At 36.2% G+C, this 227500-nt stretch overlaps 2 protein-coding genes and 1 long non-coding RNA gene across 17 annotated transcripts in view; 1 reads left to right on the plus strand and 2 right to left on the minus strand.

The window, feature by feature from the left end:
* The window catches only part of LOC106879818 (uncharacterized), a 163783-nt gene extending 139689 nt beyond the window's left edge, over positions 1-24094 (minus strand). Inside the window, exon 1 of the mRNA XM_089362444.1 lies at positions 23454-24094. Within this exon, the coding sequence (XP_089218570.1) occupies positions 23454-23751 (298 nt within the window). The 5' untranslated portion in view covers positions 23752-24094. The remainder of the gene's footprint in view (positions 1-23453) is intronic.
* Positions 24095-40642: 16548 nt separating this feature from the next.
* LOC106878020 (coiled-coil domain-containing protein 186) lies at positions 40643-214277 on the plus strand. Of its 15 annotated transcripts, none has more exons than XM_089362448.1 (21): positions 40643-40753; positions 134368-135999; positions 151509-151632; positions 154199-154327; positions 156612-156824; positions 157753-157872; positions 158598-158702; positions 160388-160486; positions 162008-162094; positions 173181-173323; positions 176316-176496; positions 181124-181198; positions 183614-183698; positions 185817-185896; positions 187246-187416; positions 188179-188336; positions 189641-189710; positions 198284-198313; positions 210115-210156; positions 210773-210922; positions 212573-213861. In XM_089362448.1, the coding sequence occupies exons 2-21, from the start codon at positions 134378-134380 to the stop codon at positions 212654-212656; spliced, it is 3768 nt and encodes a 1255-aa protein (XP_089218574.1). In that variant the 5' UTR covers positions 40643-40753; positions 134368-134377; the 3' UTR covers positions 212657-213861. The 15 variants fall into 15 exon arrangements, with proteins under 15 accessions (XP_089218574.1, XP_089218571.1, XP_089218576.1 ...); XM_089362445.1 differs by lacking the exon at positions 40643-40753 and adding an exon at positions 67462-67481; XM_089362460.1 differs by lacking the exon at positions 40643-40753 and adding an exon at positions 82634-82768.
* On the minus strand, positions 83036-85920 carry LOC128249368 (uncharacterized). The gene is made up of 2 exons (XR_008265471.2): positions 85787-85920; positions 83036-84173 (listed from the first exon to the last, which is right to left on the minus strand). It is a non-coding gene; the product is annotated as an uncharacterized LOC128249368 (long non-coding RNA).
* Positions 214278-227500: the final 13223 nt, after the last annotated feature.

Genomic DNA, 227500 nt, shown 5'->3' on the forward strand with positions numbered 1-227500 from the left:
AGAACTTTATCTTAATTTTTGAAAAATAAAAGAAATATAAAAAAAAACTGCACTATTTATGGGATGATCCAATATATATATATACGTATATACATACATGTTTATATACATACGTGCATACAAACATATATATATATATATATATATACATGCATATATACATACATGCATACATATATATATATGTGTAAGAACGACCGTGCGAACCAAAAAGGAGAAATGGTGACGAATGGAAAAACAGGCTCCTTTATTAAACGCGTCACACGGTCGAACACAAAAAATATCAAATGATATATATATGTTATACTTCGATAACATAGAGAATTCGTAAATGCCAGTAAGGAAGACGATAGGAACACAACCGTATGAGATGAATAACAGTATGATTTATTGTAGCATTAAAATGTATGTCTGTGTGTGTGAATGCGACATAATAAAACACATTAAAGACAGGCCGTCATGTAAACAAAATAGTGTGTGTAAGTAATACATGTATGTGGGTACGAGAGATACACAGTATTGAATAGAGTTAGTAACACGTATAAGGATTTAAGATACCAGTTCTTATAGTACACAGTGGTAAGTGTCTGTATATAAGAAGTTAAGGCAAGTGGGGCAGAGCGATCACTAGTTGTGATGTTGTGGCTTCTATGCCAAGCCGGGTTCTTGAATACAGATGTCCTTCGCAGGCTGATTTCTTGGCTGTTATTTCGTGGTGAAGTGAATCACACAAACAGGATCGAAGAGAGAAGTGCCGCGGTTAGCTGTTGATAGCTGGTGTACGTAGAAGTCATGTTGACGCTGGCGGGGATGCTGGTAGTCGTAGTTGTAGTGTCGTGTTGCTGCTGGCGACGTCGGGGCAGATGCTTGTAGTTCGTAGTTGTACGATGGTGTTGATGTCGTCGCTGGAAACTGGCTGGCTGTATTACGCGTGTGTGGTCAACGCCAGATCTCAAAGGAGATCTGAGGCGCGACGATTTGGCGGGTATAATTTAGGCTATTTATAGCTGAGGGTAGGCTCCAGAGGAGCATTAAAAAAACACTATCACGTGACCTTATTAGAGGCTGTGATTGGTCAGTTTGCGTCCTGGCGGGAATGGAGGTAATTTACCCGCGCACAGAATAGTCAGTCATGTGATGGATACAGCAGCTGCTCTCTACTACGCCCGCACTTGATTATATTTATAACAGTGGGGAAGATGGTTTGTTTGTATATAATGGCGATAGAAGTGTTCACTACATATGTATACATATATATATGCATATATATATATATATATATATATATATATATATATATATATATATATACATACATGCATACATATATATATATATATATACATACATATATATGTATACATACATATATATGTATATATACATATATATACATACATGCATACATATATATATGTATACATACATATATATACATACATGCATACATATATATATGTATACATACATATTAATATACATATAAGTATAATGTATCTATATTTATATACATAAATGCATAATATATATATATTTATAAACATATATGCATAATATATATATTTATATACATATATGCATAATATATATATATATAGATATTTATATACATATATATTTACATACATACATACATACATACATACATATAGGCACAAGAGTGACTGTGTGGTAAGTAGCTTGCTTGCCAACCACATAGTCCGGGTTCAGTCCCACTGCGTGGCACCTTGGACAAGTGTCTTCTACTATAGCCTGGAGCCGACGAAAGCCATGAGTAGGTTTGGTAGACGGAAACTGAAAGAAGCCCGTCGTATGTATATATATATATATATGCATGTATACATATATGTATGTATATATATATAATAATATAAATTATATATATATATATATATATATATATATATATATATATATATATATACATATATATATATGCATATATACATAAGTATATGTACATATTTACATCTATACGTATATATATATATATATATATATATATATATATATATATATATATGCATATGTGGGCACAGGACGTCACGAAACGTGTACAACAAAAAATATGAAGTACGAGTACGTGGAATATGAACTATTTTTTCGAACAACGAAAGACAAAAATGGAAAACAAGACAAATAATACAAAGAACGACGCTTCATCAGTTGTTAGCTGTTTTTCTACTCTCGTATTTCGAGCATTTAACAGCAATATACGCTTTCGATAAAACAATTGCTCCCGCAAAGCACCTATATATACAGGTAGATGTCGGTATGCACATACTTGTAAGTATATATGCATATACTCATTTATTATTTGTTTTATATATATATATATATATATATATATATATATATATATATATATATATATATGCAAAAAGGAGTTTTAACATAAACTCTGTTGCACGTGTCTTTCATTTGTTACTTAGTTATGTTTCCATTGTGAGGTAACACTCCATCAAAAAGTACTGCCAAGCTCCACAAGGCCAGCAATTTTAGGGCGAGGGAGTAAGTCGATTACATGAACCCCCTGTGATCAACTGGTACTTAGTGAAAGGATGAAAGGCAAAATCGACCTCGGTGGAATTTGAACTCTGAAACGTGAAGACGGATGAAATGCCGCTAAGCATTTCGCCCGGCGTGCCAGCTCGCCGCTTTATCTGCGGCATAATATTCATGACAGTATAACCAAGTCCTGACTATCTTTGCTACCGCAATAAAAAAAAAAAAGGAGCAGCATCAATGCAATGAGGATCAAACACGGTTACATCCTAAAATTTTCGACAAGGAGGCTGAGAAATGTCAACGTTAAGAGCATAGGGTACACTAAAGGGCAGGTGGATTTGAAGAAAAGCGTCGTATTGCCGAGCACTATTGCAAGTACGACTTAGCAACCTAACTTCATAGTATGGTCTAATTTGACGAAAAGCGTTCTTTAAAAAAACGTACACCACACGCGTGGCTGTGTGGTAGAAGTTTATTTGCTCATGACCTAGGACTTTGCTAATGACGACGACAATAACGAATTCAAAGGCTACGACAGAAAACTCCTACGTAACATAGGGCAGATACTCTAAATAACATTAAGTGTCAGTCATTCTACTAAATCAGCAATCCTCTTCCTTTCACGTGACAAAAATGAAAGCATAACAAACGTAAATGTATCAAAAAAAAGGAAGAGAAAGAGACACAGACAGACAGATAGGAGAGCAGAGAGAGAGAGAGAGAGAGAGAGAGAGAGAGAGAGAGAGAGAGAGAGACAGCCAGAGACAGTAAGAGATGCATGATTTCACAATCTATTATTGTCTAGAAAATAAAACTAATTTACATTGTACATGATACGCCTAATTGACTTTGTACTACTTTCATACAGGCACACACACACACACACACACACACACACATACTCACACACACACGCACGCACGCACGCACGCACACACACACGCACACATACACGTGCAGACTACCATGGTTGTGGTGGTGCGATAAAAAAAAAAAAAAGCGTCAACCAAATTTAAAATTTCATGTAGTCACGACGTGTCACGAAGTACATCCTAAAACTTTTGGTTCCGCAACGTCAACAGAAAAAAATTCCACTGAATTAATGAGATGATCGTCTGTACATTCCATTTCAAAGTATTTCAAATTGAGTTAGGTGGAAATTTAGTGAATTAGAGTATTTTAATTTCAAATTGATCAACATTTGAAAATGTTTTCCAGCATAGCCTTGGCTGTTCTGTGAAGGCTATATTACAAAATTAACAATCTAAAAAAAAAAAGGAAGAAAGTCGAAAACAAAAACATTGAATTACTGAGTAATTAGAAGTTAGAAAAGTTTTTCCAAAATTTGGCCAAGTTTTAAGAAGAAATTTTGTGGTAATTTATGTTGCCAGTAAACATCAACATGCCAAACAACCATGCACGCCCTCTTAAACAGAACACGTGCAAACGACACCAATGAATCATCTGCTCAAAACGTATTCGTATTTGATTAATAAGTGTAGCAGACTCGTACGATATTGTAGGCCCCATTAGCACGCCGGGCGAACTGCTAAGCGGTATCTCATCTCTGTGAAGTTAATACGTGGTGATTTTTTAAAATAGTTTTTGTGCTGCTTTGCAGCGGTTTGGGTGTTTACGTGTGTGATTTGTTTGAGCTTTCTCTTCTCGTGAGAGAAGAGACAGCTGGTTGAAGAATGTCTGAAGACAGTTATAGTTACTCTAGACAGGTCATCGTCCAAGGAGAAGTTGCTAGAGGCAGTTAAGACAATGGACCAGAAACTGATAAAAGGGAAGTGGGATTTTGCTGATGTAGCAAGATGCAAGGAAACAGAAGTGGATATCAGGGAATTCGGAAGATACAAAGAAGAAATGAACCGAGATGGGTTCGAAGTGAGGCTGTCGCCTTCGTAAGAGGTTAAAACGGAATAAGGGAAAAGTCGATAATCTATTGAACCTTTTCGATAAATAAAGGAAGAATAGACGTCGTCACGACAGAACAAATAGAAAAGGCGTTAAAGCAGATTTGGGAAGACATAATATACCTGACTAGAGGTTGGAACATTTGGAACAGTAGAATTGAGGTTTTGTAATGCAGCAGTAGCAAGGAAACATGTAGCGTCGACAATTCGGAGCGAAGAAGTGGTGCTGTTGCCCACGTATAGAGGCATGAGAGCAACAAGGGTCACGGTTGAAGGAATCCCACCGGAGGTTGATGTGACCTGGGTGGCAGATGCGGTCCTCTTTGGTAATGAGGACAACATAGTGGTGCTCCAAGCCAAGAAAAAAGAGTGCGTCAACTGGAGAGGTCAATCACTGGAGAAGTCAATCACTGGAGATGATAGTCCAAGGTTCAAAAGAAACGATGGAAAAGATTACGGAAACAATAATTATGGAAGAAACAATTATGACTGTCAGGGCGAAAGGAAGAGTTCCACGCTGCTTTAAGTGTGGCCTGAAGGGACACATAAGAGCAGAATTTTCATCAAAGCCAAGAAAAAAGCGACCAGAAAATACGGAAGAGAAGATAGAAGAGAGCCGCAGAAAGAAAGTAACCGAAAAAGAAAAGGTAGTAGCGGAAATAGGAAAAAATAAATGGAAAAATGTGACAGGAAAAAAACAGAAAAAAGCAAGTGAGCTAAACTGTAAACCACATTCCACACCCATCCCACCCGCACCCTCTCAGACCCACCAACTCCCTGCAGACACTAAGCCTATCCATTCCTATCAGGCACAAAAACAAGAGGCAAACGTATACAAAGAAACCCAAAACCCCTCCCCCAAGTCAAAAAATAGAAAGAAAAAGTGTAGGATTTATAGCGACGAACTGTTAAGGGATTCGGCGGAATGGGACATAAAATGTATTGGAACTGCGAGGTATGATAATGTGGGCGAACATCGCTTGTGTGTAATACCAGACAAGAGGCAGGAGGAAAAAATACAAGAGTATATGGTTGGATTTTATTTTTGGGAGGTGGACTGCAGCTGAAGCTCATTCCCAAGATTTACTACGTACGATAGGTGGTTGGAGGAAACAGGTATCGATGAGTTAGAAGGTTCAAGATTTAAAAAGTAGAAAATGAGGCCACTCGTAAGTGGGGCGAGTGGTTCCATTTCCATTTTATCATTTTCATGTCTTCATACGTTATAACATTCATTTTTATTTTTTATATATGTTTTATGTCCCACATGTTTTGTTTGTCACCTCAATGTTAGCCCGCATGGGTAATAAAAAAAAATCAGGTATTTCGTCTGTCTTTATGTTCTGAGTTCAAATTCCGCCGAGGTCGACTTTGCCTTTCATCCATTCGGGGTCAATAAATTAAGTACCAGTTGCGTACTGAGGATCGATCTAATCAACTGGTCCCTTCCCCAAAATTTCGGGCCTTGTGCCTAGAGTAGAAAAGGATATTGTAGACCCTTTTTTTTTTCACTTTTCTTCTTTTTTTTCTTTTCACCCGAGGGAATTTCACTGTGTGGTTTATAACTAACGTATGCTTTTACTGATGTGTTTATGGCCCCTGCAAGTGTGTAAAATTCCATTAACAAAAGTAGGGCAGACTACGGATACCGGCAACTAGGGTAGTCGCCTGAGGTGTTACGCATTTGAGGATGCCTTGGTATTTGGAGGGGGAGATGAAAATAATGAATACGACAAACGTTTTACTCTTTATATTTAATAAACAGAAATAAACGCTTCATTCCTAGATTTGCAGGTTTTACACCTTGTGAAATATTTTTGAAAGGTATATTTCTAAGGACACCGAAATTCGAGCGACAGCAACCCAAGGAATGGTGTGAACAAGAAGTGGAAAGAATGAAAAGATGTGGTGGCAGTTTCCCATGTGAGTGGTTTGGTCTCCCGGCGCTACTGCTATTTTTAACTTCAGGAGGACGCCTCCACCAACCGTTATTCGTTATTCGATGCTAAGAAATCGAAACCGTACGGTCAGGTGGTCTCGTGGTTGGAAGATAGTAGGGGTTCACTCCCTTGTTTGCAATATATATCGGGTACAGATTGCATCGTGGAGGTGCAATGGCCCAGTGGTTAGGGCAGCGGACTCGCGGTCGGAGGATCGTGGTTTCGATTCCCAGACCGGGCGTTGTGTGTGTTTATTGAGCGAAAACACCTAAAAGTTCCACGAGGCTTCCGACAGGGGTGGTGGCGAGCCCTGTTGTACTTTTTCGCCCCAACTTTCTCTCACTCTTTCTTCTTGTTTCTTGAGTAACGCTACGATGGACTGGCGTCCCGTCCAGCTAAGGGAACACACACGCCATAGAAACCGGTAAACCTGGTTAGGCTTTAAAAAAGGGCGCATATTGCATTGGATACAGTTTGCAACGTCAGTTCCTATGGAATAGCCATGTTTAAGTGGTAATAAACATTACTTATATGTATGTGTGTGTGTGTATATATATATATATATATATATATAACCAGTATACCAACATATACACACACAGACGTGTATCTATCTTATCTTTTACTGGTTTCAGCTTGAGAGCTGTAGTCATTGTGTGTGTGTGTGTGTGTGTGTGTGTGTGTGTGTGTGTGTGTGTGTGTGTGCGGGGGGTTTGGGGGGGGGGGGGTTGCAGTCAAATACTGAAACAAGTAAAAGAATATAAGTATACATGATATGTAACTGGCTCCAAAACGATGTACTGCCGTATGTTTAGAAATACTAAAGACTTTTTTAAAAATCCATATTTATGTTTAGGTGTCCTAAAACCGTTATTCGTAATATAATCACACACAAATATATTGACTAAAACGAGGTTAGTATTAGTTTTCCATATAATTTTTGAAAATTCATATTCAATTTATTTTTTCAATTTTTTTCCTATGTAAAATACGCCAGTGAATTTTTGACTTTCAATAGGAAGAGTGACAATTTCTTTTTTTTTCTTGATTACTAGTATGCTACGAAGTCAAAAAGATTTTCAAAAATATAAACCGTTAATAATTCTTACAAATTAATCTCATTTAAAAGAAACTTGCTTATTTATAGGGTTATATATATATATGTATATATGTCTCTCTCTCTCTCTATATATATATACTCAATCAATCCAAACATGGAACAAGCAAGTATATATATATATATATATATATATATATATATATATATATATGTATATATATATATATATATGTATATATATATATATATATATATATATATATATATATATATATATATATATATATATATGTATATATATATATATATATATATATATATATATATATATATATATATATACTAGCTGAGGTCCTGTAGAAGGCTCTTCATTGGGCCTTGAGCCCAACAATGATACTTCATGCATATTAGATTTTATTAAACTTGACCAATATTTTTCAAGCAATGAACAATTCTCATCAAAACAGTGATATAATTTGTCAAATTAGAACTTATTGCAAAGCTGCATGATAAACATTTTTTGGCTTCCCATTTGGGGGTCAGTTCAATTTTTTTTCTAACTAACCTCTTTCTTTCTCTCTTTCTGTTGATTGTTTTCAACCATCACCATTCCAATACCACCACCATCGCCACCACAACTGCCATACACACACCATTCAGACTTCTGACGCCGCCACCACCATCAATACCTCCCCCTCCACTACCAACACCACTGTCTTTCACATCGCTTACTATCACCGTCTTCCCCGACCGCCTCGGCAACCACTACTACCACCATCATCACCGTCGCCTCAGCCTCTAACACAACTACAGCTCATACTATTACTATCGCCTCATTACCATCACAACCGTCAATCTACTACCGCCCTCACCGTCTCTATGCCTACTATTACTCTCACCTCAACATGAGGAATAGTAGAAGTGTCATTGAATAGTGAGAGAGGGGGTCAAAGTCTGACACACTGACACACAGAAATTCATTTTGGCATTTATTATTATTATTATTATTATTATTGTGTGTGTGTGTATTAAGAATATCGGATGTTGTTATACATCGCTGGTATCGTTTAAGTTTTCGAATGATGCCAACCCCGCTGGCTTGGCGCGCAGGCCAATGTGTGCGCGCGTGTTTGAGAGAAACAGTGAAGCAGAGATGAACAGTCCATCATATCTTTATCATATATGTGAATATTTTTTATCTCGTACCGAAAAACCAGCACAATTATGTGATAATGCGTATCGTTTGCTGTTTAACGAACTGATAACATCTCAAGTAGTGAATGAAGTTTTATTTCTGGTTCGATAATGACCTTTTATTGGTGTATCTATTTTTAATTCCCCAAATACTTATCCCTTTATGTCAATTTATAAGCCTTTGAGTGTCACCTTTGATCCCTTTTATATACATACATATCTTTGAGATAGGTGATCGGTGAAATCAAGTAGCTTGTGTAATGAATTTTAACTTGTATATCTTATTTGCCATCATTTAGAATTACTATGTAAATATTCACCTTTCATCGTACTATCTATATAATGAAATAATTAAAATATTAGTCATTGACCTATATAAGCTTTTCCTCGCTGGAAATAATTTCTAAATTAGCCTTTTAATGTTCCCTACATTATATATGTTTGCATTAACTTAACGAGCGTTTTGCTATCTCCCTAACCTATCAACGCAGTTTCCCAGCGCTCAGTCTCTGCATTTTTTTTTACTGGTAGGTTCTCCGTCAGTTGCGACGATGATCACTCAATTGCTCAGTCAACTGAATTCTTCTACTCGTGAAATTAATGTGTAAACGGTTGAGTATTAACGTGGACATGTGTAATAAACGTGTAGTTTTGCAGACGATGTGACAAGGCCGCGTTTCAACTTCAGCTCCTCAATTGCTGATAGTGTTAGTTGTAGGAGCGATGTCGTAATATTCGAATGCACATTTAAAAAATCCGTCTCTCTCCTGGACTAACTAACCACAGCCCATCTCTTCTCGAAAAAGAGAAACGATAAGATTCGCTCTCGAAAACACGAACGGCAAAGTTGATCTATGAGATTTGAAATCAGAGAGCAGAAAGCCGGAACAAATACCACAAGGTATTTTATCCTACGCTCCATCGATTTGCACTTACTTACTTAAGGTCTACGATTTGAAGAATGTCAGACGAGATCACGAAAGCTATTTTCTGCACATACATATACATCATGCTTGCCTCTGCCGTCTTAACGCCGTGTTTCTACAGTAACAAGAATTAGATCTACGAGCACTCCGACATCCATATCAATTATGTATTATCTCATCTCTATAGGTTTTAAATTTACCTTGCTCTAGTTATTCCTGATACTTTTAACTGATTACTTTTTCTTTTTCACCCAACATGAAATCAGTCACTGACATAATACGTACATAGAAGCCATAGTTCCCTCTGTTACGTGCATGGGCTAGCCATTACAGTAGATGCTGTTTATAATAATCACAAATGATGCTTCTACAGTTTATCATCAAAATTAATGGGTCCCGACAACTCTTTATTTGCTTAATGTTATGGAGAAGATTTTGTCCCAAAAATATTACTATAAGCAGTTTCTGCTGGTTTAAATTATTTTTTTTTTTTATCTCCTGCACTCACGCTTATGAAATTAACATTGAAAGTTTAAGATGGCGATTTCGGTTAATCTCACTCCGTTTCAATGCAATCAACCATGCGCATTCTTTCACGCACATTGCTCATGTCTTCATTCATATGCTCTACCGTACCGTGTGTTCTGTATGGAGCGCATTAGTTAAGAAGGAAGGGCAGAGATTTGAATCATCCGAAATATTACACAGATAAAAACACAAATACTAATATATAACGAAAAGTCATTTTAATCAATCAGCGAAACTCCAGTTATCACAAATCATTCCTGCAACTTAAAAGAAATATTTTTTTTCCCGCATTTCTAAGCACTTAAAATATTAATCATTTGGTCGACATTTTTGTCAACAGACATGTTGACATACATTCACTCGCTATTCAGCATAAGCATTATTTAGCCATGAATGACATATTGTACTCAAATATGTCAACATTCGTCCGAGGTCGCTGAAAGAATACTCTCCAGAACACGGTGGAGCAGGAACGTTGTCGAAGAATAAGTGATATTGGTTAAAGACCGGCAGAGCGCCATGACGATCGTTATTGAAAATAATTTCAACACCAAACTGCATATGCCAGAGAACCTGATAGCTGCGTATAGTTCATAACAAACCGTGCAGATTGCCTTTTCTACTTGCATATCCATATCAGCGCCATAGCGTGACACAAGTCGATAGTGCTCATCTGAGTCAGCTGGCATACCAGGATTAAGAATAGTATGGTTGAGTATTGCAAATATGTTTTGGTCATTACTATTAAATCGTGATTCCATTTCCACTGAAATAAGAGGTAATATATTCGACGATAGTCTTTGGAAATTTGATACGGTGTCACATAGATTGATTGACTTGCAATCAATGCGATATGCATTTTTTTTTCAATCCATAGAACATTCACTTCCCTAAATGAGAATTGTGTCTTGGGTGATTTGTGTTTGTGTGCGCGCGCGTGTAGCTTCACGAACATTTTCAGCACATTTCCAAACACTTTCGTAGTTTTCATTTCTGTAGTGAATAAGAGTTTTCTTAGTTATTATAACTGTTTTTCTGGCTGTTATATCATCTACAATCTTTCCTAGGAGCTAATTGTTGCGGTTGCTTGTGTTGGACAGAATTATTTTCAGCAAACCAGTCCAGTTTGTAATTGAAAATCGCATATGGCCTTCCGTATAAAGTCTGCCATCCGTATATGTTTTGAAGTTTTTTTTTCATAAAGAATACTTTCTTTGGCAGAAGGTGTATAAAATTTGATTTAAGACTCCTCAGATTTCTCCTCCAATGGTGAATCTGAGATATATTCCCACTTGTTCAACTCTCCTGATGTCTGACGTTTCATCAGCAATAATGAAATAGCCTGAACGCTTTTTCACAACAACTTCAGCCATGGTGTTAAGAATTTCGTTTTGAGCAATGAGTAAAGTCAACAGCACGTGTATCTAAGCGATTTTATAGTTGTCCTCCTAGCCAACGAATATCCTTGGACCGAAGATGTAGAAATGATATCACAGTTAGTATTGGAAGTTTCGCACGTGTTACCGAGTTCTTCTGCTTAACCTTGTTGAACTATTTTGCTGTGTGGTAACAATAGACTGTTGATAACAACTTTCAAATACTATTTGTTGCTTCTATTCAGTATTTAGCTAACCTTACATCAATGTTTTGTGCTGTCCATTTCATCAAGTCCAACTAATGACAAACACAAGCACATTTCGCATGTTTTGGGAGCCAGTTTTTTTTTTTAGTTTTTAAAAAGAGTGTTACTATACATGAACATTTTACAAGATAACACGAAGCTTGGCATAGGTACGTCGAGGTATAAAATGTAAACCAATCACTCTCGATCTCTCTCAAATTATACTTCAAATCAAACTTCTTTGGCTTATGTCAAAATTGAATGATTTAGTCTAAGTTCAGTGACATTGGCTTGAGGAGTAGTAAATCTAACCACTAAGCCACGCACCAAAGAACTGAGCCAACAAAACTGCTTTGCGGAATCATAGATGTGACTGAGACTAAACTACAGAAACAATTTCCAATAGAAACACATTGCTTTTCTTTTCCAAACAGTTTCTGGGCCAGTGCATAGCGTGAGTTTTGGTTGCCCTGTACAATAACCAAATTGGTCGCTTCCTTCTTTAAATGTAACATACCTACAACTATAGCAAGCACACGTATATTAAGAGGCCGGCCTGTGCAGACCGCATACCTAACTGTTTTGAACTATACTAAAAGTTTACCTTCAATTCCCAACAATTTAACATTTTTTATAGCAATTTTGGTTGGTATATGCTGTCAAAAATTTTGGATATATCTAGGTAAATAACAAACATCGAAACCCTGATCAATAAAATAAGCGCATTCATTAAAGTGTTCTTAACCCTGACGGTAACGCCTATTTGCAGACGTTGTGAACTCCCTAAGGCGGCAGGTGTCAAGTAGAAGCGCTGAGAGTTTTGAAGGATTGGGATTTTACTTAGAAATAAAATATCTAAACTACGTACATTATTTTTATTTTAAATATATTTTCAAATAAAAAACATTTTTGTCGTTGTGTTATCAGTGAGCAGAAAGAAATATGGCTGATGATGCTTCAAGCCTCAATATAATTTCATTGCATAAATCTCCGCCTTGCTTTAACAATTTCGGTAACTTCCTATTTGACGTTCGTAAAATCGTAGGGAAACAAAAACTTTATTTCAATAAAACATTTCATAATAATGAGTGGTACACACTACAAACAACGAGTAAAAAGTGAGGGAAAATGTTAGACTTATTTTGAAAAGAGTTTCGCCCTGGGCACTTGAGAACTCTTCAACAATTCACGTGGGGCGCACCAAACTATACAAGTCGCTGAATCTGACAAAGATTGAGCGAGTGTCACAATTGTATGCCTTTCATAGATTATCTGCAAATTTGAAAGTATTTCGTTGTGATTCATAATAAAACGAGGAGCAACAGGGCGTCCACGAGACATGCTAATCAAGTTGAAATAAAATTGATACTAAAATTCCATTATACGAAGGGAACACAAGTCCATGCAAGTAATCTAAAAAGTGGCACATGCCTGATGGGATAGTACGAGGAAATCTGAATAATAAACCACGGCGCAAAATTAACTTCTGTTTGATTAAAATAACCTGTAGTGGAGTTGGGGTGGAGAGAAACAGCGAGAGGACGTTTACAAAACACTATTTGGTGAAAGGAAGCCTTGAGCTACAAAACCTGAAGAACCACTGATGTAGACCTTTTATTGATAAAGCTAAGCTGAAGTTTGGAAAGAACTTACTCGAGTACAATATTTCAACCCAATTTTCCCTTTTATAATAGATTCCATAACCTTAACACAAGAAACAGAATGGGAATTTTTAACATTTGATAAGTCACTTTCATGAATCGGAGTGATCGAAATCGCATTTTAATTATTTCAAAATTATTCGGTAAATTTTCAGATTAACACCCGCACGATTTTCACTAGGGTGTTAAGGTTAGGGTTAGGGTTTAGGGTTACGGTTAGGGATGAAATTCCCTAACCCTAACCCTAAAACCCTAACCCTAACACCCTATTGAAAATCGTGCGGGTGTTAATCTGAAAATTTACCAATTATTCTGACCACGACAGCTAATGTAATATTGGTTTCAAATTTTGGCACAAGGCCAGCAATTTTGGGGGAGGGATAAGTCGATTACATTGACCTCAGTACGTGACTGGTACTTATTTTATCGACCCCCTGAAAAGATGAAAGGCAAAGTCGACCTCGGTGGAATTTGAACTCAGAACGTATAGACAGACGAAATGCCTTGTTAAAGATTCTGCCAGCTCACTGCCTTAATAGAAATGTGATATTAACATTTTTTTAAATAACAGAACCTGAAGAATATCTTTGATTCTTGTTACAGCTAAAGATCGCAATTTTAGACTATGTTCGTATACAGAAAGAGGTAGTCAAAGTGGGCGATAATATCCTTTAGGGATATCTCCCCCCCCCCTCTCCAATGCTTTACTCCCCCTTTTTTCTTTCTTTTCCTTTCTTATCTCTCTTCTTTCTTGTTTCTTTGCATTCAAATCAATGGTTCCCAAAGTGTACAGTACTACTGCCTTGGGGGAGGTGAAAAGCTCCCGGGTGGAGAGTTGAAGAAAAGAGGGGTGATAATGGGAGGTCAAAAAAAAAGGGAGATGGATGTAAAAGAAACCAAAATGATGGGTTAATTAGGTTAAGATTTTTTTTTTTTGTGAGATGCAGTTGTTTTGAATTTGCTGCAGAAAGTGGACAATGATTGTGCAGGTGAGTGGGGTGGAGGCGTTAGGATTGTGGCCTGGGTGCCAAGAGGCCCGCAGTCTGGAATACTTTGGGAACCACTGATTTAAATCTAAAACTCTCTGTCTGTTCTGGAAAAACTCGCCACTTATGTGGGCGCTAGGCATAACAACTGAGAAAAACAAAAAGTGGGGTAAGAAGAACCACTGCTGTAGATTTGTAAATGTTTGATAGTTGTCATAGAGACTTTAGTCTCTCTATCACCTTTCAACAGCTTAGCAGCCGCTGATTAAGTTGTGCTTTGGTATTGGAAGGTTAAGGGTTTCCTTGATGCTTGCCAGAGAAGCAAGTAGCTATCACCATCGAAGGCATAGAGGTGAAGAGTGCTTCGTTGAGGAGCGAGGAGTTGTCACGTAGAAGGTCTGTTGCGCAACTGCCTAACAAAGTGAACCTCACTCTTTAAGTACCAGTTTTACTACGCATGCGCACTCGAGGGGCTTCCGGTGGTGAAGTCCCCTGCGCATGCGCAGAATAGTACTTCCTCAATGGCGGCTATAATTTCGCGCCACTACAGATTAATCGTATTGAAGAACGAACAACCGCTCATTGTAAACAGGAGCTGTAAGCAACACATTTACTGCAGAGGAGTTGTAATTGTTTATCATTAGTCGGAATCACAACTCAATTTAATGTTGTATATAATACTTTGTTTACCACATGAATGAGTTGACATATATTGTCTTCGTTCATACGCTCTATTTTTTTTATTTTCAATTTTCGACAAGCTAATTATACAAGCGGAATCCGTGAAAATTATTGAATGAAAGTCCTGTTACATTTTTGACATGATCACATTGAGGGTTATTATTTATTTATCTATGTATCTATCTATTTATTTATTTATTTATTTATCTATTTATTTATTTATTTATTCATTTATCTATCTCCAAGGTAATCTCTCGTAGCCCGAGAAAGACGGTTCTGCAATTTATAATTGTTTTTTGTTTTCGTTGAACAAGCTGCACAAATGATTTGTTTTATATCAATCAAATGTTTTTGTGCTGTACATTAGCTCACTCTCTCCATCAAATCAACGTTGTCTGAATAGGTGCAGGTATCGAAGTGGTGAGCTGAAGTGTTTTGCTCAAGAACACAGTGCACCACCCGGTCCAAGAATTGGAACCACCATCACACAATCATGAAGGCAATACCCTAATCACTCTAGGCCATGCATACTCACACCTATTTAATACTTACGGTAAAATAAGCATTAATTTTTACATTCTAATGTTACTGTTTTCTTTCTTGGCAGATTACACCAGTGATTTGGCAAACTGAGGCCCGCGGGACCTTCTGAATGGCACAGCTAATGAAAAATTACTTTGAATTTTTTTAAAAGTGCAACCCGATTCTCGAAAAAGATTGTCTATGTCGTCATTACACTGAAGTGGTTAAATTCGTATAGATTTTAAAAGCAAAATAAGTTTAAATTTAACACCAAATCAGACTCTACATACTACATAGATTCAAAAGGGACTCTTCTTCTACAATGAAAAAGGCAAGAAATATTCATTCTGTCAATGGGAACGAAGTTTTAACCCATAAAGCGCTGGGATTTGCACTTATGTAAGTGCATGGACTGCTGAGCACATTTTATGAAAATGAGACTACCATGCACACATAAAAAAAACAAAAATAGTTTTACATAATCTGAAAAGTCATTAGTTGAACTATTAGTCCTCTTGCATTCTGGGGGATATCGGAGTGTTTGAGTGACATTAGACCCCAACAAACGCCCATAAATTAAATGCATCTATCTGGGTCACGATCGTGGCCTGTCGACCTGTGCCTGACGGCCACAATCGTGGCCCGTCGTGCTTTATGTGTTAAATATCCGGACATACCTGATATTTAACATAGTCCTACATGCTCTTAACAGAAGATAAGATAGTCATGATGGAATACGATTGATCATTAGCATGGTCGGATTAAGGGGTCTTAGATCATAAAATGTAGTTAATCACATTATGGTTACCTTTATGGATTCATCTGCATATTTGAAGGATCAATGTGTAAAGATCAACTATTACAAGGAGAGGAAGAATCGAAATGAATACCAGAGTTCCATTATCTATTTTACCTAAAGCTAGATATTAACCTTGTTAGTCAACATGTTCGAGAAATTTTAAAATGTTAAGGCTGGAAGACGATGGTTCACACGCAGTAAATTATATCGCGAATTGGAATGGATGGACGTTTTCTCTCTATGAATCTTGATTTCGTTCTAAACCAGAGATGGGGAAACCCTTGCCCGCGGGCACAATTGCGCTTCCAGGTAAACTCGTATGTACAAAATATAGTAAATTTTACAATTATAAATTTATACAATATTCGTATGCCTTTTGCGACAATTGGTCGCGTTTCCATTAGGACTTAAAACGGTTAGACTCGAACACAAAATCGTCCGGCAATTGCCATTTGAATGGACACTATAAAACACATATTGCTAGGTTTGTACCACCCCCTTGAAACCCAACTACACTCTAGCTGAAAAATATAGAATATCGCATAAGTAATGTAAACGTCCTAAATTCAGTGGTGGCGTTAATGAAGATGCTACGCATTCATTTAATGTGTTAAACTTATCTTTATTAATGTACTAGCAGTATAACCCGACCTTGTCCGGATGTGACTTATTACGCCATCTACGATAAGTCTTGCTAGGTGAAAATCAACTAAAAAAGAAAGCCTTACAACGAAAAAAACCCTTATGATGTAAATATGCTCATAATTCAAAAGACGATGAAATTAATAGGGAAAGTCTGAAGGCTGTTTTGCGTAACATTATTAAGCGTACGTAAATTTCATCCGTCTAATTGGCTATAGAAATGCTTGTGTAAAACAACCTTTTGCGCTGCCCTGGTTATACATAGCAGGGTAATCCCTTTTCGTAGGAGCTAGGACGGCAATTTGTGATGAAGCAATTGCTGGCGATCTGTTGCTACACAGTTTTGCCAGAATTCTATCAGATTGGGCAGATGTTGATGCACCATTTCGCATTATGTAGATCTTGTGATCCTTCCGCGGACTTCTTTCTTTAGAAATTTTTGCTCGCCGCATTAAAACGCTTCTCCATCCCTGTTCTAAACCAATCCTAAAAGCCAAGTTGACAAATTCACTAATACGAAGAGGTATCAAAAAGTTCCAGGACTAGTTAAGTGTAATAAAATATAACTTATTTAAAGTTTTAACATCATCTCCTTCGAAATAGTCACTTGCGCAGTAATACACAGGTCCCAGCGTTCCTGCAACTTTTGGAATCCGGCCTGGAAGTTGTTTTCCATATGCGAGTAGAGGACCTTCTGCGATTCGCTCTTGATCTATACAACTGTGTTAAAACGGCGGCCTTTGAACTGCATTTTCATCTTGGGGAAAAGAGATCGAAGTCTGCAGGTGTTAAATCTGGCGAATAGGGCGGATGCGGAAGCGATACCATGTTGTTTTTGGCAAGAAACTCACGAGTGAGGAGAGCTCGGTGATCGAGTGCATTGACGTCGTGGAGAATTCAATTCTTCGCACTCCACAGGTCCGGTCACTTTCACCGAATGTCCTCTCTCAAACACTTGAAAACGTCGCAGAACTCTCGATTGACGGTCTGGCTCTGGAGGATGGTCTGGATCTCGATGCACAATACCGTGAATGTCAAAAAAATAAAAAATAAAAAACGATGATCATACTCTTGATTGAGCTGCGGCTTTTGAAGCGCCCGTGCCACTCAAAACATTGAGCATGCTTTGGCAAACTTACAGTGACGAGCCAATGTGTCATATGCAATGTCTCTGTAGCAGACTTCCCAAGTTTAACGCAAAATTTTACGTTGGCTCTTTGTTCCAACTTCCTGTCCATGACAAAATCGCAGACTACAGCATACATGTGATCACAAATATATCAATTTAACAACTTGCAAAGTAAACACAACGATGTCACCCAGTACACTGTCTCATGAAGGTCACTGCTAGCTCTCACTGCACGCACAACTGTGTGCTGCCATCTGTTGGCGCGCTACAGAACTAGTCTTGGAACTTTTTGGTACTACCTCGTATATAAGCACGATATTTTCTCGTATTACGCAGCCCTGATATATAAGTTAAATATTTCGTGATACACACAACTTTAATATAATGTAGACTAACACCTGTGTGGCTTGACATCGAAAATGTTACTATATTAAAGCAAACTTGTTATTTGTGCTTATGCGAATTGTTTAACAGCAGGAAGTTAAAGTAGAAATTGTACATAATACAGTGTTTATTGCTTGTTTTAAAAAATGCTCTATTCGATTCGTTCGACCGACCTTTATTAACGTCAAAAATACAAACTGAGCTTAATCTATAATCAAAGCGAAATTCTGTCTGTCCATCTGGGACCCCTGTATCTCAGCTCAGTCTACATTTGCTCTAGATAGACATATTATACTTATTTGGAATCAGGATGACTCTGGGTTTGAAAATTTGCCCTTCATTTAGTTATTGAACATTCAGTATTAGGATCTGATTTAAAAGCATTTGGGTTGCTATTTCTGGCAGGTAAAGCGACTGCGAGAGGTTTCAGAGCCATAGTATTACTGAGATAGGTGAACAAGAGTTACCTCGCTTAGCTTAAAGTTTTACTAAGGAATTTAGTTGTCCTTTTATCTTTTTCAGCTTGCGACCAAGCTGGGGCACCGCCTTGAAGAATTTTAATCGAACAAATCGACACCAGTTCTTTCTTTTTTATGCCTGGTACTTTTTTATTGGCCTCTTTTACCGAACCGCTAAGTTAGATGAACGTAAACACACCAACACCAGTTATTAAGCGGTGGTGGGGGACAAACACAGACACAAAGCCACAATACATATATATATATATATATATATATATATATATATATAGTTGGAATTTACAAAAAATAAACAAGACAAAAGACGAAGACGGGTGTGTAAACGACAAGCAGATGTATCAGTTTAACGCTCGGGAAGTAAGAAAGTCTTTTACGTTTCGAGCCTAAGCTCTTCAACAGAAAGGAACACAGAAATAAAAAGAGAGGAGTTAGATAAAGAGGGAAGGAAAGTTGAGCCCATGAGGTGCAAAGGAGCGAAGACAGAAGATTAATTTCTGTTCACGGCGAAGACGGGAGTCCGGATGGCCCCTGTACGAGAACAATCTGAATATAGGTGTTGTAAAGAATGACCGGTACAGCGGAAATGGCGCGAGACCGGGATGTCATTGTCGAGTCTGATGTCTCGGAGGTGTTCCGCGAACCGGTCAGCCAAGCGGCATCCCGTTTGACCGATTATATATATATATATATATATATATATATATATATATATATATATATCTTCTATAATTACTGAGTTTCTTTGGCTCCTCCTGCAATGCCTTCTCACAAACTGTCATTGAAGAAAGGAGTTCCAATCATACTTTTGAGAAATCCGGATCCCCAAAGATGTACAAGGGAACAAGACTGATTGTCAGGCAAATGCATCCACAGGTGGTTATGTTATTTTGTTGGGATTAATCCACCTTTAAAGTGAAAAAAACAAAACCGACGTATACGACAGGTGTGTAAAATATATTTGTGTACTTTTTCTGTTTATTCTTAATCTTCGTGTTTTTGCAAGATTGAAAAAAAAGTTTCGGAAAGCTAACATTTTAAAATTCTTCAGGAAGCGACACTGTGATAGTTTCTATATTTAACCGCGCGTGTATATTCCTATTTTTGCTCCTGTTTTCTTCTACTTCTCTACTAGAAACGTTTACTTTGGAATTTACTTCTATTGAGAAAAAAAATCGTGTGCATGTTATTTTTAACGAAAGTTTTCTTATGACGGCTTCTCTTCACTGTCTAGAAATCTACGGATGCACATACGCACATAATAGAGAAAAATGAAACAAATATGGACGACTTGCTCCGAAACACCACCGAGTGGGGAACGCTTCTCAAAAATAACCTGCAGTTGTTTCCTTCAAAATTCCTACATGCTCGAAATGTACATACATCAAGGTATATTTGTAGAAAATTTCACGAAAAAATATTAATTTTCCTGGAAGTTAAGAAGAATTTAAGTGGACTCTGTTGGAATTTCCGAAAATTGTCCCCCACCCCCATTTTCACCGGAAATTTTTGTATATTCGGATTCTACATAGTAAATACTATATGCATAGAAAATTTCATTAAAAAAAATATTCATTTTTCTGAAAGTTATGACCTCCCAAAGTCTGGGGGGTAAAACCCTGTAGTTATGCCAAAAAATATTCATTTTTCTGGGGATTATGAGGAAACGAAGTCGGGGGGAACACATGTACAGGACGATGTCGACTTTGCCTTTCATCCTTTCGGGGTCGATAAATTAAGTACCAGTCAAGCATTGGGGTCGATGTAATCAACTGATCCCCTCCTCCAAAATTCCAGGCTTTGTGCTTATAGTAGAAAGGATTATTATTATTATTATTATTATTATTATTATTATTTTACTTTCATTCTTTAGGGGTCGATAAAATAAGTACCAGTTGAACACTGGAGTCGATGTAATCGACTTATCCCCTCCCCCGAACTTGCTGACCTTGTGCCAAAATTTGAAACCATAATTATAATTATTGCAAAGGTGGCGAGCTAGCAGAACCGTTAGCATGCCGGACAAAATGCTTAGCGGTATCTTGTCCGTCTTTACGTTGTGAGTTCAAATTCTGCCGAGGTCGACTTTGCCTTTTAGCTTTTTGGGGTCAATAGAATAAGTACCATAATCTACTGTCCCCCGCCCCCACAATTTCATGCTTTGTGCCTGTAGTAGAAAGGATTATTGTTGTAAAAGCGGTGAGCTGGCAGAATCGTTAGCACGCCGAACAAAATGGTTAACGACATTTCGTACGACTCTTTACATTCTAAGTTCAAATACCGCCGAGTTCAACTTTGCCTTTAATCCTTTCGGAGTCGATAAAAAAATGTGCTAGCAAGTACTGGGGTCAATGTAATTGACTTCTCCTCTCCTCAGAATTGCTGGCCTTATGCCAAAATTAGAAAGAATTATAATTGTAATTTCTTTAATCTAAAATGTGTTGGGATTTGGAAGTATTCTGTGTGTTGGAATCAATCAGTCGTCCATAGGCATTCTTTCATAAAAGTTAGAAGTGTAATACAGCAGTAATAGAGCATGTGCAGAATCGCTTAATTAGAATTGATAAGAGTCGTGTTTCGTTATTGTCGATAGCTTACAAAAGACAGTTTTCTTGGATCGCAGAAACATTCAGAGAATCGGATCAACCGAAAACACCAGTCATTCATAAAAGTTGAAGGCTGTATAGTACAATAGTAATAAAACATTTAGCGAGAGGTTCCTGAAACATAGGAGGAGGGGGGCGTAACATATGCGGTAATCGTTGTACTAATGAGTGCGCTTCTACGCGATCGCTCGACATGATATGGGAATTTTATGTCTGGCACATCTGATTATAGATCTACTGCAGTGGATCTCAACCAGGGTTTATATGCTCCTTGGGGGCCCACGCAAGTAAAACAGTAATTTGAGGTTCGGCGGAAATAAAGAGTATGCACACCATCCGTTTTCGGTGTAACAAAGACCCTAACCCTAACTGCAACCCTAAATACCGGGTGCGCGTATTCCTTACTTTCGCCTGGGAGATCTACAGTATTATTAAGAGTCCATATGAAAATTTTGCTTTGAATGTTTTTATTGCAAGAAACAGCTAGGTTTCTTTCCCTAACGCTTAACATAGATTAACGTTTCTTGCTAACGTATGCAAGTGAACGTATAAAAAGCAAAATAGGAATTTTGAAAGCAGTGTCTATAAAACTAGTTTTTAAAACATCGAATGGGCTCCACCAGAATAAAATAGTAATCAAAGGCGGTCCATAAGTAAAAAAAAAAAATGGTTGAGAACCACTGATCTACTGTATCAGAGTTGACCTGGGGTTAAACACCAGCCATCGTAACATACATCATGCGAGACAGCCTCGACAAAAGTCGCTCGACCTGTTAATTTTATTCTAATCACCACCACTACCGTCTTAAAATAAAAATGAACACATTGAACAACAACAACAACAACAAAAAACAATATGGGGTGGTCATGGCCGGAAAGCATTTGCGCATTATTCTGCGCAGAGCTAGCCTGGGGCTGAACAACAGCCGCAAACACGTGAGTCAACGAGGGAGCTTCCATGTGATCACCCTATCTTCTAGAAATAACAGCAAAATCTCCTTTAAATCACACCTACTATCTTTAAAAAAAAGGAGTTATAGGAAAATGTGTTTTTCGATAAACTGTATCGGAAGGCAGAATAATTAGAATGGTTACGGCTGGACTGTCATTTGATCACAGGACTGCTTGATCAACGCTGACTTGGAGGCTAAACAACAAATCAAACAGCACATAAAAACAAAAGCATAACTACACTTGAGTGCCCCACCCTTTTGATTTGACTTTGTTTCCTCACAACTTTTTAAGGTATAATTTTAATGAAATTTTTCTGAGATACGAAGATATACATAACGATTGTCTTGGTGGGATTTTTTCGCTCATAATGAGTATTCAATAACTTGTACAACATAAAGAAAAAGGCTATCTTAAGATCGTCAAAAAGAAAATATAACGTTATCTACATAAAATTCATTATCAACATAAAATGAAAATGTACAATAAAACTTTCCCCAATTTATGTTTAGCTTACTACGCACGGTATACATCAAAAGTATTCAGTAAGAATAATTTCAACTTGAGAAATCTCTTTTCCATTTTTTTTTTTTTAATCATGTCTTCCAATTTCAAATGTTGATAATGAATAATATCAAATAGGTTAATGCTTTTAATGTTGAGCAACTATCATGCTCAAGCTGCTGAAAGGTTTTTAAAAATGTATGAATTAATGAATTGTTTGTTTTCTGTTTGAGTAAGAAAAAAATTTTTTAACATTTTAAAAATATTTCATGGAGATAATCATCATGTATACTCTTCGGAAATGTATCTCTGCACGATTATATATAAATATATATTTTTTATTAAGAAAGTCATAAAGAGACAAAGTCAGAAAGGGTGCAGCACCAACTAGAGTTATGCCAAAATAACAAACATACCTGGAATGTGTGAAACGGACTTGTGAGAAGCATTTTTCGTGACCAAATCCTTCGTTATTTTAGAATCGTTTTTTAAAATCCCTTTGGTTTGCAGCATAAATTCCTCTACAGGCACATCAGATGTCCCGGGGATCTCTGAGGAAAGATTAATGTATCCAGAAATTTGATAATCGACAAAATGTTTCTTCGGTGCTCTTTTCTTCGAGCCAGAGAGAAATCCGTTTACATCGATCGATGAAAACAACATAAAAAGAAGTAAACATTTTAGCGCAAAAAACAGAACAGTTCCACAAGACATGTTAAAAGTAAAACAAAACTATTTCGATGAGGATGGCATAAGAGTAATCCGTTTACAATCTCTCTTTGTCTTCCTATCTATTTTTGTTTCTTCCTTGGCAAATCCACATAATTAAACTTATGTTCAGTGAGCGTATACCCACCTAATGATTTCCATGAGGTGACTGTTGGTCTGACAGCCAGATAGAGAAAGAAATAAAGTGATTGGTGGACGGGAAGAGCAACAGGGAAAGAAAGAAGGCGAAAGAGAGAGGAGGGAGAGAGAAGTCAAGTAGCCTAACATGCCTGCTCTTGTGTCATGATCAGTCTGTGTTATACCTGTATGACTTGACTTGTGTGCATATGTTTATAGGCCTTTGCGTTTATATGGGGGTGTTTGTTTATTGTGTTAAAAAATTTTGTTGCAATGTATTGAGACTGCGATTTTAAAATATCTAAGTTTTTGCGTGTGTGTTATGGTTTCAGGTTTCATTGTCTCAGAAATTATATATTTAATTATTTCAATCATTGTGAGTGCGGATCTATGTATAAACAAGTAGTTTTCGGTGTTTTGTCTTGGTGACACCCTGGAGATTAAATACGAAAAATTACTGGTGAAATTCACTGAAAAGTTTAAAAACCGTCTTTGACATTAAAAACAGAAAATTTTTGCATATTATTTAATAATCGGCGGAGGTAAAGAATACGTACACCACCCGTTTTCGGCGTAATGAAAACTCTAACTCTAACCCTAACTCTAACCCTAATCCTAACCCTAACCCTAACCCCTAACCCTAACTCTAAACACCGAGTGTATGTATTCTTTACTTTCGCCTAATAATCAAACTTGCGGGAAATATAAGCTCATACTTTTTTTTCTCAGTTGAGACTCGTGTGCGATAAACAGACATTCAAATCTACAATGTATTTAATATCTCTTTCTCTCCCTCTTTTGTCAGTGCCTGTCTTAGTTGCCCTGGGCCTCGCGATATAGGAACCAATTCTAATTTGCGTATGCTGTGGCTTGTTGTCAACAAATAATATAGGGCCCATTGCATTTATTTGTCCGGGGGGCTCATGGGTCTAGCGACCCAATTCTAATCTGTGTATGCTGTGGCTTGCTATCATTAACTAAATAGTATTGGGTCCAATGCATTGATTTATCCGGGTGTAGGGAGATGCTTATAATGCTGCTAAGATGGCCCTGTATTTTATTTATTTTGGCATTTTGGCATTTAATGATGGTAGGAAGAACATAATATTCCACAAATATGTTGAAAATTGGATCAAAATAGACAAAGATTTTTCAGTGCTTTTTGATGAATATAAGAGATACCATCTCATATTTGATCTTTAGTCCTTGATAACTGGGTGTAGGAACCAATTCTTCTTCAGATAATTATTTTCTTCATCAGATAATTTCAAACTATCATCAGCCAGTGGCCAGATCAATTTCAGAAAAGTAGCGCAAAATTAGGGGATTGTGTTTAACCTAAAATGTAAATTACCAGTGTATCGGTTCTAACTTATTTAATTTAATAATTTAATACGATATTCGATATGGAGGTGGCAGAATTGTTAGCACGCCGAGCTAAATGCGTAGTGGCATTTCGTCTGACAATACTTTCTTTGTTCAAATTCCGCCGAGATTGGCTTTGCCTTTCATTTTAACTGGGTCGATAAAATAAGTACCAGGTGAAAACTGGGATCGATGTAATCAACTTGCCCGCCTTCTACAAACTTGCTGGTCTTGTGCCAAAATTTGAAATCAGTATGATATTTGATAGGAGGGCAGAGAGCTGGCAGAATCGTTAGCACGCCGGGTGAAATGCTTAAAGGCATTTCGTCCGTCTTTACGTTCTGAGGTCGACTTTACATTTTATCTTTTCGAGATCGATAAAACAAGTACCAGTTGAGAGTAAGGGTCAGTGTAATCGACTAACTCAATTTCCCAAACTTGCTGGTTTTGTACCCAAAGTTGAAACCAATATAATATTCGATAGAATTCTTACGTACAAAATAAAAACCTTAAAGCTACAAACTCAGACGATGCTACTATTTTGCACCAACGTGGGTAAGGTTCCGCCAGAAAACTACGAGAGCGAGCAAAGTTTATGTAAGAGATATCTTTTATCTTTTACTTGTTTCAGTCATTGGGACTACGGCCATGACGGACATCGCCTTGAGAGGTTCCTCCGAACAATCGAAGCTAGTACTCACTAGTTGTCAAGCAGTGATGGGGACAAACAGGAACACAGACACATACTCACACACTTACACACACACACACACACACACACACACACACACTCACACACATATACGCGTCTCTCTCTCCTTCTCCCTCTCTCTCCTTCTCTCTCTCTCTCTCTCTCTCTCTCTCTCTCTCTCTCTCTCTCTGTTTTCTTTCCTAGAAGAGCGTAGACTCGAAACGTCAGACACACATACACACACACACGCACGCACACGCGCACACACATACAACGGGCTTCTTTCAATTTCCATCTACCAAATCCACTCACAAGGCTTTGGTCAATCCGGATCTATAGTAGAAGACACTTGCCCAATGTGCTATGCTGTAGAACTGAGCTCGGAACTGTGTAGCTAGGACGCCTACATCAGATTTTATATCATAAACCAAATTCAAAGTCTTCTCAGTTAAATTGCAAAGTTACGACAATTAGACACGAATGAGACATCGTTGCAAAGTTAGAATAAGTAAAAAGAATGTGATATAATCGCGAATTTACTCTAATTTTGTAATTATTTTAAGAACGACACAAGAAAGATTGCAACCTCTATTGCAGTAACAGAACTTACACAGCATCAATTCTCCAGTTTCGGTATTTCGCGGCGAATCGATGGACGGCTTTTTAAGGTTTTTTTTTTTTAATTTTTTTTTTTTTAATATTTTCGGTCTATTCATGGCAATAGTACTTAAATTGTCCAATCTCTTAACTGCTATTTTTCGTGAACGAATTTCTTCTCGTCGGAGAACACCAGAGAATGTGTTTTTAGGTAGCTTTGCTTGGTTAGAAAGAACTTCGATCTGATATAATGACATGAACAACCCTTTCTTGATTACATCTGATAGTGGATTTCGCTACCTTAGGCTGCTTAGCAATGGCCCTTACCGACTTACTGAGGTATTCGTGGATGAACTCGGCCGTCCCGACATCACTGACTGCTGAGAATGTTTCTTCTTCTCAGTAATGGAAGACATAACCACTCCCAGAGGCCTCAAGTTCATTCATGCCTCTGAACTTGAGGGACCAGGTCATGGTCGGCGTCTAAAGCCACAATCACGGCGTACATTTTCACTTCATTTGACAGACTGGAGCCTGCCGTGTTGATGCTATCAATAAATGTGAAAAATCTGTAATACTTCGACCGTGCGAACCAAAGGCGATGGCGACGTAGACGGGAAAAGGCTCCTTTTTACCACGTCGCACGGTCGAACACAAAAATAAAGATATATATAATACAAGAAGGCTCCTCGTAAGAGAATACGAGCCATAGTGCCAGTAATAAGAACTTAGGACAATTCAACCGTTAGATATATATATAATGAGAATAAATTTATTAACATAGTGAAACTGTTTGTGTCTGTGTGTGCGTGCATGCGACATATAAAATTAACACAGTAGATAAATCAGGCCTTTTGATACAAGAGAAGGTATACAACAATGTGAAGTGACGGACAGTATTATAAGCAATAGTGTGTGTACAGTATGTGAGTGTACGAATGTGTGTTTGAGAGAAACACAGAAAGAGTGTCTGTAACATAGACTGTGAAAAATCTTAAAACACTGAGACAGAGAAATACCAGTTCGTATAAGAGTTACACAAGATTTAGAATGTTCATACGCAGGAAGTTGTGGCCAAGGAGCAGAGCTGTAGTATCACACTGTGTGTGTTGAGCGTCGAATGCTGGGACCTGTGTTACCTGGTATAGTATATTCTGGCTGGTTAGTTCTGACTGTTGTTCGTGAGTGGAAACAATCCACTCAACAGCGTCGATAAAACCTTGTTTGTTGGTATTGGTGTGTCCCTGGTGGTGGGGTTGCTGGCGCACGACATTGTGGTAGACAGTACATTGGTGGTGAAGACGTCGGCGCTGGAACTGGCTGTAGCTGGGTTCTGCATGTGTGTGGTCAACGACCAGACCTGTGAGAGATCTGAAATCGAAGACGATTGCCGTCGTTGGATCGGGCTTATTTATAGGCCAAAAAGGGCTCACCGGAAACCCAGTAAAACTCTATCTCACGTGACTTTATCCCAAAGCCACGATTGGATGTAATGCCCCCTTAGCAAGCAGAACATGGGGACAATTGCCGCGCAAAAATAAGAACCAATCAGGATGATGGACAGAAGGGTTCAAGGCAGCCGAAGACTAGATGTTAGCAGCTTCGTTATCATTTATGATTGAATGCCCGAGAGAGAAGTTTCACTACAAAGCTATGAGAAACTTAAAATTTGGAACATACCGTGTAACATTGCTTCAATCTGAAGTTTTACTTAGTAGCCTGCTAAAGTTGTATTCAGTAGCACTTGGCCCTCTCTTTCACTCTCTCATGTAAGGCACTTAAATACACAACCTTAGCGTAATCTCACAAATACACACACACTATCCACGAGCCGGTCTCAATTCTTTATCACAGCTGTTTCTCTATGGAGACTACCAATAACTTTAAAGATGGAATAACTGTGATATCCATGGCCAGCAATGCTCAAGCGAAACAAGTTCGTAAAAATAGGGACAACCTATTTGTTTTGACCGCTGTTTTATGCTTGACGTCAGAAGCTTGCTTCTTAACCACAATGATTCCGGGTTCAGTCCCACTGCGTGGAATTTTGGGCAAATATCTTCTCCTATAGCCTCGGGCCGACCAAAGACTTGTAGTGGATTTGGTAGATGGAAACTGAAAGAAGCCTGTCATGTATATATATATATATATATATATATATATATATATATATATATATATATATATAGTTTTAGGGAAAATAACCAATTTTCAAGAACTCATCGATGAAAATCCACTATCACATATAGAAAAATTAATAATTAAAAGCACAATAAATGAGTATAATATAAAGTAAAGTAAATATCATAAGATAAATATAATAAAAAGATTACACGTGTTTCATAACCAATTTTCAAATAGAAAAGAAATTTAAATCGATTAAAATCAATTGAAATTATCTAAAATAAGTTCTATTCAAAAATATAGCTACTCGTCAGATCGTAAGTAGAACAATAATTAGATATATATCTCAACCAACAATAAGTACCAAATGAATTAATATGATATACTTATTATATAAAGATAGAAAAATTATTTAAAAAATATCATAATATCAAAATAATAACCATTCAATAATCATCCCTTCATCCATAATAATAACATGTATATTATATACAAAAAACATCTTACCTAAATTATCATTGTTTTAAATTATCATTGTTTTAAATACAAGTTGAACGAAGTTTAAGTTTAAAATAATAATGAAGATAAAATTAGTACATATTTAACCGGTGTAATAGTTAAAGCTATACTATTTAAAGCTAAAGACGTTTATTTAATTATGATTAAAGATCAATTGAATAATAGAAAAATACAAGATTATTTATTTCTACAAACGTAATAATAAAAAATATGAATGAAAAAATTATGAATGGAAAAAATTATGAATGAAAAAATTAGGAAAGAAAAAATTATTAAGAATAAAAGGTTAAACTTTATATATATATACAAAGTTTTGATTTAAAAAAAGCTTTAACGATATTATAAACTATAAAGATTAATAATTAATCAAATAATATTAATCAAAAATAATCGAAAATATATCAACACTATTCCAATCGAAGTTCTAATATTATGTTGAAATGAAACTATAACTCCTAAATAATATAGTGTTAAATAAGTTATCTATTAAAATAATCTATAAAGAACCAAATGAATAGTATAAAAACAAGAATACATATTATTTTCAAATAGTAGAAAATCTTTAGCAAAGTGAAAACAGTACTTATCCAAATTTTTCCGTAATTCAAACTGAAAAACTAAGACGTTATCTAATAGCTATAGCGTTTTAAGCAAGAGTTCGCGCGAAAATACTACGTTAAAAAAGAACGTTAAAATAGAGAATAGAATACGAAAGCATGAATGAAATAATAATACTTAAATAAATGAATGAAAAATTTAAAATTTATATAACTAACAACATAAAAAGAACAAAAAACTATAGTTATCTTATAAAACATATTAATAAATATTAAATTCTAATATATAATAAATAAATAAAAATATTAATAGTCGTAAATTAAATAATATTATGAAATAAACTAAAATACTACTATTGATTTAGTCTTATCAAAATCGTCGTGTCATTGTAATATAAAACCTTAAACTTACTAAAAAAAATTAACCTACCAATAAAAACAAAATATAGCTACTAGAATAATTAAATAGATACCCCAACACACATCCTAATACATACATACATATATACATACATACATACACATATACATATATATATATATATACATATATATATATATATATATACATATATATATACATATACACATATACACATATACATACATACATATATACATACATACATACACACACATATACATACATACACACATATATATATACACTTACATGCATATACAAATATACATACAAATATACAAAATAATATACGTATATACACACAACATACACACATATATACACATAAACACTAATAAAAGCATATACATAAATAAAAACATACATACACATATATACATAAATACACACATATATATAAATACATATAACACATATAGACCAAAACATACATACTACCATAAATATATATATATACATAAATATATATCTACACATACACACATGTACCTACCAAAATATACATATAAAAACAAATACACTCATACACACATATAAAAATAAAGCATAATATATATAAATACACACTCATCCTCACATGCTCTCAAATATACATATTATATAGATACACATATACAGACATATATACATACACATAAAAATACACATATATATACAGAAAAAACATGCATATACATATACATATATACATATACATATATACATATATATACATATATATATACACACATACATAAATATATATATATATATACACCCATAAATATATACACCTACTAATTTATATAGACAAATTCCACACACTCACATATATACTTATACCCATATATATACATATATATACACATTTACATAATTACATACATAAATAGACATATACATATACACAAAAATACTCATAACTATATATATAAAAAATATACAAAATATACACACAAATAAAAATTCACTCAAATAAATAAATATATAAATAAGGAAAATTCTAAAACAAAACTACACTCACGCACTCACTCACACGCACAATATATATATAAATATACATCTATACTCACAAGTATATATCTTTATACATACATGTAAATACAAATATACACTCAATATACACAAACATATATTAAAAAAAAATTAAAAAAAAAAAAAAAGTAATCTTTTTATTATATTTATCTTATGATATTTACTTTACTTTATATTATACTCATTTATTGTGCTTTTAATTATTAATTTTTCTATATGTGATAGTGGATTTTCATCGATGAGTTCTTGAAAATTGGTTATTTTCCCTAAAACTATATATATTTTATATATACTTTATCTATAAGGCTCAATTTAATTTTTTATAAATTGATTTTAATTGAGTTTTTTACCTGTAATTTTGGATTTTGTCCCTAATAATATTATTATTATATATATATATATATATATATATATATATATATATATATATATATATATATACATATACATATACATATACATGTGAGTGTGTGTGTCTGTGTCTGTGTTGTCCCCCACCATCGCTTGACAACCGATGTTAGTGTGTTTACGTCACCGTATCTAGCGGTTCGGCAAAAGAGCTCCGATAGAATAAGTACTAGGTTTAGAAAAAATAAGTCCTGGGGTCGAGTTGTTCGACTAGAATCCTTTAAGGCGGTGCTCCAACATGGCCGCAGTCAAATGACTGTAACAAGTAAAAGAATAAAAGAATGATAGGCAAGGCTAAGACAATGTGCATTAATAGCAACTTTCAATCCTACGAGAGAGCGGAAAAGGGAGGGTCACTGAAATTCAAATGAAAAAAAAAAAAGCCATCGGAGGAGCGATGCATACCCTGCGCACAAGGATAAAATCAAATTAAATTTAATAAATATATTCCCAGACGAATTCATATTTCAATAGAACGACGTCAAGAATTATTTCCCCTGCTTATCGTGTATGTATATGTAACGAATAAAAAAAAAACATTTTGATTCACCCGTCTGCCAGTTTTGAAGATAGTCAAACCAGAATTTAATGAGTTTGAGCCATTCACCCAATGAGTATTTCTGCCAAATTTGGTGAAAATCCGTTCAGCTGTTTTCCAGTAATTTTGCAAACACACAGACAAACAGACCATAACAAACAGACCGATACCTTGTTTTCACTTACGCGCGCAGGATAAATATTACACGATTCAAAATGTTTCTGTGTATCATGGTATCAGTAACTAAAAAAGGAATAGCTCAAGAAATGCCTCAATCAGGTTTTTCGCATTAACTGCGGATGAAACAAAGAGCTTTTCAGAACTGAACAGTTCTTACTTATTCTGCGCTATCTATGAAACATTTATTGGATATCAAGCAGGTTTTGAACAAGACACTGAATAGCTTCTGCAGTGCATGTTGTCGGTATCGAACTCTAGTTGTGTTGATGTCTATGTCCTACACGATGTCATGATGGTGTTTCGGTCGTTATTAAAAAATATAGCTGATTTTCAAGTGAAGCTGCGTGCCATTGTCCCATGTGGAGTCTGTGTTCATTGACATATCGACTCAACCTGGTAGTAGATGACAGCGGAAAAAATATGTAGCAGTACTTAGCATTTGAAACCACGTCAACCCAGTAACAAATGATGGCCACAAAATATCAGGTGATCTTAGACTACATTTTAGCCAATCGCTGTCGTGGTGCGTTTGTGTGAGTGTCAAGAGTAATGGAAATAGATATTCCATACAGTTAGTTTCGCGCCAAGTTATGGTTATAATTTGACATGCGCGGAAGATACAAATTAGAGACAGAGGGAGAGAGGGAAGGAAGGAACGAACGAGAGCGAGCAGTTGCAGAGGGCAGTAGAGATAGTTTTCTTGGTAAACTGTCCGTAATGCTACTTTGGCCTCGTGTCAGAAGACCACCTCACCAAACATGAAGACTCACACTAAACATAGATTCTCACACAAGTTACTAGCATTCAACATAATATGAAACATAATAAGCAGCCTAAGCAATGTTAAATCTCTGAACGAGGTATTAACAGTAACTGCACGACAAGGTGAAGTATATTTGCCACTTAAATGTGGCTGACCCCTAAGGGTGGATGTTACTGTTGCTTTTAGCCCCAGGAGAACATCTCCTCCAGCTGGCTATTGACACACATCTGTGTCCTGTCTGTATTTGCAAAGGGAAGTCATCCTTCCCATCTTGATCTGCGATACGTACGGACTCGAGTTTCTGGGTATTTACCCGTCCTCAGCGTACGACAATCGCCGACCTTCGATGCGAAAGATTTCCCGATGCAAATACATATATCTTTTTCCAGTGAAATTATTCACTGATCTCGAAAAAGTGAAAACTTGCATTCCTACTAAGATGCTTTCTATGAACTGTTCAAACTGCTTCAAATTGCTCTAACACTTCCCAGAAGCAGTGAAACTTGTGAATTCAAATTTCTCAAGCTGCTGATGATCAAGAGTTCTCTGAGGAATTCAGTGGTAGACAACAGACTGGACAATTTAAGCACATTTGTTATGATAAAACAACTGAAGATCTGAATTTTCATGAATTTGTCCTTCGTTTCGTGACAAACTTCGTAACAGAAGAAATGCTATTGCGTAGGCTGTGTCACTGTAATAGTTGTTGCAATCTGCCATGTCTCATTCTTTTTATTTATTGTAACATTACTTTTAAACTGAGAGGCAACTTCGAATTTGATTTATTATTCTCTTACATGTTTCAGTCATTTGACTGCGGCCATACTGGAGCACCACCTTAATTATATTTATTAAAAAACAACTCATACTTTTACTTATATAATTTGCTCGCTAATTATGACTGAATTTGGTTTATTACATTTATGTGAAAACACGAGGCCTAGTGATTAAGATTTTGCACTCATGATCACAAGATCATGGTTTCTATTCTCAGTCCGGAGGTGCGTTGTGTTTTTGAGAAAAAAAACTTCATTTCACGTTGTTCCAGTTCACTCAGCAGTAAATGGGTAACCCTGCAGGGAGCTGGCGTCCCGTTCAGGAGGTATGTTGGCCTGTCCGCCTAGCCAGCAGGGGGCAGCATTCTAAAGCTTACAGCAATGCGAGAAAGCGCATTGTGACCAGCAGTGTGTAATAACATCGATATGGTGAGTATTACATAAATTTTGCTTGTCTTCATAGTTTTCTGGCTGAATCTTACTCAAGTTGGCAAGAAACAGTGGCGCCGCCACTGATCAAAGATGGAGTACTTTTGACTATAGGTTTGTTGAATCAAATCTGGTCTGGAGCTAGACACTAATAACAGCTAGCAATAGACCTGTAGCGAGGCTTCTGCTAAGTTTTCAACCATCACTCCGACTTTCGCAGTTCAGAACCTCGATCTACTGAATCATCATAGAAAGCAATGTGTCGCTATAAAATGGCATTGATGCCTATACGAATATAGCTCGACCAATCATTACTGGCTGATTTGTTATGGTTGATGCGGTAAACTTCAAAAGGAGTGTGCGAGTTTTCTCACCAATTAAATTGATCAATGTTTCCGGAAAATTTGGCTTACGGTTATAAAAAGTTAGCGACTTCAACTTCATATTAGATCTACTCATCATTCCATACTAAACTATGTTACTCTACTCAGTGAGTTGGTCTCTAACTCTTTCACTTTTTCTTACTCTACGTACTAGGATCGTATTCGACAAAAGCACCAACCTTGAACTGTAGTGTCGAATCATGCACATTGATTATCTGTAGTAGTTTTAACTCCTACTTGTGAACTACTTTCATAATATTGTCCAGCAAGTTGAATCCAAGAAAATTCCTAATTATTATGTTCGTTGTTTCATGAACACTGTTCTATTAAATTATTATGTACATTAGATTATATCTATACTTATTTATATGTGCATGCAATTGTAAACGATCTGGGTTAATAGAATAAATGACCATTCAAATAAATATTAATGTGGTCATCTTTGTCTTCACGCGAGGCTTACCAAATAATGTGAACTACCAACGAAGAATTTATGACTAAACACCACACTAGAGACTCATCTGAGCTAACAAAGAAACTTCTACGCTAGTGTTTCTCAAACGGATTCCTCGGAATCTTTGAGCTCCACGAGAGGTCATAATGGTTTTTGCAAGAAATAACGATAAACAGGCTAATTATATACAGCTGCATTTATGGATCATTTATAACTAGCTTAAAAGCCGCACTCCTATTAGAGAGAGAGCTAAATAGCATGACTGTAATACGTCTATGACCATATGCTCCGGTGGTGTTTGATCAGAGGTTAAGACGGATGAGAATTAATTCTGCAATGCAATCATTCTACTGTTCCAATTCCAACTGTTGGCCAATTTGTTCCAAAGTTCTTATCTCGAAGTAAAATTAACGAAGCGAATGTCATTTATCTTCCCCTTAATCTCTGACGTCATCTGACAAACGCCATCAAGATGGCGTCAATCAACCAAGCTTCACCTGCCAGAAATAGCAACCCAACTACTTTAAAATCAGATCCCAATGCCGGATGTTCAAGAACACTATGAAAGGCAGATTTCCAATCCCGGGACCATCCTGATTTTAACAAGGTGTAATATGTATATGTTAGAGCAAATGTAGGCTGAGACACAAGGGACCCAGACGGACAGACAGAATTTCACTTTTAGTATTATAGATTAAGGTGGTAAGCTGTCAGAATTATTGACAAGCTGAACAACATACTCAGCGCATGTCCGTCCTTACATTCTGGCGTCACATTCTTCAAGGTCGATTATACCTTTCATTCATACGGATTCGGTAAAATAAGTATCAATTGAACAATGCGGCTGAAGACATCGACTATAGCCCTTCCCTCCAAAATTTCAAGCTTTGTGCCTATAGTAGAAGGGGAAAAGATTTATATTTGTAATCTTATTTTATACACAGCATATTCTATACCTGGCATCTTTAGGTTGTAAGGAAGCTCAGCGGGAGGTAGGAAAAAGACCTAAAAAAAGAGAATTATAAGGGAATTTGGTCTAAACAAAGTTTTAATCAAAACGAAATTTCTGTATCCTCCTTTATGGTGTATGGTGGATTTAAACTGTTAACTTTTCGAAACAGTTTTATGATTTGTATAATCTCTTATGAGATTTAACTTATGAAAGAGAAAGAGAAACTACAATAAAGATATACAACTTTTTTATGTAAGGGTTCTCTGATAGAGGAAATGTTTTTCAAAGGTTCTGCAAGAGTAATACAAGGGTTGGGAAGCATTACTTTGCGCTGTCACTGTATCTGTTATTATACATACGTATTTTTTTTTCTAGAGCCCCAAGACTCATAAGGTCGTTTACTCTATTTTCACGGCATGTAAATGATCAACATCATAACAATCTCACTGAACGAGACGCCGATCTGCCGCAGGATTCAAAACCAGTAATTTTTTAAGATAGAGGGAAGTCGTTTACATCGATTACAATATTTGACTGGTAATTTATTTCTTAGCCATCGGAACGCAAAGCGCTCCTCACGACCGCAGGTCCGTGAGATGCTTGTGACTTGTAAACAGTTTTGAGTAGGAACCAGAAAGAAAAATATGAACACGCAATGCACATGTGCACACTGGATTCGTAAAACGCTCTTAACCACTACGCCATATGCATAGTGGTTAAGAGCGCGGGTTACTAACCCTAAGACATAATTCCTCATCTTTTAAATATAGAACTATATTAAATAAAATTATTAGAAACTTAAATTCTACATTATTGGGTTCACGGACAGTTTCTTGGCACCAATGCATTGCTAAAGACCATAAAAAAAGCAGTAGGAAAGGTGCACCATTGAGACATCACATAAGACATATGTTTAACAAGTTATATGATGGTCGGCATGCCATGTCTTACACTACTGTCATGCAGCTTGCTGCAATTTTCTTGTTTTTATATATTTTTATAAACATATATTAAAATAAATCGTTAATTTATTTTAACGATTTTGAAGGGATGAAACAAAGTTGGCCTCAGTGGATTTATTTCTAATAATGGTTTCTGCATGAAATTCGCATTTTAATAGACTATTCCATTGTGCCTGTCTTGTTCTTCCATATTAGCTTCTGGTTGGTCTTGATCCAGCAAGCAGATCCCTAGAATCAAAACAGTTTCAGTAATAACTTGACTGCTATCTCTAGCAGACCGAATGATCCCGTAGAGGATTCCTCGTTGGCTGAGATAAATCTCTCGCTAGCTGTTGCTGTTTCTTAGCTTCAATCGGCTCTAATCCAGTAAACCTGTGACCAAAGGCAACCTAACCATGACAATTCTGATTTTTCTTTCTTTTTATTAGTTTGTACAAGGTAAAAAGCAATGCTCATGACCCATTACAGTGTCTCCAAGACTGGTGTGAGTGGGGAAGAGGATATTTTCAAACTGGAATGCTTAAGAGAGTGAAACCGTTAAAGAAACCAAAGGTTGCCAAGTAATGGTGTTAAACCGAGAGAAGGATAAAATCTATCACCCAACTAGGCCAGAACGAGATTTGCACTCAGATTACCAAGAGCCGGAACAAGTACTACAAGACATCCAGTCCGACGTTCTTATAGATGTGCCAATCCAGCCACCGCCTTGTGTTGGCAAAATTGACCTCGGTGGGATTTGAACTCACTGCGTAGAGAGTTAGAACAAATACCACAAAACATTCTGTCTGAAGTTCTAACGACTCTGTCAATTTACATAGAATTAATCAGATGTTGAATTTCCAGTTTTGAAAAACTTCGATTTTGGAACCTATAATTTTATTCCTTTATTGCCAACAGGGGACTAAGTATAGAGGGGACAAACAAAGACAGACAAAGGGATTAAGTCGATTACATCGACCCTGCGTAACTGGTACTTATCTAATCGATCCCAAAAGGACGAGAGACAAAGTCGACCACGGCGGAATTTGAACTCAGAACGTAAAGACAGACGAAATACCGATTTCTTTATTACCCATAAAGGGCTATACAAAGAATTTTTAAGACATCACAAAACATAAAGACAGTACAAAACGCAACAAACATAAAATCGGGGTAATTAAATAAAATGATAATATGCAAGGATGAAAAAATGAGGTGCAATGTCCACTCGACCCCCGAAGTCGGGTGGTTACATTTATCCAGTTTTTCACTTTTACGTTCAACGTCATGTAAACATTTTAACGGTTCTGTAACTCAAAAAATTCAAACACTCATGTTACCTTTCTCCCATTAATCATTGTTACTTCCGTCCTTATCAACTGCAAATAATCAGTCCTAGAGGGTGGTGTCTCTACCAACCATACCCGTTTCGTTATTATATTTTTACCAAGTTCTTTATGTACTCCCAGTAGTTTTCCTCATGTATCAAAATGCATTTCTCAGCACATTTCTCTGGCATCTTCACTGTTATTGTTTCCTCCAACCTCTCGACTTTTCTCTCCATCTGCTCGCAATTCTCGTACTTTATCAAAAACCCCTTGTATTTGACATCTTTCTCCGTTCTCTCCTCATCTTCTTGTACATTATTAGTTTCTGGCTTTTCTATCTCTTTTTTGTTTTCTGTTGACCGTTCCTTTGACTTATTTTTCTTTCACTTTTTAGGGTTAGTAGCTCCATTTTCGTTCTCCTTTGTTTTCTCTATTTCACACTTCTGTCTCTCTTTCATTTCCTCAGTGTGGTCTACAATGTTTACCTCCTCTGCTTGTGCTTTCTCTTGCTGTGGCTGTGTGAACTCATATAGGGGGCATTTGGTCTTCATATGACCTCTTTCCCCGCATATGTAGCAATTTGGTTTCCTTCCCTCGACTACAGCATTTAACGTTCTCTCATCCTCCACTTCTATCTGGTAGGGAATTCTTTCTATGTCCTCGAATGTGGTAAAAAGCCACATTTCGAGTCCAAATCCCCACCATTTGCGCACTTTTGATTTCGCCACTGGTCCCAATTCCGGCTCCTCCTTGGTTGCAGCCAGCACTGTTGCAACCAACCACTCTGGTTTAATTTCTGATGTAACTCTGGGAATACGTATTTTCACACTTCTTCTTCCTCTATAACTTGGTAGTAATGCTATTTTTGTACTTCTTAAAATGTTGGTCGCATGCTTGGTTGCCTCTTCTATAGTGGCGAACCTCACCTCTACTGTACCGAACTTTCTTCCTTTGTTGGTGTACGTGGCTTCATTCACAATTTCACTCAGGCACTCCTCGATTTCCTCTTCCGTCACCATTTGAATTTTACAGGTTTTGACAGCTTGTGTACGATACACAACTGTCCTCAGAATTTTGTCTTCTTTAGTCTCTTTTGGGGAGTACAATTTGTATGAGTCTCCCTCTACTTCTATCAAATTCCTGCTTCTGCTCACCTCTTCCATATCCAACTTGATCAACTTGGTTTCCAGCGGCACTGGCTTCCTCGCCGCAGTGACCCTGGCGTAGCTCTCCATACTGGAGACACTATCACTTGCCATAGCTGGGAAAAAATGTAGCGGCTCGCGTGAAATGTAACCGTAATAATTCCACAAAAATCACAATTATTCACCGAGACAGTTTTCACAAAGTAACACAACAGTATTCACAATAATTCACAATAATTCACAGAGCCGTTATACCGCGAAGCATTTCGCCCGGCGTGCTAACGTTTCTTATTTCTTTATTGCCCACAAAGGGCTAAACATAGAAGGGACAAACAAGGATAGACAAAGGGATTAAGTCGATTACATCGACCCAGTGCGTAACTGGTATTTAATTTATCGACCCCGAAAGGATGAAATGCAAAGTCGACCTCGGCGGAATTTGAACTCAGAACGTAACGGCAGAGGAAATACCGCTAAGCATCTCGCCCGGCGTGCTAACGTTTCTGCCAGCTCACCGCCTTTGGGGGGGGGGGGGGCTACATTACAAAACACCTACCCCTTCTTCAGTCGACTGTGAAGTTAGAACGTAAAGAAATGTAACTAAACACTTTGACCTTCTTATTGCAAAAATCAAATATATCCACTCAAAATCTTATCTCTAACAGCGGAAAGCAGTTTTATATATTTTTCTATCCTTTGTTGGGGAATGTCTTGTTTGAAACTTTTTTTTTTTTTTTGTCATATATCAAGTTTACCGAGATAAAGTGATTTGCAGAAAATACCAATTCTTTTTTTTTTTTTTTTTTTATATATATATATATATTTAGCATCATTACTAGAATAACCACGAAATTCAATTTCGCAGATATAGGGTTAAAGCATGTTTCGATAATTCATTTTTCTATTTTGCATTCTTTCTTTTCAAAGAATGAATTCTCGTATCTATTGCAAAAGTAATAACAAAAGAATTGCAAAGTCTGAAAGTTTTCAGATTCATCATCCGCCCCCGTTTAGTCTTATCCACACAGCCTTAGAAAATTCTGAATTTTTGGTACAAAACCAGCAGTTTTGAAAGGAGTGGTAAGTCGATTGCATTGACCTCAGTGCCCAACTCAGAAAGGATGAAAGGCAACGTCTCGACCTTTGCAGAATTTGAATTGAGAACGTGAAGCCAAAAGAAACGCTATTATCTAACAATAGCGTTATGACATCAAAGCGTTCGTTTTTTTGCTTTCCGAACTTTGAGCTAATTTTAAAGGCACGCAAACTTTCGATACTCGCTGTAAGTTTTTTTTTCTAATTTTGTTTTCGCCATTTGCCTAAGTAAATCTAGATTTTAATACAGTTTTTAATTAAAAGCAAAAGTAGTAGAAAATATCTCCATGTGAAGTACTGTTTCGAATGTTGTACCTTCTCTGGTTCGGTCTGTGTCTTGTCTCCTATTATAATTCCATTCACATATAGGATGCTTTGTAGAATATAAATCAACTTCAGAATTTGACTAGTTTTGTTTTATTGACACTTGTAAAGTCGACCTCGATGAGATTTGAACACTTACATCATAAATAGGTAGTAACTTAATGCTGCACGTCATTTTGTCAGACGCTCTGATTATTATTGCAAACTTCCGTATGACATTTCCAAGTTCCAGTCTTGTTCACACGGAGTAAATAGGTACAACTAGGGTACTGGGATTGATTCAGTTGACTTTACACAATCTTTCCGGCTCATGAAAACGAAATAGGATATCTTATGGTTTAGAAAGACATCATTTATTGATTGGGGACACAGACGCATGTCTTCAGATTTCTAGAGACGACAGTCTTAACGTTTATTCATGGGCATTGTAAATCAAATGAAATGGCGGCGAAAGTAGAGAATACGTACATCCGGTGTTTATGGGTTAGAGTTTTTGTAACGTTGAAAACGGGTAGTGTACGTATTCTTTACCTCCACCGAAATGGCTTCGAGAATGAAGATCGCGCGCACGCTTGGTTGTCTGTTATGGTTGGTCAGAGAGTGACCATTCGTTTCTCACCTATAAAGCGTGTCAGACTGAAATGGCCTGGGACACACATACACACATTTTATTAATATTTAGCTGAAGCAACAGAGTAACTCAAGGACCGAGAGCTTCGTGCGTTGGCACTTATCAAGAGTTTAATAAGCGCCAACGCACTAAACTCTCGGCCTTTGTTGCTTCTGCTAAATATTCATAAAAAATATACACATACTCATATTTTGAGTTCTATTTTTCCTGTTTGCATCACCATACATATATATATATATATATATATATATATATATATATATATATATATATATAACGCTTCGTTATTTACCTCGATCGGGTGATCTACTGGCGCAAATCAGTCAACGTGTTGACTGAATTGTATACAAAACTATAGTTTTATTAAGTTCATTCAGAGTTGCATCTCCAAGCTACATCTCCTTTTGGCTGCTGCTTGTTTGTGATTTCTTGTTGCACTGTTTGTTGTATCTGTTGAAATTCGAACTGCTGTTAACCTGTAAACTGTCATTTTCGTCCTACGGGGCAAAAAATTGTGAAATAATTTAATATTGTTGGGAATAACTGCTATTGGGCTTTTTGTGATTTGAACTCTTACCTTTGTCGGGTAAAAAATATTTTTTATATTCCTTTTTAAGGAATTTATTTTTCTGAAAAGTTGCATTATGGAATTCAACGTAATGTCCAAGGAGGGTTTCCCAGAAATGGAAGGAGTAACAAACGGAGAAGTTGATAATGTAAAACAAGTGTTTGGGGAAAAACCCAGTTTTTCGGCAGCCGTATGCGGTAATATGGTAACGCTAGAGGTGACGATGGCTGAATTGTTTAAGTACAGATATCTCGTAAAAAAAGAATGGAACTGATACGAAATTACTTCCTCCCCAGGAAATTGTACAAAATGTAGCTGCGAGAACAGTGGTTTATAATATATGTACAACCTAAAAGAATTGTAACTTGTAAAAGTGAAATAATTGAAAGGTACCTGGCACCTATATGGAAGAAAATTGTGTACGTTAGACGTGGTAGAAGGAATGCCACAGTAGAAGCACAGTTTGCTAATGAGAACACGGCTAAGGAGTTATCAACAAGAACTTGAAAAAATGAGGAAATAATTCTATTACCAACGTATTTGGATAGAAGAAAGGCAAAAAAAAAAACGTAGAAGAAATACCAGCAGGATAAGACGTAATGTGGATAGCAGCAGCCATAACTTATGATGTGGAGGCATAAATGGCTATTTTACAAGTGAAAAAGAAAGAGGCTGAAAACTGCAAGGGGCAGACCCTCGAGGTTGTGGTTCAAGCCACCCCTGAAGTATTAGAAGGCCTGTCCGATAGGGTATTCATAGGGGAGGGGCTGAGTGTGAGAGTTGCAGTAGAGGGGCGTTTAAGTGCAGCGAAAAGGGCCACGTCCACTCTGAATGCAAGCCTAAAGACAAAAGAGTGAGGACTCTCCCCCAGGAAGAACCACTAGAGACAGGAGAAAGAGAAACAAGAACTAAAAGGACAAGAAGGGACACAAGGAAAGAACACAAGATACAACTCAAAACATAGAGGAAGAAATGGAATTTACAGTGGTTAAATCCGAAAAGAGGAAAAAAGCCCAAACCCCGGACTCCCCTCCCCGTACAAAGAAAACAAATAAGTCAATTACAGACACACACGGAAAAACTAACCTCACCATCCTGTTCGTAAAACCCATAATCCATTACAAAACTCCACCCCATGTCTTTCTTGGATTCCTTCTTTGACCGTTTCCATTTACTTTAAGCCATGGCACATCTTATTACAGTTTTCCTCTTCCATTTGCATCACATCTCCATACAAATACAGTCTTTGGTTCTCTTGCAGTATGTGACCTACATGCTATTGTGATCTACAGCAACTTAAATCTAGACTAGTTTGTGATCTATATTTGAAATTTTGTTATAAATTTGCAATCTTAAAAATGTGTGATCTTTTACTAAGTAAAAAAAACAGTTCCAAAATTTCACATAAAGTCAGTTTACAATTGATTTTCCTATTCAAATCATTGTAATGGAAAAACATTTCCATGGTGCACAGACCTAAATGTTTGGCATCCTTTCTTTGTTCAGTGAAAATCAGGATGGGCTTCACCTCTTATTTCTCTTCGTTTTTCTGCCATTTCTCCTCCACATTTGCTGCATGGATCAATGTCTCCATGTTCATAGCATCGTAGGAATTCTATTGCAGCTTCTTCATCTCGAATAACTTGTGTATAAAATTCTTTTGCTCTCATCATGACTTCTTTCAATGGGCTCAGGACTAAAAGTGTTTAAATCCTAAAAGTTTTTTTGGTTTATATACCAAACCAAATGGAAGTCAAATAAATAGATGAATTTTGAATGTAGATCAAAACATCAGTGTAGATTACAAGCTATACCATTTGAACTAATGTAGATCACAAGCTATACCAGAAATATGTATGTAGATCACATACTACGCCAGCACCCAGTCTTCTCTTTTGCACATTACTCCTAATTCTTCATATACTTATCCATAATGTGAAGGTTACACCAACAGCACTCTCAAACCACAACATTGTTGAACTATGTATGGTCCTGTGCAAACTGTTGGTGTCTACCCTATCAGGAGGACTCAAGCCTTATCCAACCTGAATTTCCATAAGGTGAAATGGGAATCGGTCCACAAAGTGATCCACAAAGGAAACTGGTCCAACATTCTGCGTATGCAAGACATTGATCTGAAACTCAGCCAGTTTATGCAAGCTATATGCACTAAATATGTCCCAGAAAGAAAGGCCAGCACACTGCACGTGTCCAAGGGGAGAAGGGAAGACAAGATTCCCAGGGACAGAAAAATCCTCATGGGACATCTCAAAGCAGCTGAATAGACAACTGACAGATAGAGAAATGTCTGTCTTAACACAGACGCTCCTAGAAATTGAAAGCAAGATCAAACTCTCTCATGAAAGGGAAAGAACAGAGAGAGAGAGAGAGAGAGAGAGAGAGAGAGAGAGAAAGAGGGGCTGTGGAAAGCATAAAAACAAATTCCAAAGCTTTCTCTAAATTCGCAAAGGAAACAGCTACAATACAATATAAAATAGGACCATCGTTCCAAGGAAATGACTCGCAGCAGACCCAGGAAGAATAAGTGAGATACTCAGTGACCAATTTAAAAGTGTCTTCCCTTCCCCCCTTGGACACATGCAGATAAAAAATCCAGCTGAATTCTTTGATATTGCAACTCTGAAAAAGGAGGTGCCAGCCATCGATTACATCAACATTGAGGGAACAGATGTAACAGCGGCCATAGATGAAATGAGCTCATGCTCCGCCACTGATCCTGATGGCTTCCCAGCTATTCTCCTAAAGTCATGTAAGCAGGCTTTATTGAAACCACTTCAGATACTTTTCCAAAGTTTCCTTGCAAGTGGTATACTTCCTAAAAACCTGAAAGAAGGTATTATATGCCCTATCCACAATGGTGGAAGCAGAGCAGATACCAAAAACTACAGGTCAATCTCTCTGACTTCGTACATCAGTAAAGTCATGGAGCGAATCATCAGAACGAAGTTGATAATGTTCCTAGAAGAAAATGACCTACTGAACAATACCCAGCATGGCTTCCGCCCAGGAAGAAGCTGCCTCACACAGCCCCTTCAGCACAAGGTTGAGACCTTGGCATTGCTGGTAAACTGGGAGAGTGGCTGCATGACTTCCTTAAAAACAGAAGTCAGGTAGTTGCAGCCAATGGCGCCCTTTCTGAGGAAACTGAAATCGTAAGTGGTGTCCCCCAGTGAACTGTTCTGAGGCCATTACTGTTCATAATAGCCCTCTTAGACATGCCCACAATCACTCAAACAGCCACTGTCACTAGCTATGCCAATGACACAAAATTACCACTGGCAGTAAAAAACCAAGAGGATGCTACAAGCTTACAGCGGGACCTGAACTCAGTGTACAAGTGGGCCGAAATAAATAACATGCAGTTTAATGCTGGAAAATTTCAAGTACTGCAATATAAACTCAGTATAAATGCAGTACAATGTACATTTACAGGACCCGAAGGCACTACAATCCCAGAGTCACAGGCAGTGAAAGACTTGGGGATCAGCATGTGCAATGACGCATTATTTCATATGCACATAAGCAAGATGGCAGCAAAGTGCAGACAACTGGCAGGATGGATACTGAGGTCCTTCAAGACAAGAGACCAAGAAATTATGTTGACCCTGTGGAGAACCTTTGTTCTCAGCCACCTGGACTACTGTTCCCAGTTATGGTCACCACATAGCACCAAACTAACAGCGGAGCTTGAAGCAGTCCAATGCCACTACTCAGGGGAGAAAAACTAGAAGTAGTTGATAGCTTCCGCTACCTAGGTGACCAAGTTTGGAGTGGGAGAGAGTGCGCTGAAAGGGTAGCTGCTAAAATAAGAATAGCTTGGGCAAAGTTTAGAGAGCTCTTACCTCTGCTGGTGACAAAGGGCCTCTCACACAGAGTAAAAGGCTGACTGTATGACGCATGTGTACGAACAGCCATGCTACATGGCAGTGAAACATGGGCCATGACTGCTGAAGACATGCGTAAGCTCGCAAGAAACGAAGCCAGTATGCTCCGATGGATGTGTAATGTCAGTGTGCATACTCGACAGAGTGTAAGTACCTTGAGAGAAAAGTTAGTCCTAAGAAGCATCAGTTGTGGTGTGCAAGAGAGACGATTGCGCTGGTATGGACATGTGGCAAGAATGGATGAGGATAGCTGTGTGAAAAAGTGCCACACCTTAGCAGTTGAGGGAACTTGTGGAAGAGGTAGACCCAGAAAGACCTGGGATGAGGTGGTGAAGCACGACCTCCGAACTTTAGGCCTCACTGAGGCAATGACTAGTGACCGGTACCTTAGGAAATATGCAGTACGTGAGAAGACACTGCAAGCCAAGTGAGACCATAATCTGTGGCCTCTGCCAGAAGTGTAGCCAGCTCACTTATTCGTATCTTTACTTCGTTAGACACTAAACTCTGCTTGCAAAGACCTGTTGGGGCAAGTGAAATTGAAATCGTAATTGAACCGTATTCGATGACTGGCACCTGTGCCAGTGGAGTACTAACAGCACTGTCTGAGTGTGTTCATTGCCAGAGCAGCTGTCTGACTTCCTTGCTAGGGGCTCGTAAATAGCACCATTCGAGCGTGATCATTACCAGCGTCGCCTTCTGGCACTTGTGCCTGTGGCACGTTAGAAAATCATTCGAGCAAGGTCATTGCCAGTGCCGCTGGACTGGCTCCCGTGCTGGTGGCATGTAAAAAACACCATTTTGAGCTTGGCCGTTGCCAGTACTCTGCGACTGGTCCTCGTGCCGGTGGCATGTAAAAACACCTACTACAGTCTCGGAGTGGTTGGCATTAGGAAGGGCATCCAGCTGTAGAAACTCTGCCAGATCAGATTGGAGCCTTGTGCAGCCTACTGGCTTGCCAGTCCTCAGTCAAATCATCCAACCCATGCTAGCATGGAAAGCAGACGTTAAACGACGACGATGATGATGACAACGATGATGATATATATATAATATTGATATACACACACACGTACACACATATATATACAACCAGTACCTTCATAAAACATTGTTGTTTATCTTTTGTTTCAGTCATTGGACTGAAACTTAAAGCAAATCATCCCCAGTACACACACACACACACATGCAACAGGCTTCTATACAGTTTTTATTTACCAAATTGACTCATGAGGAATTGGTCAGCTCAGGGCTAAAGTAGAAGTTACTTGAGCAAGAGAATAAGTACCAGGCTTTAAAAAAATTAGCACTGGGGTCAATTCATTTGACTAAAAGCCCTTCAAGGTGGTGCCCCAATATTGCTACAATCTAATGCATGAAACAAGGAGCGAAAGATGAAAATCATGTGATAGGTTGTGACCTTGCTTGCTCTCTTTGCTAATAACTTTCCATGTTTGAATTGGATTAAAAAATATTGTGTAAGTATTTTTGGGACACCTCCTGATTTTAGCACATCGAGTCATGACTTAGTTTGCTTAATATGTAGTGCCTGCCTTGCAAACAATATAGCACAACACATATGATGCACAATAATTACCCAATAAAATAAAATAACAAGACATACACTCTTAAGTAAATCAATATCCAATGCAATATAAAACCAACAACTCACACAATTCAGATTCTACACAATTGACAGCCAGTCATACAACGCAACCCACACAGCTCTACACAATACAATCACAGTCCAACACTAAAGCACATACCACTAGCAGTCATACAACAACACATAAAACACAAAGAACCATCGAACCTGACAAAATAACATATCTAGTTTTGCACATAGCCTGCACTAAAATAACACCAGGAACAATAAAATAAAGCTTAACAAATAGACAAAAACTAATGCAGCATAATAAACACAGTCCTACAGTCCTAACATTCCCCAAAAGGCAAATGCTGTGCACAACCCCTCAGATATATGGAGGTGCACCAAGTAGTGCAGTTAGAAAGTCTGATAAAACTGTTGGAACTAGATAACATAACAGATGAATATGGTGATGGTGGTAGTGATGATGGAGGGCATGTTGGTAGTGATGGTGGTGACAGTGGTGGTGGAAGTGGTTGTACTGTTGGAAACAGAAAACATTGATAATAGGTTATGATGATAAATGATGGTGGTAGTGGTGGTGGTGATAGTTGACTCTTGTACAATTCAAACTGAGAACAAATCTGAATATGTCTTGAAGTTTTATCCAATGCCATCTTTCTTCTATGGTGCCAGATGATATCTGTAAGGGATAAGGTTTATAGTTGGTTGGGCCATAATACCTATTCCATTACTTTCAGTTTTATTTGATCTCAGAAAATTATGAGACTTTGTTATACATTCAACATGCATTTCACCGAGGTTGCCACCATCCATTTTAATTACACCAACATTGTCAATGATGTTATTCAAGCCCTTAGGTTTATTCTGACCAAGGCAGACTTATAATCAAAGGCTTTCCAACCATGACCTTCTTGTCTATTCTTTGTCTTTTCATCATCAAAAGTCTGTTTTCTATGCTAGCATGGGTAAGACTGTTTGACTGGAGCTGATAATCTGGAGGGGTGGACTGGGCTCCAGTCTGTTTGGGCTTGGTTTCTATGGATGGATGCCTTTCCTAATGTCAACCACTCCACAGAGTGTACTGGATGCCTTTTATGTCTCACTGATACTGGCCACAACTATGATTTCGCTTAGCTTGACATGTCTTCTCAAGCACAGCAAATTGCCAAAGGTCTTGGTCACTTGTCATCACTTCCCTGTGACTCAACATCTGAAGATCAAACTTCACCACCTTCTCCCACGTCTTCCTGGGTCTACCTCTTCCACAGGTTCCCTCTATAGTTAGAAATTGGAACTTCTTTATGCAGCTGTCCTCATCCATATGCATCACATGAACATACCAGTTCAGTCTTCTCTCTTGCATATTACAGAGAAGACTGTGCTGGTATAATCATATGGCAAAAAGCTGTGATTTGAGAGATTTTGGCCTTTATTTCAAGCCGGTTGAACTCATTGGCTTTCTTGGTAAAGGAAGGGGGCAGTGGTGGCGGTGGTTGCAGTGGCACGACATGGTGAAAATAATGATGATGATGATGAATTTTTTAATAGGCATGAAGTTTCCTTTATATCCTTATAATAAACAAAGTTTGTTTACCACTGAAAACACTAAATAAAATTAATAATATTTCAGGTTTATCATCTCATTTAAATTGATTCGACCATTTCACAGATAACTGCGCACTTATTTTCCGAAAATGTAATTGGGGTGGCCAAGTTAGCGGTGTGTTTGCTCCTATTTCTAGCAATCCATGTACTATCTATTTCACTATAATGCTTTTTACAGAGCGAAAAATACTCCCCCTCCAACTTTCTTTTAGTTTATACATTACATTTATTCCTTTGAACTCACTGCTGGACCTCTGCTTTTTCTCTATATATATTTGTCCCTCTGTATGTCTCTATCTCTCTCGCTATCTCTTTGGTTGTATATGTGTGTGTGTGTGTGTGTGTGTGTGTGTGTGTGTGTGTGTGTGTCTCTCTCTCTCTCTCTCTCTCTCTCTCTCTCTGGTTGTATATATATATATCTCTCTCTCTCTCTGGTTATATATATATGTCTCTCTCTCTTTCTCTGGTTGTATATATGTCTCTCTCTCTCTCTCTCTCTCTCTCTCTCTCTCTCTCTCTCTGGTTGTATATATGTCTCTCTCTCTCTCACTACCACTACTTCTGTTTCTCTTAAGAGAAAATATACGTGAGACAGATAGAAAGGGGATTAGGGAGAAAAAACAAGTGAGACAGAGGGGGGAAGAGACAGAAAATATAGAATAGAGCACCGTACAAACTGGGCTGAAGTCTGGGAGGCCTGCTAGTACATATATATATATATATATATATTTGGAATTTACAAAAAAATAAAACAAAAGACGAAGACGGAAGTGTAAACAACAAACAGATGTATTAGTTTAATGCTCGGGAAGTGAGAAAGTCTTTTACATTTCGGTCCTACACTCTTCAACAGAAAGAAAGGAACACAGAAATAAGCAGAGGGAGAAAATAAATATATATAATATATATACACATCACTTCTTGAATTATCTGCATCGCTCTTGTATCAGAATGCATTGTGCTCATTGAAGTAGCTTTCAATGATGGTCTTTGAAAATGTCTTAAACTGTAATTGGACTTGTGTATCCTGCTTGGATGGTTGGTGAGTTTGAAGGCAGTGTATATATATGTTTATTGTGTTATTGTTTTATATTATTGGCTTTTCTTTTTAATATTTGAATTTATAGCATGTTGCATGCTTTATTGATGATTGTACCATTATATATGTCCTGGATGCAAGGCACTTTATTTCATATTACTCCCGTACATACAGCTTAAAATTATTATACACAATTGCTGGAGTTAACTTTACAATGGACTGGCATCCTATTCATAGCAGAGTCTTATTTCATTTGCTTTACACTTCAGAAAATGGGATAAGTTCTGGCCTAATGAGTCGGGTTAAGCACCTACATAAAAATGTTAAAATTTGTTTCAAGACAATGAATGACATCAGTGATTATGAAGCTTTTAGTTACATAAAAGTGATTTTTAGACCATTAATGCTGTATTGCAGGTTGGTTATAATTCTATGTTTATGTGTACATATTGATTATTTTTCTTGATATGCATTTTATGTGTCAAGTGGCTGTGTTTAGATTTGTTATCTAAATTCATAGAAGGTCTTCAGAGGTGGGAAGATTTTTGAGATGTGTGGTTTTCAGTAAGTGAGGTTTTGATGTTTGTGTTTTCAGCTTAGATATCTCAAAGTACATTTTGGTGCTGTTATCTTTCGAAATGTTATGTTTATTACTTTGACTACAATCTCAGCTTTCAAGATTTAACCATCCAGTGTGTTTGGTGTATTTATTTTCTTGATACAGGTCTCTGTGATAAATCTTTATTGTCCCACGACCTTCTAACTGTAACTGCTTCCTTTTTTTGCATATTATCCAGTGAATTATGTACTATATTCATCCATTCTTAAGATGTCAGAGTCAAATTTGAGAGAACACATAGAGGTTTTCTCGTAGGCTCAAGTTTTCCCCATATGCAATTTATTGTGTAGACAAGCAGTTTTTCCAGTCCAGAATAGAAGAACATGGAAACTGAATATAGTAAGATATATTGCTTAATATATATTTTATGTATACAACTGTGAACTTGCTTACAAAATATAGAATCATGTGCAGCCATTTTCAGAATGCGACTTCATTTCTGTTGGCTAATTCTCATTTCTGTTGGCTAATACGATTCTTTTTTCTCATACAAGTAATCAGTAAGTATGTAGCTCCTAATAGCAAAACCATAAGAATTTCAAATAATCTAGTGAGATGAAAAGCAAAGTCATAACTGTGTGTAAGATCTGTGAGTTTATCTACAATAGTTGCCATTGGTATTGCACATATACCATTTACAGTGTAAGTATAACCAATCGCTAGTGGGTAAGCTTCAATACCAACAACTTTTTTTGAAGACCAAGAGAAGTAATGTGGAGAACAAGTCACTAGACAATCCATTCAAGACTATCAGGAAAACTAACAGTGAACAAGTATTGTACAAAGCAGCAAAAATGAAGACCATTCCACTAGTACTACAAACAATGTAAAATATGAGAATGTAGTACATAATTCACTGATTAATATGCTAAAGGAGGAAGCGGTTACAGTTAGAAAGTCGTGGGACAGTAAAGATTTATCACAGAGACCTATATCAAGGAGATAAATATATCAAACACACTGGATGGTTAAATCTTGAAAGCTGGGGTTGTAGTCAAAGTAATAAACATAACATTTCGAAAGATAACAGCACCAAAATGTACTTAGAGATATCTAAGCTGGAAACACAAACATCAAAACCTCACTTAACAAAAACCACACATCTCAAAAATTCTTTTCTGCCTTATATATATATATATATATATATATATATATATATATATATATATATATATATATATATATTGAAAAAAAAAGTCGTCAGAATTTTGGAATAACTTCTTTCATTTATTTTATACATATATCAGCGCTTTCGTTCGTATTTCGAACTTGTCAAATATAAGTTATTCAAAAATTCTGACGACTTTTTTTTCAATATTTACTTCTGTACATCACACCTAACACACACACACACACACACACACACACACACACACACACACACATATATATGTATATGTAGTGAAACTACCTCCCGCCATTAGATACAAACTACTATCGCCATTACATACAATCTTCTCATTTAAATATAAATAAATGCGAGCGTAGTAGAGAACCCATTCCTTGTCATCACGTGACTGATCATTATTCGAATCGGCAACTTCTTCGAACCTTTCCCGCCAGAACGCAAACTGACCAATCGCAGCCCCTAATAAGGTCACGTGATTGGTCAGTTTGCGTTCTGGCGGGAACGGTTTGAAGAAGTTGCCGATTCGAATAATGATCAGTCACGTGATGACAAGGAATGGGTTCTCTACTACGCTCGCATTTATTTATATTTAAATGAGAAGATTGTATGTAATGGCGATAGTAGTTTGTATCTAATGGCGGGAGGTAGTTTCACTACATATATACATATATATAAGGCAGAAAAGAAACGTTGTGATTCTCTGACTTTCTCCTTAGTCTGTTAGCTGTTTGATCCTTTTGGTAAAGCAGTGTTGAAAGCTTCATCACCATCATCATTATTGGTATTAGCATCTTATTTTTCTTTCCCCTTTTTTTTAGTCTTAATTCTTCTCCTTGTCTTTCTTCTTCATTAGCTGTTATTTTCTGTTTTGTTTTCATTTTCTTTTGTTCTTCAGATTTCTTCTACTCTTCTTCATTTCTTCTTTTATCTGTTTTCTGTCTTTCTCTTCATCTCTTCTTCATCATTTATTCATTTTTTTTCAATTTCCTTCTTCCTTTTCCTATTCATATACACTATAAGCACCCACTACACTCTCAGAGTGGTTGGCATTAGGAAGGGTATCCAGCTGTAGAAACTCTGCCAGATCAGATTGGAGCCTGGTGCAGCCTTCTGGCTTGCCAGTCCTCAGTCAAATCGTCCAACCCATGCTAGCATGAAAAGTGGACGTTAAACGATGATGATGATGATGAATGTGAGGTTACCATAACAGTGGTTCTCAACTGGGGTCCATATAAGATTTTTTATTAAAATTTATGTGCAATAAATTGGTTATACTTCTACAATGCATAAAATATTTTTTAAAAGACAATTCCTAATAATATTTAAGGATAAAAACACAATAGGATTTTTTAAACACTGAGTGGCTATGAGGGTCCAGTGGAGTAAGATAAGAATCAAATGGGTCCATAGATAGAAAATGGTTGAGAACCACTGTTCTACAGCAAGACACCTGTGTTTGTCCACCTGTTACTTCAATCTCTTAGCAACTGACATAAAAACTACCTACCCCTCCCTAAAACTCCCCACCTTCTCAATCATGAGGGTTTTTCCCTTTTTCCTGTCTTTTTTCTTGCAACTTACTTGACAACCTCACTAGTTGTTGTTGTTGGCACTCCGTCGCTTATGGAACAGCCTGCTCGTGAAATTAACGTGCAAGTGGCTGAGCACTCCACAGACACGTGTACCCTTAACGTAGTTCTCGGGGATATTCAGCGTGACACAATGTGACAAGGCTGACCCTTTGAATTACAGGCACAACAGAAACAGGAAGTAAGAGTGAGAGAAAGCTGTGGTGAAAGAGTACAGCAGGGTTCGCCACCATCCCCTGCCGGAGCCTCGTGGAGCTTTAGGTGTTTTTTCGCTCAATAAACACTCACAATGCCCGGTCTGGGAATCGAAACCGCGATCCTATGACCGCGAGTCCGCTGCCCTAACCACTGGGCCATTGCGCCTCCACACCTCACTGGTACCAGTGGTACAAAAAGAAAAAGAACGTACCCACTACATACAGTAAGATGGGTAGTGTTAGGAAGGACATCCAACCATAGAAAATATGCTAAAGCTGACACAGGAGCTCAGCACAACCCCACAGCTTGCCAGATCTTGCCAGACCATTCAACCTGTGCCAGCAGGAAAAATGAATGCTAAAAGATGATGATGATGATGATGACTTTTTTTCTTCATTCTTTTTGCTTTTATCTCTTCTGTGTCTAAACCCATATTTTAACATTGGAAGATAAGTTGTATCTTATTTGCACAGTCCTCAATTTGTCTCTAATAGCTGACCCTGTTCAAACAAAACACCTTCTCTTGTTTCTCTCTGTTCAAACAAACTCTTCTCTCTATCTCTCTCTCTCTCTCTCTCTCTCTCTCCCCCCCCCCCCTCTCTCTCTCTCTGTTATCATTTAAACAAACCCAACAAGATCCAACATTACTTACTATTTGGTTGTGTCTTTATCATTTGTATCTTCTATCATTGCTAGTACTGCCTGCGACTCTCTCAACTCCCCTCTTTTATGTTAATAAATATTTTAATCAACATAATTAGTTATTCCCAAATTTACTTATCACCAAATATCCAACAAATTTGCCTTTCTTGCTTCTGTGAAACTTATTTTTTTCTGTTCTCAAACAAATTCCCATGAAGCTAGTGCATGTATCTAGTCTAGTCATTCTCAACCATTTTTCAGACCCCTTTGATTGCTATTTCATTCTGGTGGACCCCTATAGCTATTCAATGTTTAAAAACCAGTTTTATATACACTTCTTTCAAAATTCCTATTTTGTTTATCACATATTCACTTGCCTAGGCTAAACTAAGTTAAACATCAGAGAAAGAAACTTAGCTGTCTCTTGCAATACATACATCTAAAGCAAAGTTTTTTCATGGACCCATAAAATAAAACTGAGGACCCAATTTAGTATTTTGCTTGTATGGATCCCCAAAAATCTTATATAGACTACAAGGGGTCATATGGACCCTGGTTGAGAACCACTGATCTAGTCTTTGGTTTCCATAGCGACAGATACATGAGAAATAAATCTCCCTCTAGATAAAACAGGTTTGTTGTAAGTTACTTTCCCCACAGTAGAAAATGAGCTTGTTATTACATGGCAGTTAATCACTTGACAATACTCTATGGGGAGTTATATCAACTACGATACCTACATAGAGTGAGGTGGACTTGACTTTTTTAGAGTATAGCTGGCATTCTGTCAGTTACGATGACTAGGATTCCAGTTGATCTGATCAATGGAACAGACTGCTCACATACCAATTTCCTTATTTCCCATGGGGGGGCTAAACATAGAATGGTACAAAACAACTGATTGGGATCAGTAATGCGAATGGTTTACATAAAATATGACTTTAAAAATTATATAAAATATAAAAAATCGAATGATATTAACAGTACGTTAGACAACACAAATGAAGCGATGATCAGGCCATGCTCCGACCCCACAAGCCCCGATCTATCGCTGGCACCTTTTTTTTTTTTTTCCTTTTTTTTTCTGACTATTCACACGGTTCCTTGCACGCACAACACTGGTGCAACATGCTTCCATCTCTACCTTTAATGTAGTTCTCAGGAGGTTTTCAGTATAACACAGAATGCAACAAGGCTGGTCCTTTGAATTACAGGTACAATTCATTTTTGCCAACTGAGTGGACTGGAGCAATGTGAAATAAAGTGTCTTGCTCAAGGACACAACACACCACTGGGTATTGAACTCATGACCTTATGATCGTGAGCCAAATACCCAAACCACTAAACCACATGCCTTCACTTTGAGAATATAGCATCTTAGCCACACACATACCTCTACACATGAATAGTGAGTGCCATGCCAGGACTCAAACCCAGTTCCTTAATGAATAGGACATCTTTTACATTTTTATCTTTTACTTGTTTCAGTCATTGGACTGTGGCCATGCTGGTGTACTGCCTTGAAGAATTTTAGTCGAACAAATTGATCTCAGTACTTATTCTTGTAATTATTCTATTGGTCACTTTTGCCAAACCAGTAAGTTACAGGGACGTAAACAAGTCAACACCAGTTGTCAAGTAGTAAAAGAGACAAACACACACACACACACACACACACACACACACACACTTGCACTCACATCATATATCTGTCTGTCTATTTATCTGTTTGTCTATCTGTCTGTGTGTATATGTGTGTGTGTGTGTGTGTGTGTGTATGAATGTGTAGACATATATTTGTGTGTGTTTATAAATATATATATATATATACACACACGCACACACACTTACACATGCACACACACACACACACACACACACACACACACACACACAGCAGTTGCCTAGGCATACCAGCCTCCCCTCTCCCATGCTACCGATGTTATCCAAGGGAAAGACAAAGGCTGAGTGAACTGGAGCAACATGAAATAAAGTGTCTTGCTCAAAACCACAACACACAGCCTGGTCCAAGAATCAAACTCACTACCCCATGATTGTGAACCCAACACTCTAACCACTGAGCTATGCACCTTCACCTAGAGTGTCAGGCTCACAATCATGAGGTAATGAATTTGATACCTGGACCAGGCTGTGTTGTGCTCTTGAGCAAGACACTTTATTTCATGTTGCTCCAGTTCACTCAGCTGTTGAAATAAGTTGTGACATCACTGGTGCCAAGCTGTATCAGCCTCCGTATTTCCTTTGGTGACATGGAGAGGGGAGGCTGGTATGTATAGGAAACTGCTGGGCTTCCATAAAACAACCTTGTCTGGACTTGTGCCTTGGAGGGGAACTTTCTAGGTGCAATCCCATGGTCATCCATGGCTGAAGGAGGGGGGGGGTCTTTACCCATTTTATATATATGATTGGCTTACATGCAGTTTCCATCAACCAAATTCACTTGCAAGCCATTGATCAACCCAGAGCTTTAGTGAAATATATTTGCCCATGGCATCATGCAATGGGGCTGAAGCTGAAACCATAGTTAGAAAGTGAGCTTTTAAACCACACAGCCCTTGCTGTCTGAAAATAAATATTTACCACAGAATGCTATGATCTCTCATATAATTTCTTTAGAATATTTCTGATGTAGGGCAAGTCCATAAACTGAGAAGATGAGTGTGGTTGATTGAATAAACCCAGTACTTGATTGGTACTTTATTTTATTATCAACTTTAGTGGAATTTGAAGTCAGAAGTGTAATGGGCTTAACTAAATACGACGAGGCATTTCTGTTTAATGTTGTAATAATTTTATCAATTCATTGTCCTTCTATTAATTTCAATAATTCACTGTGAAGGCATGTGGCCTTGTGGTCAGAGTGTTGTACTTACAGTTGCCAGACCATGGGTTTGATTCCCAGACTGGAAAGCTTTTGTGCTGTGTGGGGACCAGCATGTCAAAGAATAGCCTCAACACTTCTTCTGTGTGTTGCAAAAGGTGACTAAAAGAAGTTAAGGTAGGGTTTGCACTCCAACCTCATAAAACCCCTACCAGCAATGGCTACCCAAACAGACCTGTGGGCTGGAAGTTTGTCACCTGAGTGGTGCAAAGGTGTTATTTGCCAGGAGTAGGGAGTCACCAATAAATGGTAGATGCAGTGATGCATGGTTATAGAGCATGCCCCCATACTACTGCTGCTGCTACTACTACTACTACTACTACTACTACTACTACTACTACTACTACTACTGTCCTTGATAAGATTTTAAATATTAACCTAAGAAGGCCAATATGACTTCTAAGGTCCATAGTTACACAAATTTAGCTGGTCGTTATACTCAATTATATCAACCCCAGTATTTCTGGTATTTTAACTTCAAATGGATTAAAGACTGATAGTACAGATGCAGGCACGGTTGTATCGTTAAGAAGTTTACTTCTCAACTACATGGTCTGGAGTTCAATTGTACTGCTTGTCACCTTGGGATAAAGCGTTTTCTTCTATAGACCTGATCCGAACAAAGCCTTGTGAGTGGATTTGGCAGATGGAAACTAAAAGAAGGCCATTGCCTATATAATTATAGTGGAAAAAGACTAGAGTAGAAACCAACCAGAGATTTCATTACTTCTGTGTGTTCAGGACAACAGATTTGTTTGAAGAAACTTTCCATGAAAGTGTGCCAGTACACACACACGCACGCACGCACGTACCCTTGTCTGTGTTTATGTTTAAGGTTTTAAAAAGTGGTATTGTCTATCTTTAAATCCTGTAACTTAGCAGTTTGATGAATAGATATGGGTAAAATAATTACTAGATTCAAAATAAGTACTGGACTTGATCTGATAGATTAAACCCTCAAAGGTAATGCTCCAGCATGGCCATAATCCATTGACTGAAATCAGTTAAAGAACAAAAGAATATAACAGCCAGGGTAGACCTCTTGACAATATGTGGACAGATGAAATTTTTACAGTGGAGATTTTGCAGAAGACTCTCAAGTGTTCAGTGTGATTTTAAGAAAGTGATAGACCCAAAATAGTTGAAAATCGTTTCTTCAATGATTGAAATCTGACTAGCTTTAACATTAACTCTATTTGATTTGCTCTAACTATATGACTAGCTCTAACATTAACTCCATCTGATTATCCCTAACTTTAACTCTACCTGACTAGCTCTAATATATTTATTTGTCTGTCTGTCAGTCACTCGTTCATTCATTTCAGGCAGCAGGTTGCCCAGACTAAAATCACTCTTTCCTTCCAAGTATTTTTGTCTTTCATGACATTTCTGAAGGCTTCTGTTTGTAACTTGGTATCATGAGAGAGTTGATTAATGTATGTCATTCTGGATCATTCAACATGAGAATTCTCATGGCTCCAATTCGCAGAATTCATTTTTGCTTTGATAGTAATGACCAGCATATCTTGTCCTTCACTTTTAAATGATTGATATGTTGGGGATATTTCCATAAAGCACTTCTTTCATTGGATATTGTTTCCATGATTTGTTGTGAACAGCAACTAACACATGTGCATAGGCCCCATCAAGCTTATTTTCTATCTTTTTTATCAGAGTCCATGCTGATGAGCCAAAGAGAAGAACTGGTTCTACTATGGTTTTGAAAAATTCCCTTTTTATCCAGTCAGGCAGTGTAGACTTCCAAATTTTCATTTGTTTCATATCTTCTATGCTTTTGCTGTGCAAATTGATATATCTTTTTTGGTGGATGAAATATCAATTCTGAGAAAAGTGACAGACTTGACTTTCTTCAGAGATGTACCACTCATTGAGTGGATCTGACCATTCTGGTTAAAGCATATGAATATTCAATCTTCCCAGCATTCACATAGATTGATCCTGAAAGCTGCCTCTTCTAGTGCATGCAACAGTTTTTCAGTATCTGTTACCTTGTCAGTAAATAGTGCAGGGTTGTTCGCATAGTTACCAACAGTGATCTTCCTGGCTGGCTACCTCCTGCTTCTAGCTTTTTGTAGAGAAAAGCCAATATTACAGGAGAGATAAATAGACGTATGCAAAACAAGAAAGGTGCTGGTCTGGAGGAGATCACCACTGAAGTTTGGAAGACAAGAAACTGTATTGATAATCTTCTGCAATTCTGCATTCATATGTACAACCAATGTGCAATCCAGGTCTGGACAGAAGGATGCATTGTCCTGTTATTGAAGTAAGGGGACCTATCACTGACTACCAGCTATAGTGTTATCACATTTACAGCTATTGCTGCTAATATCTACAATGTAATGTGTAATTGAATCCAACCTGAAATCAAGAAAGTTTTTCATTTGAACCAGAGCAGATTCAGAAAGAACAGATTGACTCTTGGGCAGATATTGATTGTAAGAAGAATCATCAAAGGAGTGAGGGTAAGGAACTTAGAGGCAGTTATGTGCTTTGTGGGCTTCTTGAAGGTCTTTGATTCAGTGCATCAAGAAAAGATGGCTGAAATAGTGAGGACCTATGGGATATGGCAAGAAACAATGGATGCAATCTTGATGTGTAAGAAAACAAAATCAGTGGTGCAATCCTGTAGTAGTGATAGAAACTCTTATGATATTTAAGTGGGAGTACTACAGGGCAATACACTTTTACACTTCTTGTTCATCTGTATCTGACTAGCAGTAACCTTAACTCTATCTCTTAACAGCAGCCTAACAGTGTGTGTTTTGGGGGAAAAGATTTTCATCAATGAGAGGAAAGGGAAAGAATTTTGAAACGTGATTTCTCTTTTTGACATTCGTATTTTATTTATTTTTATATTGCTGTCTATATTTTGACTAACTAATCCTATGTGTTTCATATGACACATAAACATGTTTTAAACTGTTAAAATATAACAGCCATTATGGTTCTTACCAGCAGCTGTAGATTCGACATTCATTTAACCCTACAATGTCAATGTTGATTCTGGTGTCCTCCATTTTAGGTGCTGCCACCAATTTTGAATTTAAAGAATTCAAGAAAAAGTTGTTGTTTTTTTTTCCAGTCATTTTATTAGATTTTGTTTGGGCTTTTAATTGCATAATTACGTTTGCTTTAAGGTTGTACTATATTGTCTTTGTGACTTCATCAGCTCACATTGAGTTTAGAGGCAAATAAGTGTAAGAATATTATATTATATTATATTATCGGTCTTTTTTGCTGAACCGCTAAGTTACGGGGACGTAAACACACCACCATCGGTTGTCAAGCGATGTTGGGGGGGACAAACACAGACACATAAACATATACACACACATACATATATATATATACATATATACGACAGGCTTCTTTCAGTTTCTGTCTACCAAATCCACTCACAAGGCTTTGGTCAGCCCGAGGCTATAGTTAAAGACACTTGCCCAAGGTGCCACGCAGTGGGAATGAACCCAGAACCATGTGGTTGGTAAGCAAGCTACTTACCACACAGCCACTCCTACGCCTATATGGTGGATACAGACTGACTCAAGAGCTGCGAAATTTTATTTGAGATGAGACTTTTAAAATGGAATAAGCTTAAAGCAATATTGGTTCATTCATTGTCATACAAAATGATAACTGCAGCAAAATTTGCCATTAAACCATTTGTCAATTTGTCGTCTTGTTAATCTGGTACTCCACCATCAAACCCTTTCGTTGTTTTCTTCATACTTGCTCTAATAATATGACTGAATAAGTTCAAGTCACAATTTGTATTTATAAATCTTCAGCCTAAGGCCAGTATTTTGCCTACCAAACCAATGTCACCTTTTTTACCATACTAAAAATCAATACATGTGGTTTACCCCTGCTGGTCAGCTATCATAAGTGAGACAATTCCTTTTTTATTTATTTATTTTTGGTGGGTTTTGTTTAAATCAAAGAGTAAAGGTGTACAAAATGTACATTTTAAATATTTCTTTTACTTACACAGTGGTGAGTTGTGAAGGCACATGGTTCAGTGGTTAGAATTTCAGGCTCACAATCATGTGCTCATGGATAGGTTGCACCAGTGGGTAAGTCACACCAGTGGATAGGTCACACCCTTAGTTTGAAATTGTCAAAGTAGGTATTTGCAGTTAACTCGCGGATAGGTTGCACTATAATCTGGGGAGTTACATGGCCCCTTTTTTAATGTAAATATAACTAATATTTGAATCGATGTTGTCAAAAAGACCAATATGCAAACTTCTGGTTTCCAGTTTCTAGTAAAAAGATGTCATAAAAATGTTTTCATAACAACTTGAAAATTGAAAAGCCCAGGTCTAGGGTACACTTGAGTCTAAGGTACACTCAAGTCCAGGGTATGCTCGAGCCCAGGGTACATTCAAGCCCAGGGTGTGCTCAAGCCCAGGTTACACACCTAGAGTACTGATACACTTCAATACCTGTGATGTCCAGTGGATAGATCGTGCTCCTGATTTTTATCGAAATTTTTGGCAAAAAAAATGTGACCTATCTGCGAGTAAATACAGCTTAAAAGCTGCTGGATTTCACAATTAATTTCGATTACTCCCAAAATTTATTTCCAAGTTATGAAAAATGTTATCGTACAGAAAAATCACGTAAAAAAATCGCAGAAAACAATCGTATGAACGAAAACCTGGGAATCCAAAATTTCAGAATTACAGGTCCGGATTTTGCGCAGAATGACTTTAATTTACTCATGGAGTCAGCATGATTCCAAAATGGTATGATATGTTGGATTACAGCCTCTAGGAGTAAAGTTGAAAAAGTGTGACACACTGACATTCACATTTATTATATTAGATGTTATCAGATACTGTAATACTGGTAATAATGCTGTAATTTCAAGGGATATTGTTGAAACTCTAACTATTCAATAGCAGAAGTGGTTGGGATAAATAGATCAAAAATTGATAAATTCTTTGCTGAAAACAAAGATTGTGATAAGTAGGTTCCATGCAATTAAAAATCAGTGCAGAAACTCAGTATAATGCAAATGCTAACTCATTACAAATTATATTTACTCAAGCATCAATTCTAGTGTTAGATAAAGACCCATATAGGCCCTCAGCACTTAAAAGATTTTGGTACCCCCCTTATAAATATGTAATTCAAAATATAAACAATAATAAACCATAAAATAAATTTTTACTTTTCAAAATGTAACACAACTAACAATAAGATGGAAAACAATGTTTATTACCCTGCGTGCATAAGCGAAAGCAGGGTATTGTAATCACTTGCCTTTGTCTGTTTGTCTGTGTGTTTGCAAAATTACTGGAATGGATTTTCACCAAACGTGGCAGAAATACTCATTGGATGAATGGCTCGAAATGATGAAATTCTGGCTGGATTATCTTCAAACATACATAAATACATAGATATACAACTGTGTGTGTGTGTGTGTGTGTGTGTGTGTGTGTGTGTGTGTGTGTGTGTGTGTGTGTGTACAGTAAAGGATTTGAGGGTTTCATTTATTTATGAGTTGGTTTCTTAATTTCACCGGAATATAAATATCTATAATGGTGATACTTAGAAATAAAAATCAATTCAATTCAATGAAAAAGCATGGGTAAGCAATGCATTGTAAGCCACAATATAATTTATGAAAAAATTTATCTGCATGCAGGGTATGCATCACCCCTCTGATCCCCCTTTGTTTTTGTTTTTGTATACTTCTACTTTATTTGTATTTGAAAAGTTTTCTCCTTTTTTTTCTATTTGCGAAGTCTTTGATCAGATCCTCACTATGACACCATGAACACTTTGAAGTCATTTTTCCAATCATTATATATTATTTTGAATATTATTTTAGCAAGTTTAAAGTGACTTCTTCTGTGTTCATCATCATCATCATCATCGTCGTTTAACGTCCGCTTTCCATGCTAGCATGGGTTGGACGATTTGACTGAGGACTGGTGAAACCAGATGGCTACACCAGGCTCCAATCTGATTTGGCAGAGTTTCTACAGCTGGATGCCCTTCCTAACGCCAACCACTCAGAGAGTGTAGTGGGTGCTTTTTACGTGCCACCGGCACGAAGGCCAGTCAGGCGGTACTGGCAACGGCCATGCTCAAAATGGTGTATTTTATGTGCCACCCGCACAAGAGCCAGTCCAGGGGCACTGGCAACGATCTCGCTCAAAAGTCCTTACACATGCCACGGGCACAAGTGCCAGAAAGGCGATGCTGGGCACAGGTGCCATCCCAATTTCGCTTTCACTTGCCCCAATAAGTCTTTGGAAGCTGAGTTTCGTGTCCAATGAGGGAGACGACGTTGGCATGGGTGCCAGACGTCAAATTTAACTCAATTTCGATTTCACTTGCCTCAACAGGTCTTCGCAAGTGGAGTTTAGTGTCCAATGAAGGAAGGAAGGTACGCATAAGTGGACTGGCTGAGGCCTTAGATTTAGGTCTCACTTGGCTTGCCGGGTCTTCTCACGCACAGCATATTTCCAATTGGCAGTGTTTCTACAGCTGGATGCCCTTCCTAACGCCGACCACTCAGAGAGTGTAGTGGGTGCTTTTACATGCCACCGGCCTGTGTTGTAAACCAATTACCATTTCTGTGGCGACCCCTTCCCTTGCCCAAAGCATGCACTTATTTTGATTAATGATTAATCCAGCATTGGTATTTGCTTCAATTCATCAGTTGTTGATGATAATTCAAATACTTATTATAGCTCATGAACCCATGAAAATAGAGAATACTGAAAATGATAATGATAATGAAGATGACAATGACAAGATTTTCTTTTGATCGCTCAAGTGATTATGAAGTTCTAGGAAATTATAGTTTTGTTAGTTGATCATTTGGAAATTCGAAGTGGTATGTTGTGGACAAGGTTATTCTCTTTCAGTTTCCATCTACCAAATCCATTCACAAGGCTTTGGTTGCTCAAAGTGCCATGCAGTGGGACTGAACCCAGAACCATGTGGTTGTGAAGGAAGCTTCTTACTCCACAGCCATGCCTGTGCCTATATCTGTATAAAATTTCATTAAATCATATGCATTGATAAAAAAGATTCAAGGAAACACGTGTAAATCTGTGAATGTGCTTTATTTTCCATATTTTATTTCAGACTAATAAGCTCCAGGATAATCCTCACCAGCTCTTTAAGCCATAATTTAGTGGTACTAAGCTTAAGATATTGCCACAAATTGCCAAAAGTCTAAAGCTTCCAGGAGCTTGGACACTGGATTCTCATTAGAGGTCCTACTCCTGGGCTAGTTCTGGGGCCCACTGCTTCTCTCAGTGGCCTTGGATATGATTTTTTTCTTCTGTACATAGACTGCATCATATCCTTTTACTCTTATAAGGTGTGGCCTCAGATAAGATTTTCCACTGTAGCTTGTATACTGCTTTTGACCAGCAGTAACTTGATAGTGTATTAGGACTCTTTTTTGATGGGTATCTAAATGAATAAAGATACAATGCAATCTATATGTGGGAAAAGCTGCACATATCCTCTTTGTAAAGTATGTCTTTTACATGAAAAAGAAACATCTGAAAATGTGACAGCTTGTCAGCATAAAATTTGTTAGATTTTGCTGAAATATAAACAGGAGTGTAGTATAACCGGCAATTGTAGTATGACTTCATAAGCCGTAGCACACCACTAATAAGTATACTAATGTATGATAATACTGTGTAACAAAATTAAAATTTTTTTTCTTCTTTGGTCAGTAAGTGTTATTTCCTATAGGTCTCCATATAACCCCTCATAACATTTTTTATATTTTGGAATTTTCAGAAATTTTTGTGAATTTGTGTTCTGCGTACGGGTGTTCATACAATTATGCAAAAAAAATTTTTGTGTGTATGTGTGATTCAAGGGCAATTTAGCTGTTACTTTTAGCACATCCCATGACCACCTGATACCGTTCTCTTTTCTTTGCCACTTTGACATGTATTGATGTGTTTCAATATTTTTTCCTAAACATATTTATAATGGAATGATGATACATCCAAAGGTGGTCCACTAATGGAATTTAAACAAAAAATTCAGACTATCTGCATTTTGAATATTGATTTTATAAAAAATTTCAGAAAAGAGAGAAAATGTTAGGATTTAAGGGACAGGGAGAGTTTTAAAAAAAGGAAAAAAAAAATTTCTTCTTTCATAATTGTATGAATTCCTGTGTATAGAACACCAATTCGCAAAAGTTTTTTTGAAAATTTAAAAAAGTAAAAAAGTTACAAGGGGTTAATCAGAGTTCTGCCAATTTATGGTCCAAACACCAGCTTAATAATGACAAACTTATTTTTCTAAATTTTTCAGAATTTTAAAATTAATTGAAATGAAGGAAGTATATTTTAACAGAAATATGGTATCAAAAAGGTTAAGTGAACTTATAAGTCTTAAAAAGAAATACCAGCTATTTTTATTTTGTAACTTGGAGCTTAAATAGAAAGTATGTTAGAATAATAACTACAACTGTATAATTGAAATAATACTAGTATATACATAGTAATATAAAATAATATTAGTATATACATAATACTAGTATATATATAGTAATATAAAATCAAATTATGCAAATGGTTTTTAATAAATTAACATAGAGTTGTTGATATTGCAGAATTTTTTTCCTTGAAAAGATCAAGAACAGAGCACAGCATGAAGATGTTGGCAAATTATATTAACCGAGGGATACGACATAAAATCAATTTATTAGCCCGGTTGGAATGCCAAGCCTGCAAGCTGACACAGATCAGGTGTCTTCTAAAAGAAATTGACCGCATTGGCTGTCAAGAAGCTCGAAAGAGGTTGAAATCTGAAAAGAGAGAGTTGTTGAGAAGAAAGATTTCGAAGGCCAAAAAAACAATTACATGTCTAAAAGAAGAGAAAAAATCATATATTCAAAATACTAAGCAACTTAGAAGACATAATCGAACAACAAGGGCAATGGTGTCTTATTTGTTAAAGAAAATGCGAGAGGTGTGCCGACAATCCAGTTATAAAATCAAAATATTAAACAAATATAGCTTGTAATGAGTTTGTGAAGTAAATGTGAAAATGAGAAAATGAATTTATTATCAAGAATTTCAAATCAAAACTTTCCATATATATTTGACTGATTTGTGTGCAAGTTTAAAATTATTGAAGATTTCAAAGCTTCATTTTCAAACAGTTTTGCTGTTGCAGTTATAGACAACAAAATCAAAGAAGTCCTTGCATAACAACATATCAACTGTTTTCTGTATCTTATACATCCATTGGAATAAAGTGAAGCACTTAGAATACACAAAATCATTTTAAGAAAATAAATTAATCATTTTCCTCTCAGAGAAAAATACTCAACGTTGTGATGTAACGAGTTCCATTTGTCAAATGCATTCAATTAAAATATCAAGAAATTTAGAACTTCATGAATGAATTAATGTTGAAATAATTTTTTCTGTTTGTAATTACTAAAATAACCTGCTTAAAAAATTACTTATCTCACTTATTGTCTTTGTTATTATTATTTTTTTTTTTTAAAGGATACATACAATATTAAAATATACACTCAGTGTGTGTGTGTGTGTATGTCTGTTGTGAGAATGAGTAAGAACTGAAGCTGATCAAGTTTTTTTCTTGTTAATTTATTGCAATATTTTGTATTCAGCATGTACATGCATGCATACATGTGTGCACACACACACACACACACACACATTCATTTTCTTCTCTGCAACATTTATATACTTATAGAAAGCAGTTGAATTATTTATCAAAATTAGATGAAAATCTATTCTTTTAAGGAATACTGAAAAAGAATGAGAATCTTGAACTTCAAACCTTTCTTTACCCTGCTTTAACATGTCACAGTACTAAATTTATTACTAACCTTGGTCAGCTCTCATTCCACTAAAGCTGATAAAATAATAAAAAAATAAATAGCTGTAATACAGTAAGAGGAGGGACTAAAAGATAATTTATAATTCTTAATCTTTGCTCTGAGAAGCTAACAAAAGGGAAACACATTCCACTTTTAACTACCCCCCACTTCACTTTTGTCATTAATACCAGGTTGGGGAGACATGAATATAACATTTTTCTCTACCCTTAGGTGTTTTGTTACTAGTCAGAAGAAACCAATATGTTATCAAGTCTGAGGTAAGCACTGCACAGCTAATCACCCAGAGAGCCAAGTTAGTAAATCAATCAATTCTTATTTAACTTCATTTACAGTACAAAATTATTGAGAAAGTCCATAAACATCAAACAACTTTATTTCATTTTCAGTGAAGGTTGTGTGCCTATGTAACATAAGATATTATTGAGAGCTTATATTGTCTGAGTGGGTAAATGAGATGAATTAGTTGTAAATGTATCTACTGAGGTCAGTAACCAGTCACACATAGACAGTCTTTCTTGCCTTCAATTAAACAGAACAAAGAAAACTCTATGCATTGTTTAACCTGCTTGGAATAAGAGCCGAATCTCCCTCAAATTCCATCCTTCTGTCTTAAAATAGGGATACATCAGATCACTATGCCTGAAGAAAAGAAAGAATGCATGGAGACGACAGGAACACCTTTTATTATTGGTCCTCTCAGTCGGGTCTAACATGGGTCTAAATAATGACTGACTTTATCATTCGTAGAAATTATGGATCTGGAATTTAATAAAACATCATGTCTTTTAGACTGAAGTATTTATCAATTTTCTAGGTTTTGGCTATGGTACAGAGATAACATCACTCAATATAAGTTAGCTAACAGGTGCAACAATAAATTAAGCCATGTAGCTATCCATCATCATCATTTAACCCTTTGGCATTTAAACCGGCCATATCTGGCCAAAATATTCAATTGGTTTTAACTAACCAAATACAGTCTCTTACGCTTACCTTACAATGTCATACTAAAAGTAAACAATTGCATCATCGAAATTTCAAAGCTACAAGATAATGCATGATTAATTCAAAACAATGTGAATAAATAAGCATTATATCTGACAGAGTAATCTGAATGCTAAAGGGTTAATGTCTGTATTCCATGCTGGCAAGGATTGGACAATTTGACAGGATTCAATGGGTGCTGGAGCACATCATTCTCCAGTATCTGCTTTGGCATGATTTCTATGGTTGGAGGTCCTTTGTAATAGCAATCACTTTACTGCATGTACCAGGTGCTTTTTTTTTTTTTTTTGTGCCATTGGCACGAGTGATGTTTCCATGTAGCTTGCAAGACTACAAAACCCAGGGGTAGCAGGAGCTTTATGTGAGGAGATGAGAGGGTTAAAGAAGGGAAAGGGGGGCGGGTGAGCAGATTCCTGTAGAGGAGCTGCATGGTTGATCGCCTTTAGGAGAGAGAGTGAGAATGGTCTGGAGGAGCTGCAAGTCACAGGTGATTCCTCAAGGTACATGGTGAGTAGAAGTGCAATGAGATGGGGAAACTAGGAATGTAGTGGGGGGTTGCAAAAGTGTATGGTGGTGCAAGAGATGGGAGTATGGGAGGTAGGCAACAACTTCAAAAATCGGGTAGGAGTGAAGGGTGGATGTAGAGAGTGATGAATGGCTATACTGAATAATAATTTTAAGCTTATTTAATACTCTAAAATCATTTATTTCTGTTAATAAGTCACAAGGCCAATTTAAATGAGGAACAAGGGCACCTTAACAAAATGAAAAATGTGGAAAGAAATAGTTAATATCTTGGGCATGAAAGGGTTTCAATTGGTATGTGTTTGAGATATAATGAAGTGAATTTCAATGGTTGTGGATTGCACTTACTTGATTGTATCGTCTGTTAAAGGAAAAATATTTGTTTTCATAGCAGTCATATGATTAACTAGCTCAACTTTTGTATATTGCTATAACATAGTTTATTAATGTCAGTAGAAGGAAAATTGAAGTAAACTTCATTACAACTTTAAAAAGTGAAGTGGGAGGACCCTGAAAATCTGAAATTTTACTATTTCTGCTGGTTTGGCTTTTAAATTTTAAAAAATGTATTATTTTCAGCCACATATTAGCATGTTTGAAAATTCAGTTAAAGACTTAATAATCTTAACGCTTCATATGTTGTTGTTGTTGTTGTTGTTGGCACTCCGTCGCTTACGACGTCAAGGGTTCCAGTTGATCCGATCAACGGAACAGCCTGCTCGTGAAATTAACGTGCAAGTGGCTGAGCACTCCACAGACATGTGTACCCTTAACGTAGTTCTCAGGGATATTCTGCGTGACACAGTGTGACAAGGCTGACCCTTTGAATTACAGGCACAACAGAAACAGGAAGTAAGAGTGAGAGAAAGTTGTGGTGAAAGAGTACAGCAGGGTTTGCCACCATCCCCTGCCGGAGCCTCGTGGAGCTTTAGGTGTTTTCGCTCAATAAACACTCACAACACCTGGTCTGGGAATCAAAACCGCAATCCTATGACCGCGAGTCCGCTGCCCTAACCACTGGGCCATTGCGCCTTCACTAATGCTTCATATGAGCAATTTCAAATATGACTAAATATAAATATACGTTTTTTTTTTTTTTGCATATTAATTTAGAACATAATAATAACTGGTCCATCACATAATTACATCTTCCAGAGGCTTTCCTTTTTAACTCTACTTAGCATTTGGTGCTTAATGATCCTAATTAGTTAAATGCTATCAAATTAAGCTATTTGGCTACATATTTCACTTCTGTGCCAACAGTTGGTTGAGCTATTAAGCTATCAGTGGGATATTTTACCAGATATTCTTGTGTATTTGATATGATGTAATGGATGAGGTATACTTGAGTTTATCCCAGTTTTTGCAGCATGAAACCTTTGAAAGGCATCTTTAACATTCAGTAGAAACCTCCAGTCTTTTGTAGTTTCACAAATGAAATAACTTCACATAAAAAGCACCCAGTACACTCTGTGGAGTGGTCAATGCTAGGAAGAGCATCCAACCATAGAAATCATACCAGAACAGATAATGGAGGCTGGTGTGGTCTCTGGCCTTACGAGCTCCAGTCAAACCATCCAACCTATGCCAGCATGGAAAATAGATGTTAAATGATGATGATGATGATAAGCACAGTATACTTACAAGGCATTTGTCAGTTATGCTCTGCCATATTGTATTATATTACACTATATCATTATATCATATTATTTATATTATATACATTATTATATACACTGCCATAAATAATAAATATAGAAGATTATTATTAGTTAAATTTTTGTATACCAACTAATCTAAATAGATAAAAGAGTTGTTGAATTGAAGATGTAATTGATTATATATTTTTTTGTTTAAGTTACACGTAGGAGAAGGCTTAGATACTTAATTATACACATCTATATACACACAAATATTATTATTGTATGTTGTGATGACAAGGGACTATCTTAGACATCAAAGGGTTTCAATTGGTATGCGTTTGAGATGTAATGAAGTGAATTTCGATGGTTGTGGGTTGCACTTATTTGATTGTATTATTCGTTAAAGTGTTTTTGTTGTTTTTTTAATTGTAATTGATGTAAGATTGAATAGTCAACACTCACGTTCATAACACAGACATTTGAATTAATTTTTACAATCTAGCTGTCCTTTTACACAGAATTTCATCTTTCTGAAACCAAGGACCCTGAAGTGACTTATATATAATGGAACTGTGATTATGTATATCAGAAAAAATATACATAAGTTGAAACAATTTGTTGGCATTTTATGGTTTTTATAATTATTTATATAATATCATATTATGTTATATATTATATTCATAGTATTTAATGTAATATTCATCATCATCATCATCGTTTAACGTCCGCTTTCCATGCTAGCATGGGTTGGACGATTTGACTGAGGACTGGTGAAACCGGATGGCAACACCAGGCTCCAGTCTGATTTGGCAGAGTTTCTACAGCTGGATGCCCTTCCTAACGCCAACCACTCAGAGAGTGTAGTGGGTGCTTTTACGTGTCACCCGCACGAAAACGGCCACGCTCGAAATGGTGTCTTTTATGTGCCACCCGCACAAGCCAGTCCAGGGGCACTGGCAACGATCTCGCTCGAAAATCCTACAGGAGCCAGTCAGGCGGTACTGGCAACGGCCACGCTCAAAATGGTGCATCTCATGTGCCACCCGCACAAGAACCAGTCCAGGGGCACTGGCAACGATCTTACTTGGCTTGCCGGGTCTTCTCACGCACAGCCCATGTAATATATAAATTATTGGATTGTCAATAGAATATCTCTATTTAATTTATCTTTATTATATCATATTATATCATATGAGACACTTAGTAACAGAGTGTTGCAAGCGCCATCCTGGCCATTTTTGAGGTTAGTATATCATTTTCTTTGTCTCAATGGCTAGAATCCAAAAAAGTCGGGAGGAAGAACTGGTGAGGCTTGTGATAAGGTTGAAAATCCATCTGAAAAATATTGTACCTCGATGCTATTGAAACACGATGCTCACTCACCCAAACTCAGACCTGAGAGTTGAGTAACACACTATTGTAAGCACACACACTCAATCAATAACTTTGGTCTAGTCCCTGTATTGTTTTGTGAGGTGTTATGGCTCCTTTTCTAATATTCTTCATTACCATTGAAACGATAATGGGCTATTTTCTTAATATTTTGTCATACTTACCTCTTAAAGATACTTACCTTGGTATATTAGAACACAAAGAATACCTTTGTGGAGTCTCTATGTTTTTTCTAGGTATTATGTCTAAAATATGCACTGTGATACACCATTTCGTTGTCCCAGTATATTCTACAAAATGAGAAAGATGCAGTCATTGGTTCATCTTTCAGATGCATACATACATAAATAATTTTACATAGGTAAAATGATTAGAGGAGGTCCTCACGGTCATTTTAAGACCAAAACCAGCTTCCTAACTTCATTCTTTGCCAAGATATCACATTCTGAAAGTTGTGAAACTTTGACTGTCTTTTTCTCAGTTTTTAAGTTGTGGTGCTTACAACGGTCTGTTACTAAATACCTCGTATATTATATTTATATCATATCATCTGTTGTTGGAGTTAATTCCAAGTCAGACCTGACCAAGCAGATATATAATAAAAGACATTCCAGCAGCAGCAGCTATCTTGCATGATTTTTTAACTAAATTATCCAATGTGTCCTTTCTTTTATAAAGTTGTAAGGTGTGGAAGACATGTGGGAGATTTAGCCAAAGAACTTATTCAGTGGTTGATGGTCACAAGTTAATTGTTTTCATGATATTAGATTCAGAAGAGCACTGACCATAACTGGGATGGAAAGTACTCTGGTATAAGAGATAAGAGAGAGAGATGACTGAGACTTGGCATTAAATATGAATTGTAAAAAAGTAAACATTACTGTAAAGCAGGGAGAGTAGAAGCTTCTTTGAAGTACCCTGATTTTGTTCTCTTCTGAGAGGCTATGTATTTAGACCTACATATATGTATATATCTATGTGTTGGTGTTTCTTTGTGTTTGTCTCCCAGTGCTGCTTGACAACTGATGTTGGTGTGTTTATGTCTCTGTGACTTAACAGTTCAGCAAAACAGACTGATAGAATAAGTACCAGGCTTAAAAAAAAATAAGTCCTGGAGTTGATTTGTTCAATTAACACCATTTAAGGTGGTGCCCCAGCATGGCTGCAGTCAAATGACTGAAACAAGTAAAAGATAAGGCATGTCTGCTAAATAGTAGATTGAGAATTTAAATGCTTCAAGGGACATTATTTTGTTTTTAGGATTCTAAGCTTTTAGCACTTAAACTGGCCATATCCAGCTTAAGTATTCTACCTGTTTTTTTACCTTGGAACTAGCTAGATCCAACCTTTCACATCTACCCTATAACGCAGGGTAAATTCAAAACAATGTAAATACATAGGTGGTACATTTGATGGAGTTATTCTGAATGCTGAAGAGTTAAAAAAAAATGATGATGGCTCTTTGTTTTTGAGATGTCTGTGTAGCTGAGTGCTTAAGGCAGCATGGCTCAGTGGTTAGAGCATCAGTAGTGAATCTGATTTACAGACCAAGCTGTGTTGTGTTCTTGAGTAAGACACTTTATTGCTGCAGTTCACTCAGCTGTAGAAATGAATTGCAATGTCACTAGTGTCAAGCTGTACTGGCTTTTGCCTTTCCCTTGGATAACACTGATGGCATGGAGAGGGGAGGCTGGTATGCATGGGCAACTGATGGTTTCCATAAACAACCTTGCCCGGATTTTGCCTCAGAGGGTAACTTTCTAGGTGCAATCCCATGGTCATTCATGATTGAAAAGGGTTTTGTGTGGTCCTACATTGAACCCCACTGCATAGCATTGTGGGCAAGTGTCTTTTGCCATATGATTGGGTCAACCCAAGCCTGTGACTGAGATTAAGTCAATGGAAACTGTGTCAGAGGGAATGTTTTTCAAGTCAAAGGTTTAAACTTGTCACACAGTTGTCATGCTGCTGCATGACAACTGTCTGAGAATTATGTTAAGGGTACAAATGTCCTTGAAAAACTCATCTCCTTACAGTATGATTTAATAAGTAGACAAGGCTAGGATTTACTTATGAGCTAATGAACAGACAGTTTAAATGAGTGTTTCTCAACCATTTTTTGCCTGGGGACCTCTTTGATTCCTATTTCACTCTGCTGGATCCTTATACCCATTCAATGTCTAAAAAAATCCCATTATATTTTTTATAATTAAATATTATTAGGAATTGTATTAAAAGAATTGTGAAAATATTTTGTGGATTGTAGAAGTTTAACCAATTTATTGCACATAAATTTTAACACCAAAATTTCATATGGACCTCCAAGTGTCATATGGATCCCCAAAAGCTCATATGGACTCCTAAGGGCCATATGGACCCTGGTTGAGAAACACTGATTTAGATTACTAAACAACTGGAATTCTCTTTGTTAAAATTCATGGAGGATCATTCCAATATGGCAAATAGAGAAATTGTCCAATGTTACAAAGTACTGAAGAAATGCATAGGCACAGGTGTAGCTTGTGGCTTCCCAACTATGTGGTCTTGGGTTCAGTCCTATTACATGGCACTTTTGGCAAGAATCTTCTTTCATGGCCTTGGGCCATCCAAAGTCTTGTGAATAGATTTGGTAGATGGAGGTGAAAGATGCTGGTTGTGTATATATGTGCATATGTATGTGTGTACGTGTGTGTATATATCAATATTATATATATATATATATATATATATATATATATATATATATATATATATATATATATATATATATATATATATATATATATATATATATATATATATATATATATGTATTAGATAAAACTTACTTGGAAAAGGATGCATGGCGTTCGAGCATCATCATCATCATCGTTTAACGTCCGCTTTCCATGCTAGCATGGGTTGAACGATTTGATTGAGGACTGGTGGACCAGGTGGCTACACCAGGCTCCAATCTGATTTGGCAGAGTTTCTACAGCTGGATGCCCTTCCTAACGCCAACCACTTGAGAGTGTAGTGGGTGCTTTTACGTGCCACCGGCACAAAGGCCAGTCAGGCGGTACTGGCAACGGCCATGCTCGAAATGGTGTATTCTACGTGCCACCTGCACACGAGCCGGCCCAGCAGCACTGGCAACAATCTCGCTCGAATGTCTTTTCACGTGCCAATGGCACAAGTGCCAGGAAGGCGACGTTGGTAACGATCACGCTCAAATGGTGTTATTTACGTGCCACTGTTATTTACGTGCTCTGGCAACGATCACGTTTAGAGACGGTGCTCTTAGTGCTCCTCTGGTACAGGTGTCATCACGATTTTGCTTTCGCTTGCCCCAACAGGTCTTCACTAGCCGAGTTTAGTGTTCAATGAAAGAGACTTTGGCATGGGTGCCAGTCTACAAACTTAGTTTGATTTCGATTTCACTTGCCTCAACAGGTCTTCGGAAGCGGAGTTTAGTGTCCAATGAAGGAATGTTACGCATAAGTGGGCTGGCTACATCCCTGGCAGAGGCCTTGGATTTTGGTCTCACTTGGATTGCCGGGTCTTCTCATGCACAGCATATTTCCAAAGGTCTCGGTCACAAGTCATTGCTTTGGTGAGGCCTAATGTTCGGAGGTCGTGCTTCTCCACCTCATCCCAGGTCTTCCTGGGCCTGCCTCTTCCACGGGCTCCCTCAACCACTAGGGTGTGGCACTTTTTCACACAGCTATCCTCATTCATTCTCGCCAAATGTCCATACCAGCGCAATCGTCTCTCTAGCACACCACAACTAATGCTTCTTAGATTCAACTTTTCTCTCAAGATACTTACACTCTGCCGGGTATGCACACTGACATTACTCATCCATCGAAGCATACTGGCTTCATTCCTTGCGAGCTTACGCATGTCTTCAGCAGTCACGGCCCATGTTTCACTGCCATGTAGCATGGCTGTTCGTACACATGCGTCATACAGTCTACCTTTTACTCTGAGTAAGAGGCCCTTTGTCGCCAGCAGAGGTAAGAGCTCTCTAAACTTTGCTCAGGCTATTCTTATTCTAGCAGCTACACTTTCAGTGCACCCTCCCCCTCTACTAACTTGGTCACCCAGATAGCGGAAGCTATCAACTACGTCTAGTTTTTCTCCCTGGAATGTGACAGAAGTTGTTTTCTGCACATTTTCAGTGTTTATTGCACCTGAACATCTGCCACATACAAAAACTAAATTCCTAATTAACCTGCCTTATAAATAATATATGAATATATGCATATATCCATACATATTTGTACATACCTACATATATATGTATATATACATGCATATGTGGGTACAGGACATCAAAAAAACGTTGAACACAATGAGAAACGAAAACATAAAAACAAAATCATAGAAAACAAACTTTTTTTTTAACAATGAAATAGACAAATAGAGAAACGAGACATGTGACAATTGTATTGTCCTTGCCTTCGAAACGTGGAGTAGATGAAACAGTGACAACTGATGAAGGGGTATACTCTTTATGTTGCATATCTCGTTTTTCTGTTTGTTTGACTTTGTATGTATCACTTTCTCTCTCTCTCTCTCTCTCTCTCTCTCTCTCTCTCTCTCTCTCTTTCTCTCTCTCTCTCTCTCTCTCTCTCTTTCTCTCTCTCCCTCTTTTACTTACTCTCTATATTATATGTTGAGCATGTGATCAATGTGTAAGAACGCCGGTACAGATAGAATGGAAGAAATATAAAAGTTGCTAGAAACAAAAGCCAAATCTCCTTTAAATCACACAAAGTAAACGGAATTTAAAAAATCTAATTACTGCACTGGAAAGTTCACATTGAGAAAATTCCATTGATGTAAAAATTTTCATGAAAAAGTGGAAAATGTGGATTTCTATAAACTTTTAAAAAGGCTACACACAAACACACAACCTCAGCTTTATATATTAAGATATGTGTGTCTATATATATATATGTATAAGTTCAGTGCTCAAAATAAGGAGTAGAAGGACAGCCGACAACAGCTGAAGAGTCGTTTTTTTATGTTACTTGTCCCGTTTTCCATTTATTTCTCTCGTTCTTTGCATGCCCAACTTTATGTTCGTATTTCATGTTGTTTACGTTTTGTGACATTCTGTACCCATATATGCATACCTATAAGGGTAGAGGAACATCACAAAGTTGTGCATATGTACTCATGGTTATGTACAAAGGGTGAGAGTATGCGTGTAGACAGGCATGTAAAAGTGTTGAGCGTTGGTGATTTGCAGTGCTTTTCATGGGGGCTTGTTTGTGACAGTGACCTTGGTGCAGGCTGTGCTGGGGGTGGCTGGTACTAAAGAGGTATATTCAGGTTGTCGGCAGCCAGTGGCTTGAAATTTACCAGAAGGTTGTACCCCTAGTGACAGCATTACAACACCTCATATTTCTTGTTGATGGATACTGCAGGCTGGTAGATAATATGCAGTTTTTCATGGAAGCACAACTAGCAATTAGGGGTGCTGAGCAAATATGGTGGCACCCTGTCAACAATAGTCCACTTGATGCTGAGTGTTTTGTCTTGGAGATCACACAGTTTCCAGAGAAAGCGTCACGGGAAAGTGGAGTTCTCTCTGTCCTTGGATCTAAATAAATGCAAGTGCTGGGAGTATCTTCCCTTGAAGTCATTGGCTGTCATTCCCATATAGTGCTTAGTAACATCATAAGATGGCATAAGGGTGGCTCTGTATACTACAACCCTTGAGAGGCAAGATCCTGCTAGAAGGCAGGTGGTAGGGCTTCAACAGTTGCAGGTTGGGGTTGGGGATTGTGTGAGTGCATTTTTACGTTTATTGATGTGTGCGATATTGTCTAAGCAGGTATAGCTTACCTTGACATTATTGGGTTTGAAGACTTTGAGTTATGTGGTACTCTGTCCTGTTTTGCAAGAAGTTCTTATTGTTAATTCCAAACCTGTATTCAACTGATGAAAGCATATTTTTTTTTTCATGATGTAACACTTTTGTTCATCAATAAAGAACACATCTGAAACAGCTGTAATGAACCACAACCTGTCTGTGTTATTATTTATTCTTCACGTAACTTGGAACCTTCCATATGTTTGGATCTGGAATCTGTAGTCAAAGTGCAATATGTGCAGTGAGTGTACCTCAGTATGACTTTAATGGCATGTTGTGTATTCAGTCAGTTACTTGTGAATGTATACATAAATGGAAGGGCAAATCCATATTTACTTTAGTAAGTACATAGATGTCAGTATACATTATCAGTACACAAGTGCACTCTCCCCAACTCTACCTTGGTGTTTTTACTATTTAAATACCTGATTCTTTTGAATTTTGTAAAGTTTTATATATAAATGTATATATGCATTTGTATGCATGTATATGTTTTTATGTATACATACATATATGTATGTATATAAATGTATGTGTATTTTCTATGTGTACAAATAACATAGAAAAAAAAAATAAATAGTTACCAGGGTAGCAAAAATTCACATAAGTGCCAAGAATATTACAGCCTCATCTCCCTTCTGTATTGAGACTCCATCAAACCTGCTGCAGCATGCGTTTGCTGATCTTAAGAAAGTCATATCTCACTTCTGTCTTGAGAGTTCATTTGATGTTCTGCAGCATGCGTTTGCTGATCTTTGGAAAGTCTCATCTCCCTTCTGTTTTGAGACTCCATTTGATGTACCTTCTGTACTGAGACTCCATCTAACATGCTGCAGCATGCCTTTGCTGATCTTGAGAAAGTCTCATCTTGCTTCTCTCTTGAGACTCCTTTTGATGTACTGCAGCATGTGTTTGCTGATCTTGAGAAAGTTTCATCTCTTTTCTCTCTTGAGACTCTTACCTTCGGTTTTCTACAATTCTCCTTGGTTTATACTTGTTTCTGGAGAGATTACATCTTTTCTTTGGTGGCATATTTTTTCAATATTGTAAACCAAAAATTATGAACCTAGAAGAAATTATACAGTAATCTCTATTATTGTAACTAGTTGTACATATGAAGTATGTCTTTATTTTTGTATGCAGTATCAATTAACCAAATATAAGCAAATTAACCAAATATAAGCAAATTAACCAAATAGAAGCACATGTATGAACTGCTAATTTAACGGTAAATTTGCAACTGCTGGGATAATTATTAACTGGTAATTGAATGGTAAATGTGCATTTTTATATAACTTGGACCTGCCACCTCATTGTTTTTTGTCAAGAGTTTTGCCTCAAGCCGTTCATTATGCCAGTCAACAAACATATACTGAAACACCATTCTGCTGTCATGGCCATAAACACGGAAAGCTGCCAATGTGTAACGTTCTTCACATTAGGATATAATCAAAATTAAAAGTGGAAGAATAAAAGAGAAACAATATTATATCACATTACAATATAGATGTTATTTTATATTTGAAGAATATACGTTATACAAAAAGTGTTGTGAATATGGTTTCCTCTTATAGATTTCATGTGGGTCATTGTGCTAGTCAGTCATCATACCTTAATTTTCACATCCCTTGTATCATGTTTCTGTTGCAAGAATCATTTTCCTTGCTCATCTCTTACTGCACTGAGATTTTTCTGGAAAGAAATCTAGTTAAGCATGTAGGAAATGTATTTTGAACAATATCTAACAACCTATTTCTTTAAAGGCATCAGGAAGCTCCTCAACTCCATGTGTATATGCAGAGAATTTATTTCCCTGCATATACACACATATCTTTTACTTGTTTCAGACTTTAGATTTTGGCCATGCTGAGGTACTGCCTTGAAGAATTTTCAATTGAATGAATCAGCCCCAGTACTTACTTTTTAAGCCTGGTACTTATTCTATTAGTCTCTTTTGCCAAACTGTGAAGTTGCAGGAACACAAACACACTAGTTGTTAAGCAGTACTGGGGGACAGACACACCCACTCACACACAAATATATTTCTCTCAGCTTCCATCTACCAAATCTACTCACAAGGCTTTGGTCAGCCTGAGGTTATAGTAGAAGATACTTGACCAAGGTGCCACACAGTGGGACTGAACCTGGAACCAGTGATTGGGAAGTAAGCTTCTTACCATGCAGCTATGCCTGCACCTGTATTGAAAGTTTGTTAGAATTAAATATCTGACCTGTGGCCCAACATAAATCCTACCCACTATATTATTTTTTTGTTTTCTTTTCAAAATCTACTAAAATCTTCCTGTGGTGACATTATCCAATGCGTTAACAGAATTTTTCATTAAACCAAGCTTAATGTGTAGAAAATGTAGAAATATCTTCTTGGGATTAGCCAGGGAAAGATTGGATGTTGCTAATTCGAGAGACTAATGTTGACTTAAGTGGTCAGACAAGAGTAATAAAGTGATCCAACTGTCCTCATCGACTTAAGAACAGCATTTTGTAAATCCTTCTTATTCCTTTCGAAGAACTCCATAGAGATTATATTGATGGAAACAGTGTTGAGTTCTAGCAAGCAATGCAGCTGTGTTAGCTTAAGCCACACTTGGTGATACATGACTTTTCATTATGCAGTAGACCTACTTTCTTTCTTATAAATCAATGAAGAGGTGCTATTGAGAAGCAAATGAAAGACTAAGACAAGTTTGTGAAGATTTCATTAATGTTATTGCAATAGTAAAGGAGGCCATCTTCTGTTGAAGCCTTGTCAAAATAAAATCCCATTTTTATAGGGATTATCATATTTTGGTAAAGAAGATAAAGTAAATTCCAACGGAATTAAGGTGTATAATGGGTGATACCTAAATCTGTAGCGTCCCAAAAGATTTTTTCATAGGAAGGGAGAGAACTCTTCCTGGACACACTAGAAATTTTAATTTTTTTTTTTCTGTGTTTAAGGAAATAAGGAATATTTATATTTATCTTGGAAGCCAGATTCTTTTTTCAGCCTTGTAGATGTGGACTTTTTCCATTTTACTTTCCTATAGCACAATGAGTTCAATCAGAATGACTCGTTTTGATACAAGTGAGGTCAGTACAATATTTGGATACATACCACACTTATTGACGATTTTTAAAAATTCTAAAATGTCTTCTAGGTACTCCCAGTCACCCACTCCATCCAGTAGATTATACTTCCATGATCCAACTGGTACAGCTGTTCCAGGTCACAGTTTTTTTACTCCCTGCAGTATAGAACACTGGTAGAGCTTCGAGGCACAAGTCACACGCAATATCTATTTAAGTACCTATTTCGAACGAGCACTATTCTCATGAGATCAAGACGTGTTACACCGTTTGCTTACCTTGGTAGAGTGGGAATGTTGGATTATCTCATTCCTCCCACCTTACCAAGTTTGTATTTGAGGACAGGAGGTCATAAACGGTCCTGAGGATAATGCTGACACTGAGAGAAGCCATGTGCCATATGTTATTTCAGCTGATATTTCTCTGGAGTTTTCTGGAATAACTTTACATTAAGGAGTAGAACATAAAATTTCCTGTCATTCAGATCGCTTCATGGTCTTAGTAGACAAAATGGGAAAGGAGTTGCCCCGGAAGATGCCGAAGGAGATGCACTGGAACAGTCACACTGATCACGGGGCTCACATTTGCAGATAGACATCTCCACCCTGATAGCGGTGAGCAGAAATATGGTTCGTGCGCCAAGAACGCCAGAGGTCTCCACTACTAGACTCGCTTCCACGTTGTTCACTGTCCCTGCTGGCCTTCCTGGACTGCCTTGTGGATTCTCTTGGTATCCTCTTCTCTCACTTCCAGGTCCCTCTTTGATTTCTCTTTTGACTTTGAATCCCGCCTCCATCAAGCCTAGTCCCTGGCTATTGATCTGAGTGCGTCCCATTATTTTCCTGAGCTCGAAGCTCTTTTTCGCTGCATTCATTACTTTCTGAACCTTCTATTTCCTACCATTTCTCAGCTTGCATTGGATTGATTTTACGACCTAATCTCTATTACTTTCAGGCATACAGGGTCTTGCTTTTCTAGCCTCCAACTCCTCTACAGTGAACTAGCTTCAGCTGTGCTTGGCGATAGTAAAGAATAACAACAGTGAGAGCAGGTGGAAAGCTAATCACTTCGTTGTGTATTTATTTAACTTGGCTTCGACTACTGCCGTTTAAATGTAGCCAACTCTCGCTATTTTCATAAACAACATCAACAAGTGTAAGGGAGATAATTCTCTCAAAAATTTCTTTTTACAGACGAAATACATGGTACATTTCATGTTCTACATGATTTTTGATACTTAAATTATAAACACTATTAAAAAAAGTCCAAAGTGCTCTGCTATAAAAATAACGTTTACGCAAATAAACTAAACTAAACATTTGTGCTTGTGAGTGTGTAATTCAGTTTTATTTCAAGATTTCTTGCCAATAGAGAAAGAGCCGGTTTCTGACCTAGATCCAAGGCTCCTTCATTGGAATATCAGCATCAACAGCAGGGTATTTTTGTTTGTTCGCATGTATGTATGTATGTATGTATCATCGTTTTAAAGTCCACTTTTTCATGTTTGCATGGGTCGGACGGAGTTTGCTGAAGTATATTTTCTACGGCCCGCTGCCCTTCCTATCGCCAACACATATTTGCTTTCAAGCATGGTAATATTTCATCGTGAGCAAAGGCGGCGAGATGGCAGAACTGTTAGCATGCTGGGCAAAATGCTTAGCAGCATTTCGTTTGTCTTTGCGTTCTGAGTTCAAATTCCGCCGAGGTCGACTTTGCCTTTCATCTTTCTGGTGGGGGTCGATAATATAAGTACCAGTCGATGTAATAGACCTACCCACTCCCTACAAAATTGCTGGCCTAATGCCATAATTTGAAATCAATATCTTTTCATAGGCTGACATGTCGCGAGATAATGAAAATGAATGACACTACTAATATGATAGTGGCAACCATTTACAACTATCGTGCAGTTATTTATTACTAGCGTAGTCACATCACTGAAAATTGGATGCTTTCGATTTGCTCATCCTACCTTCCTAGGAAAAACACTATCAGTTCGCATCGTTTTGCTACATTTGGGCCTGGTAAGGTAAGTACCAGGAAATTACTTCCTTTTTTTCTCCCCAACACTTTTTTTTTTCTTAAGGTGCAGATGTGTCTATGTGGTAAGAAGTTTGCTTCTCAAACAAATGGTTTTGGGTTCAGTTCAGCTGAGTGGCAACTTGGGCAAGTGTTTTCCACTATAACCGTGGGCCGAACAAAAGTTTATGAGTAGATTTGGTATACGGAAACTGAAAGAAGCCCGTCATGTATATATATATATATATATTATATAAAGGGTGTATACGCATTGTAAAGTAGGTGTTTATTAAAATACATTTCATTTTCAAAATTTAATAGAATCTACAGACATTATTTATTGTTTTGTCAACGCCTGTTTTCAAACTGATGTCCGTTTTGGTCCAGGCACTGCTGTCAACGCGAAGCAATGGAATCGCAAACATCACGAAACAATTTCGTTTGGTATTTGTGTGCATTCTCGTTCAATGGCTACTCTCAAATCAGCGACTGTTGCAAGTTTCATAGTGTAGACTTTGTCTTTTAGGTATCCCCATAAAAAAATGTCTAGTGGTGTGAGGTCTGGTGAACGCGGAAGGTATTCAACGAAACCCCTTCATCCAATCCACCTGTTTAGCAAGATCCCATCAAGGACGGGTCTAACATCGCGATGGTAGTGTTGCGGTGCCCCAACTTGCTGAAAATAAAACTCTTCTCCAATGCTTGGCATGACAGACTGTTGCAGTAATTTCAAGTAAACGGGACCAGTCACAGCACCGTCAAAAAAGAATAGTCCAATTAGTCCTCTTGATGATAGGCAACACTACACTGTAACTCCTGGTAAATTAACGTGGTGTTTCACCATAACATGCGGATCGTCAGGCCCTAGTAGGTGCAATTGTAGCGGTCAATTGAACCATTTAATTTGAATGTAGCCTCACCACTCCACACAATCTTTGTTGGAAAGTGTGCATCTTCTACACATCGTGCCAAGTATCTCGCAATACTACACTCTTCGGTCTGGATCATCGTCATTAATAGCATGGACTAATCTTGGAAAGTAACTTTTCCATTGACAACGCTTCAAAATACGTTGGACAGACGATTTTGAAATACCTCCCTCACGACTCGCTTACCTCACAGATATTCTTGGGCTTTAGTGATACGTTTCCAGCACTCCTTCTTGCTTCGTTCAGGTTGTCGATATTCATGGTCTTCCGGAACGCTTTTCGTGGACATTCTGAACAGTTCCACCGGCTTCAAACTTATCTCTAATTTGAATGATGTTAAGTCGCGTTGGTGGATCTATTTGAAACTCCATCTCAAACTGTCTTTGCACTTTGACTGCGTTTTCACACTTCCAGTAGCATTTTAGAATGAATTTCCTTTATTCAAAGCTTAGTCTGACTGCCATCATTAATTCGTGTTGGTTTAATCTGGAAAGAAAAAACAGCAATTGAGATTATATATATATATATATATATATATAGAGTGAGAGAGAGAAGGAGAGCGAGAGAGCACTATTTGACAACCGGTATTCGTTTGTTTACGTCCCTGTAACTTAACGGTTCGACAAAGACGTCGATAAAATAGGTATCAGGTTTTTAAAAGGTAAATACTGAAGTTGATTTGATCAATTAAATCTTTCAAAGTGGTGCTCCAGCATGGCCGCCGGTCAGTGACTGAAACAAGTAAAGTTAAAAGATCTACCGTCAGATGATGACATTGCTTTTGACAAGAAAACATCTGTCCGAAGCGGCAGAACTCACTTTGTCTCATGGCACAGAATTATCTGATCTTGTGAATTTCATTAACTCTTATTACACTTATTTTTTAACTTTGTACATTTGCCAACGTAGAGCGTCACTTATTTATTTTTTTACGTCCCTTTTTTTCATTTCATAAACATCAGTTCGGGTTTCAGTGCCACAACGTAGCACATTGGGGGAATTGTCTTCTACTATCGCCTCGAGTCGAGTGGATTTGGTAGACGGAAACTGAAACAAGCCCGTCCGGCGGAATTCTAGTTTAAACACCCTATATAACCCTTCATAATTTTTTCATTGTTTAGAAGTTTCAGAAAATTTTTGCGAATTTGTGTTCTACACATGGGAATTAATATGATTATGCAAAAACAAACAAAAAACTAACAAAACTCTGATTTAAGCGCTATTTTGCTGTAATTTTTAGCACATCTCACGACCACCTGATACCTTTCTTGTTTCTTTGTCACTCTGACGTAGAGATGTTTTTCAATATTCTTCTTCCCATAAACACATATAATGGTCAGTTGCTGGGATTTAAGCAAAAAATTCGGCCTTTCCGTATTTTAAAGAACTCTGATTTTAAAGAAAGAATTCGAAAAATTTTTTAAAAAAAGTTATTTTTCATAATCCTATGAATTCCCGTGTGTAGAACACAAATTCACAAAGACTTTCTAAAAATTCCAAAAAATAGAATGTTATGAGAGGTTACATGGCGTCCTTAAACCAAAATTCCGCCGTCTGTTGTATATACATGTGTGTGTTTGTGTGTTTATGTTTGTACTCCAACCACCGCTTGTCAATCGGTGCTGGTTTGTTTACGTCCCCGTAAATAAGCGGTTCGGCAAAAAGGAAAAGACAGAGTAAGTACAAGGCTTTTAAAAAAAGTACTGAGGTCAATTCATTCGACTAGAAATTCTTCCAGGTGGTACTCCAGCATGACTGCAGTCTAATGATTGAAACAAGTAAAAGATAAAAGATTAAAAAAAAGTAAAGGCGCAGGCTGGGCTGTATGGTAAGAAGGTTGATTCCCAACCACATGGTTCTGGGTTCAGTCCCATTGCATGGCACCTCGGGCAAATGTCTTCTACTATAGCCCCGGGACGACCAACGCCTTGTGGACGGAAATCTGTAGACGAAAACTGAAAGAATTCCTTCGTATTCGTTCATATATATATGAATATATCTGCGTTTTTTGTTTATCCACCCTACCACCACCACTGACATTGGCTTGTTATGTCTTTGTAAGCTAGTGGTTCAGCAAATGACATTGATAGAGTAAGTACCAGATTAAAAAAAAGAGAATATCCGAAAAAAAAAAATAACACGAGTACAGGAGTTGATTCGTTCGACTAAAAACAGTCTAGACAGTGCCCCAGCATTGCCTCAAGCCACTGACGCAAGAAAAGTCAAAGTAAAAAAATTAAGTTATCTCCCTTATATTTTTAGTTTCTAAGTGTTAAATCACGTGACTAATAATGTAGCCATTTTGTATTGGTTCAGTAAAGTTGTTTTGCACCTTCCATTTATTTATCTACTCTTCCTTCTCCACATCTCTCTCTCTGTGTCTCTCTCCCTCTTTCTCTCTCTATACATATACATACACACATACATAGAAAACCACCCACATATATCATTGCTCTCTCGCCTCCCACTCTTGCTCCCTTATCTCTGTTCGATTCATTCTCTCTCTTATCTCTTCTCTCTGATGTCATTTCTCACATTCAGTGCGAATTATTATTTTTTTTTCTTCGGTAATTGTCATAACGGCATTTCTTCCAGTTAATTAACACACTTCACAAGTAAAAACAACAAAAAAAGACGAGTAAAGGAAACAAAAAACAAAAAAAGGGATACGATACATACCTTACGGGTACTGCCAACGGTGCAGTACCTTAACTTTTTCTCATCCTAGAGGTAGGTAAACTAATAAATGACAATAACAAATAATTTAATGATTATTTCTATGATAATTATAATGACGATTTCTCTCATAATGGTAATAATGTGATGATGTGTTATTCTTTGTCAGCGAAGTCTGTGAGTCAACATGCAATGTAAACAGCACTGCATTCACGCACCTAACCTGTCACTTTAATATTATGTAGACAATGTTGTAGTCACATCGAGTGTTACCCTCTTCTCAATCAATTTTTAATTACAGTTTGTCTTTTATGTTAATCCTAGCACAACCACAAAACATATGCACAGCCCCATATATATATAGCTATAGATATAGATACATATATGCGATGCAAACTAACTACATATACTCATGTGCATTTGTAAACAAATACAATTCGAATTTTCATAAAAATCTCAGACATCACTATGATGTAGATACACACACGCATATATATATAAACATATATATATATATATATATATATATATATATATATATATATATATATATATATATATATATATGTGTGTGTGTGTGTGTGTATGTATGAATGTATTTAATTGTTTGTATTTCTATTTCGTAAAAAAAATAATAAATCCGTACAAATTGGTCTTCACCCGTACCATGTTTCAATTTCACTATTTCTAAACAATATGAGAAATGTTGCTAGCTGAGTATATTTATTATCTGTATATGAACGACTTGTTAAAACATAAGCTAGTCAGTGTTCAGTTTTAACACACACACACACAATCGTCTAAAAAGGTGTAAGTTAGATTGTCAATAGAGTGGGTGGGTATATTAATCAAAGTGGACAGTATTGTAGATCCATACTGTATAGTTTGCGTAGTGTATGTGTGTATACATACGTATATATGTATATATATATATATGGCTATTGATTGTCATTTATATATATATAAAATATTGATTTTTTTACCCATTCAGTTTCAGCTCTTGTTCATTTGCAACAACTGTTGGGTGGTGGGGCGAAGGTACCCAACTAGTCCTATTTCACCAAGAACTATATTACATGAATCCAGAAAGAAAGAAAAAGTCACAGGACAATATCAATAAACGACTGATTTAATATTTTCTTTTTCTTTTATCATTGTTTTATTTAAGATTTTATAGGTATATGAAACGTGATTTATTTTTCCACCACATATGTGAAACACTGTTATATCTATTGTATGGCCGAGCGATTTTTAAATATTATTTTTTTTTGTAATTAAATCTATCATTTATTATATATATTTATACAATATTAAATTTTTTCCTATGACTTTTTTTCCACAGACGAATATTTTGACTTGTTTTCAGACTTTGTTTTCATTCACCACTTACATAACTGATTAAACCAGCAAATCAGTTGGGCGTTTTCTGAACATAATCATCCAGACCTTATTGGTAGTGAATGAATATTTTCAATTGATTCCAGACTTAAAATATGTAGATCCCATTTTAAAAACGTTAGAGTAGCTTATTGGACGAGATTAGTTGTTATATTCATATTACATAGATATTCTCACAGAGTTGTTCCTACATTATTTAATATCATATGTATAAATACAATAAAATCCTAACTATCCGACGCAGGTTGGAGGTGAGAAAATCTGTTTGAACTATATTGGGAATATGTCAACACATAATTGTAATTCAATGCAGATGTCTGCCTGTCTGTATGTATGTATGTATGTACGTAAACATGAACAGCTATACACTTCTACACGTACGTCCATACGCACACGTATATATATATATCTCGTGGGCATCGGTACCATTTTCCTCTTTCTCCGTTCTTCCATTCTCCGAACTTTCCATCTTTCCGACGAAGGGCTACGCCCGAAACGTCATACGCTCTCTCTTTCCTTTCCTGAGCGTCCAATAATACTATCCATATCACGTCTTCACTTTGTTGTTTTTTTGTTTTTTTGAACTATATATATATATATAGTGTGGGTGTGTTTAGATGTATCTTATATATGTATGCATATGTGTATTTCTATGTACATGGATATATATATGTGTGTTTGTTTATATTTATGTATATGTGTATGTATATACATTTATAAGTATGTGTATGTATGTTTATGTATATGGATATTTACGTATGTGTGTGTGTATGCGTACATATGTTTACCTTTACATGCATAGATACACACACATACATACATACATACATACATACATACATACATACAGGTGTTCAGACTGAATTTGACGGTTTGCATAAATGGAAAAGAAAACAATATCCCATCCTAGAATATAAGTATTTTGAAATATTCTTTTAAAAAATCAAAAGATACCAACTAGGTTATGACTGAGAGATAACTGTCAGCCTCAGCTTCAACCATGACTTCCAGATGGCTCCAGAACCTGACACGTGTTTCTCACTGTATTGCTAGGAAAATCATCAATCACCTCCTTGATCTTGACCACCAGCCTGGCCTTGGTGTTGCAGGTAGTGTAGTTGGTAATCATTCTCAACTGCAGCCTAAACATAGTAATCCATTGGATTACATTTGGGGGAATTAGAAGGCCAGAAAGTGGGGCTGGTGATGTCGTAGAAATTCTCCAACAACCACTTCTGACTCTTTCCGGAGGTATAGCAAAGAGCCAATTTCTACTGCTACATATATCCCTTCCAGGAGTAAATTTCTCCATCAAGGGTTTTGACTAAAGTCTCCTGCAGTTTCACATAGCCTCCTGAATTGAGCCGAAGACCGTATTCAAAGATATGGGCTGGCATGACGTCATCTTCACTGGAGATAAATCTAAAAACCATCACAGTTTGGGGGAACTTGGTTTTCATATGTGGAAACATAACACGTGTTGTAGGCAAGCTACCTGTTATTCTGGCTGTGGTGGAGCTGGTCCTTGCAGCAGATGTTTTTATCCATCTGAGAAGAACTAAGAACTTCTTGGCCTTGACTGTCAGAATTTGTCCCTTGCACCTCTTGTATGAGTGGTAACAATGATCCTCATTCAGAGCCAGCTTCATGGTGGTGATTGCAACACCTTCATTTGGTTCTTGAACATCCAGCATTGAGATCAGGTCTGGATGAGGATTCGTTATGTGCTAGCAATTTGAAAATTCAAATTTTAAGAGAACTCCAAAAACTTGTGAACTTACAAGTTTTTCAGTTAAACTGAATTTAAAATAATATGATATTGGTGTAATAATACCATATTGGTAGAGTACCAACAAATGCTTTATTATTATTGCTGCCTTTAGTTTTGGGCTGTCTTTAGCTTTGGGCTGCAAGCCCAATTAGTCCTCCACAGGAGCTAGCTTGAACGTCTGCATGGAGGGCAGCTGTTAAGCTAGTGTTTAATATATGTGTGTATATGCATACACACCAACACACACACATGCATGCATATATTCATATCTGTATACATTTATATAGATGCATATATATATGTGTGTGCATGTATATGTATACATATATATTAACACACATATATATATATATATATGTATATGTATATATATATATATATATATATATATATATATGTATATGTATATATATATATATATATATATATGTGTGTGTATATATATATGTATACATATATATATATGTATGCATATATATATATGTATGCAAGAGAGACGGCGTGCAAGAGAGACGATTGCGCTGGTATGGACATGTGGTGAGAATGGAGGAGGATAGCTGCGTGAAAAAGTGCCACACCCTAACAGTTGAGGGAACCCGTGGAAGAGGTAGGCCCAGGAAGACCTGGGCTGAGGTGGTGAGGCAAGACCTTCGTACATTGGGCCTCACCGAGGCGATGACTACGGACCGAGACCTTTGGAAATGGGCTGTGCGTGAGAAGACCCGGCAAGCCAAGTAAGATCGTTGCCAGTGCCCCTGGACTGGTTCTTGTGCGGGTGGCACATGAGATGCACCATTTTGAGCGTGGCCGTTGCCAGTACCGCCTGACTGGCTCCTGTAGGATTTTCGAGCGAGATCGTTGCCAGTGCCCCTGGACTGGCTTGTGCGGGTGGCACATAAAAGACACCATTTCGAGCGTGGCCGTTTTCGTGCGGGTGACACGTAAAAGCACCCACTACACTCTCTGAGTGGTTGGCGTTAGGAAGGGCATCCAGCTGTAGAAACTCTGCCAAATCAGACTGGAGCCTGGTGTTGCCATCCGGTTTCACCAGTCCTCAGTCAAATCGTCCAACCCATGCTAGCATGGAAAGCGGACGTTAAACGATGATGATGATGATGATGATGATATCTATATATGTATACATATATATTAACATATCTATATATGTATACATATATATTAACATATGTGTATATATATATATATATATATATATATATATATATATATATGTTTATGTATATATGAATATATGTGTATATAAATGTCTCATATAAGGGCATCCATCTGTACATACCATGCCAAATCAGACTGGAGCCTGGTACAGCTCTCCAGCATCCAGTACTGGTCAAATTATCCAACCCAAACCAGCGTGAACGACAGACACTAAATGATGATGATATACATACACAGATACATACATATATATATATATATATATATATATATATATATATATATATATATATATATATATATATATATATATATATGAGAGAGAGAGAGAGAATGTATTTGTGTCTGTGTAATTGTTGTGAATAAATGCCATTTTTCTCAAATATTCTACAAAAATATCTGGCCATTAGGAAATATTATCTTGCTTGGGAACAGGTTTTGGTTGGCATCAGGAAATGCATCAAGCTGTAGAAATTCTGCCTTAATAAACTTTTGTCTGATCCATGCAAGCATGGAAATGTGTCGGTTGAAAAGATGCTGGCACTGATTATATATATATATATATATATATATCATCATCATCGTTTAACATCTGTTTTCCATGCTAGCCTGGTTTAACAGGAGCTGTCTGGACTCGTGTTTTGGCATGGTTTCTATAACTGGATGCCCTTCCTAGCACCAACCACTTTACAGAGTGTGATGGATGCTTTCAATGTACCACCGGCACAGATGTGTCTATGTAACACCAGCACAAGTGCATTGTACATGCACTGGCTTGAGTCCATTTTACGTGGTACTGGGACCTGCAAAGGACATGCCTGTATGCATGGATGGCTGCAATTTTACTTAGCTTGATGTGTTTTCTCATGTACAGCAAATCACAACTCCCGGTCCCTTGTCATTTCTTCATTGAGGCCCAGCATCCAAAGATCCTTACTCCCCACTTCGTCCTACATCTTCTTGGGTCTACCCCTTCCACAGGTTCCCTTCACAATTATAGATCCACACTTCTTTAAACAGCTGTCATTATCCATATGCCTTATATAATCATATATATATATATATATATATATATATATATATATATAGTTTTAGGGAAACTCATCGATGAAAATCCAGTCACATATAGGAAAATTAATAAAAGTACAATAAATAAGTATAATATAATACAACGTAAATATAAGATAAAGATAATAAAGATATCTTATGATATTTACTTTGTATTATATTATACTTATTTATTGTGCTTTTAATTATTAATTTTTCTTTATGTGACAGTGGATTTTCATCGATGAGTTCATGAACTTGGTTCTTTTCCCTAAAACTATATATTTATATATATTTCATACTGTGAAACTTAATTTAATTTAAATTTTTTATTAATTGATTTTAATTGAGTTTTTACCTGTAATTTTGGATTTTTATCCCTAATATTATTATTATTATATATATATATATATATATATATATATATATATATATCAATTCGAGGATGTCTTATCCTCATAAGGGATTAATATATCCAAAAATTTCACTGGTTTAATCCACAACTCTTTCGAGGGAAGTCACTACGATATGTATGGGATTATTATAAGTATTATTCAATAAAAGTTAAGAAAATGGAGAGTTGGTAAAGATGTAAATTAATTTTAAAATATAGTTCCAAGGTAAAAACTTAATACAAATAAATTCAAAATAATCTATGTACGTTTCAATTCAAGCCTGTAGATAAACGCATGATTTCAAGAGTTAGATTAAATTCAGTGTTGAGAATTAATGATCATTTTGAATAATATAGGGTAGAATCTCCTCAGGGTTTTTTTGTTTTTGTTTTAGAGACTATACCCTATATTATTCAGAATGATTTTTTTTTTATTTAGAGATTCTACCCTATATTATTAATTCTCAACATTGGATTTAATCTAATTCTTGAAGTTATGCATTTATCTATAGGCTTCAGTTGAAATGTATGTAGGTTTTTTTTAATAATTTATTTGTATTCAGTTTTTACCTTGGAACTATGTTAATAAATTAATTTACATCTTTACCGACTCTCCATTTTCTCAACACACACACACACACACACACACACATACATATATATATATATTTATATATATATATCATCATCATCATTTAATGTTAATGTCTGTCTTCCTTTGCTGACATGGGTTGTTAAACAATATATTTTTATATATCTATACACACACACACACATGCATGGCTGTATGGTCAAGAAGCTAACTTTGCAACCATGGTTATGGGCTTAGTCCCTCTGTATGGCACCTTGGCCTAGTGCCTTCTACTATTGCTCCCAAGTTAAACAATACCTTGTGAGTGAATTTAGTAGACAGAATCTGAGTGGAAGACCATCATATATTTGTGTGTGTGTGTGTGTGTGTGTGTGTGTGCCTTTGTATTTGTGTCTGCTACCACCACCACTTGACACCCTGTGTTGGCTTATCTAAGTTCCTGTAACATAGCAGTTCAGCAAAAGGTACTGACAGAAGTGCCACACTTAGAAGAGCATTCATAAGTACTCGGGTTGATTTATTCAACTAAAACTCATCAAGGGAGTGCTCCAATGGCTGAAATAAGTAAGAGATAAATGACCTGGTTATATATCTGTTTCAAATATCGTGTATATATAGGTACAGGCATGTCTGTGTGATTAGAAGTTCATTCAGCCAGGCAGCTATATACAATATCAGTGACTATTCACTGTTTCCTGTATTGGAGGTGACAAATTCTTATCCAGGTATGTGGCTGAATGTGAGTGCATGTCATAGAAAAGGCCCAAAAAGGTTGAAGTGCATCAGGAGGTTTTACTAGTCACTTTTGGAATGATTTCTCAACTCCCTCTTGTCCTTAAGAAATGTTATCTCTAGATGAGTACTGTGGTAATCAGCCTATCAATTGTGTATACACATTATGATACATCAATGGTTATTTTAATGTAATTCAGCCTCAATTGTGTATACTGGACGGACACACGCACAGAGTTTCTGTCATCTTACTGCTGCCATGCTGGGGCACCGCATTGAGTGTTTTAGTCTAAGTTGGCTCTAATCCTTATTTAAGTGTGGTATTTATATAGATACCCAGATCTTTTTGCCCAACCGTTAAAGTACAGGTGCATAAACAAACCAACACTAGTTTTCTAACACACACGCACATGTAACACACACACACGACTTATTTATGTTTGTGTATATATGGACATGTGTGTATATATTATATATATATACGTACATACATGTCCACACACACACACACACACATGCATGCATATATATATATACGGACCTATATATAAACATACGCACATATATATTCAAACATATATAAACATTATAAACGCACCTTATACAGAAGCACAGATTTGCATATACGCATAGAGAGAGAGAGAGAGAGAGAGATGCGCACCCACATGCATTTATATTGATCTACATATTTACATGCACATTTATACTTGCACCCTCAGTGATACTAATTGTTCATATGTAGACGTTATGCCTGTTCACGTATCTGTCAAAAGCTTCTGAACTAAAAGGTTTGTTTCCGTTTTAGATTTCATTATGAAGACGAAAATCTGTTGATAATGAGCTGCCTTGTTATTTATTATATTAACCTGATGTGAATTTTATGTTGTATATTTCTTTCTGCTGTGTCCTCTGCTATTTATGCAGTACGTATTTTCTCTTATTCCTCGTCTCTCTGTTTAATTCTTATCCATTCAGAAAATGCTTCCTTTCACGCTATAAATAATGCAATTTATGTTGTGCCAGTTCGTTTAAGGAAACAACTGATATACAGATATTAACATACACGCGCGCACTCACTCATGCACGCATCACTTCAATAATAAACAGGTGGTCGTTTTCATAGGTCTGACTCACAGATATTTCTGTAGAACAGGGTGCGTGTGTGCTGGCTGATTATTGTTGCAGTTGTTTTCAGAAATAATCTGTGATAATTGTCTATTACAATGCTAAGTTTTACCGTTCAACTATAACCCTATCATTGATAGGATACGTTGATTTACTTTCCTGGTTATTTAATAATGATAATTCTTTCTAATTTTACGGAGGGAGGGAGGGTTAGCCGATTACATAGACCCAGTGTTCAACAGGTACTTATTTTTAAAAATTCAAAAAAAAAGATGAAAGACAAAGGCGACCTCGATAGAATTTGAACTCAAAACGTAATGAGTTGGAAATAATGTTGCTAAGTATTTTGTCTGGCGTGCTAATGATTCTTTTCTACTATAGGCACAAGGCCTTGAATTTTTTGGGAGGGGGCCAGTCGATTAGATCGACTCTGACACGCAACTGCTACTTAATTTATCGGAAAGGTGAAAGGCAAAGTCCGTAGCGACGAGCGAAATACCGCAAAGCATTTCGTCCAGCGTGCTAATGATTCTGCCAACGCACTGCCTTCAGTATAATAATAATAATTCTTTCAAAGAGAAAAATTGGTAGTGGTGGTGGTGGTGGTGGCTAGTCGATTACATCGACTCTAGTATTTGACTGGTACTTATTTTATTGAATTCGAAAGGATGGAAGGCAAAGTCAACCTCATTGGAATTTGAACTCGGACCATAAAGACAGACGAAATGTTGCTAAACAGTTTCTCTGGCGTGCTATCGATTCAGCCAAGCTCGCCGGCTTCACTATAGTAATATAATAATGATAATGGTTTATTGGTCACAAGGGGCAAAAGAAAATCCATTTAAGACAATACAAGGGCAAAGGACAGCGAGGATTTACATTTACATGTGTAAACAATAAAGCAATAACAAGAAAATTGATGACAAATTTCTCTAGTTTGGCGGGAAGTACCACCCAGGAAAAACCAAGGAACCCTGCCAATTTTGGATTTTCCTGGTACCTCGGGCAACACAAAGAAGAGCCCCTTTCCTATCCTTAAGCATAAGGCTATTCGTGGCACTCTGTCAGTTACGACGACGAGGGTTCCAGTCAGCCTGCTCGTGAAATTAACGTGCAAGTGGCTGAGCACTCCACAGACACGTAGTTCTCGGAGAGAGATTCAGTGTGACAAGGCTGGCCCTTTGAAATACAGGTACAACAGAAACAGGAAGAAAGAGTGAGAGAAAGTTGTGGTCAAAGAGTACAGCAGGGTTCTACGATAATAGATACTAATGAAAATCCAATGGCAGGATGCAGGAACTCTAAGTTCAGAATTAGTTCTCGATAAACAGTCTTGTTTTTCACCACTTCAGGTGAGACATTCACATCTGCTAGGGAGCTGATTTCTGCAGCAGTGCATGATCTTTGTTCTCTGTCTCATAGAAAAATATCAAATCTGATGTGTTGTGCATCTGGTTGTTGTTCCTAGAGGAATGTATCACCTGTATTCTTTAATTTTAACTCTTTGGAGATGGAGCCTCATTTGGAGTTTTAGTGCCAAGAAGACGGAACCCTTTTGACAAGCCCTACAGAAGGCATACACTTATTTTTCAAAAAAATTATTACAAAATAAAGTAATTGCTTTACATATATAAAACTATATATATTCTTGTGGGAAATTTAATGAACTAATACAGTCTTCTTTGTCATTCAACTTTTTGACTGATAAATAGACCCTATTGTTTCCCAAGGGTTAAAGGTGTGGATACATTCTGCTTTTATTGTGCCTTTGATATGACTGCCAGGACAATCCTTCCTATAGATAACATTGTAAATAGTTTCAATAACAATAATGTCATGTCTTATGGGAAAGTAATATCATGTGGACATTTTTGGGGTAGTTGCTGATGATATATGAATAATAACCTCCACACTATATGATGCCGGCAGCATTTTCTACTCCAATATAATTCACTTGTCCCTTCCTTTCAGCAGATCTACTGTCTCATTCCTAAAACACTGGAAGCACCTTCATCCATTTTATTGATAATTTATTTAGTAGCTGTTTCCTGTTTCTGAATAGTGACAGTGTATTTTTGTAGGTGGCATGTGATATATTTATCACAGGCCCAGGAGAAGCTAATCTGTCTGTCATTGTTGTTTGTATTCTTTTCTTTGGTGGATATTATCATCATCACCACGTAACATCCATGTTCCATGCTGGCATGGGTTGCATGGTTTGACAGGCTCCAATGGGCCCAAGGACTGCATCATGCCCCAGTGTCTGCTTTGGTATGGATGCCCTTTTTTAATGCCAACCACTTTACAGCGTATACTAGGTGCTTTTTTTCACCTGTCTATAATCTTAAGTAGGTTAGCTACCCTTGGATCACAAGGAACAGCTTTACCCTCAGAGTACCTATTCTAGAGTTGTTCATCTCTTTCTAAGTTATTATGTTCACTGTTCAATAAGTGTGTTGTGTGTGTGTGTGTGTGTGTGTGTGTGTGTGTGTTTGAATGCATGTGCACACTTTTAAGCTTCCCATCTTATGTTCCCCAACAGAAAACTCTGAACACTACATTTAGGTATGGGAGCCTAGACATATACATGTATACATACCATGGTGGCAGAAAACTGGCTCTGATGAACTAAAGGTACACCTAGTCTTGGCAATTTTTAATATTTGAATGAAATAAAGCAGTGAACCGGCAGAATCATTAGCATGCCGGGCAAAATGATTAGCAGCATTTCATCCGTCTTTATTTTCTGAGTTCAAATTTCGCTGAGGTTGACTTTGCCTTTCATCGTTTTAGGGTTGATAAAATAAGTGCCAGTTGAACACTCCTCTGGAATTGTGCCAAAATTTGAAATCAATATTTGAATGAAATATTTTGTTATTAATCTCAAAGTGTTGCCCCAGTATGGCTGCAGTCTAATGACTGAAACAAATTAAAGAATAATTAATAAAAATCATTGGCAATGTCAATGTCATTAATGTAAATCACATTTTAATGATCTTGAAATTTGCAAGCTCTTGACTGAAAAATATGTAAATATAAAGACACATCAATGGGTTAAAAAAGCTGAAATGTAATGCATGCACCCACACGCGCGCGCACACACACAGACACACACACACACGTGTTCATGTAGTATATCCTTGGTTACGGCAATAACCAATTAGAAAGTGACTGTTTATTGCCATAACTAAGGATGTACTACTCAAATACATAAAGAAAATACGTAACTGCTCAAAAAATTTCATTTCTTTTAGAGTACTCTTTTTTTTTTTGTTCTGATTTATGACTAGCTGACCAAGAAAAATATATGTAATATGTGTGTGTGTGTACTATTATTTCAAGCTATTTTTCTTTTGATTTCTAATATTAACACACCTCATTTTCATAGATGATTTAGTGAAAGACATTAACCAACCATAATTTTACTTTTTTTTTTCTAAGATTTTTAACTTTAAGTCATAAATTTTTATGAGCATAAAAATTACCATACATCGTCTGTGTTCAAAGGGAATTTCATTTTCATAGTTAAGATACAAGTTAATGATACTACTAAGTTGTAGCAAAACAGTTGTTATTCTGAAACTAGGATGAGATTCTGTCTCTCAAAATGATAATTCAGCAGCTGTGTGCTTCATAAATTTTAATATCTAGGTCATTCTAAGAATCATGGAAATAGTGTCATTGTTTTAAGGTTTGTCTGTCCAGGGGTTCTCAACTATTCTCTCCGCCAGGGATTCTCAACAAGTTTTTTTTATTTAGGGACCCCTTTGATTGCTGTTTTATTCTGGTGAACCCCATAGCCATTCTATGTTTAAAAACTAGTTTTATGGAAACTTCTTTCAAAATTCCTATTATGTTTTTCACACATTAACTTGCATAGGTTGAACTATGTAAAATTAGAGAAAGAAACCCAGCCATCTCTTGCAATAAATTCCAATACATGCATCTAAAGCCAAATGTTTTCAGGGGCCCTTAAAATACTATTGTGAATCCCCAATTTACTATTTTGTTGCATGAACCCCCAAAAAATATTATATGGACCTTCAGCCGCCATATGGATCCTGATTGAGATCCACTGGTCTAGACTGTTTACTGTACAGGTACATCTTGCCAATCTTCCTTATACTTTCTCATCTCATCTGTAGGACCCAATATTCTTTGATCTGATTTCAGTATGTCCCATGTTTTTCTTGATCTGCTTTTTCCTTTCTCAATCTTTTTGCCAGTGGTGGTGCTGCATGATTGGCACCCATGCCAGTGGCACATAAAAAGCACCCACTACACTCTTGGAGTGGTTGGCATTAGGAAGGGCATCCAGCCATAGAAATCATGCCAAATCAGATTGGAATCTGGTGCAGCTCTCCAGCTTACCAGTTTTCAATCAAACCGTCCAACCCATGCCAGCATTGAAAATGGACGTTAAAGGATGATGGTGATGATGGTACTCTTCTTCTTATTCTAATCCTGAGCAAGCAGACCTATCATTAACGGCATTTCAGCTGTGCCCAGACCAACCCTTCTTTTTTGTCAGACTTCATTATCTTGTTTGTTCCTCCCCCTTTTTTTTTTATTTAGATAGTGGGCTGTGGTGTATGGGAGATTTGGCTGATACTTATAGCAAGTCTTGCAACAACATAGATGCCACTTCATTGACTGTCATAGTAATTTTTCATGCAACAGGTGTTTTCCATATACAAGTCCATACGAGAAGAGTTGCTTCCGCATTCACATACATACACACATGCACATATATACACATGTACATGTGTATGCATATTCATGTAGTTCTATATCCATTTCTTTGTTTGTATTGTTTTCCTTTTACATCCTGTAACTTTAGCAGTTTGACAAATAGAAATTTGTTAAAATAAGTAACTGACTGAAATAAACTGTGGACTTGATATGATTGACTAAGACCTTTGAAGGCAGCAACTCAGATATCTTAAGTACACTGACTGAAATAAATAAGAGGATCATAGCTCACAGCAGTCTTCGTTGCACTTTCAATATATCAACCTCATTTCTTGTACAACGTCAAAGTAATAAGTAAACAAATCCTGAAACATGTCTGGTACTTGTCTGAACACAGTGTTATTATTTTAGTTAGTGTTTATTATCTTTGCTTTGAAGCCCCAACACATACACACTCCAAAGGTGATTAAATACAAATAATTTACTGGAGTTAATCAATCAAATAAACAACTTTCACCATTCAAACTGCAGATTTTGTATCTCATCAAAAGGAATCATTATTCTCACTTCTATCTTCATCATCTTGTTTGTTTTTACTGCTCTGGAGTTTTAGCATATTTATAGTTTCAATTTAAAGTTGGAGTACTCAATGTTTGAACCAGGCACAGGCAGCCTTTATAGGAAGCAGGCCACATGAGACATGGCTCATGATCAAGCAGATTGCACAGTTAAAATATCCCAGGTAATTTTTTGTTAGGCATGCCATTCAGGATGTCCTGCAGGTCACAGGTTACCCATGACTTGTTTAAAACTATAGTTATTTTTGCTGCTAAAATATTTCTTAATTTTCCTCAGTAATCTTTGTCTTAGTCAAGTTCACCTGTAAGGTATAGATAACTTCTAATACCTGTCTGACTGTTGGTATTATTGTGTTAGTTTTGTTTGATCTCATGTGACACCATGGCCAGATATCTTCTACTATAGACCCAGGTAGTGAAATTAGGTAGCTCTTCAGATGGGTTACTTAAATTTATCCCCTAGGATGAAAGCCCATCAGATTACTTATACCTGTCTTGGCTAGAAAACTTAATCCTTTACCTGGTTAAACACCACAACTTGATTCTTGGCTGCTTATACTGTGTCTGCTCTGTTACAAGCATTCAGTGAGATCTCTGTGATAAGATATTGAAATATTCCTCCTTTTCCTGGATTAGTCTTGAAGGCTCTGTAAAAAGGTAATGAACATTGTCCTTCCTCTTCTGACTAAAGTTCAAGTCTGTCTTGAGCCTACAAGCCCATCAATTTGGAGCTGATCCTAGTTTATCCTGGAGCTGATCCTGATTTATGAGGTGTTTAAGTGATTAGAAGTACAAAACCTCTCTTGAACAAGATACCACTCCAGTACACCCTTTCCCTAGCTGAGTGGACTGAAACAATATGAAATGAAATATTGTGCTCAAGAACACAATATACTGCCTGGTCTCAGAATTGAACCCATGTCCTAAATATCTGACTTGACCCATAAAAAGAAAAAAAGATACACTACATAAAAATAGTCTTCAATTGTACTTCTATAACTCAGTTATAAGATTTTCCATGGTTAACATGTCTTTGAATGTTACATCAAAAGCCAATTTCTATTAGAAATATTATAGTTTTTGTGTACGTTGAAAGGAGCCATATATGTACTTGTTCATATCTTATGTTTTTTTTTAATAATTTTAAAATCACAAGCACTCATCTAAAACTGCTCTTAATAAGCTTTGAAATGTAAGTTTGTTATCCAGAAACAAAGCAACACTAATTAGTTACTGTGTGGCTTTCATATAAATTATGATTATACATAAATGACATGATCCCACTCTTTCATTTAAAAGAACTTTGTCTATATTTATTTATGTTACTATTGATGATTGCAGAAAATTTTCTTTTTAAATATTGCAATGTTGATATTTTTTAGCATAAATCAGCTCTGATCAAAGGCATTCAAGTAATGACTATCTTGTCTGTCTCTCAGGGATTCATTATCCAATGTGTCTTTTTTTAAAGATGTATGATTTAAGTAGATTTAGCTGCTATTGCTAGCAAATCAAACTCCTGTGTAGAAGTTCTTTTGTTTATTCCAAGAAAGGTTTAATGTGCACCTTAGAGATTATGCTTTTGTGACACGAGTTCATAACCCAACTTTGGCTAATTTTCTCACAGATTCATGGAGTTTCCTTAGTGATGACAAGGGAGATAACTATTCCTTCATAATATGAGGTGGGATTAGAAATTTGAATTTAAAATTCGGGAATTACAAGGAAAAAGATGCATAGAAATTGTTTTACATGAAATATTTTGTCTTGATACACAACTTTCATAGACTGAGGTAATAAAACAACCCTTACTAACTCCTCTTTTCCAACTTATCATAATGTTCTTTAGCCCCAGGTCAGGCCTCATTTAACCCCTTAAGTCCCACTGTCCTATAAATAGGACACTAAACGAGAACATTAAATAAGCTATATCACATTGTCTCAGTGTCTTGTTTATAGGACACCGAGTATTTCCATTTCTACTTGAAGTAAAGGAGTTTTAATAATTATTTTGTTTCATTTTAACCCATTTTCAATCATCTGTAAAAATTTAAAAGTAATATTCAGAAATTTAAGTACTCTGGGACTTAATGGGTTAACCGTCCTGTATTCAAACATATTCCAGCTGTGATTATCTTCTTTTTTTTTCCCCTTCTTACAGTCTTCATGTATCTCACACTACATTATCTATTGTGTTCTGCTTTCTTTTCTTCATTATATATGGGTGTAATTCAAATGAGATTTTGCTGCTATTCCTAGCGGATCCAGTGAGTGTACCTTGTTGACTCATGGGTCATATTGAAAGGTGTGTTCAGTTATCTGAGAAGGCTTGTCAAAGTACACTGTTACTAGTTATGACTGAACTAAAGTTTATTATTTACCAGTTTAACAAGTTGTACCAGCAGATTTATTTTTTATTACCAGATTGAGTAAAGAGGTATTATTTTATTTGTGTAATTAAAGAATAATTAAGAAACTAATATAAAGGTTTATTCTTAATCTATTTCATTTTTAAGGGATAATTAGGAAATTTTATCTTGTATCTTTTACTTGTTTCAGTCATCTGACTGTGGTCATGCTGGGGCACAACCTTGAAGGGTTTTAGTTGAACAAATCAACCCCAGGACTTATATTTTTTAAAGCCTAATACTTATTCTATTGGTCTCTTAGGCTGAACCGCTAAGTTACGGGTATGCAAACAACACACCAACACCAGTTGTCGAGTGGTGGTGGGGTACAAACACAGACACAAAGACACACACACATAGATATATACATATGTGTGTGTGTATATATATATATATATATATATATATATATATATACATATATATATACCTATATATATACATATATATATACATATATATATACATATATATATACATATATATATACATATATATATACATATATATATATACATATATATATATACATATATATATATATACATATATATATACATATATATATACATATATATATATATATATATATATATACATATATATATACATATATATATACATATATATATACATATATATATATATACATATATATATATATACATATATATATATATACATATATATATATATACATATATATATATATACATATATATATATATACATATATATATACATATATATATACATATATATATATATATACATATATATATATATATACATATATATATATATATACATATATATATATATACATATATATATATATACATATATATATATATACATATATACATATATATATATATACATATATATATATATATATACATATATATACATATATATATATATATATATATATATATATACATATATATATATATACATATATATATATATATATATATATATACATATATATATATATATATATATATATATATACATATATATATATATATATATATATATATATACATATATATACATATATATATATATACATATATATATATACATATATACACATATATATATATACATATATATATATACATATACCTATATACATATATATACATATATACATATATGCTATGGCACCCTCTCCAGACACAGCACAATTGTCGTGAGCAGCTTTTGCAGCCTTAGAACCTTGATTAAAAAGCAAAAAAAGGAGGTGTCGAAAATGCTCGTTTTTCTTAACTTGACATTCCATTTTAATGATCTGAAAATAAACAAAAATTAACTAAAATTAACTAGAAAAAAAAACAAAATAGATTCCAAAATTTTAAAACGCAATAAATTCCAAGATTTAAAAAAACGACGGGAACTTAGTTGCCGGCCTAATATATACATATATATATATAAAGGATGGGCTTCTTACAGTTTCCATCTCCAAATCTATTCACAAGGCTTTGGCTAGCCTGATGCTATAGTAGAAAATATTTGCTTCAGATTCCATGCAGTGGGACTGAACACAGACCCATGTGGTTGGGGAGCAAGCTTGCATAAAAGTTTATTGGTATTTTATACATGCTCAAATCTTGTTTTTGTTTTCTACAGAATAAATTCAAACAGAATTGATATTTATTTGTCAGTTGAAATATCTTCTTTGTACTCTGGTGTAAAAAATATTTGGTTTTAATCTCTAGATCAATGGGTCTCATATGGGGGTCCATATGGCCCCTGAGGGTCCATAAAAGATTTTACAGAGTCCACACAACAAAATAGGATCCGCAATAGTATTTTAAGGGCCCCTGAAAAATTTTGCTTTAGGTATATGTATTAGTATGTATTGCAAGAAACAACTAGGCTTATTTCTCTAATTTTACATAGCTCAGCCTACACAAGTTAATGTGTGAAAAAACAAAATAGAAATTTTGAAAGAAGTTTCTATAAAAGTAGTTTTTAAATATAGAATGGATATGGGTCCACCAGAATGAAAGAGTAATCAAAGGTAATCATAGATAGGAAGAGTAATCAAAAGTAATCACAGATAAAAAAAATAGTTGAATTGTTTAAATGTAGTTTAAAATAGCGAGTCCCAAGTTCCAGTTTTCAAGTGATGTAAAAATGTTGATTAATAGAAATTTGTTTCTCACATCTTTGTGTGTGTGTGTGTTTTGCCACTTTAACATGATTTAAAATACTCCTTTCTGCTGTAGGCACAAGGCCTGAAATTTTGAGGGAGGGGACTAGTCCTTAACTGGCACTTAATTTATCGACCCTGTGAAAGGCTGAAAGGTAAAGTTGAACTCAGAACGTTGTGACGGGTGAAATACCACTAAGCATTTCATCCAACGTGCTAACAATTTCTGCCAGCTCACTACCTTAACATGATTTAAAATAATACTGTACACTTTTAGAGCAAATATTTTCAGCTACTGAAACTGTAAAATGGGAGCACACTGAACTGTGAAATGGGAACGGGTTTAGTGGAGCAAATATATGCATTGCTTAAAAGTATTGTCAATCATGGCGGTTTACTTTTTGAAGTTTTTTTTTTTGTGTTAAGTTTTCTAATTAAGCACGTAATAAATCAAGGATTACCAATACAATGTTTATGGCTTTCTATGGTGACATTACTTGTCTACTTTCACAGCAAAGAAACGTAAAATCTGAAAGATCCATGAAGAAAGTGGGTTGAAATATAATTGAAGGTACTTCACCTCAAAATAGAAAATTGGCTACAAAAACCTAGGAGAGCTTGTGTTTTGATATCAAACAAATTCAATGGAGTATTTTTAGTTGTTGCTTTTAGCTTTTTATATATATATATATATATGGGAGAATATACAAAAAATAACAACAGACGAGGACAGGTGGTGTAAATAACAAAAGTATATATTAGTATGACGCTCGGGAATACGGAAAGTCTTTGACGTTTCGAGCTACGCTCTTCAACAGAAAGAATACGGAGACAAGGAGATATATATATATATATATATTTTTTTTTTTTTTTTTTTGTTACCCTGTCATTTTTCTGTGGCTATTCTGTAGTAGATTATTAACCTTCTGTTAATGACATTACTTATTCTTTTATTTGTTTCAGTCATTTGACTGCGGCCATGCTGGAGCACCGCCTTTAGTCGAACAAATTGACCCCAGGGCTTATTCTTTGGAAGCCTAGTACTTATTCTATCAGCTTCTTTTGCTGAACAGCTAAGATTCGGGGACATAAACACACCAGCATTGGTTGTCAAGTGATGGTGAGGGGGGTGGGAACACACAGGCACACAAACCTGTACATATATACATATATACACATATGCTTCTATGCCTATGTTGATATATTCATTTATATATATATATATATATATATATGTATGTGTGTGTGTGTGTGTGTGTGTGAGAAAAGGTTGAGTTCTATATCATCCTTTACTTTGGGAGGTTCCAAAGGTCGATTTCTAATAAAGATTCTTTATGTTACATTGGTAGCTTACTGTAGTAAGTATTTTTCAAATATGTAAATGTTACAAGTATTAAGTGTGTTAAGAGCATTCATAGAACATGTATCCTATAGAAAGTCAACAAACAGTTAAAGATGGAGAAGAGAAGGTGTTATAAGTTTTTAAAAAATTTAATTTTTAAAAAACTTATAACACCTCTTCTCCATCTTTGTTGAGTTTCTATAGGATATGTGTTCTATAAATGCTCTTAACACACTTTATGTGTGTGTGTGTGTGTGTGTATATATATATATATATATATATATATATATATGTGTGTGTGTGTGTGTGTGTGTGTTGATGTATTCATTTAAAATTGAAGTTACTCTTCCTATTTTTAGCAAGTATTTAGCATAATTAGATTAGATTTGAACAGTATATTTCAAATGTTAAGTATTAATTCTAGTTTAACTACATTCAGTTTAAACTATATTTACTTGTGAGTTCCGTTCCTGAACTATGTACAACATAAATGGCCACTAGAGCTATGTTTTTGTATGTTGTTTTGAATGTTAACTTTTTTTCTTTAGTGTGTCTGTCTATACCACATTTTGTTTGATTTAAGCTTGTATTCATCATTGGATGTTCTTGTGTGTGTGTGTGTGAGAGAGAGAGCCTAAAACCAAGGTACTGTGTAGAAAGTGTTGGTGTGAGTGCTGGTGCCACATAAAAAGCACCCAATACACTGTATGGAGTGGTTGGCATTGGGAAGAGCATCCAGCCATAGAAACCAAGCCAGAACAGACTATGGAATCTAGTGTGTTCCTGGCCTTACCGGTGCCTGTCAGACCGTTCAACACATACCAACATGGAAAACAGACATTAAATGGTGATGATGATGACAATGTCGATAAAATATTGGTCTACTGATTCTTGTATTTGAAACCATTGTAGGAATCTCTTATATTTTTTAGGCAAGATGCTGATTTTTCTGCTTTAGTTTACTTAGTTGTACTTCATACAATTACCAGATCTATCTGAGAGTTTTACCTGTGATGGACTAACTTCACATGTGAAAGAAAGCTACTATCTCATCTACTTAACTGTACCAAGTCTAAAGTCTAAATCTGGTTTTATGAGTTCTTTTTAAAAGCATTTTGTTGTATTTAGTAGTTGAGAGCTGTGTCCCTCCTGTAATAGGATTCTGGTGTATTCCAGGTAGCATTCTCCAAAGATCTGGTACCTCTTCTCAACAGCCAGGTGAAATGGGGTATGTTGATATAATTGTTGTACTAAAATACACAAGGGAATACCTGTGGAAGGTTTAAAGGCAGCACTGAGAAGCTAGTAATCCAAAACTATATTTCATTAAACTGTTTTAACCAGCTCATCTTAGCTAACTGACATCAATAGAAGCACAGTATAGAACAGCTACAAAAAAGTAATGATAAATGACCACTAACAGAATGATCTTTAGCTCAAGTGGTCCTGCATCTTAACCTCTAAGTCATCCAATTTATCAAGTGATATATCAAGTCAACAGAAGGGTTAATTAACTGTAAAATCCTGTTATAACCATCTCAATTTTACAGCTACCTGTTGCACTTCTAATGTTTAACTTCTCTAGCTGTAAATCAATAACAGCAGAAAAGTAGATGTCATAATGTCATACACACTATGCCTCTGTGTGTGTGTGTGTGTTCAGTTTGATCATGTCATTTTTAGTCCTGTTCTTCTAGATTTGAAATTTTTTTTATTCTTTTATTTCACTGGTTTCAGTCTTTAGTTTACAGCCATGTTGAGGGAATTGCTTTCAAGGGTTTGCTACTTCATATTGACCCACGCCCCCCCCCCTATTTATTTCAATCAGGTACATGTTTACATTGTTTTTTTTTCATCTCTATTGTTGAGCCACTAAGCTACAGGATTTAAAGGGACACAACATCAGCAATGCTTTTTACACTGGTAGCACCTGTGCCAATGACATGTACAAGACACTTGTGCTGGTGAAACATAAAAGGTATCCTTGCCGGTGACACATGGAAGACACCCAGTATACTCTATGGAGTGGTTGGTGTTGGGTAGGGCACCCAGCTGTAGAAACCAAGCCAAAACAGACTGGAGCCTGGTTCAGTCAAACCATCTAACCTATGCCAGCATGGAAAATGGATGTTATATGATGATGGTAAATGTAAACACCAGTACATATGCATACATACTTAATGTGTGTGTGTGTGTGTGTGTGTGTGTGTGTGTGTGTGTGTGTAATATAATTACTTACTCTGCAATTATCTTTAACTCCTTGTAGAGGGTTCTCTTTGGACTTTTTGTTCTTTTGATCTTAACTTCAAGAATTCTCTCTGTCTCTCACACACACACACATACACTGGACTAATGCACAGTTTCCATCCGTCAAATTCCACGCTTATACTGTAGAATTTGGTTGATGAAAAACTGCCCATGGTGCCATATACTGGCACTAAACTGGGGACCCTGAAGTTGCAAACTGAAGTTTTTAACCACACTGCCATGTCTATATATTTCCAGTTGGATTCCTATGCTAACTCAGTAGCTTTTGCTATTAACTTTTTGCCTGTTTTCTTTCTTTTAAGTACTATCCACTCACATAGCCATCCAGGCATCTATAATTTTAATTGCAGTTCTGTTTTATGTTAGTTTGTATTGTGAAACTAAGAGTTTTTAATGATATTCTACTATAATACTTCTTGGTATTAATGGATCTCATCCAAAGCCACTCCCCCTTCTCTCTCCCTCTCTTGGTTACATAGTATTTTATCAATATCTGTGTGTGATATTGATTAAGTCAACCTCGACATATTTGTAATTCAGGTCAGCTGCATAATTATCCTCCTGTTTTAGTGTTGAATCAGCAGCTGGTTAAAAAAAAATTTGAATATATATTTGCCTGAAGGCCAAGAATGGTATTTCATACCATTCAGGTTAATATCTTTAGTTGAAATATGATATTATGAATCAAACTGAAAACCAGTATTTGATATTTAATATGTAAAACGGAAATTCTCAAGTGTCACAAAGTTCAACTGGTTGAACTCTCTCCTCTCTTTTTCTCTTCGATTATTAACTGTAGATTCACACCCTGTTGTCATTAGTACTGAATTATATCCTAGGGCATTATACTTACCTTAGTTTATCTGGCCATGTTGTTAGAAATCCAGACTATTTGAAATTCCAAGTCTGATTCCCCAAACTAGAGCATAAAACAAAAAAACTTTTTATCAAAATTGATTTTTTTTTCTCTCTGAAATAAATGAAATGATACAAGCCATTCATAACTCGTTAATTAATCTACTATCAAAGTCAGATATATCATGTAATGTGTCTAAATTGTACAGTGACTCATCAGATTTCAAATGTACTTCACATCTAGCAATTTTTAAAACTTGATAATAGGCTGCGCGTGTGTGTGTGTGTGTGTGTGTGTGTGCATGCACGCACACGCACCGTTGTCATGTGATAGTTATAGATGAACATCATCACGACACGTAAAGGCACCCACTACACTCTCTGAGTGGTTGGCGTTAGGAAGGGCATCCAGCTGTAGAAACTCTGCCAAATCAGATTGGAGCCTGGTGTAGCCATCCGGTATCACCAGTCCTCAGTCAAATCGCCCAACCCATGCTAGCATGGAAAGTGGACGTTAAACGATGATGATGATGATGATCATCATCATCATCATACAGGTGAGGGTTGGTGACAGGAAGGGCACCCAGCTATGAAAAATCTGCCTCAGCAACTTTTGTCCGACCTATGTAAGCAGGGAAAAGTGGATGTTAAATGACAATGATGACAATCAGAATTGATTGATTTGATTTCACAGCAAACCTAGAGATAATATATGTATGTGTGTATTTTACTTAATGATCTGTGTAAGGAAAGCACAAAATTTGTGGCAGTGTATGGTTTTTCCTGATCTCTAGTTGTGACATCTTCAGTTGAAGTTAGCATGAATGGTGTTTAATTTTATTGTTAAACTATGTATCCTACACGGTTTTATCCACCTAAAATACCTCCTCCACCTTTAATATTAGTGCACTTTCCACCTCCAATTCAGTGCACTCATTCATACAGCATGTAGAGCTAGTGCTGGTGTAGTTTTTTCTTATTGAAGTGCCAACCAAATGTTTTTGATAATTGATCATATTCTTAATTCACTTACATCTGAATGATGCAGAGAGGTTGGCACAGGACTGGCAGTGATGGATGGGGGAGGGACACTGGTTGACCTGGTTAGCTCTACACATGATGACATCTCTGGGACCTCTAACCTGGGATGATCGCAGCCCCATCAAGCAAGAGCAAGAAGAAGACGCTAATTCACATTTGAGCTTTAACATTCTTCATTTAATCTCTCTTTATTTCATCTATTAATGTGATTAAATGTGAAGGCACATAGCATAGTGTTTACAGTGTTGCACTCATGATCCTAAGATCATAGTTTCAGTTCCTGGAACAGGAGGTGTGTTGTTTCTTGAGCAAAACACTTCATTTTGCATTGTTTTAGTCCACTCAGCTGCAAAAGAATGATAGCAAATAGCTGGGAAGTCAACTCTGCAACAGACTGGTGTCTGATTCAGGGGTGAGTTATAATCTTAGTCAACCTAACTTCCTGCGAAGCCAGGTTAATTTCTTGCCTTACCAGTCCTAGGGGCACATGAAAGACCTAACCTAGCTGAATATTTTTTAAAAGTAGAAACAGTAGTCGCATGTATGGCTGTTTGGTAAGAAGCTTGCTTCAAAACCACATGGTTCCAGGTTCAGTCTCACTGCGTGACACCTTGGGCAAGTGTCTTCTACTATAGACTCAGGCTGACCAAAGCCTTGTGAGTGGATTTGGTAGACGGAAACTGAAAGAAGCCTGTCATATATATATATATATATGTACATGTTCGTGTCTGTGTCCTCCCCCCATCACTTGACAACTGATGTTTGTGTGTTTACATCCCCGTAATTTAGTGGTTCGGCAAAAGAGACCGATTGAATAAGTACTAGGCTTACAAAGAATAAGTCCTGGAGTTGATTCATTCAACTAAAGGCAATGCTCCAGCATGGCTGCAGTCAAATGACTGAAACAAGTAAAAAGAAAAAGAAAAAAAGTAGTGAGTGTGTGTGTATGAGAGAGAGAGAGAGAGAGAGAGAGAGAGAGAGAGGGGGACACTGACCAATTCATTTTTACAGTATTGATTGTCTTAATATTTGTTGCATCAGTATTGTTAAAATATTATCAACAAAATATTTTACCAACATAAAAATGGGTTTGTCCTGCTGTTGTGATTTCTAGAGTTGTGACTGTAACAATATTTTTGAGATTTTAATCTAAACCAGTGATTCTCAATCATTTTTTTTTTTAACCTGTGGACCGCCTTGATTACTATTTTATTCTGGTGGACCCCCATAGCCATTCAATGTTTATCAATTAGTTTTATCGAAATTTCTTTCAAAATTCCTATTTTGTTTTTCATACTTGTGTAGGTGTGGAGGCGCAATGGCCCAGTGGTCAGGGCAGCGGACTCGTGGTCATAGGATCATGGTTTCGATTCCTAGACCGGGCGTTGTGAGTGTTTATTGAGCGAAAAATACCTAAAGCTCCACAAGGCTCCAGCAGGGGATGATGGCGAACCCTGCTGTACTCTTTCACCACAACTTTCTCTCACTCTTACTTCCTGTTTCTGTTGTGCCTGTAATTCAAAGGGTCAGCCTTGTCACACTGTGTCATGCTGAATATCCCCGAGATCTACGTTAAGGGTACACGTGTCTGTGGAGTGCTCAGCCACTTGCACGTTAATTTCACGAGCAGGCTGTTCCATTGATCGGATCAACTGGAACCCTCGACGTTGTAAGCGACGGAGTGCCAACAACAACAACTTGTGTAGGTAGAACTATGTAAAATTAAAGAAAGAAGCCTAACTGTTTCTTGCAATACATGCATCTAAAATAAAATCTTTCAAAGACCCTTAATATACGACTGTGAATCCCCAATTTACTATTTTGCTTGCATGAACCTGCAGGGGTCATATGGACTCTGGTTGAGAACCATTAATCTAAATTATCCAGTTTTGGGAAAATCTCTCAATTTTACTTTCAGGAACATGTTTACATTAATGAATGGATTTTGATATAATATAAATAATTTTAATGGCTGATTGTTTAGAGAATGTTTTGTGTTATTTGTTCTTAATTACATATTGTGTGAAGAGAGGTGGTCTACAAGTTAGGATGTTGGGCTCACAATCACAAGGTTATGAGCTCACTTCTTTGACTGAGTTGTACATTGCCTTTGAGCTTTGACCAAAGCACTTTATTTTACATTGCTTCCATCTCCTCAGCTGAAAATAGGTACCACTGAATGCTAGTGCAACTCTCTATCCCTCCAGCTCTCACATACTTGATATTCTGTTTGGTCAAGGTTTGGAGGGCCAAGAGAGTGTCTATATCTATTGACAAGGGCACCTAAAACAATCAGTAAAAGCATGTTACATGCCATTGGGTCATATCTATTTGGTAAGTACAGGCTATGTTTATATATAGCTACTGGAAGTTTTATCTACTGAATTAAATGAGTTATAGATTATCATGTATTATCGCTATATTTGCATCAAAGTACCTAGTTAAACAAGATTCATATCACTAATTACATTCTAACAACTTTAAAAAAGGGAAGAACACATTAAATAATGTGTTCATTGATACACAAAATGAGGGATTGTAATAGCTAGAATGACCTGGAGATAAACAACATTAGATTGAGATAGAGCCTATATCATGAACTACTAGATAATGTAGAGACACATATATGTTTGCGTGTCTGTGTTTGTCTCCCCACCATTGCTTGATAACCGATGTTGGTGTGATTATGTCCCTGTAACTTAGTGGTTCGGCAAAAGACACTGGTAAAATAAGAACTAGGCTTACAATGAATAACTCATGGGGTCAATTTATTCGACTAAAGGCGGTGCTCCGTTGACTGAAACAAATAAAAGAATATATAGGCACAGGAGTGACTGTGTGATAAGTAGATTGCTTACCAACCACATGGCTCCGGTTTCAGTCCCACTGCGGGACACCTTGGGCAAGGGTCTTCTACTATAGCCTTGGGCTGACCAAAGCCTTGTGAGTGGATTTGGTAGACGGAAACTGAAAGAAGCCTGTCATATATATATATATATATATATATATATATATATATATATATATATATATATATATATATATAGAGAGAGAGAGAGAGAGAGAGAGAGAGAGAGAGAGAGAGAGAGAGAGAGAGAGAGTTGTGTGTGTTTGTGTGACTGTGTTTGTCCCGCCCACCATTGCTTGACAACCGATGTTGGTGTGTTCACGTCCTTGTAACTTAGTGGTTCAGCAAAAGAGAACGATAGAATAAGTACTAGACTTACAGAGAATAAGTCCTGGGGTTGATTTGTCATATATATTTGTATATATCTATGTGTGTGTTTTTGTGTCTGTGTTTGTCCCCCACCACCATTTGATAACCGATGATGGTGTGCTTACATCCCCATAACTTAGCTGTTTGGCAAAAGAGACTGATAGAATATGTCCTGAGGTTGATTTGTTTGACTAAAACCCTTCAAGGCAGTACCCCAGCATGGCCACAGTCAAATGACTGAAAGAAGTAAAAGGTGTGTGTGTGCGCGCGCATGTGAGAAAGACTGGAATGCATAATAATTAATACTCTCTCATAAGACACTGCTATTTTACAAATATATTTTGAGGGAAAAAATAAATTTAATATGTCTCAACAGACATTTGCAGAAAGATGTTTTAAAATGGATTTGTAAAGAAAGATGTATGGTTTTGTGCATGTAAATATAATGCTGCGACAATAGAGTAGAATACAGTATGAAATCATAAATTTATCATAAAGAAACTATCTTATATGAGTTCTATATTTCAACTTTATCTTCTTCAGATCAACTGTGTACTTGTTTATATTTTGGTCAAGAAAATTGCGCTACAAGACGTAAAGCTTTTATTTCTGGCTATGGTGTTATATGTAACAATAATCAGCTACCAGGATAGTACGCCACTGCTATGATTTTGTTATCATCCACTCATTGCATATAGCTAACAGGTAGCTGAAAGATTAGATAATTAAAAAATGTTTCTTAATGAAAACACAGCCATTAAATAATGTAAGACATAGGTCAGATGTGGTTATGCCAAGAAAGGAGATACAATGAGATGATGTGACTTCCTCATATAACTGCCAATGTACTGTAAGCAAATTTACAAAAATTTGTATTCATTATCAGTATTTTATAATTTGTAACAATTATTGTGCCCGCTAGACTTATGTTTATCTGGTTTCTTAGCTTAGGACACCCAGTCTCCTATCCATAATACAGCTGTGTTACAGACAGGAGAGAATTTTTTTTTTATATATTATAGATAAATAGGTAGACTGTTGTCACCATAGTAACTAATGAGACTTTCACTATATAACAGTCCACTATTAAAGAAGGTACATGCATGATTAACAGATATTTTTATCGGCAACATAACGAGGGATAAAAACCTAGTTAAAAAAAAAAAAGCATGTCTTATACACCAGCTATTACAGTATGCCTAAGATATTTGTAATATCACGTGGTTGATACAGATATCCCTTTTCCAATAGCAGATGGAAGTCTTGTCGAAGTAACTACTCTATTAAATATTTCTCTTAAAATTACTCTTTTTTTTTTTTTTTTTCAAAGTAGTTTATGGCTAATTTCATTAAAAAAAAATAAAAGGACACATTGTGTGATGCAGTTCAGTGGATACATTAGAGCCAAGAGGGAAGATTTCAGAGCTAGAATGCCTTTTATTGTAGATATGTTGGATCAGAACTGATCTGAGGCTAACCAGCAGCTGTATTACTCTTCTTAATGTTTGTTTTTTCTTTCTCTTCACTGACAAATATTACGTTTGCCTTGACCTGTTTTATGTTTTTTTCTTTGTGCTTTCAATTCTCAACAAATCTTTCCTCACCCTGCACCTTATATCAATTTTCTCTTTGTCCAGAGAGACTCTGTAAAGTAATAGTAATATATCTTGCATAGCTACGCAGTTACTTTAGTCAGTGTTGTTAAAACATGCTTTTATTCAGGTTCTATTTTAAACCCTTTTCATATTTTTATTAATGTATTTGTTCAGCGAAGAACTCAAGTAGTGAATACAAAATGAAGTGACTCCTCTACCCCACTTCTCCATAGATAGATAATTACATATGCATGCTCAGACACACACTTCTATATTTGAGTATATAAACAGGCAAAGTTTTCAATACATGTAGTAGAGTTTATAAATGAATGAATATTCATTTAGATTTTTGCTACCTGGAAGATCACATATCATAAGAAACTTTGAGCAGTAATGAAGTGAATCATTATTTTTACATGTGTATATATGTGTGTAAAGTTACATAAGTAGCTGTCAGGATGGCCGAGCGGTCTAAGGCGCCAGACACAAGGTACATGTGATGCACCTTAACCAGAGCATTGGTTATTTTGGTCCACGAATGTGAGTATGGGTTCGAATCCCACTTCTGACAGATAACATTTCATTTTAGGTGCAGGAGTGGCTGTGTGGTAAGTAGCTTGCTTACCAATCACATGGTTCCAGGTTCAGTCCCACTGCGTGGCACTTTGGGCAAGTGTCTTCTACTATAGCCTCGGGCCAACCAAAGCCTTGTGAGTGGATTTGGTAGACAGAAACTGAAAGAAGCCCGTCGTATATATGTATATGTATATATATATATGTGTTTGTGTTTGTTCCCCCCAACATCGCTTGACAACCGATGCTGGTGTGTTTACGTCCCCGTAACTTAGCGGTTCAGCAAAAGAGACCGATAGAATAAGTACTAGGCTTACAAAGAATAAGTCCTGGGGTCGATTTGCTCGACTAAAGGCGGTGCTCCAGCATGGCCGCAGTCAAATGACTGAAACAAGTAAGTAAGGAGTAAGCGATTCAAGGGTCAAAAATTTCATGCTTTGCTCTTATAAATCATAAATTCACTGTCCCTATATACATATGTATGTATATGATAGATCTGCTATTGTTTCTGACAAGGAGCATTCAGTTGTTTGATTGGCTGAATATTTCACAGATACGTGTACCCTTAATATACCCTTAAAGGTATGTATGTTTGGCATTGTAAAGCATAGTTTCAAGAAATAGCTTTTTAATCATATACCTTATATATCTAGAAGGCAGCCATTTTATCAAGGATTTTGATTTCATTGTGTAAAATACATACATGTTTGCTTTCCTTTTTTTAATAAGTTATAATCCAGCAGGAAGCAGGGTAGTGCACATGACTTTATAGACCCATCATCATCATCATTTAACATCCGTTTTTCATGCTGGCATGGGTTGGACTGTTTGACTTAAAACTGGTTAAGCTGGGGAGCTGCAATCTGATTTAGCTTGGTTTTTACAGCTGGATGCCCTTCCTAACACCAACCACTCCAAGAGTGTAGTGGGTACTTTTTACATGCCACCAACAGTTACAAAACATCAGCATCGGTCATGATTATGGTCTCACCTGACTTGACAGGTCTTTTCAAGCATGGTATATTGTCAAAGGTCTCAGTCACTTGTCACTGCCTCCATGAGGCTCAAAGTTTGAAGGGTGCTTTTTATGTGCCACCAGCACGGGTGCCAGTCATGCAACACTGGCATTGGCCATAGCTATGATTTCACTTGGCTTGACAGGTCTTCTCAAACACAGCATATTACCCAAGAGCAAAGACCATCAATGCTTCTGTAACTTTGCTTTTTCTAGATAGGAGTGTTGGCCCCATGCAAACCCATCTTTACCTCTGGTAAAACCTGACCCATATTAGTCTGGCCATTATCCTTTGACCTTTGAGCATAGGAGGCCTTACCAGTAGCTTGCTCTCCGCTAGCATAGCTCTCAGGATCATTGAGGCATGTAAGCCACCACAGTACATCAAAGGCTGAAGTGTGTATATATCAGCATGTGTTTATGTTATTGTACAAAAAGTACCTGTTTTACTATTAGGTACCGTTATTTAAGTGTTATTATTTATGGTAGGGTGGAGGCGCAATGGCCCAGTGGTTAGGGCAGCGGACTCGTGGTCGGAGGTTTGCGGTTTTGACTCCCAGACCGAGCATTGTGTGTGTTTATTGAGCGAAAACATCTAAAGCTTCACGAGGCTCCGGCAGGGGGTGGTTGTGACCCCTGTTGTACTCTTTCACCCCAACTTTCTCTCACTCTTTCACCCCAACTTTCTCTCACTCTTTCTTCCTGTTTCTTGAGTAAAGCTGCGATGGACTGGCATCCCATCCAGCTAGGGGGCGGGGGAACACATACGCCATAAAAAGCAGGAAACCGGGCCCATGAGCCTGGCTAGGCTTTAAAAGGGCGCATAAATAAATAAAATTTATGGTAGGAAGAAAAGAAGGAAAGCTGTGGATGGTAGAATTACTCATTTCAGAAGATTAAATGCCTTGTTGTATTTAGTTACCTTTCCATTGCATTGTGATTTCAAATCTTATCTGATTCCACTTTGCTCTTTATCCTTTTGGGAAAGAGTGAGTGCATGAATTGAATATATTTTGATGACAGTTTAATAAACTGTATTTCTTTTCACAAAGTGTGTGGCTTTGTGCCTGTGTTTGAAATCATGGCTTATGGCAGGAAGTAATCTAATAATCTTCAGGTTAATAGCTTGATACCTTATACATAATAATGTAATTATAGTTTACAAAACATTCTTGTTGTCAAATGATTTGTAGTAATTTAATATTTCCTAAAATAGTAGTCATACTCTCTTTTGAAGCAGCTAGTTAACTTATTAATTCACTGCTTTGTGACCGTGAATCACAATATATAATTTGTTGCTGAATCTTTCCAACATGTTCAGAATATTGTCCCATCATCATCATCATCATCGTTTAACGTCCACCTTCCATGCTAGCATGGGTTGGACGATTTGACTGAGGACTGGTGAAACCGGATGACAACACCAGGCTCCAATCTAATTTGGCAGAGTTTCTACAGCTGGATGCCCTTCCTAACGCCAACCACTCAGAGAGTGTAGTGGGTGCTTTTACGTGTCACCCGCACGAAAACGGCCACGCTCGAAATGGTGTCTTTTATATGCCACCCACACAAGAGCCAGTCCAGGGGCACCGGCAACGATCTCGCTCGAAAAACCTCATGTGTCACTCGCACAAGAGCCAGTCTAGGGGCACTGGCAACGATCCCGCTCGAAAGACCTCATGTGTCGCCCGCACATGAGCCAGTCCGGTGGGGGGGGCACTGGCAAACGATCCCGCTCGAAAAACCTCATGTGTCACAGATTTATTTTATTTTATTTATTTTGTTCTACAAATATATCCATAGCAGCAAAATGACCAAACTAGTAAAACATCGGTAAACAACTGGTTAACAAGCAAAACATACATTGAGTGTGTATGGTTGATAATCTTTACAACACTAGTGCTGCTTTTAAATCATATATATATATATATATATATATATATATATATAAATATATAGTTTTAGGGAAAAGAACCAAGGTTCATGAACTCATCGATGAAAATCCACTGTCAAATATAGAAAAATTAATAATTAAAAGCACAATAAATGAGTATAATATAATACAAAGTAAATATCATAAGATAAAGATAATATATATATATATGACCCTGGGTGATTTTTTTTTTTTTTTTTTTGAGAATTTTCACAGGGAAAATATGCTGTTTTCAATTTCCCATTGCCAAATCCATTTGTAAGGCTTTGGACAGCTGAGAGCCATGCATATTTTTATTGTTTTGTATAAATGTGTTGTAAATTTTTTCAAATAATTTACATAGATGGGCTGTAATTGATAACTGATGGTGTTCAACAGTTTTGAATTTGATCATGCTGACTTTGTCACTATCTGATAGGAATAAATTGTATCACTTGTTTAATCCATTTTGCATCAAGGGTGTTCCAAACATGATGATCCCTTCTGAAGGATATTTAACTACAGTTTCTATAAAATTTAACCTCATAGAGAGAGATTTCCTTGTTGGTTCAAATGATATCACTTTTTTCATTTCAAAATCATTAAAGGAAATTCCTCAAATTATTTTAACAGATCTATTAAGGTCTGCTTAATTTAGTGAGGTTTTTATCCTTTGAGAATTCTGATCATTAAAATATATATCATTCTTATGTAATCTTTACTTATTTGAGGTAACATCTCAATTTAGTATTTATTACAATGAATACATGTGTTAGATTGCAGAATTGGTAGCACACACAGCAAAATTCATTTGTATTATTTATTCATGTGAAGGTGGTGAGCTGGTAGAATTGTTAGCACACCAGGTGAAATGCTTAACAGTATTTCATCTGCCGTTACGTTCTGAGTTCAAATTCCACCGAGGTCAACTTTGCCTTTAATCCTTTCGGGGTCGATAAATTAAGTACCAGTTACGCACTGGAGTCGGTGTAATTGACTTAATCCCTTTGTCTGTCCTTGTTTTTCCCCTCTGTGTTTAGCCCCTTGTGGGTAATAAAGAAACAAGAATTGTTAGTATGCTGGTTGTCCAGTGGTGGTGAAGGACAAACACACACACACACACACACACACATGTACACACACACACATGTACACACACACACATATGTATATGATGGGCTTCTTTCAGTTTCTGTCTACTAAATCCACTCACAAGGCTTTGGTTGGCCCAAGGTGCCGCACAGTGGGACTGAACCTAGAACCATGTGGTTTGGAAGCGAGTTTCTTACCATACAGCCTCTTTCACTCCCTCCCCCAAATACCTGGTCAAGTGCCTATGTTAGAAACAATTATTACTGAGGGTGGTGGATTAGCAGAATAGTCAGTGATGGACAAAATAACTTGTGGTATTTGTTCCAGCCTTTTACATTCTTAGTCCAAATCATGCCAAGGTGGATTTTTGACTTCCGTCTTCTAGGCTCTGTAAAACGAAATACTAGTCAAGTACCAAGATTGATTTCATTGACTGACTTTCTCCCTTGCCCCACCAGTTTCTGGTCTTAATATTTGTGTTAGAAACACTCATTATTGAATGTGGACAGGAATTTTTTTATTAGCTCATGTAAAAATTCTTGTTTATGCTGCTACTGTCATTGTTCTACTTCTACTACTGTTCCCTCAGCTGGTATTTCTTCCTAACTTGTGTATGTTATTTCAAAAATAAAGTTAATCAAAATGAAGTTGATATTCCCTTAATAAATCACAGATCCATCCATGGATCAAAAAAGTAAAACACTGAACTTATATTTGTTCTTTAGCACACTCTGCAGCAGCTTCTCTGTTGAACATATCTTAATGAACATGTACAATTGGTGAATTGTATCACCACCCATCACCAAATCTCTTATCACAAGATATAATAATGATAATGATAATAATAATAATAATAATAATAATAAAGAAAAACAAGAAAAGGTTTCAAATTTTGGCAGAAGGCTACCAATTTCAGTGCTGAACTGGTACTTATTTTATTGACCACAAAATAATGAAAGGCAAAGTCCACCTTGGTGAAGTTTGAACTCAGGAATGTGAAGATGGATGAAATGCTACAAAGCATTTTGCCTGGTGTAGTAATGACTCTGGCAGCTTGTCAATAATAATAATAATAATAATAATAATAATAATAATCCTTTCTACTATAGGCATAAATCCTGAAATTTTGGGGAAGGGGGATAGTCAATTACATTAGCCCCCTAATGTTTCACTGGTATTTTCATTGACGCCATAAAGATGAAAGGCTGAGTTGATTTTGGAGGATTTCGAATTCAGAATATCAAGGCGGACAAAATGCTGCAAAGCATTTTGCCCAGCATGCTAATGATTCTACCACCTTAATAATAATAATAATAATAATAATAATAATAATAATAGATAATAAGAAGAGTATGATGCAATTTGTAATAGATTGAGATGATTGCTTTTATGTTACACTGAATAAGATTTTGAATTTCTGTGTGTTTCTGCAGTTATTTTCAGTTTACATTTTGAACCTGAAGATGGAGTATCTGTAGAAATATTGTTCAAACCGTTAAATAAACAACCTATTACAAATCACATTGTGCTCTTCTTATTGCCTATTTATCTTCATGAAGGTAAATAATAATAATAATAATAATAATAATAATAATCCTTTCTACTAAAGGCACAAGGTCTGAAATTGGGGGGGGGGCTAGTCAGTTACGTCAACCCCAGTGTTTTACTGGTATTTAATTTATTGACCCTGAAAGTATGAAAGACAAAGCTGACCACAGCAGAATTTGAACCCAGAACATAAACAAAGATGGATGAAATGCCACTAAGCATCTTGCCCAGCATGCTAATGATTCTGCCAGCTCACCACCATAGTAATAAATGATAATAATAATGGGAAGGAAGAGGAGAATGATAGTTCAGCTGACAATATAATTACTAATGCTTCTTCTGTTCCTCATGGTTGCTTATGGTTTTAGTTACTCATTTTCTGTTTGTGTGCTATTCATTCTCCTTCCCTTTCTCACTTTTTTCTTCATTTTCTTCATACTGAAAAAAAATTCAAAAAAAAAAAAAAAAAAAAACCCCACCAAATGCTATCTAAAAGAAAAGATGTTCAATTAACAGATGAGAAAAAAAGTCAAATTGGAACTAGAGCACTACTAATTTTTAACTCAAACGGAGATGAGTGAAGGAGAGGTTTTTTTATGATACATGTGAGAGCAAGCAATATTGTCAGAGTGCTGCTGCTAATCAACAGCTCAGGGAAATGTGTGTTTTAGGTTAGAGGTGTTACCTTAACGAAGTCGTTATCTTAAGCCTTTTGATACTCACCTGCTTCAGACCACCCCTAATTCTCTGATACACGCTTCCTGTTTTAAAGTAATCTAGATTAAAACCATCCATCAGAATTTCTTGTTAATTTATTATATTCCAAACACCGACTTACTAATGGTTTCAAATTTTGGCACTAAGCCAGTGAGTTTAGGGAAGGGGTAAATCATTTACATCAACCCCTAGTACTTAATTTATTGATCCCCAAAAGGATGAAAGGCAAAATTGACCTCAGTGGAATTTGAACTCAGAAAATAAAGATGGGTAAAATGCTAACAATTCTGCCTACTTGCCACCTAGCTGTGTGGTAAGAAGTTTGCTTCCCAACCACATGGTTCCAGGTTCAGTTCCAATGTTCCAGGTTCAGTCCCAAGTGTTTTCTACTATAGCCTCGGGCTGACCAAAGGCTTGTGAACTGATATGGTAGATGTAAATCTGTGTGTGTGTGTGTGTGTGTCTTTAGGTTTTGAGTTTAAATTCTGCCAAGGTAGACTTTACCTTTCATCCTTTCAAGGTCAATGAGATCAGTACCAGTTGAGCACTAGCTCATTGCCCCCAAATTTCAGGCCTTGTACCTATAGTAGAAAGGATTATTATTGAAATATTGAAGCAGAATCTCTGTTGAAATACAGTGCCTTTGTTACATTTATTTCAAAAATAAAGAATTTAGTAAAATAACTTGAAATTTTGATGGACAGTTTTAATTTAGATCACTTTAAAACAAGAAATTTTTATATCATACAATTTGGGTTGGTCTCAGGTTGGTTGGCATTAAAAGGATTAAACATTAAAAGAAAAAAAAGTTACTCTTAACAGATATTTTGTTTATCAATGGTCATGGTCCTGAAAAATGACTACAAACAATTAATTGAAGCAAGATTGTGTATTTGGCATACCAAATACATTTAAAGCAACAGAAGCCTCACAGAGAGGATGACAGGGGACTGAGACTTCTGGTGGTTTGCTGTGCTTGAGAAGACATGTCAAGCTAAGCTCTTGCATACAGGCATGTCCCCTATCACTCTCTTCAGCTGAGCGACCTTAATTTTGCAGGTTCATGGGTACTGGTGCCACATGAAAAGCACCCATGCCACTGCCACATGAATGCACCTGTGCTGGTGCTGCGTAAAAGCACCCAGTACACTCTGTAGAGTGGTTGGCATTAGGAAGGGCATCCAGCCATAGAAACCATGGCAAAATAGACATGGAACCTGGACAGCTCTTCAACTGGCCTTCAAACCATCCGACCTATACCAGCATGGAAAACAGACATTAAATGTTGATGATGATGAGACTCACAAGTTCTCATCATTAGAATTTTAATGAGAATAATAGATTGAAAGGAGTTATTAGATTTAGTTTGCTGATTTGAGATAGTAATATCAAGAACTAATCTATATCTCTGTCTCCACTAAATATCTCTAATCCTAAAAAGCAATTAATGTAATCTAAATCTATAATTACATCTGCCTGTTGAATTTTAAGTATCTGGTTAGTTGTTCACTCATATTTACATCTGCTTTTCTATGCTAGCATGGCTTGGACAAAAACTTAATGAGGTAGTAGTTTGGGGGATGAATGTGCTTCCTGTCACCAACTCTTACATGTTTTTCAAGTAAGGGATTTTTGTTATTTTTATTCCACTTGTCCTCACAAGGTACAGAGCTATGAGTCATATTGCTCAAAGTGTATCAAGCAAAGATGCATGGAATGTAAACACACATGCACACACATATGACAGGCTTCTATGCAGTTTACCTCTGTCAGTTCCACTAACAAGACATTGATTAACCCAAACCTATTGTAGAAGATATTTATTGAAAGTGCCATGCATTTGGATAGAACCTGAAAACATTAAGTTACAAAGTGAAATCTATATCCATACAGTCATATCTGCACTAACATATCTCTGAAAATATTCGACCTTTGCTAGGGCTCAGCATTGTAGAAGGATGTAGTCTATGTTTTTTCAATATTCATCACAGATATGAGGCTTAGAATGTATAGTTTTGTTTTAATATATTTGGGCTGTTGCCTACATAAATTCATTGGTTTGATGACATGACTATGGGAAAATTTCTTTTTCCTCATTATAAACTTGTTCTTACCAATGAGGATTCGACAATAAGCATAAGCCAGTATCAACAGTGGTTCCAGAAACTATAGTGTAGAAGATGAGCCTCATCCTTGAAGATCTGTTGAGCTTGATGAGGACATCGTGCAAACCCTAGTGGAACAAAATCCAATCATAACTGTTGAGGAACTAGCAGAGAAGCTTGGATTTGGTCAGTCAACCATTCATCAATACCTGCGTGCTATTGGAAAAGTCAGTAAATTGAGTCAGTGTGTTCCTCTCAGACTTTCTGAGTCTAATCGTGTGCAGAGAGTGAATGTGTGCTCTTCTTTGCTGTCATGTCTCACGAATGAACCTTTTTTGGACCAAATAGTGACTGGTGATGAGAAATGGGTTCTCTATAAAAATGTCAAGTGCCAATGACAGTGAGTAGGGAACGGAGAAACACCAGCACCCCAGGCTAAAAGGTCTTCATCCACATGAGGTGTTATTATCTGTTTGGTGGGATATGAAAGGTTTAGTCTACTTTAAACTTTTAAACCCAAACCAAATGATAACAAAGATCTACTGTGAGCAACTTAGCAGCTTGAGTGAGCACCAGAAGAAAAACAACAATCTTTGGTTTCAAGACGAAATGTGTTATTCCATCAGGATAATGCTTGGCCACATATAGCAAGGATGACATTCCAAAGGCTAGAGCAATTTGAATGGGAAATGATACCTCACCCACCATATTCGCCGGACATTGCCCCATCTGATTATCATTTATTCTGCAGTCTTCAAAATCATTTGGACAGAAAAAATATGAATTCTGTAGATGAGTATTGGAGGAGTATTTTTCGTCATGGACAAGTGAATTTTGGAAGAGGGGCCTTGCAAGTCTAGATGGAAGAGCATTGTAGAAAATGAAGGAGAGTATATTTTAGGTTAAAAAAAGAACTTTCTTTATCTTAATTTTGAAAAATAAAAGTATTAAAAAACCGCATTATTTATGGGATGACCCAATATATAAATGTCTGTGTATTTTTGTGTCTGTGTTTGTCCCATCCATCATCACTTCACAACTAGTTTTGATATGCTTACATCCCCATAACTTAGCAGTTCAGCAAAGGGACCACTAGAATAAGTACTAGGCTTAAAAATAAGTCATGGGGTCAAATTGTTAGGTGAAAACACTTCAAGGTGGTGCTCCAGTATGGCTGCAGTCAAATGACTGAAACACAAAAGAAAAAAAATATGATTTTACTGATGTAATCCTTCCTTAGCTCTACTAATTTCCTTCTTTCTGCAATGTGAAAAATCTATTTGATTTACACATCCATTAAATATAGAAGATTTAACTTATCTTCATCTGTTTTAGATGCCACAGTCTTTGCATAATAGAGTTGTTAACTATAAAAATTGGCATTCAGTTGGAAGAATTCATACTTTGAAGTTCATATAATTTACAGATAAATCAAACTAAATGGCATCTGTGAAAATTTCCTTCTCCATTTTTTGCTTTGAAGTGAAACATATTTCAATACCATTTCAATTACTTATAAATACTTCAATTTGATCAGTGGTTTGGTGTGTTTGACAGTTCAATAAAGACAGCACATGATTCTTGTTCTTTAATAACATCAGTCCAGTAACACAGCAGTTTTTTGGGGATTTTTTTTTACTTGGCTGTTGTAGACATTTTATTCCCTCCTATAAAATGTATGTCTATTAAGATCTCAGAGTCACTGTACTTTGTTAATTCAGAAGTCGCTCATTGTATTAACAGTAGGTACATGATGTACTAACTTGCTACTAAAAGCAGTTATTCCCACTCCACAAAAATATCCTCCAGACATTACTAGTTTACCCAGATCTATCCCTTATGTATTTGTTTAAATGTTAAGTGAAGCATGTAATATTTTGCTTCAACTGTTTATCTCAGGAGTGGACAAGCTATTTTTTTTTTTCTAGTATAGAAAATGGGAATAAATGCCTAAAAACCTGTTTGGATATTTCTATTGAGACAAATATTATATCTTTAATTTTACTAATTAGTTGATATGTAACTTATATTGATTTCAAATTTTGGCACAAAGCCAGAAATTTTAGGGAAGGGGTTAAGTTGATTACATCGACCCTCAGTACTCAACTGGTGCTTATTTTATTGATCCCGAAAGGACGAAGGGCAAAGTCAACCATGGCAGAATTTGAATTCAGAATGTGAAGACAGACAAAATGCCACTAAGCATTTTGCCTGGCATGCTAGTGATTCTGCTCGCTCACCAACTTATATGTAACTTATATTAAATTACTGTTTTGGTCTGGAGGATTAAACCCCCTTTTTTTCATTTTAAATTTTTAGAGACTTTGTCAGCAGGTGGTTTCAAATGTTCTTACATGTAAAATTTTGTTCATATCAAAAGGGCTCTTCCTTCTTGGTTTATCTTGTTATTTACTTTTCATTCTGTTTTGTATTGTTGATAAGGTTTGTGTTCTTCTGATAAGCTGTGACAAAGTAGACTTAACTGCATGGAACAAGCCAATTGAATTTTCGATAATGATCCACAGGCCTATCAACACAATGAATGTGTTCTATTTCTTTATATCTTTCACCTTGAGAATTTGAATAACTTATTCACATTTTACCACTCACTATACTCAAGTAATGGATGGCAATCCAGCAAGGGACCTGCTAGAAATAGTATCCACATTTTTCTACTGCTTAATAAAGGATACCACATTCAACCCATTTGATATCAACCTGCCCTAGACTGCACCTGATTTTAATAATACAAACATTTTGTTTTAAAGTGATCTAAATTAAAACCTCCCAGCAAAATCTTATGTGATATTTTACCAAATACTTCATTATTATCAAAATTAATTGAAACAAAAGCAGTGTGTTTCAACAGGAATATGATAACAAAAGGGTTAGCAATGTAATTCTTGAAATTTAAAAAAAAAAAAAAAAAGAATGTGTAAGTCTTGAATGGAATGCCTTAATCATATATCATTTTGATCAGGACCATCAGCAACAAACTTGATGAATAATTTTTGGATAAAATACCCCTGAATTGCAGTAGTGTATAAAATATGACTCTATAGTCTTCTTACACTATTTCCTTGGTGTCTCTAAAGTGTGGCTGCTTTTGAAAATATAAACATTTTTCAAAGTTTCACTTGTTATTAAGTACTGGAAATTCAGGTACTTCTGGTTGCATTCATTCCATAATAGGCTAGTTTATTTTATTTATTTTGTTTTTTTTAATTTTTTTTTTAACACTGAAATAAATTGTCTAAAGATTCTGATAAAAACCAACTAAAGCCAACAACATATAAGATATATGATTTGAAGGTAGTGGTGCTGATAAAATAAGTTTAAAATGTTTCTCATTGTTCTAAATTCCATTAAAACCATGGCTAGCTTTGTCAGTCACCCCCATCCCCTACTAGACTAATAAAATAAGATTTAAGTAACTCTGGAATTATGAAAATTAAAATTTCTCTTAATTTACAAATAGAATATAGTAACTAGTCAAAATAAATTTTTATTTTAAAATTAAAATTAAACTTGAATGTCTATCAAGTTCTTTTTTAACCATGTCTGATCCATTTTGGTTTTCATCATTATCATCATCATCATCATCAGTTTAATGTCCTTTTTTTCCATGCTTGCATAGGGTAGCTGCTTCCTAACTACATAGTTCTGAGTTCAGTCCCACTGTGTAGAACCTTGGGCAAGTGTCTTCTGCTGTGGACTGAACAAAGCCATTTGAATGAATTTGGTAGACAGAAACTAAAAGAAGTACATCGTGTGTGTGTGTGTGTGTGTGTGTGTGCGCATGTGTGTGTGCATGTGTGGGGGGATATGTATGTCCCCTTGTCTTGTTATGTAGTAGTTGTAGATGATTGTCACTGTCATACAAGCATTGTCATTTGTTTCCAGTATTCTGTGAGACCATGCCTGGCCATGGGGAAATATTGCCTTGCTTAGAAACAAGTGAGGGTTGGAGACAGGAAGAGCATCTGGCTTAGAAAATCTATGCATGCCTCAATGATAGATTAAACTTACATAAGAGATAATTATTTTATGCTGACAAATAATGAATAATATTACTGCTGGGTTTATTTTTCTTTCCTTTGTTTCTAGTACATTGGAACACTTTTTGACACCTAGGGGACTCTGAATTTTGTGCAAAACTACACAGCATTATTAGACAGAGTTGCATTTAATTGTTCAAACAAGAACACATAAACACACACACAAACATGATATACAATTACATACATGTACATATTTAATTTATTTGTGTTCTAATTCTCCTTGCTAATACATAGGTTGCCTGATTCCGCAAATTCTGAGCATTTTCTGGTAAGGTTGGATTGTTGCTTGGGAGACAGAAAGAGAGAGGGGGAGAGATGCAAATCTCTCTGAATTTTTAATCTGGCAGTTTGTTTTCCATTCAGCAACTAAAATTACTATAGTAATAATATCAATAAAATTTTGTAACTGAAGAAACTAAAGCAAGAAAATAAAATTAAATACCGTTATTAAATATATTACACATACAACACAGCTGCTACTTCCAGGATATACTGTATACTAAAAGAAATATTATACAACTGTTCTTCTGATAAATAATTCATATATTGTTGGCAGAGTTTTAGTTTCTCAGGGACTTACATGAATAGGTCTTTTAAAAGCTGACTGGATTTTATAATGTGGATCCTACTGGCCACTGAATTTGTAATTGTACATGCTGTTTCCATAGCTGATTTTGCTCAATAGATTTCTGATATCTCCCTGTCCTCACCCCCACCTTCCTATATCATTTACTTATTTTGATGTTTCCAGTTTTACAGTGTTTTTATTTACTTATTTATTCTTGTTGGCAACTGCTTTGGAATATCAATTCGTTTGCCTGTGACTCCAACCTTACTACATATATATATATATATATATATATATATATATATATATATATACATATATAAATTTTACTGAGAACATATTCTTCGTGGTTAGATGATCCGGCATCTATTTCTAGCATATAGGAGTCCACTTTTGCTGGTCATTCCTCTTAATTGTGTATATATTTATATATATATATATATATATATATATATATATATATATATATATATATATATATTGTTGTTGTTGGCACTCCGTCGGGGGTTCCAGTTGATCCAATCAACGGAACAGCCTGCTCGTGAAATTAACGTGCAAGTGGCTGAGCACTCCACAGACACGTGTACCCTTAACGTAGTTCTCGGGGATATTCAGCGTGACACAATGTGACAAGGCTGACCCTTTGAATTACAGGCACAACAGAAACAGGAAGTAAGAGTGAGAGAAAGCTGTGGTGAAAGAGTACAGCAGGGTTCGCCACCATCCCCTGCCGGAGCCTCGTGGAGCTTTTAGGTGTTTTCGCTCAATAAACACTCACAACACCCGGTCTGGGAATCGAAACCGCGATCCTATGACCGCGAGTCGGCTGTCCTAACCACTGGGCCATTATGCCTCCACATATGTATATATATATATATATATATATATATACACACACACAATCCAACAAAGAAACCTCTATACTCAGATATCTGACTTGCTACAAATAGCAGTCAAATCTCCTTAAAATCGTACTTTACCATCTTAAAAAAAGGTAAAGACACATTCGACACTGTAGTCCTAGACATAAATATACTTTTGATTATAGGACTGTTCTGTTCAATCAGAACTGTCCTGCAGCAGAACAATATCTACCTATTTGCTGCCTCCCCAGCCATGTCACCAATAAACTCAACTCAACCTTCAAATCTTGGTTAGCATGAAATTTTCTTCTTCAGGTGCAGTATTACAAACCAGTTAACTTGTCTTTGCTAATATTTGTTTTTGTTACAAGTATATACTCCTCCAGTTTGGCATGTGGTATCTCAAATTTCCATTACTCAGTCGCTGGTTTTCTTGACAAAAGATGTCATATATATATATATAAAAATCAATACACTAGTGCTCTCTCCAAGAATATTATCTAAAGCATAATGGCTTTAGAGCCAATATGTACACGAATATTATCAAGTATCTCTATTACAATCTCTCTCTCTCTCTCTTTATTTCTCTCTCTCTCTCTCTCTCTCTCTCTCTCTCTCTCTTTCTCTCTCTATCTCTGTATCTATGCATCTATATATAATTAAAATAATGTGTAAAGTTATGCATACATATATATATGTCATCGTCATCATCATCATTGTTTAACGTCTGCTTTCCATGCTAGCATAGATTGGATGATTTGACTGAGGACTGGTGAACCAGATGGCTACATCAGGCTCCAATCTGATTTGGCAGAGTTTCTACAGCTGGATGCTCTTCCTAACACCAACCACTCCGAAAGTGTAGTGGGTGCTTTTATGTGCCACCGGCACGAAGGCCAGTCAGGCGGTACTGGCAACGGCCACGCTCAAAATGGTGTATTTTATGTGCCACCTACACAGGAGCCAGTCCAGCGGTACTGGCAACGACCTTGCTCAAATGTTTTTTCATGTGCCACGGGCACAAGTGCCAGGAAGGTGACGCTGGTAACGATCATGCTCAAATGGTGCTATTTACGTGCCTTGGCACGGAAGCCAGACAGCTGCTCTGGCAACGATCACGCTTGGACAGTGCTCTTAGCATTCTACTGGTACAGATGCCATCACGATTTCGCTTTCACTTGCCCCAACAGGTCTTCACAAGCCAAGTTTAGTGTCCACTGAAGGAGACGTTGGCATGGGTGCCAGTTGTCGAATTTGGTTCAATTGCATTTTTGTAAACAGTAGAGCAGTCACTAGTTCACTGCTTCTACAATGGCAATCATGTAACTTGAACAAGTGATCATGTAATTTGGACAGAACAAATATCACAAGAGACTGAAAGCACAGTCTATCATTTTTCTCTCTGATGTTTGCATATTTTGCCAGATGGCACACACATTCACACATATTTCAGCTTATAACAGTTTGACTCAGCTCCAACTTTCATAGGATTGTAGAACAAATCTATCTTGTTTGGCATCCAGAGAGAGTAAATGTATATGAGACAAATTGTAAATGGCTTCTAGATGTTAGGCCTCTATTGGTCACCTCTGGTCATGTGGTGTTATTGGTCTAGAAGCAACCAATAACAACTACTTAACCAACATCTAGTCCAAGCATGTAGGCCTAAGAATAAAGGAAGTGACTGCTGTTGCTTCCAGACCAACAACACCAGATCACCTGAGTCGACCAATAGAGGCCTAATATCTGGAAGCCATCTTGAATTTGTGAATTTTTCTCACCTTATTAGTCTTGTCTTGATGCCTGACAAGATAGGTTCATTCAATGAGCCTTCAAAACTTTAAGTTGCATAGAGCTGAGTCAGGCTGTTGTTAAACGATATATGTAGCTCCTACAAAATGTGTTGAGTGCCACTTTCTTTTGTTTGTCCACACAACACACACATGATGGGCTGCTGCGCAGTTTCTGTCTCCCAAATTCTGCTTACAACCACTGGTTCTATTTCACTTCTTTTGTTATAATTAATCAACTAATTAACCATGATAGTAAACCTGGAATAGAGAGAGAAGACATGTCATCGATGAAGTTGCAAATGATGCCAAAAGGTTTCATATGAACTTAATGAATTAATTGACCAAATGAGTAATTAAGCAATCAAGTATTCGATTGGTTATGAGTTTGCATCTAGAATATTTTTGCAAACCAAATCCCAAAACAAAAATTCTACTTGATAAACTTCCTTGACATTTTTGTTGAATATTGTTCCTGAAATTACTATTTGAGATATTCAGCATAAATAACACCTTTACAATCATAAAAGACACATGTTACCATTTTGGTATGAATTGATATTGTCAGTATTTATATATTAGCGACAGAGGCAGTATTAATACTGAGAGGTAATATTTATCCCTGCTTAAACATGGATGTTCTGTTAGAACAAACTATACTGCATTAGATATCATGAGAGAAACTCTCAGGTGCAAAATGCATGCTTGTTTATATCACTAACGGAGAGAGAAATCTCCACCTGTCCAGTATCAAGACCACCAGATCATGTTATTTCAACCTTCCTTGGTCTCGTCGATGATGGACATTGGTGATAACAATATAAACAAAAGTGCATTATTTTGCACCAAAAGCCAATATGAGAATTTTTCTCATGGTATCTACTGCAGTATAGTTTGCTCTAACAGAACATGTACATTCAAGTTGGGATAAATATTGTCAATATTGCTTGTTGGATGGTGGATCACTACTCCATCGAATGCTGTTTGTTTGTTTGATCATTCCCATTAACCCTTTAGCTTTCAGATTATTCTATCGAATATAATGCTTATCCACTCACATTGCTTTGAATTTGCTATGCATTATCTCACAGCTTTAAAATTTCGATGATGTGATAATAGTTTCTTAGAATAACATTGTAGGGTAGGTGAAAGAGGCTGGATCTGGTTGGTTTGAACATAAGACAGGTAGAATATTTGGGCTGGATATGACTGGTTTAAATGCTAAGGGGTTAATCCATGTCTTATCACCAGTAGTAATGAACCATCTTTTTTTGACTTTTTACTTGTTTCAGTCATTGGCTTGTGGCCATGCTGGAGTACTGCCTTTGAAGGTGCAGTGAAACTAATCAACCACAGTAAAGAGGATTGTCCTGTGTCAGTGCCACATAAAAAGCACTTATGCTGGTGCCATGTAATAGTGCTCATGCTGGTGCCACGTTAAGAGCACCCACCATACACTGTAAAGTGGTTGGCATTAAGAAGGGCATCCAACCATAAAAACCAAACCAAATCAGACTGGAACCTGAGCTGTACCAGCTCTCCTGCTTGCCAGCTCTGGTCAAACTGTCCAGACCATGTCAACATGGATAATGGATGTTAAAGAATGATGATGATCATCATCATCATCATTACTTAACATCCATTGTCCCTGCTGACATGGGTTGGATGGTTTGACCAGGGCTGGCAAGCTGGGGAGCTGCACCAGACTCCAATCTGATTTGGCATGGTTTCTATGGCTGGATGCCCTTCTTAACACCTACTGGCATATATATGTCTACCAAATTCATTCACAAGGGATTTATTTGCCTTGCAGTAGCACTGACTCGAAAACCATGTGATTGCAAAGAAGCTTCTTAACTACAAAGCCAGGCTATTTTGTGAAACATTTTTGAAGATTATAATACAAATTGTTAAAGAAGTTGTTGCATAGCCTTTTCTGTTTTTCCAAAATGCAGCAGATAATCCATCTACAACTAATCTTATTAATATTCAGATGTTTATTAAGTATTTTGCTGGCCAAAGCTAGGTGTTTCTGTGTGATAAGAAGATTACTTCCCATCTATGTGGTGTTGGATTCAATCCTACCACGTGACACTTTGGGTAAGTGTTTTCTGCTATAGCCCTAGGTCAACCAAAGCCTTGTAAGTGAATTTGGTTGACAGAAACTGAATGAAGCCTCTTGTGTGTGTGTGTGTGTGTCCAACAATAGCTTAACAACTGGCGTTGTTTTGTTTGCATCCCTGTTACTGAGCGGTTCAGCAAAAAGAGACCAATAAAATATGTAACAGGCTAAAAAAAAAATAAATGTAAATAAGTGTTGGGGTTCATGTTGTTTTTTTTCAACAAAAACCCTTCAAAGCAGTGCTCCAGCATGACCACAGTCTAAAGATAAAATGCAATGTTCCTATTTGTTATCATTGGATCCACTTCAGATATACTTTTTACTCACTCTATTGTCCTCAGCTGTCTCATTATGATATTCATTGCTCACTCATTCCTGTCTCTAAAGTATTTTTTTAATTTCCAAATTGTTCATGAAACCATTGTTTCACTGTCATAAACTTCCTACAAATCTTAAAATATTTTGTCTTTTGTCACTGTACTTATTCAATTTATTATAAAATTTGACTATAACTCATTGTTCTTGCTTGTTTCATGTGAAAAGAGTTATTTTTTTATGAGTATAATTGCATAACATTTCAGTCGTCATTTTTTTCCCCGACATTGAATTCAAATAATATTTATTTTTATATCTTTGTACATTGTGCTTAAATTAATGTTTTGAGCTACCTTTCATATAGATATGTGCGTATGTGTACACAGACACACATACACATATATGTACATACATATATATATATATATATATATATATATATATATATATATATATATATATATATATATATAATAGAGAGAGACACACATATACATACATTGCAGGTATGGGTTATAGGCGCAGGCATGACAGTGTGGTTAAGAAGTTTGCTGCCCAACCATGCACTGAGTTCAAATTTCATCGAGGTTCACTTTGCCTTTCATCATTCCAGGGTTGATAAAATAAGTACCAGTTGAGCACTGAGGTCAATGTAAGACTTACCCCTTCCCCAAAAAACTGCTGGCCTTGTATCAAAATTTGAAGCCAATGTTATGAATTCAAATCCAGGTGGAGTTTTAAGTTTGAACTTCATCACTTTTCATTCAATAGTATAAGTATTAAGTATGTTTTGAGATTTATTCCATTAACTGTATTCTACTCCTACAAATCTATGGCTTTTTACAACTCTGTAAGAAACCCTAGTTTTATAATCTAATTATATTAGTAGAATACTATATTTCCACTTTTTTTTTTTTTTCTCTTTTAGAGACGAAAGCATGTGTGATACTGATGCCGATAACAATAATGTAGTTGAAAATCCAGACCCAGAAGCTGATTCTGCTGATGTTCTTGTAGAAGATGAACTTGCAATTGGAGATGATGTTGAAGCAGATATCAGAGGTGTACCTGCTGTAGATGCTGATTTCTGGCCTCAGGATTATGAGGATGTTGAAGCTCTCATCTACCAGCAGGTTGAAAATGCCCCAGATTCAGCATTGAATCAACAGAATAATGTGCAAGAAGGTGATATTGAAGTAAATCAAGAAAGATCTGATTCATTTGCAGAAGCTGGTAACCTCTATGAGGATAATAACATCCACATTCAACCATTCCTTCCTGTTTCTCCTGAGTCAGTAGCTGACACTGCACCTGAAGATGAAATATTAGAGAATACAATTAGAGATAGTGAAGAGAGAAGCGAAGATTTCGAGCCTGAATGTGATCAGGCTATAGTTATAAACGATGAAGACGACTGTGATAATGACAATTGTGACAATGTTGTACAGGTGCATGAGTCAGTAGAAATTGAAAGCAGTTCTGCAGATAATCTCCTACATGCAGCATTAGTTAACCCAAATGAAATAGCCACTAAAATGGATGAAGCTAACTCTGTGCCAAATGAAACAAATAGCCAACCCCTGGCTGCAGATAACTGTGTTGGTGTTGAGGATGATAAAAATGATGCAGCTAGTACAAATGAACATTCTTCCAGTTTACAACAGCCAGCTGCCACTTCTACAAACAATAACACTCAGTCAATTACACAAAGCACTACTTCTGGTGATCTTCAGTTAGAATCATGCTGCCTTTCTCCTGAACTCAGCAAAAGTGCTAATAAATCTGATGAAACTGGTGATAGCAGTTCTATTTCAGTAACTGCAGAAAATAAAACTGAATCTAGAGAATTGATTCCATCTAAGGAAACCATTGATACACAACAGCATGACACAGAATTAGTCAATAGTAGCACAAATGAGGTGGCTTCTAGTAATCTAGAAGATTCTCAGCCAGTTTCATCTGGAATGGAACAACAAAAACATGAACCAGTTGCCTCTGCAAACCATTTATTGAATAACATCGATGTTGGTTATGATGCAGTCTCTTGGACTGAGAATAACAATTCAGAACTTATGGACAATAAACTTGACAGTAATAGCACAACTCCTGTTCACATATCAGATACTAACACTGCAGATACATGTGCAGAAAAAACAAACACTTTGAATATTAGTCCTTCTGTTGCACCTGTTCACTTACCTGATTTAGAATCCAATCAAGAACCAAATCCACAAAGCTGTCGTCATGTTGCTAACATTGAATGTGAACAAACTGTAACAGTGAAAAGAGCTCCTGATTCAATGACATCATCATCACCAGTCCCTGATCAGACTCACTCCAATGGGTCCACTGAAGATCATGATGGAAAAGATGATCAATTACTAAATGAATTAGAAGAAGAGCTGTTAACAACACACCAGCCATTACCTCAGAGTAGTGGCCTGTCCTTCAATGGCTTGACAAAGATAGACATAAATCAGATTCCAGAATTCTTGGATCTCAAACAAAACTTCCAATCTCTAAAGAAGGAATTAGCAGCAAGTAAACAACAGATTAAATTGTAAGTAAAATTATTTCTACAATCTGAATTTATACACAAAATTATAAGTAAGTTGAAGTTACTGTTAGCTCATCTTATGTGATACATAGTGTCTTTGGTCAACAAGACATGTAATCCTATCTACCTTTATAAAATGTTAGCAAGCATTTCTAGGCTAAAAATACTCTAGACTAATGTTTTCTAACCCATTTTCCCCTCAGGCCCCTCTATAACTTTCCAGAAAAATGTATGCCCCACTGACGGTTGTAAAAAAAACAACTTCATTTTAAATATTTCAAGATTATATACTTTCTTTACAGAAATATCCACACCAGGACACTAGAATAGCACTATACTGTAGCAAACAGTATTCACACAGTATGCTTGGCTGGAGGGATTGGTTTGGCTAGGCTGAGTATAAGTGTAGTATGTTAGCTGTGAAAAAAAGATTTTTCACAATTCCATGTCCCACTAAAAGGAAAAAAAGAAAAAAATCTTTGATCCCATGCTCTACCATAACTTTCCCAGGTTCCACCAGTGGGGCATATGCCCCACTTTGGGAATCACTGCTCTACACTCTCTGATAAGAAGTGGTGAGCATAAGGAGCTGAACTCTAACCATAGGATTATTAGTTTGAATGCTATTGTAAGTATTGTGCTGTGCCCCTGAACTGGGAGGCACATAACTCTGAATATGTTTGCTTAACTGGCAGAAAAAATGTCTCATTCTTCTAAGTCAGTGGTTCCCAACCTGTGGTCCACAGACCCCTGGTGGTCCGCAAATGTAGTATTGGGGGTCTGCGAACTAAATTCAAAATTTCATACACACACACACACACACACACACACACATAAGGATAAACATATTAAAAGGGGTCCATGGGAAAACTCAAATAAAAGGGGTCCTTGGTAGTAAAAAGGTTGGAAACCACTGTTCTAAGTTATAAGTTGGTAGGGCATCTATCTGTAAAAGCAAATATATATATATATACAGGGGTTGGACAAAATAATGGGAACACCTTATAATTTCAAACAAATTTATTTTACTATGGGGTAGGACCACCTTTGGCAATAATTACAGCTTGAATTCTACAAGGTATGGACTCGTACAAAGTTTAAATTGTTTCCAAAGGATCTGTAATTTTAATGAATTTTAATTACCTTTTTCTGATGATATCTGAAAAGAAAGAGTAATTTTAGCAAAACATATTAAACAACACTAATAATAAATCAAAAAACATAGAAATAAACAAGCTTTTGATGGTTTTATAGATATTTCAAAATTATGATGCTAAGATGCTAGGTGTTTCGTGTTTGGGATGGTCATGTTGCCAGTTTAGCCAATAAAAACACATGCACCAAAATGGCTGATCGTTAGTAAGGAAAGACACAAATAAGAAATAAGAAAGCAAAGGACCACTGATGAGGTCACAGAAGTGTGATGAAAGAACGCTGGCCAAAATATGATTAATTTAAAAAACTAAAATAAAGCTGAAGCACATTAACACCAAATATATAGTGTGTGTGTTTTTATTGGCTAAACTGGCAACATGACCATCCCCAAATACAACATCTGTTTCAACACACGATTTCACATCAAGAATCTTGCAAAACGAATATATAAACGTGTGTACATATATATATAAACCCTGCTGTACTCTTCCACCACAACTTTCTCTCACTCTTACTTCCTGTTTCTGTTGTACCTGTATTTCAAAGGGCCAGCCTTGTCACACTCTGTCACGCTGAATATCCCCGAGAACTACGTTAAGGGTACACGTGTCTGTGGAGTGCTCAACCACTTGCACGTTAATTTCACGAGCAGGCTGTTCCGTTGATCGAATCAACTGGAACCCTCGACATCGTAAGCGATGGAGTGCCAACAACAATCTGAAATGTAAACATATTTATCTTGTAGGCTTTTAAGAAGCAGTATTAAGCTCCATTTTCAAGCAGTAGACGAGGGAAACATTTTGCCTAGATTGGATCTAATGTAATAAAAAGAACAACAAAAGACTGTGCTAAAACTCATACAAACATGTCAGGAATGCTTGAATGAAACCAAAAAAAGCAATATATATTTTACATGAAACAACTACAGCAAACTCTGTTGATTCTTCATGGTCAAGGACATCTTTGTATTATTCTGGTCTCAATTGCATTTATATTTACATTTAATAAAAGACATTTTCAACTACCTTTGTGAATGTTGGGATATCATTCAAAACTGGCTTTTGTGTGTGTTAGAAATGAAATATATTCTCACAAACTAGAACTTTACAAAACAGTTGTTACACAAATGTGAGTATATAACAATAACTCTACTATTTATAGATAACATTTCCTGTCATTTGGCTTTGATACTGAAAAATAATTTTTTTCTTGGTCATGATGGAAAAAGATAGTAGTCCTATGATAAACAAATCTGCTTGAGATGTTTAACATCAAGGATGCTAAAAACAAGTTTTAAAAATAAGGCAAATTTCATGTCTAATTAGACAGTGGTTTGAGGTACTACAGTACAAACTTAAATTGTTATGGTGTTCTAAGATTGCCTGGATACCAGGAAAAGAGTTCAGAGAATGCTGTAGAATTAGTGGAGATATTATGCCTTACCCAGGAACATAATATATTCTGCAGCTAAATGTCAATTGCAAAACTTCAGTTTCTTACATGTTCAGCTGTTAGCTTTGCTTATAGTTATTTTATAATTATATGAAAATGATTGAATGGGTGGCTGTGTGGTTAAGAGGTTTTCTTCCTGACCACATGTTATCAGGTTCAGTCCCATTGTGTGGAACCTTAGGCAAGTGGCTTCTGCTATAGCCCTGGGTTGACCAAAGCTGTGTAAGTAGATCTAGGAAATGGAAACTGAAAGAAGCCTGTCATATATATACTCTTTTACTCTTTTACTTGTTTCAGTCATTTGACTGTGGCCATGCTGGAGCACCGCCTTTAGTCAAGCAAATCAACCCCAGGACTTATTCTTTGTAAGTCGAGTATTTATTCTATCAGTCTCTTTTGCCGAACCGCTAAGTTACACACCAGCATCGCTTGTCAAGCGATGTTGGGGGGGACAAACACAGACACACAAACACACACACACAAACACACACACACACACGCACACATATACGACAGGCTTCTTTCAGTTTCCGTTTACCAAATCCACTCACAAGGCTTTGGTCGGCCTGAGGCTATAGTAGAAGACACTTGCCCAAGGTGCCATGCAGTGGGACTGAACCCGGAACCATGTGGCTGGTAAGTAAGCTACTTACCACACAGCCACTCCTATGCCTACATATGTATATATATATATATATGTGTGTGTGTATGTAAATGTGTGTGTGTATGTCCTTTTCTTGACATTGTGTGATAATTGTAAAATGATTGTCACAGTCATAAAAGCAGTGTCATTTATTTCCAATATTCAGCAGGAACATGTCTAGCCATGGAGAAATATTATATTGCGTAGAAACAGGTGAGAGTTGACAACAGGAAGGTCACCTGGGTGCAGAAAATCAACCTTAAGAAACTCAGCCCAAACCATGCAAGCATGGAAAAATGAGCATTAAGAGGTTGATAATGACATGGAAATTTAGTAGTGTCACGATAAGTTGTGGTGTTAGGGTGTTGGCTGAACAATTCATTGTGGATTATATTATCATGAAAAGGTACTCATTGTTTGGCTTCAGCTCTGTTTTTCTTTTACCTGACACAGTGAATCCATGATCTAATGTATCCACATCATGCAATGTGTCAGAGCGTCCATGTAGCTGTAAAAATTTTATGCACCAATACTTGTTTAATTCTGGAGTAGTTGACACGAATCAGACAAAATTGAAGACTCATCATCAAGGTTTAGAATCAAAGGGCCTTAAAGTTAACCTTGCAAAAAACAAAGTCTTAATATGTAGGAAGGCAGACAAATCACAAATCCCTTCAGGTAGATGGCCCTACCTGATCTGTATAAAAGGCATAGGTAGAAACTCCATAAGATGTACCCTGTGTAAGCTTTGGATGTATAAGAGCTGCAGCAATATCAGGGGAAGGTTGACAGGGAAAATAGCTTTTGTGTGTGGAAGACGCACAGGTGCAATAAACACCGAAAAATGTGCAGAAAATAGACTCCATCAACTGCCAGGTGGAGTGAGCTAGAGGTAGTAGATAGTTTCTGTTATCTAGGTGACCAAGTTAGTAGTGGATGTGGATGCTCCAAGAGCGTAGTTGTGAGAATAAGAATAGGCTGGGCAGAATTCAGAGAGCTCCTACCCCTGCTGGAAACTAAGGGCCTCTCCCTCAGAGTGAAAGGCTGATTGTATGATGCCTGTGTGAGTGAACAGCTATGCTGCACGGCTGTGAAATGTGGGCTGTGACAGCTGAGGACATGCATAGGCTTGAAAGAAATGAAGCCAGTATGCTTAGCTGGATGTGCAATGTCAGTGTGCATGTTCAACAGAGTGTAAGCGTCTTGAGGGAAAAGTTGGGCATAAGAGGCATCAGATGTGGTGTGCAAGAGAGACGACTGCACTGGTATGGTCATGTGCTGCATATGGATGAGGACAGCTGTGTAAAGAAGTGCTGATCTCTAACTATAGAGGGAACCTGTGGTAGAGGTAGACATGGGATGAGGTGGTGAAGCACGATCTTCGAACTTTGGGCCTCACAGAGGCAATGACTAGTGACCAAGGCCTTTGGCGATATGCTGTGCTTGAGAAGACCTGTCAAGCCAATGGCTGATGCTGATGTCACATACTGGCACTCATACCGGTGGCACGTATAAAGCACCTTTCAAGCATTGGGCCTCATGGAGGCAAAGTGGCCAATGCCAGTGGTTTGTGAAAAGCTCCTTTTGAGTGTTGGGCCTCACGGAGACAATGACCAAGACCTTTGGCATTATGTCATGCTTGAGAAGAAGTCCCATCAAGCTAAGTAAAACCACAGTCATTGCAGATACCAGTGTCACACAAATGGCATATAAAAGCACCCATTACACTCTCGGAGTGGTTGGCATTAGGAAGGGCATCCAGCTGTAGAAACCATGCCAAAATAGACTGGGGTCTGGTGCAGCCTTCCAGCTTACCAGCCCTGGTCAAACTGTCTAACTTATGCCAACATGGACAACAGATGCTAAATGATGGTGATGATAAATGTTCTAATTTGTTCACTCCAATAAGTCATCCTTTTTCTACATATCCCCTATCATTATTTCTTTTCTCAATATATATTTCACATCCCTTTTTCCCATATTATAAATTTTGGTATGGGGAAGATGATTAGCCCCAAATCAATCCTAATATCTTGCTAAATTTTATATTATTGATCCCAGAGAAATTTCCATGTAGAAATGAGAGTAGAGAGACAGACAAAGAATCTTGATTGCCAAAACTATTTTAGCCTAGTATTACATTTTTATTAACTACATTCTCTTAAATAACACCATTTCTTATTATTTAGTGTAGGTTTAGCTTTGAGTCTAAAAAGAATAATGGGAGATATTTAGAATTCTAATAGCATTAAGTAGATCTTAGAAGAAGAGAATCAATAAAAGCTGGGATATTGGAAATTTCTTGTGTTGATGCTTAGAGCTTTTAGATTCAAGTCATTTTTATAAAAGCCCCATAACTGAACTAATATTCTAGTCTAGTAGTACTACTATGCTTCATAATATCAGTATGGAACAAAATCCATTTAGATGTGATAGCTCTCTTTGTTATGGTTAAGTTTTTGTTGTTTTTGTTTAGCACCAAGCCAGCTATAAAGGAGTACACTTTTGATCAAAAGCATTCCACCCATGACCATCCCATTTCCTACTTAGACATTATGTGTCTAATACTTTGACAAATATAGTCTTAAATTATCCTCTTTTTTTTTTCTTGACAAAAAAAAAAAAAAGGACAATTGGGTGTGATTCGGTAGTTATTTCTTGCAAGTTTAATGACCATATAAATACATCTTCACTCTTGTGATGTTGGTTTTGGTCATGGTGAATGTTCTTTTGGGTTTTAATTGTGGTGTTGGTAGTAGTTGTGGTGACAATAATACCAACAACAGCAGTGATGAGGGTGTTTTGTTTAGTATTTCTATTATGTTACTGTGACAACTTAGTGGTTGTAACAGATAATGATATAGTTCTCAAAATGGATATTGTGGTAGTGGTGATGGTTATAATAGTAATTGTAGAGATAGTTGTTATACTAGTTTAGAAGACTGGGGTGGCTACTGTAGTAGCTGTGATGGTAGTTTCTGTAGTTATCATTATAGAATCCGTGATGGCTGTTGTGGAAGTTGTTAAACTAGTGACTGAAATAGTGGTTGTTGTTGTTGCTGTGGTAGTGCTAGTAGTCATAGAGTCTGTGGTGGTGGTAGCTGTGGTAGTAGTGGTGTTGATTTTAATTATTGCAGTGGAAATTATTGAACTGGTAACTGAAATAGCAGTGTGATGGTTGTTAAAGACAGTAGCTGTAGTTGTATTAGTGGTCATCATAGCGTATGTGGAGGCTATTGTTGTAGTAGAGGTTGTTCACTAGTGGTTGTAGAACCAGTGTTCCAGTTAGTTGTTTCGTGCTGGCACGGCTGTGTGGTTTAGAAGTTTTGCTTCCCAACCACATGGTTTCAGGATCAGTCCCATTGTATGGCACCTTGGACAAATGAATTCTGCTAAAGTACTCAACCATCTAAAACCTTGTGAATGGATTTGGTAGGCATAAGCTGAAAGAAACTCATCATATATGTGTGATTTTTTTTATTGCCCACAAGGGGCCAACACAGAGAGGGCCATCATATATGTGCGTGTGCATGTATATGCATGTTTGTTTGCTTCCATGTCTTCACATTGCATGGTAGGTGTAAACAAATGTCACCATCATACAAGCAGTGTTGTTTGTTTCCAGTTTTCTATGAAACTGTTTGGTCATGAGGGAAATATTACCTTGCTTGCAAACAAGTGAGGGTTAGCAACAGGCGGGACATTTGGTTATAGAAAGTCTGCCTTGATAAATTCTGTCCAACCAATGCAGGCATGGAAAAGTAGACATTAAAATGATAATGATGGTGATTGCCAATCTTATTTTTGCATGGAACCTATTATGCAATTGTTAAAAAACTCATAAAACCCATACCTCTTTTATATTCACCTTCTTGTACCCTGAGGCTATTCCCTGACACCTTATCACCACCATCACTATTCTCTCTTTCCAATTGGGGTAGCTATGTATCTCCTGTACAGCAAGACACCGGCTTCTATCCTTCTATCATAAAAACCTGACATAAAGTCACCTCCTCCAGTATTATGCCTCCACCACTCATTGAAAGCATTTTGTCTTCTAAGCTATTTGGTGATCTCATTAGTGCCAGTACCAATGTTAAAGCGCCCAATATATTCTTTAAAGTGGTTGGCATTAGGGAGGCCATGCAACAGCTGATACTGGAGCTCAATGCTGCCTTCCATCTCATCAGATCTTTGTCAAACCATCCAACCAATGCCAACATGGAAGCTAGACATTATATGACAATGGTAGCAGCAGTGGTGGTATAACTTTTTTTGAAAATGGTGGATATTTAATTTTATTCATTTCAAGTTCTAGCACAAGGCCAGCAAGTTTGGGGGAGTAGGTAAGTCAATTACATCGACCCTCCCTCCCTCAGTGCTCAACTGGTACTTATCTTAGCAACCCTGAAAGAATAGAGGACAAAGTCAATCTCAGTGCATTTGAACTCAGATTGTAAAGACATGAAATACTGCTAAGCATTTTGCTCAGTGTGCTAATGATTCTGCCAGCTTTTTGCCTTATTACCTCCACCTTAGTGAAGGTAGAGGTATTGTTTTCAGTCATATTTGTTTGTTTGTCTGTGGACAAGATATCTCAAGAACCGCTGAATGGATTCGGATGAAACTTTCAGGGATGCTTGATCTTGTGACTGGCACAAATTGATTAGAGTTTTGGATCAATCTGGTACCGGACAAGGATTCTGCATTATTTTTCTGGGTTTTTTTTTTTAACTAAATTTTTGAGAGCAGTCAGGTTACCAACGTCGCCTTCCTGGCACGTGAAAAGTCATTCGAGCGAGATCGTTGCCAGTGCCGCTGGACTGGCTCCTGTGCAGGTGGCACGTAAAATACACCATTTTGAGAGTGGCCGTTGCCAGTACAGCCTGACTGGCCTCGTGCGGGTGGCACGTAAAAGCACCCACTACACTCTCAGAGTGGTTGGTGTTAGGAAGGGCATCCAGCTGTAGAAACTCTGCCAAATCAGATTGGAGCCTGGTGTAGCCATCTGGTTCGCCAGTCCTCAATCAAATCGTCCAACCCATGCTAGCATGGAAAGCGGACGTTAAATAATGATGATGACGATGATTCTCATTTTAAAAAATCATCTCTGGCTAATCCTTGAGAGGACATTAGTGTTGTCTTGGTGGAGATTTGCCCTCTCTGAGCGCTCATGTTTTATGTAATTTTATTACAAGACATTTTAACTTGCATAACCTCACTGTGTTTTCCTTGAGCCTAGAGTTTCTTAGAACCTAGTTAGAGAAACAGCCATGGGGTATGGGGTGGTTCTAACAATTGTGATAGTTATTAATCTAGTTATTGTGGTGGGGTTGGTTGTGTTGTGGTTGTACTGATGATAGGAGATATGATAGTTGCGCAAACAGTTGTACTTGTGGTTGTACTAGAGACCTTCTTTTTTGTTGTTCCATTGTAGTTTTAGTAGTGGGGGGGGGGTTGTGTGTGTGTGGGGTGGGGTTCAGGCATAATGTATCTAGGGCTACATTACCCAGTGTGTCCTTTCTGCCTTTAAGACAGGAAAGACACATTGGCGTAATGTGAGAGATACTTAGCTGCAGCATTTAGCAGGTCAAGCAACCAAGTAGAGGACTCCCCACAAACCTTGCCCCCCCCCCCAATTGGTTTGCCTGTTCTAGTGTTGGTAATTACAATAGTGGTGATGATGGTTACTGCTGTTGTAATAGTGATGGCCTGGGTGGTAGTTGTTATTTATAAATATGGAGGTAGAAATGATAAGGAGGAGGAAAAGAAAGAGGAAGAACAAAAAATTTTTTAAAAAATAAGGAAATGGAGCTAGGATTTCTTTTCAGAAACTAGAATGGTGGCATTGTTATTGTTGTTGTTGTTGTGTGTGTGTGTTTTCCCTTCCCTATGTCTCACTATCTTTCCTGCCTTCCTACTTCTCTCTCTCTCTCTTCTCTCCTCTCTCTCTCTCTCTTCTCCCCTCTTTCTCTCTTCTCCCCTCTCTCTCTCTCTCCCCCCTCTCTCTCTTCTCCCCTCCCTCTCTCTCTCTCCCTCTCTTTTCCCCCTCTCTCTTCCCTTCTTCTCTCTCTCAATCTCTTTTCCCCTTTGTCTTTCTCCCTCTCTCCCCTCTTTCCCCTCTCTCTTCTTCCTCCACACTCCCCCCCTCTCTCTCTGTCCTGCCCTGTGATAGTTGAACTCCTGGAGCCAGTAACCCCCATTTACCCATGCACCCATGCCGAGTGCAGCAGTGGTGGGGGCAGGTCAGAGGTGGCCAGCCACCAGCCATTGGTCTCGGAGGAGAAACTGGTTTCACATTCCTCCACTGCTTGCATAATAAACATTGATTGCATCAACAGGCTGAGTCTTGCAGGTCAACAACTGCACTGTTACTGCAACTTTTTTGCTGCTTCCACTGCTGCTGCTGCTGGATGCAAACTAATACAACTGACTGGATGTCATATGAGCAGCACCAACCATATACTTCCTCTCTCTCTCTCTGTTCTCTTTCTTTCTGTCTGTCTGTCTCTCTCTCTCCATCATACACATACACATATTCACACATAAATGCACACTTACATTCATGCATGCATGCATACATATATATATATATATATATATATATATATATATATATATATATATATACATATATATACACACACACACACATAGACACACATATTCATATACATTCATTCACATATGCATGCATACAATCCAGCAAGTTCAACTCTCCATCTCCTATTCCCTCCCTCCCTCCCTCCCTCTCTCACCTTCCTCCCTCCCTCCTTCTCTCCCCTCCCTCCCTCTCTCCCCTCCCTCCCTCTCTCCCCTCCCTCCCCTCCCTCCCTCTCTCCCCTCCCTCCCTCTTTCCCCTCCCTCCCCCTCTCTCACTGATTTATTTTATGCAAAAATATGCGCAGGCACACTGTATGCATGCACGCATGCACACACCTACACACATATGCATAGAAACTGCAGCACCAACAATATACCATTCCATTTCTTGTTCACCTCTTACACATACATGCATAGACACATATGCCAGTAGGCTTGAACTTTCACACACACACACACACACACACACACACACACACACACACAATCTCCCTCCCTCCCACACTGTGGTACATTTAAATACATCTAACAAAGAAGCATTGACGTGTTCATTCAACTTGCTAGAGATAGCAACCAAATTTCCCTCAGATAATGTACTTTTAGATATCCTTAAAAACAACAGAATAGTCAAAACTAGAATGTCTTTCATCATGGGTATATTTCATCAGGGCTGACCTTGTACCACACAACAGTAACAATAACAACAACCATTCACAACATAATTATACAATACACTTATACCATCACATTATACCCCTCCCCCTGCACGTGCTGTTAGCAGACCAGCACACACACACACACACTGAGTACATTATAGATCAATACACATAGATACAGAGTTGACATAGACACTCGTACTGTATCTATGTTATCCTTTGCGATCATAACATGCTGTGGAGAATATTTTTCTCTCAGTCCTTCATGCAAAGAGCAAGCAAATCAATAACTCTTTCCAACATACACATTCTGATTATAGTTACATGCACAAACACACACACACACACATACAATCTGGTTATGTTTTATCAGTCACTGGACTGTGGCCATACTGAAGCACTGGCTTGAAGGGTTTTTTTTTTTTTTAGTTGATAAACCTACCCCAGTACTTATTCTGTTGGTCTCTTTTGCTAAACCACTAAGTTACAGGGATGTAAACAAACCAACACCAGTTGCCAAGTGGTGGTGGACACGGACACACACACACACACACACAAACACATACACACATGTATAAACACAACAGACTTCTTTCAGTTTTTGTTTACCAAATCCACTCACAATGCTTTGGTGATGTCACAGCTTTAGGACAAGATACTTGCCAAAATGTGCCACACAGTGGGACTGAACCTGGATCCATGTGGTTGGGGACATCTCTGCCTATTATCATAAAAGTCTTACACACTTTTACATATGTTGTGAATATCATAATGTTCATCTTGGTTATAGTCATATCCACTGGGTATGGTCATAACTGATGGTTATTGCCTTGCACATGAAATTTATCATCAAGTTTAATATCCCCATCACTTGACCCTTGGGATCCTTTGGCATAGTAGCCTACTCTTTTATCTTTTACCTGTTTCAGTCATTGAACTGTGACCATGCTGGAGCACCACTTTAAAGAGTTTCATTAAAGAAATCAACCCAGTACTTATTTTTATGAAGTCTGGTACCTATTCTGTTGGGCTACTCTGCTGTCAAGTGATGGTGATGAATAAACACACACACTCACACACACACACACACACACACACACACACACACACAAACATGATGGGCTTCCTCACAGTTTCCGTTTGCCAAGTTCAGCTACATGTACGGGTCAGGCCAGGTCTATAGTAGAAAACACAAGCATTTTTACCTGGTCTCTTGTTTCTTTTTTTCCTTTTTGGCATCAGTATTGGTGCCCTTCAGAAAGGTAATAGATGCTAATCTTTTCCCTTTGACTAAGCCACTAAAGAAAAGTTAGCACCTGATGAAACTTTCCAGCTCCAAGGAGCAGATGTCGCTGTGATAGTGGCAGAGTAAGAAGACTGCTCGTCTGTGGGTCTAAGGTTGGAGTATGTCAGCAAATGACCACATACCAATCTGTCTTTTTATTATACATTTGGGCTGTATATTTAATTCTATGCACATCACTTCGTCTAATTGTCAGGAATAAGTACCAGATCTTCTCAGAATGATACCTGATATATATTGTCACACTATCCATGAGTAGATCTATTTGCCCTACATAGTGAAATTGCCCCCCTCCCAGCTCTTTCCCTGAAAATTGCAATACTGGAAGTTAGGGTCCAGGTTCAATTTTAAGTGATGGTAGCACTATAATATTAACCCTTTAGCTTTCAGATTACTTTGTTGTGTCTAGGGAGAGTCATTATGCCAATATTTTCAGCACACACACTGGTTCAATTCCACTCTTTTGTTATTAGTCAATTAGTTAAATATTCAGCTATCTAATAATAATGGAATGGAATTGAACCAATGCATGTGTCTTAATAATATTAGCATAATGACTCTCCATAGACACAACAAAATTTGTTTCAACACATACATTCACATAAACAGATACAAAAATTTCACAAACCAGATACAAAAATTTCAGATTACTATTTCAAATGTAAAGCTTATTTATTGTTGTAGAGTGAACTGACACTCTAGCACATGACTGTCAGTGGACTGGACGAGTCTTATAAATAGATGAGCCAGTAGAGAGTTGAGGTTGAATTGTGGGAGTGTTAGTCTCATTATTGATTCTGTATTGGATTGTTATTGTGCAAACGGTTATAAGATAACTAACTATTGTTACAATGCTTATTGTTATATGGTTAAATTCGGTACTGTGATATATTGTTATACACACATACACACATATCATATATCATCACTGACAATATAACATTTATTCATACTGTTTTGAGTTAATCATATATTATTGATGTGATTGTTTATTTTTAGAAGGACACTGTAGGGTTGGTGTGAGAGGCAGGATCTGACTGGTTTAAACATAAAACAGGGAGAATATTTGAGCCGAATACGGTTGGTTTAGATGGTAAAGGGTTAAGAAGTGTTTCACAGACTCACATCCTATCTTAAAAGAGATATACTTGTCAACCACCTGACTGGGAACCAGAAAGAAGTTAGTATTAAATACAACAGTCTAGGAAAAAAAAAGTATGTCAAGGGCAAAATGCCAAAACTTTATATACAAGAGAATGAGATTGTGTCATAATCATGTTTCTCAAGGCCATTAGCAACAAGCATGGAATGGATAGACTTCAAACTCTCTAGGTTTACAATTATTAATATTGTTAAAGTGGCATGCTGGCAGAATTGTTAGCATGTTGGATATAATGCTTAATGGCATTTCTTCTGGTTTTATGTACTGAGCTTGAATTTCACTGTGGTCAACTTTGCCTTTCGTCCTTGATAGTATAAGTCAAGCACTGGGGTTGATGTGATCAACTAACCTCTTCTCACTAAAATTGCTGAGCTTATGCCAAAATTTGAGGCAATTATTATAATTATTGTTATTATTTTTTTCTTCCGTCATAGACATGTTTATTCTTGAAGTAGTAAGTGGTTGATAACTAACTCAGTTTTTGGATGTACGATGTTAATTTAGGTAATGTTTTCCATATGTAAAATTGAACTCACTATACAGAGCCAGTGAAATGCTCATCAATTTTACAGTACTTTTTCCAGTTGTCTCTATTTCAGTTTTTCTCAGATGGTATGCCTTGAAGTTAGCTATCAAATCTTAATCCCTTGGCTCGAGCAAACAAGTCATGTTCTTTGGGGATATTTTTCATTCTCACATTATGAAAAAAATCATAACAGTTCATTAGTTGACTTGGTGCATTGTCTAAATTAGTGGTTGTCAACTGAGGTCCATATGACCTTTGGGAGTCCATATAAGATTTTGGGGGGATCCACACAAGCATAATAGTACATTGGATCCACAGTAGTATTTTAAGGATCTATAAAAGTGTTTTACTTTTAAAATATTTATTGCAAGAAACAGCTAGATTTATTTCTCAGTGTACACAAGGAAATGTGTGATAAAGAAGATAGAAGTTTTGAAAAAATATTTATAAAACAAGTTTCTAAACATTGAATGGCTATTGGAGTCTACCAGAAAAAAATAGTAATCAAATGGGTCCATAGATAGAAAATAGTTGAAAACCACTGGTCTAAATGCTTTGTTGGAAAAATTATGTCTGGCAGTGTACCTTTCTAAAGCATGTCAAATATATGTTTGTAAACTAGTCACAGGTAGATTCTCAGAGTGATACACAAGTAAGGGTTTAAATTTCATATTAGCAATAGCATTTGCTCACACAGGAAGGGTTAGGCAATTTTTAAAGGCTTTAAAACCTGGTGTTGATTGTTCTTCCCTAGAAATAAAGTCCTAGTAGACTTCCAGAAAAGCCTTACTTCCATTAACAGCATACTCTTGTTCTTGTGTGTAGCCTCCTCCTGAAATAATGTTCTTGAGCTCCTCAGAGTAATTAATAGCAGCGAAGTAAGGTAACTCTAACCCTTTCAAACTAACTTTTACTAACTAGTAAGAAGTTTTATATTAGATGTGCCTTCCTTTCCCTGCACATTATCATGCAAACTTTTAGCTTTTGCTTAAGTGTCTAGTCTGATTGTTGAGCTACACACTTAAAAGCCACATTCCATATTAAACATCTTTTCAGAGAAACCAATGTCTACATAGTTAACAGAATAACTGCCCAAATTTTGTTTTCATTGTCCTAATTGACCTAATTTTGTTTTCATTGTCCTAATTGACCTAATTTTGTTTTCGTTGTCACATGGCTGTGTGGTAAGCTTGCTTCCCAACCACATGCTTCCTGGTTCAGTCCCACTACATGACACCTTGAGTAAGTGTCTTCTACTATAGCCTCAGGGTGACCAAAGCTTTGTAAGTGGGTTTGGTAGAGAGAAACTGAAAGAAGTCTGTTAGTGTGTATGTGTGTGTGTGTGTCCCCCCTCCACCACATGACAACTGGTGTTGGTGTGTTTACGTCCCCATAACTTAGAAATTCAACAAATAAGAATGATAGAATAAATACCAGACTTAAAAATAAAAAGGACTGGGGTCGATCCATTTGACTAAAAATCCCTTGAAGTGGTGCCCCAGCAAGGCTGCAGTCTAATGACTGAAGCAATTAATAAAAAATATATATTGTTCCTACTGTAGACACTGTAAATGTAGTTAAATCCAATGGTGGTGGTGCTAGACTAGACAACACTTCAAATAGTAAAGCAGTAGGGTTTAGAGAAAGTAGTTTTTGTAATTTGTGGGTGAATGGGAGGTGGGTGCAGTCTGGAGGTAGAAATCAACATAATTTTGGGTAATAAGGATATTCCATTGGGCAGAAACATTAGCAAAGTGAACTATGTTCTTTACTGTATTCTGAGTTCAAATATTGTTAAAATCAACACATTTCTTAATTTTATTTTGTAATCCTACATGGCTTGATCAAGTACTGGATCAAATCCGGTACTTCATCATATTTGTGGCTTTATGTCAATCAAAGACGTTAACCTCCTGCATTGAAGTTTGTTTCCAAGTGATCGTTCTTCCATCTTCATTGATCTTTTCATACCAAAGTTTTCTTTAATTTTGAAACATTATTTTTCATTTCAGATTAGAGTCGCAATCTAATTCTCAACAAGAAAGGTTTGAAGTGATTAAACTGGAAAGGAATTCATATCGAAAAGAGCTCGATACCTGCTCTGATAATGATTTGTATTTAACTCAGTTGAAAGCGGTATGTTATAAAATGATTCAATGAAATATCATTTTTTTTTTCTCTTTATTTCTGATAGTGTACTCTTTCCAACTTTAGTAATGTAACACTAACCATACCACAGAAGCAGTCAAGTGTCTCTTATCTATAGCAATGAAATTCCATATAGACTATTGAAAGATGCATATAAGCATCTCTGGGATTTTACAAAATAACAAGTAGGGTACATATAAATACTTCTGGGATTTTACAGCTATCTGTTAGTGATGCTTATATGTGTCTTTGGTATGGATAGTATTAACACTTCAGCATTCAGATTACTCTGTCAAATGTAATGCCTATTTACTTACATTGTTTTGAATTAATTATGCAATATCTCATGTACTATTTCGATGATGTAATTGTTTATTTTTAAAATGACATTGAGAGGCTGAATCTGGGTGGTTTGAACATAAAATAGAATATTTGGGCCTGAAATGGCTGGTTCAAATGCTAAAGGGTTAAACTAATTTTTTTTCTAGATCAGTATCATATTTATTTAATGTATTTTCCTAAGTTCACAATTATCATAACATCACATATGTGTTTATGTTACAAAAGCTGATGATTTGACAGAAGTTAGGGCTGAGTTTTAATAGCTAGTTATATTTGGTTTTATATGTCAGTCTTTAGCTCCAGGTCAGCACTGGTCAAGCTGACATGTGTCCAAAGCCATACCCACCTCAAACATTCTCTCTTTTATTCAGACAATATATAACCAAGACTACATTAGTCAATGTAGTCTAATGTGTGCTTTTAAAATGATGTAATGTTTCCTCTTTCAAAGAATTAAAAACATTTGTTTGAAAGAAATCAATAGTTTATAGCATGGTATTCATAAATCAAGGCTGTCATGGAAGAAAATATTTCAAAAGAAGATATTGCTCTCCTTAACTATTTTCAGTTGTTTGCTCTGAGAAGTGATTTGAAATATTTTAGCATTTAAAAAACACTATGAATGCAAGTAGTTACCAACTCTTTATTGCAATTAAAGAGAGATTGGAAAATGATATTTCATAAAACTCGGAAATGCAGCATAAACAGCCTTTTAGGATAGTTATGTGGTTTAGTAAACCTATTAACTTCCATTTTACTGCTATAGTTTAAACTATAATTTTTAGGACTCCAAATAAATGTAGACAAATTTGTGTCTGTGATGTAAGCTGATTTTAAAACAGGATGTTAATTTAGGTAATGTTTGAATAAACTTGATTTGAATAAGTTACAAGTGAATCCAATGCATATCTTTTACTGAAGTTTTATTAAAACTTTTGTAACCCTTATGGTTAAAGAGGAAATGTTTTTGCAAAAGGCTGAAGATCATTTTAGCCATAAGAGTAGAAACAAGTAGAAACTTGTTAATTGAAAAGAGGATTAAACCAAGTTCTGGGTATTTTCTATTTCTATTCTTTTTAGCATATCTTCCAGAGAATCCATTTTTTGTTTACATATCATTATGCCTAACGCAAAGACACTATAATCTTCACACAGTTTACATAGACCTGTCGTATATATGTATATATATGTATGTGTGTGTATATATTTGTGTGCCTGTTTGTCTCCCCAACATTGCTTGACAACCGATGCTTGTGTGTTTACGTCCCCGTAACTTAGCGGTTCAGTGAAAGAGACCGATAAATAAGTACTAGGTTTCCAAAGAATAAGTCCCGGGGTCGATTTTCTCAATTATAGGCGGTGCTCCAGCATGGCCACAGTCAAATGACTGAAACAAGTAAGTGCGTAAAAGCATATAGCTTGCTGTTTTATAGATTTCAAGGTTTTACTTATAAAAATTACATTTTATATAAATTAGTATTTTTATTGTTTTTGTCTTCGTTTCATGATTTGTTTCTTTGAGCTGACAGATTCATTACCCCACCAGACAAAATGCTTAGTAACATTTCTGAGTTCAAATGCTGCTGAGGTCAACTTTGCTGTTCATCTTTTCAGAGTTGTTAATATAAAGTCCCAGTTCTGTGATTAATATAATCAACCATGCCTTCCCATTAAAATTGCTGACTATGTGCCAAAATTATTATTATTATGTCCATCCTTACATTCTGAGTTCAAATTCTGCTGAGATCAACTTTTCCTTTCATCCTTTCAGGGTCAGTAAAAAAAGGTACCAGTTGAGTACTGGGCTTGATTCAATCGATTTACTCCCTCTCTCGGAATTGCTGGCCTTGTGCCAAACTTTGAAACCATTATTATTGCTGCTGAGGTTGATTTTGCCTTTCATACTTTCAGGGTAATAGGGGTTAATATTATCAACTATGTAATGGGGGTTAATATTATCAACTATGCCCCACTCTAAAATTGCTGGTCTTGTGCCAAGATTTGAAACAATTTTATATTTCCCTTCTAATGTATACCGTGTATACATTTCTTTTTTTAATAACCATTCCAATATATGTAAACCCCTCACACTTTATATCTGTCTTTGTATTGTCCCTCCTCATCCTTCGCCCTGGTGGAAAAAAAAAAAATTATTATTATTATTATTATTATTATTATTATTATTATTATTATTATTATTATTATGTTACAGTTGGAAGATAGCCTTGTCCAGAAAGATAATGAAATCCGAGCCGCGAAAGAAAAGCTATCTTCTCAGGAGATGTTGGCTAAGAAAACCATTAGTGATTTTCAAAATGAATATAAAAATAAAATACACCAGGTAGGTGGCTACTTTGCAAATTTCTCAACATATATATATATATGTGTGTGTGTGTGTTTTATATGTGTATGTACATATATGTGTGGATATATGTAAGATGTTTACATATATATATATATATATATATATATATATATATATATATATATATATATATATATATATATATATACACACATACACACACACACAAACACACACACTTTGTTTATTATTGGTGTAATGACCCTCCTGTGGAGGCGCAATGGCCCAGTGGTTAGGGCAGTGGACTCGCGGTCATAGGATCGCGGTTTCGATTCCCAGACCGGGTGTTGTGAGTGTTTATTGAGCGAAAACACCTAAAGCTCCATGAAGCTCAGGCAGGGGATGGTGGCGAACCCTGCTGTACTCTTTCACCACAGCTTTCTCTCACTCTTACTTCCTGTTTCTGTTGTGCCTGTAATTCAAAAGGTCAGCCTTGTCACACTGTGTCACGCTGAATATCCCCAAGAACTACATTAAGGGTACACGTGTCTGAGGAGTGCTCAGCCACTTGCATGTTAATTTCACAAGCAGGCTGTTCCGTTGATCGGATCAACTGGAACCCTCGACGTCGTAAGCGACAGAGTGCCAACAATAACCCTTCCAAGACACAAGATATATATATATATATAGATTAGCTGTGCTTGAGAAGACATGTCAAGTCAAGTGAAATCATAGTTGTGGCCAGTACTGGTGATGCATAAAAGGCACCCGTGCTGGTGACACATAAAAGGCACCTGTGCCAGTGACACATAAAAAAAACACCTCCTACACTTTGTTGAGTGGTTGGCATTAGGATGGGAATCCAGCCATAAAAACCAACACAAAACTGACTGGAGCCTGGTACAGCTCTCTGTCTGGCTTACTAGTTGCAGTCAAGCCATCTAACCCATGCCAGCATGGAAAACAGATGTTAAATGATGATATATTATATATGAGAGGGAGAGAGAGTGAGAGATATGTAGCAGTAGCAGAAGCATGTAGCTTAGTGGTTAAGGTGTTGGACTCATGATCATAAGATTGTGGTTTCGATTCCTGGACCAGGCGATATATTGTGTTCGTGAACAAAACACTTCATTTCATGTTGCTCAAGTCCACTCAGCCGGCAAAAGTGAATAATCCTATGATGGACCAGTGTCCCATCCAAATGGAGAATATATACGCCATGAAACCAGGAAACCAGCCCCCTATGAATTAGTATGACTCGAGAAGGTAACTTTACTTTTTTTTACATGTGGCAGTGGAAAGAACACCAGACCAGCTTGACATCTGATACTAAGGGGCTACCTTAGAACAGGTCACCAAGTTCAAATATCTGGATGCTGGTCATTGAACAATAAAGAGATATAGGCTTTGAAACAGAAGCATCACTCAGGTTAGCAAGATCAGCCTTAGAATTACTCAGTATAATCTAGAAAGGCAGAGCTCTCAACAAGAACATCAAAGCTCCTGAAGACACTAATTTGGCTTGTTGCATTGAATGAATATGGATGATGGACCCTAACAGCAAACAATACTGCTGAACATAAAGCATTTGAAACAACATGCTACCAAAGAGTACTGACCATTGAACAAATGAGTCAGAAATGGGGGAAAAGAAATAGAATATTTAGCAACTGCCAGCAAGGGAAGCTGCAGTATTTTGGGCATATCATCAGGGCCTAGAACCTCAGCATCGACATCCTAGAGGGAAGAGTCAATAGGAAACTAGGAATGGAGAGACTGAGAAGAAGCTGGGTTGAAGATATCAAAGAATGAACTGGAAAACCTTTTGGCTGAGTGCACTAATATGGCTAGAGGCAGGAATCGATGGAGAGAGAGGGTGCATGCCACAATGGTCCACAATCTTTGGTAATGAGGATAGGAGTAGGCAAAGGATACATATGCATGTATATATGTATATATATATGTGTGTGTGTTTGTGTGTACTTTTTTAGGTTATCTAGAACTATATTATGTAATTTGTCCCTTCCTTTGTAATAACAACGCAATGTGATTTGGAGGAGTCTAACTGCTATTTTTAGCTAGTTGAGTAATTATATAGAGTCTTCCTCGAGATTTAAGTACTATTTAAGTATCATGGTTTAAACAAATACCATTTAAGAACTGTGGAGTTCAATATAATCCACTGCATCCTTCCCCTAAAATTTATAACCTTGTGCCTGTATCAAAAATCAGTGTTTATATATTTATAGACAATGTCTTAAAATTTACATTTAAACAAAAATTGTTTTCCTGTTTTTTTTTCCCCTTTGTTGTTTAGCTAACCAAGATAGCTGAAGAAAACAAACGAGAGAAAGAAGAGATGGTAATAAAATATGCCCAAGCTGAACGTAAAGGTTTAGAGATGCAGAAAGGATTTGAACGACTGGAAGCTCGATTGAGAGAAAGTTCAAAAGAGAAAGAAATACTGCAAAGTAGATTAAATAATTTTAAGGCTGAACGACAAAAGTATATTGCTCGTCTGGAAAGCAAGGTATTTAAATTTTTTCAAACCAATACTTTTAGTATATATGTGTATGTGCGTTTATGTGCGTGTAACAGAAAAAAACCCCCAAAACACTGCAGTATTTACAGTTCTGTATTAAAGAGATGAGGAATTATAGACATTATTTACATTTGACAGATATTTTTTGTCCTCATCTTGTTTGTAGTTAACACAATGTTTTGGCTGATATACCCTCCAGCCTTCATGGGCATATGGTGTAGTGGTTAAGAGTGCGGGCTACTAACTCCAAGATTCTGAGTTCGATTCGAGGCAGTGACCTGAATAATAATAATACTAATAACATCGAAAAATACCTTAGGAATGTGAACCCAGGTTTGAAATTTCCCCAAGACATCTGATGAAGGCTGGAGGGTATATAAGCTGAAACGTTGTGTTAACAACAAACAAGATGTGGATAAATATCCATCAAATGTAAATAATGTACTGCAGTATTTGTTCTGGTTCTTTGCAATCTTTGTTCAAATCCTGCCATAGCCTGCATAGAGTAACCATTATGAAGAATGTGACACATTGCTGTACTTGAGAACAGAATTGAGATCTTAAAATCAAGGTGCCATGTAAAAAGCATTGATGTGGGTGCTGGTGTCACATAAAAAGTACTGGTGCTGGTACCTCATAAAAAGCACTGGTGTTGTGTCACATAAAAAGCACTCATGCTGGTGCCACATAAAAAACACCCAGTATACACTGTAAAATGGTTGGCATTAAGAAGGAAATCCAGCTGTAGAAACCATGCCAGAACAGATAATGGAATCTGGTGTGACCCCTGGCCTTACCAGCTCCTACCAAACATTCCAATACATGCCAGCATGGAGAGCAGATGTTTGATGATGATGACAATGACGATAATGAATTACCCATATATGAATCTCTCTTATTTTCTTCTGTATTTCAGTCTGCAGATTTCATTGTTGTACAGCGTGAAGTTGAAAAACAAAAAGAAGCCTTATCAGCTTGTGAGGGTCGTTTAAAGTGGACACAGAATAAACATGCTGTTGAAGCAGATGCTCACAAAGTAATGTACTCTTCTTCATTAAGTTCTTTCTTTTACAAACAGTTTTATTTATTTCTTCCTTCTTAACCTTTAACGTTCAGATTACTCTGTCAAATGTAATGTTTATTTATTCACATTGTTTTGAATTAATTATGCATTATCTCATATCTTCAAAATTTTGATGATGTGACTGTTTGTTTCTCGAATGGCATTGTAGGGTAGGTGTGAGAGGCCATACCTGGCCAGTTTGACCATAAAACTGGTAAGATATTTGGGCTAGCAATGGTCAGTTTAAATATTAAAGGATTAATTTTATCTCTAGTACATTGAATAGAACTGCAAATTCACACTTGAGTATTAGATTTGATCAGTTTATTTCACAGTTTGCTATATAATCTAAAGATAACCATACTTCTTTGAAGTTTTAAACTTTGTATCAGTTCTTGTCCCCTACTATTATTACTACTATGTGCCATTGAAGAAGGTCCTATGTGGTTCTTATTCTATCTTTTCAAAGAATTGATTCCTCGAGCCACTCCTGTAAAAGGTTTGAACGTCATTTTCCATGCTGGCATGTGCCGGACTGTCAGACTGTCCGGCACATGCCAGCATGGAAAATGTACATTAAACGATGAAGATGATGACACACTAACTTAGTCTGTCTGTTTGTTTTTCTTTCTTTTTTTTTTCTTTTAGCATACTGACAGTTATAAGGAAAGTAATAAAATTGTTATTATTTTTTCCAGGAGACCAAAGCTTCTTTGCAAATTCTAAATACTAAATTAAAAGAATCGAAAGAAGAATGTGAGCAAATTCGTCGAGATTGCCAAGCCATTATCCGGACATACCAGGTTTGTACATTCAATGTCTGTTTAATTATTATTTTCATTGTCAGGCTCAAAGAGGTGGATTGACAGATGAGTTGTTAGAGCCTTGAACAAAATGCTTTATGGATTTCTGACTCTCTATACTCTGAGTTCAAATCACACCAAAGACAACTTTGCTTTTCCTCCTCCTGAGACTGATAAAATAAAGTACCAGTCAAGAATTGGGATTCATTTAATTGACTTACTCCTCCTCCCAAATCCTGGGCCTTATGCCTGTGTCTGAAATTATCATTGTCAGAATGATGATCCCAGTTTAGAATTGGAGACTTGTTGGGTAAAGTTGAAATCACTTTCTGAAAATTTGCCATTTAGTTTTAAACAAATATTTAAATTGCTGCCAAATGACTCTCTTGATCAGTGGTTCTCAACTAGGATCCACGTGGCCATTGGGGGTTCATATAAGGGTTTGTTTTAACAATTTGTTTGTACACTTCGTAATAATATTTAATTATAAACGTATAATACAGGGTGTCCACAAAGTCTGGGTACACAGATATTAACATATACTTTAAGAAATTATTATTTCTTGTATTTAATTGTTTATGTTATGATTTTATTTACTCCATGTACCCAGACTTTGTGGACACCCTGTAGAATTTTTTTAACCTCAAATGGTTAGGAAGATCCATCTGAGTAAAATAAGAATCAAAGAGATCCACAGGTAAAAAAAATGGTTGAGAATCACTGCTCTGGATATATACTGTTACCCCTTCTGCTGTGGAAGATAGATATATCCACTCAAAATTTTGTTAGTCTTAGCTGCAGAAAGTTGTTTTATATACCAATCTATCTTCTGTTGCGGAATGTCATGTTTAAAACTATTTTTTTGTGATATATCAAGTTTATTGAGGCAACAGGACTTACAGAAAATGCCAATTCTATTTTTTTTTTAATGTAGATATTTACCCCTTTAGTATTCAGGTTATTTTGTCAAATGTAATGCTTATATATTCACATCGATTTTAAATTAATCATGCATTGTCTCATAGCTGTGAGATTTCAGTAATGTCATTGTTTATCGAAGCTACAAGATAATGCAGGATAAATTCAAAACAATGTGGATAAATAAGCTTTACATTTGGTAGTATAATCTGAATGCTAAACATTTTCTTATTGGTTAAACACTTTCTTATTGTCAGTATGAAATTTGAAATAAAATCAAATTTAAAAATTTCGAAATTATAACAGTTATTAATTTCATTTTTTCGCTGAAAATATTTCAGCTTACTTGCTATATATTATTTTATCTTTTATTCCTTTCATCATCCACATTCTGTCTCCACTCCAGACCATTTATTAAATGATGTACACTGTATTTCTTCATGACTTCAGTTTCCTTGGAACTCTCATTTCTTGAATACTTAAATTTTAGTTTTATATAAGAAGTACCCTATTACCACTATCAACCACAAATCTAATCACCCATCTTTTAAACTTGAAAGTATCCTTTGTACATTAAAAACCAGGTGAAACAAATAACCCTAAAACGTAATATTGTATAGGATAAAATTACTCGGTGTAAAATTATTCATTCATTCTTTTCAGGTTCATGGTGAAAAATTTATTATTTCAGAAATCCATTTATGTCAGTGATTTCTCTTAAAATATGTAACCTATTCTTACCTTTTTATATTATTTTCTCATTGTAGGAATCTGAAGAGATCAAGTCAAATTCTTTGGATAATCAGTTAAAAGCTAAACAGAATGAACTAAAATGTCATGAGCAAGAAAGAAGTGATCATCAACAGGTTAGAACAATTCCCTTGTGTTTTTGTTTTAATCACGAAATGAAAGATTCTATATATTTTGTGAATCGTCTTTTTCAACATTTTTCCATGAACTCTTCAATTTGGTTAATTCTGCAACTGTGAATATTTAAGGAAAGAATAAACTGTTATAATAATTATTTCACTTCATCGCCGCCGCCGCCTTCTTCTTCTTCTTTAATGTCCATTCTCCATGCTAACATGGTTTGGATGGTTTGACAGGAGCTGGCTGACTTGAGGTCTGCCCAGGCTCCATTTGTCTGTTTTGGCTTGGTTTTTCTGGTTGGATGCTCTTCCTCACGCGAATTACATTACAGTGTGTACACTTTTATATGACACTGGCATGGGTGCTTTTGCATGGCATCGGCACAGGTGCTTTTTTAGGGCACTGGCTTGAGCACTTTTACATAGTGCCAGCATGGGCACTTTTATGTGGCCCCAACACAGGCACTTTTACATGGCGGTGTAAGAAAAGAGAATCATGTGGAGTGGTCTATAACAAAATACAACGCTAATGGTAAAGTTTAAAACATGTAATATTTGCTGAGATGTACAGAATGTGAGCCACTCTATACCCTCAAATTAGCAAATACAGATGATAGGGAAAATATTGTATACAGAGCGCATAAGAGCCATGATCAATACAGAAATAATCTTACTTGCTGTCCAGTTGACACCCACACACTTTCAAAACTAGAGAGTACAAGCCAATGAGGGAAGCTCTACACTGTCACCTGACCTACTAAAAATGGTAGCCTCAAATCCGATCAAACTGTCTTAAAAAGGAAGGATGCTTTAAAAAATGTAACCCTAAATCATCATCATTTTACATCCACATTCCTTGCTGGCTTGGTTTGAGTCCTTATTTGAAGTCACTACTCTCCTAGATAAATTGCAGATGGTGTCTTGCTTGTACATTTCATGGTGGCTTGGTTACTGTGGCTGGACGCACTTCCTATCACCAACCACTTTACGAAGTGTGCTGGGTGTAGTTCTTAATGGCACCAGAATTAGAGAGGTTAATGTACTCAACAAGACTGAAGAGTCCTTTTGACCCTACCTTGTTTCAGTTCATTTGCCAGCCATTTTACAGAGAGTACTGAGTAAATTTTGTTGTGGCACTAACACTAGTGAAGTTGCCTTATACCATATAAGCTACAAAATCCTCACTATCCTATGGTCTGTGTAAAAAAAATACAAGAAGGTCATGGTTGGAATGTCTTTAATCATAAGCCTGCTTAATCAGTGTTGGCCTGGGGATTAAACAACAACACAATATTACACTAAAACATTACAGAACAAGTTTTGATATTGTATGCAACTCTTTAATTCCTTACAAACAACTGCTTCCAAGAAAAGCAACAGTAACAGATTAACATATCTCCTGTTTACATTAGTCTATGTCACAGCTGTACAGAAAATGTGTTTGCATCAGCTGTGTTCATGGTTGTTGTCAAAGTATTGTTGAAGTTGATTTTACTATGTTTGTGTTTGTTGTTGTAGATTCATCAAACAGTACTGAAAGAATTAGAACTCTTGAAAACTCAACACAAAGATTTAATGGAAGAAATGAAAACCAAGAAAGATAAAGTAAGAAAGTATTTATGTCTTAACTTCCAGCAAGTTTCTGTTGTTTTGTTGTTAGTAACAGCAGCAGTGGTATTGGTGAATGTGGTAGCATTAGTTGTGGTGTTGATGGTTCAGTTATTGATTTGAAGTATTTTCCTATGCCCTTCTATATTTTGAGTTCAAATCCCACCAAGGTAACTTAACCTCTTTCACCCTTTCTAGATCAATGGAGGCAGTGACAGGTGATCTAGACCCTTTGGCAATATACCGTGCTTGTGTTGACCTGTCAAGCCGAGTGAGACCATAGTTGTGGCCAATGCCAGTGTCAGGTCAATGGCACCTGTGCTGATGACACGAAAATAGCACCCACTACACTCTCAGACTGGTTGGCATTAGGAAGGGCATCCAGCCATAGAAACCTTGCCAAATCAAACTGGAGCCTGGTACAGCCCTCCAGCTTACTAGTTTTCAGACTGTCCAAACCATGCCAGCATGGAAAATGGACATTAAATGATGATGGTGATGATTGATGAAGAATTGGTGTTGATTCAATTAAATATAACCCTCTCCTACAAATTTATGGTCTAAAGCAGTGGTTCTCAACCAGGGTTCATATGGCCCTAGGGGGTCCATATAAGATTTTGTTGTTAAAACTTACGTGCAATATTTTGATTTTAATGTTTTTTATACAATTCCTAATAATATTTAATTATAAAAACACAGTAAGATTTATATATAGTGAATGGTTATGAAGTCCAGTAGAGTAAAATAGGAATCAAAGGGGTCAATAAGCAAAAAATGGTTGTTAACCACTTGTCTAAAGGGTATAGGCTGAGGCAGAGTTTCATAATTAAGAAGATGACTTCAAAACCATATAGTCCCAAGTTTGACCTCACTGATCAGTTCCATGGAAAATGTGTTTTGTGTGTGTGAAGTCTATCTCCAGCTTACTAGACTTATAGACAACATTCCACTTAAATATTGTGAAAATGAACACAACCATACTAAAAAAAAAATTAGAAAAATATGGAAGTGAACAAGAATATTTTACAGTAAAGCACACACCATCGAAGAAGAAAAAAGGACACTTCTGTTAATAATGGCACTTGTGTGAACAATTCTAGTGACATGCTTGTGTCCATAAACATGTCATTAATTCATCCTTGGAATTCCTGTAAATATATATCATAAGGAATTTTAGAGAACAATATTGTATTAATGTATGTCATAATGTTACTTCATGTTGCTGTAAATATAAACCTGCAATGTTTTCCAACACTGTATATTTAAATAATAAGGTAAAATGTGTTTACCTAATACAAAAGAACATTGGAATAGTGTATGATTACCATATGATATAAAAGAACATTGGAACAGAGTATGTTTTGATCTGTTTACTATTGACCAAAATTGAATCCAATGTAAATTGTATTAATTGTTCATACTCTCTACTTATGATTCTCTCTCTCTTCATTTGTTCCTTATTCTTTGTCACTATTACACTGTTCAAAGAGAAATGGAGTGAGAAAGAGAAGAATCTACAGAGACAGGAGGAAGAAAATCAAAAGTCTGACATCACACAAATGTACTGTCACAATCATCGCCATTATTCTCTTCCCTCTCTATGCCTTTGACTTTATGTGTGTCTCATTCTACCTGTGTGTGTGTCACACACACACACACACACACACACACACACACACACACACACACACAATTCCAGAGACTGAGAGAAAAAGAAAAGTTGTCACTGTTGTTCCATTTTAACTTTCTGTCTTTCTTCTAAGGGAGATTTGGCTGCTGTTTCTCTAAAGAAATGTTTACAAAATCTTCCCTGCGAATTGGCAAATAATAATATATATATGGTTTTGTGAGTGTTTATTTTATACTTTGTGAATACAAGATAAACATACACAACTGACAGTTCATATCATTGCTATTATGCAAAAGTGTCATAAGTTCAAAACATTGCTTTTTCAGAAAATGAAAATGAGTTTGCAGCATATTAGGAGGTCAGGGTACTTGATTCCACGCAAAAAATCTGAGTCTTTTTTTCCTTAGTGAAAATCATGTGGGTGAAAGGATCAAAATTTACCCATATATATATACATATATATATATATATATATACAATACCATGTGATTGGGAAGCAAATTTCTTACCATACAGTCATGCCTGCACCTATGCATTATTAGTTTGTTTTTTTTATTTCAAATTTCTTTAGTTTCTATATTAGCTTGATTTTTCTATCGTGTTATTTTCTAATTTTCATCTTTGGTTGTATATGCAGTATTTTATCTATTTCATTTCTATCTGAGTATTTATTTACTTAAAAAAAAAAATCCAGTTTTCAAGGAAGCCAGAGTTTGGTCTGCTAGGTAAAGCAAAAAACAAATTAAGATAAAAACAAAAGTGGTAGGAAAACAGAACAGTACAAAATCAATATATTTAAATTGTGAAGAAAATGAAAAAATATTGACATTGTGGACTCTTTGTCCTTCATCAAGATAAAGAAAAAAATAGTTGAAAAATATGTGCAAATGCAACCACAGATAATATATACTCACATTTTTATCTCTTTTCTTCTCCCTATCTATCTTGACAAAGGATAAATTGACTGAAATGTCATCAGTTTTTTTTAGGGGAGGGAATAGACAGTAAAATCAGCCCCAGTACATCATTGATCTAGAGGGGTAAAAAACAGATTTCAAGGCCAGCAGGTTTTGAATTTAGAACATAAATAAATGTAACTAAATTAAACAAGTTATTTTTATTTTTTATTTTAATTTTAATTTTATTTATTTATTTATTTTATGCAATTTATGCAGAGCCACACTTTTCATGGAAGTATTAGCTGATTTAGTCAATGTAAATACTTGCCTTGTAACCCTTGTCATTTCTGAAAGAATGTAGAGCAATGATTCACAACCATTTTTTAACTATGGACCCTTTTGATTCCTATTTTACTTTACTGGATCCTAATAAACATTCGATTTTTAAAAAAGTCCCGTTATATTTTTATCATTGAATATTATTAGGAATTGTATTGAAAAAAAATTATTAAAATATTTTGTGTAATGCAGAAGTATAACCAATTTATTGCTCATAAATTTTAACAACAAAATCTTATGTCAAGCCCCAAGGCTAAGTGGACCCTGGTTGAGAACCACTGATGTAGAGGGTCATAAGTCCTCATACTGCAATGTATTTTCTTTGCCATTCTGTCAATTCTGCTATGCATTGCCTTTTTAATAATAGTAAAATGGCTGTTTGAAAATATTGGATGTTAAGATGACTTTCCTGATCCTGCAACACAGCAGGAACCCTAAGAAAAGTGGTAGATAGCTAAAGTTTGATATCAAACTGTAGGATGTCCTTGATATCTAGCAATCCAATATCAGCAGGACAACAATAAAATGTTGAGTGAATCAAAGAAATAGTAATGATGATGATAATGGTTTTTAACAGAGACAAAAGACCAGAATTTAGGAAGGAGGATATCAGTTATGTTCCTAGTTGAATTGCTTCAACAAACCTTGGAAGGACAAAAAGCTAAGTTGAGCTCAGAGCATAAAAGGAGGTATCTAAATACCACAAGGCATATTGTCTAGAGTTCTATTGGTTCTACCAATCTGTCACCATTCTTTTAATTATAATAATAATAATAGTTTCAAATTTTGGCACAACCTGAGCCAAAGCAAAATAATAATAATAATCCTTGCTGCAAAGGCACAAGAGCTGAAATTTTGTGGGAGGATGTTAGTTGATTACATTGACCCCAGTACTTGCCTGGTACTTCATTTTTATCAACCCTGATTGTAGTAGTAGAATGGGGGCATGTGCTGTAACAGCATGTTGCTGCAACTACCATTTGTTGGTGATTCCCTACTCCTGGCAGATGACACCTTTGCACTCAGGTGACAACCTTCCAACCTATTTACCTCTGCAATTTATTCGTATAAAAGTACAGTGAATGGTTTTGATACCAATTCTCATGTCAAGAAATCATTTGGGGACTTTGTGATCTGAAACCTTGTAGAATAAGCAATACCTTGCTTGGAAAACAGGCAAGGGTTAGTGTCAGGAAGGGGATCCAGTTGTAAAACAATGCCCCAAATAACTTTTGTCCAACCCATACAAGCATAAATCGAATGAAAAATATGTATATGTATGTATGTATGTGTGTATATAAATATATATATATATATATGTAACGGTTATAGGATTGCACGATGAAGATCATTTTTTATAAGAAAATATTTATTTATGCCGTTACATTCTAGGTTGCCATACCTCGACGGGTAGGCCAGTGTAATAGTATATAAAACATGCAAGGTTGAGAATGTAGGCCTGTATCTGTATGTTCCTTCTTTTATAGCAGTAATTGTATAGAGGGAGAGATGGTAGGGTTATAATGTTGGCGCCGTTGTCTGACAGTAAAGTTATTTCTCCCTCTGCCAAGTTGTAGCTGATCAGCCAGGCATCTTTCTCCATGAGACGTCAAGTGACCACTGGTCACTAGAAAGTGAAAAGAGAGGAAGTTTTCTTGGAGTGTCCTGTTTATATAGCCATGAAGCAGGGCAGTGAGTGCAAAGGATTTAGTTTGTTTACCTCAATTCTAGATGGAGCAGAAGAGGTCAGAAAAGGGTCAAGTGGTGGAGACCGCTTCGGCCTAGCTATTCAAATATGGGTAAAGTGGATCGAATCCACTTCACGCCTGCCAGGTTCCTATATCTATATGTGTGTGTGTGTGTGTGTGTGTTCATTGCCAGAGCAGCTGTCTGGCTTCCGTGCTAGTGGCCCGTAAATAGCACCATTTGAGCGTAATCATTACCAGCGTTGCCTTCTAGCACTTGTACTGGTGGCACGTTAGAAAATCATTCGAGCAAGGTCGTTGCCAGTGCCACTGGACTGGCTCCCGTGCAGGTGGCACATAAAAAACACCTGTTTGAGCGTGGCCATTGCCAGTACCGTGTGACTGGCCCTCGTGTCGGTGGCACGTAAAAGCACCCACTACACTCTCGAAGTGGTTGGTGTTAGGAAGGGCATCCAGCTGTAGAAACTCTGCCAGATCAAATTGGAGCCTGGTGCACCCTTCTGGCTTGCCAGTCCTCAGTCAAATCATCCAACCCATGCTAGCATGGAAAGCGGATGTTGAACGATGATGATGATGATATACACACACACACACACACACACACTCACACACACACACACACATGATGGACTCTCCCGTCGAAGATGACATATTATTGTTCAGCATGCTGAATGACCTGCACAAGTAATTTGTTTATAATGATTGAATGTATGTGCTATACATTAGCTCACTCCCTCCTTCAAATTGATGTTGCCTGAACAGGTGTACCACACACCAGGTGTACCACACACCAGGTGTACCACACACCAGGTGTACCACACACCAGGTGTACCACACACCAGGTGTTCAAGTGATCACAGAGCAACATGAGATGAAGTATTTTGCTCAAGAACACAACACACCACCCAATCTAGGATTTGAAACCACGATTTTACAATTGTGAGTGCAACATCCTAACTACTAGGCCATGCGTCCTCACATATATACGCATCTATATGTGTGTGTGTGTTTGCTTCATTAATTGTCACAAACTAGCAATTCTCCCTTCCCACTCTCTCTCTCTCTCTAATCATAGTTCCTCTTTCAATCACTCTATTTTTTTCTTCTATTTTTGCCTTCTCCTCCCTTCCTATTTTCACTCTTTCCTCTTGTCTCCCTTTCTTGACCTTCACTCTCCCTTTCTTGACCCTTTCAGTCTCTACTTTCCTATCTCTTTCTAGCCAATCTCCCACCAATTTTCTCTCCTTCTCTTTACCTTCCCTTCCCCTCTATATATCTCCTCTTTCTCCACACTCTCATGTCATTGTCTTCTGTCATGTTCCCATTAGTCTTTTCTATTTATTTCCATGTATGTTTATGAACTATTTTCGTCTGATCAAATGCTGACCTAGTTGAATCATACATAGTTGACAATGAAAACTGTCAATTGTAGATATTGCAATAATTACAGACTAGGATTTAAGCGAAAATAGAAACCAAAACACAGGAGAAAAGTATCAACTGATAGACCCTCTGTTCACCCTTACACTATTAAAATCTTTTGATGTTGCTAATAAAAAAAAAAAGCCTCAATAACATCATGTATTTTTATAGTTTATAACATTTATCTATATGTTTATCAATGTAGCTGTGTGGTTAAAAAGCTTGTTTCCCAACCATGTGGTTTTGTGTTCAGTCCCATTGTGTGGCACCTTGGGCAAGTGTCTTCTACTACTACAAACTAGGTTTGACCAAAGCCTTCTGAGTGGATTTGATGGATGGAAACTCAAAGAAGCCTGTCATATATGTGTATATGTGTGTGTGTATATATCTAAATGTGTATATTTTTGTATTTGTCCCCTATCACCATTTGACAACTGGTGTTGGTTTGTTTACATCCCTGTAACTTAGCAATTTGGCAAAAGAGGCTAATAGAATAAGCACCAGACTTGAAAATAAGTACCGAGGTTGATTGGTTCAACTAAAGCCTTTAAGTTGTGCTCTAGCATGGCCACAGTCCAATGACTGAAACAAGTAAAAGAAATGTTCCATCAAAATCAACTATTCTCATCATCTACTATGAACACTCAAGTGATTTTTGTCGAGGCATTATCAAATAAAGTCTTCCCTAGCTTTTTATTAGTCCAGTGCCCCTGTTTGATGTGAAGTAGAATTTGGACATCACTCCTCTTTAAATCTACTGTAGTGGTATTTAGGGATAGATAGGCATCTGTTGGTCTTGAGAGACCATGGATCTGTGCCTGGGGAATTTGTATCAGCTGCTGATGGTGGTGCAGCATCAGCTGGGGCTTTATGGGCCCACACAGGTGTGGCAGTCTCACATGCAGCAACTGCATTTGAAGAAACTCCCTAACGATGCTGCTGACTTTTCCTTTCTTTGAGCACAATTTTCTTTGGTGGCAAATTCCGGTTTCTTATCCCCTCACTCCATCCCCTTGTGCAGTATTTGTCTCCAGCATGCACAATCATTTTGTGACTTCCTCCCATCTCAGGACATCCAGATCTATTGACCATATCTCTCTTGCAGACATCCTTGAAATGAAGATGAGGTCATCCTCATGCTCTTGTGCTGGTGACCAATTTCCTATACAGGAAGTCTTTTGGGGTCTTCCCGTCCAGCATACGATATACATAACCAAGCCAGTGCACACAGCGCTGCTGGAGCAGGGTGAATGTGCTGGGTGTCTTGGCATGGTTGAGAACTTCAGTGTTGGTGACTTGGTCATTCCACTTGATATCCAAGATACATCTCAATACAAAAGCAGGTGAAATTTAATTTCCCAGCACCTCCTGAAGAACTTGAAATACAAGTTCGTCATGGACTTAGAATTTACTACTTTACCATTACACACACAGCAGACCAATGATTACCAAAATTTTTCAGTTCACTACCTTGATTCTATACCTCATTATCATTGACAATGTCGCCATCGTTGTTGTGATTATCATCATCATCATTTTAACGACCACTTTCCCATGCTTGCATGGTTCAGATGGAAGTCAACAAGACAGATTTTCTATGGTTGGATGCTCCTCTCTGTTGCCAACCCTTACCTGTTTTCAAACAAGGTAAAATTTCTCTGTAGCTAAACATGTTTCTCACAGAAGACTTGAAACAAACAACTTCACTTGTATGATGGTGATGCTCATTTACAACCATCATGCAATGTTTAGGCAAGGACACACACACACACACACACACACACACACACACACACACACACACACACACACACACACACACACACACACACACACACACACACACACACACACACACACACACACACACACACACACACACACACACACACACACACACACACACACACACACACACACACACACACACACACACACACACACACACACACACACACACACACACACACACACACACACACACACACACACACACACACACACACACACAACAGGCTTCTTTCAGTTTCCATTTACCAAATCTACTAATAAGGTTTTGGTCAGCCCAGGACATTTGCCATTTGCCAAAGGTATTGAGCATCGGGACAGAATACAAAAACCACACATTTGGGAAGCAAGTGTATAAATCGCACTATCCATAAACATTATATGAGACCATAACACAATATATTTCAAAAGCTATAACAATAAATGCAATTTTTTCACTACTGAGATCCTTTATCCAATTCCAGCACCCCTGGAGAAGCACCTATTGTAAGAACTTCTGAGATAGTTTACCATATCAAATCCATCTTTGATATTTTTTAGGGTTGGCTGAAAAGTTTTTCCTTGGCAGTGGCTGTTGTAGGACTTTCAGACCTTGGGTCATCTTCAAGACTCTCCCTTTCCCTCCTAAATTCAGCTCCCCCACTTTTGCACTGTTGATAAATTGGAGCATCATCCCCTAATGTAGTGACCATGTCAGTATGAATGTGCTTGGGAGCTAAACCCTTTTCCTGAAGGTACTTGATAACATCATGATGCCAAATTTTGTCCATTTTCAAGAGAATTTGTTATGAGTTTCTTTGAACAGTCAGATGTCAGTTAATCTGGAAAGAAACAATCTAGTTATTAATAAGATGAGTTGAAATTAATGCATGCAAGATTTTACAGCTCTCACATCACTCCTTCATAGTCAGCTTATGTACTTTTTCGCCTGCTCTTGTAAGCTAAATGAAGGAAGCAGTGTGAAATATTTTACAGATTCCTATTTAGCAGTTATAAACAATTGTCCTTATTTGCAAAATCCATTATAACCAATACTAGTAGAGATAAAAGACTGCTGTGTAGTAGTAAATGAATAAATAAACTGGTTCTGTGTCTCTTATTTTGTCTAATTACTCTAATTCTGTGCTATCTCATGACATTGAGATAAACATATTTTACTGAAGACAGTCAGCAAGCTTATCAACTTTTGAAGACTAAAAATAATTTCATGAAGCCAATGTCAGCCTACTTGAACAATTTTTGATCTTGTCACCACCATCTCTATCTTCTCTCCATTTACTCCTCCCCACTGATTTATATAATGTGGAATAATCTTGTATCTTGTCTATAGACTTGTTTCCCCATCACTCTTCAGCCCCTCAACACCCAGCATAGAACCATCCGCCCTTTCTATCTCAGATGCTACCCTCACCCCCATTTAGTCAAAAGGGAGCTTTTTCCTTTTCCTTTTTTTACTGTTCTTTTGTTGTCTTGCAAGTTACTTGGTGATCTCACTAGTGCTGGTGGCACAAAAAGAAATATGCAGTACACACTGTAATGTGGTTGGCATTAGGAATGGCATCCAAATGTTGAAACCCTGCCAAAGCTGACATTGGAGCATGCCACAACCCTGCAGTTCACTGGATCTTGTCAAACCGTCCAACCCATGCCAGCATGGAAAACAGATGTCAAATGATGATAACAATTTGTGAAATGTCTGGGGAGGGTCATTCTCTTTTAGTGCCTTATTATTTAACACACTCACCGGTAAAATTTCCACTGATTTATTTATTTATTTTTCTAAAATTTTCATTGTGTCTTGCAAACTTTTCAATAGTTGTTGACTCTCAACAACTATTGAAAAGGTTGCAAGATGCAATAAAAATTGGCGCAGGAGTGGCTGTGTAGTAAGTAGCTTTCTTACCAACCACATGGTTCCGGGTTCAGTCCTACTGCGTGACACCTTAGGCAAGTGTCTTCTACTATAGCCTCAGGCCGACCAAAGCCTTGTGAGTGGATTTGGCAGACGGAAACTGAAAGAAGGCCGTCGTATATATATGTATATATATATATATGTGTATGTGTGTGTGTGTGTTTGTGTTTGTCCCCCCAACATCGCTTGACAACCGATGCTGGTGTGTTCACGACCCCCGTAACTTAGCGGTTCGGCAATAAGAGACCGATAGAATAAGTACTAGGCTTACAAAGAATAAGTCCTGGGGTCGATTAGCTCGACTACAGGCGGTGCTCCAGCATGGCCGCAGTCAAATGACTGAAACAAGTAAAAGATAAAAGAAGTAAATGAGTGGAAATTTTACCGGTGAGTGTGTTAAAATTATAAGGCACTAAAAGAGAATGACTCTCCCTAGACACAACAGAATATGCTTCAATACATGAATCTTGCAAAGCTGCCTACACTGAACTGCAAATCAAATGTTTACTTCAAGATTTCATTTAACTGGGATTATTTGCTAAGATATTTTTAAGTGACTTATGTGTAAAGACCTGTCCTTAGAAATCTACTTGCAGCTATTTATCACCCAAGATATAAATAGGCTTTGATAACAACTACTATACTGGGAAAATATAGTCTTGTAAATCTTTCTGTTATAAATTCTTTAAGTTCAACAAGGTTGTTATTAAATTACTGGATAACTTATACAATGATAATGATGTATTATATTTCTAATCAAGATACATTGGTTGGTCTGCTTTTATTTCTTCCTTGTCAATGACCGGCATCTAGATGAGCAAATGGGTCAAACATTTCTGTCCTTATAATTTTTGTGAACAAGCACACACTTGACTGTGTGGTTAAGAAACTCGCTTTGCAACCATGTGGTTTTGGGTTCAATCCCACTGCATGGCACATTGGGCAATTGTCTACTATAACCCTGGGCTGACCAATGCCTTGTGAGTGAACTTGCTAAGCAGGAACTGTGTGGAACCCTGTCGTGTGTGTGTTTGTCTCCCTTCCCTGCATTTGACAACCAATGTTGGTTTATTTCTCCCTGTAACTTAGAAGTTTGGCACAATGGAATAATTACCAGACTTCAAAAATTAAAGTACTTATGTTGATTCTTTTTGACTAAACTCATCAAGGCAGTGTCCTGAGCTTAGTCGCAATTCAATGACTGAAACCAGTCAAAGAGAAAAGATTTCAAATTATAGAGGAAAATAGAGGTAAAACTGTTTATTACAGAAAAATTGAAAAGTCTATAAATATTGCAACAAAATAATGCTAACAGGATATGATTTCTGTAGATTCTGTATCAAAATGAATATTTCCTAAACTGTTTCTTCTTCAATCTATTTACTAGATTATATGTTTGGAAGATGAATGCAGAGACAAAGAAGACACGCTATCAAAGTTTAAAGATGTTCTTCAAAACCAGAAGGCAAGAATAAAAGAATTGAAGACAAAACTTCTGGAATTACAAGATATTAAAAGCAGTTATGACCAGTATGTAAAAAAAAAAAAAAATTACTGTTTCTTTCTCTATTTGTCTAACTGTCCATCACTTACATGTATACATACTTACAAACATAATTTGTCTTGTATATACATAGTATATGTGTATGTTTAGTGCCTGTTGTTGCTTCCTTATAACAAAAGTAGCATATTCTACATGTCCTTCTGTTTAAGGACCATGTTAAATACTGTAAAAACCCATGTAATTTGCACACCTGTGTAATTTATGCAGATGATTTTCAGGATAAAATTTGTTAAAAAAAGCTTCTACTCATTTAAAATTCGCACCCAAAAGTTTTCAGAATTGCCAATATAGCCAGGGGAAAATGGTTTTCAATTTAGTTGTATTTAGAATAATTTCACTTACTTATGGTTAGATTTTATGAAATTTTCATCAAATAAAAATAATTTCTGTTTAACAGGTATCACATTGAAAGCTATTAAATTACAAAGTGTTTGTGTTTATAATAAACTTTATTTTACATTTCTTGCCCACAAGAGATTATGTCCGATCTTTAGCATACTGCTGTATGTCTTCTCAAATCATGATCACAGGAAAAATTGTTGATAAGAATTACCAACAAAAACAAAGCTGATAAATACGCACAGGTGTTGCAAATTAAGTTTAATTACCAATGAACATCAGATTGGATGACATTTTACTCAACCAACAGAGGAAGGTGACTGATAAAACTGATTATGTAAACAGAATTTTTTTCGCCTATTCTTGTTGGAACCTTTGATATGGAATATTGAAATTTTAATCCCTTTTACACTTATAAAATGTCATGCAAACTTAAAAATTTGTCATTACCATTATTGTCAGTATGGGCAGAACTTATGAATCGTTTACTGCAAAGGAGAAATTAAATATGTTGAATATGCATTTGAACGTGACAGCTGCTGGAAGGCATTGTAATCTTAATGAAGCCAATGTTCAAAATTGGCGTAAACAGTACGGCAAACTTAAAACTGTGCCTAATAATAAACAGACAAAAATAGAAACATACGATCAAGATTATCCATATCATTATATTTTTTTCAGTCAGGAATATCCATATCATTATGTATGTCAATGGTGCTCCAAGCAATGTAAAATATGGCCCAGACAATGTTTACCAGCATAAACATCAGACTTCAAAAAGTAGTTAATCATTTAATGGTCTTAGTAAAATTATACAGAAAAAGTAAGCATTATACTGTCCAGCATAAATAAAAGTCAACTTCATTATGTTTAAGCCATTATTTTCTTCTGTAAAAACCTATTCTGACAATAAATGAGTCAACTTCTGGTACAAATGTTTACATTTTGTATGCCTTTTTTCAACTAAAATATTTCCAAAGAAATTCTGGAAACGATCTACTCATATAATTTACGCAACCCCCTAAAATTTATTTTTATTTTTGTGTAAAAAAGTGCATAAATTACATGGGTTTTTATGGTACATGCAAGCTATCTATTATGACTCAATGATACTGCACATATACTATTACTATAATGCAATATACTGCCTTCAACTTATATCAATTATTTGATGTTTAAGACTGTTCAAATACTAAGAATATGAGTTCTATTAAAACTTTATATTAAACAAATTATTATAATCAAATTGAATAACAATGGTAAATTAACAGATTTACTTCATTTCTCTATTTCAATTTGTTAAACTCATCATATAATAATTAAGTTGTTCCCATAAATAAGATTGATTGAACGAATCAGGTTTTTAGTAATATATTATAGATACCTTAATATCAGTCATCCCCATTAAATCAAATTGGTAATGTTTTCATTATGTACAGTTAATGCTCTAACCTTATGCCATTAAGCAAAAATATATTACTTACAGAGCTGCTTCACCTCATCTGATGAGACATTAACTCTTCATTCAGAAATAGAGTATAGCACCACCTTCATGCAAATGTTTACTCTATATCCAAATAAGTTTAAATTGAAATAGTCACATTTTCAGTATTAGAACTCAAGAACAAATCTATATTATTAAAATAACATTTTGCTATTAGTTTAACCTTAACATTCAGCAATAATTTGTATGCAGTTTATCTCTGACATTTTTTTGCAATGAAATGTGGGTGGGTGAATGATGGTGTTCTGGAAATCAAATGATTTACTTTGAATCTTCCTTTACTAGAACAAAACATTCATTTTATTTATCTTTCATTATATGGTATGTATATGTTGGTGAACTGGGAGAATTGTTAACCTCCTGGATGAAATGCTTAGCGGTATTTCACCTGTTGCTACATTGTGAGTTTAAATTCCCCTAAGGTCGACTTTGCCTTTCATCCTTTTGGGGTTGATAAATTAAGTACCAGTGAAACACAGGGGTCAATGTAATCGACTAGTCCCCTCCCCCAAGTTTCAAACCTTGTGCCTATAATAGAAAGGCTTATATGATATATATAGTGGGGGAGGTTTGCCTTTTGTAGAAATGCGATAATTGTTTCTTATTCATTTCATTGAAGCTATATGACGAATACTTCCATTTTTTGTTTGGTTTTTTTCTCAATTCATGTTTATTGAAATTTGAAATGCATTTCCAGATCTTGGGGACTGGGAACTTTATTTGCATTGTCTTAAGGGTAGACAATCTGCTCCATCACCATATCTTCATGGTGAAGGAAATGCTAACATAATTTGGTGTGTCAAAGCCATTGCTTTTGACGTTTAATCTTTTAAATATCTCAAACATATTAGCTTGCAAGTAAGATATCAAACTTTAGGTCAAATAATAAATAGCGGAACATTTGAAATCATTTCAATTACCACCCTGAGTTAGCTGATCAATATACATTGGTCTTTCAAATATGCACTTGTCCAATTTGTGTGTGTGTGTATATATATATATATATATATATATATATATATATATATATATATATATATATATATATACATATATATGTATGTGTTTGTAAATATATTTTAATTTGGTTTTGCAATCTTCATCATATTTTACAGAAATCAAGAGGAATTATCTGCAATGCAGGATAAACTTTCAGAACAGAGTCAGCAGTTCACTGACATAAAAACAGATATTGAATCGTGTAAGGTGCGGGAATCTGAGCTACTGGAATTGACTGCTAATTTGAGTGCAAAGAATGCTCATCTGCAGTCTGAAAACATCACTGTGAATAATAAAGTAAGCTTGTTTTGTTTTTTCCTTGCTATTGCATTATATTGGCTATTCAATCTCTTGTTAGTGACTCTCACATTAGATTTACTTTGATATGGGTCAAGGTTTCAAATTCCTGATTCACTTTATTTCTGTTTATTTATTTCACTGACTTTGTGGAATATTGCAATTTGACAAGATCTGAATTCAGAGCACAAATTAGCAACCGGCTAGACTGATGCTCAATAGCAGTGAATAACTTTCCTCCCTTGAGTTCTTACTGTAATAATCTAATAATTGTTGTGTGTGCAAACCTCTTGATTTAAATAAGGAACATACAAAAGCTAGCACTCAAACTACAGACACTAGATTTTTTTTTTTTGGAGAAAATTTGGTTAGTTTTCATTGACTTACAATCTCTTTTAATGGCTTTTGAATAAAGTATACATATATATAGTTCAAGGAAGGAATACAGTATTGGATATTCTAACATTACCTTATCATTTAATGTCTATTTTCCATGTTGGCATGGACTGGACGGTTTGACAGAAACTGATCAGCTGAAGGGCTGTTCAGGTTCCATGTCTGTTTTGGCATGATTTTTATGGCTGGATGCCCTTCCTAATGCCAACTACTTTACAGAGTGTACTGGGTGCTTTTACACAGCACCAGCACAGGTGCTTTTTACGTGGCACCAGTACTTATGAGCCAGCAAGATTAGAGATGCTCAGCTGGAGAGGGTTGTAAGGGACAAGCCTGGATGCAAAGGCAACCATGCTTTTACTTAGCTTGGCATGTCTTTTCAAGCATGACAAACTGCCAGAAGTCTCGGCCCCCTGTCATTCCCTCTGTGAGTCCCAACATTGGTAGATCCTTCCTCACCACTTTGTACCACGTCTTCCTGGGTCTACCCTTCCATATGTTCCATCTACAATTAGAGATCGGCTCCTCTTGATGCAACTGCCTTCATTCATATGCATTATATGGCCATACCAGTGCAGTCTTCTCTCTTGCACACTACATCTGATGCTGTATAACAAAATTTTATTTTTTTCTGTCTTTGGTCAGTAAGTGTTATTTTCTATTTCCATCTATCTAGAAATCAAAGGAAATCACTATTATTCCATTCAGACTTTGCTTTTGTGACCTGGACATCAATGTTTTGAAACTGACCTATTTTCCATTACATTTCAAGCAGATCCAGTGCTGAGTTGCTGAATCAGAAATATCGTTATAGCAAATATCCTGCTCAATATCACAGATTTGCTTGTCAGTTGCTTGACCATAACCACTTGAGCATGTCTCTTAGTGGCTGACAATATGTGCATCTCTGATGATGAGCAGAAATAGTGGGTGAGATGATAGTTATGTGTTAAGAGGGATTCTTTGGGGCTTGAATGAATGTAAAAAAGAAGCAAAGCTTGAAGGAAATATTAGCCATTTTCCATTCTTTCTAGGGACAAGCAAATAAGAAATAACAGTTGCTTTCCAAGCACAAAAATTGTATTATACATTCTTATTGTTAGTACCACCAACCTCCTATTTATTATTAAAAGGATATAAAATGTCTTTGTGAGTCAACAATGCTTACATGTGAAATAGATATTGATTCTTTGAAATTACAAATTACGCCAATTTTAACTTTTCAGAAGATACTATGTTCAGCTTTGTCACCAGTAAGAATCAATCTGTCTGTTAAAGCATGATTCTACAGAAGCCTTTCATAAATTCATTATCTAGTTGAAAAACCTCCTAGACTTTTAAAATAATAAATTGACCTTATTTCTCTTAAGTCTGGGAAATACAGCTACCAGTTATTGCAATGGAAAATAGTGGCCTGAAATTATGAAAAAGGAGGAGGCTGGAAGTGGGGTAAAACAATTTTGTTGACTCTAAAATTATGAACTGCAAGAATATACACAGAACAAATTGGTGCCATGTAAAAAACACCCATGTTAGCACCACATAAGAAGCTCTCATGCCAGCACCATGCAATAACATCTTTGCTGATGCCACATTAAAGCACCTGTGGTGGCATCATGTAAAAAGCATCCAGACACTCTATAAAGTGGTTGGCATTAGGAAGGGCACCCAGCCATTGAAACTAGGCCAAATCAGTTTGTAACTTGGTGCAGCTCTCTTGTTTGCTAGCTCTGGTTAGACCATCCAACCCATACCAGCATAGAAAACAATGTTAAATGGTGTTGGAGATGATGATGATGATGGAAACAATAGCCTGGACAACCTATTAATGACTTTGCCAATTTCACTTAGACAAATGTCAAACTATTGTAAATTTCCAATATCATTTGCTTTCCTTAAGGCAAATGTGAAAGGTTGTCGCATAAACTCATCAAATACAGTCAAATGTAAGACTTTTCCATTTTAGTAATTGATTTTCAACCTACAATATCAAAGTTTTTACTGATAGTATAAGCTGGCCAGTTGTAATTTCGATAAAGTTAGCTTTCACCCTTACATACATATATCGGACATACTATTCTTTCTGTAGCACATTGTCTTAATAGGTCATTACAATCAAATCTGTATGAACCTTTTCAAATAAGCAATTTGTCTATTTAAACCTGCCTATCTTGTCTCTTTGTGAATATTCTTTGTTTTATTTATCTGTCCATTTGGCATCAATTCATTGTCTTTAGCAATTGAGGAAATTCCATTTAAAGCAACTATAGTCAAATCCTGTCTTCCTAGTCAGTTTTGTATTTTGTATGAGAAGGCTGCAGCCTTCAGTGACACAGTTTAGTATTTTTGATAACAGATTTAGGTTGACTGTCATAGATTGACTGTTTATTGATCTGTAACCTATTTCAATTTTTTATCTCCATAGGATATTGTTGCATTTTTCAATTGATTTCACTATTGCAAAGAGCTTCTAATTCTACAATGGGTCATTTCTTTCCAAAATCATTTAATCTATGTGAACAAAAACAAATTGTGTGTCCATTTTGCAATAAACAGTACCTATTGGTGATGTACAGACATCTGTTTCAAGAGTAAGTTGTAAATTAGGTGCCAGAATAGGTAGCAAAGCCACTGCATCACTGTTTTTGTGTTTCCTAATTGCATCATGACATTTTACTATAACCAGTTTCATGCGTCACTGAATAGAGTAGAGAGGCTATATTTATCTTTACAGATTTGTTCTGCAATATATTTATTAGTCATTAAGCATCTGCACAATTACAGTTGTATAAAAACTACTTTTCATTGAAATTATAAAGAATAGATTTGCTAGGTAAAACTTCTTTCTAAAATAGAATTCTGTATTTTTACTTTTTATTATATTGAGTCCTTCTCAGGAAGAAGGCACGCTATAGCATAATTTATTCCTTTCTTTGGTTAATGGAAGACGTTGCTAATTATTGGATAGCTTATCCCAGTTTTTTAGTTATTAAAATAGTCAGCTGTTTCTGTCATTAGATAGGAAGCCAATTCCTTGCTGTTTAAGCCAACGAATTTGTACTCAATATTGTATGTTAAGGAAACATTCATCAATTATAAAGTGCGCCTACTTACAAAGGAATTGTACCTTCCTCATTGTATTTATTTATAGCTAGATGGATTAGAAATATGTTATATTAATCTATCATATGTTTTAGCTTCCATGCCAGTGGCACGTAAATAGCACCATTTGAGTGTGATCGTTACCAGCATCGCCTTCCTGGCACTTGTGCCAGTGGCATGTGAAAAGACATTCGAGCGAGATTGTTGCCAGTGCCGCTGGACTGGCTCCTGTGCAGGTAGCACGTAAAATACACCATTTCGAGCATGGCTGTTGCCAGTACCGCCTGACTGGCCTTCGTGCCTGTGGCACGTAAAAGCACCCACTACACTCTTGGAGTGGTTGGTGTTAGGAAGGGCATCCAGCCGTAGAAACTCTGCCAAATCAGATTGGAGCCTGGTGTAGCCATCTGGTTCACCAATCCTCATTCAAATCGTCCAACCCATGCTAGCATGGAAAGTGGACGTTAAACGATGATGATGATGATCTGGAATTAGGGTTTCTATTGAGGAGTCCACTCTGTTGTAAGTGTCTGGACTATGTCTTTGATCTGACAATAACCCTTAATCTTTTAGCATTTAAACTGGCTATATCCGGCCAAAATATTCTACCTGTTTTATGTTGAAATCAGCCAGATCTGGCCTCTAGTACCAACCCTACAATGCCTGTCTAAAAATTAATAATCACATCATTGAAATATCAAAGCTATGAGATAAAGCATGATTAATTCAAAACAATGTTAATAAATAAGCATTATATTTGACAAAGTAATCTGAATACTAAAGGGTTAAGTCATAATTCTTTTTTTTTGTTTCCTTCTTTTCCCAAATCTGCCTTGGAAATTTTGAGAAAAGTTAAAAGTACAGTCCTCATAACAAAATCATGCAAAAGTAAAAGACCATCTTGGTGTATTACAAATTTTGTAAAATATCAAGTCTTATGTTCTACTATTCCATCAACTCTTGTTAAATAAATATTGATAAACTCCAAAAGGGTTTTTTTTTTAAAAAAAAGGGTCACTTGTACAACATGCAGATGCAAACACTTTTCCAATATTTTTCATGTCAAATATTTGCCAATGTCTCCAGGAAACCTTACTGAAGAATTTTCATCCATTTTCTTTATTAATAGGTGCTTTCGTTAGAGGAAGAGTTAAATGTTATCAAGGTTAAACTTGAAGAATCAGAAACAAAGTGCCAAGAATTGGTAAATACTTTTGAATCTTTATGCAGTAGATTTTCGTATGTATGTGTATGCGTGTGTGTAAATGGTATGGAAGATGCCAGTTGTATAAAGTGTGGAACACTCTAAGTGGATAGAATCTGTGAAAGCAGGAGACCAAGTAAGATATGGAACGAAGTACTGATGACTGATCGCAAGAGGCTGAACCTCGGAAAGAAGATGACCAGGACCACAATAAGAGGAGAGCTGCTGGACTGGAGAAGGCTCACCCAATCCATGCAAATTAGGCAAAACAAAGGTAAAAACTGTGATCACGAGAGATTTGTATCTATTTTTGAATCTCTCTCACCAATTATGTTCTGATTAAGTCTCCACCAACCACCCTTTCTTCTCACTTTATTTCTCTCATCTATCACATACACATACTCTCTCTCTTTCCCCCACCTGCCCTATCTTACCCATCATGTTGCCTGGACTAGATAGATAATTGGTGTAGGCAAGACAGCTGATCCATGAATCTGATATTTAAAAATATGTATTACTGAGTGTCTTGGTACAAAGTGGGGTGTAATTGATGTAGTTGAGATGGTTGGTATAGACATTTAAAATTTGAAAATGAAAAATGCTTAACTAAGACATCTAAGAAGAATTTAATTAAAACTTTTGTTGGTGTATATCATTGGTTAAGTGATAGTTGTGTTAATTAGTAGATTAAAAATGTAACAAAAATAAGACATACCTGAATCACACTTTTTTTCTGTATATAAATAGTGTGTTCCAAGGCATACAAAAAAATACTTTAGGGGATTGTATGGTTGTTGGCATCCCAAATAGCAACATATATTCACAAATATATATGATAAATGAATACTAATCAATAGTAGTTGGCTGCGTCTCATGTTTCCGAGCTTGCAATCCAGTTCATTTTCCTGGGTGTTTGAACCGCAGATGGCTCCGCAATCCAAGGGTTACATGAAACATACGGGGACATTGTGGACAAGGGATAGAAGGGGTTGGTTTGGGAAGGAGAAGGCGCTGCTTTCTCTCCCATCTCTTGAGTTCAGCTCTTGCGACTCAGGCTTTCTCGAAGTCCGCTGAACCCGTTTTGATGGTGTGTCTCCAGAGGGGTCTGTTTGCCGAGATATCCTCCCAGTGTGCAGGGTCGATGTTGGTGCTTTTCAAGGTTGATTTGAGTTGGTCCTTGTACTGCCTCAAGGGGGCTCCACGTATACAAATAGGTTTTGTGTGTGTGTTTTCTTTTATTCTTTTACTGGTTTCATTCATTAGACTGGGGGACTGCCTTTAAAAATTTTAGTCAAATGAATTGGAAATGTCAGGTTGATTCAAAGATGGCTGTGATAGAAGTATTGTTTGGTTCAACCTAAAGATATGTAAGCAATGTATAAATCCTATGAGTGTGTTAGAATGGATGCTACTAATGTAGGTTTCCAATTTCGGCATATGGCCAATAATTTGGGGAGAAGGGAATGTCGATTACCTCACCCCAGTGCACAACTGGTACATATTTTATCGACCCTGAAAGGGTGAAAGTACAAGTCGGCCCTGACAGAATTTGAAATAAGAACATGAAGATGGACGAAATGCTGCTAAGCATTTTGCCTGATTCTGCTAACGATTCTGCTAACGATTCTGCCAGCTTGCCACCTTTGAGATGGTCTTAATATTGACGTCTACTTATTAGTTTTTTTTAGTCAAATGTTAGCAGCTAAAATATTAATAATGTCAGACTCAATCAATAATACTGGGTAACAATTAAAATTCTTTTTGTTCTTGGTCAGTAAGTATTATTGCTTCTATCTAGAAATCAAAGGAAATCACTATTATTCCCTTCAAATTTTACTTTTGTGACCTGGACATCAATGTTTTAAAACTGACCTATTTTCCATTATATTTCAAGCAGATTCAGTGCTAAATTGCTGAATCAGAAATATCATTATAGCAAATATTCTGCTCAATATCAGAGATTTGCTTGTCTGTTTCTTGAAAACATATACCCCTACTCCATGTACATCTCTCTGATGTTTTGGCAAGGTATTAAATAGCTGTGGGCCATTGAATCCCAACTAATTGCAGTACATGGTCCTCCCTCTAGACAGAATAGCTGGAACCTTTGGAACAGTATAGTGATGTCCAGTTTGGGGACTGGTATAGCTCTCATTGCCAAAATGAGTACCAACTGGTACTCATTTTATCAACCCTGAAAGGATAAAAAGCAAAGTTGGTATCTTTAGCTGTGTCCATTCCGTTGCAAGCATTTGGCCCAAGTCTCAGATGTAGTGAACTCACAGCTTTATACCCACAAGTTATAGATGCCCTATAAGGGAGCATAGGTGCTGCACCACCACCACATTCTGACTAAGCCATTTAAAAAACATGTGACACAACTTTCTAAAACATACTTGGTTTGTTCTTTCCTAGCATAAAAGTTTGGAGGAAGAAACACAAAAACGGCAGGAAGAAACAACTACTCTTACAACACAACTAGTAGATAAAAGTAAATCAGGTGAGTTTTTATTTTCTTTCTTGAAGAATTTTTTTTTTGTGTAATTTGTTTTCTTTTTAATTTAGGATGGTCTATTTAGTTTCTGTAGGCATTAGAGCTATGTAGTTTGTGGAGATTTTCAACTAATTGTACTTGTTATACTTTTGAAAGATTCCTTTCCAATCTTCAGTAAAAATCTGCCTCAATAAATTCCGGCAGACACATGCAAGCATGGAAAAGTAACTGTAGAAATGATCTCACACACACACAAAGAAAAGGTACTCAATATGTAAAGCAGAGTTTTAACTGCTGTTATATATACACAAACGTGTGCGTGTATTCTTTTATTCTTTTGTGCATTTTAGCCCAAACGCTATGGCCATGCTGGGGTACTGCCAGTCTTATCATCTTTTCAGTGACCATTCGTATGCGATTGGCTTTTAATGAAGTAGTGCAAGAGAGAGTTCAACATTGCTTCCCTGTTTTGAGTTTCTTGCCTTGATGTTGGCTCATCTGGGACCTTGGACAGCAGGAGGTCAAGCTATTTCTTGAAAACATCTACCCCTGCTCCATGTACATCTCTCAGATGTTTCAGCATGGTATTAAATAGCTGTGGGCCATTGAATCCCAAGTAATTGCAGTACATGGTCCTCCCTCTAGACAGGATAACTGAGATCTTTGGAACAGTGCAGTGATGTCCAGTTTGGGACTGGTATAGCTCTCAGTGCCAAAGTTTGGTGCCAACCCCTCCAGGATCTTCCATATGTATATCACTGCATATCTCTCCCATCTTTGCACCAAGGAGTAGAGTCATAGGTCTTTCACTCTCACCCAGTTGCTCAACTGTTCCATTGATGAAATCTTCTTGGTACAGCACTGGTAAAGTACCTCAAGTTTCACTATTAATTTGACACTGTTGTGTGACCGTAGTTGAGAACAGTAGTCCAGATGGCTGAGTGCAAATGTCGTCCACAGAACCAGCATAGTTTCTTGGTCCTTTGTTTCGAAAATTTTCAGAATCCATCTGGCCATTTGCCTGCACATTGTCACCATCTTCGTGATATACACATGAAATGAGGTGTTGTGTGTGTATGTATATATATATATATATATATATATATATATATATATATATATATATATATAGGCACAGGCTTGTCTGTGTGGTAAGAAGTTTGCTTCCAGCCACATGGTTCAGGGCTCAGTCCCACTGCATGGCACTTTGGGCAAGTGTCTTCTATTATAGTCTTGGGCTGACCAAAGCCTTGTGAGTGGATTTGGTAGACAGAAACTGAAAGAAGCCCATTGTATATATAATTGTGTGTGTGTTTATGTTTGTCACCCCACCATCGCCTGACAACTGATGTTGGTGTGTTTACTTCCCGGTAATTAAGCGGTTTGGCAAAAAAAGACCGATCAAGCTTAATGAAATTTCTTCTTTGGAACACTCATTCCAGAAAATAGGAAGGGAAATTATTTGGTTATTTTAATATGACGTCTGCTTATTAGTTTTTTAGTCAAATGTTAGCAGTCAAAATATTAATAATGTCAGACTCAATCAATAATACTGGGTAACAACTAAAATTCTTTTTGTCCTTGGTCAGTAAGTGTTATTGCTTCTATCTAGAAATCAAAGGAAATCACTATTATTCCATTCAAACTTTGCTTTAGTGACCTCGGCATCAATGTTTTGAAACTGACCTATTTTCCATTACATTTCAAGCAGATTCAGTGCTTAGTTGCTGAATCAGAAATATCATTATAGCAAATATTCTGCTCAATATCACTGATTTTCTTGTCTGTTGCTTGACCGTAACCACTTGAGCATGTCCCTTAGTGGCTGACAATATGTGCATCTCTGATGATGATCAGGAGAAGTAGGGGATTATGATAGCCATGTGTTGAGAGGAATTTTTGTGGGGTTTGAACAGATGTAAGAAAAGCAAAGTTTGAAGGAAATATTAGTCATTTTTTCATGCTTTCTAGGAGTAAGCAAATAGGAAATAACAGTTGCTATCTAAAGACAAAAATCACGTTATACTGTGTAATTTTATCTAAATATTTCTAAATATTAAGACAAACTTAATTTTTAATATCATTGTTAAGCACATTCTTTCTTTTTTTACCCCTGTTATCTAGTGGAGGAACTTGGAGTACAGCTTGAGGAAGCCAAAGATGATATACGAACCCTAAAAAGGAAACACACCAACAACATTAAAGTAAGCTAGAATCTGAATTAAAATTGATTTCAATTATATTTTCTCTTCTGTATTTAGTCCTAAAAATGTTAACACTTATTCTTTAAGTAATCCTCTGCCAGTTTCCTTTCTTCTTATCTGCCAAGTTTAATTGGCATTTCTTACATCTTATGAGTTTCTTTTAGGGTGGAAAATTAAGTTGGCATTCAGGGACCTCATCATAGTGCCATGAGTTGCTAAATTACAATACTGAAATCTATGCAATATAATATTCTTGCAACTGTTTAAATGTTTACTTTATTTACCAAATGTCTTATGCTAGGAACTTCTATAAAATATTCATTATTTCAGATCCCCATTGATTCAGTTAGGTTAGCAAAAGCATAAAGATTTAAAATTGTTAGTAACAGTTTGGGAACTTATACTGCTGTAATTCAAATTTTGGTTTTGTCAGTTTAGTCTTTATTTAACTGGAATTATTAAATTTATTATTAAAAAACTAAAAATGAAACAGCCACTCAGGCAGGGGAAGACTGAGATTATCTGACATGGTTTCTATGGTTGGCTGCCTTTCTAATGTTAACCACTCCACAGAGTGTACTTTTGAGTAGTTGGTGTTAGGAAGGGCATCCATCCATAGAAACCATGCCAGACCAATCAATGGAACCTGGTGCAGCCTTGGCCTTACCAGTTCTGGTCAAACTGTTCAACCTATGCCAGCATGGAGAATAGACATTGAATAATGATGATAGTGATCACAACAATGGCAATGACAGTTTGTCTAATCAAATTCTTAAATTTATTTCTGGATGGTAGAAGTGATAAGAATAGAAAAAAAAACAACTCTTTGTAAACTTCAACTAAATTCACAAGACAAGAATGGCTTCCAAGTAGTTGCTTAATCTTCGAGACATACTCACCAAATTATCTTCAAATTACTATTGCTTTAAAAAGGAAGGGCACATTGGATAATGTAGCTATAGATACATAATACCAGAGAAAAGGACATCATGTTCATGGTTAGAATGTTCTTGATCATATATATGTCTGTTCAGTTAGGGCTGTTCTGGAACTAATCAATAGATGCTCAACCCCTGAATTTTTCTGTTTTCTACTTGCTTTTCTACCAGAATAGTTAGGTGTGTTACAATGCCAATGATGAGAACTGTTTACTAGAATTTAATTGAAAAGCTAATTCTTTATCAACTCAGCCGTTGCAACTCTGTTATCTGCATTGATAATAGATAACTTTAAATTTTATTTTACAAGAAATTATATATATTACCATTTCTTGTTTTCTCTGTCTATTTGATTTTTTTTTTTTCTTTTTTAATATCTTTCGATTTTTCTTTTCCTTTCATTTCTAATAGGATTTGACAAGGCAGTTAACTTTCACAAGGCGGAAACTTGAAAACTATGAAAATACAGGAGAGAAAGATAGCACAAGTCTTGGTTCTCGTACAAGCTCTAATGGCTCTCTAAATACACTCGATAACAATGTCCAGTCAACTGTGATACATAGAAATGGCAACCCAGACCAGGTAAAGCGGTTGAAGTTCAAATTGGCAGTTACTTCGCCTTCATGTCTGCTATGTTTTCTAACCAGTTATTTATTCCCAATGGAGGCGCAATGGCCCAGTGGTTAGGGCAGCGGACTCGTAGTCGTAGGATCGCGGTTTCGATTCCCAGACCGGGTGTTGTGTGTGTTTATTGAGCGAAAACACCTAAAGCTCCACGTGGCTCTGGCAGGTGGTGGTGGCAACCCATGTTGTACTCTTTCGCCCCAACTTTCTCTCACTCTTTCTTTCTGTTTCTTGAGTAACGCTGCGATGGCCTGGCGTCCCGTCCAGCTGGGGGGAACACATACGCCATAGAAACCGGGAAACCGGGCCCATGAGCCTGGCTAGGCTTTAAAAGGGCGCAGAAAAGAAAAATATTTATTCCCAATGCTTTTGAATAGTAATGTTATCAGAATCATGCTGCTATATATCTGTCACTTTATATTGGTATGTAGTCCTTTTGGCTGATTACTTGTTTCTACTTCAGTGGTGTTACTGAGAGGAATTGAATCCAACATTGAAATCCAGTGAATCATTTATCATTGTCACACTTAATAAATTATATATTAGCTCTTTTTACCTACTTTGTTAAAAAGGAGTCATTCATTGTGAGTTGGATCTCTTGGCTATAGATCTTGATAATTGTATTCTGCTTTATGAAATAGACAAAATATTTTTCCTCTTTAATTCTTCCTTTTTCTTACACTGTTGTAAGCCTCTGCTTTTATTGTTATTTTTTTACAGGAATACCCTGTCATCACTGAGCAAGTTGAAGTTGACAAACAGGTTCTTATTGAAAGGATTGTCAAACTTCAGAAGGCTCATGCTAGAAAGAATGACAAGATAGAATTCATGGAGGATCACATCAATCATTTAGTAGATGAAATTCAGAAGAAGAAACGGTTAGATTTTTGTCATTGTTATTGCAGTCATTAACTCTGTGTGTGTGTGTGTGTGTGTGTGTGTGTGTGTGAGAGAGTTAATCTGTAAAACAATAAGCTGTGATGTCCTATGACTTACTTTAGTAATTAGAACCATGTTGTGATTCAAGACTATACACACACACACTCACACAATGTTTATGTTGCACTCCTTAAAGCTATAGATATATTTGAGCTAAGTACTTAAAATTAACAGACATGCTATCGCACACACACAAACACACACATGCCACGATACATCCACACATACACACAGATACCAACCATTCTTCACACTCTCCTGTCCCAGAAAGCACTTTCTCTTTGTCCATCTACTTCTGGTCATTTCAAAAATGTAACTACACATGGACTTGGCGATTCTTTTCTTTCTCCTTCTTTTTCTTTTGGACTTTACTATGTCCCCTGTTTCCGAAGAAGAGCTATGCTTGAAACGTAAAACAACCACTCTTTCTTGCCATCTCTGAGCATCTCATTAATACTTTGCATATACTATGTCCTCGCGTTGTTGTTTTTTTCTTATCTTTTTTCTCCCTTTTTTTTAATTAACTATGTATACATATACAAATAAAAATAATAATTATAAGAATAATAAATATAAGACAGTTATAAAAAAATATAGGATGTAACATGATTAAAAAAAAGTGCAAATATAAAATGTGTGTGTCCAAATATGAATATTTAGATAAATCCAGATTTTGATACTGATTATTGAGAAGAGAGAACAACTCTTACAGTAACACTAGTACCTAGTTGTATTGGTACATAATTCCCTTTTGTACTAAACTGGTGTTTCTGTGAGCAGAGATCTGCTATATTAACAGCAGGCATTCTTCCCTATTGCCCTGCACTTTGAAAAAAAGGACACTTGTGAGCATAACTCCATTCTTTGCTGAGGCTAAAGGTTTCATAACCTGACTGTATATGGTCAGAGGAGGAAAGCCAATACCCATGATCTTTGCAGTTCTCCACTCCATTAATGGCATTGATGCAATCGACAGGACTGGTGTGACTGATGGGTTTGATATAACTTATGCTCAGTCTCAACATCTACAAGCAAAGGACCAGTGGAGAGCTAACCAAGGATCTAGTCCAAGTGCTTGTAACAGTGTAGCATCCACTAAAACACAAACCAGGTGGCTGTGTTAAAATGAGTTGCGTGATAGGCCCAACGCTTAATACAAACAAATGATCAACCCCAAAATAAAGAAAAACAATGACAACAGCAAAATAATGCACTTAACTTTTATTATTGTTGTTTATTTTAGAATTATTCAGAATTATGCCTTGCGTGAAGAAACAGGAGTTCTGTCAACAGACTACATGGATATAAATAAGGTCAGTTTTTTTTCTTCCCCATAATTTCTTTGCAAATATTTCCACTAAATTTCATCTAATGTGATGGATTTTGTTCTGATTTTTTTTTTCTTTTCCCCTTTTTTTTTTCTTTTCCCCCTTTTTTTTTCTTGTTATTATTCTTCTGAGATTTTCATCTCAGAATAATGCTAAAGAAGAAATAATTATCAGTAAAAATTTGCTGTGAAGATTTCTGTGCATTTGCCATTTTCTGTATTTGTCACTTTTTGTCTGTTTGTTTTTGAAGCTGTTATAGCCATTAGAGACAGTTCCAATTAGCATTACCAGTGTTGTCCAAAATATTGTTTTTAGATTTTTAATCGCCTCCAGAGGAAGTGTTTATTTACTAATTACATGGATAATCTCTGTTGTCTGAAGTTTTTCAGCTCACTATATTATATATGTGATACTCTACTGTATTTGTATTTTAGTATGCAAAACACTATATCAGCCATATATTGCTGATATTCATAACCAACATCTCTACATTCCCTCTAGTTCTATAATAATGACTCTTGGTCTTACCAACTTTGAAGAATATGCATCACTGAAGAGGTCTAGTAAGACTGAAGCATGTCTTGATTTCACTAGTTGGCTTTGAAAACAAGATCCCACTCCACTCTGTTTTCTATATCATGTAAAAGTTCCAATCAGCTGAATCTTATTGTAGTTATTTCCCTTGTTTGACTTTAAAGTTTTCAACACTTCTACAGGGAGTTTTTATCTTACTAATTGTTTGGGTAATCACAGCTGATTGAAGCTTTTCGACTCACTGTATTACACATGTGAACCTCTACCGTATTTAGAAAGTACAAAAATTACAATTCCCAAATAAAAAAAAAAAAAAAAAGCAAACTCTCCTCTCTTAGCTCTTCAACATCAGATGAGTTTTCTGTAATTTCTTGCTGAACAACCTGTACATATGACTTGTTTATAGTGATCAAATGTTTATACTGTACATTAGCTCACTCCCTCCATCGAATTGATAGGTGCATAGTGTGCTACACCTCTCAAATGTCAAAGTGATCACAGATCAATGTGAGATGAAGTGTTTTGCTTGAGAATACAATGCACTGCTCAGTCTGGGAATTGGAAGACAATGAATGCAATACCCTTTATCACTAGATCACATGCACTCACAAAAGACATAAATAAATAAATAAAAGAATTTGAAATAGAGAGAGAGATCTAAAATTTTTCACCATGTTGATATATAATGCTGTGATTAATGATAGCCATCGCTGTATTAAAGTCTCACCCTATAAAAGCTATTTTTATATATTATTTAAGATTTAAGCCATGTATAGATTTTTGTTATTATCTCATTCACTTCACTTTTAGATGCATGTATATTAAAGATATATTTATCAAACAATAAAGTCATATATGCCATCATAGAAATCATTATAATCACTGCCTTTATCATTATTTTTCCCATGTTGACATAAGTTGTTTGCCCAATTACATGCTATCATTCATATGTAAGGCTTAAATCACTGATCTCTGCACTTCATCCATGGTCTTCTTCAGTCTAGTTCTACTCTATGTGACTCGGGTTTTGTTTTTTTTTTTGTTGTTTTTTTAATCATCCAGTTTCCATTCAAAACTGAATATGTATACCTTGACAAGTCAGCTGCTGCATTTAAAAACCTTTCCTCTTCTGAATTTGCTTACATTCAACTTCCTCCAGACATCTAGATTGCATACTGGAGTGATCTAGTATACTGGTGCATTGAACTATTCATACTCAACGTGTGTGTGTGCATGTGTTGTTTGCATATGTGTGTGTGTTTATAAACACACACACACACACACAGTAAAAGTCAGCAAATGAAAGTGAACTTGCCCTAATATGATGAATGGAAGATCCAACATTTCAGTCAGTCTTTCTTTGGCAAAAAGTTGACGGTAGAGACATTTAAGAGACACAGTTGAGTTTTACATCCTCTAATTTAAAGAAATTGGCTGCAATTGATGAAGAACACAGGACTGTGGAAATTTTATATGTGAACAGGAAATAGTGAGAGAGAGAAATTGAGTGAGAGAGGTAGGAGAAAGAGGAATGGAATGAGATGAAGAAACAGGCAAAGGTGAGTGTGAGGTAAAGGGAAAAGACAAGATGAGAGTGAAGTTAATAGATAAGAACTAAGAGGAGGTGTAGGAGTAGAGGGGGGAAAAAACTTTCATTTAAATCTGTTCATGACATTGCACCAAATTTGAACATGAAATATTATCCCCTCCTGTTTCCTTGGGAATGTGGTTCCATGGTGTGTGGAGATTCTGCACACTGATAAGTGAGTGATGAAGTGGCCCATTGTGTTGAAGTGGGTGTCAATCAGTTTGTCTGGCATAGTAGTATGTTTTGCATGTCCTCCTGAAAGCTATTAACAAGGCATTGATTCATTTCTTCCAATATAAAGAGCAATTTTTATACACACATACTCTCTCTCTCTCTCTCTCTCTCTCTCTCTCTCTCTCTCTATCTATCTCTCTCTCTCTCTCTCTCTCTCTCTCTCTCTATCTCTCTCCCTCCTCTTTCTCTCTCTTTCCATACTCTGACCTCAGCTAAAATGCCAAAAATTAACCTTTTGGCTATAAAGAATGAGTAGTTTTTAAATTCTTAGAATTTACCCAAGTTCCTGTAAGGGTGAAATTACAAAATTTATTCAGAAACTAGCTGTCAGTCTTTACAGTTTCCTCCCATGAACACAGAATCCTGTAACCTCAGGTAGTTATAACATGGGTGATGCCTGTGTTTGTGTTCCATTGGTTTGCTTTAAGTTTGTCACAAATACATTTCAAGGATATCAAGTAAATGTTTCACCATTAGATATTGTTACAGTCAATAAAAGTATAACAGTAATAGTTGTAAAGGGAAAGAAAACATATGGAAATATATGATCGCTCAAAGTTTGAATCCCAGAACAAGACTTTTACAGATGAATTATGAATGGTTGAAGATGAACTAGAAATAGTAAAATTGGTGCTAACATATTTGTTGTAGTAAGCCAAGAAACAATGATTAATTAAAATTAAATTCTTACTGATGAGAACAGTTGTGATCAATAGACGAAATAAGATGACAAACTGGCAGAACTGTTAGTGTCTGAAAAAGTGCTTTGCAATATTTCTTCCAGCAAATTACATTCTGAGTTCAAATTCTGCTGAGGTTGACTTTGCCTTTCTTCCTTTACTATCAGCTGAACACTAGACGCAATGTAATTGATTTACATCTCCCCTAAAATTGCTGACTTGTATCAAAGTTTAAAACCATTATCTATTGACTAATATAGGCACAAATGTGACTGTGTAGTAGGAAGTTTGTTTCCCAACCACAGCACCTTGGGCATATGTCTTCTACTATGGCCCTTGGCTGACCAAAGGTTTATTAGTGGATTTGGTTAACAGAAACTGAAAAGAAAGCTTGTCATATGTGTGTGTATTTGAGAGTTAGTGTCTCCTTGCTTTGACATTGTGTGATAGTTGTAAATGAGTGTCACCATCATGCAAGCAGTGTCGTTCATTTCCAGTATGTTGTGAAGACTCGTTTGGTCATGGAAAAATTATTACTTTAATTGGAAACAAGTGAAGGTTGGCAACAAGAAGGGCATCCCACCATTGAAGATCTGCCTCAACAAATTCTGTTCACATCATGCGAGTTAAAACAATGATGATAATGAGGATGATGTTGCAAGAGTGAACAAGAGTCATCAATTCATACACATTATTCTAATTAAACATTTGAACAACCATTTTTTTTTTCTGCTAAGTTAATGTAATATCTTGCTGAGAAAAAGAAGCAGAGCTATTAGAGCTTACCATGGTTTAAGTGTTGCTATATCATTATAGTGGAGGCGCAATGACCCAGTGGTTAGGGCAGCGGACTCGCGGTCATAGGATCGCGGTTTCGATTCCCAGACCGGGCGTTGTACGTGTTTATTGAGCGAAAACACCTAAAGCTCCACGAGGCTCCGGCAGGGGATGGTGGCGAACCCTGCTGTACTCTTTCACCACAACTTTCTCTCACTCTTTCTTCCTGTTTCTGTTGTGCCTGTAATTCAAAGGGCCAGCCTTGTCACACTGTGTCACGCTGAATATCCCCGAGAACTACGTTAAGGGTACATGTGTCTGTGGAGTGCTCAGCCACTTGCATGTTAATTTCACGAGCAGGCTGTTCCATTGATTGGATCAACTGGAGCCCTCGACGTCATAAGCGATGGAGTGCCAACAACAATATCATTATAAACACAATATTTTGTCATATTTTGATTTAGCCTCCTTTGTATTCTGGAATTTTCCACACCTGTATAAGACATTTGCCTTTGTCCATTACTAGCTCTTGCCTAGAAGGCAGAATGTGTTTTCTATTCTGATTGCTTGGTAGGAAGTTAGTTAACCATGTGACTGATATACTGTTTTTTAGGCGTCTAATTTAAGCACTAATTATGTCTAATACTGCTTAACTCTATATCAATGTTTCTTTTTAACCCATTAATTTAATGAACTACTGCTAAACTACAGTAATAATAATAATAATAATAATAATGATAACAACAGCAATAATAATAATAATTATTATCATGTACATGTTTTGTCTTGGTATAAAAGAAGGGCTACAGCAAATATTCTGCTCAATACCACAGATTTGCTTGTCAGTCGCTTGCCCTTCATCAGTTGAGTATGTCCCTTATTGGTTGACGATATGTGCATCTCTGATTCCAAGCAGAAGCAGTGAGGGAGCCTCATAGCCATGTGTTGAGAGGAATTTCTTTGGGGTTTGGATAATTCATCTCTGGAAACATGGGTGTTTTGTGCATTCTTAAACAAACCTTATTCAGGGACCTTTTGAGGGAGATGGGCCACTTGACCTGAAGAAAATTCTAACTGGGCTCCACCTACAAGGTCATGTATTGTTTATATTGTTATGAGATCACCATGTTGCACACATATGGGTGTGATGTATGTGCCTGGTGTACCCTTATCAGATGGGTAGTCATTTGTTTGGCAGAGTTAGTAGCACTACAGCCAAAATGGTCCAGGCCTGCCTGTATGGCTAAGAAGTTTATTTTGCGATGACTTGGTTCTGGGTTTGTTTCAGACAAGTGCCTTCTATCACTGACTCAGGTCAAGCAAAAACCTTGCAAGTGAAATTTTGTAGACGGAAACATCATGGGACCATAACCCATTGTCTGGTGTAACATTACCTCCTGGCTCTTGGGTATATTTAATGGGGTCTGTCTACTCTATTGCAAGCATTCAAGCTAGATTTCCCATCTGAAAAATAAAGCATTCTTTTAATCTCACCAATCTTGGAGGCACTGTGGGATCATGAGCATGGCCCTTTACCCTCTGATGAAACTGGTAAAAAGAATAGTCACAATGGTGATTGTGGAGATGCTTTGCAGTATGTAGTTTCCTATCTCACTGTTCCCAGGTTAAAACTAACTGGAGTTGACTTTGTTAGTAATTAATTCAATCAGCTACATGTATTCTCTTTAAGAAACACCATCTATCTATCTATCTATCTATCTATCTATCTATCTATCTATCTATCTATCTCTATCTATCTATTCATCCATCCATCCATTCATTCATCTCTCCCTCCCTCCTATCCCTCCCTTCCTATAAATGTATATATTTGAAAGAGAAATATTCATACTAGCATACTTTCTCTATCTCTCTCATTTCATCATCCAAACTGATGCACATGGATGATTCAACAGCACCAATTGATTGATTTTTTTTTTAAATTTATCTTTTTTTTAAAATTTTCTTTTGCAATTTTCATTTGAATATCTTTCTGTTTATTCATCTTCACATTCTTATTTAGCAAGCACTGAAATATATTTTTCAAAAATTTCTTTCTTCAAATACATGTTGTTGCTTCTGTTATTATCTTTTTTTTTTCTTCTTTTTCAGCAACCTAAGTTTTTCACAAACCTGACCAAATTTATTAGCATTCAATATTTTCTGTAATATGTTGCGATAGTTTAAGTTAGAGGAATGCTCAAACATATTAGAAAGTGACTTATTCTCTCTTTTTCTCTCTCTCTCTCTCTCTCTCTCTCTCTCTCTCTCTCTCTCTCTCTCTCTCTCTCTCTATCTATCTATCTATCTATCTATCTATCTATCTATCTATCTATCTATATATATATATAACCATAATAACCAGCAAAGCTTGCTTTATTAATTTTGCTTTTCTTCTAACAGTATTTTGTGTACATTTATGTGTGTGTTTGTATGTTTAGATAGATATATGGATTTGGATATGTGTTTATATATATATATATATATATATATATATATATATATATATAATATATGGACATATTGTAAAATGTATGTTGATTGGGACCTTAACTATCTCCTGATGGTTGTTTCATCAAGCTGGTTGAACAGCCAACATCCAAAACTTACAGGCCTATACAAAACGAATTTTACAATATATTCTAGTCTGTTCTCAGCATCAAGTCCCCATTAACAGTGCATGTTTGGTTGTTATTCTTAAACTCATTTTAAAATAGTAATTTCCATTTAACACACACACATACACGTGAAATAGATGAAGGAGTTTACATTATGTTAACTTCTGAAATTGGCACAAGGCTATAAAATTGAGTAGAGGAATCAGCCAAATGAATTGTTTGCAGTACTTGATCAGTACTTTATCTCATCAACTCCAGAAGGATGATAAGCAAAGTTGACTTTAGTGGTATTTGAACTCAGTGACTTAACTAAATACTTGTGAATCCATAAGGCTGGAGCTTAACTCAATTTCCATGGCATATAAGTGACTGAGTTTACAATGCTCTCCTTAAAGGATATGTCAGTTTGTCACATAGTTAACTTCCCAGCTATTACTGGAACTCATTTACAGCTGAGAGGACTGGAGCAACATGAAATGATGAGTTTTGCTAAAGAACGCAATGCACTGCCCAGTCCAGGAATCAAAACCATGATCTCATGGTTGTAAGAGTGACACCCTAACTCCTACACCATTCACCTTCACTAACTAAATATTGTAAGAGATTTTATCCATCACTCTACCACTTCTGCCAACACCACTGTCCTCATGTTATATTAGTGTACTAGTGTACATTTATTATTTTTTTTCCATATATTGATATGGAAAGTTTCCTTAAAATTGGACGTTTCTCACATGGAGTTGTTTCAAGGATCTCCCCAACACCTTGATTTAAAACTAGAACCACCATTCCAGCAACTAAACTGAAACAAAGATAAACAACATAATCAAGTTGTTAGGGAGCGGGCCTTGTTGCCAATAAAGATCAATGGTGCATATTGTATTAGTAGTACTTTTATTGAATTTTTGACCAAGATACTGAAATTTCTGTGCTTCAGTCCACTAGTTATAAACACGTACCACAAGCACATATAGTTTGTCCCTGCAAACAATGCAAACAAGCTAAAATTGACAAGAGTATTGTCAGACACAAGAAACTACTTTGGAATGTATCTGCTAAAAAAACAAATTGTTTCATTTGCTTGGTTATATTATTTATTAGAAAATAGATATTAGCAACAGGAGTAGTATTAATACCAAATGGTAATCATTATATCTTACTTATTGTGGATGTATTATTAGAACATTGCATTAATGCAATATTCACCTTGAGAGATCCTCTCATACAGAGTTACATATTGTCTAGCAGATGTCTGTACTTTTAGTACCATGTCTCTATCTGAGAGGATCTCTCAAGCTGAATACCACAGTAATATGATGTCATAACGGATTCAAATTTTGGCATAAGGCCAGTATTTTCAGGGGAGGGAGTAAGTTGATTACATTGATACATTGACCCCAATGCTCAACTGGTACTTATTTTATCGAACCTGAACGGATGAAAAGCAAAGTCGACCATGGTGGAATTTGAACTCAGAATATAAAGACGGATGAAATGCTACTAAGCATTTTGCCCGGTGCATTAACAATTCTGCCAGCTCATTGCCTTACAATGTTCTAATAGTACATTCACAATGGGCCACATTCAAGCTAGTTTGGCTACAACTGCTGCCATTATCTAAAAGCAAATCTAAAACCAAAATTGATTCGAGTCTACATTTAAAATGTTTCATGTATTGGAAGCTTGTAGAAGACTTTCTAACTCAAATTTTAATCAGCTAAGACCTTACTTAAGCCTGTTGGTCCAATGCTTTAGTGTGAGATTTGCATTGTTGTTTGAAATAAATGTAGAAAAGTCTTTATGAAACTAACAGTTCTTTAACATCTGTATAATTCCTTTGCATTTTTGCCATCTGAATTGCTCTGTAGATAATAAGTTGTCAATATTAACCACTGCTTCATATCTGCTTTCAACATTAAAAGCACTTTACTTTTATTTTAATCCTCATCATCATCATCCTCCCTCCCTCCTCCTCCTCCTCGTATTTTTCACCGTTTTTTACTTCCATTTTACATTGATTGCTTACAGAAACCCCTTATTCTTCTCACCTGTTTCCCACCTTCATTTTTTTTATTTTTGTTTTTTTTTTGTCTTATACTTTTTTTTTCGTTTCCACACCTGACCTGACAGGCTGTTGTTTCCTCTCAGAGTGACATCAAGGTAGGTAGCTACTGCTGCGCCACCACACCGACCTTCAGTGTTTGTTTATTCTTTTCCTAGTGCTTTCTTATGGTGTCCTTTTATCTCTTCTCAAACATAGTTTCCAACTTAACTAGAATTATCTCCCCTTTTACACCTTGTTTATTTGCTTTTTTTTTACTTCTTTTATCTGTCTTTTTGCATTTCTTTGTCGGTATTTTAAATTGTAATTTTAGAAACCATTTATTCATACATTTACATTTTGCAATAGAAAAATTATGGATAGCTTAGTTGAATAACATCATCATGTTGACATGAAAAGCTTTCGAAATTTGAAGAATTTGCGATGTCTTTTTTGACACAGGCATGGCTGTGTGGTAAGAAGCTTGCTTTCCAAACATGTGGTTCCAGGTTCAGTACCATTGCAAGGCCCCTTAAACAAGTGTTTCCTACTATAGCCTTGGGCCGACCAAAGCCTTGTGAATGGATTTGGTAGATAGAAACTGAAAGAAGCCTGTCACATATGTGTGTCTGTGTGACTTTGTATCTGTTGGTGTGTTTATGTCTCCATAATTTAATGGTTCAGCAAAAGAGAGCAATAGAGAGTAAGTACCAAGTTTCAAAATATAAGTCCTGGGGTTGATTGATTTGACTAAGTATTCTTCAAGGTGGTGGTACTCCAGCATGGCCACAGTCTAATAAGAATCATTGTTAAAAAATGAGCATTTAAGATTGATGATCAAGTCTGTATTACTCTTTACTCTTTTACTCTTTTAATTGTTTCAGTCATTTGACTGCAGCCATGCTGGAGCACCGCCTTTAGTCGAGCAAATCGACCCCAGGACTTATTCTTTGTAAGCCTAGTACTTACATACATATATACATACATATATATATATATATATATATATATATATATGTGTGTGTGTGTATATATATATATATATATATATATATAACAAACATTGAAGCTGTGGGTGAGTTGGTATTTTAGAAATGAAGGGAATCTAGAACAGAAGAGAATAGCTGTGAGAACAGCTTAATGGATTGGGTAAAATACCCTTATAGACAGAAAAAAGTGGCCAGTAAGCTGATACAGAGAATCAAACTCTGTACCTCTTAAATTCCAGTGGTGTGCTCTGTATGATTGAGCTGAAGGACCCCTAACAGGGCTTGCTGACCACTTTTTTCCATCTGTAAGGATATTTTACCCAATCCCCTAAGCTGTTTTCGCAGCTATTCTCCTGTGTTCAAGATTTCCTCTATTTATAATGTGTGTGTGTGTGAACTAAAAGTCACATAGCTTATGACATTTTTCTTGAAAAGATTATTTCTTTATGCAAAATTTCAGTCAGCTAGGTGTAAACTTGTGGCCTAAAACTTGGAACATACATATATGCACTTTTCCATATTAAGGTGATGTAAAGAACTTTGTTAGATGTCTCTTTCCTTTGTAAAATTCCAACCTTCTCATTATACAGTCATGGAAAATCTCGTAGATTTTAAGGACACAATTATGAGTTTGATTTTTTTTTTTTATTAATGATTTTTCATATTTCCTTTTTAGTTCTTTATGTTCTGTTTGGAACATTAGTATTCCTAAATCCATTATGAGTCCATTAATCTTTTGAAGCTTTCTTGGCTCCATCTTCAGAATAAGATAATTTTTGAATGGTGTTTTTTCATATACTTTGCATTAGGTTACAAAGGATCAGGGAAGTGCTAGTGATTTTTACTACTTTGTCTTTCTTTTCTTTTAGTTCAGCTCCAGATTTAAAAGTTATTCAACAGTTTAGTTCGGTAGTTTATATAATTAATTTCATGTGTTGATTTTTGGCTTATATTTTACTGTTAGCAAAGCCTCCATACACACCTAACATTATAGTATTGTCAACTAATGTTTTTTTATTAATTTTTGTTGCATGAGCTACAAAAATAGATTGCATGTTGGCTCCTTGATGTATAACAATAAGTGCAGGAACAAAATTTACTTTGGGGTCGCAAACCCAGCTCCAAAATTTTTTATGAGCAAGGTCAATTTTTTTCAACCCTTATATCAAAACAAACAGGGGTAAAATACTAGTTGTTATTATTATATTTTTACCTCAGTCAAATCAGGCAAATCCAATAATGGAAAAGTAATGTTTCAAATCAGTTCCAAAGTGGTTTCTATGTTTGTTCGTATTGGTGGTGAAGTTTCTCAGGAGGATGCTCAGAGCAATTTCATAGCTACCTTGTATCCTGTTCCTGAGCCTATGAATGTAACACACGACAATATTGTTGTGCAACACACTACAATACAGCACATAAAACAAAAATGATAGAAAAACAGGAATCAACAGCATTACAATTCCATAAAACTGATGTGTCAACGAAGGTTTTGCTAACAGAAAAATACAAGCCAAAAAAAAAAAAAAATCAACACAGTGATACGTCTATCTTCATTTATCACAGGGGTTTGATTGCAAAAAGTAAAAAGAACAGTGATAAACGAATCATTTCCATGCATTTTGTAAATGAAATGAGTGGTAGATTCATTGACTCCCAACCCATGGCTCACAGCTGTGATTCTTCCACAATTACATATTTCCTTGATCATCTCTACCTTTTCTGTAGAGAATACACTTGTCTATGTTATTTGTTATGATTAGGCACTATTGTATTTTTTCTGTTCACCGGTCCCAAGTTGATGGGTATGAGTATTTAAATCCATATAAAAAATACAACACAACCTTGCTGCATGATCATGTAAACACAAGCAAGATAGTGCATTCTGGGTAGCTGAGTATTGTGGATGGTCTCTGGGGTGTGTTTTTGCAGTACAAGCAGAAAAATATGACTGATCACCAACATAATATGGCTCACAGTTGAGAGTACTGTTATATCAGATCAGTAAAGATTGAACCAGTGATAAATGAGGACAGATTTACATACAACACATTTTAAATTAGCTACAAAAACTACAAGACTTAATTAGGGAATAATATATGAATCCAGCAAAGAAAGAACAATAAAAAAAAAAATCATCAGCACTACCATGATCCTTTGTAACCCAAAGTAAAGTGTATGAAAATATGACATTTTATAAATCCTTTTCTTCTGAAGATAGAACTGAAATATCTTTTAAATGTCAATGGATTAATATTGATAGATTTAGGAACAGTAGTATTTCAAACTGAATATAATGCACATATATAATGTATATTTATTAAGATAGACATATAATGTATAGTATTATATATAGTATATTATATATAAATATAATGTATCTATTATAATATGTATATATGTCTGTAATATATGCATTATATATATATATATATATATATATAGGCGATAGGAAAGGTATCCAGCTGCAGAAGCCATGCCAAATCAGACTGAAGTCTGGTGTAGCTTTCCAAGTTGCCAGCTCTTGTCACACTGTTCAACTCATGCCAGCATGGACAATGGACATTAAATGATGACGATGATTATATATATATATATATATATATATATATATAAGGCAAGCTGGCAGAAACGTTAACATGCTGGGCAAAATGCTTAGTGGTATTTCATATGACTTTACATTCTGAGTTCAAATTCCACCGAGGTCGACTTTGCCTTTCATCCTTTTGGGGGGTCGATGAATTAAGTACCAGTTGCATATTGGGGTCGATCTAATCGACTGACCCTCCCTCCCCCCAAAATTGCTTAGAGTAGAAAAGATTATATATTTATATATTATTTATTTATGTTATTTTTATATATATATATATATATATATATCATCGTTTAACGTCCGCAGTTAAGTTTGCTCCCCAACCACATGGTTTCAGGTTCAGTCCCACTGCATGGTACTTTAGGCATAGCTCCTGGGCTGACTGAACCCTTGTGAGTGGATTTGTAGAGGGAAACTGAAATGGAAGGAGGCATTTGAAAGCAACGGTTTGAAGGTAAACTTCAGGAAAACAAAGGTGATTGTGAGCAGGGTGGAAGGAGAAGTGTTAGTAAGGTGGATCCATGTGGTGTATGTGGAAGGAGGGTAATGGCAAATGCAGTGTTGGTTGTGTACGAGATGTAAGAAATGGATTCATGGTAGATGTATGAAAATGAAGAAGGTGACCCCAAAACTGGCAAGAGAGTTTGTTTGTGGAAGATGTGAGAAAGGAGCTAGAGGGTTGGTGGAACGAGTGGAGATGTTATGTGATGAGGTGGAAACGGTGAGAGGGTTTTGTTATTTGGGAGATAGGGTGGATGTGACAGCAAAAGCGAGACTTGGCTGGGTGCAGTTCAGAGAATGTGGAGCATTGTTATATGGGAAAAGGTTCTCATTGAAGATGAAAGGAAGGGTCTATAGGAGTTGTGTGAGAGCTGCAATGCTGTATGGGAGTGAGACATGGTGTCTGAAAGAGAGAGAGAGAGAGATGACCCAGTTCTGATATATGTATACTGTGGCCAACTGTTAATAAATATATTCTGTAGAGCTCAGTACATTGATTTGGCTGGAATTCCTATAATGTTTCTAAGATAACCCTACATGCAAGTATGGAAAAATGAGTGTTAAATGATACTGTTGTTGATTATATATAGTATATATGTAATATAGGCATAGGTCTGGCTGTGTGGTAAGAAGCTTGCTTCCCAACCACATGGTCCAGGGTTCAGTTCCACTGTGTGAAACCTTGGGCAAGTGTCTTCTACTATAGCCTTGGGCCAACCAAGTGGATTTAGTAGACAGTAACTGAAAGAAGCCTGTTGTATACATGTATATATTTATATATATATATATATGTGTGTGTGTGTATCTTTGTGCCTATCTTAGTCCCTCCACCACCACTTGACAACCGATGCTGGTGTGTTTACATCTCCGTAACTTAGTGGTTCAGCAAAACAACTGATAGAATAAGTACCAGGCTTATAAAAAATAAGTACTGTGGGCGATAAATTCTACTAAAATTTCTTCATGGTGGTGCTCCAGCATGGCTGCAGTCTAATGACTGAAATAAAAGATAAATGATATATATAACATCTAAACATGTATGCATAAGTGTGTGTGTGTATATTTTGTGTTGCGCTAAGAAGCAGTGCATGGTACCACAAAGTACCAGAGATTTCAACTCGAGTCAAATACAACAAATTACTCCAAATTGTTGTTAGAGTATCCACATAAGTGGAGTCAATACCAACTAGTTTGTATTAGCATCAAGTCATATGGTTTCAAAATATCACTATTTTGTTTGACTTCATTATCAAATATATATGAGATCGACTTTCGAGCGAGATCATTGCCAGTGCCCCTGGACTGGCCCTTGTATGGGTGGCACATAAAATACACCATTTTGAGCGTGGCCGTTGCCAGTACCGCCTGACTGACCTTCGTGCCGGTGGCACGTAAAAGCACCCACTACATTCTCGGAGTGGTTGGCGTTAGGAAGGGCATCCAGCTGAAGAAACTCTGCCAAATCAGATTGGAGCCTGGTGTAGCCATCTGGTTTCACCAGTCCTCAGTCAAATCGTGCAACCCATGCTAGCATGGAAAGCGGACGTTAAACGATGAACGACACCATATATACTCATGTAAAAGTCAAATTTTTTAGACCATTATTTAAGGTCAAATTTATGGGATCGACTATTACATGGATACTACTTTTGAGGGGTTGAAATTCAAGCTAGAATCCGAAGTACTGTATCAGGAGCAGAAACTCAACTGATTTCTAAGTGAATAAAAACAAAAACACAATGAATTACAGTAATATTACCCATTCTATGCATCAAAATACATGTCCTAGTAAATAACAAAACCCATAAACAAGACTATGCAGCTCTTATAAATATTTACACTTTCAATTTAAAAAAAAAGTTGGGGATGTCATGTGTCGTGGTGTTTGCTGTTGTTTGCCAATAGTATTGTCTATGAAACATGTTTCTCACCATGTAAAAAGACGAGTGTATGACATATGTGTTTATTGTATATGGAGATGAGGAAAATATAAAGGTCACATGGGAACCACTGGTCTAGCAATTAATTGAATGTTTTTAGGCTTACCAAAGTCATGCCTTTGTATGAATTCAGACAGTGGCATTTGCCAGTGTTCGTCAATAGTGCTATCTGTGAAACACGTTTCTCATCGTGTAAACAATGAGTGTTTGGCGCTTGTGTTTATTGTGCTTGAAGATGTATGTAAGCTTGCAGCATATCCGGTGCATACATTTTAGTGATGATGATGTAACATCCATCAACAGATGTGTAGTGCTTGCTATTAAATGGTATTCCCCCTATAGAGCAGGCTATAGTAGGGTAGCCACACAATTTTGTAACAGTGTTATTTCTACGTACAAGATAATACGGTATCTTAACCCACAAATGTTGTCCTGTTGTTCATGAAATACTAGGGCCAACTTTTATACGGGGTCTATGGAAAAATCCCAACTTTTTGGCCTAAAATAGGGTGTTAACTTTTACATGAGATCGACTTTTATTCGAGTGTATGCAGTATAATGCATGTATGTATATATGTATAGGCTCAGGCATGGCTGTGATTGAGAAGCTCACATTGCAGCCACATGGTTTCTGCTTATCTCTTTACATGGCAACTTGTGCAAGTGTCTTCTCCCATAACATCAGGCAGTTTTGTAAATACCAGACTTCAAAAAATAAGTACTGTAGTTGCCTTGTTCAACTAGAAACTCTTCAAGGTAGTTCTCCAGCATGGCCAAAGTCCAGTGACTGAGACAAGTAAAAAGTAATAGATATGTTATATATATGTGTGGTGGAATTGCTTTGGGTCACACTTTTCTGTTTTTCCTGAGGGTTGTTTTGATGGTGCCAAATTATTTAACCTGTTGCCTTGTCCTTATGTGCACAGAACAACATGAATTTAGCAATGGAAATATGTGTGTGTGTGTGTGTGTGTGTGTAAATGACTGAATGAGTGGACAAATGAAAGAAAGTGGCATTCATTTGATAGGAACTGCATATATTTTTAATAATAGTTTGATTCAGTGCCATGTGATTTAAACTGTCATGGGTGTGTAGGACATCCATTTCATCAGATAATATATATGTACACGCGCGCACACACGAATAAACAACATGCAAATGTGTCCGACTGATAATGTACATATATGCATGCTTGTTTCTGTTGTTGCAATAATTTTGTCTCCTTTATCAGCACTGTTATGTTTGCATGTCACCAACGTTCATTTTTGAAGAGTAAAAAAAGGAAGATAAATATTTATACAATAGAACTGAGAATGGAACACAAATTCATTCGTTTCTTTGCTGGAAATTTTTGTGTCTTCCTTGGAATTTTTTAGTTTCATCACAATACAAATTTCTTCTTTCATTGCTGATTTTTATAGTTCTCCACTAAGTGATTAGAGTGAAAATATTAACTGTTTATCTTTTGCAATGGGTTAGTTAAAAGGAGACGCACTGTGACTAGTGATATTGATATGGTTGGTATTAAACTTAGACAATTTTAGGTTGAGATTTGGACAAAGTAATTAACAGAAAGCCTGAAAGGTGTGTGTGAGATGTGGAACGCGGAATGAGATGAGAAATCAGTATATTGTTTGGACCTTTACAGAGATGTTAAGCAATTAGTTTTGAGGCGTGGAAGGCAGTGTTGTTTTAATATAATAAATCAAGGTAGGAAACAGCACATCTGTGGACCAAAAGTTATATTTATCCCCACTTAAATGTGGATAATCTGTGGTTTCAGTGCTGGAGGTGGCAGGAATTAAGAGTGCATTTTGCACCAAAAGCCAATATAAGAATTTTTCTCATAGTATCTACCTCAGTATAGTTTGTTCTAACAGAACATCTATGTTTGTGTGTGTGTATGCATGTCTGTGTTTGTCCCCCAGCACTGCTTGACAACTGGTGTTGGTGTGTTTACATCCCTGTCACTTAGTGGTTTGGCAAAAGAGCCTAATAGATTAAATATCAGGCTTAAAAAAATAAACAAGTACTGGGGTCAGTTCATTTGACTAAAAATTCTTCAAAGCAGTGCCCCAGCAAGGCTGCTGTCTAATGACTAAAACAAGTAAAAGATAAGATAGTATTATAAAAAAGAAATAAACCAAAAACCACTGAAGCTCAGTGTCTTGTGTCAAAAATACAATACAACAGATATCATGCTCAGCAAAGTGTAGCTCTAAATAATCCTCTCCCATTCTCTTTCTGTCTTAAACATCTAAAATATTTTATAACAAAATTGTTATTGCTGTATCAAAACGTTTGCATTCCTTTGAAGTAAATACTGCAGTGGATTTGAAGCAGGTTCATCTTGACATTTTTCTAGGTTAATTTGGAAACTATGTGAGATTATATGTTATTTCCAGTGTGGTTTGTCATTTCTTCTCCCCTTTCTTCTCTTTTATTTTATTTTATTATAGCAAGCACTTCATTTTTTTTTTTTTGCCCTTACGTAATTTCAGGTTTTTATTTATTTATTTATTTATTTTTCAAATAACTTCTGTTTTTGCTGTTTAGTTCATTGCCTTTACATTATTGATTGTATTGCCCTTGGGGATGTTAGTTGCTAAAATTTTAGAGAAGGTTTATGATCTTCTGTAGTTATAAACGCTTGTTAGTCCAACAATATGTAAATAAGATAGTGAAGTCTGTCATATTCACTGAAATTTTTTCTTCACTCTGTTTATTTCAAAATAATACCTGCCAACTCTAGTGTTGGATATATTTATTTGATTTTATTCTCCATGTATATTTTGTGGTACTGATCAATCCTAAAATATATATTCTGTTATTTAAGCTTTTGTTATTGTAGGTACTTTACATTTTTTGTATCTTGAACTATAGACTAAGATATTGTTTAGTGAGTTATGTAAGAGTGTGAGTTGGAAAATTCTTTGAATTTTTTATTTTTTTTTATTCGCGTATTATTTGTCTTTGATGATGCCTGTCTGTTTATGATATATTTCCATTGATTTATTTTTATGTTGTATTTTGTCTCTTTAATGTTAGTGTTTGAGTAAAATGTGTGAACGCTGTAATTATTGCAAGATTAAAGCCAACTTTCATTTTTTTTAATTTTGAACCAATATGTTTATTACATTAGTCACTGGTAGCATATTTGTCAACTTCTTAGTGTCTTTATGTTAAGTTAGTTAAAATTTTAACTCAGCATTTTTATTTTGTATTAAATATATTTTTAAGTTGTTGGAAATGTAGAGTACTTGACTTACCGCTCTAATATATCTAGTTCCATTCTTTTACACCTGGAGTTCAAGTCATACCAAAGTTAATTTTGCTTTTCTTCTACTTAGGTTTGATAAAATAGGTACAAGAAATATATCGAAGGCTGATTCAATTGATTGTACATCTCTCCTAGGAAAATTAGATTGGCCTGATCAAAATATATTATTATTTGGTCCTTGTGATTCCTGCATGTTGTGTTTTGCATTGAAAGTTTCTTTAGAATATAGCATGATTTTTGTTGATAATCTTTGTTGACCACAGGCTTCTTTTGTTTTGCTGGTAAGTTGGCTGTTTTATCTTAGAATGCATGAACTTCCTAGATTTTATGTTAATGTATCTATTGAAGAAAAGCCCATTATTAACTAAAGTCTTGTTTAATTCAAAGCTGTTGATTCCTTATATTTTAGGGAATTCAAATGTTTCTTTGTGTTGAATTTGATGTATGAGTTTCTTGAGATTGTTATTTTGAGAAGTATATTTGTTTACTTAATGTACATAAGGCTAAGAAACTTACTCAAGTAACTTTATCCTTAATGTCTATAAAAAAAAAAGCTACTTTCTTTTGGTGTCTTTGCCTTGATTGAACACAAACTGTTCAAATATAATTCATATTAATATTATTCTTATTGGTTAATGATATAATTTACCTAAATGTTGAGTCATAGAAAAATAGATTTAGTTCCAATTAGGTATTTCTCTCTAATGATCTCCTTTGAAAAGAGAAAGCCAATATTATTAAATGCTTGGATATGTGATAACAGATTAAAAATTATGATAATGTTGTCACTTTCTGTGATCAAGTCATTACGATGCAATGTTAAATTGAACCATGCTACTGGTATTGTCTTGTAACTTTTGACAAAAAAATTAACTCTTCTTGCTTCAATTTATTTGCCAAATTCAGAAATGGCTACCAATTCTAATTCCTAGTTCAGAAGTAAAAAGTATTATGTAAAACATTCACTTAGAAAACACTTTCTCTTAGTAGTTCTTGTAAATATCAGAATTTTAGGAATTATCCAGTCATTAAAAGAAGCATCAATTCCACTGTGTGGTACCTTGGGCAAGTATCTTCTACTATAGCCTCAGTCCAACCAAAGCCTTGTGAATGGATTTGGTTGACAGAAACTGAAAGAAGCCCGTCGTATGTCTATATGTATATGTTTGTGTCTCTGTGTTTGTCCCCCCACCATCGCTTGACAACAGATGTTGGTGTGTTTACGTACCCATAACTTAGCGGTTTGACAAGAGACCAATAGAATAAGTACTAGGCTTACAAAGAATAAGTCCTGGGGTTGATTCGTTTGACTAAAGGCAGTGCTCCAGCTTGGTTGTAGTCAAATGACTGAAACAAGTAAAAGAATAAAAGAAAATCAAATGCAAAAAACACACAGAGTTTATGAGAAAGATTTACTGAGTCTGAGACTGATTCTTTAACTCTAGCATTTAATCCGGCTCAAATATTCAACATGCTTAATGTTAAAACTGACCAGATCCAACTTCTCACACCTATACTACACTGTCATTCTTAAAATATACAAACACACTATTGAAATCTTGAAGCTACAGGATAATGTGTGCTTATTTCAAAACAGTGTGAATAAATAAGCAATACATTTGACAAAGAAATCTGAATACTAAAGGGTTAACAGAGAACAAAGCTAATATAGGAAAATCCAGAGTATAATGTTGGTTTGACTTTAGCATGTCACTGGTATTTAGTTATTGTATCTAAATGATGAAAGGCAAACTCATTCTTGGTAGGATTTGAACTCAGAGTGTAGAATGATGCTGTCAAGATTTTTTATGGGTTTAGTTTTGAGAGATGTGCTAGATGTTCTGTGTAAAGTACATAAGGATGGATTATCAGCAGTATTCTAGTAATCCAAAGGATTTCATACGTCTGTTCTTATTAAAAACTTGGGTCGTTCCCTAATAATCAACCAGTTTATGTTTTGATTAGGAAATCTTGGGAACTAGCAGAGTTTTCATCTGCTCTATTTTCCTTCATCATTTTCATGATTTCTTCTCACATTTTGAAGGTTCTCAAATCTTTTAACAATCTTATCGCCCTTACTTAGTCATATTTTCTTTAATTTGTGTCATATGATTGCATAAGACAGTGAGATGTTAATGAGTTGTCCAAAGAGAACTAATGTGACATTAGTAAGAAGACAGTGCACTACTGTTGGTGAAAATGGTTTATAGATATTGGTTTTTCTTGATGTATATTGATCATTCAGTTGCTGAGTTTTCTGATAGTTTTACATTTGCTCTTTCAAGTGTATTTCTCTTGTGTCTTATCATTTCTCAATCTTTCATTAAACACTTATCTGGCTAATATTTATTGATATACATAGGAGCTATAACTTTTTCAAGGTTTCACACCTAATAAAAAGTATAAAGAGGTTATAACTTGACCTGCTTGGCAGAAGTTGATACATAAATAATAAAATAATATACTCATTGTAAGTGTTATTTTGTTTCAGAAGTAGAATTCCTCTGAAAGTAAACTAAACAAACATTCATAACTCTCAGTTAGCTTTCTGTCACTTGTCTCATCTTGAAGGCAGATATTTTCTTACTGCTATGATACTTTGTATTTTTCTTCCTGTAGCCCTCTCAGAATCGATTTTATGACCAAGTATCACAACTGAAGGTTTGTCAGCTCCCTTCTATTCTCTAGACCTTGAAATATTCACAGATTTTGCCTCCTAGCACTCTCTACAACATATTACTTATACCTTTCTCTTTATCTCATATCTGGAATTAATATTTTTGATTTGTATCAGGTCAGATATTTTTTTCCCATTTGGAATAAAAGAAATTAACCAGGCTTTGTTGATCTAATTCTTCTGGCTTTTAAACCTCATGTTTCTTTCAGAATTACAAGAAGTAAAATCTAATTAATGGTTTAGGGAAAATGATTTTATGCATGCTTCTGCTTTCATAACTCTCCTAGTCAACTTTTAACTGTGTTCTTTGTGCATGCTTGCTTTCAAAACTGATTTTCCTCTTTGCTCTTTATTTACCACTACCAATTATCAATTCTTACTTAACATAGCATTATTTCCATGTCTCAAAATCATTTATAAGGTGGCTTTTACATTGGTCAAGAATTTCTGGTTGCTTTTTTCTCACATTTTCTTATTTTTTAATATTTACAAATTGCCTTCTTTTCTATCTCTCTCTTTTACTATTTTTGTCTCATTAACTCTTTTCTTATCACTTCTCTTTGTTGAATTAGTACCAGCATACTTATCCTTCTCTTGCAGGCTATCCTCTCAAGGAAAGGTGGCATCATGGCTTCTTTGTATAACTCACAGCCAGCAGACCAGTCTATGACACTAGATTTATCATTAGAAATCAACAAAAAATTACAGTGTGTCTTGGAAGATACACTTTTGAAAAATATTACTTTGAAGGTAAGATCCAGTTTATAAAAAATTATAAGGAAAACAAAGCTACATTAATGAATTCTTTTGTTTTGTGCTTGTCAGGATACATTTTTACTGAAATATTTTGCTTTCTCTTAGAGTTTCTTCCTCTCCAAATTTATGTTTCTAACACCTTTTCATAAGTTCAGTTACTGTGAGAGAGGAAAATATTGAAATTCTTGAACTCTTGCATGAACTCTTCTATTGACTTATTGTTACTGGTACAAACCATCACCAGTTTCTTCAGATGCCAGATTTTAATTTAGCCTTAAAGATGTTTTGTACTGCTTCAATTTAATGTAACAAAAATTCCTGTGTTAATTAGCCAAATATCCTTCCAACAATATATCATGCCAAATATATTGCATGAAATATTGTAGAATAACATAAAATATATCACATTCTGCAGGTGATCATGATAAATGAATGGATCCCCCCTCCCTTTTTTGTTAGCAAGACTGGGAGAAGGACACTCTGATATAAAACCACTGGAGAGGTTACCTCCAGGATAATAAAACATGCAACCTCCATAATCACCCAGTCATCTTGCCTTGGATATCAGATTTTGGGGGAGGATTGGGTGCTATACATGTTGTACAAGTGTGTGGCGTTGATATTTAAATGTACAGATATCTCTTCAAGTCCCATCGCGATAGAATAGTGGTGGCATGTGCAGGCTTAACGGGCTGGGAGCGCATAGTCACGAATCTGCACGTGGGTAGCTCAGGGCCCATATAATGTCACTGCATTGTTGAAAGAACAGCAGCAGAGCATCTGAGCAGCCCTCTCTAGGGTAGCACTGCTCACCCCAGAAATCTGGGAAAGGTCTAGAAAAGGATGACCCAAACAAATGTCTGTTCTACCATCAAGCTGGTCAGCAACCTGCAGCTGACAGCTGTTCACTACAGCAGGAGGAATACAAAGATAAAACATGCAAGCAAGAAATATAGATTATGGGTAGGTGGATGGAATGTCAGGACATTTCTTGATCATGAAGGGTCAAGTAACTCTGAACAGCGAACTGGCATAATAGCCAAGGAGTTGGCATCGCCATTGCTGCACTCTCTGAAACTTGGTTGAGTAATAAAGATCAATTGACAGAAACAGGTGTTAGATACACTTTCTTTTGGAAGGGTAAACCAAAGAGCGAAAAATGAGTAGGAGGTGTTGGCTTTGCCATTCGTACTGAGTTAACTCACAAAATAGAGCAATCTAATGGTTTCAGTGATAGGATTATGTATCTTCAAGCTCTCCTATCATGTAATCGTTTTATGACTGTTATCTCTGTTTATGCTCCTACTCTTGATAGCAGCAGTGAATCTATTATGGATTTCTACAAAATCTTCTAATGTTCTTCTGTAAAGAAGTGGCAATCATCATACCATTTGTCTACTGCTACTGTTCAATAACTGGTGTTGGTTTGTTTACATCCTTGTAACTTAGCAGTTTGACAAAAGAGACCAACAGAATAAGTATTGGGCTGATTTCTTTGACTAAACTATCCAAGGTGGTGCTCCAGCATGGCTTCAGTCCAATGGCTAAAACAATTAAAAGCTAAATAATCACAATAAAAAGAAAATCTATTTTTAATTTTTCTGCAATAATTACTTTTATCTGTCTCTCTCTTTCTCTCCACAGGACAGCCTTGATACACTGGGTAAGGAAATATCTCGTCTCTCACGAGAGAATCGAAAACTGCAGCTTGAACAACAGAGCCAGTGACATCTTTAAAAAAAAATAACAAGGTGTTTATCATATCATCTAAAACAAGCGAAAAAAAAAATTCATGGAATGAAGCTACACACACATACACACAAACATATACATCGGTACGAGGAAAATACTTTTTGGAGGTATGAGGAACATTAGAAGAACACGGGATTATGGTTTCCAAAAAATTTGACATACCAACTAAACAATAGCCACAAAATCCTATCTTCTGTTAAAGTAACTACTTCCTTATAATCTTGCATTATTTTCACAGTATATATTTGTGTGTGTGTGTGTCTGTTTGTGTACATGCATGCCGGTGTGTGTGTTTGTGTGTGAGTGCACATACAAATTAGTGTGTGAATTTTTCAGCAAGATCTCCTATATTCTTCACAAATATGAATTCACTAAAGAAGTATATAACACACATGTTTCTGTACATATAATTATATAGAATGCAAACACTGGATGATTGTGAAGCTGTGTGTGTTTCTCTATGATTTTCTGTAAATGAACATATACATGTGTGCATCATGAGTCAGTGAAAAGAAGAAAAACGAAAATCGGTTGAGTTTATATATTCAAACTTCAAAATCTACTTTGAAAGTTCTTTTTGCAAACCATTAGAATTTGCTAAAACCAAAAAAATATATTGTTCATCAAGATTGCATAAACTCATCTTATTTTTATAAAAAATACTTTCATTTACATGGATCCTCTCTCTTTATATATAATGTACGTGAATATATATATTTAGGAGTATGCATAAATTTATATATATATAGACACATACGCACACACACATATTGGATGCATGCACACAGACATGCAGGTATGTGTGGGTATAGCTATGTATATATGTGTGTGTGGATGTATAGCTATATATGTGCATGTGTTTGTGTGTATAACTATATATATAAATGGATGGATATGTGTGTGTGTATGTATATATAAGTATATATATATGTATACACATATGTATATGGGTACATATGTATGTGTGTGTGTGTATATATATATATATATATATATACACACACACATATACATAATGATTTTAAATAAATAATTTTAGAGCAGTCAAAAGAACTCTTTTTGTGCATTTGTTGGTTGTGAACAACAATCGAAACTCTTCTGAATTACTGCTTTCAGACTTTGGCACTGATTTAGAAAAACAAACAAAAAAAAGCAAATAAAAAAAAAAGGAAAGAAAAAAATGGAAAACTGATCCTGTGTAGACATATTTATTCATTTATTTTCTGAACAATGCCTGAACATATCTTGTCCATACAAGAAATCCTTCAAGTTTTAAAAATTGCATAGTGCTTCGTGAACTAAAAAAAAATGTTCAATCTTTAAAATAGCCACCTCTCTCATTTTTACATTTTTTTTTTTTTCTTATATTAGCATTTTCAAATAAACTGAACATTTTGAAAATTACTATTTTAAAAGACATATGTAATAATTTTTTTTTTTTTTTTTTTTTGGCGAGGGAATAGTTTTTTTTTATGTTTTTTCTCAAGTGTTCAGTGGATATTTATATCTCAATTATTCTTTATTTATTAATTAAAAAAAAAGAAAATGAAATTTTTTTATTGGAACAAAATATATGCAATAAATGGTTTGGATATTACCTCCTCTCGTTAAGGTGGAATTGTACTTTATGCACCCCATATAACTCCTTGTAACTTTTTCACTTTTTAAAATTATTAGAAAATATTTGCGAATTTGTTTGTTCTACACATGGGAATTCATATGATTATGAAAAAAAATATGTTTTTGAATTTGTGTGGTAAGTAGCTTGCTTACCAACCACATGGCTCCGGGTTCAGTCCCACTGCGTGGCACCTTGGGCAAGTGTCTTCTACCATAGCCTCGGGCCGACCAAAGCCTCGTGAGTGGATTTGGTAGACGGAAACTGAAAGAAGCCCGTCGTATATATGTATATATATGTATGTGTGTGTGTGTGTGTATATGTTTGTATGTCTGTGTTTGTCCCCCCAACATCGCTTGACAACCGATGCTGGTGTGTTTATGTCCTCGTAACTTAGCGGTTCGGCAAAAGAGACCGATAGAATAAGTACTAGGCTTATAAAGAATAAGTCTTGGGGTCGATTTGCTCGACTAAAGGTGGTGCTCCAGCATGGCCACAGTCAAATGACTGAAACAAGTAAAAGAGTAAACTCTTTTGTTTTTAAATCACAGTTAAAAATACAGTCTGAATTTTTGGCTTAAATCCTAGCTATAGACCATTAAATGTATTTATGGGGAGAGGGATATTAAAAAACATCAAAGTGTCAGTGACAAACAAACAAAAACAGTATGAGATGGTTGTGAGATGTGCTAAAAATAACAGTTAAATACCCACTAAATCACAAAAAAAAAAATATTTTTTCATTCTTATTTTTGCTTTAGTCATATGATTTCCCATGTGTAAAACACAAATTCACGAACATTTTCTGAAAATTCAAAGAAATAAGGAAGTTATGAAGGGTTATATAGCATGTGTAAACCAGAATTCTGCCTCTCTTAGAACTAATAAATACCTTGCTGCATATGAAACGTCTAACCTCCCATCAGTATATTTTTAGACATTAACCCTTTCACATTTGAACTGGCCACATCAGGCAAAAAAGTTTTGTCTGTCTTTTGTTCGACCTCTCACATCTACCTTACAATGTTGTTCTAAAAAATAAACAATCGCATCGTTAAAATCTTGAAGCTACGTAATAAATGCATGTTTATTTCAAAACAATCATCATCATCATCATTTAATGTTTGCTTTCCATGCTGGCATGGGTTGGACAGTTTGACATGAGCGGGTCATCTGAAGAACTGCCCCAACTCCATGTCTGTTTTGGCATGGTTTTTTATGGCTGGATGCCCTTCCTAACACCAACCACTTTACAGAGTGTACTGGGTACTTTTACACAGCACTGACATGGGTGCATTTGTGTTGCACCAGCACCCACAAGCCTGCAAGATTAGGAACACCCAGCTGTAGAGGGATGCAGGGGACATACCTGTATGCAAGGACCCTGTCATCCCCCACTGTGAGGCCCAACATCTGAAGATCCTTTCTCACCATTTTGTTCTATGTCTTCCTGGGTCTACCCCTTCCACATGTTCCCTCCACAATGAGAGATCAATGTGAAGAAATAAACATTACATTTGACAAAGTAATCTTAATGCTAAAGGGTTAACTTATATGATATCATATTCGTACCTACATAGGGGTATCAAGGAGGATGCCTCTACGTGGTTTCTCAATTTGCTAGAAATAGCAGCTAAGTATACCTCAACTCATATTTCACCATCTTAAATAACAAAAGGTTGCATTAGAAAATGTACTCCCATATGCCCCTTAAAAGCAAGACAGCCATGGGTGGAATGCTTTTGATCATTTTGCATGCTGGATCAGGGCTGACCTTGACTAAATAAGAGCAACAAGAGATTCTTTCTAGCATGACATGATTCTGTCTGTAATGAAGACATTCCAACAGATTCTTGCTACAAACATTACTGTGAACCAAACTTTGTTAAATCTTAACCTACTGTAAGAGCCATTCCCATTTTGGCTCTTACATCTTTATCTTCCAAAAATTTGAGTGGTTGATTTTGAAGTTATTTCCTTTGATTGCTAATTTTAGATTTTTAACACTTCTTAGGTGAAGTTTTGGTCTATCAATTATATGGATAAGCTTAGCTAACCAAAGTTTTCCATCTCAATATATCAAATCTCTGAGTATAATATAGTTTGCGCAACAGAAGTTGGTTCTCTTTAGCAAAGCATAACATGGCACGAGCCAATTGAACACCCAGAAGAACTAATTGCATCATTGGTCTAGCTGTGTCTCTTTGCATTATTGTATGCTGGCAGAATTATTAGCATGCCAAGCAAAATACTTAGTAGCATTTCGTCCATCTTTACTTTCCGAGTTCAAATGCTGCCGAGATCAACTTTGCCTTTCATCCTTTCAGGGTTGATAAAGTACCAGTTGAGTATTGGGATCAATGTAATCAACCTTCCCCCTCCCACAAAATTCTGGCCTTGTGTCTATAATAGAAAGGATTATTGTATGACTTGCAGCGAGCTGGCAAAATCATTAGCATGCCAGACTAATTACTTAGTGGCATTTCTTCGGGTCTTACATTCTGTGTTCAAATTCTGCTGGGGTTGCTTTGCTTTTCAAGGTTGATGGAATAAGTACCAGTTGAGCATTGGAGTCAATATAATAGACTATCATCCTCCTCAAAAGTTTCAGGCCCTTTACCTATATAGAAAGGATTATTGCATGATTACCTCATAGATATATGCCACATACTCCATACTTCATATCATACTTCCAAATTTCAAAAAAATTATACAACTCACTCCCATCTGAAAAAAAAAAATGTGTAAAGTGATGGCAAATTCCCTGATTTGCATCATTTCTGATGACCACATTTCTGTATGATGTTACTTTAAGCTGATTAAGAAATACGTAGAAATTCTCTCTTTGTCTTAGTGACAATAATGATGGCAGATATGCATTGACATTGATAATTTACTTAAGATTAACAATCATCTTAGATAAATCAGGATCTCCTCCTTTGTTGTTACTTGAGCATTAGGCTCACAATCATGAGGTAGTGAGTTCGATTCCTGAACTTGGCTGTGTGTTGTGTTTTTGAGCAAGATACTTTATTTCACATTACACCAGCTCACTCAGCTGTAGAAATGAGTTGCAACATCACTTGGTGCCAAGCTGTATCAGCCTTTACCTTTCTCTTGGATGACATCAGTGGCATGGAGAGGGGAGGCTGGAATGCATGAGCGACTGCTGGTCTTCCATAAACAACCTTGCCTGGGCTTGTGCCTCGGAGGGAAACTTTCTAGGTGCAATCCCATGGTCATTCGTGACTGAAGGGGGTCTTCACATCTTCCGTCCTTGTTTGATATATAACTAATACTAAGAAAAAAAAACATATTTCTAGTTCAATGCAAACCCCAACATTTACAGACTTCACAATCTCTTTAACCCTATAATATTTAAACATAGGCGCAGGAGTGGCTGTGTGGTAAGTAGCTTGCTTACCAACCACATGGTTTCGGGTTCAGTCCCACTGTATGGCATCTTGGGCAAGTGTCTTCTACTATAGCCTCAGGCCGACCAAAGCTTTGTGAGTGGATTTAGTAGACGGAAACTGAAAGAAGCCCATCGTATATATGTATATATATATATATATGTGTGTGTATGTTTGTGTTTGTCCCCCTAGCATTGCTTGACAACCGATGCTGGTGTGTTTATGTCACTTAGCGGTTCGGCAAAAGAGACCGATAGAATAAGTACTAGGCTTCCAAAGAATAAGTCCCGGGGTCGATTTGCTCGACTAAAGGTGGTGCTACAGCATGGCCGCAGTCAAATGACTGAAACAAGTAAAAGAATAAACCAGTTATATCTGGCCCGAATATTCTACCTGTTCTATGTTCAAACTAGCCAGATCCAAGCTCTCATATCTACCCTGCATTCTAAAATCAAATGCATCACTGAAATCTTGAAGCTACATGATAATGCACGATTAATTCAAAACAATGTGAATATATAAGCATTATAATTGACAGAGTAATCTGAATGCTAAAGGGTTAAATTCATAAAAGGCAAATAAAATTGTGTCAGGTTCATCTAAAAAATTAACAATTGTTAGGAATATTACCCCTTTAGTATTTAAACTAGCTATACCCAGCCCGATTATTCTATCTGATCCAAACTCTCTCACTTAACCAACAATATCATTCTAAAAATATTTGATCACATCATTAAAATCTCAAAGATAAGGCATGATAAATTCAAAACAATAAATAAACATTAGGCAAAGGCATGGCTGTGTGGTAAGAAGTTTGCTTCCGAACTACATGGTTCTGGGTTCAGTCCCACTTCATGGCACTTTGGGCAAGTGTCTTCTACTATAATCTCAGGCCGACCAAAGCTTTGTGAATGAATTTGGTAGACGGAAACTGAAAGAAGCCTGTCGTATGTGTGTGCGTGTGGCTTTGTATCTATGTTTGTCCCTCCCCCATCATGACTTGACAACCAGTGCTGGTGTATTTATGTCCTTGTAAATTAGTGGTTTGGCAAAGGAGACTGATAGAATAAGTATTAGACTTATAGATAAGTCCTAGGGTTGATTTGTTCAACTAAAGCCCTTCAAGGTGGCACTCCAGCATGGCTGCAGTTAAATGACTGAAACAAGTAAAAGAATAAAAGAAAGAATTACATTTGACAGAGTAATCTGAATGCTGAATGGTTAACTTGTTGGTTTAGCTCACAACTAGCTCTCGAAGCAAGAATCATTCAAAGTTATAAAGAAAATAATGATTACAAAAAACAAAAACACAATAATCTGAAAATGGAAACGATTTAATTTTCATTATAGGTTCCTTAGTATAAAATACATTTTCTAAAGCCTAGAAAAGATGCAACAAGGAAATTTAAAACTTAGTGACAAGAAGATAATTAAACAATATTATCTATTTAATCTATACTACACTACATCAGAGGTAAGGCACTTGTAGCTTTTGCAGTCCTTACATGTTGTCTTCTGGAAGAAGTTTGGATTTTGCAATGGTTCTAACCAGCAATCAACAAACATGGCCTCATTTTAGTGAAGATTAATTCTTATTCCATTAATTTTACTAATTGTTTAAGTTAATAAGCTGTAGGAAAAGCATCAGCCTTAAAATCTCAAATACTCAACTGTTCATATACTTTCTTAATGACTCAGTCTTTTAAAGCAAACATGACAGATAAATCAAACTTATTCTATTTAAAGCTGATTCTAACTTTCATTGCAGCTATATATATGTGTGTGTGTGTGTGTGTATATATATATCAAAAGCAGCACTTTGCCATCATGCAGTGCTGGGTTTGATCCCATTATGTATCACTGGGTGGTGTGTCATTTACAATAATTTCTAAGTGTTAAGTAAAATTGGGTAGACAGAATCCAGTTGTGTATGTATATGCATGAATATGTGTGTGTGTTTTGGTGAGAGAGAGTAGAATTAGTATATTCTACAAAAATATTTTGATATCTTGGTTCCATCTTGATTTCTTCTCTTTACAATCAGGTCAGTCAGTTTTGCTTTTCATCCTTGGGATCAATAAAAAAATAAGTACCAGACAAAGTACTTAGTGTTGATAAAATTAACTAAAAGCTGTTGGAGTTACTCCAGCACAGCCATAGTCTGATTTGAAACATATAAACGAATGCAAAATTTAGTTGTTTTCCTTTAGTTACTGATTTTGGTTAGTGGAGCATCATAATAACATAATGTGTTTGTTTGTCTGTCTAAAGTCTATAAAATATTCAAACGCTGTTGCAAATCACATTTCCTTCCTTTTGGATATGATTTCATATAATTTGAGGGAGATATGGTTGTTATTTCTTGAATTTTGAGCAATCATGTAGAAGTGCCTTCTTTGGCTCATAGGGCACCAGCATTATTGTTTAGTGGTGAATTCATATGCTCTTTATTTACAGTTAGGTTAGTTGGGCCATAATGTAATCTCTACCACTGAGCTGACACTGTGCCAGCAACAGGAGACTGTCATCAATCTCTTTTAGCGCATAGGCTGTTGCTGTTAATCTGAAGGTGAACAAATAAAATTACAGGAATAACTCATATTTAATTTAAATACCATTAATAGAGTAACTGAATAATGTTTTGAGTTACTTATTATCTGACAAAGCAAGACTTGTATACAATGACAGCACAATCTTATTATAATGATGAATTATATGTATATATGGGGCTGAAAAAGAAACCTCACCTGCCCTAAGATAAAACTGAGATCATATCTAAATGCAACAACTTCAAAGAGGTAATGAACTGCTAAGCCTGCTTGCAGTTCAATCACCTCATTGAAAGAGATATGAAAGAAAGTGTAAATCGGAAAGATGAAAAGAACACTATTGGTCATTTGTATATTTTTTTTAAACAAGTAGCCAACAAGTGGCCATTCAATCTGCAGAAAATAGCAACCAAAACACTCGCATATTACAATATATTAAATAAACCTATTTTGAATAATGTATTTCCTGATATACTACTGGGATTATCACATCTAGAATATATTTTATCATTGTTTAGTTTCTCAACAAAGTTTTCATAGAGCCAACAAGGGAAGATTCTCTCATGGGCATGCAACCTGGTGGATACAACAGTCAAATTTCCCTGAAATCAGAACTCTCCATTTTAAAAGGACAGACTGGAAAACATAGTCCTATATATATACATATATATATATATATATACATATATATATATAGTAAGTAGAATAAGAAATAGAAAGTCCTTGGTACAGTATAATATATATATATATATATGTGTGTGTTTGTGTGTGGAGGGTCATAGGATCGCAGTTTCGATTCCCAGACTGGGCGTTGTGAGTGTTTATTGAGTGAAAGCACCTAAAGCTCCACGAGGCTCTGGCAGGGAGTGGTGGTGAACCCTGCTGTACTCTTTCACCACAACTTTCTCTCACTCTTTCTTCCTGTTTCTGCTGTAGCTGTATTTCAAAGAGCCAGCCTTGTCATGCTGAATCTCCTCAAGAACTACGTTAAGGGTACACGTGTCTGTGGAGTGCTCAGCCACTTGCACATTAATTTCACGAGCAGGCTGTTCCATTGATCGGATCAACTGGAACCCTCGTCATCATAACCGATAGAGTGCCACGATATATATATATAGTAGAATAAGAATAGAAAGTCCTTGGTACAGTATTATATATATATATATATACAGACAAGATGTGTGTGCATAATACAGGGTGACCATAAAGTCACGCACCATGGGAGATATCAAGTATGCTTTATTAGCAAAGAAGTAGGTAATCCATTACAAATGTTCAAAGTGTTGGCCATATAGCTCTAAACAAGTGTTCATATGGAATTTGAAATTGCAGTGAACCCTCTCAAATAGCTCTTCATTGCCGTTGACTTGTTCACACACTTCAACAATTCTTTGTAGATGTCCTTGGTCACAAATCTTTTCAGAATACACAAGGAATTTAATGTAGACTCAGAAGAAAAAGTGCACGGGAGTTAAATCTGTGGTGCCCATTCAATTGGTGCACAATGCCTGAGACATCTTCTGGGAAAATGTTCTTTCTGAAAATCACGAACCTGTAATGCATTCCAAGTGAATGTATGTGAGGCATGTCCAGATATGAATCACCTGTCACAGAGCCCTCAAAATAAAGTGGTCCAATTATTTGATGTGCCAAATCCCACACCACACTACACCATTACCTTGCCCCTACCTTGTTGATTATCTGCCTCCATCCAATGAGGATTGGTTTGTGAGTAATATCGGCAGTTATGAAAAAAGATTAAAAAAAAAAAAAGAGAATGTTTGTAATTTCATATATTGCAGGATGGTGCATGACTTTATGGCCACCCTGTATATAGACACACACACACACACACACACACACAAAACAGTGCATCAACATGGACGTCTCAAGCTTAAATAAGTATAAGAAAACATATATCCATATGTATAAATAATGGAGAAGACCTGTGGAGAAAGATAAAATAAATACAACTTGAGAACTGATGTTCAGTCTCAGTAACACACACACACACGAGGCCCTCCCCTCATAAAAACTTACTAAAAACTGCCCAGAGGGTGGTGTTTCTACTTGTTTATACATACTATAAAAAATATTACATTTCATTCAATATCTGAGTTAACAAAAAAAAAAAATTCAAACCATAAGTGTTAAATCAGTCATTTATTGAAATTTTTCTGAAAATTACTTGGATTTGATTTAATTAGTTGTGTGGTTTGTTACAAGATCATTTTTTTAATTTTTAAATTAAAAGTCCTTTGGTGTTCATAACTTACACTTGTAAGAGAAAAGAGCAATTTGTAGCAAGTCTAGATGAGGTCTGACTCATGAAAAATCATAAGATAATTATGTGTATGTGTGTGTGTGTGTGTACAGGCAGGACTGTATAATTAAGAAGTTTGCTTCCCAACCACATGGTTTCGAGTTCAGACTTACTCTATGGCATGTTGAACAAGTTCTACTATAATACTACACCAAACAGACTTATGAATGGATCTGGTAGACAGAAACTGAAAGAAACCTGTCATTTATAAATATATTTATGTATGTCTCTGTATATATATATATAATGTGTGTTACTTCTTTACTACCCACAAGGGGCTACACACAGAGGGGAGAAACAAGGACAGACAAACGGATTAAGTCGATTATATCGACCCCAGTGCGTAACTGGTACTTATTTAATCGATCCCGAAAGGATGAAAGGCAAAGTCAACCTTGGCGGAATTTGAACTCAGAACGTGCTAACGTTTCTGCCAGCTCGCCACCTTATATATATATCGTGTGTGGGTGTGTGAGATTGTGCATATGTTTATATATCCTTGTCTTGACATTACACGACAGTTGTAAACGATTGTCACTGTCATACAAGCAGTGTCATTCATTTCCATTATTTTGTGAAAAAAAATGTTTGACCATGGAGAGACATTATCTTGTTTGGAAATACATGAGGGTTGGTACTAGGAAAGGCATCCAGCCATAGAAAATCCACCTCAATAAATTCTGTACAATCCATGCAAGCATGAAAAAGTGACCTTTAAAATAACAATGATGATGATATATATCATCTAAATTTTGCAAGACTAAACATTGGTAGCAATCTTTGAAGCTGAATAAGTCAACAATTCTTGCTTCATCGTAATTTATCTATTTCACTTCATTTAGATTTTCGACACCACTGAAACAGGTATCATTGTCAACCTTAAATTTGTCCTTCCCCAAAGTCAACAGGGTTAATCTCTTATTCATAAATGTATCTCTGGTCATATATTTTCAAACAATCGGTTCTATCCTAGTTGCTTTCAATATTTATCTGATTGATATATAATGAGAAATTATTGATCGATTGATTGATTTCAGTCCAGGCCTATATGTGCAGGTATAATGCGGTTTTACTGGTGTGGATAAGAATCTTGAATGAAAAAGCTATACTGATGAAATATTAAAGGGAGGTCACTCAAAGTATCTTTTAAATTAAAATTTTGTAACTTTGTCGTAATTAAAAAAAATTCTTTTAGTTTTGTAAAGATTTCAAGCACATTCTGTCTTAATGCATTTTAAATTTTGTTCATTATTTTGTTACACTAGGAGTGGTCTGCATCTGCAAATATCGCAATCTCTTGAGAATTTCTCGACCAGTACAACTTAATACATTTGCAACAATTAAAACTTGACATTAATTGTACAGTAAAAAGAAAGGAGATATTAGATGAGGTAGTCCTCCACCCAGCTCAAAAGACAGGAAAGCTATGGTTGGAATGTTTTTGGTCATATGTCTGAGTGATCAGACTTGACCTTGGCTAAACAACAGTTTCTAATACAATTACAACTAGATCGATAATAATTCACGGTTAATTTTCATTTATTGCTATTAGCATTGTAGTGTCATAGATGGTTAGATTTGCTTATGCGATATTTCTAATAAAAGCGTTTAATTATCTTGAAGCTTTCCGGTAACTGCATTCAGTGGATAAAAATCTTTTATTAAAATTTTTTCCCCTAGAAGGAATGTGAAGGTGAACGAAAATAGTTTCATCGTTAATATTAAACATGGTATTTTCAGTCGCTTGTTTACTGATAATACATTTGTGTGTGTGTGTGTGTGAGAGAGAGAGAGAGAGAGAGAGAGAGAGAGAGAGAGAGAGAGAGAGAGAGAGACAAACAGACAGAGACAATGCATTTTTTTTTTTTACTCTAGGCACAAGGCCTGAAATTTTGGGGGAGGGGTCCAGTCGATTAGATCGACTCCAGTACGCAACTGGTACTTAATTTATCGACCCCGAAAGGATGAAAAGCAAAGTCGACCTCGGCAGAATTTGAACTCAGAGCATAAAGACAGACGAAATACCGCTAAGCATTTCGCCCGACGTGCTAACATTTCTGCCAGCTCGCCGCCATAGAGAGGATGCCTATTGGCTTTTGTACATCGGCGTGTGTGTACACACACACACTGTGCCTTTTTGTCTCCGCTTGATTCTCAGTCAACAATTTATCACGAATCACTTTGGAGTATTTTTCAACTGGGGTTCATATAAGATTTTGTTGTTAAAATTTATGTGGTTATACTCTTACAATATACTCTTACAATATACAAAATATTCTAACAATTTTTTATGCAGTTCCTAATAGTATTTAATTATGAAAATATAACAGAATTTTTTGTATGTTCATCGAATGGCTATGAGGGTCTACCCAAGTGGAATATGAATCAATGGGATCCACAGGCCAAAATTGGTTGAAAACCACTACTCAAAGTGGTCGCACTACCCATCAGAAATAGCAGCAAAATCTCACTAAACCCAGACCTTTCAGCTTGAAAAAAAGGATAAATACTTGGGATAATGTAGTCATAGATACACCATGTCTGAAAATAAGACGTGATAGCCACGACTGGAACGTCTCTGATATTAATTAGCTAGGTTGAATTCGGTTTGATCCGAGTCCAAATAACAATCATTTTTCTCCCCCACTATTTTATCACTTGGTATCACATTTTGACCGCATTATATTCAGGAACATCCTTAGTTTAATCCTAAATATTCTAAACTGGTTCTTATAAATGTTAGGGTTAGAATTCTCATTATTGTTTGTCAAATTCATATATTGTGGGTGTTTACTTTTACTAGATAAACCGGCTAGGCTGTATTTCATGTCAAGCAGTGTCATTTGAAAACCGAGTTTTATCAGATAAAATGTTGAAGATGGTGACTCATCGGTGGTTTCAAGACAAAATAACTGCATATGACGCAAAATAACATCGATTGTATTGGGTGTTAGGAGCACTTGTTGATGTAGACGTATTATTATTAACCTTCCTTATTTTATCCTTGTGCGCACAAAACTAAATTTGACATACGAGAAGACATCGTAACTAATTTGACGAGTTAAATTTATACGGGATCGACAAAAGCTTTCGATGGATTAAAAATCGAACTTTTAAAGTATATACGTACATTCATGACTAGATGGTCATTTAAATCAAAATTTGTCAATGTACGATTTGATTTTAATTCTTAATTTCTTCTTAGCTTTATCCTGTTTCCATCGAACTTTCCTTAACCCTTTTGTTACCATATTTCTGTTGAGATGCTGTGTTTCTTTCAATTAATTTTAAATATAACAAAGAATTTAGTAAAATAACTTAGTTATTATTAAGCTCGTGTTAGGAACATAAATTGTGACTTAAGTTTAGTGGAAGATTTTAATTCAGAACTGCATCCATCATTCTAGACGTTCTCAGAATTCACCAGTTTATGTTTGTATGAAAACCGAAGCCTAATTAAGTTTGTAAGCTTTTCTTTTAAACCGCTTCTTTTTTCATAAAAAAATTTCCGATGTTTTCGTATTAGTTTCATTCATTGAACTACATTTACGTATATATATTACTTGGCCTTGTGTGTAGACATTTGTACATAAGCACAAGTTCATCTATTGTTAGTAAAGTTGTCAAATGTCATGAAACACCTTGCTTAGAATCAGGTTAATCATGATTGTGCTGGCTTATGATCAAACGTGTTCCAGTCGTAACAAACCAGGTTTTTTAAAACTACATTATCCAATGTGTCCATTGATGCTGTTTTCTAAAATAGTAGGTTGTAATGAGATTTGGTTGCTGTTTCTAGCAGGTCGAACCACAACCTGGAGGGTTTATCATAACAGTATCTTTTTAATTATTTTTCTTTCAATTCTGAGGCAGAGGAAGGGCAAAGCCCATGGTGATTTTTCAGGTCGGAAGGGAAAGTGAAGAGATCCTCAGACTGAAGACTTGGCTTGAAACTGAAAACTTGCAACGGAGTGGGCTCCGCTAACACTACCCAAATATTAGATGGTGGTGATATAAAATTGGATGACAAAATAAGATTACCACTCACCAAAAATAAAAAGCAATTATTCTCCACAATTTGAGAATGAAAAGCATTAAATGAAAAAATTAATAAAACAAGTATTTCAGGGTCTTGTCCCATAAGTAGGGGGAGGTAAATTTAGAAATGGAGAAAATTAAATTACTACTACTAAAGATGAAAAAGAACGTAATAGAAATGGGTTCGGTTATGCCAACAGGAAAACAGAACTTGAAACATGAGTATTTATAGTTTGTTTTTGTTTTTTATCAATAATCAGCAGAATTGTCAATGCACGAAGTTCTCGGTACTTCAGTCACTCTGTAACTTCTACCGATTATTAATAAAAAAAAAAAAAAAACGTATTAACAGAAATGTATATTTATTCAGTTGAATACGTTCTTTATATATTAAGTTTAAATGATATCAGATATGTATGGTTACATAAAATGATTTATCATTTTCGTGTCATTGATGCCAACATGAGTTCGGTCGAGCAAATGTTTGTTTCTCCAGCACATACTTTTAAAACAGTCTTTCAAAGTATTTTCAAATACATATATACTGGGAGGTTCATTGTTATGGCCGGTCAGAGTGACCATTAGGTTTCGCACCTATAAAGCGCTTAGCCGTATAGGTAACTCGTCAGACTCAAATAGTCATCGGCGCATAAGATTATTAATAATCAAGGGTAGTACAGGTAGCACCGGCACGCTAAAAATAGCAGTCAGAAGACAACTACAACCACAAATTTCCACTGATACACATTAATTGAAGTCAGGGTAATGAGCAAAAATTCTAAGCCCCCGTACCAATAACGAAAAGATTACAATTCTTCAGTGTATCATATTCCCCAAAAAGAAACACACTCTAAAGCAGTAATGTATTTATATGCAGTT

The sequence above is a fragment of the Octopus bimaculoides genome, chromosome 14 (genome assembly GCF_046866305.1).
Source record: "Octopus bimaculoides isolate indiv1 chromosome 14, ASM4686630v1, whole genome shotgun sequence".
In the NCBI taxonomy this organism is placed as follows: domain Eukaryota; kingdom Metazoa; phylum Mollusca; class Cephalopoda; order Octopoda; family Octopodidae; genus Octopus; species Octopus bimaculoides.

Coding starts and splice junctions, on each gene's coding strand:
- LOC106878020 (XM_089362445.1), top strand. Junction 173,324..176,315: donor ATTAAAAGCAGTTATGACCA/GTATGTAAAAAA, acceptor CATATTTTACAG/AAATCAAGAGGAATTATCTG. Junction 185,897..187,245: donor AACACACCAACAACATTAAA/GTAAGCTAGAAT, acceptor CATTTCTAATAG/GATTTGACAAGGCAGTTAAC.